General features: G+C 54.5%; 1 protein-coding gene and 2 long non-coding RNA genes across 4 annotated transcripts; 2 read left to right on the top strand and 1 right to left on the bottom strand.

Annotated features, from left to right (window-relative positions):
* The first annotated feature begins 67,248 nt into the window (after positions 1-67,248).
* Positions 67,249-277,832, top strand: COL5A1 (collagen type V alpha 1 chain). 2 transcript variants are annotated; one of them, XM_028834624.2, is made up of 66 exons: positions 67,249-67,741; positions 117,213-117,380; positions 126,366-126,579; positions 127,909-128,071; positions 153,425-153,556; positions 154,823-154,960; positions 156,373-156,612; positions 157,780-157,947; positions 158,354-158,410; positions 164,939-164,980; positions 165,213-165,275; positions 176,503-176,577; positions 176,751-176,843; positions 178,964-179,020; positions 180,229-180,282; positions 180,650-180,703; positions 183,096-183,149; positions 184,570-184,623; positions 187,162-187,215; positions 189,434-189,478; positions 191,654-191,707; positions 192,428-192,472; positions 192,975-193,028; positions 193,285-193,329; positions 194,384-194,437; positions 199,080-199,124; positions 201,549-201,602; positions 206,700-206,744; positions 209,184-209,237; positions 211,484-211,591; positions 212,494-212,547; positions 216,047-216,100; positions 223,034-223,078; positions 223,214-223,267; positions 224,317-224,361; positions 224,791-224,844; positions 226,296-226,349; positions 230,142-230,195; positions 231,071-231,178; positions 232,818-232,907; positions 233,005-233,058; positions 233,961-234,068; positions 236,978-237,085; positions 238,051-238,104; positions 239,096-239,149; positions 239,247-239,354; positions 240,201-240,254; positions 240,356-240,463; positions 242,085-242,138; positions 242,921-243,028; positions 243,700-243,753; positions 244,056-244,109; positions 245,128-245,181; positions 245,820-245,873; positions 246,696-246,803; positions 246,889-246,942; positions 247,041-247,094; positions 248,182-248,289; positions 250,179-250,232; positions 251,034-251,069; positions 251,458-251,511; positions 253,085-253,340; positions 254,279-254,391; positions 263,470-263,538; positions 268,322-268,555; positions 275,446-277,832. In XM_028834624.2, the coding sequence occupies exons 1-66, from the start codon at positions 67,627-67,629 to the stop codon at positions 275,590-275,592; spliced, it is 5,523 nt and encodes a 1,840-aa protein (XP_028690457.2). In that variant the 5' UTR covers positions 67,249-67,626; the 3' UTR covers positions 275,593-277,832. The 2 variants fall into 2 exon arrangements, with proteins under 2 accessions (XP_028690457.2, XP_014971888.3); XM_015116402.3 differs by lacking the exon at positions 263,470-263,538 and adding an exon at positions 263,338-263,406.
* Positions 212,575-213,556, top strand: LOC144334968 (uncharacterized). Its single transcript, XR_013405311.1, has 3 exons — positions 212,575-212,737; positions 212,791-212,896; positions 212,950-213,556. It is a non-coding gene; the product is annotated as an uncharacterized LOC144334968 (long non-coding RNA).
* On the bottom strand, positions 276,518-280,743 carry LOC144334967 (uncharacterized). The gene is made up of 2 exons (XR_013405310.1): positions 280,447-280,743; positions 276,518-279,935 (listed from the first exon to the last, which is right to left on the bottom strand). It is a non-coding gene; the product is annotated as an uncharacterized LOC144334967 (long non-coding RNA).
* Between the last annotated feature and the right edge of the window lie 4,581 nt (positions 280,744-285,324).

The raw sequence follows: 285,324 nt of genomic DNA, 5'->3' as shown, positions 1-285,324 counted from the left end.
ACTGTGACTGCCCCGGGCCCACCTAGTTGAACTGGGTTAATCTGCCATCTCAAAATCCTTCATCACAGCTGTGAGGTCCCCTGTGTCCTATCAGGTCACATCCTCAGTTTCAGAAATTAGGACATGGGTATGTTTGGGGACCCAACAGTCCCGCCGCCGGCCCTGTGCCTGATAACGGGGAGCAGCAGAGCCCAGTGGTCCCACCGGCCTGCTACTGAGTGGGACCAGGACACTTCCTGTCTCCTGTACCGAGGGCCTTCCCCAGTGATGCTTTCTGTTCATTCAGGGGTGTGTGTTGAGCACCTACTGCGTGCAGGTCCTGGGCTAGATGTCAGAGGGTCGCCTGTGAGTACCTACTATGTTCTTACCTATGAGTCCTTACCTGGGTGTCGAGGGGCGCCTGTGAGTACCTACTATGTGTGAGTCCTTGCCTGGGTGTCAGAGGGGTGCCCGTGAGCTCCTACTATGTGTGAGTCCTTGCCTGGGTGTCAGAGGGGTGCCTGTGAGTACCTACTCTGTGTGAGTCCCTGCCTGGGTGTCAGAGGGGTACCTGTGAGTACCTACTATGTGTGAGTCCTTGCCTGGGTGTCAGAGGGGTGCCTGTGAGTACCTACTATGTGTGAGTCCTTGCCTGGGTGTCAGAGGGGTGCCCGTGAGCTCCTACTATGTGTGAGTCCTTGCCTGGGTGTCAGAGGGGTACCTGTGAGTACCTACTATGTGTGAGTCCCTGCCTGGGTGTCAGAGGGGTGCCCGTGAGTACCTACTGTGTGTGAGTCCCTGCCTGGGTGTCAGAGGGGTGCCCGTGAGCTCCTACTGTGTGTGAGTCCCTGCCTGGGTGTCAGAGGGGTGCCCGTGAGTACCTACTGTGTGTGAGTCCCTGCCTGGGTGTCAGAGGGGTGCCCGTGAGTACCTACTGTGTGTGAGTCCCTGCCTGGGTGTCAGAGGGGCGCCCGTGAGTACCTACTGTGTGTGAGTCCCTGCCTGGGTGTCAGAGGGGTGCCCGTGAGCTCCTACTGTGTGTGAGTCCCTGCCTGGGTGTCAGAGGGGTGCCCGTGAGTACCTACTGTGTGTGAGTCCCTGCCTGGCTGTCAGAGGGGGGCCCGTGAGTACCTACTGTGTGTGAGTCCCTGCCTGGGTGTCAGAGGGGCGCCTGTGAGTACCTACTGTGTGTGAGTCCCTGCCTGGGTGTCAGAGGGGTGCCTGTGAGTACCTACTGTGTGTGAGTCCCTGCCTGGGTGTCAGAGGGGTGCCCGTGAGCTCCTACTGTGTGTGAGTCCTTGCCTGGGTGTCAGAGGGGCGCCTGTGAGTACCTACTATGTGAAGATCCCAGGCCAAGTGTCAAAGGGCACTTGTGAGCTCATACTGTGTGTAAGTCCCTGCCTGGGTGTCAGAGAGGCGCCTGTGAGTACCTACTGTGTGTGAGTCCCTGCCTGGGTGTCAGAGGGGTGCCTGTGAGTACCTACTGTGTGTGAGTCCTTGCCTGGGTGTCAGAAGGGGCGCTGTGAGTACCTACTATGTGAAGATCCCAGGCCAAGTGTCAAAGGGCGCCTGTGAGCTCCTACTGTGTGTGAGTCCCTGCCTGGGTGTCAGAGGGGTACCTGTGAGTACCTACTGTGTGTGAGTCCCTGCCTGGGTGTCAGAGGGGTGCCTGTGAGTACCTACTATGTGAAGATCCCAGGCCAAGTGTCAAAGGGCGCCTGTGAGCTCCTACTGTGTGTAAGTCCCTGCCTGGGTGTCAGAGGGGCGCCTGTGAGTACCTACTGTGTGTGAGTCCCTGCCTGGGTGTCAGAGGGGTGCCTGTGAGTACCTACTGTGTGTGAGTCCTTGCCTGGGTGTCAGAAGGGGCGCTGTGAGTACCTACTATGTGAAGATCCCAGGCCAAGTGTCAAAGGGTGCCTGTGAGCTCCTACTGTGTGTGAGTCCCTGCCTGGGTGTCAGAGGGGTGCCTGTGAGTACCTACTGTGTGTGAGTCCTGTGCTGGATGTTCCAGGGCACTGCTGAGTGATAAGGCACATGGGCAGAGAGACAGACATCCACCTCCAGCACCACGTAGACAACCCCATGTGTGGTGCTCCCAGGGGCCCACGGGAACATGGAATGGGAGAAGGTTCAGCCCAGAAAGGCAATTGGCCAGGGGAACCATGGAGGTGCTGGAGGAAAAGGCTCAGGTGCTTTGGGCAGATCCAGCTCTTCCCCCTCGTTACGGACTTTCCCGTGTGCCCTTCTGTTGGGGCTGGAGTCACTAGGTTTGAGGGCTGTGGCAAGCCCCAGACCTCTCTGCACCTCAGTTTCCTCCCCGATCAATAGGCACAGTGCACCTGTCCTGCTTTTTCATGAGACGATAGTGACGCTGGGGCCTTGGCATTGTGAGTTGTCTCAACTCCCAGGGAACATACCTGGCCCTCTCTGTCTCCTGTCTGTTCTGTGGTGGTTCCCTGTGTGCCAGGCCTTCCTTGGTATCTAACCCACTGAAGGCAGGACATGTGAGGGTGTGGGTGTCCCTGATGGCTCCCACTTGGGCTGGGGCTACCCTCAACCTCTACTCGTCAGTCATCGGAATCCTTTCTGCTGTTTGCCTTGGCCTGGGCACCTCCCTGCAGCCTCAGTGCCCCAGTGGCCAATGTAAACCTGCCCTACCTCAGGAATTCCAGACACAGCCTGCCCCGAGGGGCCCCAAGGGGAGGGGAGGGATGGCTGCATTCTTGGTAATGCCAAGGAACTAAGAACCAGATTTTCCCCCTTAGCATCCCACAGCCCTGGATTCAGGTCCCCTGGGAGCACCCAGTGGGGTGCCCAGCACGAGGCCCACAGTAGAGCCTGTTCACAAATTTAACCCAGCTGATCAGAGTCTGTCCGGGTGCTGGGAGATGGAGGGAATGAGGCTGGCATAGGCCTTTGTCTCTTGGGAGATTCCAGTTCGGGAAGAGAGATTCCGAAACAAGGATTAAGTCATATGACAGCTATGGGTGAGGGAACTGGGGCTCTGTGGCAGGTCTGGATCTGGAGGGATAAGAGGGGGTGCAGGGCGGCCACAGTTGGGGGAGGCCCAGGCAGGAAGGGGGCTGGGCCATCCAAGGAATGCTGAGACGTGGGCTGATGACAGTGTGAGAGTTGCTGGAGAAGACAAGAGGAAGAGTTCCTAGTTCCCGTCTCCAAGACCCTCCTTTGGCCACCAACTCACATACTGCACTCCACCCTGCACCCATGGTGAAGTCTAGCTCTCTCTGGCCTGACCCGGCATCTCTGAAGAACGTGACTGCCTGCTTCTATCTTGGCCACCAGAAGGTGCACCCGTGGATTCTTAGTTTCTCTAGTGGCCGTGTTTTGCAGAGAATGGCACTGCTATGGATTTAGAGCTGACTGTATATCATACAGAAAGGTACATGCAATTTGAGGAGAACCCCAAGCCTTTTTTCCTCTCACCTGCCATAATAGCGGAAGTCTCATCTTTAGTGCTACCCACTTTGTCTCTCAGGTCATGACCTTGATGCTCCTGAAAAGGAAGGGTTCTGAAAAGCCCCTGCAACCCTGCCTGGCTCCCTGCCTGGCAGATGCCTGATGTCTGCTTCATCCCTGAGGAACAGGATTGCAGCTCCTGGGATGGACGAGCATTCCTGTGCCTTCTGGGCTTATGTCTCGAACATCATTCTCTTCCAGACTCAGGATTTCCCTGCATTTTGAGGACCCCATACCTTTGCCACCAATGCCTCCATTGTTTTCAGGGTGAGCCCAACCTCAGTATTTCATCGGTCCCATTAAAATTGTCACTCCCTGATGGATGATGGGCTCTCCCTGAGAGCGGAGACCATGTCCTTCTCGTGTTTGTCCTGCCTGGCCCCAGCCCTGCTAGGTGCAGAGCAAGAGCTAACCATGTGTGTGTTATACGAGGAGATGATGAGGTCATAGACACTCTGAAGGGTGCTAGCTTACAGGCTGGCTTTGCTCCTGGAGGCTTAGAGACTGGCTCTGTTGATCCAAAGATATGACTACTGACTCCTGCTCCCTAGAAGCCGGTAGAATCCCTTCCCACAGACATATCAGCAAAGACAGACTCCTCCATGGGATACACACAATGGTGTCATCAGATATGGGATTTAAAAAAAACTATGATATATATAAGAAATTAAAATTTAAGATGGATAATTTTAGCAAAAGTCCAGAAACTATTTAAAAAATAGAAAATTTGGAAATGAAAAAAATAGGACTATACCTTTATGGATGCATTTAGCAGTAGACAGCAGACTGGAGAATTAATTAATTGGAAGATAGGTCTAAAAAATGTTCAGTTTCCATGGATAGGCAAAAGGATGGAAAATGTAGAAAAGAACATAAGAGTTATACAGGCTATGGTGATATAGATTAATACATGAAATTGGAGTCCCGGAATATGAGAAGACGCAGAATAAGACAGAAGCAGTATTTGAAAAGAAATTTCCCAAGTTGAAGAAAGACAAGGAGCCACAGATCCAAGAAGTGATATCCCAAAGTAGAATAAATACAAAGGAAACTACATGTTGTAAAATTGTCATAAGTATACTGAAAACCAAAAACAGAATTTATTATCAACCAAAGAAAAAGACATATCATTTTTTTAAAAAATGTTAACATTAGATGGATTGCTAATTTAGCCACAGAAATGATGGAAACCAGACATGATGGAATGAAAACTTCAAAGGACTGAAAGAAAAAGCGGCCCGTCTATAATTCTATACCCAGTGAAAATATCCTTTAATAACTAGGAGGAAACAAGGACATTTCCAGACCATCAAAACCTGATAGAACCAGCTGATTGATGCTAAAAGAAATACTAAAGAGAGCTCTTCAGACAGAGGAAAATTAACCCAGATGGCAGAACAGAAATGCAAGAAGGAATGAAGAACAGTGAAAAAGGTGAATATGTGGTTAGAACTCAATGGATAAAACAATACTAATATCTTGCGATACTTAAAACATATGGTGAATAAACTATGTCCATGAAAGCACGTAAGTTGAGAGGAAATGGTAAACGAAGCCTTGTAAGGTCCTTTCCTTGTCCAAGAAGTGATAAAAGTGTGAATATAGACCAGACTTCAAAATGTCAAGAATGCATGCTACCATCTCTAGGGTAACCACTAAAAGAGTAGAAAATAACGTCTAATTAATTTGATTAGGTAGAGCAAAAATGAAACAATAAAAATCAAAGAAGGCAAGAAAGAAAACAAAAAGAAAAACAGGGCAGATGAAGCATATGGAAAGAGTAACATGATTGATTTAAAGCTCGATATAGAATAATTACAGAGGCCGGGCACGGTGGCTCACGCCTGTGATCCCAGCACTTTGGGAGGCTGAGGAGGGCAGATCATGAGGTCAGGAATTCCAGACCAGCCTGCCCAACATGGTGAAACCCTGTCTCTACTAAAAATACAAAAAATTAGCCAGGCATGGTGGCAGGTGCCTGTAATCCCAGCTACTCGGGAAGCTGAGGCAGGGGAATCTCTTGAACCCAGGAGGCGGAGCTTGCAGTGAGCTGAGATCACACCATTGCACTCCAGCCTGCATGAGAAGAGTGAAATTCCATCTCAATAACAATAATAATAACAGAATGTTAGTTGAGGTCTGGTCAGGGAAACAGAAACCACGAGAGTTATTTCAAACAAGGGGAATTTATTAGAGGGAATTGATCACACAGTTGTTGAAGAACAAAAAAGAAGCAATGAGATAACACAAAGATGGTAACTGCAGAAAGATTTTACTGTTCCTAGGTCTGGAGGAACCAAAGGGAAGAGATGGGAAGGGTGCTGTGGCCTGGCTACTGCCGATACTTCCAAGGGCATGGGATGGGGTGCAAGAAGATATCCACAGCAAGAACCAACTGTTGCTGCCACAGGAGTAATGCTGAAAGGGACAGGAGAAAACAGAAAGTCCCCTCACCCCAAGTCCTGTGTCTCTCTCTAGGCTATTCTGTGAATGAATCCCAACAAAAGACCAGCTAGTAAGGAAGAATGAGAACTGTAATCTGCAGAGTCCTAGTCTTAGCATTACTGAAAAAAGTGTAAAATAATGGATTAGAATCAGAAAGAATGGATGAATATTAGCTATATAGAATAAATGTATATGGAAAAATACTCCAAATATAAGCCAAAATTTCTCTCATGCATAATCTATTCTATATTACTAAAAATATTTATATGTAAATATAAGGGTTTAGAAAGGTTGAAAGCAAAGGCTTAGCAAACATACACCAGACAAATAATAACTATAAGAAAGCTACTATAGTTTTGGTGATATCAAAGTAAAGAAATATTGCTAGCCGGGCATCGTGGCTCACATCTATAATCCCAGCACTTTGGGAGGCTGAGGTAGAAGGAGGATTGCTTGAGACCGAGAGTTCAAGACTACCCTGGGCAACATAGTGAGATCTTGTCTCTCCAAAAAAGAAAAAAAACACAAAAAGTTAACTAGCTGTGGTGGTGTGTGACTGTAGTTCCAGTTACTCAGGAGGCTGAGTGAGGAGGATGTCTTGAACCCATGAGCTATGATCATCCCACTGCACTCTAACCTGGGTGACAGAGAAAAAACCCTATCTGATGAAGGAGGAGGAGGAGGAGGAGGAGGAGGAGGAGGAGGAGGAGGAGAAGAAGAAGAAGAAGAAGAAGAAGAAGAAGAAGAAGAAGAAGAAGAAGAAGAAGAAGAAGGAGAAGGAGAAGGAGAAGGAGAAGGAGAAGGAGAAGGAGAAGGAGAAGGAGAAGGAGAAGGAGAAGGAGAAGGAGAAGAGGAAGAAGAAGAAGAAGAAGGAGGAGGAGGAGGAGGAGGAAGGAAGAAGGAAGAAGGAGGAGGAGGAGGAGAGGGGAAGGGGGAAGGGGAGGAGGAGGGGAGAAGGAGGGGGAGGGGAAGGGAGAAGAGAAGAAGGAAAGAAGGAAGATGGAAGGAGAAGAAGGAGGATGAGGAAGATTGCCAGAGATTAAGAGGAGTTGTAATGATAAAAGGATCAAGTCCTACTAGGAAGATATAATTCTAAACTTGCATGTACCTATTATTGAGAGGTTTGAATACATCTTATCAGTAATTGGATTGTTCTAATCAAACAAAAATTCAGTAAGAAAATAAATGCTTTGAAAAATGCTGTTAATAAATATGACTTTCTTGACATATAGAGAACTACATCCAACAACTGCAAAATACACATCCTTTTTCAGGTGTACTAGACCACTTTCCAAAAGTGATACTAAGCCAGTCCATAAGTCATCTTTCAACAGAGTTCTGATAGTTGAAATAATACAGAATATCTTCCCTTAACCGCAGTGGAATTAAGCTAGAAATCAGTAATAAAAATATAACTAGAGAATCTCTAAGTATTTGGAAATTCACCAAAATGCTTTCAGAAGTGGGCAAAAGGATAAATAGAAATGGAGATTTAAAAATATTTTGAATGGAAGACAAATGGTAATATGACATATTTACAATTTTGGATACAGCTGAAGCTATACCTAGAGGAAAGTTTATAGTCAAACAAAAGTACCTTTTGGAAAAGAAGAAAACTTGAAAGTAATGATTAGTGATTTGTGTATCTATCTCAAGAATCTAGAATAGTATCTTCAATCAAATTGCAAAAATGAAGGAAGAAAAAAAAGACAATCGCAGAAATCAATGACATAAAAAAACGAATATGTTATAGCATGGATCAACAAAGTTAAATGTTGATTCTTTGAAAAGACTATTAAAATTGATAAACCTCCAATGAGAGAGAGAAGCACAAATACCCAATATCAGGAAGAAAAAATGGGACATCACTACAGATCCTACAGATATTAGAGGGTAATAAAGGAATATTTTGAACAATTTTATGCCAATACATTTAAAAACTTAGATGAATGGAAAAATTCTGAAAAACAATACAACTTACCAAAAGAGATATAAGAAATGAAGTAAAATTTAATTTAACTAGTAAAGAAATTGAATCATTAATTTAACATGTTCCTACAAAAGATCTTCAGGCCTGATGGCTTGACTAGTCAATCCTTCCAAATATTCATGGAAGACTACTGCTTGTCCTTCATGCATTCTTTCAGAGAATAGGAAAAGATGGAATGTTCTCAACTCCATTTGTGAAGACAACATATCCTTGACATCAAATCTGATAAGGATGTTACACAAAAGAAAAAGTATAAACCAGTCTGTCTCGTGAACATACGTGTGAAAATTCTAATCAAATTTTAACAAATTTAATCTGGTGAAATAATAAAAGGCTAATACATCATAACCAAGAAAAGTATTGCACAAGGATATTTTAGCATTCAATAAATCAAGCAGTGTAATTCACTACAGTAACAGTATAAAGGAGAAAAACAAGTTATTATCTATGGGTAACCCAGAAATACAGGAAACTTCCTTAATCTGAAAAGAGAATTTTCAAATCGACCAACCAACAAAATGAAAAATATCTGTAGCAAATATTTTACTCAATAGTGAAATATTGAAATTTTCCTCTGAGACTGGGGCTGGAACCAAGCCGTCTGTTACCACCATGTCTTTCCAAACTGTACTGGAGATATCAGAGGAAATCAAATGGAAGGTGTGAAGATGAGGAAGGAAGGAATAAAAGTATTATTCACAAACTGTATGATTATTTGCATAGAAAATGCAAAAGAATATATAAACTATTGGAATTAACAAGTGAATTCAGCAAAGTCACTGAATATAATGTAAAGACAAAAAAGAAATTGTGTTTCTCTACATCCTTAACTGACATTTAATAAAATTTTAAGATGTCATTTATAATGGTATTAAAATACATACAGTTTTCCAAAAAATAAAGGCATTAAAATATATGGAAGACACCTTCATAGTAAACTACAAAGCCTTGTTTGGAAAAATGAAAGAAGATGCAAACAAATGGAAAGATGTTTCATATTCGTGAATGGAAGACTCACTTACGTAAAGATGTTCATTCATCGCCCAATATATCTACTTTCAATGGAATTGAAATCCAACCCCCACATACATTTTGTGGAGATTTCTATGCTGATTCTAAAATTTACATGGAAATGTGAAGGGCCAAGAGTAGTAGCCTGGACAATCTCAAAGAGGAAACAAAATATTAAGAGTTCCTTTACTATGTACTAAAATGTGTTGTAGAATTACGGTAAGATAGTGTGATATTTCCTCAAGAATAGACACATGGACCAATGGAACAGGGTTCGGTACAGAAACAGACCCATCTATATGATCCCTTGATTTATGATCAGCTGGTTCTGAGGAGCAATGGAAAAAAGACTTTTGTTTTTAAAAAAGTATGGTGTTCACTCATTTAGGCCACATGGGGAGAAAAAGATAAAAAGAAAAGAAACTTACAGTTCTAGGTGGTTTGTAGAGCTGAGTGTAAAACATAAAACAATATGCCTTCTAGAAGATAACATAACCACTTTCCTGACTGTAGGGATAGGTCAGTGTTCTTTATTTTTATAAATACATAACTATATTTATTGTGAATATTAAATAGTTTTTAAATTACAAGCAGTTTACTGAATCACACTATGCATCAATATACAGTAAAAATCTTACAATTTAAAAATGTACACAATTTAAACTGAAAGTTCATTGACTGTTATATTGCCGTGAACCTCTTTTGCCTGTGTGAAAGGACAGCAGGGAGGCCTGGTGGTTGGGACGGCCCCCTGTGTCCTCCTCTGCAGACAGAATCTGATGGTGCATCCACACACCAGTCCCATGATCAAGATCCCACCAGGCCCACGTAGGTCTGAGCTCTTAACCAGCACGTGTCCACGCCGGTCGAACTGATCTTCACAGGCTGTTGGTAATTCAATACTGTCAACGCATCTTTAAGAATTTCTTGGCTGGGCTCTGTGGCTTACGCCCGTAATCCCAGCACTTTGGAAGGCCAAGGTGGGTGGATCAAGAGGTCAGGAGATTGAGACCATCCTGGCTGACATGGTGAAACCCCGTTTCCACTAAAAATACTGAAGGATTAGCCAGGCGTGGTGGTGGGTACCTGTATGCTAGGGAGGCTGAGGCAGGAGAATCGCTTGAACCCGAGGCAGAGCTTGCAGTGAGCTGAGATCGTGCCACTGCACTCCAGCCTGTGCAACAGAGCAAGACTCTGTCTCAAAAAAAAAAAAAAAAAAAAAAAAAAGAATTTATTTATAGACAAAAGAGAATGTTTTTTGTTAACAAAGACTTGAGCGAACCCCATTGCTACTTAGGAATATTGGTTTGGAGATTTCCATCGGAAGTCGCTGCATACACCCATTCCTTTTTTAAGGCTACTTCTCATAAGGCTCATGTTTTGAAACCCCTGTTAACAGAAGCCGAACCTTTGGTGTCTAACCCTTGGTTCACTTCCAAAATTTCAGATGATGGGCTGAGTTGAGGAAGAGCAGGTGCTGCCTTCCTTCCCCCAGGGCCCTGGAGACAGACATGCAGTAGGTCCTCAACTCTACACACACCCTACAGGGAACAAGAATAAAAGGAGGGGTTCGGAAAGGCCTTTTACAGCAGCAAGACATACCAAGACTTTTCTTAGATAAACCCATTTCTATAGAAACGATTGGACCTGTACATTTAAAAATAGAGTGAATGCTGTTTGCAATTCAGCTTGGTCAAGTTTTCTCCACCCTTATGATGAATGGCTTCTCGTCCAGACACACGGGCCGAGTCTCAGAAGCGTTTGGGTTATTGACAGGATCATTTGAAAAGGCAAATTAGCATCTGGCTAGGAAGGAAATGAAAGCTAGATTATTTTTGTTACAGGATTTAAAATGTACAAACTCCACCAAAATAGGACTAATTCAAATTGATTCTGGGTTGCTACTCACAGGAGGCCAGAAAATATTCTAACCTTCCCCCACATTATCTAGAGAATATCACTGATTTATTTCATTGTACAACTTATTAGAATATGTACATTTTGAAAACCCACCACTGATAACCAACTTATTAGCTAAAAAATAACAAAACAAACAACAAAAACCTGAACTGAACACAGCACATGCTGACGTTTCAAAAATGGGCTGCAATTTTTATTCTACTTAAATTTCCTGTGTATTGCTTGGATTTCAAAAAAACATGTTAACCCACAGGTTGATTATAAATATGAAATCTCCCCGCTCCAGGCAACACCACACTAAGATCCACTATCCCCCAACTCAATGTAAACAATGCTTTTTGGGCAACGAATTATGAGTGACTCAAAATAAATAAAAATGGGAATTACATTGTTAAAAATCTTTTTTTTTTTTTTTTTTGAGACAGGGTCTGATCCTGTTACCTAGGCTAGAGTACAGTGGCATGGTCTCAGCTCATTGCAACGTCCGTCTCCTGGGCTCAAGCCATCCTCCCATCTCAGCCTCCCAAGTAGCTCGGACTACGTGTGCACGCCACTATGTACCCAGCTAGTTTTTTTTTTTTTTTTGTATTTGTAGTAGAGACCCTGTAGTCATCCATGGGTTTGGGGTGGTGTGGACGAGGGGGTGGCGAAGGTGAGAAAGATCCGGGCTCTGGCTTGGGCGTGGTGAGAACAGAGGGTCTGCCCACAGAGAGAGTCCCTGGGAGGATCCACACACAGATATGGTGCTCAGGAGGGGGTGAGATGGAGGCAGGGACAAAGCCCTCAGCCTATGCATGCCACCCAGAGACCACTCAACACATGTCCGTGATAGGAGAGGACCACCGCAGACCGGGCCCTGAGGAGAGGCAGCGACAAACCATCCAGAGAAGAAGGCTTTGCAGGGAGACTAGGACTCCACAGAGAGGGAAGGGGCTCTCCGAGATGGGGGTGGCAGTTCCCAGGAGCAGGGAGTGGCCGCCTGCTCCCCAGGGCACCAGAAGCGTGGGCCCGGCAAGCGCCCATCTGCCTGTGTTAATCTCGTTTCTTATCTTCTGTATTTTATGATGCTTTTGCTAATCCTGGAGAGACTGCTCCTCCCATGGCTGGCTAATTCCTAGAGCCAGCAGGCAACGTGACTACAAACACGCCTTTCATGTACATCCCAACCATTCCGGAGCCTGTGTCCCTAACTGTCTCCTTCATCTGACTCTCACACCCCAAACCAATATTTTCACTGCCCTAAATCACCCCAGGGCCAGGTGCCAGGCAACTAGAGACCATCCCTATAGACCAGAGCCTGCCAAAATTATTCAGACTGCCCAGTCCTGCGCTCACTGTGACTTGTCTGCGTTCTGGGGCACACTCTCCCCTCACTCCTGCTGCCTCCTGACCGACCGTGGTGCCTCCCCACGTGGCCCTGCACGGTGTGGCGTGCCCCTCTTTTCTTGGGAGCTGTGAGTAATAAACTCTTCTTTCAATGACATTGGCCTTTCTGTATCATCACCTGGTTAGTTCCATAAATTAAACCCCAGGTACCATCATGAAATAGTGCCCATTGCACTCCCTCCTGGGGGTTTAAGCATCTGCCTCTTCCCGATGTGGTTCTCACGGAAGCACAGCCCAGAACCCTCCAGCCGGGCGAGCACGTTAATAAACACAGCCACACAGATGACATCCCTCAGAGAACACGCCGCTGGCCCCAGTCTCCCCTGTGCCTGTCCTCCCACACCCTGCTGGGGACTTGCTGGGAGCCCAGACACTTACTGACTCTTTCCTGGGTTTTTTTTTTTTTTCCTTAGTCTTTTGGCCCCAGGATAATGAAGAAATCTATTTACAGTAGCAATATTCAGTCTGGTGCCTTCTGGAACAAATTAGCCACAGGAGAATATCTGAGTGGTTTTTTCTGTTCGGAAAACAGCACCGCCGATGTGGAAGCGAGTCCTTGGAGGGGCATTTCTGATGTTCGGGGCCCCGGATCCACCACACGAGGCCCTCCCTAGCAGAGCCCAGTCCCTGCACCCAGAAGCGGTGGCAGCCTTGGCTTAACAAGCCCCGTGCTGTAGTTGGCCACAGAGCCGGTGGTGACCCTGAGGTCGCGGCTGCCCAAACTGAGAGAGCCGGCTTTCGGGTCCCTTTAATTGTGTCCCTTCGAACACTCCAGTTCTGAAAGGAAGTTATTTATATCTGCTCCTCGAGGCGGGCCTAGCAAGAGGCTGAGCTGGCGGCCAGCCTCGGCTTCTCTCTGCGGCTGGCGGTTCGAGCAGAGTTGGGTTCTGAGAACAAAACAAAAGTTTCTTCATTTCAGATGTTCACTAATTCAAACTGGCCTTGGGCCCATGGGCAGTGCGTTTCTGAGGACTTTGTCCGCGGCGGGGCTCCCTGCTCCCCTCCCAGGGCCTCCCCTTTCGTGGGGTGTGGGGTTTGGGGAGCAGCGGCCTTCTCCTGCCTCCGTGGACAAGCGTGTAATGACAGAGCCACATCTGCGCTGACTCACTGTGCAAACATCCTCCACTGGCCTCACTGCCCCTCCCGGCCCGGCCTCCAGGCCCCCCTGGGGTTCCTAGACTCAGACCACGCTTGTGCATCACCAGGCCCAGGACTCAGGGTTCTGAGATGGGGGTCCCAGGGCGCCCCACGTAGACAGCGCCGTGGCCAGCGAACAGGGCAGGCGCTGAGCCAGCTGGCCGCACGGAAGCGTCCCGGATGATCTGAGGTCCACCCCGGGCCGGCCCTGCAGCCTGCTGGAGCCAGGGTTCTCCTGAAAGCGAAGGGTCACCTTGTGTCTGTGCTCAGACCTGGGAGAGGCTGGGCTGGGTGGATGCCACGTTCAAGTGAAGTCATACCCCATCCTTCTCCTCTGTTGTTCTCCCGGGTGCCCCTGGAACTTTGGACCACCCGGAGGGAGGAATAGGGACCACCGCATGAAAGCGCTGAAGGGCGAGGTGGGCGGGTGGGGGACTCAGCACTGGGAGGGAGGTGCTGCAGGGGACTGGGGTCCCACTGCTCTCACCCCTGCAGCCCCATGGACCCCTCATCCATCCCCTCTTCTCCACCCCACGGATGTCCCTGGTCAGAAGGCCCCACCCCCACTCTCTCATTCCATTCTTTACCCTGCAGCCAGCAGAGATTACAAGACTGGGCTATACCTGGACCCACCTTCGACCCCTCACTGGCCATGATGAGCCCCACACCCCTGCCCCAGCCACACTGATCTCCTCATGGGCTCTCCCTCCACCTGGAGAAGCCTCTTCTGACAGTCCTCCACCCCCATCTAGGCTGTTGTGCCCTTCCCAACTGAACTGAACTCAGCTGGGTTCTGCCAGCGCAGCCCTTGGGGCCTCATGACACAGCTCACCCCTCCCTGCATCACCTGGCCGCCCCTTCTCGCCATGCACCGCCCTTTGGGGACCTCGTCATTTACTCCCTGCAAGCCCGTGTTTCCCTGTGCTGACCTCGGGACCCGTTGTCCTCGCTTGCTGCCTGCGGTCCCTGCTGAGCTGAGGCTTCACCCTCCCCACCCGTGCCTGGAGCGCCTGGGCACAGCCAGGTGACGGCATGGCCAGACATCATTACAATCACCTGCCCTCCTTCTCTCTTCCAGCCCTTCTTCCCTCTCTTCTCTTTTTCTTTGTCTCTTTCTTTCTCTTTTTTGGCTGGTTTCCCTGATGTTTAGCATGGAGTGTAACATAAAACGTGTTCCATTCATATTTGTTGAGTGACGGAATCAATACGGGGGCCTCGAGCACTTTTGAGGACTCAGCCTTGCATGTAGGAAGCATCTCTGAAGGGTCAGGTGCACCCTATGCCCTGGGCCATGCCCGCTCTGCCTCTCTAAGGTCTCCTGAGGTGGTCCCGGGTCTGTGTGGGAAGCGCTGGCCAGGGCAGGGTCTGCGCTGCATCTTGCCTTCTGAGGTCACCCCAAGGCCAAATGCTGGCTTTAGGGTGATGTCCTGTGGGGTGCTGGGGTTAGGCATCAGTCGGGAACCTTCTCTCTGTCTTCCGGGGCTGGTGGCTGACTTGATGTCCCCTGCCACACCTCTGTCGGGGCTGCCAGGCAGTGAGGCTGTGTTCCCAGGGCAGCCCAGTGCAGGGCTGGCCATAGAGCCACTACTTCGTCTTCCACAGGGACCGAGAAAGGCCTCCCCTGTCCTGGTAAGTGGTGGCTGCAGCACCTCATCTGCTGGACCTTCGAGGGTCCCATGAGGGGATGGGAAGAAGGCTGGGGCTTGGAGGAAGCCAGAGAAGTGCCTTCCCTGGTCTGAATCCTTCAACAGCCCAGAGACTCCACCCCAGGGAGTCCCAAGGAGCACTCGTGCTACACTTAGGGAGGAGCAATGGTTGGCCCGGCTTAGGGGGTGCTCCTTGCAGGAGTCCAGGGCCCCACTCTGCCCCCCAGCAGCACCTGCCCCAGAATGGCCATCCCAGTGGAGCAGTCCTCAGGTGCCTGCCCCTCCCCATCCAACACTGCACAGGCAGACTGGTGCAGTCTGAACCTCTTACCAGCTGGCCCTCTGTGGCTTCCTGTCCTGTCCTCTTCCAGCCAATTCACCCTCTGGGGGCTGCATGCCGGGTCCTGGAACCCTCCAGGTGCCCTGCCAAGGGACCGGCCTGCACTGCTCCCCTCCCAAGCACCAGCCCCCACACACCTCCCACTCACCCGAGGCCCCACTCTACTCAGCCCATGGACTGAGTGTCCCTCCCCATGCCAAAGCCTCATCCCCTGTGTGATGGTGTTTGCAGGAGAGGCCTCAGGGAAATAACTAGGGCAGATGAGGACACAAGGGTGGGGTGCTTGCAACAGGATCGATGCCCTGGGAAGAAGACACTAGGGTGCCTGCTGCTCCCTCTGGCCCAGAGAGGACACAGCGGCAGTGAGATCCTGCCAATGGGAAGCAGACTCACGGGCGCTGGCTCAACCAACCCCCAAGCTGCTAGCCCCTGAGCTCCCAGAACAGTGAGAAATCCACATCTGTGGCTCGGGCCACCCACTTTGTGGAAATTGGCTATTGCAGCCCGTGCTGACTGGGCCCTCATCACCCTAAGCCTGGATGAAATGCCCTCTGTCTGAAGCCTCCACTTGCCCCAGCTGTTGGGTCCCCTTGTCCTGCACCTGGGGTCACCACCCACCTGTGAATGGATGACTTGTCTCAAGTCCACCTAGCACCTTGGTGTGGAGGCCCCCAGGAGAGGTGGGGTCTGTTCCACCCACTGCTGCACTGCATCCTCGGTGTCGGGCTCTGGCCTGCTGTTGGTCTCCTGGGGGGCAGACCGTGTGGGGACTTCTAGGGGTGGACTTCAGTGAAAGCACTTGAGTTGCCCCTGGCACCAAGGACAAGATCAAGCCAAGGAAACGCCCACCTGGGGCTGACCTGAGTTCACATCCCGGCATGGCTGGGCACCAGCCACTAGACCTCAGCCATGTTGTTTATTCTCTCCGGGGCTCTGTTCCATCATCCATAAACCTCAGGCCACACCAGGACCTACCTGACCGGGGGCTTGCTCCTGGAGCCAGGGCTTGCATCTTCTCTCGGCCTTCACCTTGGTGCTCCTGGTTCTTCAGCCTTCAGGTTTGTACTGAATTGAACACCAGGGGCTCTCCAGGTTCTGCAGCTTGTAGATCGCAGACTGTGAGACTTCTTGGTCTCCATCGTAAATCTCCTCATATATATGTCTATGTATGTAGATATACACACATATACTCATATATACACACATATATACTCATATACACACACATACTCATATATACACACACATATGTACTCATATATACACACATACTCATATACACACATATATACTCAGAGATAAACACATATATACTCATATACACATATATGCACTCATATACACACATATACTCATTATACACACATATATGCACACATGTATGTATTCATACACATATACTCATTTATACTTGCACATATATACTCATATACACATGCACATGTATATATACTCATATATATAACCACACACATATATTCACATATACACACATATACACTCATATATACATGCACATATATACTTGTATATACATGCACACATATATACTCATATATGAACACACATTTATATACTCACATATGCACACATATATACTCATATGTATACACATATACTCACATATACATGCATACCCATATACACTCATGTACAATACACATATATTCATATATACACATCCACACATATACAATTATATGTACACATGCACATATATACTCACATATACATGTGCACATATATACACTCACATATAGGCACACATATATGCTCATATATACACACATATATTCATATATACACACACATATACTCATATACATATACACTAATGTATATACACATATACTCATGTATATGGACACATACACTCATATATACACACATATATACAAGAACACATATATACTAACATATACACAAGTATATATACTCATATACACATCCACATGTATATATACTTATATCTACATACATATACTTACATATACACATACGCTCATATATACACACATATATACTCATATATACACAGACTCATACACACACACATACTCATATACACATGCACATATACTCATATATACATGCACACATATATGCATGTACACATCTATACTCATATATACATGCACACACATACTGATATATACACACACTCATATACATGCACACATATATACTCATATATACATGCACACATATATATTCATACACACACATTATACTCATATATACACACATATATACACATGTACTCATATATACATGCACATATATGTATACTCATATCTATACACATGTATGTTTATTCATATACACATACTCATATACACACATATATACTTATGTATACATGCACACACGTATATACATGCACACATATATATTCATACACACACATTATACTGATATATACACACACATATATACTCATAGATACATGCACACATATATACTTATATATACACATACATATATACACGTACTCATATATACATGCACATATATGTATACTCATATCTATACACATGTTTATTCATATACACATTATGCTCATATATACACACATATATACTCATTTACACATATATACTCATATACACACACATATACTAATATATGTAAACACATGTAGTCATATATATACACACATACACACATATATATACACTCATATACATATATATGAGAAGAACCTATTGGAGATATGTATGCACATCTGGCTAATACACCGCCAATTCTGTAAGCTAATTGCTTGTGAAGTCTTTGTAACTGCCGCTGGTGGCTTCTCTGTGGAATCCTGACCCATACAGGACTTCATGAGGAGATGGGATGAATCGCCAAGCTCACACTCCATCCAGCAAGTGCTGCTGAGCCAGCCCCTGTACTCGTCATACGTGGCAGGTGGCATGAGGCTCGAGGTGGCCCCGCTGAGTGACATCAGATGTGCACAGTTACCACTTACCCGCTGCGTGCTTATGAAGCACTGTGCGGTTTCAGCACCCCGACCCCAGCTCTCAGCAGACACAGGCCAGGGGCCCAGGGCCCAGTGCGCCTGGTGTTTGAGTGCTTTCACTGTGGACTCGCCTCAGAGCCTCGGTTTTGTCCACCTGTAAACTGAGGACAGCACGGTCTACCTGATGGGCCAGCAGAGAGGGTAAAATCTGAACCTAGGAGGCACCAGACACCCCATGGGTGGGCAAGTCTCTTCTTTCTCCAGGGCTCCGGGTGCTATGCCTGGGGCCGCAGTGTCTGTCTTCACCAGTTTAGGATTCTAACGCTTCACCTGTATGTTAACGGAGGCCCTGCAAGCAGGGTGAAAACCCCAAATGCAGGGCCGCAAAGTGACCAGGATATGTTAGACTCAGGGTCACTGTGGACGGCTGTGCAGGTTGTGTACTGCACAACTTTAGGGATCTGTCCATACCATGTGACTTGTGTCCTCTAGAGTCATGCAGTGACAGCTTGCTCCTCTTAAGCAGTGCTCGGCCGAGTCTTCCTACCCTGTCCATCCAGGAGCACGGGGGAGCCAAGGATGGACCCCACTGCGCTTCCCACTCATGGACGCATTGCCTCAGCCTCAGTGGCTGCAAGAGCGCCGCACTCTTATTCCACAACCCTTCGTCCTCTCCCTAGTCAGCTTTCTCCCCAGATGGCCAAGATTTAAAGAGAAAAAATCTAAACTAAGAATCAGGAAACTGGATAAAACCAGAGCCTCATGGAAGTCATTCCTTGCGTGTGCCTCAGTTTCCCCATCTGTAGAACAAGGGGCAGACTGGACTCTTATCTGTGGTCTCTCCTGCTAAAGCTCCCTGTTCCGTAATCTTCGGGGTGTCCAGGGTGTGCCGTCCCCCGTCTTTCAGGCAGGTCCTGGCCCCTCAGCCTACCGGAAACCCACACGCTTGGTTTATCTCTGGGAGCAGATTCTGCACGTGGCTCTACCTGCCTTTGGGTAAGGGAAACTTGGCCCTTTTCTCTGTTCCTCACCGTGCAAGGGAGAACCTGCAATGTATGAATTTGTGCTTTTCCCTCTTTTTCCTTCCGTTGTCAAACTTTACTGCCTTGAAAATCTGTTCAGTAAAACTGAGAGCAAGAGGCACGTCTGTTTCTCTAGTCTCTAATCTCCTTGGTTCCAGCCTCCTCCAGGCCTGCCCCCGGGACCCGCGCACATCCCTAGGCCTCCAGTCCGCGTCTGACTCTGACAAATGACCGGTCAGGAAAAGCCGTGTTCGGCGGCGGAAGCTGTCACCAGGCTCGGCCCTAAGCTGCAGAGGGACACACGCACTTTTTGTGTATCTGGTGCCAAAGACAGTTCCCACCGAACAGGAAGGCCTTGTGCTGTGGGATCCGGGGCAGGGACCCTCGGTGGATCGCAGCCCATTGAGGGGAGCCAGCGACCCACCGCGTGTGCCCACCGGGCAGGTGCTTGAGGCCAGTGCAGAAAACATGAGACCCTGGAAGGGGAAGCTGAGGCTGCTTCATCTGCTGGCGTCCCAGCCGTTCCAGCAGGCCTGTGATTGTCATCAGCCCACTGGGCTCCACTGACTCCGCCAGCTTGTTTACCGGCCTCCTGGACAGGGGGAGACCTTGGCAGCCTCTGTGAGGCTCATTTTCCATGAGCAGGGAAGTCTCTGGATTCCAAGGGGTTTAGAGCTCTGAGCGGCACCCAGCGTGCGGTCCCCGGGGTCTGAGGAATCTATTCCAGGGCCAGGGTTTGCTCTGCCCTGTCCCCGTGAGAGGAAGCGGGTTCTTCTTTGCTAAAACACCAAAAACATGTGGGTTCTTCAGGCATCGCACACGCGGCTGCTGGGCTCCAAGTAACATTGTGTGGTGTTGTCTGGACAGGAAGACGGAGGGAGAGAGAAGAAAGACACATAGAGACACACACGGAGACAGAGAGAAGAAAGAGACACAGAGGGAGACACGCACAGAGACAGAGAGACACAGAGACAGAGACACACAGAGACACACAGAGACACACAGAGACAGAGAGAAGAGACACAGAGATACATAGAAACAGAGAGAAGAGACACAGACACAGACAGAGACACACACAGAGACAGAGAGACACACAGAGACAGAGAGACACACAGAGACAGAGAGACATACAGAGACAGAGACACGTACAGAGACAGAGAGACATACAGAGACAGAGACACGTACAGAGACAGAGACACGTACAGAGACAGAGAGACATACAGAGACAGAGACACGTACAGAGACAGAGAGACGTACAGAGACAGAGACACACAGAGACACACAGAGACACACAGAGACAGAGAGACACAGAGACACACAGAGACAGAGAGAAGAGACACAGACACAGAGACACACACAGAGACAGAGAGACACACAGAGACAGAGAGACACACAGAGACAGAGAGACATACAGAGACAGAGACACGTACAGAGACAGAGAGACATACAGAGACAGAGACACGTACAGAGACAGAGAGACGTACAGAGACAGAGAGACGTACAGAGACAGAGAGACATACAGAGACAGAGACACGTACAGAGACAGAGAGACGTACAGAGACAGAGACACGTACAGAGACAGAGAGACGTACAGAGACAGAGAGACGTACAGAGACAGAGAGACGTACAGAGACAGAGACACGTACAGAGACAGAGACACACAGAGACACACAGAGACAGAGAGACACAGAGACACACAGAGACAGAGAGAAGAGACACAGACACAGAGACACACAGAGACACACAGAGACAGAGAGAAGAGACACAGAGATACATAGAAACAGAGAGAAGAGACACAGACACAGACAGAGACACACACAGAGACAGAGAGACACACAGAGACAGAGAGACACACAGAGACAGAGAGACATACAGAGACAGAGACACGTACAGAGACAGAGAGACGTACAGAGACAGAGACACGTACAGAGACAGAGACACGTACAGAGACAGAGAGACGTACAGAGACAGAGAGACGTACAGAGACAGAGACACACAGAGACACACAGAGACACAGAGAGACAGAGAGACACAGAGACACACAGAGACAGAGAGAAGAGACACAGACACAGAGACACACACAGAGACAGAGAGACACACAGAGACAGAGAGACATACAGAGACAGAGAGACGTACAGAGACAGAGACACGTACAGAGACAGAGAGACGTACAGAGACAGAGACACGTACAGAGACAGAGACACGTACAGAGACAGAGACACGTACAGAGACAGAGAGACGTACAGAGACAGAGACACACAGAGACAGAGACACGTACAGAGACAGAGACACGTACAGAGACAGAGACACGTACAGAGACAGAGAGAAGAAAGAGACACAGAGGGAGACACACACAGAGACAGAGAGACACAGAGACAGAGAGACACAGAGACAGAGAGACACAGAGACAGAGAGACATACAGAGACAGAGAGACATACAGAGACAGAGAGAAGAGACACAGAGACCCAGAGATACATAGAAACAGAGAGAAAAGAGAGACACACAGAGACAGAGACACACACACAGGGACAGAGAGAAGAGACACATAGAGACACACACGGAGACTGAAAGAAGAAAGAGACACAGAGACAGAGAGACAGAGACACACACAGAGACAGAGACCGAGAGAGACACAGACACAGAGAGAAGAGAGACACACACAGAGAGACAGAGGCAGAGAGACACACAGAAACAGAGAGAAGAGAGAAACACGAAGAGAAGAGAGAGAAACACAGAGAGACCCAGAGACGGAGAGAAGAGAGAGACATATGGAGAGAGACAGAGACACACACAGAGACAGAGAGACATACAGAGACAGAGAGACATACAGAGACAGAGAGACATACAGAGACAGAGAGACAGACAGAAAAAGAAAGACAGAGACAGAAAAGAGAGACATATAGAGAGACACGCAGAGACAGAGAGACACGCAGAGACAGAGAGACACGCAGAGACAGAGAGACACGCAGAGACAGAGACACGCAGAGACAGAGACACGCAGAGACAGAGAGACACACAGAGACAGAGAGACACGCAGAGACAGAGACACACACAGAGACAGAGACACACAGAGACAGAGAGACACACAGAGACAGAGAGAAGGGAGAGACACCCACTGAGACAGAAAGACATACAGAGACAGACAGAAGTGAGAGAAACAGAGAGACACAAAGATGGACACACAGAGACAGATACAGAGACAGACACAGAGAGACAGAGACACAGAGACAGACATAGAGAGACAGAGACACAGAGGGAGAGACAGAGAGAAAAGAGAAAGAGGAGAGAAACAGAGGGAATGAGAGAAGAAAGAGAGGGTGAAAGGGGGTGAGGCAGGAAGGAAGAGAGAGGGAGAGAGAAAGAGGAGAGAGGGAGAGAGGGAAAGAGAAGAGAAGGAGAGGGAAGAAAAGAGAGAGAACGTAAAGATAAAATCCCAGCTGCCCTGGACGGGGTGGTCTGGGGATTCCACGCCCCATTCCATGGGGCTTTGCGCTTGAAACCAGGGCCTCTCACCTGAGTTCTGTTCCATCTGGAGCTTCAGATAAAGCAAGATCGCTTCTTAAGGATCCCAAGGACTTGGAGATTTAGAAAACTGGATGATCCCATTTTTGCCAGGTTGCAACATTCTTCCTTTTCAAAGGAGTGTCCATGAGTGATCTCCAGAGTAAGGTCCCCAACCTACATCAAATGAAGAGAGATGAGAAGAAAAAATTCACTCGGGCCGGGCATGGTGGTGCCTGTCTGCGGTCCCAGCTGCTGGGGAGGCCAAGGAGGATCGCTTGAGCCCAGGAGTTCAAGACCAGCCTGGACAACGTAGCAAGACCCAGTCTATAAAAAAAGAAAAAAGAAAAGAAAGAAAAAGAAAAAAAAACAAAACTACACAGGCATTGGAGAAGTAAACAGGATCACGGTCCCTGTTTCACTGGCCAGGCCAGGCCATATTCTCAGCTGTCCCTCCCTGAACCTCTTCCTTTGGGTGCACATGCTGCACCCTGGCCACCTTCAGGGAGCATCACTTCCTACTCTAACTGGTGGCCTGGAGCAGAAAGAGTCCCATCACCCGCCCTCATGCTTTTCCAGCTTCCCATATTTAATCTTCAGCAATCATGGAGCTCCCAGGGCAGGGTCCCCGGGCCCTGCATTCACTGCTGTTTGCCTGCACCAGGGTGTGCTGCTGGCTGTGGGGTCAGGGTCTCCTTGCCCCTCATGTGGACCCTGGGAGGGAACGTGCTGTCATTCCTACTTCTCACCAGTGCCCACCTCCTTCAGCTTCTGGGCAGGGGGGCAGCACCTCCTCCCTCCTTGAAGTGGAGCATGGTCATTTGACTCCTGCAAATGAAGCCATCATTTTACTTCTGAGCAGAAGCACTGAGAGAAGGAGCGCTTGTTTCCTCTGTTCCCACGGCCATGGACGATATTCCCAGGGGGTGGAGGCTCCAGCAGCCAGGACCACAGAATGAAGGTGTCCAGAGGTACAGGACAGCCCCCTGACCCTCAAGGTACAAGGAGCGAGAAATACTTCCTTGTTGTTTTAAACCATGGAGATGCTAGGGGATGCTTGTTTCCCAGCATAACCATGCCTGAGCTAGCAGATACAGGAAGGAACTATGATCTCCCTAAAGAAATGAGTGAAGTGACAACTGAAGGCCACACACCCACTTCATGACAGGACAAAGTCAGAGTCCAGGTTTTCAGGCCCAGGCAAGGACCCTGGATCCTACGGAGAAACTTGGCTGAGCTGCATTCATTTCTTATGGGAAACATGAAAACCTTGTTCTTAGGGTTCCTGTCGTCCTGAGAAGGAGAGAAAGTTCATTTACAAAGGAGCAGAATCAGTTTGGTCCCAAGGTCTCTCTGCGGCACGAAATGAAATGCCACTGGAGCAACTCTCCAGCAAACACTGAAGGATAGAGACTGTGACTCTAAAGTCCATGCCCGGCGAGCTGCCAGCAGTGCGTGATGGCTGCAGAAAAATATCCCTGAGGGGTGCACTCCAGCTGTGCCAGAGAGCAAGATGTAAAGACTTGCAAAAGGAGGCCAGGGGTTGAGAGGTGGCGGTGATGAATGAGTTCCATGTGAAGTCTTGCAAATTTGCTTATAAAGTGGAAAAATGCATATATGTCCTCAGCAGGTCACGTGGGAGGAGACCCTAATGGTGGAAATTTCTAGAGTAGATGCAAGTCCTGTGGTGTATGCTGCTTAATGCTCTGAGACCTGGGGTGGAGGGGACTCCTTTGCTCTGTTGGGCCTCAATTTCTCTATTTATAAAAGAAAAAAACAAGGCCTTTGGTCTCTTGAAGCTGTCTGTCGTCGGATGACTGGGGTGTCCTTCCACTATTTGTTAATAAGAACCCCTACCCCCAACTCCCTGCTCCTAGTGTCTCACCAACATTCTGAATGCTTGGGGTGATGGTAAAAGGGTTTGTATGCCTGCTGACCAACAGTTTTATTCTGGGGATTTGGGGACACTCGTAGAAATTGTTTGAGGCCCCTTAGAGAATTGTAGAACCAGGAGGCAGAGGCTGTGTTTGTGGTTTGAGCTGGTCAACTGGAGGAATCCATGTTTCTGGGAACATTGACCAGTGACTAAGTCCCATCCTTACTTGACGGCCCCCACCCCCCGCTCCGTCCCCAGATAGTGCCTATGGGGAAGCCTCGGGAAGGAACACTGCCCTTCCCCCAGCCCCGACGCCACATCTGGGATGAGCCCCAAACCTCAGTTGGCTTTGATGCTGCAATTTTTTCCAAACCCTGAGCATGATTCACGGCCCAGACCAGCAGTGGAATTTCTGCAAACAGAGCCGGGGGCTCCGTCTGCACTCTTAAGAAGTCCGCAGCTCCCACCTTCGGAATGGCCCAAGAAGAGACTGGGAACGCGTGGGCCACATTCTTCCTGGATGAAACACTGGCCTTATCAGGAGGAAGTCATGACAAATGGCCTGAGCAGCTCCCAGCCAGGGGCCTGGCTCTTCTTAAATTTGCTTAGATGGATTTTCTTTGATGAGCCCAGCAATTATGGGAACCCGCAGGCCTGCTCGAGGCCCGCACCATTGCCATTTCCTGACAAAGACTGGATCATCCGTCCTTCCCATCGCCGCCCCTTTCTTCTCAGAGGAAAAGCCTGCTGGTGCGGTGCGTGGATGGCGGGTGTTTCACCCTGCCCTGGGCCACCAGCACCATGGCCAGGGCGGCCCCCTGCAAGCACCAGGGGGTCAGCTCCGTGTTCTGGCAGAGCCAGGAGAGGAACGAGGAACTTTTGTCTGGTTAATTGCCGTGTGAGTTCTCCATGACAATAAAGACATGTCATGTTCTCCGGTGCCTTTTACCTGGCAGGCAGGACGTCGTGGGCGAGCACAAGGGCACCACGCTCTGGCCCAGAGCACAGCGATGACAGATAAAGGCCATGGAGAAGCACTGGCCTCCTCAGGCCTCCAGCACCCAGGGAACAAGGCCACCATTGTGAAGGGCACAGAGGGCCAGCTTTCCACATCTAAGCACAGAGGGCCACAGGGAGAGAGACCCAGAAGGGATGAGATGGGGGGAACGTCCTCGTGGGGATGTGAGCGTGACTGGGATTCTGCTGAGTGCACGAAGGCAGACACAACACAGCGGACATGAACGGGCATCCCCCGGTGATAAAAGCTGTTATCCCCCAAGTGATGTTCCTTGAGGTTAGACTGAGCCAGCTTCATGTTATAGGCCTGGTATAGACCTGGGGCACAGTGGACACTGGATGAGTGAATGCATGAAGAAAAAAAAAGAAGAAAGAGGAAGGAAAGAGAAAAAAAAGAAAGAATGAAAGAAAGAAAAGAAGGAAGGAAGGAGAGAGAAGAAAGAAAGAAAGAGAGAAAGAAAGAAAGAGAAAGAAAGAAAGAAAGAAAAAGAAAGAAGGAAGGAAGGAAGGGAAAGAAAGAAAGAAAGAAGAAGGAAGGAAGGAAGGGGGGGGAGAAGGGAAAAGGGAGGGAGAAAAAGAAGGGAATGCGAAGGGAAGAAAAGAAGGCAGGGGAGAATTTTCACTGGCAATGTGGTTCCCTCTGTTTCCTTTTCCATAGCTCCCTCCCATCATGGCCTCCATTCTGAGTTTTCCCAAGCTCCACTCTGGGTCCCGGAGCCTTAGAAGGTTTGTGTGATGCTGATACCAATTCTGGATAGACACTGAGTGGAAGTGATTCTCACTGGAAATTAGGAGGAACAATTGCCCAGCACCTCACAGCTTGCAAAGCCTCTTCCACTATCAGTATTTTATGAGGGCGCCCCTCAAGCAGCCCTCTGAGGGAGGCTTTTCCCTACCTTCATTCCACCAAAGACTCCGCATTGTAGAAACAGGTTAGATGAACTGTGCAGGGCTGAGCTATCTCGAGGAGCGAGAATTTAGAATGGGTTTGTCTTGGAATTCAAATTCCATTCATGCACACTCAATTTCAATTCCATTCTCAAATCCAATCTTTCTCTCTCTCTCTCTCTCCACCACCCCCCCCACATAAACTACACTAGGGTCCTCTGAGCGTGGCCCGTGGTGTGATACACCACGAATGCTGCTCCAGCATGCCAATCATTGCCAGTCGTCAATCGGCTGCAGTTAGGAACGTGCTTTGTCACTTCACGTTACATTGTGAACATTTTCCCTGCAGCTAAATAGTTCTCAAAGTCTGTTTATTTATTTTTTTTCCTTTATTAGATCAGATGTGAGTGAGCCTGAAGGTACGATTCATCTTGAGGCAAATTTTTCTCCAGCTAGGAGCCTGTGAAATCAAGCACGTTATGCTTCCAAAATTAAATGGTGGGACAAGTGTAGCACAGACACTCGCATTCCAAAAGAGACAACCAACTAAGAAGTCAGGAGTAACAGGCCCCAAGCACGGCCGAAATCCAGTGAGGCAGACCAATCTTAGACTCAAGAAGAATCATTCTGGCCATGCGCGGTGGCTCACACCTGTAATCCCAGCACTTTGGGAGGCCGAGGTGGGCAGATCATGAGGTCAGGAGATTGAGACCATCCTGGCTAACACAGTGAAACACTGTCTCTACTAAAAATACAAAAAAGTAGCCGGGCATGGTAGCCGGCGCCTGTAGTCCCAGCTACTTGGGAGACTAAGGCAGGAGAATGGCGTGAACCCGGGAGGCAGAGCTTGCAGTGAGCAGAGATCACACCACTGCACTCCAGCCAGGGCAACAGAGTGAGACTCTGTCTCAAAAAATAATAATAATCGTTCCACCTTCCGCACACACCGGGGCAGTGACTGGGCTGCAAGGAACCTGTGGCACTGCCCCTGAGACATTGCTGGGCGGTGTCTGTAACTCTCCTGGACTGAAATCACAAGCCGGTGGTTCTACTGGTCTAGGATGGAGAGGGAGCCCTGCCCCTGTGGCTCCAGCAGGCATTACCTCTGTGGGCCTCTCTGTGGGACCCAGCCCTTGAAGTCATGCCCTGCCTCTGTTGTGGGTTGTGAACCTGTGTCTCCAGCTGGCTCCATCTTTAGAAATCTAGGTAGAGGCAGCCGCAGCTCCATAGCTCATGCACTGTGCAAACTGGCAAATATAGCACTGTGCAGACACAGCAAAAGTTCATCCCTAGGTCCAGAGAGCAGGGCCAGTGTGGCCTGTGCCAGGTCTGGGCCCAGTGGATTCTAAGCTAGAGTGGCCCCTTTTGAATCGTCTTGTCCCCCCAGGCCCTCGCACTCTGGGCCTGTGATGGGAGGGGCAGCTCCCATCTGAAAGTCTGAAACCTCTGAAGGTCTTCGGGTCGGCTCTTCCATTGTCTTAGACGACAGCTCCTGGCTTCCATGTAGATGGTGGAACTATCTTCTTCTCAATTGCGAATGCAGCCGCGCCCTGAGTGTTTTCTCCCGAAGACACTTTCTCATTCTTTTCAATGAGGATAGGCTAAGAATTTTCCAAAGTTAAAGTTTTGCTTCCTTTATGATTACAGATTCCACTTTAAAGGAGTCCTGTCTAAAGTATTCCTCTCTTCTGGCATTTTACTCCAAGCCTTAAGAGAAGCCAAGCTTCATTCTCTACACTGCTTAGCAATTTCTTCTACCAAATACCCTGTTTCATTGCATACAAATTCCACCTTCCAGAGAACACCCAGACACGACACAATTCAGCCAAATTCTTTGCCACTCGGTAACAAGGATGGCCTTTCCTCCAGTTTCCAATAAGTACTCCTTATTTCCATCTGAGACCTCACAGTCATGGCCTCTCCCATCGTGTCCCTACCAACCTTCTATTCACAGCCACTTCCGTCATCTCCAAGAAGACTGAGGCTTTCTCTGTAGCTCTCCTGCTCTCCTCCCAAGCCCTCACCAGAATCATTCCCGACAGTCAGTTCACAGTGATGTGGGTTTTTCCTAGCACACACCTGAAAACTCTTCCAGCCTGTTCCTGTTACCCGGTTCTGAAGTTGGGTCCACATGTCCAGGGGTTTGTTGTACCAGGAGCCTGCTTCTCGGTACCAATTTTCCATCATAGTCTGCTGGGTCTACTATAACAAAACACCTTAAGTCAGATCACTAAAAAAAAAACAGGGACCGGGCACAGTGGCTCATGCCTGTAATCCCAGTACTTTGGGAGGCTGAGGCAGGTGGATCACTTGAGGTCCAGAGTTTGAGACCAGCCTGGCCAACATGGTGAGACCCCATCTCTACTACAAATACAAAAAGTAGCCAGGTGTTGTGGCACGCGCCTGTAATCCCAGCTACTTGGGGGGCTGAGGCAGGAGAATCACTCGAACCTGGAAGTCAGAGGCTGCCACTGCACTCCAGCCTGGGTGACAGAGCAAGACTCCATCTCAAAAAAAAAAAAAAAAAAAAAACACCAAACCAAACCAAAACAAAATCAGGAATTCATTTCTCACAGTTCTGGAGGCAACAGATTTGGTGTTGGGTGAGGACCTGTCTCCTGGTTTATAGAAGGTGCTGAAGCAAGGTAGGTGAGCCCCAAATTGGAGCTTAACCCACAAGGGTTCTTGGCTTTGCCCAGGAAAGAATTCAAGGGTGAGCGGGTGGTGTTTGAACAGCAACTTGTATTGAAGCAGCCATGCACAGCAGCAGCTGAGGTCCTGCTCCTTGCAGAGCAGGGCTATCCCATATGCAGTGAGCCCAGAGTAGCAGCTCAGAGGCAGGGCTGCAGGCATATTTATACTCATTTTAATTATATGCAAATCAAGGAGTCGATTATGCAGAAATTTTTAGGAAAAGAGTGGTAACTTTCAAGTGGTCAGATTGTTGCCATGGCCATGGTAAACTGACAATGGGGCACTGGTGGGTGTGTCTTATGGAAAGCTCCCTCCTCTCCATTCCTGTTTTATTTAGCTTGTCCTCAATTTTCTCTCGTGTCTGAGCCCCGCCTCCTGAATCAAGCCCCACCTCCTGAATCGAACCCCGCCTCCTGAATTGAGCCCCGCCTCCTGAATCAAGCTCCGCCTCCTGTCTCAGCACCTTCCTACTGAGTCCTCACATTGTGAAAAAGGACACCAGCAGCTGCCGGGCGCGGTGGCTCACGCCTGTAATCCCAGCACTTTGGGAGGCCGAGGCTGGTGGATCACTAGGTCAGGAGATCGAGACCATCCTGGCTAATATGGTGAAACTCCATCTCTACTAAAAATACAAAAAATTAGCCGGGTGTGGCAGTGAGCGCCTGTGGTCCCAGCTACTCGGGAGGCTGAGGCAGAAGAATGGTGTGAACCTGGGAGGCGGAGCTTGCAGTGAGCGGAGATCATGCCATTGCACTCCAGCCTGGGTGACAGAGCGAGACTCTGTCTCAAGAAAAAAAAGAAGAAAAAGAAAAAGGACGCAACAGCTCTGCAGGCCTGTTTTGCATCAATTTTGTTCGTGTCGCCTTTATTTTGTTTTAAATTAATACTCTATGTTTTAGAGCAGTTTTGGGTTCACAGCAAAATTCAGAGGAAAGGACAGATTTCCCTTGGCACCCTGCCCTCAAACAGGAATGGAGAGGAGGGAGCTTTCCGTAAGACACACCCACCAATGTGCCATTGTCAGTTTACCACGGCCATGGCAACAATCTGACCACTTGAAAGTTACCACTCTTTTCCCAGAAATGTCTGCATAATCGGCTCCTTGATTTGCATGTGATTAACATGGGTATAAATATGCCTGCAGCCCTGCCTCTGAGCTGCTACTCTGGGATCACTGCGTGTGGAGTAGCCCTGCCCTGCAAGGAGCAGGACCTCGGCTGCTGCACGGACTCCCCAGCAAAGAATATCTTTCCTGCAGTTGAGGACCCTCCCTTGACATGTCATCATCTCCCAGAGTCCAGAGTTTACGTTACGGCTCACTTTTGGTTTTTGCATTCTGTGGGTTTTGACAAATGTCTAATGACCTGGATTCAACAGTACCACATCATGCAGAATAGTTTCAATGCCCTAAAAATCCTCTGTGCTCCACCTATTCATCTCCCCTCCTCTACCCCTTTCCTTGTAACCACTGAGCCTTTTACTGTCTCCGTAATTTTGTCTTTCCTGAATGTCATAGAGTTGGAATCACACAGCAAGTAGTGTTTTCAGGTTGGCTTCTTTCTCTTAGTAACATGCACTTAAGATTCCTCCACGTCTTTTCGTGGCTTGGTAGCTCATTTCTTTTTAGCTCTGAGTAATATCTCGTTATTTGGATGTTCCACCGTTTATGTATCCATTTACCTCCTGAAGGACGTCGTGATCGCTTTCAAATTTTGACAATTTCAAACAAAGCTTCTATAAACATTTGTATGCATATTTTTTGTGGATGTAAGTTCCCAGTTCCTTTGCATAACTACCGACAAATGTGATTGTTCCATTGTATGATAGGAGTATGGTTAGTTTTGCGAGAAACTGCCAAACTGTCATAGGATTTTGCATTCCTGCCAGCGACAATCCTGTTGCTCCACATCCTCACCAGCGTCTGGTGCTGTCAATATTGTGGATTTGGGGTGTTTTAGGTGTGCAGTGGTGCCTCCTTGTTGTTTTAGTTTGCAATTCCCTAATGACTTGTGATGTTGAACATCTGTACCTTTTTTTTTTTTTTTGAGATGGAGTCTTGCTCTTTTCGCCCAGGCTGAAGTGCAGTGCTGCAATCTCGGCTCACTGCAACCTCCGCCTTCAAGATTTAAGCAATTCTCCTGCCTCAGCCTCCTGAGTAGCTGGGATTACAGGTGTGCACCACCATGCCCGGTGAATTTTTGTATTCTTAGTGGAGACAAGGTTTCACCATGTTGACCAGGAAGGTCTCGAACTCCTGACCTCAGGTGATCTGCCTGCCTCGCCCTCCCAAAGTGCTGGGATTATAGGTGTGAGTCACCACACCTGGCCTGTTCATCTTTTTTGATGAGGTCCCTGTTCAGATCTTCTGCCCATTTAAAAATTGGATTGTTAGTTTTCTTGTTGTTAAGTTTTAGGAGTTATTTGTATATTTTGGATAGCAGTTCTTTATCCGATATCTATTTTGCAACTATTTCCTCATAGTCTGTGGCTTGTCTTCTCATTCTCCTGACATTGTGTTTTGCAAAGTGTTGCATTGCCTCGAGCAAGAGTTTTCCATTTGAAATAACCTCCAGCTTATCAGTTATTTCTTTCAGAGATTGTGCCTTTGATATTCTATCTAAAGAGTCACTGCTATACCCCGGGGCATCTAGGTTTTCTCTTATGTGATCTTCTAGGAGTTGTTTTTTTTTTTTTTTTTTTTTTTTGAGACGGAGTCTCGCTCTGTCGCCCAGGCTGGAGTGCAGTGGCCGGATCTCAGCTCATTGCAAGCTCCGCCTCCTGGGTTTACGCCATTCTCCTGCCTCAGCCTCCCGAGTAGCTGGGACTACAGGCGCCCACCACCTCGCCCGGCTAGTTTTTTGTATTTTTTTAGTAGAGACGGGGTTTCACCGTGTTAGCCAGGATGTTCTCGATCTCCTGGCCTCGTGATCCGCCCGTCTCGGCCTCCCAAAGTGCTGGGATTACAGGCTTGAGCCACCGCACCCGGCCAATCTTCTAGGAGTTGTATAGTTTTGTGTTTGGTCTCCTCAGGTGGAAGCTTTGTAAACCGCCTTAAATAAATTAGCCGATCCCCAAAGCCACTTTACCAGGTAGATTTCATTATTAACCCTTTTAAATGTAGGACTATGATCCTTTTTTTTTTTTTTTTTTTTTTAACAGAGTCTCGCTCTGTCACCCAGCCTGGAGTGCAATGGCGCAGTCTTGGCTCATTGCAACCTCCACCTCCCAAGTTCAAGCGATTCTCCTCCCTCAGCCTCCCGACTAGCTGGGATTACAGATATGCACCACCATGCCTGACTAATTTTTGTATTTTTGTATTTTTTTTTTTAGTAGAGATGGAGTTTCACCATGTTGGCCAGGCTGGTCTCAAACTCCTGACCTCAGATGATCCACCCACCTCGGCCTCCCAAAGTGCTGGGATTGCAGGCGTGAACCACTGTGCCCGGCTCTACGATCCTTTTTGAGTTAATTTTTGTGAAGGATGTGAGGGCTGTGGTTAGAGTCAGTTTTTTACATAGGATGTGTGGTTTTTTTCGGCACCATTTGTCTTCTTGCCTATCTTAGCCCCATGGTATTGCTTCTGCTCCTTTGTCTAAAGCCTGATTTTTAAAAATATTTGTTTCATCATGTGTCAACTCTTTGGATTTACCTTACTGTATTTAGTCAGTTTTTGTTTCATCATGTGTCAACTCTTTGGATTTACCTTACTGTATTTAGTCAGTTTTTGTTTCATCATGTGTCAACTCTTTGGATTTACCTTACTGTATTTCGTCAGTTTTTATTATTAGATATTGATTTTGTTGTTGTTACTGTTTTGCTAATGACAATCATATGTATCTGGATCTCATTTATCCTTAGAAAAGAAGTATACAAGGGGAATTGCTACATCAAAGTGTTGGAATAGTTTTATAGCTCTTGATACAGAATGCCAAATTGTCCTTCAGAAATTACAATTTAGTTTACCATCAGGAGAGGAAACATCCATTTACCCAAACTTTGCTAACAGAGTGTTATCATTGAAAAAAATTTGGTGAGTCTGGAAGCTATATTTCTTCTAATATACATTTCTTTGATTACTAGTGAATGTGAGAATTTTTGGTATAGTTTTCTTTTTATACCACATTCTAGCCTTCGCTTTGTTAAGTTGCAATATTTCGTTAAAGGCAAACAATATAAATCTTGACCTCTGTCGTGATTCCCATCTCCTTCCGTAATTGGTCTTTGCCCATTAGTTTCAGTCACCACGTTCTCTCATGAATAGAAGTTTAAATATTTTAAATTTTATTTTATATTTTCTTCCTTTGCTTTTTATGCTTCCAAATGACTTTCCCACCTGGAGATTGCTTGAATATTATTTTTCTCTTTGAATATCCTTTTATGTTTTCACTTTTTACTGTTGACTCTTTAATACATCTGCACTGTGTTTTGATGGACAAGAAACCCTAACTGAACATTTTTCTAAACGGCTAACAGTTACCAACCATTGGTTATTTGTTGACAAACTCTTTCTACCTTCATTGATTTAAAATGCTACTTATAACAGAGTCAATTTCTAGACATTTTATTCATTTTTGCTGATCTCTAGTTGTAACATGAGCTAACGCCGTACATGTAAAATTATTAGGACTTCTTTCTCTCGTGCTTTAATGTGGGATGGTATATGCTATGACTCACTATTTTTTCCCAAAATGCCTTGGCTGCTATTCTCACCTGTTTATTCTTTGAGGTTCATTTTAAAACCGCTTTGTCAAAGCGCCCTCCTGGCAAGAAAGCAAGAATTCCCTGAGGCAAAATACCCCATGTATCAGAGCACGTCTTTGCCATGACAACCTTAGGTGAATGTCACCTTCTGTGTTTGTGGCTTTCCAGGGTGCAGGGAACAACAAAAGGCCAGCATTTGCCCAATGAGGGGACTCTGACAGGAGTCTGCTGTGGTTGGATGTTTGCTTCCTCCAGACTCATGTTGAAATCCAGTCCCCAAGGTGGCAGTATTAAGAGGTGGGTCCTTTGGCCGAGCGCTGTGGCTCAAGCCTGTAATCCCAGCACTTTGGGAGGCCGAGACGGGCGGATCACGGAGGTCAGGAGATCGAGAGCATCCTGGCTAACCCAGTGAAACCCCGTCTCTACTAAAAAAATACAAAAAACTAGCCGGGTGAGGTGGCAGGCGCCTGTAGTCCCAGCTACTCGGGAGGCTGAGGCAGGAGAATGTTGTGAACCTGGGAGGTGGAGCTTGCAGTGAGCTGAGATCTGGCCACTGCACTCCAGCCTGGGCGACAGAGCGAGACTCCGTCTCAAGAAAAAAAAAAAAAAAAAAGAGGTGGGTCCTTTAAGAAGTGAGTGCATCATGAGGGCTCTGTCCTCATGACTAGATTAATTCATTGTGGATTCTGGATTTGTGGGTGATCATGGGAGTGGGAATGGTGGCTTCATAAGCGGAAGAGAGACTTGAGCTAGCACACTTAGCCCCCTTGCCACATGATGCCCGGCTCTACCTTGGGACACTACAGATGGCCTCCCATTAGCAAGACGTTCTTCACCGAGTGTGGTCCCCTGACCTTGGACTTCTCCAACTCCATAACTGTAAGAAATAAATTCATTTTCTTTATAAATTACTCAGGTTCCAGTATTCTGCTGTAAGCAACAGAAAATGGACTAAGACGGAACCATCGCTGCAATGCCAAAGGATTCATATCAGTGTGAGGGTGAATTGAACATACTTCCCATATGCCTTGGGGCAGTCAAGAAAACCAGCTATAAACAACTTGGCACTGAATGGAGATAAAAGTTCTCCCTGAAATTCGTAACCTCAATCCAGCCCTTACATGGTTTGCAGCGTGAGTTCACACTACCTAGGTGGTCCAAAGAGCCTCAACTTGAAAATGCAGTTTAGAGTAGCCAGGGTCTGCAGCACCTTGAGGTACTTAAAAGAAGTAAGGATCACTTTGGGAGGCCGAGACGGGCGGATCACGAGGTCAGGAGATCGAGACCATCCTGGCTAACACGGTGAAACCCCGATTCTACTAAAAAATACAAAAAACTAGCCAGGCGAGGTGGCGGGCGTCTGTAGTCCCAGCTACTTGGGAGGCTGAGGCAGGAGAATGGCGTGAACCCGGGAGGCAGAGCTTGCAGTGAGCTGAGATCCGGCCACAGCACTCCAGCCTGGGCGACAGAGCGAGACTCCATCTCTAAAAAAAAGAAAAAAAGAAAAAAAGAAAAAAAAAAAAGAAGTAAGGATACATCCTTCTGGGAGAAACTCCCCTTCAAATCTGGCCTCAAAGTATTCCCCAAAATAAGCTCATTTCAAGTGGCTTGAGTTCAGTCATATTACACACAAGAAAACAGAGACCTATGAAGAAGGCTCAGATGAAACCCAAAACACAAAATGAAACAACTGGAAAAATAAGAAGCAGAAGACTTCACCTACTGGAATTATTAGGCAGGAATATAAGTATCCTTAATAGGTTTAAAAGAATAAAAGAAGAGATTGAAAATGTGAGTAGGAGTAAGAAAGTATAAGAACCAAACAGATTTGAAAAAGAGCCAAATATAATCACTGAAAGGGAAAACATTTTAACTGAATTTAAAAACTCAATGGATGGATTTAACCACAGATTAGATGCAACTAAAGAGAGAGTCAATGAACTGAGAGATAGAGTTGTAGAAAATATTCTAACCACAGCAGAGAAACAAATGATATAAAAGATCATTTTTATATCAACAAGCAACAAATTTTGTTATATATACCAAATGATATAAAAGCACAGATGATATAAAAGAGAGATAAATAATCATAGAAACAGAAAGAAAAGCTTTCACTTACATCTAGTTGAGGAATAAGCAATACTTGGTGAAGTAATGGCCAAGAATTCTGATGAGAAATGATAAAATAAAAACTCTGATCTTCATATTCATCAAGCCCATCAAATCCAAATTAGGAGGAATAAAAATCACACAATATCTAGAGACAAGAGTGAAAATGCAGAACACCCCCACAAGGAATAAGAGAATATCTTTAAAGTACCAGAGAGAAAAGACAAATTTCCCACAAAGAAATGGCAATGAGACTGACATCTGACTTTTCAATATTAACAAAGGAATGTAGAAGACAGTGAAATCATATGTTTCTATTTTCTTGGCAAAAAAAAAAAAAAAAAAAATTCTTCTTAGAACGTAATACCCAAAGTAAGTATCTTTCAAGAATAAAGGCAAAATACAAGTATTTTTAGATAAGCAAAACTGTCTCTACCTACATATCTTCCCTAAAGGAAATTCTGGAAGATGTATGTCAGGCAAAGTGAAAGTAATCTTAGGTGGGAGGTGAGATGCAAGAAGAAATGATAACTTGGCAGTTGCCTGTAATCCTAGCTACTCAAGAAGCTGAGGCAGGAGAATCACTTGAACCCGGGAGGCGGAGGTTGCAGTGAGCCAAGATCATGCCTTTACACTCCAGCCTGGGCAACAAGAGCGAAACTCCAAGAAACTGTTACTACATATGTAGGCCAATGTAACTAGTAATTGACAATGCAAAACAATGAAAATGACTTAGGGAGTTTTACAAATTACAATAATACAAAAGTCAGGAAGGAATGGTTTGAGTTGAAGTGTTTTATACCTTTGTTGCTTTGGAGCAGGGTAAATCTGTTGATTGACTTTGAAGTTTCATAAGTTCAATGTACATTTTAAAATATTAATGTTTAAGGTAGCCAATAAAATAGTGAAAATAGTGAGTATAACTATAAGGGGGAAAACTGAAATAAAAATATTGAATCAATCCCAAGGAAGTAGAAAAGAGAGGAAAAAGAAACAAAAGAGGCAAGATAAATAAAAAGTTCAAAATAAGTAATAGAAATAAACCCACATATTAGTGACTAAAATGAATTTAAATAAACCAAAAATTCTGTTAAAAGATAAAGATTGCCAAATCACATTTAAAAAGTTCAATTATAAGCTGTTTTAAAAAGATCTATCTAAAACATCAGGATACCTAGAAGTTAAAAGTAAAGGATGAAAGTTAATAGACCAAGTACATCAACAACAACAAAAAGACATAGCTAGATTAATATCAATGAATAGACTTTAAGAAAAAATCCTTACTAGAATAATTCCCCCCAAAATGCAAGAACTTTATATTAGTTTTACTCCATTCACACACACACCCCATGCCCTTTGTGCAATGGTCATACATTTTGTTGTTTCCTCCATATAATAAACACCAAAAAGACATTGTTGTTGATATTACCTTACATGATAACAGTTCATTGATATTTACCCACATGTTTACCTTTTGGGCCCTTTTCATTTATTTGTACAGTCCTATGATTCTATTTGGTATTATTTTTCTTCAGCTTAAAGACCTCCCTTCAGCATGTCTTGTACTTCAAGTATGGTGGTGGCATATTCTTTAAGCTTTGTTTTTACTGTATGAAAATATGTTTATTTCATCTAAATTTGTAAAGTGCATTTTCACTGGCTGTAGAATTCTGTGTTGACACCTTTCTTTTTTTTTTTTTTTTTGAGACGGAGTCTCGCTCTGTCGCCCAGGCTGGAGTGCAGTGGCCGGATCTCAGCTCACTGCAAGCTCCGCCTCCCGGGTTCCCGCCATTCTCCTGCCTCAGCCTCCTGAGTAGCTGGGACTACAGGCGCCCGTCACCACGCCCGGCTAGTTTTTTGTATTTTTTAGTAGAGACGGGGGACACCTTTCTTTAAGCACCCTAAAGATGTTGTTCAATTGTGCTTTGGTTTCCATCATTTCACTGAAAAGTCAGCCATCATGTTTACCGTTGTTCTTTTGAAGACAATATGCCCCCCACCCTCAGGCTGTTTTTAAGGTTTTATTTATGATTTTTAGCATTTTGAGTGATCTGCCTAAAAGACTTTAATAAATCAAGAATATACATTGTAATTTATAAGGGATCCATTTAACTAAAAAGTTGATACAGAAGAAAAATAGATCCACAGTATAATTTTTTATAGAAATTTATAAATTGAGTCTAAAATTTACATGAAAATGAAAAGAGCCCAGAAGTAAATGGGCAACATAAATTTGGAGAAGAAGAGAATGTTGGAGAATTTACACTACCCAATTCCACAGCTTCTTATAAAGGCACACTCCTTAGGTCAGCATGACTTTGGTGTGACAGCAGACATACAGATCAACAAGACAAAACAGTCTAGAAATAGGCTCATACAAAGGCATTGATTGTATTTAGCGGGGAAGATGAAAGTCTTTTCAATAAATGGTGTTGAAGAAGCTGGATATGATACAGGAAAAAACAAAACAGAAACTTGATCCTCTACTTCATCACATGAACACAAATTACTTTACTATGGATTATAAGCCTGATTGTGGAAACTAAAACTATACCTTCTCTAAAAGGTAATATCAGGGAATATCTTCATGGCCTTGAGCTAGGCAAAGATTGATTAAAGGCACCAAAGGCACTAATTGATATATTGAATTTAATAAACATTTAAAGTGTCAGCTATTCAATAAAATACTAAGAAAATGAAAGGTAATTGATAGATTAGGAGAAAAATAAAATATCTGCAATGTATATACCAGAAAAGAATTGGACTGGAATATATTCAAAAATGCCTACAACTAATTAATCAAAAGGTAAAAAGCTGAAGTTTTAAAATGCAATAAACTAATAAAATTTTGTTAGAAGAGATAATGAATAGGCAATAAGCACATGAAAACATGCTCAACATCATTAGTCATCAGAAAAAGGCAAGTGTAAACCATAAAGAGAGGTAAATACACACCCATCAGAACGGCTAAAACCTGAAAAAACCCAGCGGTAATTCCGGATAACTATCCAAGAAAAGTGAACATATAAAAACACACGTAGACACACATGGCCGGGTGCGGTGGCTCACTCCTGTAATCCCAGCACTTTCGGAGGCCGAGGCAGGCAGATCACGAGGTCAGAAGATCGAGACCATCCTGGCTAACACGGTGAAACCCTGTCTCTACTAAAAGAAAATACAAAAAACTAGCCAGGTGAGGTGGCGGGTGCCTGTAGTCCCAGGTACTCGGGAGGCTGAGGCAGGAGAATGGCGTGAACCTGGGAGGTGGAGCTTGCAGTGAGCCCAGATCACACCACTGCACTCCAGCCTGGGCAGCAGAGCGAGACTCTGTCAAACAAAAACAAAAACAAAAACAAAAACACACACACACACACACGCAATGTACAAAAACATTTATAGAAACTTGATTCACACAAGGCCCAAACTAGAAACAACCCAACTGATCACCAAGTAAGGAGGGCTCAGCAAACTGATAGATTTAGACTTGGAATGCTTTCCGGCAATAAAGAAAGAACAATCTGCTGATGTTCACAGCGACAGGAATGGATCTCAAATCACTATCTTGAGCAAAAGAGGTCAGACACAGAGGTGCACATGCTGTGTACTTTCATTTATTTAAAATTCAAGAATAAGCAAGACTGATGTGCAGGAATCTACAGATGGCAGTGCTGGCCTCTAAGGTGGGTTTCCACTGGAAAGGGCAGGACAGAGGGCAGGACAGTGGTGTTGGAAGTGTTACATATTTGATCTGGGAGGTGAACCTCGGCATGGAACTTAATGTTTTTGTGCCTCAGTTTCTCTTATGTAAACTGGATAACAATTGTATCCCTATCATGGAACAAATAAAATGCTTCAAACCGTGTTTTTGTTTTTATTTTTGTGTGTGTGTTTGTTTGTTTTTGTTTTTTTGAGATGGAGTCTTGTTCTGTCACCCAGGCTAGAGAGCAGTGGCGTGATCTCGGCTCACTGCAGCCTCCACCTCCAGGTTCAAGCAATTTTCCTGCCTCAGCCTCCCAAGTAGCTGGGACTAAAGGCATGTACTACCACACCTGCCTAGTTTTTGTATCTTCAGTAGAGACAGGGTTTCACCATGTTGGCCAGGCTGGTCTCAAACTCCTAACCTCAAGTGATCTGCCTGTCTCTGCCTCTGAAAGTGCTGGGATTACAGGCGTGAGCCACCGCGCCCGGTCATGTGTGTCTATGTGTGTTTTTATATGTTCACTTTTCTTGGATAGTTATCCGGAATTACCGCTGGGTTTTTTCAGGTTTTAGCCATTCTGATGGGTGTGTATTTACCTCTCTTTATGGTTTACACTTGCCTTTTTCTGATGACTAATGATGTTGAGCATATTTTCATGTTCTTATTGCCTATTCATTATCTCTTCTAACAAAATTTTATTAGTTTATTTCATTTCAAAACTTCAGCTTTTTACCTTTTGATTAATTAGTTGTAGGCATTTTTGAATATATTCCGGTTCAATTGTTTTCTGGTGTATAGACGTGAGCCACTGCACCTGGCCTCAAACAGTGTTTGATCCAAGGAAGCACTCATACATTCGCTTTTACTTTCTATGTGTTTGATTTTGACATAAAAATGATGCAGTGCCATGAAATGAGTTGAACAATTTTTGCTTCTTCTGTGTCCTGGAACCACTTACGCAGCCTGGGAATACATACTTCTACCACGATCGAATTCTAATCATAATTCTAGAACATTTGAAAGAGCGTTTTCATAAAACTGTCTTGGCCCAGACCTTTTTTCTCTGAAGGTATTACTCAGAACAAGTTTTTTCTCTCACATCTTTTCCCCATTACTTGGATTTCAAATTTATTAAAATACACTGTTTTTTTTTTTTTGTTTTGTTTTTTAGATGGAGTCTCGCTCTGTCCCCCAGGCTGGAGTGCAGTGGCGCCATTTTGGCTCACTACAAGCTCTGCCTTCCGGGTTCAAGCTGTTCTCCTGCCTCAGCCTCCCAAGTAGCTGGGACTACAGGCACCTGCACTAATTTTTTGTATTTTTAGTAGAGACGGGTTTTCACTGTGTTAGCCAGGATGGTCTCGATCTCCTGACCTCGTGATCCGCCTGCCTCGGCCTCCCAAAGTGCTGGGATTACAGGCGTGAGCCACCACACCTGGCCCTAAAATACACTGTTTTAGCAGTACTGTTAGTTCCCTACCCAAATTTCTCTTTCTTGTTGGCTGATTGGCTTCAGAGCTTACCCTTTTCCGTGTTACCCACGTGCTCAGAGAATACGCCTGTCTTAGCCTTCGGCGAAGGACTGCATGCTACAGATTTATTTGGGGATATGGCCTCCTGGAGCAGACACGGGATGGGGGGTGGGGTAAGTCTCCCATGAGACAGGTTCTGGGAAGCGTTACATCTGGTCTTGGGTCCATCACTCCAGGGGGAGAACGTGGGAAAAATTCATCCACCGGCTTGTGCTCCTGTTGGTCCAGGTGTCCCCTGTGGGGTAGGAAGTTCCCCTTCCTTTCGGGTGGCTCATGCCTGGGCACTGAGTGGTGTCTGGTATTATTCCCAGGCCCTCCCTGGACAGAGACATCTGAGTGGGGAGGCAGGAAGCTGTGCAGGGTCAGGCTGGCCTGGTGAAGGGTCTGCAGACAGTTGAGCCCTTTGGGGCCACTGGATCAGCAACGGGGGGAGGGTGCCTGGGTGTCACCCCACACAGCGACCCTATCCCCCACCCCAGAAACAGGATCATCCCTGCTTTAAGCCAATCACCATGCCTCTGTTCTTCTCTCTGACTGGTAGGGGAAGGGCCACGAGGGAGATGCTGCTGGGGTGAGCATGGAGGAGGTTTTCTGGGAAAGGAAAGGCCCTCAGCTCTTGAAACATCCATAAAAGCTCAGAAGGACCCAGTGCTCTTCCGTCCCAGGTTACAGGTGTGTAGGATGTGATGCCCACGGCTGCCGTTGCACCCAGGCCAGCAGCACAGGTGAACCAGAGGAACCAAGGCCTTAGAGGCGCGGGTGAGCTGCTGGCCCAATCCACCCCGCAGCCGCAGGACCTGAGCCCTCCTGAAACCTAGGCTCCTCGCAGTACTGGCCCTTAGTTAGCACTCTGTTACCTGTAGACAGAGCCTCCCGGTTGTCAAGCATAGGGCTCCCTCTCATGCAAACCCCTGGCCGAATCGCTAGCCCCTGTCTACTGAGTGTGACATCCCAGCCCCCTTCCTCCAACTACTCCGCCGCCTTCGGAATTCCAGGCCCTGTCCGTGGCCTGCTTGTTCAGCCTCCTTTCCCCCAGGGAGCTCATCTCCAGCTCCTGGCTGTTGGCTCTCGGGAGCCCAGACAGACAGGGCACCCTGGTTCGAGAAGGGGGGCTGCGGGGCTGCCTGCGAACCTCTCTCCCCGCCTGCTCACTCAGGCCATTTCCTGCTCCACGTTCCAGCTCCAGACCCGGCCGCCTTTATGAGCTTCGTGCAGCCTGCACATGTCGGTATCCACGCATACAGGTGCCAAGGCTGGCTTCTCTGCCTGATGCTTGGACCATCTGCACTGGAGCCCACAGGCCGGGCCGGAACCTCCTTGGCTTCCTCCAGCTCCTCTCTTGGTTCTCTTGCCAGAGAAAGGATTTGATGTTTTCCATTTCCTAAGACCCATCAGCATGTGTTTGTCTAAGGCTCGTTCACTTCCCTCCTGCAGGGCTCTGGGACGTGTCTTGCCTGCTGGTTCCCTCTCTGGTGACCAGGGTGGACATGAGGCCGCAGGAGGTCCATGGAGGGACCATGCCCATTGCTACCTTGTTCAGAGTGACAGCGTGGGGCAGTCTTGCAGAGGGGAGGGCCCTGGCTGCTTTGCTGAGGGAGGTAGGAGGGGTCAGATGGGACTTGAGGGGTGGGTTCTCATTCCTGGAAAGGTAGCCCAGCTTCCTAGAGAAGGGTGTGGGGAAGAAAAAGTATGCAAAAAGCTGGCCGTGAGGAGGCAGCGATCCTGAGGCAGCGAGGCCGGGTGAGAAGCTGGCCCCGTGCACTGGCTTCTACGCCTGCTCCTCTGTGTGGACGTTTACCCCAGGGGAATGGTGGGCTGTGCTCTCCAGAGATGCTGTGTCTTGTGCCTCTATCCCTCCAGGGAGGCTGCTGCACTCCAGGCACATGGCGGTGGGACTGCACCAGCCCTCCAGGCTGCCTCAGGGGTGGATCCAGACCCAGCCCCTGTTCCCACGGTGCCCTTCTCCATCCCGGTAGGCTCTAATGATCCATTCCCATGTCTGTCTCCTCGACCAGACTTGGGGCTTCTCGCAGGTGGAGGCTACATGGTGCCATCTTGGAATCCCCAGGGTGCGTGGTCAGCCCAGTAAACTGCAGGAGTGGCCTGTGGAGACTGGCAGGGGCTCTATGACAGGCTACACCAGGGTCAGAGAGGACAAGGACGTGAGTTCCAGGCAGAGGCTCGAGGGCTTGGTGCTGAGAGGATGGGGTCCCAGAGGCCGTGCAGGGACGTGGGAGTGACAGCTCACACCTTGCCCCCACACCCATGTGTGGCGACCACGTCTATCCATCACAGAAGCAGTCTGCTTGGATGGGACAGGCCCACATCCTGAGTCTCCCAGCTGGTGGGGGGGGGTCCCGGGGTAATCTCCCTTCATATTGTTCAGCTGAGGGTCCCCTGCCTGTGAACAGCGGCTTCCTGCCTAAACCCTAGGTGTGTGGGGGGTGGAGGGAACTTGTCATCTGCAGAGAGAGACAGTCACATCAGGCTTTCTGCCTCTGACCTCACCAGGATTAGAAAAAGTGTTGCTTCATGAAGACCAGACCCGGCTCTAATCCTTCCCAGGGGAGAAGAGAGGAGGCCAAGAGGAGGCAGAGCCGGGAGAAGTGGCTGTGCCACTCAGCAGTCGGGTGCCTGCCCATGGGGCCCTCAGTGCGTGGCCCAGCAGGAGTCTAGATTGCTTCTGCCGAGGTCTGGGGCCACCTGAATTTGCAGTCTCCGGAAGTACATGTGGATGATCAGATGGGAGCCAGGGCTTGAGCCTGGAGTTATCTGAGCCTAAGCCCCACCCCTGCCCCCTGTGCTGTCAACTTCCTGAGGATAATATCCTCTCCAGCACTGTGGGCCGATGGGAGAAGGACCCGGCGCAGGGTTGGCTGGCGATACTGCGTTTGAGACCCAGGCCCATCTAGTCCAATGTACCCTTTATGGTTGGGGGAACTGGGGCCCAAAGGAGCTGATGGACGCTCCCAGGGTCTCCCAGCCAGCTGGCCACTGGGAGGTACCTGGCCAGGCCTCCGGTCCAGGCTGCACTGACACCTGGCACCTGGCCTGGGTTCCCATTGTCCCCAGGCCCCTCTGGGATGACCCACGTTGGGGATACTGGCTGCATCTTCATGGCACGTCCAGCTTTTAGTCTGACAGGGGATCCTGGGTGAGAGGCCCCATGCCTCTGTATGGCCACAGTGCTGGGAGGATGTGGAACAGGCTGCTGTGTGTACCTCGGGGTGGGTGTGTGACTGCGGAACTGTGGCACATCAGGGGGCAGCACCTGGTCCTTGCCCAGAGAGAAACACACACAATGGTGCTGGGCCAGGACATCTGGCCTTCACTCAAGTGCCTGCGACTGGCCTGGCTCGACCAGCTGAGCTCGCAGAGGCTGCCCTCATGTCCTCCCTGAGACTGGCGGTGCCCTGCTCACCCACCTGACCGCCAGGCCTCACCCTTGCCCACAGTTGACGTGTCCTGCCTCTGACAAAGCCCAGGCCGCTGCCTTGCTGGGATCCTAATTGTGTCTCTGCCTCAGCAACCCGAGAGGGAGTCCAGCAATTTTGGTTCTTGGCTTCATCTCCACTGACCTACAAGTACCCGTTTGGAAGGAGAGATTTATGGGTGGGCATGAAATTGCCATCTTGAGAAGGTTTGGGCAGAGCTATAAATAGGGCAGCCTGGACCCTGGGGGTAGACTTCTTTCGGGGAGAAGGTGTCCCAGGCCAGCTGTGTGTGTTGGGGCCGACCACACGGCTGCTGAGACAGGCCCTGGAGGACCTCCGTGCCCCTGACAATGGAGTTATCTTTCCTCCTGCCAGATACGTGGAGTGGCCAGGTTCTGATAAGCCACCTGCCCTGGGCTTTTCCTGCCCCTGCTGTCACATTCTGATGGCTTTCCCCCAGAGTGGGATTAACTCGGGGCAGTAATTAATCCCGCTCTTTCCTGCTAATGTCGATCTCTTTCCCCTCCTCACCAGACACTCCCCACCCTGACCAGGAAGAGATCCGGAGCTTCAAGTGTGCCTCAGATCAGAGGCCGACCGGGCTGGCCCCTTCCAGGGTCCGGGTGTGTGATCCAAGGTGGGAGGGGGCAGCAGGGCACAGGCGTACGGTCGGGGCGGCTGGATGCCCGTCAAGGATACCACTTATGGCTCATGCCTCTGGACGATCCCACTGACGCGTGGGCAGAAGGAGAGGCCCACAGGGGGCCACCAGCCAAATTCGCCCCAATGCTTGTGCCTGTGTGGCCAAAGTATGTGCTGGCTAACCCTTTACAGAGAGAGTTTCTGCTGTTTCCAGATCAAGGATCTGAACCTTTAAGGGTGTGTGCCCTATGAGTATCTGCTGATTGGGGCCTCCCTCCCTCAGGAAGGGGCTGGTGCAGGGCATCTGCCCTGTGGCTGCCGGAAGGTCCAGTCCAGGACCCCCCAGATCCATGCATATTCGTGGTTCTCAATCAAGGGCAATTCTGTCCCCCAGGGGACATGTGGCCACGTCTGGGGATGCTTTTGTATGGCACATGGCGGAGGGATGCTACCCACGTCTAATGGGCAGAGGTTGGAGGTGCTGTTCCACATCCTGCAATGCACAGGGCAGCTCCCACGACAAAAAGCGACTCGGCTCCAGATGTCAGTAGTGCTGAAGTTAAACTGCCCCGCTCTAAATTGACACAATTCTCGCCTGTGTGTGAGTCCTCGGGGCAGACCTGCTGCAGAGATGGGGGATGCAGCTGGACCTGGCGAGATTGAGTGTGTGGTAAGGAGGAGAGCTGTCCCCGGGCAGGCCGGCTGCACAGGGGCACTGGGGTCGCTGTATATTCAGCTGGATTCACAGATAGTTCTGCATCGGTCTGAGAGCCCTGAGTCTTTTGGGGTCCCCCTCAGGGCACCCATGTGCCAGGCTCCACACCCCACATTGAGGAGCAGGGGCTACACAGAAAAAACTGGCTTGAGCTTTTAATTCATTTTAATGACAATTCTGGACAAAAATCACACCAGTGACAGCAGACAAGGCCCTTGGTGATTAGCAGCCCGGCTGCCCACCATTGCCTTCCATGCCTCTCCATCCTCCGATGACCCACACACAACCTCCTGGGAGGTGCAACTCCCTGGAAGGGGCAATTCCCCGGAGGGGGCAACTCCCTGGAAGGGGCTCCTGTGCTTTGTTCAAAGTTTGCGCTTCCATGTATCCTTTAATCCTCCCATCTCATTCAGCACAGGTACTTCTTCCTCGAAAAGCCCTCTTTCTCCCCTCCCTCCTTTCCTGCCCTCCATCCTTCTCTCCCTCCTTTCCATCATTCCTTCCTCCTCTCCATCCTCCTCTTTCTCCTTCTCCCATTCCCTTCCTCCTTCCTTTTTTGACCCTTCCCCCTTCCTTCCTTCCTTCCTTCATCCCTCTCTCTTTCCTTCCCCCTCCTTTTTCTCTTCTCTTTCCCTCCTCTCTCTACTCCTCTCTCCCTGCCTTCATTCCTGTCTCCTTCCTTCCCCCTCCTCCCTCCTTTCTCTTTTTTCCCTCCTCTCTCTGCTCCTCTCTCCCTGCTTTCCTCCCTGCCTCCATCCCTGTCTCCTTCCTACCCCCTCCTCTCTTCTTTCCCTCCTCTCTGCCCCTCTCTCCCTGCCTTCCTCCGTGTCTCCATCCCTGTCTCCTTCTTCCCCCCTCCTCTTTCTCTTCTTTCCCTCTTCTCTGCCCCTCTCTCCCTGCCTTCCTCCCTGGCTCCATGCCTGTCTCCTTCCTCCCCTCTCTTCTTTCTCTTCTTTCCCTCCTCTCTCTGCCCCTCTCTCCCTGCCTTCCTCTTTCTCCCACAGTATTCATCACAGCTTCTCCAGCACGCACACCACTTTGTATGGGACGTCTCCAGTGGGCTGTAGCCAAATGCTGACAAGGGTGTCAACTGCCACCAAACTGGAGCTCTGCAAAGGCAGGGGCTGTGCATTGTCCCCCTTTGTCACTGCAGTGCTAGTGGCCAAGCTGGCTAGAGCTGGTGCACTTCGGAGATCTGGTGACTGAATGGGGACACGGAACTATCCGGTATGGCGTGGTATCTGCTTACAGTCGTGTGAAGGACTGACTTGGGACTGCAGACTGCCTTGGGCCCGAGTTAACTGGAAAAGATCTTTGGCAATGGTGGCCTGGGAGGATGCGCAGGGCCTCAGGAAGAGGCTCTGCAGGTTGCAGAACGGCCGTGGCGGCTGCACAGTCCAACAGACGCGCATTCAGAGCCCTCCTCTGGGCCACGCTGATGAATTTTCCAGAACTCGAGTGAATCCAGAACTGACTGTGGCTCTAAATGAACAGAAACAAGCATCAGTCCTGTACAAACCCAGGGCCTGGCTGGAGCCAGCCCTACATGATTCATTTGCAAGAAACGGGCTCTTGGCTCCCTTGCCAGTTCCCTCCATTTGGAAGTCATTTCCATTCAGATGTTCTGGAGGGTCAGGGACGGTTTTTGGTGGACTGGCCTAGCACACTGGGTCTGTGACAGGTCCTGTGTTCCAGCGTCACTGGGCTTCACACTGAAAAGCCTGGCCCTACCATGCTGTGTGTCCAGAATGCAGCACACGGTAATCTGGGGAGACCAAGGAGTCAAGGGTGCCAGTCCCTGTCCCCCAGCAGGCATGGGGGCTGAGGCTACTCATAAGAGGAGCAGGCCGGGCGCGGTGGCTCACGCCTGTCATCCCAGCACTTTGGGAGGCTGAGGCGGGCGGATCATGAGGTCAGGAGTTCGAGACCATCCTGGCTAACATAGTGAAACCCCGTCTCTACTAAAAGTACAAAAAATTAGCCCAGCGTGGTGGCTGGCGCCTGTAGTCCCAGCTACTTGGGAGGCTGAGGCAGGAGAATGGCGTGAACCCGGGATGCGGAGCTGGCAGTGAGCCAAGATCGCGTCACTGCACTCCAGCCTGGGTGACAGAGCGAGACTCCATCTCAAAAAAAAAAGAAGAAGAAAAAAGAAAAGAGGAGCAAACGCCCTCCGTCTCCACCCCTGCCTAATGGGCAGCTCCTTCCCTGGCTGTGGGGTCTCAGCAGGTTTCTGGGCCTCAGTTGTTTCATCCATCAATGTGCCTCTTGGTTCCGTGTGTCACTCAGCGGAAGCAGCTGTCAGCCTGGCGAGCGTGGCTCTGCGTCTGGTCCTGGCACTCTGGGGACCATCACCGGGACTCCACTGAGTAGAATCTGTAGAGGGCAGTACAGGGGTCTGCAGTTTTGGCCAGTGTCCCAGCTGACTGTGGGTCCCCCAAGATTCCAGACCGATGCCATCCGAAGTCCAACAGAACTCTGCACCAGTGGAAACATCCTACATGTGGGCCGGGCGATTGGTAACCACTATGTACATGTGGCCATTGACACTTGAAATGTGGCTCTTGCGACGGAGAAACTGAATTTAAATGTTGTTTAATTTTAATGACTTTTAAATGAATATTTAAGTAACCACGTCTGGCCAGCGGTTACCACATTGCACAGTGCAGTTGCAGAACAGCCGAGCTGGCAACGCCCCTGGCCTCAGGCAGCACTGAACAAGGGTCAGGTCTACATTTGACAGCTGAGATTCGCAGAGCTGCTCCATGCCCGGCACGGGAGACACTCACAGCGTGACTTGCTCCCCTTCATCCTCACCGGAGCCCAGGGAGGAGGAGCTGAAATTCAGAGGGGATATAAATTACCCAAGGTCACGTGACTGGCCAGGACTGACGTGCAAGGGTTTGTTCATTGGTCTCTCTGGCTGTTTGCTGACCCCCACTGCAATGTAGGAAGAATATAGTCAGCTTCAGCTCCATTTTATGTGGCATTCAAATTCTCCGAGATTCTTTCTTCAGAACAACAACAACAAAAAATTCAGCTTTTGTAAGAAGAAATGGGAAAATCCACCAGCCATCTGGTCTGCCTCTTGCAGCATCTATGTGCAAGGGGACTGGTAGATGTTCCAGAAGTCACCAGGACATACCGGAAGCCCACAGCAGCCACCACGTTGCCTCAGAAAGGCCAACACCATCCCAGCTTACCTTCTGGCACTCTGCTCAAACACTGCCCGACGGGGTGCCTCTTCCTGGGTCCCGCACTCGCTTGCCCCAGCCTCTGCAGCTCAGGGCCCACCGCCTACCTGAAGTTCTGCACGCCTGCATGCCCCTGAGTCACCAGCTGGCCCTGCCTGTGGGGCTGGGGTGTGAGGCATGTCTGTTGACCTCCCCACACTCTGGTCATTGAAAACAGTCTCTCTGCAGAGGAGGGGAGCCGTCTCAGTCCCTCCAGACACCCACCCGCCAGCACCATTGCTCATCACTGGGAGGGACTGAGTTTCCTGCGATTGAGTCATGCAGCCTGGAGGGTACAGTGGACGGGGCACAGCCTTTCTGGAGAGTAAGTCTCATTCCAAAGAGAAGGAGGGAAAGTAGGTCAGTCATTTGGATTCGGCAATAAATGGACCCCCAGGCCCTCCTGACTCTGCAGCAAATGCTTCTTCACACAGGCCCAGCAGCCTCTCAAATCCACACCTACTTGTATGTGTGAACAGAAGCCTACAGGTTCCTTCTCAATGAGAAGCCCGATTTTCTCTGACCCCAAATCAAGCCAATAAGAGGTCTAGGCTCAGGGGAGAGCTGGTTAGTTCCCTAACCACTGAAGGTGTTAGGGCTCAAAGACAGAGATGGAACGTGGCCGTGGAGCTGGGAAGGCGTGGTCCAAACTTCGGCCTGGAGATTTCCTCCCGCAAGCTTCCAGCCTCACAGCATTCGCGTTCCCAGGACCGCGGCAATTACAGACCGCAATTTGAGTCTCGAGTAACCATGAGCGCCCGGCAGATGTGACACTCCCACTTGCAGAATTAACTGAACTACGCTATCATTTTTGAAAGGGAAAAGTCGCCATTCCACGTGGGAGCGAAGACGGAGGCAGTGGCCAGGAGCCGTGAGCTCTCCTCTCAGCTTCGCCCCACACAGCGCTGCGCTGGGCCCACCTGTGGCTTCCCTGTGCTGCACTTACTTTCCTCGTGAGCCTGTCTGAAAGCACTGCATAAACCGAAAGAACACGGAAGCGAAATACTTACGTGCCCCAGATTAGACCCAACCTTTTCCTGTGACATTAACTCACGATTCATCTTCAGGCTCATGTGGTCCCTGACCCCACCCCCAAAAGACTGTCAGTAAACCCAGTTTTAAATCTAGTCTTAATTGTTTTAATTTGTTTCAAAGGTAAACAAAACAAACAAAACAGCATGTTTTGTGTCCAGGCTGTGCAGTTGCTGGTCTCAACACAGACAGACAGTTTGGTCATTTACCAAAGTAGCTCCAGACCCCATGCAGGCAGGGACGGCGTCCCCACTCAGCAAGCCTCAGCTGGGGGCTTTGATGAAGAAACTGGCTTCCTTTCGGCGGGCGGGGGGAGTTGCTGAAAGTTAACTCGACACCTCTGAGAGTCTTCCCAGTAGTTCTATGATTCGATGCGAACGTGGGCCTGGGACGTACTGATGGCCAGACATTGAATTCTCACCAGGCCTGTGTCAAGAGCTGGGCATGTATTCTCCTTTCTCAGGGGGAGGGCCGCTGGGTGACAGAAGCAGGGATGGGGATAGGCACCCTTCGTAAATGGACACAGCAGGGGCTCTGCAGCGGCAGTATCTCCGTACTCTTTAAGTGAGCGGAGTTTTGAGAGGTCTTCAGAAAAGAGAAACGGGCCTGGGAAGGGCCTTTGTGACCCCAAGACACATGCAGAGTGAAAGCAAAACTGCTTCCCCGAACATCCACGTGGCGATGTTCCCTCTCTCCTCCTGGCCCATATGGAATAATCCTGCTCCCCGTGACGGCCGTGCAAATATCTGCAGGCAGCTGTTTAGGAAAGACAGCTTCTTAAGAAGGCAGATGGCCATCCCACAGGAAATCCGGGCTTTTAAAATGGATAACGGGATGATTGAACTTCCCATCCTCCCCCGAGGGCCTGCCACATCACCGGGAGGGTGCAGGGAAGGAACCCCGGGCCCGCACGAGGGCAGGCCAACGTCAGCAGGAGCCCACTGGGGTGGAACCAGTGGGTGCTGCCGGGTGCTTAATGACTGACTCACTCTTCAGGGGAAAGGCCTTAATTTGCTGCATCTGCCCATTTCTGTGGTGTAAGCTCTCTGGCCAAGGCAGATTTTAACACAGACTTTGGAAGCACTGTTGGCTGCAGCAAGCCGGAACACCTGGACCTTTCCTAAGGCCAGGAAGGTGGACCAACCTCAGGTGAAGCAGTGGATCAGGGTCAAGGTGAGGGCTGCCAGGGCCTCAAGGTCTACAGAGTAAAGGAGAGGGGCAGCCCGGGCAGCCTGGTCTAGCTGTGGAACTATTAACAGCCTCCAGGCCTGTAAGTGTCTGAGGTTTGCACCCTGGCTGGGTCAGAAACACACATGCAACCAAGAGCCTCTCTGATCAGTTCTCCCCGTGCAGGCTGAAGCCTGATTGATATTAGCACGTGTAAATCCAGCTGCTTCTGCAGGCCAGGTGATAAGGCACTAATTATCTCACGAAATCCTCATGACAATGCTTTGAGGTTCCCCAGTTTACAGACGAGGAAAACGGGGCACAGAGAGGCTAAGTACTTTGGCTAAGATATGTGATCATCTTGCAGAAAGCATTTCTGTTCCTTAACCCTCCTCCTTACAAGGGAGGGAAAGGAGTCAGCGTCCCGCCCTGAGGTTGGTTCACAAAGAGGAGACTGCAATTGGGGACAGTGGCATCAGATGCCCGAAGCGGAGGTCCAGCGAGCTGAAGGGTGACGTGCAGGATGGGGCAGAAGGCCAGGAGAGAGACGGGAGCGGCCCTGCAGCTGCTGAGGCCCCTTCTCCCTAGGACACACTCCCTCTTTCCCCATCCTTCCCTCCATCCCCACCGTCCCCAGATTCGCAGCTGTCCCACCTGGGGTGGAAGACAGGCTGCTGCTGTTGAGACCTGCAGGAGTGGAAAATCTGCTGGTTCCCATTAAAACAAAGCTCCTTGTTGACAAAAATAAAGAGAACCGAATCTCTGCCAGCATTTACTGTCTGCAAGTTGCTTTTATTCTCCCGCAAGGAGCTGGATCCCCGTGTTCCAAACTGGCACAGGCCCACCAGCTTCAAAGCGGGGAAAATTCCTCATCGGGCAGGGGCTTTGGCGGGGCGCCCTGGTGAATGGAAGTGCCTCCCCAGGGGGCAGCAGCCGGGAGATGCCCAGGCCCACAGTCTCATTAACGCTGCACAACATTCTGCTTCATGTTCCTTGGCGCGAGGCATGGGTTTTCCTAAGCTGAGAGGTGAGACGTGAACGCAGAGTGGAAGCCCATGGCACACTCGGGCTGCACAGACGGCACTTTCTGAGCTCAGGCAGGTGGGTGGGCACGTCTGAGACGCTGAGGATGGGTGGTCCACTCACAGCGCAGGTACCTCAGACAGCTGCACCCTGGAGCAGAAAGACTGTGGCAGCTACTGTGCAGAGGAGAGTGGGGTGTTGACAGGCGGGTGGACGCCACGTCACCATCTCACCCCTGGTGGGAACCCCGCCCGGCTCTTACAGCATTGAGCTTTGGGTCTGTAGATGGCGAAGTGGGAAAACCTACATTAAACAGCATGTTAGTGTCCTGCACAATATGCCACAAACGAGGGGACTTCAAACAACACAGATGTACTCTCCCATAGTTCCAGAGGCCCGAGGTATGAAATCCAGACGTCAGCAAGGCTGCTGCCCTCCAGGGGCCCCCCGGGGAGGCCTGCCTGCCTCATCCAACTCCCAGTGGCCCCAGGTTTTCCTTGGCTTGTGGCCTCGTTGCTCCAGCCTCTGCCTCCGTCTTCACACCAGCCTTCCTCTTCTCCCAGTGTCTCCGCTACGTGTCTCCTATGAGGACACTTGTCATTGGATTTAAGGCCCATCTGGATAACCCAGAATGATCTCATCTCAAGACCCTTAACTTATCTCCATCTGCAAAGACTCATTTTTCCAGTAAGGCCCCAGCCACAGTTTCCAGTTAGATGTGGACCTGTTGTTTTGGGGACCACCCTTCAACCCACTCCACACGGTATTCAGTAGGATATGTCGGGGACACGGTATTCAGTTGGCTATGTCAGGGACATGGTATTCAGTAGGATATGTCGGGGACACGGTATTCAGTCGGCTATGTCAGGGACATGGTATTCAGTAGGATATGTCAGGGACACCGTATTCAGTAGGATATGTCGGGGACAGTATTCAGTAGGCTATGTCAGCGACACGGTATTCAGTAGGATATGTCGGGGACATGGTATTCAGTAGGATATGTCAGGGACACGGTATTCAGTAGGGTGTGTCAGGGACACGGTATTCAGTAGGATGTGTCAGGGACACGGTATTCAGTAGGATATGTCAGGGACATAGAAGGCAGAGACACATAAGAAATTTATCTTCCTAGGAATTTGCACAAGACTTGGAGCAAATAGTTCTCCCTCAAGTTTATTTAAGCAGAATGGATGCGAACAGCAACACGATTCTAATCAGCTATTGCTGTGCCCTCCGTTTGAACATCTATGGGACACACTGACCCTCTCCACACATTGTACTCAGAGACAAACACATGCACCACACTCATGTCAGTGGCCTCTGATTGGCTCTCAACCTCTGTCCATTCAGCACAACCCCATGTGGACACGTGTGGCTGGAGGAGGGCACACAGCTGAGTGACCGTCTCCACTGAAGCTCACGGTCACTCAAGTGAAGTAAGCACGGCCCCCCTTCCCTGGTTGTTCCCTGGAGGACCATGCCCTGCCTTTCCTTCCCTTCCTGTCCACCCCCACCCCCAGCCAAATAGAAGCAATCAGAAGAGAACGTCCATTCGCCCTCACCAGAAATTCACGCCTCATAGCTGCCTTGGCTGATGCTGATGTGGGTGAGCCGCCCCTGTGCCCCTCGGATGGGAGCTGCACAGGCTCCTGCCGCTCACCCTGTACATCACCCCCAGGCCCATTCCCCTGCAGCTCCTCTGCGGACCCCTGCCCAGCTCACACTTCTGGCTGCAGAAGCCCCCGGGCCCCTGTGGCATGGTGGGATTGATCCTGCAGCTCAGCTGGGGCACTTCGGTCTGGGAGTCGCTGCCCCAGTGTTTGAATGGCATCCCGGACAGGGCCTACCCTGCATCCATGAGAATTCCCAGCCCTGCGCCTGGCAGGAAAATGGCTCATGGGTGTGACCCGCTCCCTGTCTGGACTGGGTGGGCAGCCTGCCTGCTCCTGCCTCTGAACCCATCCTCTTCTTCCAGGAGTCCAGCCCGGAGTGGCCGCAGCAGACATGTCGGCCTCCCTGGCTGGCCGTCTGTCTCCAGCCTGTCTGGGGCTGGCCCAGGCCTGGTGCCTTCTCCTTGGTCAGCCTCACTGGCCAGGCATGGGAGAGATGCCGAGGGCCAAGTCCCTGGCCCAGTCGCACAGGGGTCTTGGCACAGGTTGCCCAACCTGCCGCCTGGCACTTCCCGCCCCCAGCCCCTCCCCTGCTGGCGCTGTCCCAGCCCTTCCAGGTGCCCCACGCTGTGGGCCTACCCACTCAGCCCTGAGCTCAGAAGGCTGTGTGGGTGAGTCCTGTAGCCACCACAGGAAGGAAGGAGCACAACCTTGAAGGCTGGAGACGGATCTCTTCCCTCAGCACCGGAGTCCAGAGTCTACAGCCAGGGCGTTGGCAGGGCTGCACTCCCAGAGGCTCCAGGGGAGCACCCTCCTGCCTTCTCCAGCTCTGGGGGCTCCAGGTGCTTCTTGGCTTGTGGCCGCCATGCTGCAGCCTCCGCCTCTGTCTTCACACAGCTCTTCTCCTGTTTGGTGTTTAATCTTCTCTGCCTTTCTCTTATAAGGACACTGGGGGTGGTGATTAGGGACCACGCGGCAAACGCAGGAGGATAGCCTCATCCTACAGTCCTTAACCTAATCACAACTGCACAGACGCTTTTCTCAAATAAGATCACATCCCGGGGTTCGGGGCGTGGGTGTGGGCTTCTCTTCAGGAGCCTTGTTGGCCTGCCACGGCCGAGCTTCCCTGCCCACACTCCTGTCCTGTGCCCCTGCCAGGCCCTGGGCATCTGATCAGCCCTGTTTTTGCTGGAAGGTGGAAGTGAAAGAGCCAGCACCCGGGAGGAATGGGCTGGGAGGGGGTCCTGGCTCCTTCACCTGGGCACTGTGGCCTTCAGCCTGCTTCCAGGGCTCTAAGCCTGAGTGCTCACCTCCTATGTGGCTCCTTCTCCTGGGCGCTGTGGCCCTCAGTCTGCTTCTAGGGTTCCGAGCCTGAGTGTTCGCCTCCTGTGTGGACTCTTCCTCTGTCTCCTCTTCCTACTTCTCTGCGGCCCGAGAACCCTCCGGAGGCTCAGCTTGTGGACCAGGCTCAAAGATTTTGAGGGCGGAATACATATGGTTTCTGGGTTCGATTCCAGTTTGAGAGTCGTTTTAAATTCTATATCCCTTTTCACTTCCTCTTGTGGAAGAAAATCTAATCTGGGAGATATTTCCATTAAAAACATTGGTTTAATGCTAAAAATCAAAACAAATAAAACTAGAGCCTGCTGGAAAAAATAACAGCCCCAGACGGCGTGTGTCTCGAATAAGCACTGCGCCACTGCACGCAGCCTCTGACCGAGCTCCCCGTGTGTCCTTGCCAGCTTTAACCCTCCTGTTGGGGACAGGTTTCTGCCCCCGACACCCAGCTGCACAGCAGGCACCATTTACCCCCCGTTGCTCCAAACCATGGCTGTCTCCACCCTGCTGTCTTCTCAGCCTCCAAAGCTGGAGAGCACAGGAGGACAAGGGGTACACAGGCCTATTGTATTGTGTCCCGGAATGTAGTGGGTTGTGATGGTTAATACTGGGTGTCAACTGGATGGGACTGAAGGATGCAAAGTACTGTTCCTGGATGTGTCTGTGAGGGTGCTGCCAAAGGAGATTCACATTTGAGTCGGTGGACAGGGAGAGGCCGACCCACCCTCAACCCAGGTAGGCAGCATCTCAGCTGCCAGCGTGACCAGAATAAAGCTGGGAGAAGAACGCGGAAGGACTAGACTGGCTGAGTCTTCCGGCCTCCATCTATCCCCTGTGCTGGATGCTTCCCACCCTTGAATATTAGACTCCAGGTTCTTCAGCTTTTGGACTCTCAGACTCACACCAGTGGTTTGCCAGGGGCTCTTGAGCCTTCGGCCACAGACTGAAGGCTGCACTGTCGGCTTCCCTACTTTTGAGGTTTTGGGACTCATGCTGGCTTCTGGGCTCCTCAGCTTGCAGATGGCCTATGGCGGGACTTCACCTTGCGATCGCGTGAGTCAATTCTCCTTAATAAAATCCCCTTCATAGGTACAGTTACCCTATTAGTGCTGTCCCTCTAGAGAACTCTGACTAATACAGGGTTGAAAGGTGGCTCCCAAAATACACTCCCATGTCCTAGCCCCCAAACCCGTGAAGATGGCCTTATTTGGAAAAGGGTCCGTGTGGATGCAATCAGCTTAAGAACCTGAGATGAGGACATCCTCCTGGATTAGCCAGGCTGGCCTGGCCCTAAATACCATCCCCGGTGTCCTTGTAAGATGGAGGCAGAGGAGGTCAAAACAACAGCATGCCCTGAAGACAGGTGCTGCGAAATGAAGGCAGAGATTGGAGCCACGCTGAGGAAGGCCTGGAGCCTCCAGGACCAGAGCAGGCAGGAGGAGCCTCTGAGGCATGTGGCCCTGCAACATCTTGGTCTCCAGCCTCTGGCCTCCAGAACCGGGAGAGAAACATTTCTGCTGTTTTAAGCCTCCCTGTTTGTGGTATTTTCTTATGGCAGCTTCAGGACTCGGATGCAAGGACCATAATGCAGATGGCGTGGCTAAAGGACTAGAATGTTTAACAAGTAAAGCTTGGCTGTTTCAGTCCACAATCAGGGCATCCTTTTCCCACCTGAACACTGCCCTGAGAGGTGGAGGGTGTGCCTGCATGACATCAAATAGCCCCAGGCCTTGCCTGAGATGAGCAGCTGTGTATTCTCAGGGTCTGCCTGGGGGCCAGGGTGCATGTAAATGTGCATCCCACAGTGAAGCCCAAAAGTCAAGGCAAGCTCCGTGCACTTGGGGGACCCGGTTCAAACTGCAGAATGACTTCCCCAAAGCCACCTAATGCCCGAGGTCTTCGGTGTCTGTCGGCTCCCACTATGTGGCCATGGTGAGGGGATGGATGAGACAGTGAATCCATGGAATCTCTTAGCACCCTGCTCAGGAAGGGGGTCCCCAGGGCCCCAAGGGTGGGGATTTTTGATGAGGCTTGATGTAAGTGGGCCAGGAAGTATGGTTAAGGTGTGTGTAACCAGCAGGCAGCCCTGCTTCTCCGAGGGAAGAACACGCCATCTGAATCTTATAGGTCACTCACGGGGGCTCTTGCCAGACCTGGGCAGATGCGCTGGTTTCCTACCTGAGACAAATCAGTCCCATCTCAACGCCTCAGTTTCTTTATCTCTGAAACGGGAAGTGTGGCCTTTGCCTCCCTCACAGGGGAGTTAGTGCCAAGGGCCAGGAGAATGGGGGGCGGGTGGTTGCCATGCGTGAGACCATGAGAAGGAGGTGATGGTATGGAAAACAATATCTGAGACAGGTTCCTGGATAGACTCTATCTTCTGCTCCCTGTGAGAGGCCCTACACAGGCTCCTGAGTGATGGGAGCCATGGTTCCCATGTGATATGGTTGGGCTCTGTGTCCCCACCCAAATCTCACCTTGAATTGTAATAATCCCCACACGTCAAGGGCGGGACCAGGTGGAGGTCATTGAACCATGCTGTCGTTTGGATAATGAGTGAGTTCTCACGAAATCTGACGGTTTTGTAAAGGGCTTCCCTGCTTTTCCCGGGCCACATTCTCTCTCCTGCCGCTTTGTGAAGTGGTACCTTCCGCCATGCTTGTAAGTTTCCTGAGGCCTCCCCAGGCGTGCGGAACTGTGAGCCGATCAAACCTCTTTTCTTTATAAATTACCCTGTCTCGGGTATGTCTTCATAGCAGTGTGGGAACGGACTAATACACTACGTCTGGGAACAGGCAGGGCCGCAGTGCCTGCCTCGCGGGGGAGCTGGAGGGGCTGCGTGGTGCCTGGCCGGAGGTGCATTCTTCAGTTGACGGTGTCCAAGGCAAAGACCTTCAAATGATGAGAGGCACAGCCTGGGCGGGGTCCTGGGCACCACTGCCCTTGCTGCCGGCGAGTCCTAGCTGACTCCTCCTCTACTGTGTCCTGGAAGGCACCCCACCCATCTCCCCTCTCACTGGAAACCATAGCTGCCTCTGACTCGGGCCCCACCTATTGTGCCTCTAAGCGATTCTCAACACTGAAGTAAGAGAGCTTTCCAGGATGCAAGTGTGATATAGCCTTCTCCTCTTAAAACGCTCTAAGCATCCCCATTCTCCTTGGGAAGGATCCAAACTCCCTGTCTAGACTGGCTTGTCCTGTGCCAGCCGCCCTGCCCTCCTGCCTCCAGCCCCTCAGCCCCCAGGCTGCTTCCTCCCTCTTCCATCACAGCCCCCTTGGGGTGACCCTCTGTGGCTTCCTCTGGGCCTGGGCATGTGCATTCCCTCTGCAGGAGGGGGAAGAGTCCAGGATGGCATCAGTGAGGGGTGGCACCTCGCCCCAAGATGCCCCTCCTCCTCTTGTGTCCTTTTGGGACATGCTCCCACAAGCGCCCCTACTTCCTGAATCCCTGGGCCCCGAGCCTGGGCCCTGCTGACCCCTGTCTGCAGGGAGAAGTGTCTAGGAGTACAGTGTTTATGTCAGGGTCCCTGGGAGCTGACTCTGAGGTTCCAGGTTTTCTGCCAACAAGGCCTGTGAGGGGCGAGGGCAGCGGGTGGGGGCAGCGGGCGGGGGCACAGGTGCATGCAGTTTCTGCAGAGGCCTCACGGAGCCCCCCGACCGCAGGACTCGGAAGCAGGGACCACCTTTCTGAGTTGTCCCACTTCAGGAAAAGGGACAGGACCTTCTTTCTGACCCGTCCTTGGGTGTGGGCTGCCCTTGAGCAGGGAATGGGCCTAACCTCCAGTAAAAGGCAGTTTAGGCAAGGAACTCAGCTGTGGGCTGTCGGCAATCCATACTCTTGACAGAGGCCAGGGGAGTCAGGCCCCTGAGGGGGTCTGGGCCAATCCCCCTCCACAGTGTGGAGCACTGGCTCCTGACTTCCTGAGAAAGCCTTCAGCTAACAGGCATTTCTGCTGGTCCCACTGCCTTACGCTTGTGGCGTCTTGGAGCGTCGCTGGGGCGGTTGGTCATGGAAAGAGCTCTGTGCTCAGATGGGGTGGGGCTCTCTCCACTCCTACACCTCCGAGTTAAGTGGTTTCACCCTCTGAGGCTCAGTTTCCGCAGTCGATCATGAAGCTGCTGGAAGCAGGACGAATGGAGCCTTTTCAGAGCCTCTGCTCTGTGCCCGGCACAGTCTGTGTATCATCTCGGATAACCTTCACAGTGTCCTGTGCAGGGGTGCACTGCTGTCCCCTTTCCAGAGGAGAACCTGAGCCAGCGTCCGGAGGCTGCAGCCTAGGGCCCCTTGCTGAGGCAGACTCATATCCAGGACGCCGCTTGCTCCCAGCTCCGTGGTCCTGCCTGCCCTCACCTTCGTTGGATGGTGAGAAAGCTTGCATGAGATTCCTATGTGAGGAATTGTCACAGACACCCTCCAATGCTGTTTCACCTGAGTGATCTTGTTGACTCCTGGGGAACAGCCCATTGACTGGGAAGCATCTCTTTCCATCTACGCAGATGTTTCTTTAAAAGATTTAATAGCGGGGATCTTTCCAACTGATGTTTCTCTTGGGCTGCAAACTCAACCTTTATCTCTAACATATTCTCTTGGAGGATGACATGCCAAGCCAGGCCCAGTTTGGAAACGTGCATTGGCACACTGTGGCCTGAATTAATTGCAAACTCACTCTATATATCTAAAGTTAGTTTGGTGTTCGTCATGGGCTCTCTGGCCTGGAAATTCCATTATTTTGCAGGGTTTACTTGGCACCTGATGGGATATCCAGGTCCAGTAAAACCAGGCCTTCGTGGACATGACATGGAAACAGTGCTGTGCTGCACAGCGGAGCGGGGCCAGTGAGATGGGAGGGCCAGGCGCAGGCAAGGGACAGTCAGGCTGTTTCAGCCATCGGTGTCACGGCTCCATCCCTTGGTGATTTATGCTGCTCTGTCCCTGGGCTTGAAGGAAGGGGAAGCCCCTCAGCTGTTGAGAGCCCTGCTTCCTGGCCCTCCATCAGACCATGATAAAGAACAGGAGCCGCCATGCTTGAGAAGCCGCCGTGATGAAAAGCGCCTCCAACCTCCAGTTGCATGTTTGATGTTTGATCAGACGCCAGGGCCAGCTGTGTCTGGTCCTGCTTGTGCAGCTTGATAAACTGGACTGTGGGTCCTGGCACCGTGGTGTCCCGGGATGGGAGCTCTGGGAAGAGAGCAGCTCCTTTGCTGGACTCTGGGTTGCTCCAATACACACCTACCCCTGTGCACCACTGCTCCAATACACACCTACCCTGTGCACCGCTGCTCCAATACACACCTACCCTGTGCACCGCTGCTCCAATACACACCTACCCCTGTGCACCGCTGCTCCAATACACACCTACCCTGTGCACCGCTGCTCCAATACACACCTACCCTGTGCACCGCTGCTCCAATACACACCTACCCTGTGCACCGCTGCTCCAATACACACCTACCCTGTGCACCGCTGCTCCAATACACACCTACCCTGTGCACCGCTGCTCCAATACACACCTACCCTGTGCACCGCTGCTCCAATACACACCTACCCCTGTGCACCGCTGCTCCAATACACACCTACCCTGTGCACCGCTGCTCCAATACACACCTACCCTGTGCACCGCTGCTCCCATGCACACCTACCCCTGTGCACCGCTGCTCCAATACACACCTACCCCTGTGCACCGCTGCTCCCATGCACACCTACCCCTGTGCACCGCTGCTCCAATACACACCTACCCCTGTGCACCGCTGCTCCAATACACACCTACCCCTGTGCACCACTGCTCCAATACACACCTACCCCCGTGCACCGCTGCTCCTATGCAGAACTACCCCTGTGCACCACTGCTCCAATACACACCTACCCCTGTGCACCGCTGCTCCAATACACACCTACCCCCGTGCACCGCTGCTCCAGTACACACCTACCCCCGTGCACCGCTGCTCCAATACACACCTACCCCCGTGCACCGCTGCTCCCATGCACACCTACCCTGTGCACCGCTGCTCCAATACACACCTACCCTGTGCACCGCTGCTCCAATACACACCTACCCTGTGCACCGCTGCTCCAATACACACCTACCCTGTGCACCGCTGCTCCAATGCACACCTACCCCTGTGCACCGCTGCTCCCATGCACACCTACCCTGTGCACCGCTGCTCCAATACACACCTACCCCCGTGCACCGCTGCTCCAATACACACCTACCCTGTGCACCGCTGCTCCAATGCACACCTACCCCTGTGCACCGCTGCTCCAATACACACCTACCCTGTGCACCGCTGCTCCAATACACACCTACCCCCGTGCACCGCTGCTCCAATACACACCTACCCTGTGCACCGCTGCTCCAATGCACACCTACCCCTGTGCACCGCTGCTCCCATGCACACCTGCTCCCAGACACATCTGTCCCAAAGACTGACTTATTCACCAACACTCCTTCATATCCAGAACAGAATGTGCTCCTGACAGGTGGTGTGGGTGGCGGCACCTCACTCACAGAAAGGGGAGGGCAATTTGCTGTGGGGAAGGAAGCAAAGAGAGGAGACTCTGGAGTGGGCTTGGAACCTTTTGGAGGAGATGCTGACTCTGCACTGTGTTCTGGGCCTTTCTGCTGGCCCCACTCTCACACCCACGGTGGACAGTGCCACCGAGGAGAGGTTCAGCCTACGTGCTAGACAGACAAGGAGACAGGGTGGTACACATTCATCAGAAGCCAGAGTCCCCTCCCACTGCCCAGAGTCCCCTCCCACTGGCCAGAGTCCGCACCCCTCACCCCCGCCCCCTCCTTGGGGTGTCAGAATCCACAACAGGAGAGCACCTGGCTGGGTAAAAGTCTCTACTGTGCCAGAAAACAGAGCCCCTCAATCCTCAGGTTTCTGCTAAAGGCCCATGGACTGGAACTGTTCTGCAGGAATCCAGTTTTAGGGGGATGAATTGTGTCCCCCTAAAATTCGTACATGGAAGCTCTGCACCTCAGAATGTGGCTGTGATTGGAGATGGGCCTTTAACAAGATAATTATGTTAAAGTGGGATCATTAGGGTGGGCCCGCATCCAACCGACTGGGTTCCCAAAAGAAGAGGAGATGAGGACACAGACACACACAGAGAAATGACTGTGAGGGCACGGGGAGATGATGCCGTCTGCAGGCCGAGGAGGGAGGCCTCGGGTGAAACCAGCCCTGCCGTCACCTCGACCTTGGACTTCCAGCGTCCAGGACTGTGAGGGAATGAATCCCTGCTGTCTAAGCTGCCCCATCTGTGGCACTCTGCTGTGGCGGCCGAGCTGACTCACACACCTGGGAAGCCTGGTGACCTGGGGCATGGACCCAGCCCCTCTTTCACCCTCTTCTCCACTCTCCACTTGGCAGACACAGGCTGAAGAAAGCTGCAAAAACAAGGCAATGAAGAATGCGCTTTGTCCAAGGTCTTTAAAGTGGTGACCTTCCCCAAGTAATTTTTCAAAGAGAGGGCTGGCTTGAAAGGGGCTCCCTCCCATCTGCCCCACCCCAGTACATAGGGAGAGTCCTGCTGGTTCTGTGGGCACAGAGGTGGCCCCTGGTCTGCTGAGGAGCCACAGCTCACATGGAACAGTGGTCAAGGCCAATGGGTCAGAAGGTAAACCAGGGCCAGTGGGGGTCTGGGGCCCTGGAACCAGCAGGACACGTGGTCAGCCACGGGCCGGCCCTCGGATCCGGTGGCTCCTTGGTTTGCTCTGCTGCTGGTGTGCAGGATGCACAGTGGTTAAGGGCTGGGTTTGGGGCTACTGGGTTCAACCACACCCTTGCTGTTCAACCTCCAGTGAATAGTTCCACCTCTCTGAGCCTCAGTTTCCTCCTACCTCAAAGGGTTGTTGCTCCATTGAATGAGATGACGCAGGTAAGCGGGTGAAGCCCTGGAGGGCAGCAGGGGGCTTGGAGGAGGCAGAGGAGGATGACTGCCCAGCGGCAGGGAGCAGGGAGGGAGGGGACTGTGGCCAGGCCTCCCTCACCTACCTTCTCATCTGAGCTTCACAGGGAACCCCCAGAGGTCAGTTTCTTCACCTCGCATTCACATATAACAAACTGAGGCTCAGAGACAGAATCCACTTGCCCGAGGTCATGTGGCTAGTGACTGGTGCTGCCGGGATTCTCACGGAAGTCTGTGTGACTCTGGAGTTGGCCTGGCCCCAGGACATCAGCCGAAGGACACAGCTGCAGCCCCAGGTGCCGGATGCAGGTTCAGAACATTCTCCTTGGGCAGCTAGAGGGAACTCCTCCCCTGCATGGGACAGAGTGGGGCAGCTCCAGCCACTCTGCCAGGCCATGGCTCACCCAGGCCCTCCTGGACCTGCTTCAGCACTCTCTGGACTATAAATACTTGGAAGGCAAGCAGACATCTGCCTCCAGGCACTCCATGAAAACCTGTGTTCTTCCACCTCCTCCATGGGTCTAGGAGAAGGAGAAGAAGGGACAATCTGGCTGCCCCTCGAGGCCTTTGTCTTGGGAAGCAGCCGGCCATTTTCCAGCCAGACATGACTCTGGGAGGCTGATGTGACCCTCAGGGCTGGTGATGAACCATCAGGTCCACGTGAGGACATCACCTGATGCTTGCCACGGCTGCTGTCTCCAGACCACAGCTCTGCCGCTCGAAAAATAAATGAGAAGAAACACAGACTCGGAAGGAGAAGCTGGGCCACTGGACTCTAGATGTAAGATGCAGGGCATCTGGCCTGCTCCATTCTCTGCTAGGCACCGTGGGAGGCATGCAGTGATGGGTGGTGGCACTCCCGGTGGGCCAGGAGTACACAGGATACAGGACCTGGTTAGCCTTCTGGTGAGTGCTGTGAGCAGGAGCAGGCAGCCAGGGAGGGCTAGATGGGAAACGATGGATAGCAGAAGACAAGGAAGACACACATGCAAAAAGAAAAAAAAAAGGGGGGGCCACCTCTGCATGGGTGTGGGAGTCACTGCTGCATTGCAGGTCAGTGTGGAAGGGACCCAGGCACCTTGCTCACCACATACTCCCTAAAGCCTAGAGCAGTGTTGGCAAGGAGTACGCGTGCAATAAAGTTTTCCAAGGACTCTCGTTTTGCTCAGTTGTGGGGGGGCATGGAAGATGGTGAGTTTGGGACAATCTGCACCACTTGCTGGTGTCTGAATCTGCGCAGGGGTGGTCCTGGTGGCAGTCGTGTGGTCTGGATGCTATGGGGAGGCAGGCAGCGCACACTGGGCTCCAAGCACGGAGACCTGGGTCCAAATCTGGACTCTATCACGAATGGACTGGATAAGTCCCCTGCCCTTTCTGGCCCCTGATTTCCTCATCTGTGGACGGGAGAGATGCCAGTATTCCTTACCAGTGCATGAGAACTGATGCACATGTGGGTGAAGAGTGTGAGGCAAAAGCCTTAAGATGTGTGATATTGTTAGTTTGGCAACAGAGTTCAAATCCTGATCTTCTGGGTGGAGACTAAACTTCCCATCCAGCCAGATCAGGGCGCCCAAGACTGTGGCCTACGTGTCAACCCGGACTGAGTACTGCCAGGCCATTCTCCTATAGTCCCTGGCTGACACATCAGGTTGCCAAGTCTGCGAACTTCTCTTTGAGTTTCCTGGTGGGATAGAAACTCGTCTCTCCACCCAACTCAATGCTCAGATGAGGGTGGAAACTCACATTTGACAGCTTTCCAAGCCACTGCACCACTTGCTCTTCAAGAGAGGATAAAGTGGATCTGTTATGGCTGCTTGAGCTGCAAGCCTGAGCCATCTTATCACTGCTGAGAAGTCAACTTTTGGGGGACCTTGGGGTGGTCACTGGAGTATCAGCTCTTAGGGCACCGGTTGTGTTAATTCAGGCCAAAGTTTAGATGCTGGCTCTGAGTTACAGGAGGGCTTGCTGACAGGCACGGATGTGCACATGGGACTGTCAGAAAGGAGCCCCACTTGCACTTGGGGAAAAAGATAATATCCCAGCTGGAAGTTGGAACCAGAAAGCTTGCACTCTCTTCTGATAACCAGGCCATGCCCTGTGTCAGCACCCCTTCTTCAGGGGGAAGCTGGACCTCTTGCTGGTGGGGGTGAGGGCACTCCAAGGACCAAGCACAGCGGGGGCTGGTGCGGAGGCGGGGGTTTGATGGAGTATCTCATTCACTGAAGCTCACAGGCAAAGTAAACGGCCAGTGGCTGCAGGTTAACCAACGTACAGACACGCACACAGGCACACACACACACACGTACACAACTCACACACACTTTTCCCTGATCACATATACTTTATACAAGTTGTAAAAAAAAAAAAAAAACACCAAAAAACAAAAAAACAATCAAATAACAAGGAACATTTGCTTTTCTGAATGTATCTCAAGCACCTCCCCACGTCTGTGTGAAGAGCTTCTCATTCTTTTCCTGTGAAATATTTGATACCTATGCAAGTGCATGTGTTAGATATGGAGACTAAAAGCCTCATCACCAAGTTAGCAACAGCGACCTATCACCCAGCTCCGGAGCTTGCCATGGCTATCCCAGCGAACCTAACCTCGGATGCCTCCCTCACCTCCTGTTTCCAGAATGGTGGGAATTAAACGGCATTTGGGGAATTTCACACCCAGTCTGGAGATGTAACTGGAGAGGGGAGTCCCAGCCGTGTCTGGCATCCCTGGCTAAATTGTTTGTTCAAAGGGAATGGGGATGGCCCAGGGTTTGCAAAGCCTTCTTAATTCATTTCGATTCCCTCTTTTTAAAAACCTAGCCCTGCAGCCCTTGGGGAAGGGGCGTGGGTCAGGATTCAGGAGGCTGTGCAGGGAGGCCAGGCCTGGGGAAGCTGGAGGGAGAGACGCCCACCTACCACACAGGGACTGGTGGGCCTCCTGCTGGAGGAGACCCTGAGGGGCTTAAAGAAGCCAGGCGGGAGTATCAGGGCCCCAGCTCTTCCCTGAGAGCAGTCGTTCAGGAATGCCTTCTCCCTGCGCCAGCTGTCACTCCCAAGGGGGTGCCTTCTTTGGTTTCCTTTTTATTGGAGAGGGGCCACCAGGGAGTGGGTAGGCGTGAGGGGTGGGGGCCTGGGGACTGCAGAACCAAACTTCGCCTAATTAATAACCCAGATGTTCCCGTCCAAGCACATGGAGGTCTCGTGAGCTCTTGGGAAGTCAGACCCCAGCTCGGTCCCGTGCCAGTCTGCAGTTAGGCGGCAGGTCCTCGGTCCGGGTTGACACGTAGGCCACAGTCTTGGGCGCCCTGATCTGGCTGGATGGGAAGTTTAGTCTCCACCCAGAAGAGGAGCTCTGAACTCCTCCACGTTAAAGAAAAAGTTAGGCGGGGTAAGCTGCAACTTTCTTTTTAACCCGAAGTGAGCAAACCTCGGGGCCCCTCTGCACTGGTTCTTGGAGCTCCGCCAGGTGCGGGCACCTGGGGTGGGAAGAGTAGGGGGGACCACGGTGGGCCCCTGGGCTCCGAGGCCGCCACAGGCCCGCCCGCCTACCGGCTCTCAGAGAAAGAACAGGGGGCCGCGCCCGCCCCACGTCCGCTCCGCCCCGGGCCAGCCCCTTCCTCGCAGCGACTCGCCCGCTGTCTCCACCCCCTCGCCCGCGGCGCCCAGTGGGAGGCGGGGGCTGGCCTCGCCAAGCCCGGCGCCGGGCTCTGATTTGCTGCGGGCGTTGGGGATCGACAGCCTCAGCGGCTGCCTTCCAAGAGAGAGGGAGGGAGGAAAAGGGGGAAAAAAGTGCTCGGCGCCGAAGGCGAGGTCCGCACTCTCCGTCCCCGCGGCTGGCGCAGGACCTCACTCGAGCGGAGCGCCTACGGGGAGCGGGTCGCGGGGCGGCGGCGGCGAGGAGGAGGCGAGAAGGAGTTGGAGGAGGAGGAGGAGGCGAGGGCGAGCGAGCCGAGCGGGGTCCCGGCCGCCCCGCGGGCCAAAGTCGAGCCCTCCCGCCCGTGGGCGAGCGCGCCAGCCGCCCCTTCCAGAACAGCCGCCGCCACAAAGAAGAACGGGGGGTGCCGAGGTCCCCATGACCTCCTAAAGTGGTGCGGTCCCCGCTGAGAGCGCTGCCCGGGCCGTGACCCGCGCCCCTGTGCGTGCCCGCGCGCCTCCGAGCGCCCCTGTGCGCCCCGGCCCGCGCCCCGCCGGCATGGACGTCCATACCCGCTGGAAAGCGCGCAGCCCGCTCCGCCCCGGCGCCCCGCTGCTGCCCCCGCCGCTGCTGCTGCTGCTGCTGCTGTGGGCGCCGCCTCCGAGCCGCGCAGGTAAGGGCGCCTGGGGCGCGGGGATGCGGGATGGGGCGCGCGCGGCCCGGACGCCGCTGTCATCCCCGGGCGCCTTCGCCCGCAGAACTTTTCTTCCTTGGCCTGTGGAGTGCACGGGCCAAGACCACGAATGCCATTTGCTGCCCGCCCCCCCCCCCCCCGAGATGACGACACGCAGACACAATGCCCGCGGGCGCGCCGCCGCCCCCTCCCCAAACTGGCGGGTCGGGTGGGGCTGTCGCGCGAGCCGAGGATGGACCGAGGGCTGGATTAGCAGGAGGGGTTGTCCACGAGGCGGGCAAACTTTTGTCCCGAAACCTTCCTTCTCTGTCCCACATCACAGGCGCCCAGCTTGGGCCGACACAACCCTACAGCAGAACTTCCTCGCTCAAAACCGGGCAGGGCCGCCCCCTAGAGTCACAGCCCTTCAAATCCCGGGACTCCTGGGGTGGGGGGAATCCCAGAAACCTGGACCCCCAGCACTGAACTTCCCCCAGGCACTCTTGCTCTAGGCTGAGCTGGCGCCCTGCTTTCCCCAGGGACAGCGTTTCCTGCAGTCTTGGTCACCTAAGTGTTCGGGGGCACTGGGGACCCCTGCAGGGTGGTAGACAGCCCTGCTCCTAATCCCACCCCCAAACTTCTTGATCCCTGGAAGGCAGCGTTTCCTGGGTTCGCTGCTGAGAGATGGGATGCGTGGAGCAAAGCCAGAGATGGGTTTGCAGGCGGGGCTGTGAGTGGTTGGGATGATATGCAGATGTGGGATTCCTTCTGCCAAGGGTCAGCCCTTAGAAGGAGCCCTGCTTCCCGGGGAGGGCGCTGCAAGGCGAGGACTGTCTGCATCCCTGGCTGGGTTCTCGAGGATTCAGCTCTCCCTGGCGCAGCTTCCTGACAGGGGCATTTTTCTAGGCATCGCTCTTGGTAGTTAGTGGTGGGGTGGGTTTTCAACAGACTCTCTAACATCAGAACCCTCTGCTCTGGAAGGTCCCCTGAATCCTTATTGACAGGTGGGGAGATGGAGGCTCAGAGCTGTGTGCCGCCAGGTCAGAAGTGGCGGGCAGAGCGATGGGACCGTGGGCTCAGCGAACGGCTGGACCAGCCCGCCGCCTGCCAGCAAGAATGCTTCTCTCTGCTTCACGATTGGAAGACAAGTGGGAAAAATCATTGTCCGTGTTCTGCTTGTCAATTAAAATACTCTTTTCCTTTTTTCCTGGCATGATCAGTGCTTGTTGGGCTAACTGGATGAACTGCAGTCTGGGTGTGGGGGCTGCCCTGGTGCTCTGGGGGAGGAGCCAGGAGCCTGGCCTGACTCCCAGGACCTGGGATCTCATCCCTGGGCCGCCACCAACTCTCTCCTGACCCTGGGGTAACTGGGCTTGTGTTTCTCCAGGGGTCAGCTGAAGGTGGGGGACAATAGAGGTCCCCAGAAAAGTGGAGAGGAGAAGGAAGGTGTGGTCAGGGACCATGCCATTGCCGGAGAACTGGGCCCTGTCTCAGCGCCTCTGGGGACTTTCGACAGAAACTCAAGAGGGAGTCCTTCAGGGGAATCGTCACCCTAGACAGCTGGGGCAGGGCACTGGCTGGGGACCGTGCATCGGCCCGGGCGTGGGGTTCCATTTCCCTCCCTGCCCATCTCCCCGCCTCCACACTGTCTTTTTCCCTCTCTGATTGCCCTGGCTAATCGAAGTGTGGCTCGTTGGAAGTGGGAGTGAGGACGGCCCAGAGCGGCGGGCTTTGGAGTTGGACATTTTGCTTTTGACAAAACAGACTTTTAGAAGCATGCGAAGAGACCGCTTTACTTCGTGGGTTTCGCCAATGTCTCTCCACCTCCCAGGGTGGGACCTATTTGGAAGTCATCCTCCGAGCATGGCCAGAGGGGGCGGCTGTCCACTGGAGATGCAGGCGCGGCGGGGAGCCACCAGCAAGTGGCCGCTGTCTTCTGCGTCTTGGGATCTGCCAGATGTTTTCCGAGGGTTTTCTGAACACATTTCTTCTGCCTGCCTCCTTTTGGCCAAGTGTGTGAGGGAATGAAAAGTAGGATTGCATTTGGGGCTGCGGAACAGTGTAACGGGGAAGGAGAGTATGGGAAGTGAAACATGACCCCAATATTTGGAAATTGAGGTCATCTCCTCTACACGCCATTGGTTGACTCCAGTCACGTGATTGTTTTTTGCAATAATTTGTGGGGAGCGTCGGCCAAGTTTTGTGAGACTTGACAGATATCAAATGGTTAAATTTCCTCTGACTCAATCGAGTTGGCTGAAAAGATATCCTTTTCCATCCTCAGCCCCCTCCCTCCCTCTCCCCATAAAAGAGCAGCGAGTGGGAGGAGCTCAGAAGCCCCAAGAATTCCCCAAGCCCTCTCCCTGCTCTGCTCCAGATTTGCCGGAGGGGTTGGAGTTTTGGTCGCCACCCAGGGCTGTGCCCACCCAGCAGTGCCACAGCCCCAGGCAGGGGCATGTTCCCAGTGCCAGGCTCGCAGCGGCTTCTCCAGTGAGGTTACCCCTGGGCTGCTCCTGCGGGGCTGGCCAGAGCCTGCTCTTCACCCCGCCCTGCAGATATTTCTGGACTCCCCACCGCCACGCCTTAGCCGAACACAGCTGGTACTGCCCGTCCCGCCCTACCTTCTCGCTGCCTGGCCTGTCTGCCTGCCCCTGCCTCCTCCCTGGACCGCCCCATCCCACTTCCCGGGAGACAGACCTTGATGGGTGGAGCAGGGGCTGCGCAGAGCAGTGAGCTGCCCCGCTGGAGGCCCAGGATGAGGCCCGGACACTTCTCGAAGGCACCCACTTGGGAGCCTGAGCGAAGCTGCATCTGGAACAGTGCAGGACCTGTCCCTGCTTCGTCATGTGAAGTGGCTCTGGGAACGGCCTTGGGAGACAGTCACACACGGGAATGCAGGGGCTGGCACTTGCCTGGCCTGTGGTGAGCATCAGCTGCACCATCTCACTGCATCCTCACCCTGTTCTGAGAAGGGACAGAGCCTAGGAGTCAGGGGGCAGGGATGCCAGGCCCTGTCTTCCATTCCTGCTCTGGGGCCCTAAGCCAGCGTCCACTCGCCGCCTGGCATGGTCACTCTTTGACTTATCAGAGTTCCCTCTTCTCACTTCCCATCGGTTTATCAGCTCTCCCCAGGGAGACGGCCAGGGCCCTGAGCTGTAGTCCCGGCCTGGGGGCCCAGTCCATACAGGGTCCTGGGAGCAGAGCCATTCCATTTGGCCAAGACAGCGTTTAAGTTACTTTCTTCCTCTTTCCCCCTCTATCCTTTCTTCTCTCCTTCCTTCCTCCCTTTCTTCCTCCCTCCCTCCCTCCCATCCCCTTCCTTCCTTGCCTTCATCCCTCTATCCCTTCTCTTTTTGCTCCAATGCCTTCAAGAGGAATGCAGTAGCCACAGTCTCCACCACTCGCCTCTGGCCACCCAGGCCTCTCCACACATCAGTATAACCTGCCTGGCCCCTGAAGGCTTTTGCCTTTTCACACGAACTGGGCCTGTCTTGGGGAGACAGAGGCAAATGGGATGGGACCCCTCATTTCCCTCCGGGAGCTCACGGTCTCACATGCAGACTGTTGTGAATTTTACTCAGGGGCCTACGTGGGATGTGCTGGGTCTTGTGTCCGACAATCTGGGAGGGTTCATTGCACTGAGGAGAGCCGGGGAGCTTCCTGGAGGAGGCGATGTGAAACTGACCTTCCCTCCTCCTCTTCTCCTTCCTTTTACTGTAGAAACGAACCTCCTTCGTGGGGCTCTCCTCTGCCTCTGGCTTTAATCTCGCTCACCCTCTTCCCTCCTTCCTGACAGGACATTCCACACCATGTCCCAGAGCTCTCCTGGGCGGCTGCCTTGGCTGGAAAGCCCCTCATTCGTGGGTTTGGCAGGTGCCCCCAGCATCTGTTTGCCAGGGGACTGCAAGTGCCCCGAAGCGAAGTGGCAGATCCCGGCAGCTTCCTTAACCCTTTCTCTGCCCCCGTTCCTCCTGTTTCCCTTCAGTGGGCCCTGCTGGCCTGGCACAGCGAATTCAGTGTGCACAGCTCTGCAGACAGCTCCACGGCTGTGGCCTAGGATGTGGGGGCCTCTGGGGGCGATTTTGGGTACCTGTGCTGGGTGGCAGGTGGTCCGATGTGGGAGGTGACTTTCCTTGGCAATCAGATTACTGAACCCCAGGCCAGCAAGGTTGGTGTGAGGCCGGAGCTGAATTTCTGTGCCTCTGAGGGGCCGTCGGGTGGGCTGGGTGAGGACAAGTCACTGCGCCTCAGCTTCCCCTCCTGAACATGGGGAGAACTGCATTTCTTGCTTTGAGGCATGGTTGTGAAGACTGATTGAGGCCACAACTGTAAGAAGCTTTGCAAGCTGCCTGACCTGTACTTGGCACTGGCTGTGTGGGGGCGTTATCACCCCCATCTTCAGTGGCGGTTTTTGCAGGAGGAAAGAGCAGTGTTCCCACAGCCCTCTTTAGATGCAGGTATCCCAGAGGCACAGGTGAGGGAGGTGTGCCTATGTGGGGTCTGGCCCTGCTGAGACCCCCGGGGCTCTGCTGTCATCCGCTTAGCCGGTCTCTGCTGCCCCCTTGCCTTCCTTGGCCTCGGTTCTCTGCTTTCCCACGGAACCTCATGGGGTCATCATCCAGGCCGTGGGGTGTGATGCACGTGAAAGGTTTTAGAAGCCAATTCCAGGGTTTGCACTTATGTGTGCGTTTGTGTGTATGTGTATCAGGCCACGTACATGTGTGTATAATGTGTATGTCTCCCCGCGATCTGCCTGCGCACGTGTGTTTGTGGGTGTACATGTGTGTTTGAGTGTGCATGCATGCGCATCCTTGCACATGTACATGCGTTCACGTGGGTGTCCCGGGCTGACTCCACGTGCAGGACCTGGTGTGTTTCAGGAGCTCGTGGCAGGGCGACGTTTCTCTCCTTACCATGACCTGGCCCCAGCTGGATGGGAGAGGAGGAGATGGCTGGACGGGAGAGGAGGTGGAGCCTGCCGGTTGAGCAGGAGGCTGTGGGTTCGCTGCAGGGCAAGCTGGGTCTGGCTGGATCCGACAATTTCATGTCTTTTTAAGCTCCCAGGAGGGCGATGTTGCATGATGGCTCCCGCTTCTCCTCTATTTACATTCTCCCATACAATCGACTAGTCTGCTGTCAGTGCTTTGCCAAGTGTCAGTTTTGATGTTTCTGGCCTGGCTGGTGGATGTGCCGAGATCCTGCAGGCAGAGCCTACAGCGGCCCTTGTGGTGGTTACTACTGAGTGTCAGTTTGATTGGATTGAAGGATACAAAGTATTAATCCTGGGTGTGTCTGTGAGAGCGTTGCCAAAGGAGATTAACACTTGAATCAGTGGGCTGGGAGACCCACCTCTGATCGGGTGGGCACCATCTAATCAGCCGCCAGCAAATACCAGGCAGAAAAACATGAAGAGATGAGACTGGCCTAGCCTCCCAGCCTATGTCTTTCTCCTGTGCTGGACGCTTCCTGCCCTCGAACATCAGACTCCAAGTTCTTCAGGTTTGGGACCGGCTCTCCTTGTTCCTCAGCTTGCAGACAGCCTATTGTGGTAGGACCTTGTGATCATGTACGTTAATACTTAATAAACTCCCATATATATAGATTTCTATTCCTGTTAGTTCTGTCCCTCTAAGGGAACCCTGACTAATACATCCCTGCTCATAGGCAGGACTGCAGCCACCAGGACATGGCGTGGGGACCAGGGTGGCATGCTGGTGAAGGACAGGCAACCAGCAAGATGCCTGGATTCCTACCCTGGTTCCAGTGTCTACCAGCAGTGCATTTTAACCACCTCGTGCCTCAGTTTCCCCATCTGTAAGAAGGGGGTGATGACTGTAACTACAGCAGGGTTTTAGTGATGTCTAATGCATTACTCACATAAAGTACAGAGTAAGACCCTGTTACTGCCCTTGCCACCGGGGACCCCAGTGCAGCAGGAGGCTGTGAGGCGGTTCGGGGCCCTCTACTCGCTGGTCTGTGCGTGCTCCCTTGCCATCCTGTGTGGGGTCACACTGCTGCTTCCCTCACTGGGTAAGCAAGAGAAAAGGTAAGGCAGTAAGCACCAGTGGTCAGTTCAGCAGATCGCTCACTGCTTGCTGCCTCTGAGGCTCTGAGCCTGAGCCAGGAAGATGCATCCTTGGGCAGTCGCAGGCCGGGCCAAGTTCAGCATGCAGCGTGGCCCTCCCCTGCCTCCTCCAGCCACTTGCTCTTGACAAGGAACTGAGGTCCAGGAGGTAGATGAACCTGGACACCTCCCAGCTGCAGGCCTCTGTTCTCTCTCTGTCACGTGATGGCGTCGAGTGGTGGCTGATCACTGAAAGGAGGTGTTTCGGGGTGGGTGAAGTTGGCGGGGGCGGTGGGGGGGGGGGGCTTTGCCATCTCAGATGTTGTTTTTGTGCCAGCCCAGCCTCAGGCCACTGGAGAGAAGACCGTAGAACGAGTGAATTGGTGGCTGGATGCTCAGTGGAGGGGCGCGGGTCACTTTGAGTTGTCCGTGTCAGATAGTCCGAGCCGTCACACCCTCGGCTTCCTATTAGCAGAGGAGTTTTTCTGGAAGAATCTCAAACTAGGTGATAACCCCATATTAGCAGTAAATGTCACCATCCTTTGGTGACTCAGACCTGAGAAATGGAACCACAGCATGACCCACTTTTCTCAAAATTTAATTATGCAGAGCTCCGGGGACACGGGCTCAGCCTATTTGCTGAGATATCTCTGCCCATGAAATGGAAGCTTCCTTTATTTTCTGTTTCCTAGACCTGTGTTCTTATAGGGAAATTTGTTCTTCTGTCCTTTTCTTCCTTGCCAGGACCTTGGCAATAGGGTTTCTGGTGGGCTTTTTTTTTTTTTTTTAAATAAATGCCACAAAGTGACATAAAAACAGTGTGGCGATTCCTCAGGGATCTAGAACCAGAAATACCATTTGACCTGGTGATCCCATTACTGGGTATATGCCCAAAGGATTATAAATCATCCTACTATAAAGACAAATGCCCATGTGTGTTTATTGTGGCGCTGTTCACAATAGCAAAGACTTGGAACCAACCCAAATGCCATCAGTGATAGACTGGATAAAGACAATGGTGCATACACACCTTGGAATACTATGCAGCCATGAAAAAGGATGAGTTCATGTCCTTTGCAGGGACATGGATGAAGCTGGAAACCATCATTCTCAGCAAGTAACACAGAAACAGAAAACCAAACACCACATGTTCTCACTTATAAGTGGGAGTTGAACAATGAGAACACATGGACACAGGGAGGGGAACATCATACACTGGGGCAGGTCAGGGGCTGGGGGGCTGGGGGAGGGTTAGCATTAGGAGAAATACCTAATGTAGATGACGGACTGATGGGTGCAGCAAACCACCATGGCACGTGTATACCTATGTAACAAACCTGTACATTCTACACATGTATCCCAGAACTTAAAGTATAATAAAATTTTTTTTTTTTAAAAGTGTGTGTATGTAGCAGGAGTGATTTAAGTTGAAAAACTCTGACCCTTGCACTGGGAAACAGTGATTTTCCAATGAGAACACGTGAGTGTTGTAACCTAGTGAAGCGACCGTCTTCCATTCTTCTGGTGGGTGGCCTGGGGGATCAGCACTCTTTCCCATGTGTGGGTACAGAGGGAACAGGTGAGGTCCGTATGTGAAGACATTGGGTGTGTCAGCAGGTTTGTTTGGCAGCATTTATGGACCCCCAACATGAGTCGGACCTATGTGGGGGGCACAGGTGAGCGATAGGTGAGCCGTCTGTGCCCTACTGGGTCTTCCGCTGTGGTGGGGGAGTCAGCCATATGAACAGGTGGTTTTACCGAGTGAGGTGCAGTAGAAGTGGGAGTAGCATGTGGCCACAGCCAGTCTAGGGAGGCACCTGCCAGCCCCATGGGGCGGTGGCCAATCAGAGACCAGCCTGCTTCTCCAGGGCCAGCCCTTTGGGGTGCACGCATCTGAAGGCAGGCTCCCATTGGTGGATGCAGAGGGCATGTTCCCATGCATGTTCTTCCTCTGGCTCCTGTTCATATTTTCATATTCACACTGGACCCTGCTCTGAGGGTGGTCCCATCAGCACCTGTGATCCTCAGACCAGCCCTTTGTGCCAGGTGGGACGGCCCATTCTGTAGATGTGCCAGTCTAGCTCTTCAAGTCCAGCTGGCACAAGGGGATGACGGCCTCCCTCCACGTCCCAGTGGTCTCATGGCCTGCATTTTGGTTCAGGTCCGTACAGTCATATGCATGGATGCAAGCAGCCACTGTCCATCCTCAAGGCCAGGTGAGGGCAGCATGGCTCCGCTCCCTCCGGCTTGTTTCCTGGGGCCGACCTGGCCTCCGTGGCAGCTGGGCCCTGGTGCTTCAGAAGGGGAGCCATGGCCCCAGACAACAGTGCTTACATGGAGCCTCTGCCTTGGTTTCTCCTTCTTCCTTTCAGATGTATAAAAATGCACATCAAGCCTGGGCACCATCTGGTGGCCTCTTTATTTTTTTAATAAATGCCACAAAATGACATAAAAACAGTGTGGCGGTTCGTCAGGGATCTAGAACCAGAAATACCATTTGACCCAGTAATCCCATTACTGGGCACCACCTCTACAAAAATTTCAAAAACAATTAGCTGGGTGTAGGGGTGTGCGCTCGCGGTCCCAGCTGCTTGAGAGGCTGAGGTGGGAGGATCACTTGAGCCAGGGAGGCTGAGGCTGCAGTGAGCTGTGTTTGTGCCACTGCACTGTAGCCTGGGTGACAGAGTGAGACCCTGTCTCAAAAAAATAAAAATTAAAAATAAAAATGTACACCAGAGAGCACAGTAGTCTCAGCTTTTCCAACTGTGGTTTCTTCTTTCTTCTGGAGGACAGAGGCCCAGCGTCTGCATCCTCGGCACACACTTAGGTCAATCACTGGGGCCTGTTGTGGGGGTGACAGGCAAGCCTGGGTGTGGGGAGAGCCGGCCTGATGCCTGTGGGTTCTGCACAGGTGGGATGGCAGGTGCAGGACAGAGGGGCCCCTGGGGGAACTTTTCTCAGGTCCTCTGCCTTCCCAGCACTGTGTCCATCAGGGAGGTTCCCAGGATCTGTCTTTGCTGCTGATTTTCTTCCCTCAATTTTTTGTTTTGTTTTCTTTCTTTGGGGATGATCTGAAATCCTCTTCCCGTGCTATTTCTCTGCTCTTCCCCTGGGGAAAGGAGAGTGGGGAGAAAGTGTCCCGTGTCCATGTTCCTGTGGACGTTTCCCTTCCTTCTTCCTAAGGAGGGGTGGTGACTCCCAGAGGCTCTAAGGAAAGAAGGAGAAAGTGACACTGCCTCTTCTCAGACCCTTTGGCTGCAGAGTGTTCACATGGTCGGGGCGGGGTGAAGGGTGTTCTTGAGGGAAGAGGAGGGAACTAGATTTCTGACTGCAATTGTAATAGCTTTGTAAGTAATTATTATTCATGTTATTTAGGGTGATGATCTCGAATGGTTGTCTAGGTCAAAAAGTACTGCTTGAGCAGTGGAGATATCTCATCTGAAGGTTGAGAATACACAGAGCGTCCTTGGGCCGGTGTGGCGGTGACAGTGAGCTGGTGACAACAGGCAGAGCCAGGGTAACACGGCTCTGCCGGGTGGGGCAAGGAGATGCCCCAGGTGGAGCCATCAGGAGAGGGAGAGGGGATGGGAGGGAAGGTGAGCGACTGTCCTGCCAGGGATGCCAGTGTCATCCTCCTGCCAGTGTCATCCTCCTGGCCCTGAAACAGGTGGATATCATGGCTTCTCAGACCAGGCCATTTAGGGACATGTGGCAATGTCTGGAGATGTTTTCGGATTGTCGAATCTGGGGTGGGGGCAGGGCTATTGGCCTGTAGTTGGGGGAGTCCGAGGATGCTGCTCTGCACCCCACAGTGCACGGGACAGCCCCCACCAAAAAGACTGACCCAGTCTGGAGGCTGCAGGAATCCGTGGGATAGAGGAAGCAAAGGTGAGATTCCACGGCCCTGCCCCGTGGCCTTCTCATGGCTCATTGTCAGACAGCAGGGAGGGCCTCTTCTTAGGCCGGGTCCGGGGTTTCTCCTCATGGTGTAGACCAGCGGTTCCCACACTTCACCAGGCCCTGGCATCCCCCCGAGGCCTCTCTTAAGGCACAGATTTTTTCTGACTCAGGAGGCCCGGGGTGGGTCCAGGAAACTGCATTTCTAGCGAGGTAAGTTCCCAGACCACGCTGATGCCAGGGCGTCCGGGGTGCCACACTTTGCAAACCATGGGTCGTTCTGCATCCTCCAGCCCAGGGTCTTGGATTTCAGCATTAATGGTGGTCGTGGGGTGGGGAGGGCACCTGCCAGGGGAGAAGCGTTGGAGAGAAGAGAGGAGGGTGTAGCTGTTCCTCCACGCCGCTCAGGAACCTCCCACTTTCTTTCTTTTTTTTTTTTTTTTGAGACGGAGTCTCGCTCTGTCGCCCAGGCTGGAGTGCAGTGGTGCGATCTCGGCTCACTGCAGGCTCCGCCTCCCGGGTTCACGCCATTCTCCTGCCTCAGCCTCCCGAGTAGCTGGGACTACAGGCGCCCGCCACTGTGCCTGGCAAATGTTTTGTATTTTGTAGTAGAGACGGGGTTTCACTGTGTTAGCCAGGATGGTCTCGATCTCCTGACCTCGTGATCCACCCGCCTCGGCCTCCCAAAGTGCTGGGATTACAGGCGTGAGTCACTGCGCCCGGCCCCTCCCACTTTCTTTTTGGTGGTCCCCGCTTCACCAAGGACCCATGGTGCTCTTCCCCTGCGCACCTGGCGGGGGCACTCACTCATCTCCAAAGCGAAGATGCCGCTATCCTGCAGGTCTTAGGGAGCAGGGAGACCCTGGGGCTGGGGGTGAACTTCTAGGGAGGGGGTTTCCCGTGGATTTGGCCTTGAGATTCTGCTGTTGTTGATGTTCCTATTATGGGAAGGTTCAGACACAGCACAGCAAAGGTCATGTTCTGCCTGGGGCCACAAGGACCAGCCCATAGCCAGCCCCGTTCCAGCCGGAGGCCGGCCCACGCCCCCGCACCCGATGATTTGAAGCCAGTCCCTGACGTCAGCTCCGTTCTTTGGTAACCATTTCAGTCTGCGAAAGAGGAGGACCCCACTCCATGCTCACCTCAGCTTGCTGGCCGTGTGCTGTCTGTGCTTCTCCCAGGGGCTCCCCCCACACCCAGACCTCCCCTCCATCAGTACTGTGCTGGGTCCACAGGGCCGGGCTCTGCAGAGCCAGGAGTCTATAGGACTGCAGGTTTATAGGGCTGGGGATCTGGAGGCCCGGGGTTCTACAGGGATGATGGTCTGCAGGGCTGGGGGTCTTTCAGGCAGGGGGCTATAGGGCTGGAGACTCTGCAGGGCTGGAGGGTCTGCAGGCTCAGGGGTCTCTCAGGCCAGGGATCTGTAGGGCTGGGGTTCTGTAGGGCTGGGGGTGTGTAGGGCTGGGTGTGTGTAGGGTGGTGTGTGTAGGGCTGGCGGTGTGTAGGGCTGGGGGTGTGTAGGGCTGGGGGTGTGTAGGGCTGGGGGTGTGTAGGGCTGGGGGTGTGTAGGGCTGGGGTGTGTAGAGCTGGAGGTGTGTAGAGCTGGGGTGTGTAGGGCTGGTGTGTGTAGGACTGGAGGTGTGTAGGGCTGGGGGTGTGTAGGGCTAGGGGTGTGTAGGGCTGGGAGTGTGTAGGGCTGGGGTGTATAGGGCTGGTGTGTGTAGAGCTGGGGGTGTGTAGGGCTGGGGTGTGTAGGGCTGGTGTGTGTAGAGCTGGGGGTGTGTAGGGCTGGGGTGTGTAGGGCTGGTGTGTGTAGGACTGGAGGTGTGTAGAGCTGGGGGTGTGTAGGGCTGGGGTGTGTAGGGCTGGAGGTGTGTAGAGCTGGGGGTGTGTAGGGCTGGGGGGTGTAGGGTGGTGTGTTTAGGACTGGAGGTGTGTAGGGCTGGGGGTGTGTAGGGCTGGGGGTGTGTAGGGCTGGGGGGGTGTAGGGCTGGGGGGTGTAGGGTGGTGTGTGTAGGACTGGAGGTGTGTAGGGCTGGGGGTGTGTAGGGCTGGGGGTGTGTAGTGCTGGGGGTGTGTAAGGCTGGTGTGTGTAGAGCTGGAGGTGTGTAGAGCTGGGGGTGTGTAGGGCTGGGGGGTGTAGGGTGGTGTGTGTAGAGCTGGAGGTGTTAGGGCTGGGGGTGTGTAGGGCTGGGGTGTGTAGGGCTGGGGTGTGTAGGGCTGGAGGTGTGTAGGGCTGGGGGTGTGTAGGGCTGGAGGTGTGTAGGGCTGGAGGTGTGTAGGGCTGGGGGTGTGTAGGGCTGGAGGTGTGTAGGGCTGGGGGTGTGTAGGGCTGGGGGTGTGTAGGACTGGGGGTGTGTAGGGCTAGGGGTGTGTAGGGCTGGAGGTGTGTAGGGCTGGAGGTGTGTAGGGCTGGGGGTGTGTAGGGCTGGAGGTGTGTAGGGCTGGGGGTGTGTAGGGCTGGAGGTGTGTTGGGCTGGGGGTGTGTAGGGCTGGGGGTGTGTAGGGCTGGGGGTGTGTAGGGCTGGTGTGTGTAGGACTGGGGTGTTTTAGGGCTGGGGTGTGTAGGGCTGGAGGTGTGTAGGGCTGTTGTGTGTAGGTCTGGGGGTGTGTAGGGCTGGGGTGTGTAGGGCTGGTGTGTGTAGAGCTGGAGGTGTGTAGGGCTGTTATGTGTAGGTCTGGGGGTGTGTAGGGCTGGGGTTGTATAGGGCGGTGTGTGTAGGGCTGTGGGTGTGTTTGGCTGGGGGTGTGTAGGGCAGTGTGTGTAGGGCTGTGGGTGTGTTTGGCTGGGGGTGTGTAGGGCAGTGTTTGTAGGGTTGGGGGTGTGTAGGGCTGCGGGTGTGTAGGGCTGGGGGTGTGCAGGGTTGGTGTGTGTAGGGCTAGGGTTCTGTAGGGCTGGGGGTGTGTAGGACTGGGGGTGTGTAGGGCTGGGGATGTGTAGGACTGGGGCTGTGTAGGGCAGTGTGTGTAGGGCTGGGGGTGTGTTGGGCTGGGGGTGTGTAGGGCTGGTGTGTGTAGGGCTGGGGGTGTGTAAGGCTGGAGGTGTGTAGGGCTGGGGGTGTGTAGGGCTGGGAGTGTGTACGGCTGGGCTGTGTAGGGCTGGTGTGTGTAGGGCTGGGAGTGTGTAGGGCTGGGGTGTGTAGGGCTGGTGTGTGTAGGACTGGAGGTGTTTAGAGCTGGGGGTGTGTAAGGCTGGGGGGTGTAGGGCTGGTTTGTGTAGGGCTGGGGTGTGTAGGGCTGGTGTGTGTAGGACTGGAGGTGTTTAGAGCTGGGGGTGTGTAGGGCTGGGGGGTGTAGGGCTGGTGTGTGTAGAGCTGGGGGTGTGTATGGCTGGGGTGTGTTGGGCTGGGGGTGTGTAGGGCTGGTGTGTGTAGGGCTGGGGGTGTGTAAGGCTGGAGGTGTGTAGGGCTGGGGTGTGTAGGGCCGGGCGTCTGTAGTGCTGGTTTAGTTGAAGGCTGTGGGTGAGGACCCAGAGGGTGCCATGGGTGCTGTGCCCACCAGGCTGTGCTATGACACCTGCAGCAGGGCTCCCCTGCCTTGCCCTCCTTGAATGCCCTGGTACGGGGGTTGGTACCAAGACAGCAGCTGCACTGCCATTTTGCCAAAGATTTGAGTTCTCTGGGTAACCCTGGCCTGGAGTTGCTGGGTGTTTTCTGGGATTGACTGGAAACAAAGGAGGGTGGGCTGGTCCACCTTCCTGCAGGGTAGGACTCTGGGGGGCTCATCACCGGATGCCAGAGGATGCCGTTGTGTGGAGCCTGGGACCCCCACAGTGGACAGGTGCAGGAGCCCTGGGGTCCCACCTTGCAGATTCAGATTTTTGAGGGTCTGTAGTGGAGCCTGGGGCCTGCGGCTCCTTGTCCTGCCCCCCAAATGCAGTGGCAGTGACCAGTCGAGGGCACTTTGGGAAACTCTGAGCAGGGGAGGGTGGAGGCCTGTGCCTCCCTCCAGCCCTCTGTCCTTCTACAGGGCCTGCCCCTATCACCAGCTCACAGTCACCTCTTGGACTTTTGCAAAGAGTGCTCAGGGGATGAGGAGGAGAGCAGTGATTCTCAGGGACACTGGGAGCTTTGGAGGCTGGGAGAGCAGGTTTGAACTCCTGGCTGTGGGACCTCCAACATGTTACTTAACTTCTCTGATCCCGAGGCAGCTTGTCTGCATATCAGAGGTGATAGCACCACCTACCTGGACCGGCTGCTGTGAGGATCTAAGGAAGGGATATTGGTGTGGATGCAAAGACCTAGGTGTGCCCAGTGTGCAGGACATTGCTCCGTGCAGTGCAAACAGCAGGTGCAATCGTGGTATTGATAACAATGCTTGCTGCCTTTATTGGGATGGTCGCAGATGGTATCATATAATTCTTATTAGAGATGGCTGTTACTGTACGTGGCTGTTAATATGGAGGTTGGGAGGCAGTAATTGTAGCTTTTATAAAGTGTGAAAGAAGGACTAAAGCTGCTGTTCGCAGGTTCAGGCCCAGCCAGGGACCTCAGAGGATGCTAAATGGTGGGCACAAAGGGGCCAGAGGGTCCAGTCTGCAGGGCAGGGGATGTGCTTTACAGATAATATGGGGGGGGGTGAAGCAGGGGGTGCAATTTAGAGAAAATATGGGGGGCGGGGTGGGGGTGCAGTTTATAGATAATATGGGGGGGCAGGGTGGGGGTGCAGTTTATAGATAATATGGGGGACAGGGGGTACAGTTTAGAGAAAATATGGGGGGCAGGGGGTACAGTTTATAGATAATATGGGGGCAGGGTGGGGACGTAATTTATAGCCAATATGGGGGCGGGGTGGGGGTGTACTTTATAGATAATATGGGGTGGGACAGGGGGTGCAGTTTATAGATAATATGGGGGGCAGAGGTACAGTTTATAGATAATATGGGGGGCAGGGGGTACAGTTTGTAGATAATATGGGGGCAGGGCGGGGTTGCAGTTTATAGATAATATGGGGCTGAGGCGGGGGTGCAGTTTATAGATAATATGGGGCTGAGGCGGGGGTGCAGTTTATAGATAATATGGGGCTGAGGCGGGGGTGCAGTTTATAGATAATATGGGGCTGAGGCGGGGGTGCAGTTTATAGATAATATGGGGGATGGGGTGGGGGTCTAGTTTATAGATAATATGGGAGGCAGGGGGTACAGTTTATAGATAATATGGGGACGGGGTGGGGGTGTAGTTTATAGATAATATGGGGCTGAGGCGGGGGTGCAGTTTATAGATAATATGGGGCTGAGGCAGGGGTGCAGTTTATAGATAATATGGGGACGGGGTGGGGGTGTAGTTTATAGATAATATGGGGAGGCAGGGGGTACAGTTTATAGATAATATGGGGACGGGGTGGGGGTGTAGTTTATAGATAATATGGGGCTGAGGCGGGGGTGCAGTTTATAGATAATATGGGGCTGAGGCGGGGGTGCAGTTTATAGATAATATGGGGACGGGGTGGGGGTGTAGTTTATAGATAATATGGGGAGGCAGGGGGTACAGTTTATAGATAATACGGGGACGGGGTGGGGGTGTAGTTTATAGATAATATGGGGGGGCAGGGGGTACAGTTTGTAGATAATATGGGGGACGGGGTGGGGGTGTAGTTTATAGATAATATGGGGGGGCAGGGGGTACAGTTTGTAGATAATATGGGGGACGGGGTGGGGGTGTAGTTTATAGATAATATGGGGGGGCAGGGGGTACAGTTTGTAGATAATATGGGGGCAGGGCGGGGTTGCAGTTTATAGATAATATGGGGCTGGGGTGGGGGTGCAGTTTATAGATAATATGGGGGGTGAGGAGGGGGTACAGTTTATAGATAATATGTGGGGCGGGGCAGAGGGGTACAGCTTATAGATAATATGGGGGACGGGGTGGGGGTGTAGTTTATAGATAATATGGGGGGAGAGGAGGGGGTACAGTTTATAGATAATATGTGGGGCGGGGCAGAGGGGTGCAGCTTATAGATAATATGGGGATGGGGTGGGGGTGTAGTTTATAGATAGTATGGGGGGTGAGGAGGGGGTACAGTTTATAGATAATATGGGGGGTGAGGGCTGTGGAACCTCCCTCTGTATTCAGTTCCTAGGAGCTTCTCCAGATGAGTTTCCTTTGCCCAGGGGTGCCAGGCCTGACGGGGAAGGGCAGGGGGATGGGACAGGACATGCCTGGACTCCTAGAGAGGACTCTGATGTCTTCTGGGGAGGGTACACAGAGTCAGTGGCCTGGCTTATGGCCCTGGAGCCGTTTTGCAGATGAATAAGCTCAGACTTAGAGGGTATGGGTTTCTGGTGTCACAGGCTGGTGAGAAGTGGGGAGACCAGGCCTGGGAGTCCTGGCCTGTTGGGTGGGCTTCACTGGGGAGGGATGGGCCGGGCATGGAGGTGCTGCCTGCTGTGGTGGACTGCATCCGGAGTCCTGTTGCTGAGGAAAGCAACCCTGCCCATCTCTTGCCACCGTCAGGGGATGGTGTTCAAAACTGGGTCTTCTCTCAGCCTTGGTGGGCTGGAGTGGGTCCCAGGCTTTCTAATGCAGGGGCTTTCTGCCCAGGGCAGGCTCTGAGGACCAATGTTCACCCTACACCCATGGTGGTGGGCAGCTCACCCTCTGCGGGCAGGCGGCACCCACACTGGGAGGTTCTGGACCCCGGCCTCCGCAGCCCATAGGTTTCATCATGACCCTGAAAATCTGCTTGCTCACCAGTGATAAAGGAAAGCAGCTCCGAAGTGCAGACACCCGCTTCCTCTTTCTTTCCTGTTCTGGCTGCCCGGGTCTCCAGTTCTGCTGGGACAGCCCTGGGAGGGACGGCCCAAGCCGGGCCTGTATGTTCCCCTGCCCCTGCACATCCCCCCGCCCCTGCTGAGCCTGTCCTTGCACGCTCTGGGCCCCTCCGTGTGCACACGCTCCTGCCTCCCCTTCCTGCAGCCAGGGCCTGGCCGATTACACACAGCTGCCTGGCCCTCGAGCAGGATTTGCAGGCTCTGGGGAGGGGCTATAGTCCGAGGGCAGTGTGGGCCTAAAGGCATGTCGGGGGTCTTAATGGAAACCGATGCCCCTCTTGTACCCTGCCTGGCTTCTGTCCCCTGGAGGGTGGGGGTGCAGGCACCCTGTGGTTGTGTGGAGAGCAGCTGGGAGGGTCAGTCTCCAGGCCTGGAGGGGAGGGGCTGCTGGGCTCCAGGTGGGTCCTGGCCCTCTTGAAGGTCTCTCCGGAACCTGGTAACTGAAATGTCAGTGAAGGTAGAAATTCACATGAGACATACGAGGAGGGAGGGGTTTGCTTGAGACTTTTTTCTGCAGGTGAAGAATAGGACTCTTTGGGACTTTTCTTCTTCTGACCTGACCCTAAGTGCCTTTACACCGTGTTTTATCCCGATGACCTCTGTCTGAGGCAGGAGATACCATCCCATTTTACAGGTGAGAAGCAGGCTCAGAGGCCCTGCAGCTAGGAAGTGGCAGAGTTAGGCCTTTAAAATAACCTTTGAGGCTGGGCGCAGTGGCTCAGGCCTGTAATCCCAGCACTTTGGAAGGCTGAGACGGGTGGATCACAAGGTCAGGAATTTGAGACTGGCCAATATGGTGAAACCCCGTCTCTACTAAAAATACAAAAAAAATTAGTCAGTCGTAATGGTGCATGCCTGTAATCCCAGCTATTTGGGAGACTGAGGCAAGAGAATTGCTTGAACCTGGGAGGCAGAGGTTGCAGTGAGCCGAGATGGTGCCATTGCACTCCAGCCTGGGCGACAGAGACTCCATCTCAAAAAAATAAAAAAATAAAAAAATGCCTTTGAACTGTGGACATTTGATTCTGTCCAGCTGCTTGGGAACTTGCCTGATATGAGTCCAGGCCTTCTGAGAGTGCCGAGTGCCGAGTAGCCAAGTAAGGTGGGATTTTTGGCCCCATCCGAGGGATGGTTGCAGTTTTTTTCTTTGGGGACTTCATCCCTGCAGTAGGCACTGAGAGACAGGAGCAGGAGGAGCCTGAAGCCCGGTGATGCCCGTGAACAACCCTCTGTCCTCCCTGCCCTCCTGCATCACCATGGCCCGGGTGGTGGGTCTCAGGAGGGAGCAGGGCCGTTTGGATCCTATCACTCAGCAGCCTCTTCCAAAGCCCACTCAGCCATGGGCTCCACAGGCACCCCGAGTACCGTCCTAGATGGGATCTGCAGCTTAGATCTGGAGCCTGTGCCCAGCTGTGCGTGCACTGTTTGCTTAAGGGGGTGAGCTGCTGTGGTCTGAGTCATTTTTTCCATTTTAGCGGAAAGGAAGGAGTGATAGGGGAGGATTATTGCCAGGTAGGTGCTGCCTGTTTAGTATCAGCGGACACATGGCCAAGGAGAAGTGGGGCCCAGCAAGCCAGATGCTATAGCAGATAAGGTGCAGGCGGGCCAGGGACAGAAATGCACCAGATGTTTCAGGAGCTGAGCTGGGATAGCATCACAGAACCCCTCCTGGGTCAGGGACCTGGGCCACGATCCACATCTTTAAACCATCAGCATTTCAGAAAAGAAAAATGCAAACTCTGAGAGAAACAGTGCCCCAGGCCTGATTTCCAAGTCTACCCTTTATCCTATTAGCAGAACGATGTGTTCTATGTGCCATAAGAGTCCTCAGGTTTGCCAAGGACCAGGCTTGAAAGAGTTTTACTCTTGGTTTTCCCTTAAAATGAACCATGAGTCCTAAAGAATTGTCAAAGCCCTCTGAAGATTTGCTACCTGAGTAACCCACCTACCCCCTACTGTATGCCCCAGACCGATTCTATTAGGAAAAGTTAGGAAGTTTCAATTTATTAGAAACCAGTGGAATAGTGATGATGCTGCATATGTGGTCTTAGGCATTTCTAGTTTCTGGTCACCTCAATAGCCAGAATTCACTGTAAACAGTGGTAACCCAAAGCCCTAGTTCATGTTCATGACATCAAAGCCTCAAACTTCAGTGTCTAGCTAGAGACCAGGAGTGGTGCCCCTGGAGGCCAAGGAGGGTATTGCATCCCAGCTCTACTAGACATTGTGAAAACCTAGGCTTGGCCTGGGTTGTGCTAGAGTATTCATGGTGTGACCTCAAAACCATTACCTTTCTTCTGTGCCTCAGTTTCTTCATGTGTAAAATGGAGCTGATGATGTCTCTCTACCTCATAGGTTTGTGGTGAGCATCTAAGGAGGCACAGTTGAGATCTGCATAGAAACAGGCACGGTCTGTGTGAGTTCCTCCTGCATCTCACAGTGCCTACCACTGTGAGGTGCTCAGTGAATGGTTATTGGGTTGAATTGTAAGTGCTTTGTAAACTCAGAGGGTGCTGACTGGCCCAGGGAATTGCTCTGTTTTGAACTAGCTCTCTGAAGTGGGGTGGAGAGCAGATATTAGAAGCTGTGAACCATGCGCCTGGGCTCTTTTAGGGGAGGATGGAAGGTACCGGAAGAGTAATCTCAGCTTACCACACCCACCACTGGCTGGCAGAGGTGGGGTATGCTGGGCTTGCTGACCCCAAAGAGGCTGGGTGGGAGAGGAAACTGAGAGTTGCCTAGGGTGGTCTGGGGAGTTTGGTTGGGGAAGTGTCGGGGACACTTTTCCCAGTGCTCCGTCTGGGGAAGCTGCCTATCAGTTTTGCTTGGATTGGGATCTTTGGGATCAGGGATTCACTAATTATCCCACATCTGACATTAATCTGGGCTCAGCCATGTGTCGCTGAGCTTCACACAGCTGTTTGCACCACCCTGGATCTTTCAAGGGGTTCCCAAGCAGATGACCAGTTTGCAGCAGGGTGTGTGCGTGATGTGCAGGAGCCTCCAGTCCTGTGGGCAGATGGTGACAGATGGGCTGATGGCTCCCAGCACCGACTGCTTTCTGTCGGTGACTTTCACTCCACCCAACAGTCCTGCAAGGTCAGTACGGTTCTCCTGACTCCGTGAGGAAGTGTCCAGGTGACTTGGCCAACAGGGAGCAGAGCTGAGACTTAGTGGCTCTCTTAGACACCAGTGTCCCCTTCGCACCACACCCATACCCCCCTTCCCATGCAACCCTGCCCAGCCTACCACATCTTCCTGACAGTTTTCCCAGATGTCACCCAGCACCTTCTTAGCTGTAATCTCCCCAGGCCCTTTCAACCTAAATGTGTTTAATTCTGGGATCAATCATCTCACCCTATAAATAACTCCCAGGAGCTCTTCCAGCTGTGCTCTGGAATTCCTTAAGCAGTGCCAACCTCGCTGTTCCTCAGACCGCTTCTTCCCTTTCCAGCCCTTCCCTCCAGCGGCTTCTGTTCTCTAGGATGCTAAGGCTGGTCCCAGGATGGCATTCACCTGGACACAGACACCAGTGTTGCAAGTGCTTCAGGGTGAAAGCCGCCTTCCCTGGGGCAGTTACTCATGCAGAGGCGGGAACCTGACTCTGTGCCTATCTGTTGGCTTCCGTAATCCAGCCCTCCCTGTGCTGAGTTTAAGCCCAAATGAAATCACTGGGCTCCAAGTATGTGCCTTTCTCCATAAAATGTGATGCCTGGTCAATATCTTGGCCAAAAAAAAAAAAAAAAAAAAAAAAAATTCCTCTGAAGGGGGGTAGTCTGGTCTCTTTCTAGTCACTTGTGAAAATATTTCCTGATCTGATCTCTGCAGTCGTGTATGCGGCCAGCACATAACTGCCCCCAGGCAGGGCCCTGACTTCCAGGCCACTCGGGGCAGCTGCCCTCCCTGGGATATGTCAAACTGAGGGCTTCGCACATTCTTCTCTGACAACTCAGCTGGTTTCCAGCCCAGTCCGGCTGCCTCCTTCTTTTCCACTTCGACTTTCCTAACAGTCTGGGAAGCTCTGAAGCCCGTGATTTCAGGCCTGCCGGTGCCAGTGGAGCTGACCTAGGCCTCCTCAGCACCATTCCTGACCCCTGCGTAGATGCCCAGTGCTGCCTGCCAAGGACTTTGAACCTCTCCAGTGGGGATATTCTGTGCTCCTTGGGTGATGGGAGGCGGAGGGTAGAAGTGAGGGTTGATTCAAGAGAGCTGTCCAGATGGAAGGGCCTCTGGGGTTGTTCTCCACCCTCATGCTCTGCAGCCCGTATCTCTCCTCTGATCTCTCTCCCGGCCTCAGCTTTTACAGCTCTAGAGTGAGGTGGGGACGTGGACAGCTGCCAGCTTGGATGGGGACGGGCTAACTCGCATGAAACCCTCCGGGCTGCAAAGCAATGCTCTGAATCTGTTGTTAATTACATCTTCCTCGGGCCACAAGTTCTGCACCAGAGTCGGTCACTCTAAACCCGGGGCTGTTAACCATAGAAGAACCTCATCTGCCTTGTTAGCGGAGAATGATGAGTGTTCGCTGCACAGCTACTGCCTGCACTGTGAGCCTCCGTGTTTGGAAATTTACTAAACATACTGCCTCCGCATTCAACCCGCCACACACTTTTGTGGGTATGCACAATGTCAGAGGCCCTGTGCGTGGCTTTGCTGAGGGGGTGGTTGAAGAGACCACGTTCCCAAAATGAAATTCGATGTTTCCTGAACTGCCGTCTGCATGTTGCTGTGCTGGGTGCATCCATCGGATGCAGCCCCTGTCTGGAACGAGGGCTATGTGGGCCAAGAAAGAAGAGAGGATGCCTGGCCTGACCTGGGCTGGCCCTGAGGCTTTGAACACCTGGGCTCCTCATCCTGGAGTCGGTGTGTGGTGGCCGGGGGCCTTTCCCAGAACGTAGCACACGTCTCCTCTCTGCTGTCCCCACACTGTCCTGTTAGCCTAAGAGGGTGAAGGGCTGGGGCTGGGGGAGGGAGCGTGGCCCAGGTGCTCAGAGGCCTCGGGAGTCTGCTGAAGAGGTGCAAGGAGGCTGCCCTGGCCAGCCTGGCAGGGCCGGGAGGCCATGGCTGCCCGAGGGGGGCGGATAAATGTCACTTGAGCATTTTCCTCCTCCTCCGCTTCCTTCTTTAATATCTATTTTTAATGAAAATAGTACATTTCATTATAGTCATTTTAGAAAACACCAAAAAGTGTAAAGAAGAAAATAAAAATGACTGTGAACCCAGATTCTGCCAAGCCCAGATTATGAATGCAGGGAAGAAAGTGCGGAGGGAAACACGTGGTGGTGGCGGATGGGGAACACTGGACTGTCCCCAGGCGTCTGCCCCGAGGGCCCCTCCCTGAAGGGGAAGACCTTGGAGTCTGAAGCCAGCGGACTTGGACTTTCTCATGTCACTTTATAGTGCAGGCGTTCTCTTTCATTTATGACCGCTGCCAAGAGTCTACTATAAAGTGTCTCCTATTGGATATTGGGGTGGCTCCCCCGTTTTGGATAGTGCAAAGGCAGGGGTGTTGAGGAAGCTTGCTGTGGTGGATCACCAGAGCTGCCACCTCCGGAGGGTGCTAGAAGCCTTCTTGGGCACTCCAGGGAGAAAGGAATATCTTGGGGGTGCTGGACAAGCAACAGACCCCCTGCCCATCCTCAGGAATCAGTCACCTGGTAGGAAGGCAGAGCTTTTGCCCTATAAAGCCAGGGCACTGGCAGAAATGTCGGGTTTGGTAAAGAGAGCCTGTCACGTTGGCTGGGAAAGACAGGATTATTCATCACTGAACTGGGCCGGAGTGTTGCAGAAGCCGTCTGGGAAAAAAAGACTGGATCCTGCCCTACTCTTCTACCCAAATGCATTCCAGATGGATCTGAGATGCAAACTTTAAAAACGAAACCATAAAACTACTAGAAGAAAACATGCGAGGCCAGGTTTTACAGTCTCGGGATGGGAAGCCTTTCCGAGTGTGACGTAAACCCCGGCAGTTATAAAAGAGAACAGTTTGACCCCATAAAAGTCAAGATTTTTCCTGTCTGGCCAAAAGAAAAGCAAAAAAACCCAACTGGTCACGGTGAGAAGAGAATCTGCACATATCTAACAGAAAGGGGGTCGACCTGCAAGGAACTCCCGCGGATCAGTCAGAAAAGTCCAGCAAGCAAACACCAAGATGGCCGAAACACACGGCAAGTTCTCAGGAAGGAAAATACAGGTGACTTTTAAAATGTGAGACGATGTGAGACCTTACTCACAAGGAGAGAATGGAGGTGAATCCATAGGGAGAGGCACTGCTCCCCCGGCCAGATGGACAGAGAACAGAAGCTGAGAGTCTGTGGCACTGGCTTCTGTGAGGGGCAGTGGGTGTTCCCGTGGTGCATTCTCTGAAAGGCATTTGGCAATATTTATCCAAGCATTAAAACACACATACTCGGCCGGGCGTGGTGGCTCATGCCTATAATTCTAGCACTTTGGGAGGCCAAAGAGGGTGGATCAACTGAGCCCAGGAGTTTGAGACCAGCCTGGCCAACATGGTGAAACCCCATCTCTACTAAAAATACAAAAACTAGAGCTGGGCATAGTGGCTCACGCCTGTAATTCCAGCACTTTGGGAGGCTGAGGCAGACAGATCACTGAAGTCAGGAGTTCGAGACCAGCCTGGCCAACATGGTGAAACCCCATCTCTACTAAAAATACAAAAACTAGAGCTGGGCGTGGTGGCTCATGCCTGTAATTCCAGCACTTTGGGAGGCTGAGGCAGACAGATCACCTGAAGTCAGGAGTTCAAGACCAGCCTGGCCAGCATGGTGAAACCCCATCTCTGCTAAAAATACAAAAATTGGCCAGGCGTGGTGGCGGGCGTCTGTCATCCCAGCTGCTCAAGAGGCTGAGGCAGGAGAATTGCGTGAACCCTGGAGACAGAGGTTGCAGTGAGCCAAGATCACGCCACTGCACTCCAGCCTGGGTGACAGAGAGAGACTCTGTGTCAAAACACACACACACACACACACACACACACACACACACACACATACACACTCTTTGACCAGCATCTCCGGTTCTCAGAATGTTTCCTGCAGATACATGTGTGTGTGGAGAACCGTTGTGTACCACAGTCTGGAAGGGCGAAGGGGCCAAATACCCAAACGCCCGTCAAGGAGAACCATTTAGGTGGGTTACCATGCATCTGCAGAACAAAACAAGAGCAGCAGCTAAGAGGATGAAGTTTTCGCTTGCTGAGATACACCAGTCTCCAAGATATGTTAACCAAGGCAAAGCAGAATGAAGAATGCTCGTCGTAATGGATCCATCTCTACTCGAAGAAAAGACACACAAATCTAGGCTTGTCTGTAATTATTGAAAGGGGATGCATACAAATTGGGACTCGTGTGTAGTTTCTGTAGAGTGGACAGGTGGATGCACAGGGTGCAGGTCTCTCCTGAATCTTTTGAAAGGGGTTGAATGCGTTGTTGTTCAGCAGGTGGGTCTTTGGAAGGTGGACTGGTGTGTGTGCACAACACAGAGCAGGGACAGGGAAGTGGGGCTGGTGGTTCTGGGAGTTGCGAACCTTTCCAGCTGGCAAGCGGCTGGCGTTTAGCTGAAATGATTTAGTCAATTAAAACAAGTTGTGATCTTAAAAAATAAAAAGGCCAGGCGTGGTGGTTCACGCCCGTAATCGCAGCACTTTGGGAGGCCAAGGTAGGTGGATCACCTGAGGTCAGGAGTTCGAGAGCAGCCTGACCAATATGGTGAAACCCCATCTCTACTAAAAATACAAAAACTAGCTGGCTTGGTGGCACATGCTTGTACTCCCAGCTACTCGGGAGGCTGAGACAGGAGAATCGCTTGAACCCGGGAGGCAGAGGATGCAGTGAGTTGAGATCGCACCACCGCAATCCAGCCTGAGTGATAGAGTGAGACTCCATCTCAAAATAAAATAAAATTAAATTAAAAAAGGACGAAGACAGGAAACAAGATCAACCCAGGCAGAAGCTGGATTGACTGTATATGATCACTCAGTAGTGCTTTGAAAATAGTAGTGTGCTCCTGTAGATGCTCAGAACTGAAACTGTCTTTGGCAACCTTCATCCACTCATTTTACAGGTGGGGAAACTGAGGATGGTACCTACCTCTCCTGGTGTCACTTAGTAAACTGGGGGCAGAGAAACTGCAACTGGGTCCCTGGGCTCAGCATAGGCTCCTGGGGTCATTCTGCTCAGGACAATGGCCCTCTTCTCTGGAGAGTGGCTTTTGGCCTCAGGCGAGTCTGTCCAGGAAGGAGAATTCTCTTCTTGGGGAGGCTCTGGGCCTTGAGTGTCACTGGGCATGAGCAGGCTTCAGGGGACTTGTTCTTAAAGGCACACAGGTTGGACTGGCCAGGGACAGTCCCAGCCTGGCATGCTCCTTCCTCTCCTCTCTCCAGGATGACTGAGAGCTCGTGAAGGTCAAGGCCTTTGCCTCTCTTATTTGGCCTCAGGGTGGGGTGAGCTGTTTGTCCTCTCTCTACAAGGGGGCTCCCTCACTGGGGACGCCTGGAGGATGGAGTGTGGCCAGCCCATCATGACGCTTTTCTTCTGCCAGCGGGTGTGGGGACACAAACCTGGGCTGGCCTTGATTCAGCACTGACCCTGTGAGATTTGGGGGAGTCGACTCTTTGGGACTCAGTTTCATCATCTGTGCAATGGGGTAAAACATTTTGGTCCCTCATTAAATTCACTATTTTCTCCTTTCATGGTATACCTGTTGAGTTACCTTTGCAAAATAACTCACATCTCCTCGAGGGTGGGGACGACGTGACCCCAATGCTGATGACAGGGTGATGACACATAACCCTTTTTTGAGGACTTCCTGTGGGCCTGGCACTGATTCTCTAGATATTATGTTTCAGTCGTCAGGCATAATGATGAGCTCTTTTTAGAAAAGAGGAACATGAAGGAAATTGCCAGGAACCACACCACTGAGAGCTGGGACCTTGGATCTAGCCGCTTATGGTGACTTCCCCAGCACAGAACTTCTATGGGCTCAGTGCCTGTCCTGTTATTTGACGCTCACCCGTGGAATGGACGCACACATATTGTACCTTATACACCACTGGCAGCATCGTGGCCATGCATGGCACCTGTCCCCAGCCTATCTGGTGGGCACTGGAGGTTTGGAAATGCCTCCAGGCCCTCTCAGGATCAGTGGCTGTGGAATTCTGACCACCGGGGCCTTCCTCGGTGAGTCAGTGGGACAGAGGATGTGATGGCGTGTGCAGTGGAAAGGGCTCTGTGTGGTCACTGCACTGGTGTTCAGCAGTTGATGGCGTAGAGGTGGTATGGCTGGTGACCTCCAACCCTGCCAGCACTACCCCCCACTCCCTGGCTTACTTCTCACTCATAACTGCACCATCTCTATGCACTGCCCCACTAGGGCCTCACCTTGATGTCCAGCAGCAGGGCCACCTGCTGTCACTAGGCTTGTCTCTTTCCACATCACAGGCATCCTTGCAGTCTTCCTCTCTGGCTGATTCTCTGCTCAGAGGTGCCCCACCTCCCAGGAAACCGGCCCAGACACAAGATTTGAAGGTCCTTCACCTGGAAGTCCTCAGGCACAGACATTCATGGGAGGGGGTTACCAGTGCCTGACTCCAGGACAGGGGGCTCTGTGGAGCAACAGGGATCCGTTCATCCTAGAAAAGGAGCTAAAATCCCTCACTTCCTAGGGCCCTTTGTGTCTTGTTTCTATGCAGTCCTTGCTGGAACATGACATTTCCCCCAAACTTGAGCAACTGTTGTTCCTACCAGGAAAGCCTGAGCTGGTCTGTTCTGTTGGAGCACAGAGCTGTGGGGGTGCGAAGGAGTTGAGACCTGCTCATCCACCTTTTCAGCTGACAGTGTTGTGGATGTACCAGTCATAGCACCAAATGTCAGAAGCAAAAGGGTGGGGTGTCGTCCCTGCCCTCGAGTCCTGTGTCCTTCCGGGATTGGACAATCAGAGGATCTTGTGATCCATGTGAAATTGCCATCCTGTAGGCCAAACTGATCAAACATAGGCCATTTCACATGGTTCAATCTAATGCTATAAGAATAAACACATAGGATGGCCACTGATCCAGCATGAGGCCTAAGGAGCCCTTCCAGAGGTAGTAATGTGTCAGCTGAGGTCTATGAGATGAAGAGGAATTCACCAGGAGTGGGAGTTGGGGGAATAGGAGGATTCCAGGTCTGAGGAACAGAATGTGCAAACGCCTTGGCAATGTGTGATCTTGGTCTTTGTGTGAGGCGTTTAGCTTGGCTATCACTCACCATGAGATAGGGTAGCAGGAGAGAGAGAACAGCAAGAAATTGGGTGCCTTAAATTTAGTTTAAATTAGCAAAGACGTATTGGTGTCTTTACCCACCCATTCATCCATCCATGCATCCACCCACCCATCTGTGTACTTGTCCATCCATACCATTAATCTACCCACACATCCATTTATATACCAACCCATCCATCTAAACTATAAATCTATCCAATCAGACACCCACTCACCCATCCATCCAACTGTTCTTCCATCTGTTCACCTGTCCATCCATACCATTAATCTACCCATCCATCTGTCCACCCATTTGTCCATACTCCGTGTGTCCACACACTCATGTACCCATTCACTGTTCATCCACCTGTCTACCCACCTATTCATTCAACCAACCATACAACTGTCCATCCATCTATGTACCCATTCATCCATCCATCAACCCACTCATCCATCAATCCATCCATCCATCCTTCCGCCCATCCAATCATCCATCCATCCATCCATCCATCCATCCATCCATCCATCCATCCACTCACCCACTCACCCAACCATCCATCCCATTTATCCATTTATCCACCTATCCATTCATCTACTCATCCATCCATCCATCCATCCACCCACCCATCCTTTTACCCATTGATCCAGACCATATATATCTATTCAATCACCCACCCATCCACCCTCCCTTCTAACTACTCTTCCTCCCTTCCCTTCCCTTCCTTTCCCTTTCCTTTCCCCTTCCCCCTCCTTCCTTCCTTCCTTCCTTCCTTCCTTCCTTCCTTCCTTCCTTCCTTTCTTCCTTCCTTCCTTCCTTTCTTCCTTCCTTCCTTCCTTCACTTCTCCTTCATTCATTCACCTACCCATCCATTCATCCATCTATCCACTTATCCACCCATCCATTCATCTGTCCATGATTTTGTCATGGCTTCTATAATCCAGCCCTCCCTGTACTGAGTTTAAGCCCAAACGAAAACTAAATCCCTGGGCTCCAAGTATGTGTGGCTGCCTCCTCTACCATAGCGATTGGCATTTTTGTGTTCGAGTGGTTTATGACCGTCTCAGACTTCCACTCTCTACACTAGGGGGCCAGGAGTGGCTAACCTACCAGTTTCTGCAGTGCTTTGAATGGTACCAGATTCAACTAGATTCTCAAGCTGTTTTGTTGGCTTGAACTGAGAGACAAGAGAAATCCAGTTGCAGCAGCAGCTGACGGTATAGTCAAAATCATGAGGTGCTGAGATCTTTTTAAGAGTTATGAGAGGAGGCAGCCCACCGTGCCGGAGGAGGTGGGGATGTGGAAGTAACCCTGGTTCTCGGCAGAGGTGGGGTGTGGACGGGAGGGGAGAAGTGAGGAGAGCATTCCTGTCAACAGTAAGACATAACACAACTCCATGGTGGGAACTGAGAACTGGGAGGTGAAAAGTACACATGTTCCTGGATCTTTGCTTATAGATTCAGAGACCCAACTCATTCTCCAAATAACTTTGTTAACTTTTCTTGACTCTGAAAGGAATGCATACTCATTATAGTACATTTGGGAAATATCAAAATGACTTTTTATTTTCCTTTCCTCACATGTTTTTTTACATGATTGAACTCATGGGCAGAAACGGTGTTGTGCCCTGCGCTTAGACACAGAGATTTTCTGATGTCATTATCAGCTCTTTGTAAATAACTCAAGAGCTGCTGAGCACTCCACCGCATGCTTGTATCATAGTTTTCTTAACTGTTGCTTGCATGTTGGGTTTGGGTTGTTTCCAATTATTTGCTGTTATAAATGACACTTGGATGAACATCTTTCTGATAAATCCTTTCTGCCTCTCTGATTATTTCCTTAGGGCGGATTCTTAGACATTGACTCACTGCATCCACACATAGAGACATTTTAAAACCTTTTTATTGCAGAATTACATTCCAACCAACAGGCAATTGTCACCTGAGCAACCATGCCCTGGGTAGCGTTATCCTCAGGTGTTAAACCCAGGTGGACCCCATGTCCGAGGACTGAGGCTGCTCACCCATGCTAAGCCAGTTACTTCCCCCTCTCTGCTCCTAGAGAGGCAGTGGGGAGCTGTGATTTAACGCTTGGGTCCTGGTGTGGTTGTTTCCTGGGCCTGTGGCACGTCTTGGGGACCCCTTTAGGCGAGCCCGCGGGTCCTTGTCTGGAGGATGGAGCAGCACTTCCTGCTCCACAGGCTGTCCCGAGAAGCTGCATGATTCTTAAGAGTGGAAACTCACATGCATGCAGAGCTTTAGACCTCTGCTCCCATTGAGTCAGAAAAATGTAAGGGAATCTTCTAGAACCCAGCAGACCTTCACTAGATGCTCATTACTTTCCCCTCCTTCCCTCCCTTTCTCTGGCCGTCAGTGTGCTGAGTCCCCGCCGTGGCGATGGAGTGGACGGCACTGTCCATGTGAGGGTTCTGCTGATTCGCAGGTCTTCTCCCCACCCGATGTCCTGCACTGAATGTGTGTGCCTGGGCCTGCCTTCCACACTGGAGCACCACGAGGCCGGGGTGGGGCTGATGTCTGGAGGTGGCTGGTAGAGGGACGGAGTTGGGCTGCTGTGGGGAGATGTGAAGGCGAGACCTGCTGCAGCTTTGGGGTCGCAGCCTGACTCAGTCGTCTGGGGCAGCAGGTTGGACTCTTGCAGATGGATTTTTCAATGTGAAAATGAGCTCCATGTGGCCCCACACACTGGTGCTTCACCCACTTCTGGGAGGGCCGACGGGGCTGTCTGAGCCTGTGCATGAGATACCTGGAGAGCCCCCAGCTGCCCACCCCAGAGGGGACCTTGAAACTTGGCTCCGTTAACCCACTGGGTGTGCAGACTCACGAGGGGACGTCGGCTCCGAGTCCTGCCCCCAGTGCACCAATGTGTGGTGTGTCCTTGGTTGCGTCTCTGGGATCTCGCGCAGTACAGTTATGTGTTCATTCAGGACCCACGTAGCTGGTTTTGAGTCCATTCCTAGTGTTTCGAAAACTTGCATGGCTCTCGTAATTGAAAAATGCCTCTGGCCGTGGGGGAAGTCATGTAAAAGATTCCTCTCAGAGGTCAGAGTGACCCACCGCAATGTTCCTTTACTTGCATCAAAGAATTGAATACAATAATTTCAGAGCCGAGTCAACAGAGCCAGAGGAAGCCCATTGGGCTCACCCGCAGCTCTAAAGCTGCTCCCCTGGGGTGGCTGTGAGGAGCCGCACATCTGGACGAGCGTGTGAAGGGTTGAGTGGACAGACAGCAGCTTTCCTTTGTAACTAGAAGTGTATTCTTTTTAGCTTCCTCTCTCACGTTGTCTGTTTTGCAGCATTTAATAGGTGCTAAACCATCTCCCGGGGCCAATTTCCTTGTATTTCTAAATGTGCCCGTTATAATGAAAACGTAAAGGCAAGTGCCGTCCGATGCCAGGGCTGGGGAAGAACAATGAGCCGACAGGCACATTCGTCTTTTGTCCACATTCCACATTTTTGTCTGAAAGGGCAAGTGCATGCTGCACTCGGGCCTGACCAAGGGCCCTGTGAGGACACGTGGTGTGGGGGCACCCACTTCAAATGTCACACTCCTGGAAAGTGGAGACCTTCCTGAGAAGTGCAAATGCAGTTTTGTTTTATAAAGGCCAGTTAAAAATTGCCTATTATCAAGGCAACCGCCAAGGATCCGTGACTATCTTGCAGCTTCAGTTAGATATGGAGAGACGCTGTTAAATATCTATGTATTTAATTATGTAACGCAATTTCCTGCTAGATGCCAGTTGGCATTTATTCTTCCATTCATTTGTTATAAAAGCAATATGTGTCCATGATAGAAGTGTTCAGAGCTACAAACAAAAAGTCTAAAGAAGAAGATGAAAATGAGTCATAATGCCTTATTTGTTGAAACCATTATGATGGTGACGGTGATGATTATGATGATGATAATGATGTTGGTTTCTATTAAGTACAACCAAACACATTACTAAAGGAACATTTTGATGTATTTATTTTCTACTATTTGTTCTGTGCCTGTATTTACAAAATTGGGATTACATACTACTTTGTAGTAGTTTTAAACTTAAAACATGATGAGCAAATCTCAATAAATTAGGAATAAAAGAGAATTCCCTCAATTTGATAAAGGACATTCATGTAAAATCTACATACTAAATGCTTTCACCCTAAGATCAGGAGCAAGGCAGGGACGTCTGCTCTTATCACACCTATTAACACTGTATAGAGATCCTAGCTGGTGAAATAAGGTAAGAAAATAAAATAAAAGGCATGTTGATTGGAAAGGATGAAGTAAAACTGTCTTTATTTGTAGAGCACATTCGTGACTATATAAAAAAATTCTAAGGAATCTACAAAATAACTTCTAGAACTAAAAAGTTTAGCATGGCAACAGAATACAAAGTCAATATGCAAAAATTCATTGTGTTTCTAGATACTAGCAATGAACTGTTAGAAATGGGAATTTTAAAAGCTGTCACAATAGCATGAAAAAATGAAATACTTAGAGATATATCTAATGAAAATATACATGACCTATTTGCTGATGATTACAAAATATTGCTCGGAGAAAACAATGAAGATCTTAGGATTTAAATACAGAGATATACCATTCTCATGGACCAGAAACCTCAATATTGTTAAGATATTATTCCACCTCAAGTTGATCTACAGATTCAATGCAATGCCAATTAAAATCCCAGCAAGCTTTTTTAAAATAGAGATTGATGATTGATTCTGAAATTTATATGGGAATGCAAAGGACCTAATATAACCAAAACATTTTGAGAAAGAAGAACATCGGAGGGCTTATGCTTTGTGATTTTGAGACTTACTCTAAAGTTATAGTGATGAAGGCAGTGTAGTGTTGACAGAAAGACATATAGACCAATGGAATAGAATCAAGTCCAGAAGTAGACTCACACGTAAATAATCATTTGGTTTTCCATAAAAATGCTAAGATGCTGCAGTGAGCCGAGATTACGCCACTGCACTCTAGCCTGGCCAACAGAGTGAGGCTCCATCTCAAAAAAAAAAAAAAAAAAAAGGGCTAGGATGCAATGGTGCTGAAACAACTGGATATCTATTTGCGATAGAAAAAGCCCTGACCAACCAAACACCTCATGTTCTCACTCATAGGTGGGAACTGAACAATGAGATCACTTAGACTCGGGAAGGGGAACATCACACACCGGGGCCTATCACGGGGAGGGGGGAGCGGGGAGGGATTGCATTGGGAGTTATACCTGATGTAAATGACGAGTTGATGGGTGCTGACGAGTTGATGGGTGCAGCACACCAACGTGGCACAAGTATACATATGTAACAAACCTGCACGTTATGCACATGTACCCTAGAACTTAAAGTATAATAATAATAATAAATAAATTAAAAAAAAAAAAGAAAAAGCCCTGACCCTTACCTCAAATAATATGCAAAAATTAAGATGGGTCATAGATTTAAATGTAAGATTTAAAACTTTTATAAAGCATAAGACAAAAAAGAAAATCTTGAGCTTTTTGACCTTGAGTTAGGCAAAGATTTCTTAGAAGGAAACAAAATTATGAGCCATTAAAAGATTCAAAAGCTGACAAATCAGACTTTGTTAAAACAGCACCTTTTACTTTTCAAAAGACACTATTGGAAATGGAAAGGTAGTAAGATTGGAATAAAATGTTTGTAAAACACATATCTGATAAAGAACTTACGTCTAAAATGCATAAAACATGGTCACAACTCCACAGCATGGAGGCAAATGACCCCACTTAAAACTGGGCAGAAGATTCAGACACATGTTCCACAAAAGAAGACAGAGGCATGCCAACATGCATCTGAAAAGATGTTTGTCAGGGTTAGTCGTTAGAGAAATATAAATGAAAACCATAAGGAGATACTGCAAAAGTGTGAGTGAAGATGTGGAAAAACTGTCACCCATTCTTGGGGGAGATGCAAAGGGGTGCAACCACTTTGGAAAACAGTTTGGCTGTGTTTTATAAGATTAGCCCTTCCTTTACCACAGGACAGAGCAATTCCGTATATAGGTATTCATCCAAGAGAAATGAAACATGCGTCCATACAGAGACATGTATGTGAGCACTCATGTGCTGTGTTATTGCAATAGCCTTAAGCAGGGAGCAGTCCAAGTGCCCAACTGCTATGGGGACAGACAAGTGAGAATACTGCTCGGCACCAGAAGGCATGGGCACCTGAATAGGGTGGCACGAAAGTACTGTGCTAAGCGAGAGAAGCAGACACGAAAGACGCAGGGGACACGGTTTCACTTATATGACATTTGAGAAAAGGCAGAACTGCAGGGACAGGAAAAGATGAGTGAGGAGAGAAACATGAGGGAACTCCTGGGGGTGATGGACATGATGTGTATCTTGATTGTGTGTGTGTGTGTGTGTGTGTGTGTGTGTGTGTTGGATGGGGGTGTGGAGGGAACAGGACTATCCATTTGTCCAAACTCATTCAACTGCACGCTTAAAAATAATGAATTTGGCCGGGTATGGTGACTCACACCTGTAATCCCAGCACTTTGAGAGGCCAAGATGGGTGGATCACCTGAGGTCAGGAGTTTGAGACCAGCCTGGCCAACATGGCAAAACCCTGTCTCTACTAAAAATACAAAAGTTAGCTGGGTGTAGTGGCATGCACCTGTAATTCCAGCTACTTGGGAAGCTGAGGCAGGAGAATTGCTTGAACCCGGGAGGTGGAGGTTGCAATGAGCCGAGCTGGCACCACTGCTTTTCCAGCCTGAGTAACAGAGTGAGACTCCATCTCAAAAAAAAAAAAAAGAAAAAGAATGAATTTTATTGCATATAAATTACACCTCCATGAACCTCACTTAAACCACAAATGCCATGAGCATTTCCTCACATGTTTAAATATTCCCTTATTAATACTAATAATTATTAATAAATGAAATAAATGATAATATTAATGTAACATTAAGACACGAATAAATGGCTATGGTATTCTGTTGGTTGTACAGAGTGTACCGTGATATGTTCAATCCTCTCCAGTTGGGACATTTGCTTTCTTTCAATGTTTTTTCTGTATTGCATGTAATTGTTGGGTGAGCGTCTTTGATTAAGCATTTGTATTTATCTAGAATTCAGTGTTAAACTCCCATAGGAACATGAAGAGAATGAATGTCCCTAAGACTTCCAGTACTAAGTGTCAAACTATTTCCTGAGAGGTGTCAATGTAGACTCCTGTGGGTACTCAATGAGAATTTGCATCCTTGCCAAAAATTGGTCCCTTAAAAAATTTTTTTTGCCAGTTTGATGGGAGACAAAGGCCTCTTGATTTAATTTGTATTTAGCTACTAGTAACATTGAACGCTATTTATTTGTTCCCCCCTACACCCGCTTTTTCTAGTTGTGTATTTCTGTTATACGCATCTTGTTGTTTATTGCCTGTTTTTGTTGTTGTTGTGGTTCTCTATTGCTACAAAACGATCACCCCAAAACCTGGTGTCTTAATAGCATGCTCTTATTTTGTGTATGAATCTGTGTTTTGAGCACGGTTTGTTGAGGACCCTTTGTGTGCTCCACATGACTTCAGGTTGAGTGGCTTGTCCGAGGCTGGGGGCATCCATTTCTAGATGGCTTTTCCACACGTGTGGTATTGATCCTGGCTGTTGGCTGAAGGCCTGGGGTTATCTTCCCATGGGCCCTCCAAGCGGCTGCTTGGGCTTCCCCACAGCATGGTGTCTTGGTCCTAAGAAGGAGCATTCTGAGGGACATGGGAGTAGAGTCTCCCAGTTTCTTAAAGCCTAGACCTGCGAGCCAGCAGTGTTGCTTCCATCACGTTCTATCAGTCAGGTTGCCACAAAGCCCACCTTGATTAAAGGGAAGGGGACATAGACACCACCCCTTGATGGGCTGTTACATTAGATAATTTGTGGCCATTTTGAAACTTCCACACTTTAAACTTTCGTTTTAGCATTTTGTTGTTGTTGTTGTTGTTAACAAAATTATGCCAGTTTTATGTGGCTAAGTATTTACACAATTTTTATGAAGTAGAGGGATACAGAGAATGATAAGCAGACCTCCTTCCCTGCTCCACCAAACCTCACCGCCTTCCCAGAAGTAACCCCTCAACTCTTTGATTGGTATCATTCTGGACTTATTGGTGTGTGCATTTGCATGATGTGTTATCAGATGACATCACCGTGTTTTACTTATTTTAACATAAAAGAGATCGTGCTTTATAAGGATTTCCATGGCTTAAGGACATGTCGGGCCATCTCTCCTTCTCAGGCTGTCTGCGTGAACCCCTTCCTGTCTGGCCTCTGCAGCATATTTGGTGGATGCAGCTTTGTTGATTTAACCAGCTCCCGATTGATGGGCGTGTGCCTTGTTTTCAGTTCTTTGCTGCTGTGAGCAAGCCTTGGATGTCCTGGCACAGAGCAAGCCTTTCTGTAGGACTCAGCCCTAAAGGAGGATATGCCAGGTCAATGCACGTGCACACCCACATTGAGATCCTGCAAAATTGCTGCTCCCGAAAGCTTTCTTCCACTGGCATTCGCCATGGAGCCACGAATGCACAGTTCCTTTGTTTGTTCATCGGTTGATTTGTTCATTTAGTCCCTCTTTTATTTGCTGGTGGGGGTGGTGCTTCACTGTTCACTTACTGGTTTGTTCACTTGTCCCTTAGTTGGTTTGTTGGTTTGTTCTTTGCTTGGGTCATTGCTGCATTTGTTCATTGGTTGGTTTGACCATCTGTTGATTGGTTCCTTTGGTTACTTGTTCCTTTGCTTGCTCATTGGCTGGCTTCCTCCTTCCTTCTTCCTTCCTTGGATCATGGTACCAAGCATCTGCTCTGAGCTCAGCTCTCTTCTCCACTGTGGATTGAGGGCAAGACTTGTCCCTTCCCTAAAGGAGCTCATGGTCTAGGAAATAGCAAGTCCCTTGGAGCACCTGCTGCCAGTCCTGGGCTGGGGGAGGTCATGGGGTATTCTGTGTTGTGGTTCGCTGGTGAGACACAGAAGAGGCAGGGAAACCAGGAAGCGGTGGTCCATCCCATCGTGATTGGTGGCGGGGCCTCTCACCTTCCTTGAGCTTCATGAAGGAACAGTGTCTCGCTGGATGCCGCCTTGAATATTCAGAATAACTCTTGAGGGTGGGAAGCCTGAAAGTCCAGCCTTAATATCGCTCCAGATCTCAGCTGCCAGTCATGGCTTCTCGGGGAAGGCAGGCCCTGGTATTACACCTCCTTTCCTGCAGGGAAAAAGGCTCAGAGCGGTGGAGCTGCCCTTGGTTCTCAGGTCCTTCCTTGTGCTGGGTTCCATTGAGCATTACAGGACAGCAGGAGAGGTTTCTCACTGCCTTCTAAGTCCTGAATCTGCCCACACAGGCAGGAATCCAGTGCACCTGGTGGAGAGAGGCCATGTGCAAATGCTCAGGTTCGTGCAGCCAGGCCCTTGCCTCTGACTCTGAAATGATAGGAGGGTGAGGTTTATCAACGGGATCTCCAGGATGATGACATTCATTCCCCCGTCACTCCCTGGTGCTGCCACCCTTCATCCAGCCATCCCTGGGGCCATTCTTCAAGCGCCCCTTTCCATCCTGTCGTGAGCCGTCTGTCTGCATCCATCCTTCCATCCTTTCTCAGTCTGGCCATCTCACTCCCTGTGCCTCCTTCATCTCTCCACGTGCCTGTGTGTCCGTCCTTGAGTGAGTGCCCGGCTGAGGTGCGTGGTTGATTCAGTGGATGTGGGAGGACCGTGAGGAGCCTGCTTTCTCCACCGCTGCCTGGAACGCCCCATGGCATGGTTCCGCGGGAGGGACGTCTTCTGCCCGGCCCTTGTTCCGCCGCTGGGGGTCTCAAGATTCTCTGTTGCCCCATAGCTTGGATATGGAGGGTCTCCTCTCCATGCAAGGCCTCCCACGGTCCTGAGCATCCTGTGAAGAACAATTCCGCTCTTCCCCAGAGTGAGCCTCGCTCTGCCCTCATCACGGCCCCAGAGTTCTCCCCAGGGTCACTGCCTCTGCAGCAGGGTGTCTGCGGGGGTCTTGGAGGCATTCTCCCAGCTTGCAGCCCCATGGTGCAGAGGAAAGAAGGTTTTGGACCCAAATGGATGCTTTCTGAAACTCAGGTGGACTGTGTCTCTGGGGTCAGTGGCTCTGAGACTGCGGGCAGCTTACCCCACCTCTCTCAGGCTGTTTCCTCATGTGCCAGTGAAGGGGTCGACGCTGTGGGCCGAGCTGATGATAAGGGAAGTGTGGCAGCTGGGCGCAGAGCGCATAATGGGTGCACGGTCCTCAGCCGCCCCTCCCCCAGGGTGTTCGGGTGCATGGAGGGCGCCCAGGGTCCAGTCCCCCAACGACAGGCTCATTGCAGTGGCCTGCCGCCCCGGCGTGCATCCCTGACTCAGGGGTCCCATCGGCAGGTGTGTTGGCTGGTGCCAGCCCCGGGAAGCTATCTGCACCCCTGCAGGGCAGACACCTGCTTCTCACCACCTGCTGCTCCCCTGTGGTCTCTTCAGAGCCTGTTTTCATCCTGGCTGCTGTCATCCCTGAACTGATGTGCACTCTTGCGGTGAGTGACAGAGACCCCCATTTCCTGCCCTGTGGCTGGGCAGCTGGACCACCCAGGATGACAGCCCAAGCGATCCGCCAACACTCTCGCCCGCCAGGGCAAAGAGAAGCGCAGTGCGGACAAAATGAAACTGGCCCTTGCTGGAGGAACTGGTGGGCCGGGCCCTGGGTGAAGGGGCTGGAGCTAAATGCCGTTGGAACTGGATGGCCCCTGAAGTGTCTGCTTTTTGCCAAGGCAGAGCCTGGGAAGAGGGAGCAGGGATCAGGCTGGTTGGTGTTACCCCCCGCTGGGGGGCAGGCATTAGATCTGTGCAGGGCGAGGCTCCAGGGCTTGCTGGGTCAGTCCCATTCAGTGGCTCTGTGTTGGGGTCACGTGGTCTCTGCCCTCTGTTATCCGAGATGCCTTTCAGGCCTTCAGTTCTCATCAATTCTCAGTTCATTTGGAGCCTCCTCTTCACTACTCGACACCCTTAAAACGATACCCTGCCATTGACGCTGGGAGCCTGACCATCCTTTTCTTCCTTTTGCTCCCTGAGCCTCCTAGTCTTGTGTCTTGTGTGGAAAGAACAGTCTCCGAGGCCCTAACCCACCACCCCACAGTCCTTCCCCTCTCTGTCCCCTGCACTGTGAGGCTGGTTAGGGGGCACTGCAGAGGTGCCCTGGTGCTCTCCAGTGGTCAGATCTCAAGCTCCTGCCAGCCACTCCCCTTGCGAGGCCCCACTGTGTCCCTCTTACAGATAATGACAGGCAGCCTCCGGGATGGACCTACTTTGCCCAGGACCATGGGGCTTGTACATGGGCGATTTGGGATCCACCCCAGGAGTGGGGTGGTGCCGGGTCAGGCAGGCCTGTGCCTGTGGGGAGGGGGGTCTAGTGTTGGACCCAGATGAGCCACAGATCCTGTGCACTCATAGTAACTACTGCAGTGAGAGCAGTGACACTGTCTCCTTCAGGAAGAACTCCGCCAGAGGCCCTTTGGACGGGCCCTTCATTCTTCAGCAAGGAATGATGAGCTGGGAGTCATGAACAAGCGCAGTGCCTCTGGGCACCTCAGAGCCCACTCAGGGCAGCCATCCAGGCGAAGGTTAACATAGAGCCTCCAGGCCTGGCTACAGGCCATTTGCTCACCCTGTGAAACACTGCGGGTCGGTGCACAGGTGTCTGGATGCGGGTCGGGGCACAGGTGTCTGGAGGTGGCCTTAGCTTGGCCCTGAAGGCTCTGGTGACAGACAAGCTGGGCAGGTGGTCAGAGTCATTTTTGCAAAGGCTGGTGGCGTGGAGGGGTGGGGACAGCAGGCCCCTTCCAGGTGCGAACTCCCTGCCTAGCACACCCCTACCTGTTCCTCCGTGACCCGTGGCCGAGGACACCAACCACGGTCCCCGCTGTGGAGGGCGGAGCTGGCGTCCTGACTAGCCCTTGTCGGTTCCAAATTGCTGCTCTCTGCTGTGCCATGCCCAGTGAGGTCCTGAGGTGCAGAAGGTCTTGAGGTGGGGCCCCAGGGGCTTGGGGAGGGTGGCCATGCTGTGCACTGCACAATCCCAAGGGGGCGCTGTTCTAATGCACCATGATGGGGTCCTGCAGGGCTATGACACTGGTGAGGAGATGGACCCATGAGATCCAGGGTCTCCCGGGAAAATCCCACAGGGGCAGAGGGATGGGTGAGGACCGGGACTTTGACATCAGGCAGAGGAGTTGGATGTTGATGGGAGCTTTTAGGTGGGTGCATGGAGCCTGCTTTCGTGATGTGGCAGTGAGCACAGGGACAGGCTGGCAGTTTGGGCTCAGGTCTCCAGGTCTCCGCCCGGCACTGCAGCCCTGGGGGGCAGCGGGAGAGGCCGGGCCATCTGCCATCCTCCCAGGGTGGTGTCCTCGGCCTGCCCTGCAGCCCCCAGGCCTCTGTGCATTTTCCACCCCTGCCCCTTCGCTTTGCTGCCTGGTTTAGTCATTGAGGAAGAATTTCAGTCGGAGCCTCCAGAGCGCCTCTGTTTGTTTTTCAACCTGCTGGGTTGACCTCACTGATGAGGCCGCCTGCCTTGCAGGGAGGGCTGGGGTGGGGGGTGCCTCAGCCCTGGGCCAGACCCTCCCTTGTGGCTCGATGGCTCAGCCCTCAGCTTGGCCCTTCAAGAGCTGTTGCTCTCTGGCTTCCAGGAAATACAGGAAGGGAACTAGGAGGGACAGCTGCCCTTCCCCGGCTCCGCAGGGCCCTTTACAAACAGAGCAAATTGACGGCTTCGCGAGCAATTTCTGTGAGCATCCGCGGGTGCTGGGCTGTGCGGGGCCCCTGCCCTCCTGCGGTTCACAGCCCGTGGAGGAGGCACACGCTGCCCGGGGAATGCACGTAGCAGTGATATGGTTCCAGTGATGGGGCCACAGGCGGGACTGGAATGGAGGCTGCCAGCTGTGTCCGGAGAGGCCAGCGTGTGCCTGTGGTTTCGGGAGCCTGTCGCTGGCTCCAGAGTGGAACAGCGCTTGGGACTGGGATGGACTGGGCGCTGAGGGTAGCTCGCTTGCGGCCCCAGTGCGGCACCAGCCTGCGAGTGACCATGCTCGCCTGCTCTGCACCTCGATTCCTCTTTCCCAACGAAGACTCTTAGCCCAGGTGCTATTTATGACTCTTGGCTCTAAAATTAGAGTTCTAGCCCGAGAACTGTGAAGACCTCAAGCTTGGGGTTATTTGGAGACTCTCAAGTTTTCTCTTGAAGATAAGGATATTGACTTTGGGACCCGCAGGAACCTCCCCTCTCTCCCTCGCTCTTCCTCTTTCTCTCTCTGTCTCTCCCTCTGTCTCTGTCTCTGTGTCTCTATCTCTGTCTCTCTGTCTCTCTCTCCCACTCCCTCTCTCTCTCTCTCTCTCGCTCTCTGTCTGTCCCCACAGCTGCCTCCCCCGAACCCCTGATCCCCAGCTCATTCTATCAAGTCCATCCACCCTGGTCCCTTGGCTGTGCAGGCCACAGACATTTGGCAGGACGCGACCTGGGCTCAGTATCTGGGACTGGGGTGCTGAGTGTTTGACGGCGACCTCTGGAAGACAGGCTGGGGAGCTTTAAGGACCAGGCAGAAATGCTGCTCTGTTTGGGCTGGGGGCCGGACTGGGTGTCCACAGAGCCGACAGCACCATTCTGCTGGGTGCTGGGGACCCAGCTGAGTGCCTTGCCTTCCCCCAGCCGTGCTGCCTGGAGCCCGGGTCCTGAGCAGAGCACTCTGTACCTGTGTCACTCAAGAGCGGCGGCTTCCTTTAGCCAACACAACGGGCATGTGGAGGGCACTGTATGGGTAAACATGGGGCCGAGAGACTGGGCTGGGCCGGCACACTTCCCCAGAGACCCCCGACCCCAGGACCAATGGAGCCAGCCCAGTGCCGGGGTCAGAGTTGGAAATAACCCTCTAATGAGATAAGGAGATAAAGATAATACTAGAATCCTACCACATCACCTGGTGGGATTGGGGGAAAGCCTGGTGCCCCAGGAAGGGTGCAGGAATCCCGGAGGTCAGGCAGGTGGGCGAATCAGCACTGAGGGGCACTCCTTGACTGGAAAGTAGCAGTGGGCACTGCTCCAGCTCAGGGGGTCACTGGGATGGGGGACCTGAGGAAAAGTCATCCCCTGAGTGACCCGAGTGACCAGGTGGAATCCGCTGGTGTGTTGTGATTCTGGGGCTGCGGGAGCACCCCTGTGCATTTGCTGGCAAAAAGGAGCAGGCTCTGATGGATCACAAATGCCCAGCCTTTGGGAGGCGGGACCGTGGCCAGCACATCATCTGGTGGGGACAGACAGCCTGGGCTTCAAAGGCAGCCCAAACATAGCCAGTGCTTAAAGATACTGAACTTGTTTAGGGGGAAAAAAAAAGGAATTAGAGAAAAAGATCCAATGCAGGCCCCAGCAGCCCTCGTAGGAGCGTGCCATCCCACGGCCTCAGACCCAGCCTCCTTCCTGGGCAGGGCAGGCACCCTCCCCTCTGTTCCTGCTCTGTGAGGGCCACCGTGAGACGGTGACAGCAGAGTGGCACACCAGGCCGAAGCAGGCGTTTATTTAGAAAAGTAGAACGGCTGTAAGGTGGTCAGGGGATGACCTCTTCCCACGGCAGTGCTGAGGCTCCAGGTGCCCCTGGCTGCAGGAGTCCTTGAAAACAGGCAGAGAGGAAACCTGGGTTGTCCATCCCGTCTCACCTCCAAACCCTCCACCCTTGTGAAAAAAGTGGGACTTTACCCTTGAGCCCGTCCCAGGCTTGTCATCGTTACTCCCTGGGGAGGAGGGCCAGGGAGGGGAGAACTGACAGCTAAGGAGGCCCTGGAGATGGGCACTGTTTAGTAGCGGATGTTGGGATCTAACTCCAGTTGGCATTAGCATAAAGATGGATACACCGGTTTCTGTAGATGATTCTTGTTCAGGCGCAGCTTGCTCCAGCTACCCAAACAGTGTGTCCAGAGTCTGTCTCTCTCTGTCCTCTTACACCCTCTCCCAGGCTGTTGTGTGTAGAAGCTGTGGGTCCGCTCACTCAGTCATTCAGCAGACACGACTGAGTGCCCAGTGTGTGGGGGCTCCTGTGCAGACCCTGGCCCTACCCTGCACGCGAGGGCTCTGTTCCTGCCGCCCTGTGGTGCTCCCTGTCCATCACACCAGGGCTCTGTTCCTGCCGCCCTGTGAGATGGGGCACTGAGGTCAGCACTTGACAGGGCACCCCCTGAGTGTCTCCCTTCCCCGAGGCTGGCGGGATGGTGGTGCCATGGAGCGTCCAGCCTCGGGTTCCGGATTCCATTCTGACACATCTGTGTCATTCAAGAGGGTGGCCCCAGACCTCTGCTCTCCTTCCCGAAAGCGGCTGACTTCCACAGCGTTTCTGTTGTTGGTGGAGAAGCATTCTTTCGTGAGGGGCTCCACTTCCAAGGGGAGAGGCTGCTGAGCCTGAGAGACAGCAGGGCAGGCTGTGACCGGGCCGAAGTTGCCCCTTTCTTGCTTCTGAGCACTCGGAGGAGTGCCTGGGCACCAGTGGATGTCCAGGAACTGATTTAAGTTCCCGCTAAAGCCATCTCATTCCATCAGCTGCTGTAGGTGCTAGAGCCCTGTGCAGATATCCAGCAACCCCCCAGGTCCCAGGGGGAAGCAGAGCATTGCTGGGCTGGGCACTGTGATGCTGCCCCACTGTGTCTTGGGTCACCTGGCTGCCGGCATTCATCCTTCTCAGCAGGTCTGTGAGTCCCAGGCCTTAAGGGGAGCCCAGGGCTCCATCCTCATGCCTCACCAGCTCGGTTTCAGTCCCCCATCTCTGGTTCTTTGTGCTGGGCCACATTAGTCCACTGCTGGTCCAGGCCAGGAGCACCTGCGTGCACTGAGCACTGTGGTCCTTGGATGATGTTTCAGCATCTCATGTCCTGCAACTGTGTGATGAGAGGGTGGCAGGCCCTAGAGTGACATGGAATGCGGTTACTCTGGGTTAGCTCTGGAGGAGCAGAGAAGCTGACCTCCATGGGTGATCATGGAAATGCCTGTTGGGGACAGAGAAAGTTATCCTAGCATGGTTAGTGGAGACATTGTTATTGGCTGGTGGAAAGACTGACAACTTAGTGTGGCAATTGTAAAATTGCCCTGTACCTCCTGATTTTCACCATTCACGTGCTCATTTGTTCACTGATTGATTGATCCATCCACTCCTCTATTCATCCACCATCTATCCATTCACCCATCCATCCATCCGTCCATCCACCATCCGTCCATTCATCCATCGATCCATCCATCATCTATCCATTCATCCATCCATCATCCATCCATCCATCATCCATCCATTCACCCATCCATCCATTGTGCATCCATTCATCCATCCATTCATCCATCATCCATCCATTCATCCATCCATCATCCTTCCATTCATCCATCCATCCATGCATCATTCCACCCATCCATCCATCCATCCATCCATTCATCATTCCATTCATCCATCCATCATCCATCCATCCATCATCCATCCATCCATCATCCATCCATTCATACATCCATCATCCATCCATCTACCATCCATGCATTCATCCATCCATCCATTCATACATCCATCATCCATCCATCTACCATCCATGCATTCATCCATCCATCCACCATCCATCCATCCATCATCCATCCATCCACCCATCCACCCACCATCCTCCATCCATCCATCCACCATCCATCCATCCACCATCCATCTTCCCATTCATCTATCCATCCTCCATCCATCCATCCATTCATCTATCCATTCATCCATCCTCCATCCATCCATCCATCCTCTATCCATCCATTCATCCATCCATCTGTCCATCCATCATCCATCCATTCATCATCTGTCCATCCATCATACATCCATTCATCCATCATCCATCCATCTACCATCCATGCATTTATCCATCCATCCACCATTCATCCATCCATCATCCATCATCCTTCCATCCACCCATCCACCCACCCATCCATCCACCATCCATCCATTCATCCACCATCCATCCATCCATCATCTATCCATCCACCCATCCACCCACCCATCCATCCACCCTCCATCCATTCATCCATCCATTCATCCATCTATCCATCCATTCATCATCCATCCATCATCTGTCCATCCATCATACATCCATTCATCCATCCATCCATCATACATCCATTCATCCATCCATCCATCCTTTCATCCATCCATCATCCATCCACCATGCATCCATTCATCCATCCTTCCATCCACCATCCATCCACCATCATCCATCCATCATCCATCATCCATCCATCCATCCACCCACCATCCATCCATTCATCCATCCTCCATCCATCCATTCATCCATCCATCCATCCATCCATCCATTCATCATCCATCCATTCATCCATCCATCATCTGTCCATCCATCACACATCCATTCATCCATCCATCCATTCATCCATCCATCATCTGTCCATCCATCATACATCCATTCATCCATCCATCTATTCATCCATCCATCATCCATCCATGTACCATCCATCCATTCATCCATCTATCTATCCACCATCCATCCACCATCATCCATCCATCATCCATCATCCATCCATCCATCCATCCATCCACCATCCATCCATTCATCCATTCATCCATCCATCCATTAGCCATCCATCCATCCACCCACCCATCCATCCATTCATCCATCCATCCATTGATCCATCCATCCATCCACCATTCATTCATCTACCATCCATCCATTCATCCATCCATCCTACATGTCTATGTTGAGCTCCTCCTATGTGCCAGTGCTGCAGTCTTGCTTGTATTTCTTATCAGAGTCTTTGTGCTGCCTTTCGTGGTGCATGGCACCCACATAGAACTCAAACACTCATTTCCAAATTATTCTCCTTCTTCCTTCCTCCTTCTCCTTCTCCTTCTTTTTCTTCTTCTTCCTCTTCCTTTTTTTCGAGACTAGATTATGCTCTGTCACCCAACCTGGAGTGCAGTGATGCGATCTTGGCTTACTGCAGCCTCCACCACCCAGGGTCAAATGAGTCTCACACCTCAGCCCCTCAAGTAGCTAGGACCACAGGTGCATGCCACCAAGTCCAGCTAATTTTTGTATTTATGTAGAGATGGGGTTTTACAATGTTGCCCAGGTTGGTCTCCAACTCCTGAGCTCAAGCCATGTGTCTCCCTCGGCCTCCCAAAGTGCTGGGATTCCAGTCCTGAGCCACTGCGCCTGGCCATCCAATTCTTTTCAGTCACCTCCCTTCTTCCTTAAAACTGACCTTGCTGGTGTCCATTCCTTTATACATCTGGGGACATGATACCTGGTTACATCCTTATGAAAATGGGCCTCTGGGATGCCAATGACAAATACGTCTACTTGTAAGAGTACAGGGGATGCAGAGGCCTACTTCTCTAACTCTGGTCAACTCAGGGAAGGGCAAGAGGTATTCCTTGGTTGAGCGAGGCTGTGCAGGAAGCCTGACCCCTAGGTGCTGGGGGTAAATGCCTGTGATTTAAAGACTCTGATGCCAGTGGCCTTGTGCTGGGCCCATGTCCCATAGGTGGCTCCAGGGAGGCTCCTGGTGTCAGTGCACACAGCTGATGGGAGCAAGCCACTTTGGGGAAAGGATTGAATGCAGGGAGTCAGGTGGATACAGTCTTCGGGAGACTGGTGTGTTGGGGTCAGGAGGCCCCACCCCACTATCCCATTTGGGGTTGCACCACCATAGCGAGGCTGCCACTCAGCCTGCAGGAAGTTGCTGCTGCCAGTGCCGCCCGGTGCCCTGAAGCTGGTCCCAGGCTGTGGCGTGCATGGGGGTCTGGACACCAGGACCACCTCCATATGCTGTGTCTGGTGATATGACCCTGCTGGCTGTGCCAGGGCTGGGGAGGCTGCTACCTCCCTCTCACTGTCTAACTCTATGAGTCTCTCTGATTGGTAGACTCTAATTTGCACCCTGCATCCTTATGCAAAGGCACCTGGGAAATGTAGTTTTTAGCTCCCCAGACTGCAGAGCAGGATGGTGCCCAGAGGAGGTGGGGGTGGACCTTGGGTGGCCAAGGCACAGCAGGATGCCTGCTCTTCTCTGGGACTCCATCCCTCCATCCATCCATCCATCCATCCATCCATCCATCCACCATGTGATGGACTGACCGCATAGGTGATCCGGTCATGGTGAGGGTTCCATGGAAGCAACAAAGTTTTTGTTTCATGAAGCTTTGGGAGCTGGCCTTTTGTGCATCAAATGGTCGGTCTCAGGAACCTCTGGGCACATCCACATGGCCCCTCATTAAGGAGTGGGCACCAGGCTGGGTGTGGAGACCACACGGGTGATGCCATCTCCGTGTTCACTGAGCACCTGGGCTGCTCGGTGGGTCCTATGGGAACTGCTGGTGATGGGCCCCTGCCTGGCCGTCTAGGAGAAAAGGGTAAAGGAGAGGGGTTCTTGTTTGCTGAGCTGGGCAGCGCACGGACCAGTGTGTGGTGGCCACCATTGATTCTGCAGCTTCTCTCACTGGCCTTGACTCACTGGGATCCACCCTCTGGTGGGGGGTGACACTGGCTTCAAACCCACATCCCCCTGTCCCCAAAGCTTGTGCTGTGTCCAACTGGAGTTTTCATCCTGATGGAGACTGGAAGAAAAGCTCCTGAAAGGCTGTGTTGCCAGGCTCTTCCCAGGCTCTCCCCAGCCTTTTCTTTTTAAAAAAATACTGAATGTTTTCCTCTGCTCTGGCAAAGGAGGCCCCTGGCCGGCAGGAGGGGTGGCACTGGGCCTGGGAAAGGTCTGGTGGCCTCTTAAACTTGTTGCAGCAGAGATCTGTGAACATGTCCACCGAGCCTGCTGGGAAACAACTCTCGCCTTCAGCAATGGAGAAAACAGGCTTGCGAGCCTGAGCCTGGGAAGAGCATCACGGGCTTATTACGGTGTGAGTCCAGGAAGCCCCGGCTGGGATCCTTGCTCCCCTGCCCTGGCTGTTGCCAATGCTGGAACTGAGTCTTAGGGATGACCCAGGGCTCGGCGCTGTGTCATCCTCAGCAGGTGGGCCAGCAGCTGGCGCGTCCTCTCTTCCCACGGGCTGCATCCAGGCCGAGGGCTGTGCGGTGCAGCCTCACCAGGCACCTGCACTCAGCGTTGCTTCTCAAGTCAAAGGCAAAAGCCCGCCAAAGCCTTCTTTGCGGGGACCAGGTGGGAGGTGCCATACATGCCTGAGGGAGTGACAGAGCTGGGTGGACTGTGCCCTGCTTGGCAGCCGAAAGCCACTCAGGAAATCAGAGAGGCCATGAGAGGCCAGCCTGGACGTAGGGTGTTCTGGGTCCCTGGGCCGCCCCTCCCCTTTGTAACTGTTCCCACACTGCGGTGGGAAATCCTCAGTTTCCCCATGTTTCTGGCTTCTTGATTTGATTGGCAGAGGACTGCAGCGAAGCCAGGCTGTAGAAATGACACTGTCGGAGGCAGGGACTTCAAAACCCTAGGACCTGGGGTACTGTGGAACCTTGCAGAGAACTGTGGATGAGGAGGTGCTTCATGATTGAGAAGTGCAGCTTCCATATCCCTCCACCCTGGTCTCCTTCAGAGCCCCACCCCCAGGCTGCTGTCTTCCCTGCACCGTCAGCTGGTCATGGCGGGGGTAGGGGCGGCACAGGGCCCTGTCTGTACCTCCTTGTGGCCTGTGCACCAAGCACAGTGCCCACACTGAGTCCCCTGGAGGGACAGGGAGTGCTGGGGAGACAGATCCTCCGTCTGGGTGCCCCTCTTGCTGAGGGCCTGCTGGGACAAGCACTGATGCTGCACTGTCGTCTCTGGTGGCCACCTCCTACCATGGCAGTACTGAGGCTCCAGGTGCCCCTGGCTGCAGGAGTCCTCGAAAACCAGCAGAGAGGAAACCTATGTTGGCCATCCTGTCTCACCTCCAAACCCTCCACCCTTGTGAAAAAAGTGGGACTTTCCTCTTGAGCCCGTCCCCGGCTTGTCATCATTCTTCCCTGGGGAGGAGGGCCAGGGAGCAGGGAACTGATAACTAAGGAGGCCCACACCGCTGCACCCGGAGATGGGCACTGTTTAGTAGCAGATGTTGGGATCTAACTCTAGTTGGCATTAGCATAAAGATGGATACACCGGTTTCTGTAGATGATTCTTGTTCAGGCACAGCTTGCTCCAGCTACCCAAACAGTGTGGCCAGAGTCTGTCTCTGCGTCCTCAGGCAGGCATTCTCTGCCCGCTCAGAAGACAGTTGCCAGCAGTTCCAGGTTCCTGTTCTGTGTTTGGAGCCGGCAGAGCGGGAGGATTCCTTGTTCCCAAAGGAAAAAAGCCCTAGGACGGAGCTTCCTTATCCTGGCTGGTCTCATGTCCATCCCTGAGCTGAGCTTCTGGGACAGGGCGGTGTCATGCTCTGATTGGCCAGCAGAGGGGGCCCGGCCCAACCCCATTCACACCTACTGGGCAGGCGGTTGGTGGCTGCTGGGTTCCTCCAACCCCCAGGCCGCCCCAGCACACACAGTTCTGTCGCTGCAACGCCAACTTTGAGTTTATTTTCTCTGCCCAGACTCCCAAGGAGCCTCTTGTTTGTAGGTACAGGAGCGGTGCTTTCCCCCATGAAGCTGACCTTGTTCAGGGCGGGTACCTGGATTCGTGCCATGCGGTGGATGCAGGTCTGGGGTCCTCGTGGTGTGGGGGACGGAGGCTCTGGCAGATGGGGCCGTCTTCTGTGTTGGAGGGTGACCATTGAGCTCCCTGGTAACGATCATGGCTTCAGCTGGCCAGAGGTCAGCTTATCCCCTGCCCTTCCCTGAGAGCCCCCGGATTGAGGGTCAGGAACCTTCTGGAAGGGATGCGGGGGCTGCCCCTCCCTTGTTCTTGGCTCTGCATGGTCTGGTGATGTGGGCAGGGGTCTTCCGGGGCAATGGAAACTGCACACCCGCTGTAAATGGTCATGGGAAGGCGACAGACAGTCTATGTGGATAACGAGGGGGGATAAACTAGGCCGGTGACATCCCCATGCCCTCCGGAGGAGTCTCAGGCAGGATGAAGGTTCTCAGGGCTGCAGGGCATACGTTGTGACCCTTCAGTGCTTCTGTGTCATTGCACAGCACCCCATCAGGCGGCTAGCTCCGCAGTGGGCCTTCTGCGGCCTTCCAGCATCGGCCCGGGCTGCTGTCCTTACGTGGCCAATGAGAAGAAGTGTCTCGGAGGCTGGGTGTATGGCCCCTGCCAGCCTCAGGGGCCATGAGAGCACAATGAGGAAAGCGGGCGTCATCAGAGCTGGGCAAGCCTGGGTCTGCCACTGGTGTGTGACTGCTGGTGGGGACCGGGATGGGACCCTCCTCCACAGCGTGGCGCCCTGCCTCTCCCAGCACGCTGCTCTGAGCCAGTCCTGGGGCTCTTCCGAGTGCCTGGGATTCACAGTGGTGGGGGGTGGGGGTGCTTCCCGTCATCCCAGCCTCCGGGTGCTCCCAGGCGCTCCTTTCCTCTCCGAGGCTAACCCCGGTCCTCCTCTGTCATTTCAGCTCAGCCAGCAGATCTCCTGAAGGTTCTAGATTTTCACAACTTGCCCGATGGAATAACAAAGACAACAGGCTTTTGCGCCACGCGGCGATCTTCCAAAGGCCCGGATGTCGCTTACAGAGTCACCAAAGACGCGCAGCTCAGCGCACCCACCAAGCAGTTGTACCCTGGTAAGTGCCGTACCCTTCTGTTTGGGGTGGCGGGTCCCGTTGGCCCTCTGGCCTCCAGCCGGGAGCAGCGCTCAAGCCTGTGTGGTGGCAGACACAGGCTCAGTTGTCCAGGAAGCCCCTTTCACGAGCCCGGTTTCGTTTCACTGTCGTGAAAACGTGGTTGCAACGGTGGGACTTTGTCCTTCTGGACTGAACTGGGCTTTGTCCCTGTCCTTCTCTGCTGGATGTGGGTGGGTGGGTGTGGCCCAGTGCCCTTGACCTTCTATCAGCTGTGTCTCCGGTGGTAGCTGGGCCGCCAGGACTCCAAGCGCAGAAGCAGTTGGGTGGGTCCTGAGGGATGAGTCGAGAGAAACCTCGGGGTCGTGGGAAAGGAAGCACTTCCAGACAAAGCTTAACTGGGGCAGTGACATTAAGAGACGATGAATCAAACGTCGTGACTCTTAGCAAGAGCACGCGAGGCTTTTAATGAGAATCAACTGCCAAACGCTGGGTCTCTGCTTTTAATTACATACCCGGAGCGAGAAGCAGCATCAGCTCTAAGCAGCATTAGCTCCAAGATGCAGCATTCAAGTTGTCCCTGTCACCCAGTCGTGGGGTGGCACCTGTCACAGTTAATTAAACCCTCTGGGTTTATCTGGACGTGATTAATGAGCTGTTGACGGAGAACCTCATCGCCTTGCCCGAGCTGGGTGCTCATGGCCTGGACTAAAATGAGCTCCTCTTTCTGATTCAGATAAGACAGGGACGGGGCATGTAGGGTAGGTGAATTCACTCTATGAGAAGCTCTGTAATTATTAGAAGACAGCGCAGCGTCTTTTTGGTGGACCTGGAGGTGAGTCCGGCATTGAACCCACCATCAGGGCGATCTGTGAACGCGCCATGGGGTTTCTGATGATCCTGTCTCTGCGGGGCCCCTGAAGGACACCCTCTTTTGAGGGGCCGTTTCTGCTTCCACAGACTTACTCTCTGTGCGCTCATCCCCAGCCCTTGCCCAGCCCTCCTTTACATCCATGTGACTTTGAAGAGCTTGTCTCTGAGAGAAGCTGGGCGGTTCTTTTCAAGAATGTCTTTGAGAACAAGTTATTTCAAGAAATACCTCCGAGGCACCGAGTCCCTGCCTTGCAGCTCGGTGGAGGTGAGGTGAGGTGGCCTGGGACCCCTGGCAGCCCACATTCTCTTAAAAAACCCACCTTTGGGTGCCCAAGTGGCCCTGGGTTGTGGATCCCCAGCCTTAAGCGTGTGGAACTCATTGGCCCGGACAGCCTGTCCTCACGAAGGACCACAGCGGTTTCGTTTCTCCTGGCCGCTGGAGGAGCGTTCCTAAGCTTTTGGGAGAACATCTCTTTTGGAATTAGTCACGGAATGCTCACCTGCATCTTGGCCCAGAATTTGCACCCTTTTCTGCCCCATGACCCCAGGTTTAGAATTCGTGACCTAGAGAACCTGGGAGGGCTGGTCCAGGGAAGGGCTTAGGGAGCTGATTGCCAAGGACCCCGTGGACTCTGGGTGTGTGATAGGCTGAGGGGCACACTGGGGAAGTAAGCGCTCCTGCTTTCCAAGGATCTTCAGCCAGTGTTTTTTTTTTTTTTTTTTTTGAGAGGGAGTCTCGCTGTGTCGCCCAGGCTGGAGTGTAGCAGCGTGATCTCGGCTCACTGCAACCTCTGCCTCCTAGGTTCAAGCCATTCTCCTGCCTCAGCCTCACAAGTAGCTGGGATTACAGGCGCCCGCCACCATGCCCGGCTAATTTTTGTATTTTAATAGAGGCGGGGTTTCACTATGTAGGTCAATCTGGTCTCGAACTCCTGACCTCAAATGATCCACCTGCCTCAGCCTCCCAAAGTGGTGGGATTACAGGGTGAGCCACCATGCCTGGCTCAGCCACTGTGTTTAATCTTATCTGTGTCACCCAATTCTGGGACACTGGCACCACACACTCACTGGACTTCGTCCTTCTCTGCTGGATTATCCTGTGGCCAGAAATATTATAGTATCTCAGGAATACAGGCTAATTATTGGATAAATAATCTACAATCAGCCGGGCGTGGTGGCTCACCCTGTAATCCCAGCACTTTGGGAGGCTGAGGCAGGTGGATCACTTAAGGTCAGGAGTTTGAGAACAGCCTGGCCAACATAGCAAAACCCCATCTCTACTAAAAATACAAAAATTAGCCAGGCGTGGTGGCACGTGCCTGTAATCCCAGCTACTCGGGAGGCTGAGGCAGAAGAATCGCTTGAACCTAGGAGGTGGAGCTTGCAGTGAGCCGAGATGGCTCCAATGCACTCCAGCCCGAGTGAGAGTGAGACTATGTCCAAAAAAAAAAAAAAAAAAAAAGAGAAAAGAGAGAAATGGCTTGGCCTTCCAGCAGTTTCTGCATAGCAGGCTCTCTGTGCTTCCCTCTCAGCAGGGACCCCTGTCCCTGAGCAGGGCTCTTATCTACAGATCTATTGGTTTCCATGTCTGTTTCGGGCTTTTTACCAGATGCTAGGTGAGTGAAGTTATCGTGACACAGTGAAGCAGTGGACCGAGATCGCGCCATTGCACTCCAGCCTGGGCAACGGAGTGAGTGAGACTGTCTCAAACAAAACAAACAAAACAAACAACACATAATCTAGGGTAAATTTCTGAGTAGTATGTGGGATGTCTTTTTAAGTCCATGTTTTTTCCAAGTTTTCCAGAGTGCTGCCCTTCCTCTTCCAGGGCCTTCTGTGAATTAGCTTAGAGAGTAGAGTGGGTCCATATAAGCCAGTTGCCCCATTCCTGGCAGATGAAGCTGGAGGTTGCTTGGGAAGTATTTAAGCAGGGATGTCTATGGAGTCCCTTCTGCAGGTCCCCAAGTGTTGGGTTGGGAAAGCCATTCAAGGGACACTGTTGGAGACCAGTGTCATAGGATGGCATTTCCTTTGATCTGACGCTGTAGCCCACCTCCCCCTTCCGCCCGGCTCTCAGAGCAAACTCGATACCTGTCCTCTGTTGCTCTGACTCCCTCCACCCCCGTTGGCCTGTGGGCCCCTCAGTGGAGGGACTCAGAAGCTCACTTCAGGTTTCCTGTTTGAGAAGTGCTCACTCAGCGTGTAGGGGTCACACATAGGAAAGGGCTGTTTGCTTGGGACCGACATGGCCTCACGTCAGCCACTCGTGTGGGTCAGCCTAAGTGCTAGGGGAGCCGGAGCTGCACCGTGCCCTGTTTCAGGGAGCAGCAGCATCTGCGGGATTCTAGAGACCTGACCTGCCTGGCAGCTGCAGACGAAGAAGAGATGGTGCAGCCCAGGTGGCCACGGCAAGGCTTGGGCTGTGGGGAACTGAGTGGAGCAAAAACAGTATCTGCAAGTATCTCTTGGCGAGAGGGGGAGCCCACATCCAGGCAGCTGTTTCCCTGGCATCCAATCCCCTGACAAAATCCCTGAGCTGGCTCCCCACATTCCCTGAAGAGCCCACACACCTCTCAGCAACCCAGCAGCCAAGTGGCCCCTGGATCACGGGGGTGGGGGTTTGGAGGCTGAGATGAGCAGGTGACTGGGAGCCTCCACCTGGGTACAGTGCCGCTCCCCACCCAGGCTGCACAGGCGTCGACCTCTGCCCTCCACCCACTTTGGCACCAGCTGGTCCTGTATCCCACACTGGGCACGAACTGGCAGAGTGATCTGGGTGCCAGGGAGACATAGCCATGAACAGAACAGACGGAGCCCGGCCTCCTCTGGCCTGGGAGAGCGAGGTTCCCTAGGCCGCCCTCCTCAGGGGCACCGCTCTCCCTTCTGTGCAGGCAAAGAAGCCTGTTAGCATTTTCTGCACTTGGGGGCAGGACAGAGGCTAGAATTCCCCCCTTATTCGAAGAGGGTTTTCTAGTCTTGCTCAGACCCAGCAGTCTGGGTTCTGGGATCTGTCAGACCAGGGAGCTCCACCCCGAGCCACAGTTTCTGACTGATCGTGGGTGCTGGGGTATCCTGGCACCAGGGAGATGAGGCTGCAGGGACTGAAGCCCAGGACTGTGGCGCGGGGGCTGCCAGCGAAGCGGGGAGGGTTGGGACTTCCTTCCTTCCCTGTGGGGTCCCAGGCCTCGGCCCCCCATGTCTGCAGTGCAGACGTTGCCTCACGGTAAGGTGGCCTGAGACCCTGAAGGCAGCGGGCCTGGCTTCCTTACTGGGTGGCCTGAGCTCTGGGATCCACATCCCCACTGGGAGCCCGGGATTGGGCGCTCCCTGCCTTGTTGACCCAGCACTACTTGTTTGTAATGATCCAGATCTGAGCTGTCCCCTCTGAGGATGACCAGGCGAGGCAGTGTCCCCCATGGTCACCTGACTCAGGGACCAGCCCCACCTGAGCCCACTTCCCGGATCAGCACGCAGCTTCCTCCTCGGCTCTGGTGCTGTGGGTGGGGTCCTCTCCATTCTGTCCTTTGTAGGTGCCTTTTCCTCCATACCCCTCCTCTGCCCAGGCCTCTGAGACTTGCCTCCTACTCAGGGCCCCAGGCAGGGTTGGGTGGAGGCCATGGCTCTGTCCACACTCCCCTGCCCCTTGGCTGACACCCTGTCCTCACCTGTGGCTCTCCTGCACCCCAGGGCCTGGGCTCCAGAATCAGCCTCCCTCGGGCAGAATGTCCTGCTGCTCCTCGCTGCCCCCGCCAGTACCCTCCTGCCAGAAAGCGAGGGAGCAGCCAGTCGCGCCGGGCCCCAGGACCCTCCGTAGGACTGTGCTGAGTGCTGGATGAGGGTCACAGGGATGGCTGAGGACAGGGTGCCGGCTGCAGGGGCAGGCTGATGTGAGGGGAAGATGGAGGCAGCAGTAGGAGGGTACTGTCCTCAGCCTGGGGGCTTTGCAGACCCTCTACTCACTGAGCAGACGCTCCCCACTCCCCTGTACCCCCGTAGGGCAGGATGGAGGGTCCCTCATGGCTGAGACGAGAGGCTCCCATGAAGTAAGATGTGGGGTTCCCACCTGGGTACGTGCACAGGCCTCCCCTTGAGACTGCAGACTGTCTTACTCCATCTTCGACCCCATGGGTTGGTCCAGCCCAGGGAATATGAACCTCACTTCTGGCCATGACAAATGTAGTAAGTTTGGGTCCAGGCCGGCAGGTTCCAGAACGAAGTTCTCCCTGTAGGGGCTGCCAGATGACAGCTTCCTCTCTAGGGCCCCTCACCTGTCCCACCCCAGTCTGGGACTGAGAGCCCTTCTGGTCAGGACCGAGGATGGCTTGGGAAGTTCCTTCTGCAGGGCTGCCTTGGTACCCCTGGATCCTGGGCCTCTACCCTGGGCCTGCCATGCTCCCCTCAGCCCGGCCCCTCCTGGGCTGCCAGGGTCCAGCTGAAACCTCACCCGCCCCCCAGGTTCCTAGCCCCATTTCCAAAGTTAGCCACACCCCACATTCATTTCCTATCCTCCGGCCTCTTTCTGCCCCCCTGCCCCACTGCCTCCTGCATTATTTGCAATTATTATTGAGACAAAGTCTCACTCTGTCACCCAGGCTGGAGTGCAGTGGTGTGATCTTGGCTCACTGCAACCTCTGCCTCCCAGTAGTTGGGATTACAGGTGCATGCCACCACACCTGGCTAATGTTTTTATATTTTTGGCAGAGACGGGGATTCACCATGTTGGCCAGGCTGGTGTGGAACTCCTGACCTCAAGTGATCCTCCGGCCTCGGCCTCCCAAAGTGCAGGGATTACAGGTGTGAGCCACCTCACCCAGCCTGCAATTATTTAACTAACTGGTTTGATGATTTCTGTTTGTATCATGGGAGTATCACTTTCTGAGGTCAGGGGCCATATATGTCCATTGACTGTGTCACCCCAGAGCCTGGCACCAATCACTGTTTATTAGGGGACAGGTCACCGTTTATTGATCACATGATCCACTGTAGTGAGCAGTCAGTGTGCTTAGTAATTGTCGGCTCAGTGTGACGCCGTTTCAACACAAATGCATTTATTGTACTCCTACTGCATACCAAAAATGCTCTAGTGCCTTTGGACTTCAGCAAAAGTAAAAATGAAAAGCTCTGGCTGGGCACAGTGGCTCACACCTGTAATCCCAGCACTTTGGGAGGCCGAGGCAGGCGGATCACGAGGTCAGGAGATAGAGACCATCCTAACTAACATGGTGAAACTCCGTCTCTACTAAAAAATACACAAATAATTAGCCCGGCGTGGTGGTGGGCACCTGTAGTCCCAGCTACTCGGGAGGCTGAGGCAGAAGAATTGCTTGGACCCAGGAGGTGGAGCTTGCAGTGAGCTGAGATTGCGCCACTGCACTCCAGCCTGGGCGACAGAACGAGACGGAAGTCCGGAGCCCACGCCCCTCAACTGTGACTTTTCTGGGAGAAATGAAACATGAAGTGTTCAACAGCTGACTCCCTCCTCCCAGAGTGCCCGGACAGCGTAGATTATAAAGTATCAGCATCCCAGCTCATGTCATGACTCGAATGGGCCATCTCGCAGTGACAATGAATCCATTGTTATTTTGCCAGGAGAGAGATTAATGTTCAACATAATTTATCCTTTCGGGTTTTATCTGAGCTGAGAAAATTTGTTACCATAGAGATTTCAAAACTTGAGAAACGGCATTTTAATGAGCTGCAGGAGATGGGGGTTCATGGGCCTTGCGGTGCCTCGTGCCGGAGAGATGAGCGTGCTCAACTCATTCTTTGATCTTTTAAGACGGAAGAATGACTCTGGCACACAAGGTGGCGATGGGGTAGGGATGTGACCCTTTGTCATGAGAGTGAGGGAGTGGACTCAGATGGTGATTGTGCCATCTGCCCTGGGTGCTTCAGGTGAGATCCCACCTGGCCCTCAGTGCCCCATGCCACTGTGGTCCTGCTGGCAGCCTTGCCATCTGGGGCCCCCATTGTGGGTGGGCATGGCAGGTCCCACTCCCTCGACATAGGTGGAACCAGCTAAGGCCACCATCTCCAGGGTCCCGTGCCCACATGCCCACATGTGGAGGGATGATGCAAAGCCATAATCCCAGCGATTTGGGAGGCCGAGGTGGGCGGATCACCTGAGGTCAGGAGTTCGATACCAGCCTGACCAACATGGTGAAACCTCATCTTTACAAAAAATACAAAAATTAACCAGGTGTGGTGGCATGGACCTATAGTCCCAGCTACTTGGGAGGCTGAGGCAGGAGAACTGCCTGAACCTCGGAGGTGGACGTTGCAGCGAGCTAAGATCTCACCACTGCACTCCAACCTGGGCAACAGAATGAGACTCTATTTCAAAAAACCCCCATAAAAAACAAAAAACAAAGCTGATGGCTTGTGTCTAGACGTGGGAGTCCTAAGCCAGTTCTTCCGTGAAACCTGCCTTTCCCAGATGACCACACTGACTGTCATCACCCCCACCTGGGGCTGTCCCCAGCTTTGGGGGCAGGGGCCTTCGCCAGGCCCACCCGGGGCCCAGTCTCCTGTGGGAACAGCTGAGTCATGACTTGGAGCTGGCCAACACAGGGTGCCTGGCCACAGCTGTTCCCTGCCGTCCCCTGTCAGCGCCTTAGTGAGAGATTCGTGACCTGCAGGATGAGCCTGCTGCTGTGGCAACTTCCAGCGCTTACACAGGCTCTGGGTTGGCCTGTGGGGGCTTTGGAGGGTCTCCTTGGACCCTCGGGAGATCTCCCTGCAGCACCTTACAGAGGATGCAGAGGCTGCGACTGGCGGTGCATTCTCCTCCCGCTGGGAAGCCTCAGGATGCTGTGGGACGAGGGGGCCTTCAGCATCCCCTTCCCCACAGTGTGGCCCCTGCAGCTGTGCTGGAGTGGCCAGGGGCAGAGGCGGTGAGGCTGCTGCCTGCCTTGCCATGATTTCGCCAGCAGAGGGTGCTCACGGATAGCCGCCGTGCAGGCGCCGCTGCCGCAGATCCAGACTCTGCCACCCCATGGGGTCAGGGGCCTCTGGGCCACCTGGTTAACCTTTGTCCGCACTTCTAAAGAAGGAGTGGGTCTGATAATGGATTCCCGATGGCTCAAGTCCCCTCACCAGATCCCAGCCCTCCGTAGCAGTGCTGCTTGTGGGGCCGTTCCAGCAGGAGGTCATGGGTCCCTTCCTTGGCACGTCCCTGTGACACCCTGCTGGGATGATCCTTCTGGCTGGTTCTGAGGAGCCCACAGCCTTAGGCCCAGCACTTTTGGCTGGCCCAGCGGCATCAATTAGCCACAGGCCCTCCCTCATCCCCAGGCTTTTGGCAGAACTGCAGGTGGTCCAGGGTGAGCATCGCCACCTTCGCCACCAGGATCGATGGACAGGAGGGGCCAGGGCTTCCGGTCATGCCCACGGATGAGGGGCAGACATGTGGGGTGGGCTTAGGTGCTCGTGGCCGGGCCAGCCTGGGTCTGCCTTTTAATGACCTCAGATTGCTTCTGGCGGGTGTTGTAAGACGTAATTTCTCCTGTTAATATACTAAGGATTTTTTTTTTCTAATTTTAAATTTGGATTCAGTTCTTTTGATTAATTTCCACGTTTTCTCTGTTTTGCATATCAACCAGGAAAGGTCACAAAGTACAATTCTAGTGGCAGTCTGAGGCTGGTGCTTCCCTTCTCCCTTCCTCTCTCTGCTTCCTCCCTCCATCTCCCTCCCTCCCTTCCTTGCATGCTGAGTGGTGAGACCCCATGGAGTGTACAAAGATGCCTGAGAAGCAGCCTCCGCCCAGAGGCAGCTCACAGCCCAAGAGGTTCTCCTGAGGGTCGACACACAGATGGGTTGAGGCGTAGGAGCTGAGGACAGGGTGTTGAGGGCTCCCAGCTGGAAGGACTGGCCATGTTTCATGGAGGAGTTTGCATTTGCACTGAGTCTTGAAGGGGGCAGGCTTGGCCAAGTGGGAGCAGGGAAGGGCTGCAGGAACAGTTTGATCAAGGGGCAGATGTGCATCAGATGACAGTGCCCTACCATGGGCAGCACAGCTTCCCAGGGCCCCGGGCTGGCTTGTTTGCAGAGAGCCATGGCTGGGCGTGGTTGGGGGGGCTCCCCGACTGCCTTCTCATCTCTGTGCTCTGTTCCAGCGTCTGCATTTCCCGAGGACTTCTCCATCCTAACAACTGTGAAAGCCAAGAAAGGCAGCCAGGCCTTCCTGGTCTCCATCTACAACGAGCAGGGTATCCAGCAGATTGGGCTGGAGCTGGGCCGCTCTCCCGTCTTCCTCTACGAGGACCACACGGGGAAGCCTGGCCCGGAAGACTACCCCCTCTTCCGGGGCATCAACCTGTCAGATGGCAAGTAAGTGGGCACTTCTGGGCAACTGTTCTCCTGCCGGAGTGGGAATCAGGCCAGCTCATACCGCTGACCAGATGTAGGGCACACTAGGGGACGTGCAGCAGCCGGTACCGAGACTCCCACAGACGCCACAGCAGAGGAGAAGGCGCTGGGCTTGGAGTCCTAAAACCTGGGTTATGGTCTTGATTCATCGTCTGTGGCTTTGTGGAGTCGCTTCTCCTTCCTGGCCCTCCATTGCCCCTTTGTAAAGTGCACTAAAGCACGTGAAATTCCAGCCTGTTTGTGTCAGAAGGGACACAGGAAATTGTGAGGTTATACCCAACCTTTTCCAGAAAGGATTTAAGGTATCCTTCAAGGACACAGATGTGTTAGGAGTGGGAGTGAGCATGAGGAAAGGCGGGTCGTGCCAGGGCGCTCTGTTGGGTGCGGACCTCAGCACCAGGGGTTGTCAGTCGCCTCTTTCGTGGTCAGCACGTGTGAGGTCATGCCTCGGAAGGCCTTCAGTACATGATATCTGAATTCTTCGCTAAGACTTTCAGACAGATCCACTCATTCCACCATTTCCCTTTTTTTTTTTTTTTTTTTTGAGATGGAGTCTCACTGTGTCGCCCAGGCTGAGGTGCAGTGGCCGGATCTCAGCTCACTGCAAGCTCCGCCTCGCCTCAGCCTCAGCCTCCCGAGTAGCTGGGACTACAGGCGCCCACCACCTCGCCCGGCTAGTTTTTTGTATTTTTTAGTAGAGACGGGGTTTCACCGTGTTAGCCAGGATGGTCTCAATCTCCTGACCTCGTGATTTGCCCGTCTCGGCCTCCCAAAGTGCTGGGATTACAAGCTTGAGCCACCGCGCCTGGCCCTCATTCCACCATTTCGCGTTCACACCCAGTCTTCTCTGGCTGCCTGCGGTTTGCCATTGGGGTTCAGAGGGCACATGACGAGTGCTCTCATGCACACAGCAAAATGCAACGGCCGCCGTCCTGCCCTTCTCCCGACGGCTGTGACCGTGCCGCAGGGACCCCGCTCCCCGCTCCCGAGCCCGTGCCGAGTGCTGCACGCTCCCCCTTTCCCCTTTCACTTGGGCTCCTGGATGGGCTTCCAGGGTTCAGACAGCTGTCTTTGTCTGAGGGACGAGGATTCTGGGGAATGAGTAGATCTCATGGCACGTGGGGTTGCCCTAACTTGTCCGATTCCAGAGGCCGGGCCTTGATCCGCTCCACCCCACCACGTTCGTGCAGGAAGTGGGCCTTCTCCCTGTGTCTCAAGGAATTTGCCGCAAAATCGCTTGAGCTGGCGTCTGTGATCCAAGCCCTGTCCTCACCGTCTGTTTCTCTGCAGGTGGCACAGAATTGCTCTCAGCGTCCACAAGAAAAATGTCACCTTGGTCCTCGACTGTAAAAAGAAGACCACCAAATTCCTCGACCGCAGTGACCACCCCATGATAGACGTCAACGGCATCATTGTGTTTGGCACCCGGATCCTGGATGAGGAGGTGTTTGAGGTGAGCAGGAGGGCAGACCACCGCCCGTGCCCACCCAGGGCACTCCTCGTATGGAGCCACTGTGACTGCTGCTGGAGAGGGCTCCTCGGGCAGGGACTAGCCGGTGGTCCACTGTGGTCACTGTCTCTGTTGGTGAGGAGCCTCTGCTGCTGTCCTAAGGGATGTCTGTAGCTTTCGGAAATGGAGGGGCCAGAGCTGCTGTCGCCTGTAGGCTGTGTGGGGATGACAGTGGCCGCCCTTGTCCCAAGGGCCCAGTATGTGTGTCCTGAGTGCTGGCTTGGAAAGGACAGGGGCTTTGTCCAGTCTCGTGCTGAGGCTCCTGGAAACATGGAGACTCCTGCCCTCTGTATCCGGGGCCATCCTGGGACAGGGGGAGCCGTCCTCTGGGTGAGCTTGGAGGGCAGAGCTGGGCCACTGTGTGGATGCACCAGTAAGACCTGTGCCGACCCAACTCAGGCTGGCCTCACTCCAGAGTCTAGCTGTGTCCAGCCAGGGACCTTGCTTTCCTGGGGAATGCCTCAGAGGCTTGGGAGTGGGGGCCTGAGCTGGGTGGGCTCTGGGACCCTCACTTCAGCCCATGGAGCCCTTCATAGTTTGGGGTTCTGCATGAGAATGCTCTGTTCCACTGCCAAGAAACAGGTTGAGAGCCCCTGCAAGTGACCAGTGATCCCCAGCTGCCCCGGGTGGGGGCCTTGGAGTCACCGGGAGCCTGGGCCCTGCCTCCTGAGGTGCTGGGGCGACAGCCTGCACAGGGTCCTGGACTCCACACTTCCCAAGGGCACTGCAGTGACCGTTGTCCCTGCAGCTTGGGTTAGGCAGCAGCCAGGACTCCTTCACTGGGCTTCTTTTTTGGTTTATGTAAGTTGGGTTTTGCAGAAGATTTAGTTTGCACTCAGGGCTCTGTGGCTAAAACCTGTTTGAAAGCCACTGGCTTAAATGGTCTCCAAGGGCCATCCCGGCTCTGGGATTTCCTCCTCCAGGGCTGCAGAGATGGGACACCAAAGGGCAGTGTCTCCTCCTTAAATCCCCAAGCGCTGCCGTGAGCTCCTGGCTGTGTCTACACATCGGTTCTGCATCCAGCTGCCCCTGTTTCATGGCTGAGGTGGGGTCCCCAGGCCCATGTTTCTTCTCGGTGACTCAGAGTCACCAAAGCAGACACCGTGTTGAATCAATCTTGGTGCTCTGTCAAGGGCACGTGAAGGAGACATCACACGTACTGAGTTCATTTCTGTGTTAAAGGTGGTGATGTCTGCTCGTGGGGATGGGCACAGTTGAACTGGCCCTGGGGCTTTGAGCGTGTGAGAAGAGGGCAATTCTGAAAGTCTCACCTTTCTAGAAAATCATACTGGGGACTGCATAGTATCACGGTGAGCTGGACATTCCGCAGAGTGCTGGCCTCGGGGCAAGCCCACCTGGGCTGGACTCCCAGCTCTGTCGAGTGTTGGGTTTGGGCCTCGGGCACGCTGCTCTGCTATTTCTCTGTCTTAGCGTTTCCATCTGTAAAACGGGATCGCAGATGTGGCTGCTTCACGAGCTGTGGCAAAGGTTCCATGAGGTCGAATGCAGTGACACACCAGCACACTGCCTCTGTTACAGGAAGCCCTGGCTTAACGTCAAATGCAGTTGTTCTGGATATTAATCCAGTGTCAAGGCAAGCAGAAAGGCAGGACAGAGCCCCACGACCCAGTGCAGACAGCAGAGGAATGATCAGAGCAGCCACCTTCTGCGGAACGAGATGGGCCTGTTAGAAGAACCCAGGAGTAGGTGTGAAGGTGGTGAAGATTCTGCTGAACCTGCAGTTGGCTCTGCGTCAGTTTCCAGGAAGCTGTAGCCTGAGGCTTCGGTAGAGTAGGGCGGGTGCTTGGGTCCTGCTGGCACAGCCAGATTTTGCAAGTTATTGAGACACACCCTCCGGGCACGCTTCTGACCAGACCTGCCTAGATGCCTGGAAGGAACTGCGGGCGCAGGAGCCATCCTCAGCCAGGCAGGAGGCAGCTTCTGGGCTATTCTGGGGAGCTGGGGTTAAAAGCTGCCTTGGGGTCACACAGGCTGGGATCGAGTGCTGGTTTTGCCTTTTGCTGGTGGGAGGATCTAGGCAAAGCAGGTGACATTGATGAGCTTTAAGACTCGTTTGTCAAACATGGGTCACAGTAAGGCTACCTGCAGAGCCGCAGGGGAGGTTCTGGGCTTGGCCTGGGCACCTGCCAGACCCGCCCCCACCGCTGCCTGTTGTTCTGTGGGTCGAGGCCCTGCCTCGGGTTTTTTTTTTTTTTTTTTTTTTTTTTTAAGACAGAGTCTCATTCTGTCACCCAGGCTGGAATGCAGTGGCGTGATCTTGGCTCACTTTAAGCTCTGCCTCCCGGGTTCACGCCATTCTCCTGCCTCAGACTCCCAAGTAGCTGGGACTACAGGTGCCCACCACCATGCCTGGCTAATTGTTTAGTTTTTCAGTAGAGACGGGTTTCATCGTGTTAGCCAGGATGGTCTCGATCTCCTTGTGATCCGCCCGCCTCAGCCTCCCAAAGTGCTGGGATTGCAGGTGTGAGCCACCGTGCCCGGCCCCCATAGTGCTGGGATTGCAGGCGTGAGCCACCGCACCTGGCCCCCAAAGTACTGGGATTACAGGCCTGAGCCACCACGCTCGGCCCCTAAAGTGCTGGGATTGCAGGCGTGAGCCACCACGCCTGGCCCCTCAAGTGCTGGGATTATAGGCCTGAGCCACCGCGCTCAGCCCCCATAGTGCTGGGATTGCAGGCGTGAGCCACCGTGCCCAGCCTCCCAAAGTGCTGGGATTACAGGCCTGAGCCACCGCGCCGGGCCCCGGGGTTTTAATGTTTGTCATGCAGTCGCTTTTTTGTGCTGTGTCAAATCTTTGTAATTTCTAGTGTGTTCTGCTGTAAAGATTCAGGAAAGAGCTTTATTTTATCTTTAAAAAATTAGGATCCTAAAACAAGTAGTGCTTCGTTGATATTCTAACTGAGCAGGAAAAGCTGTTTTCCCAAAAGCAGACGTATGTGAAGAGTCCCTTACCACAGGAAAGCACTAGAAATCCGTGTTCAGGACTGGGTTTGCATCCTGGCTCTACTGTTTCCCAGTGGTGAGATCTCGGGTGAGTTGTCTAACCGCTCTGAGACTCAGTTTCCCCATCTGTAAAATGACAATAATAGTACCCACCGCATTTGTGTGTGTGTGTGTGTGTGTGTGTGTGTGTGACACCGTGAGAATTAATCCAAGAAAAATGCCTATGAGTGGCCGACAGCAAACATGCCATAGTTTACCTACTTTATTACCAAAGAATGAAAGTAACGTGCAGTTTTCAAAAGGAAATGCCTCTTGAATGTAGGAGGCTGTTTTCCTACCCCGACTTGTTCTTCCCGGGAACGGTACAGGTCTCACACTGCAGCTGGTGCCTGGCAGGCTTCTGGGCGAAACAGTAGGTCACAGATAGGTTCCGAATCCTGTGTTTTGGGTGAGCCATTTTTTCCTGTCGTGGAATTCGATTGGAGCCAGAGTGGCTGCCAGGAACGAGAGGTTTTTATTGACCACAAGTTTTTAATGGTCTGGAGGAGGTGTTTTCCTAGCCCCAGAGTTTCCTGGCTGTTAGCTGTGCTCACGTTGGAAAATTGGACCTGTCTCTCTTAATGAAGTCCAGCAGGATCAGCGATGCCTTCAACTGCCCCAAGCATCTTTTTCTTTTTCTTTTTCTTTAACAGCGTGAGGAGGAAGTTCGGTGAGTTGGCCTCAGAGTCCCAGCCACCTTTTGTCTCATTGCACATGGAAGAGAATTTCTGTTTCTTTTGAAGTAAAAGTGATTTATCTCTGCTTTCCAGCAGGCTCCACGTAACACCACCTCCCATCTCAGCCACTTGGCTGCTCTAGAAGGCTCTAAAAACGAGGGGCTGGCACTGTTGAGACATATTCCTCCAGCAGCCCCAATCTTCCCCTGGAAGGACGACTTTCGCTCATTCAAAGCCAGTCTGTTCTGTGCTTAGATTGGTACCAAACAGGGATTTACTAACTCTCTAAGAGAGTTCATTTAAACAGGGACTGGGGTTTTTCCTGGGGTGTGTGTGGCTCCACAGAGGCCCCCTTTGTCCAAAGTGATGCACCCTTGAGGGACACGGGGAGAGAGAGACCCTCAGGGCCAAGACACATGTGTCTCCCGCAGTGCAAGGCCAGTGCTAACGGCTGGTGCTGTGCCCGCCGCCTCCCTGGGTATAGACGCGGGGCCTTAGTGTGTGGCCTTGGCCATGTCAGCAGACCCCTACGCCTGTAGACCAGCCCCTCACTGCCTCCCAGTCCCTGAGTCTGGTTCTAGCGGGTCAGCCTTGCCGTGCAGGGCAAGTGGGACACTGCCGTCCCTCACAGAACCACACATGAAGGAAGTGATGGGCATGGAGGGCGTGCTGCTGGCAGGTTCCCCCAGCCTTGGACTTCCTTCCCTGCTGGTGACTTGGAGCCCCGTGTCCTCATCTGTAAAATGGGGCAATAGGGCCAACGCTGTTGGATTTCGGGTTGGTGAGATCAAATCTGTGTTAGATGCGAGTGCCTCCAAGGGCCACGGGGAACCACCCTGTCCTGGGTCTTTGGCAGTGAGAGCTGCTCTCTGGTCCACTGTCAGTGGTCATCTGCCCGTGACAATGGGCCAGAGGTGGCCCGCCGTCCACAGTGGCACTGTCCTGAGCTGTCCCTTTTCTCAGCTTTTCTGGACTCCCCTTATGAATTAGGTGCTGTGAGTCCTGCCGTAAAGATGAGGCCCCTGAGCCCTCAGGAGGATGGAGCCACTGAGAAGCCCGGGGGGAAAGAAGTGGCTTAGGGTCCCGCCAGCCCCAGCTAGGGCGAGTGCTCCAGGGCGCCTCCTGCTGGTGCCTGCACCTGCCATCACAGCAGACCCTCAGCAAGGTGTGGGTTCGCAGGCCCCTGTCCTCCTCCCCCAGCAGCGTCCCCCTGTGGAGCTGGCAGGAGACCCCCCGGCATGGGCTCTGTCTCCTAGGATGGGGTGGGATGGCCAAACTCCTCTCATGCTGCCTGTTCCCAGGGCAAGTACGCGGGAGCTGCCTGGGACATCGTCCTGCAAAGTTCTCATCCCAAGTCTTGTCCCTTCTGGATGTGCCAGTGCCCTGGGGCCAGCACTGGTGTGGGAGGAGGACTCAGGGCATTGCTGCCCAACCCCATCCTTGGCCATCCCACCCCATCCTAGGAGACAGAGCCCATGCCAGGGGGGTCTCCTGCCAGCTCCACAGGGGGACGCTGCTGGGGGAGGAGGACAGGGGCCTGCGAACCCACACCTTGCTGAGGGTCTGCTGTGATGGCAGGTGCAGGCACCAGCAGGAGGCGCCCTGGAACGCTCGCCCTAGCAGGAGACTGGACTCAGGCTGGCCTGACAGCACCGTGGGCCCCTGCCTGGCATTCTGTTCTCATAGCCCTCCCTGCACCGGCCCTGAGGACCCTGGAGTCCCCTGGCCTATGGGGTCTGTGAAACTCTGGAACCTTCCAGGAAGAGCCAGCGTAAGCTGTTAGCAAGGGCAGAGGGCCCAAGAGTGTCCCTCCTGTGTGTGACAGGTGACCTGGACCTGCCAAGCCCCTGTCCCAGCACCTTCCCCAGCCTGGGATGGGCAGCATGAGGCTGCCTGGCTGCTGATCTGGAGGGCTCCATGCTCCCCTCTAGAGTCTCACCTCATCTGTGGGACCTGAGACGGCCAAGTGATCCATGTCGGGGAGGCTGGGAGGCGGGACTGAGAGGGGGCCTGGGGTGCCTCTGCCTTGAGGCCTGCCATGAAAGGCCCCTCCCCCGGTGAGCTATGACCAGGAGCGGGCGGTGGAGGGGATGAGAACTGCCCTGGGGGACGGCCGGCCAGCGAGTTCTGGGCCAGGAGCCAAATGTGCTTTTCAGCTGTTGAAGGTTTCAAGGGGCAACAAGGCCAAACAGACTATAAACTCCAGCTCTCCCTGCAAAACCCCTGGGTGCTGGCGGGAAAGTGATGGCGTCGGCTCCAAGCTCGAACGGTTCCTCCGTCTGTCTGCCTTCATTTCAGCCTTTGAAAAACACCAAGCGGTTTACCTAATCCCTGATTCCCTTTTTCCAGGGGCCTGGCTTTTCCACAGACATGTTCTTTCTGGAATTTTGCTCTCCCGGGGACAGGAGTGGGGCCTGTGCTGAGGGGGCCTTTCTCAGCCATCCACGGAGGTACCCTGGGATTGCTGTGAGCGGGAACGTCCCCCAGGGCGTCAGGCCCTTCAGTGTCAGGGCCTCGAAGGGGAGAGCAAGGGCTTTGTTAGAGGCCCAGGTCCACGTTTGCTGTAACTTCCCAGACCGGGGCCCTTGGAGCCCCTGGACCTTTCCAGAACTACCTTGCTGCTCGCGGGCTCCCTGGGCTGCCTGTGGGATGCAGCAGGTAGGACTCAGGCTAGGGTCTAGGGCGGCTCCAGAGCCCGCAGCCCGTCACTGGGCAGCCGGGGAAGCCCCCGGGGAGGAAAGCGCAGCCCTGAAGGGGAGCCGACTTCCAGGCGCTGAGCTGTGTGCGGCTGGCGGCTCCCGGGACACGAGGGGACTCTGCTGAGGACCTTTCCTCCTGGTGGGGGAAGGGCTGTGGGGCTGGGAAAGCCCACCTCGCCGGAACTTTCCTGGGCCCTGCTGCTCAGCCTCCACTTGATGAGCCGTGTTCCCCTGTGAGAGGAGTGGGGAGATGTCCGGGAAGAGAGGGCTTTCCCCGCCTTGGAAGCCGCCCGGAGGGGCGTGTTTGCGGGGCTGGCTGGGCCAACTCTGACTTGGGACATGAGATGGATGTGATGTGTGCACCTGGGTAGGGCAGGGCACTCGACCACCTCGGGCAGCCCCAGGCACCCTGCTGTGTCGTCTCTGCGCCTCCATCCTCACTGGCCAGGCAGCGTAGATGGGCCAGGTGTCCCTCTGCCAGGGCTTCCCCGGGGGCAGTGTGTGCCTGTCCCTCCCGAGTCCTGGCCCAAGCCCCTGCTGCTGCCTGCCCAGTGCGCCTGCCATTGCGGCTCACTGCAACTCCCTGGGGGGCTCTGGTGCACCTGCACTGACACAGGGCACTGTCACCCGTCTAGGTCCTCGGTCCAAGACCTGCATCTACCCAGCCCTGCTGTCTCCTTAGCATCCACTGGTACTTTCTGTAGGAGCCACTTCCACTGTCTCAGGCCACCTGTGTGGCAGCCCAGACCCCACCCTGGCAGTGATGAGGCAGCCCCTGGCAGTGGAACACCAGAGGGTGAAGGGCAGAGGCCGCTTGTCATGTCTTCAGCTCTGCCCACTTTGCGGAGACCTCCTCTTGCTCCTGGAAAGGACAGGGACATTGCACTCTGCATGATCTCCTGGGACCGCTGCAAGCAATTGTCACAGCCTGGTGGCAAAACAGCAGAGATTTATGCTCTCCCAGCTCTGAGGCCAGAATTCCAAGATCGAGGTGTGGACGGGGCCATGCTCCCTCTGAAGGCTCTAGCGGGGGGCCCTGCCCGCCACTTCCAGCCCCAGGTGGCTCCAGGCACTCCTTGGCTTGTGGCCGTGTTGCCGCAGCCTCTGCCTCCATCTTCACACGGCCTCTCTCTTCCCCCTGTGTCTCTCCTCTACGTGGCCCACAAGGATACTTGTTGGATTTAGGGCCCGCCCTAATCTAGGATATTCTCATTTCCAGATCCTTCCTTCCATCTGCAGTGATCTTATTTCTGGACAAGGTCACCTGTGGATCTAGATTCAGGGAGTTCCGACCTGGACGCGTCCCTCGGGGTTACGAAAAGGGGTTTTTCTCTCTTAAATTCCCACAGAGCACGTGTGCTTAAAAGTGAGCCTCTGGGCATGCATATGAGCTTCTCGCAGAGGCTTCGGGGTGGGCTGCTGAGCTGTGCCTGACTGAGGGGGGGCAGGTGGGCCACTTGGCAGTTGGCCAAGCCCTGCAGGCATCTCCCTGGTGCAGTAGGCAGCTGCCTGGCTGACTGGAACCAGTGTGTAGTTTGGTATTGGGGTGCAGTTTGGTATTGGGGTACATTTTCATTTGCAGTTCTGGTCTAGGGAGGCCTGAGCAGTAAGTGAGTGAGGCCTGGACTCCTCCCTGCTGCAGGTGGCTGGTGACCCGCCTGGCAGGTGCCAGTGACCCTGCTGGTGATCTGTGTGGCACCCAACAGGGAGGGCTCCAGAGACCCCACAGAGTTGGGCAGGGCCTGCCTCTTCCCATGTGCTGTGGGGTCTGGCCCCTCCTGCTGCCTGGCCCGAGATTTGGGCTTCAGGTTTGTTCCATGGAAAATGTGAGCCACAGACCCATCTCCCAGCCCAGACGGGAATGATGTCATCCCGGGAGCCGGCCTTATCCAAGGCTATCTTGCTGGGCCGATGGTGGATGTTCTGATCCACAGTTCCCAGAAGACGGCACCGAGGGGCTCTGGGAAGGGACGCATGATGCTGGAGGGTCTCTGGAGGGGGGTGCCCAGGGCGCGCAGGGCCGCGGTGGAGGGGAAGCAAAGGGGCAGGGCGTCCCCTGTGGGAGGGCCCAGTGGCTGGGGGAGCCGCCCACCTGAGCGGAGGAGCTGGCATCAAGCGGCCGAAGGGCGAGGGGGCCCACGAATGTGATGTCCTTCTTCAGCACCGTGGCCAAGGGGCATCTGAGGGAGCCACAGTCAAGCCCCAGCCCTCCACCCATCCTTCCCACGGTTTTGAGCCAGCCTGAACCTCAGTTTCCTCAGCTGGAAAGTGGGGATGTCAGGCTTGTGGTGCGGATGAAAGGAGGCAAAGCCGGTGCGGCCAGCCCTGTGGTCACTCAGCGAGGTGGCAGGTGCGCCACTGTGTGCTGGCAGGCTCTCCTGCCGGCGCCTGGGACGGTGGCTGTTATGATGATGAGGATTGTGGTTATGGCGATTGTGCGGTATTTTCATAGCATCGCCGTCAGCGCCATTAACCCTATCTCACTGAAAGGGGTGTGAAGCTCAGCGGGCAGGTGGGGGAGCCAGGACCCAAGCCTGCTCCCCATCAAGGCGCCCTGTTTGTTGGGTGCAGTGGTGAGGTAGGGGCCCCGTTTTTTGGATGCAGTGGTGGGGGAGGGGCCCCATTTGTTGGCTGCAGTGGTGGGAGAGGGGCCCCATTTGTTGGGTGCAGTGGTGAGGGGGGCCTCATTTGTTGGGGGGCAGTGGTGAGGGGGGCCTCGTTTGTTGGGGGGCATTGGTGAGGGGGGCCTTGTTTGTTGGGTGCAGTGGTGGGGGGCCCATTTGTTGGGTGCAGTGGTTGGGGAGAGGGGCCCTGTTAGTTGGGTGCGGTGGTGAGGGAGGGGCCCTGTTTGTTGGGTACAGTGGTAGGGAAGAGGGGCCCTGTTAGTTGGGTGCGGTGGTGAGGGAGGGGCCCCGTTTGTTGGCTGCAGTGGTGGGGGAGAGGGGCCCTGTTAGTTGGGTGCAGTGGTGAGGGTTGGGCCCCGTTTTTTGGGTGTAGTGGTGGGGGAGGGGCCCTGTTTGTTGGGTGCAGTGGTGGGGGAGGGGACCACTTGGTGGGGCAGCCACACGGGAGGCCGGGAAGGGAGCTCCCATAGCTGGCCTCCGCCTTCCACGGCCGTGTGCCTCTGGGCATGAATTGCTCGGTCGGCCCTTTGGTGCCTCGAAGAAGCCCCTGTGGGCCTGTGGAGTCAGCTTGGAGGCCGGGTTGGCTCCATTTCCTGTCTAGGGGAGGCCGCCTGGCTCTTCCTCAGACCCGAGCAGACGGTCCCTGTGGCCAGGCCGGTGACACCCCACTTGCAGAGCCTGGGTGCTGTCCTGTAGACCGTGTGGCTGGGGTGTGGGGCTGTGTCAGGCCCTGGACTCCTGGGCCTGTCTGTGAGTGCCCAAGAGAACGTGAACCCCCTTTACCCTGGCCCCCTTCCTGTCCCCCTCCTGTCTGTTCCCGCTCCTTCCCCCTCTTTCCTGTCCCCCTCCTTCCTTCCCCCTCCTTTCTGTCCCCGCTCCTTCCCCCTCTTTCCTGTCTCCCTCCTTCCTTCCCCCTCCTTTCTGCCCTCCTTCCTGCCCCCCTCCTTCCTGTCCCCTTCCTTCCTGCCCCCTTCCTCCTATTCCCCTTCTTCCTTCCTCCCTCTTTCCTGTCCCCCCTCCTTCCTCCCTCCCTTCTTCCTATCTCCCTTCCTTTCTTCTCTCTCCTTCCTGTCCCTCCTCTTTCCTGTCCCCCTCCTTCCTGCCCCTCTTCTTCCTGTCCCCCCTTCCTGCCCCCTTCTTCCTGTCCGCCTTCTTCCTTCCTCCCTCTTTCCTGCCCCCCTTCCTTCCTGCCTCCCTTCTTCCTGTCACCCCTCCTTTCTGTCCCCCCTTCTTCCTTCCTCCCCCCTCCTTCCTGACTCTCTTCTTCCTGTTCCCCTCGTTCCTTCCCCTTCTTCCTGTCCCCCCTCCTTCCTGTCCCCTTCCTTCTTGCCCCTTCTTCCTGTCCCCCCTCCTTCCTTCTTCCTTCCTTCCTGTCTCTATTTATTCCTGTCCCTGTTCCTTCCTTCCCTCCTCCTTCCTGTCCCCCCTCCTTCCTCCCTCCCTTCTTCCTATCTCCCTTCCTTTCTTCTCTCTCCTTCCTGTCCCTCCTCCTTCCTGTCCCCCTCCTTCGTAACACCCCTTCCTGTCCCCCCTTCTTTCTGCCTCACTTCTTCCTGTTTCCCCTCCTCCCCTCCCCCTTCCTTCCTGTTCCCCCTCATTCCTTCCCTCTTCCTTCTGCCCTCCTCCATCCTGCCCCGCTCTTTTCTGCTTCCCTTTCTTCTTGCCCTCATCTTTCCTGCCCCTCTCTAGCCCCAGACCCTGGTTCTTCTCATGTTCAGCCCTGAGTTGCTGCTTTTTGTTCACATGGCCCCATCCTGTCCTCTGCTGGGGTTTCCTTGACCGTGGGGACCAGGTCTCCCCTGGACACCTTTGTCCAGGTGCTCCCAGCCCACACCCATCCTGGCTGTGCCTGCAAGCCCGTCCTCCAGAAGGGCCTGTGGGTGACCAGGCTGCAGCCGGGGACTCCCAGCGCTTTTAGAGCTCTGGACTCTCCAGACAAGGCATGATTCCCGCTGCGCCCCGCGGCCTCTCTCCAGAGCCCTGACTGCCTGCCGTCCATGCCTGTGGGAGGCTGTGTGTTTGGAAATATTTTTTGGAGCTGAGAAGTGCAGGTTTTCCTGCGAGCTAGCCACGTGGCCTCACCCTGCCTCTCTCATGTCCGATAGTGAGTTTTGCCCTAGAGGCAGTCTGAGCCATGCCTTGGGATGTCTGAGCGGGATGTCTGAGCCCCACCCCACTGGCTTCATGCTGTCAGGGAGCCTGGGTCACAGGCCCATTTACTCACCGCAGGGTGGGATGGCGGGGAGAGTGTGGAGCAGCCTGGCTCCTAACATAACCCCAGAGCACTCCTCCCTCCCGGCCTGCAGCCACAGCAGGGCTGTGTGTGCTCCACAGGGATGTGCGGGTGCTCCTGATGGTGGGTGATTTGCAGAGACACGCGGGAGTCGCATCTGTCACTGTCCCCATCACAGGCGAAGCCATCTTACTCTATTGGTTGACAGAATGAAGACTCAGAAGATCTTTCAAGCTGGGACTATGCTCTGGAACTGAGGAAATGAAATTTGATCAGGATAAACATGAGCTTCTGCACTTGGTTTCAAAACAATCAATTGTACAAGCACAGGGCCAGGAGAAGTGGCAGTGTTTTATATGAAAGTGTTTTATATGAAAAAGACTTAGGGGTTTGTGGGTGTCAACCCCATTAATGAACATCAGTGTGGTGTGGCGGCCACAGGAATGCACGGTCACAGGTGGTGTTAGGGACGGAAGGCAGAGTGATCTCAGGTCTGGAAACTGTGCTGAATGGAAGCTGAATAGAAAGAACTGGGGTCTGAACCAGGGACAGAGAAGGTTGGTGGAGTGGAGAGTGGGTCGGTGGCCCGAGTGTGGGGTCTTGTCCAGAGGAGAGGGGATGAGACCATAACAGACTGAGGCCAGTGAAAGGATGTGAACCTTTGTAACAGCCACCTTCTCCTCCAGGCCCAGCTCTGAACAACCTCATTCATGACCCTCTCCTTGACCTTCCAGGCAAAGTCTGTTGCTCCTGTGCTGCCTCCCAAGGCTTCTCCCTTGAGACTTAGAGTCAGAGACACAGATTTATTCATCTTTATGTCCCTAAGACTTACCAGAGAGATGCCAAAAATACTGATTGAATGAAGAAAAGGATGAACAATCAGAGCTGGCTGCCTTTCTGCAGGCCTTCATGCTGCAGAGGAGTATTCGGGAAGGGCTGGTGTGCCTTTCTCAGGGATCAGGACTGTTGATGGTGGTGGTGGTGGTGACAGAGGAGGTGGTGGTAGTGATGACGGCAATAATGATGCTGATGGTGGTGATATTAATGGTGAGTATGATGATGATGATAACAGTGCTGTGGTGGTAATGGTCATGATGATGGTAGTGATGATGATGGTGAAGTTGATGGTGGTGGTGAAGGTGATGGTGAAGTTGATGGTGGTGAATTTGCTGATGATGGTGATGGTGGTTGTGGAGAGGTGGTGATGATGGTGGTGAATTTTGATGGTGATGATGAGGGTGTTGGTGGTGATGATAATGGTAGTGGTGGTGGGGATGCTGCTGATGGTGATGCTGGTGATGGTGGTGATGGAGGTAGTGGTGGTTGTGATGATCTGGTAGTGTGATGGTTCTATGGTTTTGGTGGTGGTGGTGGTGGAGGTGATGCTGGTGGTGGTGATAGTGAAGGGGATGGTTGTAGTGATGACGGTGATGGTGGTGGTAGAGGTGATGGTGATGTTGGTGATCCTGGTGGAGGTGGTGATACTGGTGGTGGTGATAGTGAAGGGGATGGTTGTAGTGATGATGGTGATGGTGGTGGTGGTGATGGCGATGTTGGTGATCCTGGTAGAGGTGGTGATGCTGGTGGTGATACTGGTGATGGAGGTGATGGTCGTGGTGGTGGTGATGCTGGTAGTGTGGTGGTTCTATGGTTTGGTGGTGGTGGTGATGCTGGTGAAGGTGGTGGTGGAAGTGATGGTGGTGGTGGTGGTGGTGATGTTGGTGAAGGTGGTGGTGGAGGTGATGGTGGTGGTGGTGATGCTTGTGGAGGTGGTGGTGAAGGTGGTGGTGGTGATGGTGGTGGTGGAAGTGATGCTGGTGATGGTCGTGGAGGAGGTAATGGTGGTGATGGTGGTGATGCTGGTGATGTGATGCTGGTGAAGGTGGTGATGGAGGTGATAGTGGTGATGAAGGTGATTGTGGTGGTGTGATGCTGGTGGTGGTGGAGGTGATGGTGGTGAAGGTGATGATGCTGGTGAAGGTAGTGGTGGAGGTGATGGTGGTGGTGATAGTGATTCTGGTGAAGGTGGTGGTGGAGGTGATGGTAGTGGTGGTGGTGATGCTGGTGGAGGTGGTGGTGGAGGTGATGCTGGTGGTGTCATGGTGATGGTGGTGATGCTGGTGAAGGTGGTGGTGGAGGTGATGGTGGTTATGCTGGTGACGGTGGTGGAGGTGATGGTGGTAGTGGTGGTGATGCTGGTGGAGGTGGTGATGGAGGTGATTGTGATGGTGTGATGATGGTGAAGGTGGTGGAGGTGATGATGGTGGTGGTGATGGTGATGATGGTAAAGATGGTAGTGGAGGTGAAGGTGGTAGTGGAGGTGGTGGTGGTGGTGGTGATGCTGGTGGAGGTGGTGATGGAGGTGATTGTGATGGTGTGATGGTGGTGTGATGATGGTGAAGGTGGTGGAGGTGATGGTGGCGGTGATGGTGATGATGATGGAAGTGGTGGTGGAGGTGATGGTGGTGGTGATGGTGATGATGATGGAAGTGGTGGTGGAGGTGATGGTGGTGGTGGTGGTGGTGGTGATGGTGATGGTAGTGGTGAAGGTGATGGTGATGCTGGTGGTGGTGATGGTGGTGGTAATGATGTTAGTAGTGTGTTGGTTCTATGGTTTTGGTGCTGGTAGCGCTGCTGGTGGTGGTCGTGATGCTAGTAGTGTGCTGGTTCTGTGGTTTTGGTGCTGGTGGTGGCCGTGGAGGCTGTGCTGGTGGATGCTGATTGCTCTGGACAGTGTTCTGGTGCAATCCCGTTTAGTCCTCTGCTTCGTGAGGTAGATCTTATTATCCTGTTTTATCAACAAATGGAGACCTGGAGTAATTAGTCATATGCTGACATCCTCACAGATGACAAGGGAGGGATCCAGTGCCCCGGCCTCCTGTGGTCAATGCCTTCCCTGTGCCATTCTTCTCTGGGCAGTCCTGCCAAGGGTCAGGTGGCTTCCTTCTGGGGAGCCTGGACCGAGTGAATGTCCCCTGTGCCCAGCGATGCCCCGTGTGCCATAAAACAGTGTCTGCAGGCCCACTGCTCCAAAAGTCCGGATGTGGAGAAGGAAGGAGCTGCTTAAGTATGCACTGCCCAAGCCACAAGTGCAGGCCTTTGTGAGGTTGCCACCCTTTGGATGGCGAGTCTTTGAGGAGGTGGACCTGCCCCCCAGCCCCTGCCACTGGTGCTACTGTTTTATCCCTTGGTCTTGAGGCCCCCCTTTCCCAGTTTGCTGAGCTGACCCTTTAGTCCCTGTGGGTGTGCATGAGGCTGTGACCTGATCATGCCCCTTCTCTGCACACATGTGTCCTGCCCCCATGATGGAGACACAGATATGTCATTTTGCAGCCTCGCACCCAGAGCTGTTGTGAGTAGACTTGACCCTATGCGTCTTGGGCGGGTGGCTGCAGGTGAGAATTGGACTGGGACAGGAGGCGGCGAGCGAGGACATGGTGGGGACAGCAGAAAGTAATTTCCGACGACATGAAAATATTTCTCTAACACTCTCGTTAATAGTGTGAAACTCGTTCTCACAGGTGCTGTGAAAACCATGGAAAAAATTATTTAGACCTCACTGGCTTGGGGGCATTTTGTTTTTCCATTTTGTATGACTCACGCATGAAAAATATCAAAGCGAGATTGTAAATGTGACTGGTTGGGGCCCAGGGCAGCTGGAATGGGGGAATCTGGTGGTCTCCTACGTGTGCAGTGCTATGGACATCAAGGAAGTGGCTCGTGGAGAAGGGGCACCGGTGGCGTCCGGCCAGGCTGCTCTGGCTGTGTCTGTCAGAATCTGCCAGGCCCAGCGGGAGGGAAGCCTTGTGCATGAGACTGCTAATGACGGTACCATACTTGCAGGGAATGCAGTCATGTTCTTAGCTCCTGTTTCAGAGCCCAGGGCCAGACTCCACCCTCCCAGGAGCCTCTGGGGCCAGCGTTGTTCCATCCCCAGCTTCAGAAGGGGAAAGCGTGGTTTAACGTGGTTTGTGAACACGCCTGAGATCACTCAGCCAGTAAGGGGCAAGGTTCAGTTGTGGGCCCAGGTGAACCCAGCTCCAGGCCCTGGCACCGCCTGTGGCTCTCCCTGCCTCTGTCCCTTCCAGTCGGCGTGTTAACTCAGCTGGGCTGCATTTTGTATGGCAGGTTGGACAATGTGCCCGCCTGCCAGGACAGGGGAGGTGTGTGGCAGGGCCTGGCAGTGGCACAGCAGTCTCTCCTGGACAACATGCTTGCCGCCCGCTTCTCCCACAGCCTCGAATGAGAAGGGTTTGTCTTAAATAATTTGTGTCTCTGTTTACCAGCACGAAGCGCTCTGGCTAAAATCAGGTGATAAAATCTGCAGGACAAGCAGAGTGCTCAGCTGGGATTCCTATGGAACCTGTTTCGGTTGGATGAGGAGGGGGTCTGGGTGCCAGGCAGTGGCGGGGGGCTGGCTCACCCCAGGGATGGGGGATTGGGTTGAAAGGAGTTGAAAGGAGGACTGCACGATTAAATGGCAGAGGAGGCACTGAGCATGCGATTAGAGGGAACAGCATCATGAGAAAGCAGGCCGGGCTGGGGGCCCCGGCCATGGGAGCCTATAATTTGGTGAGCCCCGTGTTTCCCATCTCCATGGCCCCAGGCTTATGAGGCTCTCCAATGAAAACTTTGCAATTTCCTCAACTCACAGCAGAAACGCAGCCTGGATACAGTCTCATTAGTAGAAAAGGCAGAATTGATTCTCTCAGCAAAATGCTCCCGTCTCTGCCAGAGCCAAGGACAACACGCTCCCGCCGCGGCCGCCGACCCGTCTTCCGTCGAACGCGGCCGCCAGTTGTGCCGTGGGCAGAGGCTCCACAGCGGAGCGGAATGGCCGTAATGACCCTGGCCTGGTGGCGGAAACTTCCAGGGCACTTTAGTGACCCGGCAGGGGGCAGAAACCAGGAATGTAAAGGGAGACACAGTGGTCAGTTATCAGAGCGAGGGATGGCGTGAAAACGGCTGCCACCTGCTTCTTTGGGCAGCCACAGGGCCAGCTGTGTGGGGCAGCTGGTGCTGGGTCCTGGCTTTGAAAGTTAAATGGAGTGGTTCAGGGGCTCAGCCCGGGAAGCCAAGACATGGAACAGGAGAAGCCTGAATCCACCAGGTGAATTGGCCAGGTGCCTGCCCCTGCTCCTAGGGCTGTGTGGGTGACGGGACAAGGTTGTGGGAACTGGGAGCCTATGGCCGTTCCGTGTGTAGGATGTGTGATTTGGCACGATGGCCTTGACTCCAAGGTGGGCAGCTCTGGGGTGGGGACTATGGGGGCTGAAGGCGGAGACTCAGGAGCCCCAGTCAGCCCTCTTCCCATGTGCCCTGCGAGAGTGGCACTGCCTCTCAGACCCTCCATTGCTGCATCTGTGAAATGGGGATGAGAGAGTGGAAAGGAGGCCTTGCCTTCCTCCTGGAGTGGCTGAAAGAATGGGAGTAGGGCCAGACCTGTAGGAAAAGTCCCTTTTGCTGAGGCGTGAGGTAGGGCTGGGAATTGGGTCAGTGTGAAACACTAGGGTCTTTCCCAACGCAGGCCGGGTACAGGCGGTGCATGCTGAGGATATCCGACATGTCAACACCGCCTGTCATGTTGGAGCGGGGAAGTGGGGTGGCTTAGGACAAGCAGCCTCAAGGACCTGTGGGCTGTTGTTAAGGGAGAGGACTGAGTCCCAGGCACCTCGGGGCCATCGCCAGTGCTGTGCCAGGACCCATGTGTGTCACACACACGCATGCCTGTTCACATACGTGCACAAGGCATGCCATACCATATACATATGCATAAAAGTGCGTGCATGTACCCATGTCACACTTGCACACGTATGTATACTGTGCACAAGACATACGCATGTATGTCATGCACACACACAACACACACATGAATGCAAAACACGTGTGCACAGTACACATATGGCCTCATGTGTGCAAGTGCACACCTGCACCCACACGGTACCGGATGCATGCACACACACACGTGTGCACACAGTCACACAACACACCAAGCAACCCCAGGTCCTGGTGCTTGGCCTGCAAGCCGGCCATGGGCCTACAAGTATGGGGTTGCTGGATGGGCTTCCCTGCGTCTGGTGGGTGTTTGGCCCTGCAGGAGGGCTGGAAAACAGCATGAAGAGGACAGTAGCAAGTGAGACACAGCACCTCACATGCTCATCTCATGGCCTGGGCAGGACAGGGGCAAGGCAGTGTATCATGCTCCATATCCCAGGTGGCGATCGGCCTCTGCCTTTCCAGGGCAAGGGGGCGGCTCAGGAAGGAGGCAGCTGCCATCATTGGTAGGAGGATGGAGGATGGAGGATGGGGAGAAAGGAGCAATGAAGGGTGGAGAAGGGGCGTGTCTGAGGAAGGTCGGGAGTGACATCTACTGCCCTGCTCAGGGATGGGGCGTGTGCCATGACACCCGGCAGTTGGATGTGACATCAGAGGAGAGCCATGGGCCACTGCTGGGCAGGGCATCAGGTTGGCTCCGGGTGCTTGTGTGCCAGAGGCTCTGATGGCACCTGGGAGGGGGACTGTGGGGACCATGGGCCTTTCTGAGGTCGTGGTCAAGCTGCTTGCAGGTTCTTGGGGTCATAGCCCACCTGTCTGAGAGGGCAGCTGCAGCTAAGAAATCCCTGGGGTGCCTCAGTGCCTCAGGAAGGGTCAGGGCATGACCCACGGGACAATTCTGACCCAGCGTCTTAGAGGCCCAGGGTTGGGTCCTGGAAGGCTACAGGCTGAGGTCTCTCTGGGATTTCTTTGGCTGCGCATGTGCATTGTGACCCAGTCCCAAGCTCCAGTTTCCTGTCCCTGTCCCCTGAAAAACCATGAGCACACCCAAGCCCAAGCAGGGGCTGCCCACCAGCCCCGGGCCCTTTTTCCAGGTCGCCAGCACCTCCCACTAGCCAGTGCCGGGCAAGGCTTCGCCAGGAGAGGTAGCTTCGTTGTCCGATTTTCCTGGTCTGTAGTTGGGAGCTTGGTTTCGCATCACAGGAGGCATTGTGAAAGTGCTCTCAGCATGCAACATGAAGTTACGATCCTAGTTTTGTATTTGAAAGACGGTGTGTGCCAGATTCTAGCGGCCAGGGTGGCGTGCCCTCTCCAGCACAGTGGGCAGTGGCTGCCGGAAGCCCTGGGTTGAGAAGGATTCTGAGGGCACTGGGGCAGATCTCTGCCTAGGGCTTTCTTGAGCTGCAGGCAGAGCTGTGTGTCTGGTCCACACAGCCTAGAGGGGGTCAGGGGAGGCTGGGATTTCCTGCGATGAAATGGGGAGACGGTGGCTTCCAGGGGCTGGTTGCCTGGCTGGTAGGTGGCTGGGCTGGACGTCTCCACATGCCAGTCTGGCTTCCAGAGAGGAGCTGACTCTGAGTGAACGTTCCAGAAGGAGGAGCGCAGGCTCAGGAACTGCCCGGGTACCACTGACAGAAGGAGGGGCGTTCCCGCATCCACGGCTGCCTTTGAGGTCTGTGAGGGGCGGCTCCAGTCCTGGCTGCATCTTAGAATCTCATGAGCATTTATGGCTCCTGAATCCCAGGACTCCCCAGACACACTCCATGGAGTCTCTGGGGGTCCCAGGGTTCCGCGGGTGTCACCTGCTGGGTAGGACACAGTGTGTGGCTGCGTGTGAGTGTCAGGGAAGAAGCTTCTCTCCACCCTGGACCCATCACATCTTTCACCAGGACAGTGATGGACACGGGTCTCAGGGATGCAGGAGGACTTCAGTGTGGCCCCCACGGTCCCCATCCAGGGCCCCCCATGGTACCCCTCAAGGGTCCCCTCAACTATCCCCATCCAGAGCTGTCAGGTGTCCCCCCCCATGGCACCCCTATCCAGGGCTGCCCAGGCTCCCCCATAGTACCCCATCTGGGACCACCCTGTAACCTCCCCATAGTACCCATACAGGGTTGCCCAGGACCCCCCATGACCCCATTAGGGCTGTTCAGTGCCTCTCGTCACCCCATGGCACCCGATGACTGTGTTTGGATCCCATCACTATCTCATCTCTGCTCTGAGCAGTGGACTAGCCACCAACCCACAGCCCCGAGGGCAGAGCTGGAAGTCCCATGCACCGGGGCCTCTGGACTTGCAAGAATCAGGTGGCCCCAGGGGCAGCCCAGGGCAGAGGCAGGTATCTCACCGGAGTCCTGCAGAGTGGGTTACAGCCTTTGCGTCAGCTTCAGCTCCTCCTCCTCCCAGTCCTTGTGGGGGTCTGCTGGGGGGCAGATGTTGGGGTGCAGACATCACGGAGCCCTTTTCTCAGCCCTGCCTGGGAGGTGGCACAGAAGCAGTGAAAGCTCGTGCAGCCGTGGGGCTGGCCTGTGGGAGTCTGCTGGGCTTCAGGGCAGGCATGTGCTCCGTGTTGGAGCCTGGAGCAGATCCTTCACCACGGCCCCATCTGCCTGGGGACCTGCAGAGAAGCTCCTGCTCGTCGACAGCCTTGCTGGGCACCCAGGTGTTCAGGGCCCTCTCCCTCACCTGCATGTGTAGGGAAGAAGCAGTGGGTGGGCTGGAAAGAGCCCTGGGCCGGGACCCAGATCTAGAGCGACCCTGCTTCTGCAGCACTCTGAGCCCAAGCCTTAGCACCTGCGCCTCGGTTTCTCCTTCTCCACGGGGGTGGTGTGGGCTGGGCAGACCTTTGCCCTTTGGCAGTGGTGCCCACAGAACACACCGGCTCTTACTAGTGTGAAAACCCACCTGAGGATTTGGTGGGCGATGATTCGAACGAAGCAGGTGCATTTGCAGAGAGGAGGGGGCACTGAAGTGAAGAGGCCTCACGCCTGGTCCTACTTATTGCCTATTCATGGCTGCAATCTGGGGGCGTGGCGGGCAGGCCACAACGTAGGGCTGGCTGAGGGCCAGGTCAGCCTGGGATCAGAGCGCAGGGCACCTGGGGACACCTCAGGCTTTGTCTCCCTTTGTGGGTGTTCATTACCTAGCCTTGGGCCCTGATGGCCGTGCTGGTGTGCCTGGGTGCTGTGTGCCCACATGCACTGAGACCAGCACCAGCACCTTATGCAGGATCTGTAAGGTATGGCCGCCATGCTGGACACCCTGGGGTATGGGGGTGTGCCGGACACACCCATGATCCGAGGAGCTTGGGGCTTCCGGGGAAGCAGAGCTGGATCCAGGGGTGCACCAGGGCCCAGGACCACAGCTGCCCCTGAAGGCCCCCGAGGCTTCTCTTCCTTCTTTGAAGTGCCTTTGGAGAGCGTATATTCAGATGTCAAATTGCCAGTTGAAAGGAGAACATATTTTATTTGAATTGGATGAAATTTGATCCAGAAGTCATGTTGCTTAATAAAAATGTGTGGTTTTGATTCACTGTTCCTCCTTGTCTTCTGGAGAATTTGAAACATGGGCCAGGATCCTCTGATGCGGGAGAAAGAGAAGGAGAAAGAGGGAGGGAGAGGGAGAGGGAGGTGGGGCAGGTGGGCAGCTGTGCTGGCCTCAAGGGGTGGAGAGTAGGGCATCCCGTTTGAGGGTTGGCGTCGGGGAGGGAAGGTGTGAAATGCTGAGGGCTGTGCTCATCGGGGCCCCACTCTTGCTTCCTCCTCAGAATGCCCCCAGTTTACTGTGATGAGGTCTCAGGGGCAGGAGGGAACAGCAGGTAGCTGTCTTCGGTCACTTCCCGTCCCCGTGCTCTGTCCCTGTGTGGGCCACAGCCCCTGAGGTGAAGTCTGGAAGGAAAGGAACCTGTCACCCAGTGCCCTCCTCAGCCCGGCAGATGCCCCAGCCCAGGGAACAGGTGCAAGCTCAGCTCCCGACAACCGCCAACCCTCAGCGGCTTCCTGCACCACTGTCCTGAGGCATCCTGCGGAGAGGAAGGACCTGGGTTGGAGGGGGCTCGGCAGTGCTGTCCATGATGTGGGGTGATGCTGGGGGTTACAGTCCCTGAAACTTCAGGTGAGGCGGTAGGTACGTGGCGGCCAAGGATGCTCCATGCTCTGGGGCTGAGGCCTGCAGGAAGAGCACCCGTCTCTGTCTGTGCTGCTCCATCTGTTCTGAGATGTGGGGACAGGGGAGACAGGGCTGGGTCAGCTAGTGTCGGGGGCCCCGCTGCACGCCTAGGTTCCAGGTCCTGGCCACTGCTTCTGTGGTTCTGCAGTTGGGGCCAGTGATGTCTCCTGTCGTAGCCCCTTCTTTCTATCTGTTAAATGGAGGTGACCGAAATTTCCCTTGTGAGTCCTGAGTCCTGCAAGGGAACGGGTGCTGGCGGGCACCCAGGCACTGGGCGGACCTCAGAACCCTGGCTGCACCCTTCTGGATGGGGCGAGGCAGGGGCAGGTGGGCAGAAGGGCTGTAGGGCTGGGCTGTGGCACAGTGGTGCTGAGAAAGGTGGGTCCGTCTGCCTGTGACCCAGAGGCAGGTGTGGATGTGGATGTGTGGCTGAAGCCAGGAGCAGAAACTTGACACCTGGCAGAGCTGCCTGGAGAGTCGGGTGGGCTTGGGGAGGGTTCTGAGCTCCTCGCTCATCGTTTGAGGTTTTTAAACATAGGTTGGGGTCACCCACCGTAACCACAGACACATACCCCACTTCCTTCCCCTTTTTGGTGCTGAGATCCATTTCCTGTTGAGCCCCGAGGTCCTCCACTCGGATCCTGCCTCGTACCGCTCCCTCCCCTCTCAGGAGCACTGTCCTGGCTGCTGTGGCCTCTTCCCTGCCACCCTCTCACACCTGCTGTTGGGCCCCACCCTGCATCCTGCGTCAGCCCCGTGCTGACGCCCAGTTCCTCCAAACCTGCTGCCCACTCAGGGCTTTTCCTGAGCACACGCCTTCCCCCATTGACCTCAAAATCTTTTGCATTACTTATTGAGTGCCTTCTGTATACACAAGGAGTTTTGCCTGGAGGACTCCACAGCTCTGTGAGGTGAATGCCGCTATTTTATGCTAATTTTTTCAGAGAGAAAGCAGGGAGCTGAGAGGCGTGTGTGAGCAGGCTTATCCCAGGCCACACAGCCCGGCAGCGGCGCAGCTGGTGTGCGGGCAGGGCCTGTCTGGCAACACAGAGCTTGCTGCTTTTCCGAGCGTGCCTGCGGGCTGGGGTTCCCTCCGCCCCACCCGTGTGTGCAGTGCTTGTGGTCCTCCCACCCGCTCCATCCAAGTCTCAGTGCCTGTCTTGCTGTGGCCAGACCCTCACACCAAGGGTCTTCGTGGAAGAGAGCAGCCCTCGGAACAATGGCGGGTGTGCGCTGAGAGGTCACAGCTGTGAATGTCCCCCAGCCCTTTCCAGAACACTGGCACCCTGGGGCTGAGGGTGACTCACCAGGGTCAGAAGTACACAGCACAAAGCCACGTCACAGCCACCGCGGCTGCAGGCCAGCGTCTTCATGGCAGAGACAAAGCTGTCACTAGACTCCTCCTGGCCCAGAGAGGGTCCTCGGCCGGGGGAGGTGGTGCCTCTGCCTGGATGGAGTGAAGGCTCGGACGAACCAGGCTCGGATGAACCGTGGAGAACGTGCCATCCTCCAGATGGGGTTGGGCACCCTGACCCTGCAGCCCGCTGGGTATTGTGGCTCTGGAAAAGTGTGCAGATGTGATGCAGGGTGGCAAGATGGGCTCCAGACCCAGAGCACTCAGCACCTGGCCCTGCCTCAATTCCCCTTGCCTGCAGCGCTGTCTCCAGTGACAGGATTCCAGCACCCAGACATGGTCCTCCCTGTTCTTTCCCTCCCTTGAGTGCGGTGGGGTGTGTAGTGGTTGGAACCTTGCAGGCTGCCTTGGGCTGATCCTGCCCCACCCGCTGGGGGACCCTGGACAGGTGACCTCACAGGGCCTCAGTTTCCTCTGCTGTAGAGTGGGGATTAGGGGACACAATTCATAGGGTTCTTGAGGGCACAGAAAGACCATGTGTAGGCTGTTTGCCTAGTACTTGATCTGTGGTCAACATGATCTAAATCGTCATCACTCATTGTTGTAATCATTACTATATTGGTCGGCTTCTATGCGTCTGATTATGGTCAAAAGATCCTCTGCTTTGAAACACCCAGGGTGACACCTAGCATGCCTGTCATCTTCATATCTGCAGATAGCGTTTATGAGACCTGCGTTTCTTATTCCTAGTAGCAGCCCTTTTGTTTTTCCTGTGCGCACATCGTGGTCAGAGAATAATGAAATAAATTGTCTACACATTGTGGTTAGAGGAAGAAGGAATACGTGCTTGCATGCTTTTCCTGGCTGACACAGTCAGACTGTAGGCTGCTCACAATGAACCCAAGAGTTTAGTTATTAGCAGCGTGGATTCATCCGCCTTGTAGTGTGGGTCAGTACTTCTGTCTGTTTTATGGTTGAATAATGTTCCGCTCTATGCGCATACCACACTCTTTTTATCCATTTATCGGTCGGTAGGCATGTGGGTTGCATTTATCTCTTGGCCATTGTGACTAATGCTACTATGAACACTTGTATACATTTATTTGTTTGAGTACCTGCTTTGTTTGGAGGGTGAACTGATTTGGGTGAATTGTTTATGCATCTGTTTCAGTTCCTGAGATTGGAATTACTGGGTCATATGGTAATTCTAGTTTTAACTTTTTGAGAAACCAGACATCACCTCTTTAAAAATACTCTCTCCCCCAGTGGTTGAGGGGTAATGGCAAAGGAGGCAGGGTACCTCCAAGCCCTTGGGGTCTAGGGTGGGTGAGAGTGCAGGCTGTTTCTCACAAGAGGCAAAAGCTGCCAGCATTGCACTGGCATCTGGCAGGTGTTTAACAGGTGTCTGATAAATGGATGAGTGAATGGGTGGTGGATTGATGGGTGGGTGGGTAGATGGGTGGATAGACAGATGAATGGATGGGTGGATGGGTGGAAGGATGGGTAGAGGGATGGACAAAAGGATGGAAGGATGGATGTACCTAGATGAATAGATAGATAGATGAATTAATGAGTGGATAGATGGCTGGGTGGATGGATGTACAGGTGGATAGGTAGATGGATGAATGGATGAGTGGATGGATGGGTGAATGGGTGGAAGGATGAGTGGATGGATGGATAGATGAATGGAAGGATGTATATATGCAGATGGATGGATGCATGGATGGATAAGTGAATGAGTGGACAGATGGATGGAGGAGTGGATTGATAGAGGGGGTTTAATGGATGGATGGATAGACAGATGAATGGGTGAATGGATGGATACATGGATGGATGGGTGGATGAGTGATGGATGGATGGGTGAATGCATGGAAGGATTGGTAGATGTAGATGGAAAGGTGGATAGATGGGTGAGTGGATGAATGAGTGGATGGATGGATGGGTAGATGGATGAGTGAATGGATGGATGGATGGATAGATGGATGGAAGGATGTATATATGCAGATGGATGGATGCATGGATGGATGGATGAGTGAATGAGTGGACAGATGGGTGGATGGATAGAGGGTTTATGGATGGATAGACGGGTGAATGGGTGAATGGATGGATAGATGGATGGATGGGTGGATGGATGAATAGATGGGTGGGTGAATGGATGGAAGAATTGGTAGATGTAGATGGATAGGTAGATAGATGGGTGAGTGGATGAATGAATGAGTGGATGGATGGATGGGTAGATGGATGAGTGAATGGATGGATGGTTGGATGGATGGATGGATGGATGGATGGAAGGATGTATATATGCAGATGGATGGATGCATGGATGGATGGATGAGTGAATGAGTGGACAGACGGGTGGATGGATAGAGGGTTTATGGATGGATAGATAGACGGGTGAATGGGTGAATGGATGGATAGATGGATGGATGGGTGGATGGGTGGATGGATGGAAGGTAGATGCAGATGGATAGGTGGATAGATGGGTGAATGGATGAATGAATGAGTGGGTGGATGGATGGATGGATGGGTGGATGGATGGGTAGATGGACGAGTAAATGGATGGATGGGTGGTTGGATGGGCCAGCCTAGCTTGAGTGTCTTTTGTGAGTGGCAGCTTCTAGGGCGAATGTTTGGCTCTGAGGACAAGCTCATCTTGTGGCTTGGTCTGGACTTTGCCCTGCTTCAAGACATGGGGCTGTGTCTCCCAGGTCCCCATGCGAGTGCTCTGTGAGCTGCTTTTTCATGCGCATCTGTTCTTTTCCAGGGTGACATCCAGCAGCTGCTCTTTGTCTCGGACCACCGCGCAGCTTATGATTACTGCGAGCACTATAGCCCTGACTGTGACACTGCAGTACCTGACACCCCACAGTCACAGGACCCCAATCCAGATGAATATGTGAGTTAACTCTGGCTGGGATCTTGGGGGGCGAGAGCAGACTATTTGGGATGGTTGGTGAAGGGACACATAAGCCATGGGACCCTTATTTTAAATAAATCCATTGGGTGAGAATTCAGAGGGACTCAGGAAGTAAACATTGGGATATCTGACTCACTTTACTAAATAGCACTGCCCAGAATGATAGGGTCACAGCGTTTGTCATCAATAACCCTCTCCTTTAACCTTTTGAACAAGCTCCTTGATGATGAACGCCCAGTGCTCTCTCACCCTTGGGCTTGACCTTGATGGGGTATTTGTGAGCACGGATGCCACAGGTGTCCCCGGAGGGGCCATGTGCAGCTCGCCAAAGAGGACGGAGCCTGAGCTTGTCTACTGTAGAATGGCCAGCCCTCGGATCCTTTGAGTGTAGAGTGTGCTGTAGAGTGGCAGCCACGTGCCTGACACCTTTGTCCCCTCTTCCTGGGACCCGCCATGTCCATGGGTCAGCTTTCCTCCCCCTCCCGCCCCCCACCCTCGTGGCACTGCAGTTTATCTTATTTGCAGTTCTTTCTATCACCTCTGCATGAAAATGCTCGCCCATGCCCTGGGCTCATTGCCTCTCATTTCTCATCCGTAATATTAAATCTTGTTTATTTCTCCTTGGGTCTTCCTTCTTTCACCACCAGTCAGGAGAGAAGGAAGGGTAGCTTTCAGGAAGCTGTGGAACCCCGTGGCCCAGGCCACATCTTACGAACCCCAGGAGGGGCTGGACAGAGCTCCCAGCTGAGTCCCTGCTGCCCCGGCCTCCTGCCAGTCACCTCCCAGCTCCTGGTATGGGAATGGGCTCAGGACGAGGCCTGCTCTGTCCCAGTGAAGCCCCTCCCATGGGGTCCCTGGGCTTTGAGGCTTGGGGCTGAAGGCCCGGGAGCCTGCTGGTGACGTGGTGACGGCTGCACAGCCTGCCATTCTGTTAGTTGTTCTGGCCTGGGTTCCAAAGGGCCAGAGGCCTTCACCTTTGAGGGCCCATCTTTCTCTGACTGCTCAAGGGGACCTGGTGTCCCCCCCGCTTTCTCCCTTGTGCTTCTGATGAGGCTGCGTCAGCTTTCCAAGGAGCTGGAGAGGGAGGAACCCCAGCTGGGGACCCACAGGGAGGTTCACGCCTGGGGCTGGACGGGGCGTCGTGGCGTGCAATCTTCCCAGCCAAATCTGGAGGTTGCAGAAGGACAGCAGGCTGGTCGCCCTGTGGGCTCGCTGCTTCCTCACGGGGCCGCAATTCGCTTTCAGTACACGGAAGGAGACGGCGAGGGTGAGACGTATTACTATGAATACCCCTACTATGAAGACCCCGAAGACCTGGGGAAGGAGCCCACCCCCAGCAAGAAGCCCGTGGAAGCTGCCAAAGAAACCACAGCAGTCCCCGAGGTCTGTGCTGAGCGGGGGACTGGGTTGGGCTGGGTCTCTCAAGGCTGTGGTGCAGAGGAGGGCGAGGCTGAGGAGGTCGTGTCAGGGTGGAGGGTTGGGGGCTGTCTGCTGAAGGTTGCGGGGGCAGCTCAGTGAGGGAGCCGGCTGTTGCGGGCTGTGTAAGCTTTGCCGTCACAGGGAGCATTGGGCTTTCCGCCGTGAGGAGGATGTTGGGAGATGCAAGGTATACAGGGGAGTATCCACCAGCATCTCTGGGCCCTGGCCCCGGTCCCCACTCTGTACCAGGCACAGGGCTCGAGCAGGCCCAGGATGAGTTTGGTTCTTGGGTTCCTCAAGTGTAGGTGTAGCTGTGGTGGGAGAGGAGAGAGGAGAGCTCAGGGGCTCCCCGGGCGGGGGGTGATGCAGTCTGAGGTCAGCCTTGGGTCCTCCCCTCTCTGGGCTGTCACCCCCTCACCTCTGAAATTGGGGACCGTTGTGAGGGTGTGTGAGCAGCCATGAGAGCTGGAGGGCCACGCCTAGCAGGGCTCGGGCCCCATGCAGGAGTGGGGATGGGTGGGTACTCTGCTGGGGAGGGAGGCTGTCCAGCCTCAGAGCCATTGTCAGCGGTAAAGAGGGTGGGGCGTGAGCATGGGCGGTGTGTGTGTGTGCATGAAGGAGTGTGTGTGAGCATGTGGCACGCAGGCATGTGTGTGCATGAGCCTGCATGTGTGTGAGCGTGTGTGTGTGAGCGTGTGTGTGTGTGTGTGCGCATCCAGGCACGGGTGTGCATGAAACTGCATGTGTGTGTGTGAGCGTGTGTGTGAGTGTGTGTGAGCGTGTGTGCGTGCGGGCACGGGTGTGCATGAGCCTGCATGTGTGTGAGTGTGTGTGTGTGAGCATGTGTGCGTGCAGGCACGGGTGTGCATGAGCCTGTGTGTGAGCGTGTGTGTGTGTGTGTGTGTGTGAGCATGTGTGTGAGTGTGTGTGAGCGTGTGTGCGCGCAGGCACGGGTGTGCATGAACCTGTGTATGTGAGCGTGTCTGTATCCTTCTAGGGAAAGGTGATCTAGTCATCTCACATCGCTCTGAGAGCCTAGAATGTTTGGCTACTTTTGTTTTTTTAAATATTGATATATGATTCGCCCTTTTCTGGTGTGTAACTGGGTGGGTTTGAGTCCATTCCGAGCATGCTTGGTGACTGGGGGCTCGCAGCTGGGCCGCCTTCTTCCCACTTGCTCTGCCCTCAACCCCCGTGGATGGGGGCAGCCCCTGCACCGAGCCTCTGGGCCTCTTGACAGCCCAGGGCTCCGGGCGTTGCCACTGAGATGCCACTGAGATGCATGTCCGTTGCACCCGGACATGCGGCAAGTCCCAGGCCTGGCTCCACTGCCAGCTTCCTCCCTGACTCCCGCTGTCTCTGCCCTTGGCTGCCAGGAGCTGACCCCGACCCCCACGGAAGCAGCTCCCACGCCTGAAACCAGTGAAGCAGCTGGGAAGGAAGAGGACCCCGGCATCGGGGACTATGACTACCTGCCCATCGAGGACTACTACACTCCCTCGCCTTACGAGGACCTCACCTATGGCGAGGGGGAGGAGAACCCCGACCAGCCCACAGATCCAGGCGCCGGGGCCGAGATTCCCACCAGCACCGCCGGCACCTCTAACTCCTCCTACGTAATTTCTTTCCTTCCCATTGGTTTGGTCTGGGGCAGCAGGCCAAGGGCCAGGGCTGGGGCCACAGTGCTGAGCTCCCTTCTTACTCCAGTTGTCACCTTGGTGTCCTCGGGTGGCCCCTGTGTTCCCGCCACACCCTGGCCCTGGGCCCTTTGCAGCTGGGCGGTATAATGCACCCCAGGGGAGGCCATTGCTGAATGAGTTTGGAATCCCTGGCTTGCTGAGTTGATCTCAGTGTGGTCAATTTTTCGCCTGGAAAATGGGTAGAATGACCTGAGCCCTTCCGGTCTTGGAGGGTTCAAGTGGAAATTGGATGAGGACGGGGATGGCTTGTGGACAGAGTCCCTGCCTGTGGCCTGGGTGTGGCCAGGCAGGACGGGCCTGGGAGCCAGGATCCAGATAAATACAGCGTAGCAGGAGCTAGGGCCGCCCTGGCTGGGACGGGGGCTGACTGTCAGCAGACAGGCCTGAAAGCTCTGCCTGAGACCTTGGAAAGTGAGCCCGTGTCTCTGGACCTCAGGCATCTCTGGACCTCGGGCGTCTCCAGACCTCGGGCGTCTCCGGACCTCGGGGTTCTCATTTCCATCATGGCACTGACACAGCCTGTCTCTGGGGGCTGTGAAGTTTTCAGATTCGTGGGGAGTCTTGCATAGTACGTAGCACATGGCCGATGCTTAACGCAGCCGCTGTGTGATGCAGAATCTTCATTGCCAGAGAGGAGCCCCCGTTCCAGCAGGTCCAGACCCTGCGTCTGCAGCACCGCACTCGGAGTGCATTATTGCAAGACCCTGGGGCTGTGGGGTGGAGCCCCTGCCTGAGCAGGTCCCCGGGTGCATGGGTGTGCCAGCTCCATGGTGTGCCCTCGTGCCAGGGCAATCTGGGCTGATGATTTTTTGTTGGAGGGAGAAGATGCATAAAGAGGCTGCCAGGGGACACAGGACCTCTCCTTGTGGGTTGGACTCCAGACTCCAGGCATTGTGTAGCTTAGGAGGCCGCTGGTCTTGAAGTCCTGGATTTGTCAGACCTGGAGCCCTCAGAGGAGGTCTCTCCCAGAGGGGGGTCTCTGCCCGGTTGACTGGGTAGCCATGGTGCCCGCCCAGGGTCTGATGGAGAGGCAGTGCCTGGTGCATTTGTGAGGTGACCCTGCGCCTTCCTCTCCCTCTGCAGCCAGCTCCGCCTCCAGGGGAAGGTGCGGATGACTTGGAGGGGGAGTTCACTGAGGAAACCATCAGGAACCTTGACGAGAACTACTACGACCCCTACTATGACCCCACCAACTCCCCGTCGGAGATTGGGCCAGGAATGCCGGCGAACCAGGATACCATCTATGAAGGGGTGAGAGGGTGCAGGCCCCCATTCCAGGTGGGGCTGGGGAGCTGGCGGGGCATCATGGGGGCTCCTGCCCAGGAGCCTCCTCAGGGGTGGGGCTCTACGGGCAGCTCAAGTGTTGCATGCTGTTCCCAAAACTTTATTTTTAAAGAGACCTCAGTGCCTCGAATTTGCTCTGAATAACGTGTGCATCACGGCATGCTCTCCTCCGGGCCTGTTTCTTCATTAGTAGTCTCATGGGCTTCCATGGGCCTGGCCTCTGTCACGCTCCTGCCATCCTCCTGGGCCTGGGGAGACGCCTGACTGCGATAGTGCCCTCGCCTTGTGAAATCGGGCAGATTTTGTGTAATCTGGACTTTCTTTTTCACTTTTCTCTCCGATTCTCTCTCCATCTGCCTTTTATCACCCCCAGATTGGAGGACCTCGGGGCGAGAAAGGCCAAAAGGGAGAACCAGCAATCATCGAGCCGGTGAGGACATTTTCTCATTCTCTCCCTGAAGCCGTGGTGTCTGCTGCTTGGGAGCACAGTGGGGTGTGTAGGGCGTGACCAGGTCCGTGGGCCCCTGGACCTGCGCGGACTGGGTCACTTCGAGGAATCACCTGGTCTCGTGGAGTCCACGCACCACTCGTCACCAGGACTTGGGAAGAATCCCCTCAGGTCGGGGATGTTCTGGACCATGATGGAGGGGGCGGGATAGGTGCTGATCCCAGCCCGTCCTGCACCTGAGCTCTGAGCATCTCAGTGCTTGTCAGTTTCACCCGGGATGAAAAGCAGCTCAGCGCTTTCGAGGCAGAGGTGGAGTCCCCTTTGAGGGGTGGAGGAGAGAATGTAAATGGGCCATTCCTTGTAAAAGATGCGCGCGGCAGTGGTAGGGAATAGTTAACACATGGCTGTACTTTCCGCGTCTGTTATGCAACCGTTTGGAGTAAGTTTACTGAAGCCGTTGAAACATGGAATACTGTTTATGAAACTTTGTCAAGGGAATGAAATAAAACAGCACTGTGCTGAAATAATGAAATAAAACAGCACTGTGCCGAAATTCCAGCTGAGTAAAACCCAACTATGTTAGGTAATCAGATCATGGGTGAGTTTAAAAAGTTACTGTTGATAATGCCCTCAAGTGTGGGACTGTAGCGGAGGACGTTCTAGATGCCCCTCCTGGGTTGGCGTGTTTGGTGGGGGCCCTGCCCCACACTGGGGTGTCCTTGTCCCTCAGGGGGTCATGGCCTGGCTGGGAGGCCTGCATTTCTCCCTGGGGTCTCAGAGGCGCTAAGGTCAAGGTCTTGACATCCCGCCCACCCTGCCGGCGGGCAAGATGCCCCGTGAACAGCTGGGCAGGGAGTCTGGCAGCTGCATGTGGTAGGCACGACCTGAGAGCAGGGAGGAGCCAGCACCAAGGCCCACCCTGCCATGTTGTCCAAGTGCCCACAGGAGGATGTGCGCGTCCTGCATCACGGCCAGTCGCGAGGCTGGGGGCGGCTGTTTGTTCTGCTGCCAGGGCTCCGTTCCTGAGGGCTGAGCTCAGGATACACCTTGGGGCTCCCAGAAGCCCCGTGACCTTGCGGTTCCCGGAATGTGGAGTCATGGTGACCCACCACCCTCCTGTAGAGCTGGGGACATTCTGTTGGAACCTTGACAGATGGCACTTAGCAGGCATTTATCCCCTTGGAATCTGTTTGAAGCCCGTGGCCAGGGCAGACGGGATGTGTCCCATCTCTGGGGTGGAATTCCCAGGGTCCAGGGCTTCACCCCTTCCTGGCCTATGGAAGCGTCTGGATGGCTCTGGTGGGGCTCCATGCCCCTGCTGCAGGCCCAGCCCGGGGGTAGGACCTGCCAGTGCCCACAGACACATCCTTTTCTCAGACCGGAGCCCCTTTCCAGTGCTCTCTGGGGGTCCAGGAAAGACAGAGCTTGTCTGAGGCAGAAGGGTCATTGGGTGCAGGGCAAGGGGGTGCAGAGGTGTGAAGGGAAACTCTGAGGCCAGGGTCCCCCTGCTCAGCAATGTGGACAACCTCAGAGCCAGGCCTCAGCTCAGGGAGCAGAGTGGCTACGGGGGAGAGTGACAGCCGTCCACCTGGGCGGACTCACCCAGAAGCGGGGCTGCAGGCCTGTTCTGCTCTGCCCAAGGGTGTTGGCCAGAAAGTGAACAACAGCAGAGGCTGCGTCCAAGGTCCCAGCCCCGAGCCACCCTTGTTACTGGGAGGTGGGACATCCTGCCGCATTTCCCCAGACGGTCTTGGCCCGCAGGTGGACTTGAGGTTGGCCTTGGGCTTCTTTTGTGCTGTCCCCATTGCTTCAGTGAAAGGCGGTCCTTGCTCGGGGAGGAAGATGGGAGGAAGATGGGAGCTCAGGAGTGGGCAGGTGCGGCTGGCTCTGCGAGATCCCGGTTTCCCCTCCCCGCTCTGGGAGAGCCGGACTGAAACCTTTGAGCGAGCTTTGCGTTGGCTCACATTTCCGAGTAAGCTGGTTCTGTGAGTGTAGACGTGGTGTCGGGGCTCCTGAAAGCGGGTGGGCGTGTGGGGTGGGCACAGGTGTTCCACTGCCAGGCCCCTGGGAAGCCAGCAGTGGGCAAGGGTGGGTCAAGGAGAGGGCGGAGAGTCGAGGTGGCCCCACAGGAACCTCACGGCTCCGGAAAGTCCAGTTCACCTTTGTTGGGAAAAGCAGCAGCCGTCTGGATCACTTAAAAAGGATTCCCTGCCCCGGGCCCCAGCCTGCTCCCAGTGTCCCGGGGCCTTTGGCCAGGCCCCCTGCAGAGATCACATAAACAGTTGGAATTTCTCAACCTGGAGCATCGCCAGATGTCCTTGGGTCCAAGCTGCACATAAACAGATTGCCAGGTCCTGGGGCCCTGCAGGCGTCCCGGCCTGTGGAAGGGGGTGTCTGTTGTCTCCCATTCCCGCAACCTGCCCCACCTGACTTCTCTCTTGGGAGATGCATCTGTTCCTGGTCTTTCCCACTCAGTCCCGCTCCCTCTCATTGTCAGCCAAACCGGAGGTTCCCTAAAAAGGACAGGAATCCACAGAACGGAGAAGTTCATCTTTATCCCTGGGCTTCCAACCGGGAGGCCCCCAGGGGCTGATTTTACCTGGGCCACGTCGGTTAGGGGCATCCAAATCACCATCTCCACTTGACGCTGTTTTTTGTTTTTTAAAAAGTGCTGTTTAACAGATGGGTGGACCTCCTTTGAGATTGTCTTGAGTTCTGCCAGGTCTGAGGTCTTTTATTTCTTTTGTTAAAATTGTATGCATTCAGCCAGGTGCGGTGGCTCACACCTGTAATCCCAGCACTTTGGGAGGCCGAGGTGGGTGGATCACCTGAGGTCAGGAGTTCGAGACCAGCCTGACCAACATGACAAAACCCCGTCTCTACTAAAACTGCAAAAAAAATTAACCAGGCGTGGTGGTGGACACCTGTAATCCCAGCTACTCTGGAGGCTGAGGCAGGAGAATCAGTTGAACCCGGGAGGTGGAGGTCGCAATGAGCCAAGATCGTGCCACTGCACTCCTGCCTGAGTGACAAAGTGAGATTCCATCTCAAAAAAAAAAAAAAATTGTGTGCATTGAAGGTGCGCAGCATGTTTGATAGACTTACGCAGGCACAGACAGACACAGTGACGTGATCCTGCACCCACCACTGCCACCCTGTAGCTGCCTCTTTTTCTTCTTTAGGGTAAGAGTGCCTAAAGTCTACTCTCTCGGCAAATGACATCTACAATGCACTATCATTAATGATATCGAGACGTTTTCCTCTCGTTCCTCTTTTGCCGGGTGAATTTTGAGAGTGGCATCTGTGGTTGGGTGGGCAGGGGCCAGAGCGGAGCCACAACTTGCCAGGGAAGGTTCAGGCATTCCCTCCCCGAGGCACTTTGTTCCAGCTGTTCCCAGCTTCCTTCAGACGCTGACCTGGGATGATCTGGGGTTGCCTCCCCTGTGTGGTCCCCGCCCGCATTGCCCCAGTTCCCTGAGAAAAGCAATTTGTGTGTCTGGGAAGGCAGCTGCTGTCCCTGGCGCCTTGATGGCCAGTGGTTTCTCCCTTAATCCCAGCTCAGCCCTGGGCTTCCTCAGCTGCCTTTGTCAGAGAAGGAAATTGGAAAGCTGGGCTCTTGGAGGCTGCTTGGATGAGCTCTGTGTGTACAGCACACACACGAGTGTCTCTCTGAGCGTGCATCTGTGTAAACACAGTGCAAGGCTCCCCAGCTGGGGCAGGATGGGAGGGGTGGGGAGATCTGCGACCCCCCCGATTGGGGTCCCCTCACCAGCCTGGTACCCAGCACCTCTGGCGACAACCTCCAATGGCCTGTGGCCTGGCTGGATATCTTCAGCCCCCCAGCCGGGAGTCCCCTCCCCAGCCTGGTACCCAGCACCTCTGGCAGCAGCCTCCAGTGGCCTGTGGCCTGGCTGGACACACCCTTTGACTTATCAGAAGTGAGCTGTCTTAGTCCATTTTGAGCTGCGGTAATAGCATACCACAGACAGGGTGATTTAGAATGAAGAGGACTTCATTGGTCCACAGTTCTGGAGGTCCGGAAGTCACATATAGAAGGACCACATCTGGCGAGGGCCTTTTTGCTGTGTCCTCACATGGCGTAAGGCATTGCGTGGTGAGAAGGAGCGGGAGAGAAGGTGACTGCTGTCATCCTGTCATCAAGAGCCCGCTCCCATCATAGCTGCATTCACCCTCCAGGAGGGCAGAGCTTGGTGACCTAATCTCCTCCTGAAGATCCAACCTCTTTTTTTTTTTTTTTTTTTTTTTTGAGACAGAGTCTCGCTCTGTGACCCAGGCTGGAGTGCAGTGGCCGGAACTCAGCTCACTGCAAGCTCCGCCTCCCAGGTTTACGCCATTCTCCTGCCTCAGCCTCCCGAGTAGCTGGGACCACAGGCGCCTGCCACCTCGCCCGGCTAGTTTTTTTTTTTTGTATTTTTTAGTAGAGACAGGGTTTCACTGTGTTAGCCAGGATGGTCTCGATCTCCTGACCTCGTGATCCGCCCGTCTCAGCCTCTCAAAGTGCTGGGATTACAGGCTTGAGCCACCGCGCCCGGCCGAAGATCCTACCTCTTAACACAGTCGCATTGAGCATTCAGTTTCCAACACATGACTTTTGGGGAGACACATTCAAACCCTAGCATTCTGCCCCAGCCCCCAAATTCCTGTCCTTCTCACATAGTTTACATTGACCCCATCCAGTACCCACATCAACTCAAAAGTCCGAAGTCCAGAGTCTCACCCGAATCAGAGTCAGGCTTAAATGATCTATCTTGAAGCAAATCCCTGTCCAGCTGTGAGGCTGGGGAATGAAACAAGCTTCATGCTTCCAAACTACGTGGCGGGGGGCAGGGGGGACAGATTCCCATTCCAAAAGGGAGGCATGAAGAAAGGGGCAGCAGCCCCAAGGAAGTTCAAAACCTAACAGGACGAACCACCTTCTATCCGACAACTCTAGAATAATCTTTCACTTGGTGTGCCAAGTGAGTGCTCCTGGATACGCTGGGTGGAGGCGGCCACGGGGCCTCAGGCAGCACTGCTCATACAGCTTTGCACAGCAGGTCTCAGGAGCTGGAGCCTTGTCCTTGCTGCCCTCCCAGGCTGGCGCTGTACTCTGGTGATGCTACAGTCCTGGGGTCTCAACGGTGGCTCCACTTCCATAGCTCCACCAGGCATCATCCTAGGGAACTCTCTGCAGAGCCTCCGCCCCTGTGGCTGGCTTCTGCGTGGGACCCCAGGCTGTCCGTGCCACCCTTTGACCTCTAGGTGGAGGGCGCCATGGCTGCCATTCCTGCCTGCCTTCCCTGCAGCTGCAGGATCATCAGTACCCGTGGGTACCGCCAAGGCCACACCCACACCCTCTAGAGCTGAGCCAGAGCCGCGCCTAGGCCTGCTGGAGCCATGCCTGGGCGGCTGAGGGTTGCTGTGTTGCAATGTGGGGAGCAGACACTTGAAGGGGTGCAGGGCAGGGAGTGCTGAGTTCCTGGGCACCTCTTTTGAAACATGGCCCCCCGGGTCCTAGCTTGCCTCAAAGATCTCTGGCTGCCTCGGGGTCATTTTCCGTTGTCTTGTTGAATGGCACCTGGCTCCCATCTGTCAGAGCAAGTCCCTTGAGGAATAGTCACCCTGAAGTCGGCATGGAACACAGAGGACACTTGGGGCATTGGGGGCGCCTGACCCTGGCATTGCCAGGTTAGAAGTGGAGAGGAATCCTGCCCTAGGGAAATGAGGGTCTCAGGGCAGGGAGCCCCGTCCTGCAGGGAGCCACTCCCACTGCTGCCTTCACAGCCATTCACGTTGCTTTTCCCGGGGCTCAGGCTGACCCAGGGGCCAGGAGGCCCTGTCACCATTGGGGTTAGAGTGAGGCCTGGGGGTGGTTGAGGCAGCCGGGCCGTGTGGTGAGGTGAGGGCCGGGGGAGGAGGGCCGAGTGGGCAGGTGGACTTGACAGGGTTTCCTGTGGGTTCTGGGCTGCTGTGTGCATGGGAGGACGCACCTCCTACCCGGAGGGAGGCAGGGTCTGGAGGCTGCAGCCCCAGGGCCTGACGGTGGTCCTGGCTGGGGGCAGAAGTTCAGCCTGGGGCTGGGACACCTATTTTTCCCTCATCCTTCCTAAATCCACCCTAGTCCCCTTGTCCTGACATCCACCTCCTCCCTCGAGTGGCTGTGGCCTGGCTGGCACTCCCCTTTGGGGCAATGCGGGGAGCCTGGTGGTCTCGGCTCCTTTTCTTCACCTCGGTGTCTTCAGGTGCTTCTCGTAGCATTGGTCTGGAGGGAGCTGGTGTCTGTCGCTGGCCGCTGACCCAGGTTGCTCTTCTGCCTGGCAGTGCTAGGAGGACAGCCACTGAGGCCCTGCCACAGGCCCCCTTTGCAGTCTGTGATCATGACTCCCCAGGACAGCAGGAGCTGAGCCAGGGCCCCTTGTGCACGCAGCTGAAGGCCGTCCACACCACTGGGGTCTGGGGTGTTGGGAGGGACGGGCCGCGGTCTCAGACGCCCTCTCTCTGTCTCCCCAGGGCATGCTCATCGAGGGCCCGCCCGGCCCAGAAGGCCCCGCGGTGAGTATCCGGCTTTATCCTGTGACTTGCAGAAGGTGCTGTTGGTGGGGTGGGGTTGGTGACACCCCTTACGTCTCCTGGATGGAAAAGAGGGGGGCTCTTCACTTTTGCAGATACCCTGGGAGCCAGCACTCTCCCACCCCCACCTCTGCCTTGGTTGGCCAGGTGGAAGTCGGACCTTGTCCTGCGGCCCCATCTTTTAACTCTGCCCTAACTTTATTTTAAATTCTAGGGTCTTCCCGGACCTCCAGGAACCATGGGTCCTACTGGCCAAGTCGGGGACCCTGGAGAAAGGGTAAGAGGTGGACTGTGTTTCCTGAGATCACATGAACTGTGAGGCTGCCCATGCCTCCCCTCCACACTGTGACCCGAGCTGTCCCTGCCCGTGGAGGTGACACAGAGACTTGTGTCTTCAAATCCCCTCCTCACCCAGGCACTTCTCACACCAGCCCTGTTCAGATGTTTCTGGGGCTGGCTGTGGCTATGGGGAGAGTGGGGTCCCTCAGGGCCCAGGGAGCCTGCCAGTGCTCAGCCCAGACGGTGGCCCCGGGAGCTGCAGTTGTCCAGCAAATGGCAGCAGCCGCAGTAAACACAGTGGATGGCTCCGGGGCCTTTCCCACTCCTGGCCGCCGGGCAGCCATACTATGCGGAAACGGCCGCCCTCCTTGCTGGGTTTGGGAACTTACTTGGTGTGGGTTGCACCTGGCTCGCAGGCTCAGAGGTGTCCTCAGTATCCCTGGCCGCCGGAGGAGATGGAGGGACAGCCGCCCCCCAGACGCCGCGATTTCCTTCTGACACCTGGTGGGCGCTCCGCATACTGCGGCCTCCTGGTGTCCGGTGGGGACGAGAGTTCTCTCTTCTTCCTGCTGTTGAAATGAATGTGGATTTGAGTGCAGAAGGACTAAGAACTGATTCCTGAATGGCTGGGTTGTGGGTGGGAGAAACAAGGGCTGCGTGTGGGTGTTCACAGTTGTTCATGTCAGGAACCCGCCTGCTGTCTGGGGCAGAGTGAGGACCTTGTGGGTGTTACTGCGGGTGGATGCAGGGCAGGGTCTGGTCCTGTGGGAAGGTGGTTTGTAATGTCAGAGCGCGGTGGCTAGGGATGCTTCCCAGGCTACTCCACAGGGAGGCGTTTGGGGATGTCTTGTGCAGTGCCTGGTGGTTTTGCAGCAGTGCTCAGGAAAGGCGGGAAAGAGCCCAGGACAGTAAGTCCTGGCCTTGGACCTGGAGGTTCTTATGGGCGCTCAGTACCCCTGGGAAGCTGGGAAGGTGCAGGATAGGTGAGGTCAGGCAGCAGGATGCAGGGGCAGACGGCGGCAGCCTTTGTGGGGGCCAGAGCCAAGCCGGTGGGGATGCTTGCCTGGGGAGGAGATGGGAGCACTGAGGCCAGCCTTTGGAGGAGAAGGGTTCAGGTCAGCTATGTGGGAGGAGGTTGTTATTGTTCTGTGTGGCCGGGTGACCTCTGAGGGCAGTACGCATCAGACTGGGCCACACGGTAAGAGTCTCTGCCACGTTGCTTTTCACGGTCAGGGATTTGGGCGCCCAGAAGAGGCGGGTCTTGTTCCATGGCAAGGGCCGTGGCAGGAAGCGGGGTGGGGTGGGGGCTTGGCTGGCCCCTGGAGCACGAAGCTTTCATAGCATCCCCGGCTTGGCAGCCACATCTCCAAAACTCCAGACAGGCAACAGCCAGCAGCCACTGCTCTTGCTCAGCCAGGACCGGCATGATTGGAGCTCTGCGGTGGGGGCTGCAGCCACCCCAGCTCACTCTGGAACCCCCTCCCTGCAGATTCATGTGAGATGGGGTGATGGCCAAGCTCCCCCTCCACAGAGCCGCCTGCGGATGGGCCCACAGATGTGGCTGGTTTCCTGTGCAAAGGAAAGTGTATTGCATGGCGCTGGGGGCTGGTTTCTTTCCCAGATGTAGGACAGGGTAGTATCCACAGGGCACCCAGATGCTGGCCGACACACAGGGCACCCAGATGCCAACTGACGCTACCTCAGTGGTGTTCCAAGGCTCCGTCCTCCTTGTATCCATCCAGCATACAGATTTGTACTGAGTGCTGGGCACGGGTCTAGCCTGGGGATCTCAATGGTGTGAACCAGAGGGGTGCTGGTTCACACCTCACCACGCGGTCCCTGCCTATGGGCTGATCCCGGCTTGGGGTCACTGGTGGGTCGCCCTGCCACTGCCTTGTGACACCGTGACCAGCCCAGCTGCTGCAGAGGAGCCAAGGGCCCTGACTGGAGAATATCGTTGGTTTAGGAGCTGGTCCTCCTCCAACTCACTCAGGGTCCAGGAGCATGAGGACTGAGGTTGGGGTTGGCAGAGGAACCAACTCCTCCAGGGTGTGCATCCGTGGAGTTGGAGGAGAGACCTGGAGCCCACCGGCCTCCCCAGGGCCCTTCCAGTAGGGAGGGGTGCTGGTTCCAGGAGCTGAGAGCTGCCCACCCCTCTGGGTCCAGTTCCGGCCAGCCTTGTTCAGGAGAACATCCCTGCTCCCAGCTCAGCGTCCTCTTGATGCCCAGATCTTGCTCGATGGCCACTAATCAGCTGTGCAAGATCACTGGCTGTGGGGTGGATCCATGCAGCGCTGCCTGCAGTGGACCGGGCTCAGGTTCCTGTGCAGTGGAGAAACAATGCTCTACCCTCAGGGGGTTGAGCATCTGGGGCCTCCAAAGTGAACTGACAAAAAACAGATTCACAAGAGAAGAGGCATATGATTTTAACACTTTTAATCTTCTATGCACGGGGGCTTCACAGCCAAGAAGTAAAAACCAAAAGAAGTGCTTAGGCTCGGGAGCATATATACCATTTTAACAAGCAATAGGATGTGGAGAAGTGGCTAGACCAAGGAAAAGAGGGTTTGGGCTTCGAGGGGTGACAGATGGTAGGCAAGTGACTCCACGGGGGAACAAATGGAAGATTAAGGTTATCTTGGCAAAGTCTGTTGATGCAGATTCTTCGGGCTGGCCTCCCTCTCAGGTGATAAGGGGCACTCCCCAAATTCTGATAGAGAAGCAGAGGCGGGAGGGTGGGGTGGGAGGAGGGGGTAATGCCCTGCTTTTAGGCAGAAAGCGGGAGGTAAGAGAACTCTTCTTGCATCCATCGATTCTTATTTGGCTTCAGCACAAAATAGTCCTGCAGAGGAGTGGCATGCTCTGTCCCCTCTGTCTGCGTGGCCTCCTGTGCCTCTGTCTAGGATGGCCTTTTCCCCATGGTCTGGAAGAACCCTCTTCTCCCTGATAGCCCAGACCTCCCGCCTTGGGATTCCCCAGCCCCCCCTCCCTTCCTCAAGGGCCGTCTAGCCGTGACCGGTTTGTGCCTTTTCTTCCTCACCAGATGGTGAGTTCCTCAAGACAGGCCTCACTTCTGTGCCCTTCCTCACACCCTGCTCCCTGTGGGCAGCCGTGACAACTGGCCGGGAACCGTCTGTGCACCTGTGGCATGGCATCCCACTGGGCATCATGCAGCCCTGACCAGCCGCTGAAGCCTGCACCCTGTGCCTCCACTGACTAGCCCTGCACGTCGCTTCCTTCACACTGTCTGGTGGGCCCTGCACACTCTCCCGCTGCTCCCCTTGGACGACCCTCCATGCTACGTCTGCATTCTAGCACCTCAAATCCTTTCTTGCTCTTATGCCCATGGCTGCCTGCAGGGACCAGGGTGCAAGGAGAGGCACAGAAGTGGGGCCTGCCTTGAGAAACTCACCATCCAGTGAGGAAGAAAAGGCACAAACCAGATGTGGTTAGACAGCAAGAATTAATTAGTAAAGGCATTGGAGGAAGAACTGGGAATCTCGAGATGGGAGGTCTGGAGTGGCTGTGTCCGGGTGGAGAAGGGGCTCGAGCCATCATCCCATCCAGTTTCCCCCAGAGGACTGGTGAGCAGGTGCACAGCTGGGGCCATGTGCAAAAGCCCGCAGGGAGATAGAGGTAGAACTGGGGTTGAACGCAGATCTCCTGTGCAGAAGGAAGGTGGCCACTCTTACTTTGAAGTTCAGAAGAAACCCGAGAGAGCTGGGAGTTCCCCAAGGGAGCTGCGAGTCAGGTGGCCGTTACCCAGCCCCTCTCTGGCCTGGGTTTCTTGTGGGTCTGGCTTCTGTGCCACCTGCCAGTGCATTTCTGTAGGGGCTGACTCTTTTGGGCATCTGGGAATATAGTCAGACGTCAGTGGGTCTGAAAGCATGAGGTTATGCATTTGTGAAGGTTCCCTGTGATCCCATCGTGGCAGTGCCGTGCCCCTGTGGGTCGCTGAGCAGGTGGGGGAAGGAGAGGGCTGGGGGCCATCAGTAAAGATTCAGGCCCCAGTGAGTCCCGCCTTCCGTGGACTTCCAGGGCCCACACCTGCTAGCCTCGATAGAAGCACTCAGAAGGCAGGCGCCACCTCGGTGCTGCTTGTGAGCGCCCCCTACATCCATTCGCGTGTGTGCCCCAGAGCTGGTGCCCACGGATGTTTGTGCCTAAGAAATGTTCTGTGTGATCAGAGCGTCTTTGAGGCCAGTCCCTTCCTTTCGCTTCCCTGTGTGCGCCTCTCCGAAAGCCTTGCACCCCAGGCACTGCTGTGTTTTAAGGCAGCTCCTGAATATCATCCAGTGTTACTGTGGATTTGATTGCATTTTTCAGGACGCTGTGGCCACACTCCTCCTGAATCTCCGCGGTCCACTGGAGAGTTTAATGTTTTCATCTAGAAATACGCTTGCTTGCCGGCTAATTGACTCCCGGGAGCTCCAGCTGGTGTTGACCAGCCGCTGATCTATTGCCCTTAAGATAGACTTCACACAGATCTTTCCATCTGCAGCATGTTTATTATTTTTGGGTAAAGTAACGATCTGCTTTCTGAGTCTGTGGGCAGGTCCCACCCTCCGCGAGGCCTGGATCCTCCTCTGGGAAGCCCCAGGGATTCAGTATGCAGGTTTCTCTCCCAGCCGCCCCAGGCTCAGAGTGGAGGCAGTTTCCCAAGCTTTCTCCAGATTACCACACAGGGGCACCTCGCTGCCTGCATAATCGGATGCATTTGATGCCTTGGGAGGAGCCCCCCCACCTTTCAATGACCCCATTAGGTTCAGAAGCAGCCTGGCAATAATGATGCTCCCCAGCACTGTCACTCAGCAGGGGCTCAAACTCTCTCCCCCTCTTTTTTATGTGTCCAGGATTAGCCTTTCTCATGGGATTTTGCGTGAGTGCATTTTTCTGTGCCTTGAAAAGGTTTGTATGTAAGCCGTGCCCTGAAAAACAGCAGTCACTCCCTCCCAGCCAGAATGCGTGGCTCATCTCTCCATAACAGGTTCTGGTGTGGTCTCCCCAGGACCAGCCTTGGGGTGATGCCCTGCTGTGCCATCCCCTCCCCATGGCCTGCTGGAGTTACACCCAGGGTGGGATAGGACACAGGCTAGATCACTGGCAACATGACAAAGAGAGCAAGTTCACTCATGAGCACGCGGCTGCTGTCCAACTCAGAAGGAATTAGCTTTGTTTTCCTGGCTCCCAGGCTCCCGTGGACGGGACATGCCAATCCAGTCTCTCCTTGTGCTTGGAAGTGTTCAGGACATCTTGGCAGAGCTGCTCAGAGAGGTTCACACACACACTTAAGTACACATGCTTGCACACTCACCCACACATGCACTCACATTCACATGCACTCATGCGCACACACACTCATGCGTACATGCACACACCCATACATGCACACACGTACATACCCACACACTCATGCGTACATGCACACACCCATACATGCACACACGTACATACCCACACACTCATGCGTACATGCACACACCCATACATGCACACACGTACACACCCACACATGCACTCATGCATATATGCACATACCCATACATACACTTATGCATGCACACTCACCCACACCTGCACACACTCATGCACACACTCACCCATATTTGCACACGTACACTCACATACACATGCACACACACATGCATGAATGCACACACCCATGCATGTGCGCACACACATTTACACATGCAATCACATGCTTGCACACATGCACACACCCATACACGTGCACACACACACGTACACACATTCACACACTCATGCATGAATGCACACACCCATGCATGTGTGCACACACATTTACACACACGCACTCACATGCTTGCACACTCATGCACACACCCATACACACACGTACACACATTTGCACACTCATGCATGTATGCACACACTCATCCATACACACACATGCACTCACACACCTGCACACACACTCATGCACATGCTCACCCATACATGCACACACCCCCACACATGTACACACACATTCACACACTTATGCATGTATGCACACACTCGTCCATACATGTGCACACACATTTACTCACACATGCACTCACACACCTGCACACACACTCATGCACACGTGCACACCCAGATGCACGCACACACACACACCCCTACACACGCACACATGCGCTGTCTGGGTTCACCTCCACATGGCGGCCGTTCCACGGAGGCTGGTTTGCAGGCTTGTGTGCCTGCATCCCCAGCAGCCTGGTCGTGAATGACTTGTGGCCATTTCGAGTCTCATTTATCTTCAAAACTTTGTCCCCCAAGGCTACTGGTAGGAACCTGTCCAAGCCTCAGGTGCCCTACCAGGAGATCTGTGGGAACTGTGGGTTTCCCTGCTGTAGCCCTGGAAGCAGTGTGTGTCTCCCAAAGCAAGCTCGGTGTCGAAAGGAAGATTCATTGGAGGGCGTACGTTCTCGTATGGAAAAGAAAATCAAGTACAGTTTGTGGAGAGAGAGGTGAAGGGAGCAAAGGCCTTGGGACATTTCTAGAGTGAAGGGACAGCTGGCAGAAGCTGCAGGTCTGGCCCCAAGCGCACTGTGCTCTCGGACCCGATGCGGGGCCTGCCAGGGTGTTCATCAGGGTTGGTTAGTGGCAGTGGCCGGGTGCATCCAGGAGTCTTGTCTCGGGTGGGCCCCTCGAGGCCGCAGGTCTTACCCAGAGCCCTGGTTATTGGTGGCCTGTGGATAAAGAGCCCCTCCTGTGGGTTTGCTGGCTGTTAGTTCTGGTCGAGGGGTGTGGTCTGAGGCATCAGGCCTCTTGACAGGGCCCCCCACCTCCAGTCTTTTAGATGGGCCCTAAGCCTCCTGGAAGGGTATCTAGCTCTTGGAAGGGGCTCAGTAGGTACCTGTCAGTGAATGAATGAAACGTGGGTTCATTTCTTTGGGATCCTCAGACAATTGATGACCAACTTGGGGTTTAAAGCAATAGAAGTGTCTTCTTAGTTCTGGAGGCCAGAAATCTGAAATCAAGGTGTGGGCCGGGCTGCGCCCCCTCTGGAGGCTCCAGGGGAGGATCTTCCTCACCTTTTCCGGCTCCTGGCGGCCACTGGCCGTCCTCTGTCCCCATAGCTTGCTGGTGCATCTCTGCAGTTTCTGCCTCTGTCTTCACGCGACCCTCCCCTGTGTCTCTGTCACTGCCTCCCCTCCTCTTCCCTTCCAAGGACTCGCCATTGGATTTAGGGCCCAAGATCTCATCTCAAGATCCTCAGTCCCATCCTCAAAGACCCCAAGTAAGGGCACAGTCACGTGTTTCAGGAGCTGCACGTACCTTCGATGAGGCATCCTTCAGGCCACCGCACGTGGTCACGCACGGATTCCGCACAGCCAGCAGACGTCCAGAAGGAAGTGACCACTGAGAGCTTCTCTGGGCCACTCCCGAGCTGTGCCTGCGCAGGGTCGGGCCTGGACCACCACACACACACAAAGGCTCTGGAGGGGTACCTGCTTGCTGTTCTCCTGCTCCAGGTCTTTCTGAGAGCGGAAGGGAGCTTTTCAACACCAAGCCTCCTGCGGGCCTACAGCTCCTCCCAAACCTGCCACCACCATGAAGAGAAAAGGCTCGGGGTTCTCTGCTCACCGCTTTGACCCAAATCGCAGCCTGGAGGGAGGCCTTGTGCCTGTCCCCTGAGGCTGGGCCAGGGGCTCGTGGGGACAGTTTCACGAGCTGAATCTGCAGTGGCAGAGGAAGCCGCTTTGTGGGGCATCTGGTCATCCGGCCCCGTCGTCTCTGTGCAAAAGATGCCTGGACGTCCTCAGGAAAGAAAACGTGTTAGATACCAGTGGTGCCTTCATTTGGAAGTTGGTGCCTGATTTCTTTTCCTGCTGTAGGTATGACACTGAGAGCCCTTCTGTGCCAGGGCCTTCAGAACATTGCTGTTTGACCACGTTAGGGCACGGATTGGGGGGCCAGCTAATAGAGTAGCAGGAAAATACACACTAGCAAATAGCAAAGGCAAGGCGGGATTTCTTATTTTGCCGTATTTTGCCAGTGGCTGGAGCCGAGCAGCATCCCCATGACCTGTGTGTCGCCTGCTGGAGCGCTCCCGTGGTATCTGGCACCCGCCTTGTCGCAGACAACAGCCACATCACTGGCCCGTGCTTTGTGTTGTGAAACTGGAAGTGCGACTTCGAGGGGTAGCCGTGTCTTTCAGCCCAGGGGTCCAAGTCTTTCTGTTGGAGACCACGGGGCTTGGCAAAAGGCTTGCTGACAATGTTTCTAAGTGATGGCAAATGCAGGTTCATGTTGGTGGCCATGAGGACTTGTGTCAAATTTGAACACTTCGGAAGGGTTCGTGGAGGTGGCGACATTCTTTCCTTTCTTCTCCACACTGTCTCCTTCTTCTAGGACTTCATGTTATCCTTGTTCATCTACGTTCCGATTCTCTGGACTTGTTCCGGTTGTCGGTGAGAGGCAGCATCAGAGGGAAGCTGCTTTCACAGCCCGGAGGCTGGATTTTTACCACTGTGGCTTAGAACAGGCAGGGAGGATGCCGAAACGTGGGTCTTTGGAAATGAACAGCAGTGGACAAGGAGTGGCCTTGAGACTTCCTAGCTTCCTACAGCAACACCATGTGAGCAGGTGCATGCATGCACAGACACACATGCACACATATGCACACACACACATGCATTCCCACATACAAATGTGCACACATTCACACACAACATGCATTCACACACATGCACAAACATGCATGCACACACATGCGTTCATACATACAAATACATGCACATGTGCATTCACACACATTCCACACACACATACATTCACGTACAATGCATTTACACACATGTACACACATGCACACAATGCATTTACATATGCATGCACATGCGCACACATCCATTTACACATGCATGCACATGCGCACACACACATTGATATAGTCACATATGTGCACACATGTATTCACACATATTCGTACATGCATACACAGTCACACACACGCACACACATTGATACATTCACACACGTACACACATACACTTACACACATCCACACACACACCCACACACACATGCACACACACTTACACACATGCACTGCCCAGACAGCAGTTCATCCTTAGGAGACACTGACCCTAAATTTTAAATGCAAGGTTTGGTTTGGAATTGATTCTGACACAGGAATCTCAGCTGTAAGTGGCTGTCAGGATTGGAGGTCAATGACAAAACCTGGGTGGCAAACATGTTCTGGATCTTTCTTTTTTAAACGGGATTTTTGTCTTCTGAGAGTGTTTTCCAAAATGGCAGTTGGGGGCAATTTGGCAGTATCCATTAGCAATGAAGAAATATACACATATAGACATTCTTTGACCCAGCAGCACTGCTTTGAGGGACTTACCTAGCGGAATATGTTAGCACGTCTATTGGGCACTGTTTGTCATAATGCAAACTGGAACCAATCCAACGTGCATCAGTGGAAGACGGCTTCAATAAACGATGAGTCCATTGTGCCTGGGAGATGCAACAGATGTTGCCAAGGAGATCTACAGGGATAGGTCATGATTTTCAAGAGCAAATTGCAGAATATTTAGGGACAGTACCATTAAAAAGAAGGAGGCAGGGCGCAGTGGCTCACGCCTGTAATCCCAACACTTTGGGAGTCCAAGGCGGGTGGATCACGAGGTCAGGAGTTCAAGACCAGCCTGGCCAAGATGGTGAAATCCCATCTCTACTAAAAATACAAGAATTAGCCACGCCTGGTGGTAGACACCTGTAATCCCAGCTACTTGGGAGGCTGAGGCAGAGAACTGCTTGAACCTGGGAGGCAGAGGTTGCAGTGAGCTGAGATTGTGCCACTGCACTCCAGTCTGGGCAACAGAGTGAGACTCCATCTCAAAAAAAAAAAAAAAAAAAAAAAAGAAAGAAAGAAAAGAAAGGAAGGAAGAAAACTCCGAAGCCACACAGCCTCACAGTGATGAATGTGTTAGTGTGTCCAGCGTGTGCGTCTCCATCTTTGCCTTTGCACTTACAGAACTTGAGCACTGGTTACATCCGGAGATGAAAAGGAATCTTTCTCTTTCACTCTATAAATCTGTACCATAAGACATTTCACAAGAATTGGAGTTACTTCTGCAATAAAAAAACAACCAGTAAAGAAAAGGCAGGCAAGTTTAGGTTCAGGCCCAGATGGCTCCGCAGCCTCCTGGACAGTTCCAGAAGAACCACTCAGGTTCTTGGTCTTCCTGGCTGGGAATTGGGAATCCATCGTGGGTTTCCTGGCCGGGAGTGTCTTGCTCGGGTGGTGTGAACACACACGCTCAGTGTAGCTGTTCCTGATTTGGAAGACTGGAGCCAACACCCAGCCACTGTGCTGCAGTGTAGTTGGTCGAGGCTCTTCTCAGTGGGGAGAGGGAGTTAAACTCCTATCTCTGTGCAAAACAAGCCTCATCTACTTTAGACTGGCTGGGAATCTGCTTGCTTTTGTGAAATAGCTTTGCGATCAAATGTTATTTTGAAAATAAATCATCTTACTTGTTTTACATGCATATAGTGGTCTGAAGCTGGCTGGAATTAGTCTAGAGAACCCAGTCCTAGGATGTGGGTCCTGTGTGAGAGGCCAGGTTGGCCGGGCGTGTGGAGGGCACTGTGCTCTTTGCGTATAAATGGGTTCTTGAATTTGCTCTGGCTGAGTGTGTGTTCTGCCGTGTTGCGTGTCTGTCCATGTAAGTGACTGCTCCGTCCCAACTTCCATCCGAGCAGGCACACGCGGGTTGCTTGGAGGCCGTTAAGGACGAGCGCCCACTAGGTGCAGGAGGCACTGGGCCTTGAGGCTGGAGTCCTTGTTTCCTGTTGGCTGCGGAGACCTGGAAGGGGCATTCCTGGAGCGACAGGAGCCTGACACTGCCTTCTCACCTCCAGGCTCCTTGCCTCTGCCTTGAGGCCCCAGCGGATGCCTGCTGGGTCTCTGGATTCCTCTAGATCCAGCTCAGACCTCCCTCCCTTCTTATCCGCAGCCTCTGAAGGCTTTCTGATCCTCTGAAAGCCCACTCCCTTCTTATCCGTGGCCTCTGAAGCCCATGGCCGTGCCCCTCCCTTCTCCCGGCTGGGGTTTCTGAAACATTCCTGCCATGGGATCTCGCAGCTTCTGTGCATGTCCAGTGTGTTTCCTGGGTGGGCCGCTTCTCTGATGCCCTCATTCTCACTGCAGCCCAGCCCCAGCCTGGTTGCACTCTGACTCATCTCTCTTGGCCCCTTGTCTGCAGGGCCCCCCTGGACGCCCAGGCCTTCCTGGAGCCGATGGCCTGCCCGGTCCTCCAGGAACCATGCTCATGCTGCCCGTAAGTACCCTCATCGGTCGGAGGTGGGGAGGCAGCTGGGGCAGGTGGGCTCCAAACCAGACCCTCCGAGGCTGCGCCGTCGCCGGAGAGGCCTGTGGGCCCCGTCTCAGCCTGCGGTCTGGCCTGGGCGCCACGTCACTGCTCCCAGAGTGACCCTTGTCTTGCACCTGCAGTTCCGGTTTGGAGGTGGTGGCGATGCGGGCTCCAAAGGCCCCATGGTCTCAGCCCAGGAGTCCCAGGCGCAAGCTATTCTCCAGCAGGCCAGGGTGAGTAGTGCTGGGTTCCCAGGGGCCTGAAGGGGACAGAGCCCAGCCTCAGGGGCCAACAGGAGTGAGTGAGTCAGGCTCAGAGCCCAACTTGGAGGGAAGCAGCTGTCCTGACCCCAGGGTACCTGCTTGCTGGGGTCAGGAGCTGTGGGAGCGTGCAGTCCTCAGTGTCCAGTAGGGACCCCGAGAGCAAGTCAGTGTCCAGTAGGGACCCCGAGAGCAAGTCAGTGTCCAGTAGGGACCCCGAGAGCATGTCAGTGTCCAGTAGGGACCCCGAGAGCAAGTCAGTGTCCAGTAGGGACCCCGAGAGCAAGTCAGTGTCCAGTAGGGACCCCGAGAGCATGTCAGTGTCCAGTAGGGACCCCGAGAGCAAGTCAGTGTCCAGTAGGGACCCCGAGAGCAAGTCAGTGTCCAGTAGGGACCCCGAGAGCAAGTCAGTGTCCAGTAGGGACCCCGAGAGCATGTCAGTGTCCAGCAGGGACCCCGAGAGCAAGTCAGTGTCCAGTAGGGACCCCGAGAGCAAGTCAGTGTCCAGTAGGGAACCCGAGAGCAAGTCAGTGTCCAGTAGGGACCCCGAGAGCAAGTCAGTGTCCAGTAGGGACCCCGAGAGCATGTCAGTGTCCAGTAGGGACCCCGAGAGCAAGTCAGTGTCCAGTAGGGACCCCGAGAGCAAGTCAGTGTCCAGTAGGGACCCTGAGAGCATGTCAGTGTCCAGTAGGGACCCCGAGAGCAAGTCAGTGTCCAGTAGGGAACCCGAGAACATGTCAGTGTCCAGTAGGGACCCCGAGAGCTTGGGGACTGTTTGGGGAGTTTTTCAGGGTTCTTGGTCCATGCTGAGGGTCTGGGTTCTAACTTTACAAGGGGCTTCTGGGCCTCTCCACCTCTGACCCAGCGGGCCCACCTTCCACCGTTTGTGACCTCTGCCTCTGTGCTAGGCCCTCTGCTGGGATCCAGAAGTGAAGCTGGAAACCCACGTGGCTCCTGGAAGGGGCTGCCTGGGCTGGAGCTGGGCTGAGCTAGGCTCCTCTGGGAGAGAGCCCTTGGGCCCCAGAGCCCCTCGCTCTCAGCCTGAGGAGGTCCTAAGGAGCAGGGTCCTCAGAGGAGCACTTGGTTTCCTATCGTGAAGCAGCTCATCAGTGGCCTGTGTTTTCTGCAGACATGGCTCCGGACTGCCGATTGCCCACAATGGGTGTAAACACTGCCCCGTGGGGCGGGTGAGTGGGTGGGTAATCCTCCAGCAGAGCACAAGAAAGCTGCTCAGTAATCCCTTGTTTGAGAAATATTTATGCAGCTCCCACAGCAGCCAGAGCAGATGTTAATGATCAGAGTGCTTAGGTAATTACAGGACAGTGTAAGCACGGAGTCGTCACCATGGAGCAAATTGCCCGAATGATGGAAGGCGGTGTGCGGCGAACGCCGCTACCTGCCACGGGGTTTATGGGCCTGGGCCTGCCTGGCTGGCCTTTTATCTTGTGTATTTTAATTGAAACCAAATGGGCGATAGGCTATAAGAAGATTTTATAATGCTAAACAATCTCCTAAAATTCAGATGGCATCTGCCAGGGAAACAGAGTCACTTAGCAACAGCAGAAGCGGCTCTGTGGGAAAGTGGTGGGTCCTGCACTGGGGCAGGTAGGGGCCACATTCAGATGGGGCAGGTGGGTTCCTACCCTCCCAAAATACTTTCCTGGTGGCTGGGAGTGCTTGAAGCACCTCCCATATGAAATAAAATATGTCATGACTCAGCCTGAGCTCAGGTGTAAAATGTACTCCTCACACCCAGCCCAGAGTAAGAGGCTTATTTCAGACTTAGCCAAGGGTGATGGGCTGGGAGCAGGCCCTCTGTGTGGGCTGGAGAGACAGGAAGGAGGGATGGGGCCCATCCCCCAAGGGAGGCAATGGGGGCCCACTGGCTTCCACCTCTACATGTCCCACGACACTCCCATGGATGCTGAGAGCCCCGCAGAAGTGGGGGGGCTGTTGAGGAGTCATCAGACCTCCTCTTCCAGAGTCTCCTGTCACATCTGTGTCCACTCTGCCACATCTCACAGCTCAAGTGCCAGCAAACCGGGGCACCGCTGCTGGGGCCCTGTCTCAGCGTGTCTCACTTTCCTTTGCAGTTGGCACTGAGGGGACCAGCTGGCCCAATGGGTCTCACAGGGAGACCCGGCCCTGTGGTAAGTCATTGGCAAATCTGAGAGCCGGGTGTGGTGTGGGGATTGGCCCACTGGCTGTGTCCTTGGCGGACAGTGGCAGGTGGCCTTGGAGTCCTGTGGACACAGGGCAGCCCTCAGTCCAGTGTCTGTTCCCAGGAGGGTGGCCAGGGAGACCAGGGGCCTCTCTTGGTGCTGCTCCAGCCCCCTCGTTGGTGGGGGGTGGGGATGGGTGACTGTGCCTCGAAGTCACTTCAGGGAGTTTAGCGGGGTAGAGCTGACATCAGCGATCCCTGGGAAACAGCCCCCAACTCCATCTTGAATGGAAGGAGCTGGCAGGAATCAGAGCAGGAGGCCCCTCCTCACCCCTGCATTGGAGCTCCAGGCTCTCCCTGCAGAGAACATACTATGAGCTGTCACCAGAGGAGTGGCTCCTTGGAGGGATGGAGTCCTGCTGCAGCCAGGGGCCTGGGGAAGTCCCTCGCACAGGCTGTGGCTTTGCCTTGTGGACCAGGGGCCTCCATTGATCTTCATAGCTCTGTTCCAGAGTCGAAGATAGCTTAGTGTGGGGCAGAGTGCAGGATTTCCAGCCTCACCCGCCCCCACCCTGTGGCCTCAACTTAGCTCCCATCTGGGGTGCTCGATTCATTAAAAAACATACAGCGTGTGCCCAGGGGCACTCAGGGGCTGGCAGTGTCAGGCACAGGGGCTGGGTTCCGGGGCCTCCAGGGAGGAGTGTGGGTTTACAGGGACACAGAGGAGTTCAACACCGCAGGGGCCCTCCTGGCTTTGCCGCCTGCTGCTGGGTCTAGGCTCGGTCCCCTCCACACAGGGCCTGACTCAGGGCTAGCCTCCCATGTCTGGGGGATCTGGCCTTGAGGGGCTCGTAGCAGGTGCACATGCTGCTGGAAGCTTTGGGCTGTAACGGACCATGGTCAGGTTCACCCTGGAGAGAGAAATGTCTCCAGGAGCTCTGTGGTGTTTGCTGGCCCCAGTGTCTAGAATTTTATTCCCGATTAGGAAGAGATCCAAACAACTGCTTTTCCCCGCTCCTGGAAAGTCATTGTTCATTCCCCGGTTCTGTTCGAGGCAGGCAGGTCGCGCTTTGTGTGCTGAGCACCGTGGCCGAAGCCCTGTCCCCTCCCCCACCTCCTCCCCTGCCACCCCCAGTCCTTCCTGTGTTCCCGAGTCCCCACCTTGAGCAGACGTTAACCCACACCGTGTCTCCCTAGGGTCCCCCTGGGAGCGGAGGTTTGAAGGGCGAGCCGGGAGACGTGGGGCCTCAGGTACGTGGGATCCTGGCCTTTGCTATCTGGTGGGTGCCTCCCGTTTTCCGGGGGCAGCGAGGGCGAGTGTGGAGGGCCCCCAGCTGCTGCATGTTTCCAAGGAAATTTGGGAATTGTCATTGCTTTATGCAGTGAGGGTGGAGCACCATGAACTCTGATGCCTGCAGCAGAAATGAGCCGGCTCTCTTCTGTCCCTGGCCTTCACTCTGGGCAGCAGATCCGTGCCCCGTGCCCGAAGTGCCCACATGTTAGTGGCTTGGACAGCCAGGCATTACTGGCGGGGTTGATGAGCAGGGGGACAAGGCTTTGCTCTTTCTCCTGAGAAAGGTGAACTCACCACTGACCCTTTGTCTCTTACTCCTGGAAGGGTCCTCGAGGTGTGCAAGGCCCGCCTGGTCCGGCCGGGAAGCCCGGAAGACGGGTAAGTGGTGCGAGTGTGCGTGGCTCAGTGACAGCGGTGTGGGCGCTGGAGGAGCCCAAATCTGGGGTGCGGGTGCCCCCGACAGCCAGGCTGGGCTGCATGAAGCCAGGTGGCTCCCCTTCTTGTGATGGGTGTGTCCGTCCCCAAGGCCACCTCTGAGCCAGCTGCCTAGGAGGAGCGCTCTGTGTCCTGGACGCAGACACAGCGGACCAAGGCCTCTGTCCTGGGCACATTCATTTAGTTTAATAAACATTTCTAATTCAAGAAACTTCCCAGGCCCTTTGGGAGCAAATGTTAAGAAGACAAAACTATCAGCGGGCCTTATATATTTTGGGCAGCGTTGGGACTCCAGAAATGGCCCGACTCAGGGGCATGGGCGGGCCTTCCTACACCTCACTTCCTGCATCTCACTTCCTGCATCTCACCTGCTGTCTTGGCGTCTGGAATTTTCTCTCTGGTGTGTGGTTCTCTTGGATGGAACTAGTTTGTTTGCACATGACCCTGGCTCCTAAAGGAGGATACACGTTTCCAGAGTGCTGACCACCACCCGGACAGGCTGGGACAGGCCCTGGGAGCCCAGATTGTGTTCTCGAAGGTGGACCTTTTCCACCAGCGGACATTTCTGGTGAACAAGAGAAATATTCGGTGCAGGGTTGGATTTGTTTCGGTGTGGACCTCTTCCCAGCATGTTGTCTACCTAAGCCACCCTTGACTGCTTTAGTCTGAGTCAATAAGGCAAAAATGGGCCCTTCCCTGGTGGTTCTGGATGCTCCTGACTCGGGGAGCAAGCTGTGATTGGTGGGTAGAAATGACCCGAGAAGCTGCAGTTTGGCAGGTCCGAGGGTCTATGCAGGGATCCGGGCATGAGACAGACCCCTGGGCTGGATAATTCCAGGAGGATTAGCAGCTCTGGAATTGACTCTTAGTAGACAATTGGGCCATTTATTTGGATCTGATGCTGAAAAATGTGTTAGTTCCCTAAGTTGTTTTTGCGTGTCTCCGTAAATACTTACCACCCAGTTTCACTAGAGCTCGTTTCCTAGTCAGGGTGAAGTTAAAAACTGGAAAGAGAGGAGACGTGGGAAATGCTGTCTGACATGGCCACCTGCAGAGTGACGTGGCGTCGGGGCCATGCATATGCGTGTGTTTTAAGGCATTAAGTCTGCCCAGAAGATCCACTGCAGAAGAAAAGATGGTGGCGAGAGAGGGGCTTGGAGCTGAGGGGTCGACTCCAAAGCGGTCTGAGCAGCCTCTTCCGTTCTTTGCTAGCATATCCTGCAAGGAACACTGGCTGGTGGATTGTAGAAGCATCTGGGTGCTTTGCAGGGCTGGGTCATGCTGTGAAATCCCGTGAAGTTTTCTGACAAATTTCCCTTGGTTTCCAAAAGTGTTTGGAAATTTAGAAGTGGGCCCCTCCATTTGCCGCTCAGGGAGATGCCTTTTTGGGGAGCACGGAAGCACAGACTCTCTCCTTGGGGTCTGTTTGGATTTCTCTCTTCTTGCTTCTCTGCTGTTCTCTGGTGCCGCCTCGTCTGTCTCCGGTGCTTTGAGACCCAAAGCTGCCGCCCTCCAGATCTTCTCTCTGCTTGGTGGTGGGTTGGGGGCGAGGGCCTCATATGAGGAGGAGCCCATGGAAAATGGAAGCGCAGGGTGGCGGCCCTCTGTACTCGCTGGCTGGGGGGCCTCGTTGGCGTGGAGGTTTGGCTGAGTTTCATAGAGACCTTGTTCCCCTGGAGGGCTCTCCCTGTGGTGAAGGTGGGGCTTGCACCGTGGGCCCCGGAAGGTCTAGGTCCCCTCTTCAGCCCCATGGCCAGTCAGGTGGGCACCGTGTCCTTGGCTGTGTCCATGGCTGGCCGTCAGGAACGGGGCATCTGCTGTGTGGTCTGAGTGAGACCGGGCCTCGCTTTGGGCCTGGGCCTCTTCCTTAGTCGAGTGGACAAACCAGATGCATCCTCTCTGTCCTTCCTCTCACCTGCACGTGGTGGAAAGGAGCTGTGCTGTCTGTGATGTCAGCGGCCTGCACTCGCCTGAGTCCTAAATTCATGGTCCCCCAGACTGACGCAGCTCCCCCAGCCTGGTCTCCTCTGCCACATCATGGCGTCTTCTTAAAGCCCAGGGGCGTGGCATGATCCCCCTTTGGCGATCTGGGATGACGTGGGCCAGAAAGACCAGCCCCGTGTGTTCTATCTGTTGGTGTGTGGGGCGCAGAACAGCCCCCGCCTGGGCTCCCGGATCTGGGTCCTCTCAGCAGCCTGGCCACTCGGGCTGTGACCTTGGGGGTGGGCGTGGCTTCGGTGGACCGCTCAACTTTGTTTACTGGAAAACCATGGCTTGGGGGTCTCCGTGAACCAGGGGCTCTTTTGCATTGACAGTTTTGCCTCCTCTGTTCCAGGGTCGGGCTGGGAGTGACGGAGCCAGAGGAATGCCTGGACAAACTGGCCCCAAGGTAGGCCACCCAGCACCCTCCTGGTGCCCCGGCGTCACCGTCATCCCTGGGGTCATGTTGATGATGAGACCACAATGCTGGTTATGTGATGACTGTGATTATGAGGACAGGTGGCTCCGTCACTGGCATTTGACGTGAAGATAGGGTTGGTGGGTGAATTTCACCAGCGAGTGTGACAGCTGCAGTTCATTTCCATAAGGGAGACATTTGCTCCCTTCCAGCAGTGGCGAGCAGGGATGGGGGTGGGATCCCAACTGTGAAAACCATCCGTGGCTGTGCAGGTGATGAGGCTACATGTGGGGCACAGGCGGGGCCTATGGCAAGTCCAGGGGCCAGAAGGTCTTATGCAGTTGGGCTCCTGGGTGTTGTGGAGGTGAATAGATGTTGCCCGTGGCTAAAGGCAGGCCTGTGTGTGTGGCATGAACGAACCTGCACCAGGCATGCGCCAGCTGTTGCTGTCGCCACCCGTGCCCGCCCACTGCTGTGCTCAGTGTATCCACCCCTGTGCCCCAGCATTGCTGTGAGCATTGCCCCGGTCTTGGCTCACCCCTCCTCCTCACCTCCTGGAAGCATTTGTCCCAGGCGATGGGGGACAGGGGAGATACTGACCTTCTATGAAGCGTGCACCTTGGGACGGCAGCTGTGATTTGGAGATCGGAGACCGGGTCACCAAAAAAGTGCCAGGGCTCAACTACACCTGTTCCCTCTTCACGGGCGTGAATGAACGCTGAAGTGCATCGCGTCAGTCCCGAGCTAGTGAGGTGGCCTGGGGTGACAGGAGGAGACGCGGTCTTGTTGACTGTGTCTCAAAAGACCATAGTCTTCTTTCAACAACATGACCGAAAGCCTAAAATGTCCCATCGTTGACATCACCCCACATTGGTGTGCACACCCATGAGACAGGGCGCTGTTCCCGGGCTCCAGGGCATGCAGAGGAGGGGTCGGCCAGAGAGCCAAGATACCTGAGAGTAGCCAGTGCTGGCCCGTCCACCAATGGGCACGCGTGCCTCCTGCGCGTGGGCAGCCCTTTGGCACTGTGGATGCAGCCACGAGCGGACGCACACGGGGACCCTCTCCTGGGGCCTCCCTGGGGTGGGGGAGATCAGCGGCAGACACTCACACACACAGGACACTGCGGCGGTCGCCAAAATACCGCGTGACTAAGGATCCATCGGGTCCTGCGGCATGGGACTTGGGGACGAAAGCCATCTCTCCCTTTGCAGCCCATGTTGGTGTTTGCAGGGGAAGAGGCTGGGATTGTAGATGCAAAGCGGGGGCCTATGGGGAGAGGGCTGGCCAGTGGCATTCAGGATGCATAGATGCTGCGTGAAACATGGTCCAAGGCGGGGCGGCCATCACATCACGGGCTGTCTACGTGTGCAGGGTGGCCTCTGAGGCAGCCTTTCTGTCCTTTTGGCAGGGTGACCGGGGTTTCGACGGCCTGGCTGGGTTGCCGGGCGAGAAGGGCCACAGGGTGAGTATCTCCTCTGCGAGAGACGGGCATGACGATGGGCAGCAGAAGTGTCTCTTGGGGGGTCCTTCTCCTTCCAGGCAGCCTCAGATTTCCTATGGCGTCAGGTCTCCGCCATTCCAACAGTCACTATACAAACCTCACGGGAGTCAGCAAATGGCAGAGAGCCCCCAAATGATGTCTTTGTTGATGGGTGACCAGCCCAAAGGAACTGGAGCTCTTATCTATCTGCAGCTTGTGACAAGTGAGCCAGACGGGCCGACCCACCTGAGGGGCGTGAAGGGGGCAGGGAAGGAGCCCTTCCTTTTAGAGATCTGTTTCATGGAGTCCTTGAACATTTCACGGAATCCAAGCAGCTGCCATTTCAGGGGCGGCCAAGGACACTTTGCAATATTAAAGTGGTGGTCCCAGGGGGTCGGGGACAATCTCAAGTGGCCATGAGGAGACCAGGTCACCAAAACCTGCCAGGTGTCTACCTGTTCCCTGTTAACGGGCATGGATGAACTTGAAAGTGTGTCCCGTGAGTCCCGAGCTAGTGCAGGGAACTGGGGGTCTTCCTGGCTGTGCCGTTTCCTTGTGGTTGTTGGAGAACATAGATGTGGTAGCTTTGGATAAACAGCAACAGCCAAGCCCCTTGAATCTTCTTGCATCTGTCTCAATAGACTGTGGTCTTCTTTCAACAACAACGTGACGGAAAGCCTGCAATCTCACGCCCTATTGAGGAGGTGTGGTGGGGAAGGCCCGTCCTGGCCACCCGCCCTGCTTTCTCAGGCCATTTGGGGGCCTGACACGAGGGCTTTTCACAGCTTGTCAGATGTTCCTTCTCTGACCTGCTTTCTTTGAAGTAGATTTCTTTGATGGCTCCTTTATATTTTAGCACATCGAGGACATACAGGCACGTATGTGCGTGCACACCCTCACACACGCACACACACGCATACCCATCCACATGCCCCACACGCATACACACATGCACACACATGCATACACAGCCCCCCACGCACACACACACCCACACACCCACACGCACACACATAAACACCCACACCCCTGACATGCATACACACATGCACACCACCCACATGCATACACACCCACACACCCCACACATACATGCACACACACACATGCATACACACATGCACACCACCCCCATACACACATACACATATGCACACACATGCATACAGAGGTGCACAGGCTCCACACATACCCACACTGACACACACATGCACACATACATGCACATGTGCACACACCCCACACATGCACACATGCACACTCATACCCCACACCCACACATGCACACATGCTGCATACATGTGTACACATCCACACACATTGTACATGCACACACACGTACACACATGCACACCTATACACACATATGCACCCCCACCCCCCACATGCACACAGGCATACACGTGCACACCCCCCACATACCCCCACACACTCCACTCACACACGTGCACTCACATACACACATGCACGCACACCCACACACGCACTCATGCACACAAGCATACATACCCACACCCCTCCGCATGCATACACATATGCATACCACCCCCACACACATACACATGTGCACACCACCCACACACATGCATACACGTGCACAGGTGCTACATATACCCACACTCACACCCACATGCACACATACATGCCCATGTGCACACACCCCACACATGCACATACCCCCACACATGCACACTCATACCCCCACATCCCCACATGCACACACGCATGCTGCACACACATACATACCCACACACTGACATGCACACACACATGCACACCTACACACACATATGTCCCCCATGCCCCCACATGCACACATGCATATGCAAACACCCCACATACCCCTGCACACTCCACCCACACACGTGCACTCACATACACACATGCCCGCACACACACATGCGTGCACCCACACGTCCACCCTCACCCCACCGCTCTGTCGATTGTGCCCGTAAGCACGGCCTGCTGCCCTCCATGATGCCTTGAGAAGGGGCTTGGCTGTTGCCGTTTATCCAAAGCTGCTGCATCTGTGTTCTCCAACAACCACATGGAAAGAGCACGGCCACGAAGGCCGTCCGTGACTCAGCTCCAGCCCTTTTGCATGACTGATGAGCACATATTGAGCACCCACTGCATGCGCGCTCTGAGGCTGCAGGCAGGCGGCGCTCCCCGAGGGTGAGGCTGCTTCACCTCGAGGACTTGGGCCGAGGATAGCTCAGACCTTGGCTTAGTGTCCTGAGGCTGCCCACGTGGGTGGCCCTGCCTGGCCCCGCAGGGTGCTCAGTCCAGCACCCTCCTATCTTCAGGCCATCATGGCGAGACTCAGGTGAGAGTCTGCAGCCTACATTAGCCCAGCCGAGGCACACGTGATCTCCTAAGGAACCTTCCCTCATTTTGGAAGGGCCTTTCGAGAGCTTGGGAATCTTACTGTCAGAATTAGAGAAAAACAGAGTGTGGACCTTGGACAAGCCCTGCATGACCTGCTCAGGAGAGGCTGACATTGACCCTTTCACTTCCTAGGGTGACCCTGGTCCTTCCGGCCCGCCAGGACCTCCAGGAGACGACGGAGAGAGGGTAGGTATTCTGCCGTCCCTCTGACTGCTCCTGCCTGCCCTGCTCCTCAGTGATTTGGGCAGGAAGACCGCAGAAGAGAGGCCTATGGTGTGGGATCTGCCTGCTGCATGTGGAGGGCCAGCTGGGAGAGGGCAGAGGGGGATTCCCAGTGGGCAAAGCAATTGATCAGATGCCAAGAGGCTGCGGGGCATGGGAGAGACCCTGACTGCAATGTTTAGTTACTCTATTGGTTCTGCCGGTGGACGTTTAGTTACTCTATTGGTTCTGCCGGTGGACGTTTAGTTACTCTATTGGTTCTGCCGGTGGACGTTTAGTTACTCTATTGGTTCTGCCGGTGGACGTTTAGTTACTCTATTGGTTCTGCCGGTGGACGTTTAGTTACTCTATTGGTTCTGCCGGTGGACGTTTAGTTACTCTATTGGTTCTGCCGGTGGACGTTTAGTTACTCTATTGGCCCTGCCGGTGGACGTTTAGTTACTCTATTGGCCCTGCCAGTGGACGTTTAGTGACTCTATTGGTTCTGCCGGTGGACGGAGCCCAGGGCCACCTGTCAGCTCCCACCTGCAGGAGACAGGTGCCCTGAACCCCACCGGGAGGAAAGGTGGCCAGAGAGTTTACTGAGCTCGGCATCTCTGCTTATCTCGTCCAGATGAGGAGTTAGCTGGAGGCATGCAGGTGGCAGAAAGCTGGGATTTGGGGAGCAGAGGAGGGCAGGGGGATTGGAATAACCCTCTGTGGGCCTGGAGGTAGGGAAGCGAGTGGCTGCGGCCGGAGTGGGGCCGGAGCGCGGGAGGGAGCTGTTCCCCAGCATGGGCGCACAGGCTGGGGTCTGGTATCTGCCATGCCGTCTGTGTGTGTGGAGGCGAAGTGTGATCTCTAGGCCACAGCGCAGTGGGACTGGGGCATGGGACGTATGAGGCTGTGAGTTTCTAAGCTCCTCCCGGCAGGCACCACAGTCACTCAGACACCTTTGTGTGTAAGGGGTGTTTAGGGGAAAAGCTTTAAGGAACCCTGGAGGGTGAGAAAGAGGAGCGGCTCCAGGGGCATTTCTGTCTCACCAGCTTTCAGGCTGACGTGGTCGGGGCACCTGCTCCTGTCTGGGCCTCAGCACAGTCTGCTGTAAGATAAGGAAGGAGAGAGGGACCCTTCTAGATGTCAGTGCTGCTTGATTGAGAGGACGTGTGTGTGTGTGTGCATGTGTGGCTGTGTGCACGTGTATGTGCAGGGAGTGTGCATGTACCTGTGTGCATGCATGCAGACGTGGCTGTATGTGTGTGGACAAGCATGTGTGCATGGCTGCATACGCACGTGCATGCACAGGGTGTGTGTGTGTTTACAAGTGTGCATATGGCTGTGTATGTGTGTGCATGCATATAGTGTGTGTGTGTGCATAAGCATGTGTGTATGGCTGTGTATGCACGTGCATGCACAGGGTGTGTGGTGTGTGTATGGACAAGTGTGTGTGTATACACGTGCATGCACAGGGTCTATGTGTGTGTTGACAAGCGTGTGTGTATGGCTGTGTATGCATGTGCATGCGTGGGGGTATGTGCACAAGCGTGTGAGCACAGCTGTGTATGCACGTGCACACATAGGGTCTGTGTGTGCATGTATGTGTAGGCATGTGCAGGCAGGCTGCGTGTGAGCATGCGTGCTTGCATACGTGAGGCAGGTGGGAAGGGGCACTGGTGCTTTGGTGAGGGGCAGCGTTTGCAGGCAGCCCGTGGGTGTGAAGCGGTGGAGCCAGGGAGGCGCCCCCTTCTGCAGCCAGGAGGAAGCCTCTTCTTGCTTTACTTTCCCAGCTGTTTAGGACCCCAGGGGGGACACCTGGTTCCCCAGAGGGCGGCCCAGGGGATCTTGTGACTCTCCCCTGATGCTCTGCCCCAGAGTCTGTCATTTATGAAGGTCACCAAATCCTTTCAATTATATGATCTTTCTGCCCAGTCTTTCCCTCTGGAGAGCTGTGGTATGTGAGCTCCTGAGCCGGCATCTCAGAGCCTTCAGGCCTCACCTGCAGGCCTCACCTGCAGTGTCTGCACACCTAGCAGCTTGCTGGGAGCGAGGACATTCCAGGCCTTCCCAGCTGGTACCAGGGCTGGTAAACCTGGCATATGTGAAGCAGCCCCAAGCCAGAGAACCCTTGTGCCCCACTGAGGGGAAACTGGTGTCCAGGCTAACAGCTCGTTCCTCTAACCTTGCCTTTTTTTCTCCTCTGCAGGGTGACGACGGAGAAGTCGGGCCCAGGGGGCTGCCTGGGGAGCCCGTAAGTCTGTGGGCTGAGTGGGACGGTGGGGGCTCAGTGTGGAGAAAGGCTTTGTCCAAGGCTCCTGCTGGAGCAGGATCTGGGATCAGCCAGGAGCTTAGATGAGAGAGGGCTCGACCTGAGAACAGACGGACCTGGCCATTTCCCAGGGAAACCAAAGAGAGGAGGCACAGGCGAGGCTGGCTGGCAACCCCAGGAGGAAGTCTGAGCCGCCTACAGGAGCAAGCACGGCCCTCAAGGGTTGTTGTGGGGGTCCAGGGGCAGTGTGGTGGGGTCTAGGGGCATCGTGGGGAGTCAGGGGGCAATATGTGGGGTCCATGGGCATTGTGGAGGGTCTGAGGGTATCATGGTGGGGTCTGGGGTCAGTGTGGGGTGTCTGAGGGCATTGGGGATTCCAGGGACAACATGGTGGGGTCCCGGGGCATCATTGGGAGGGTCTGGGGTCAGCATGGGTGGGAACAAGAGCACTGTGGGGGGTCTGAGAGCATTGTGGGGTTCTGAGAGCATTGTGGGGGGTCTGAGAGTGTTGTGGGGGGTCTAGGGGCAACATGGTGGGGTTCAGTGGCATTATGGGGCATCCGAGGGCATTGTGGGGGGTCTGAGAGCATTGTCAGGGGGGCTGAGAGCATGGTGGGGGGGCTGAGAGCATGTGGGGGTGTCTAGGGGCAATATAGTGGGGTTCAGTGGCATCGTGGGGGGCCCAAGGGCATTGTGAGGGGTCTGAGAGCATTGTGGGGGGTCTGAGAGCATTGTGGGGGGTCTAGGGTCAACATGGTGGGGTTCAGTGGCATTATGGGGGGCCTGAGGGCATTGTGGGGGTCAGGGGGCAGCATGGGGGGTTCAAGGGCATTGTAGGGGATCTGAGTGCATTGTCAGGGGTCCCGGGGCAGCACAGTGGCATCAGGGGCATCGTGGCAGGGGCGGGGTTCACACACCTGAGTCAGCCCGAGCTTGGGCCTGTTTCAGTGGCCGCCCTTCCAGAGGCAGATCCCTCCAGCAGACTGCCCCAGCCCCGGGCATGGGAAAGCTCTTCCCTAAGCGGACATATATTTAGGCCCAGAGCAAATGTCCTGACTGAGAGGACATTCATTACTATTCATTTGCCGTTGCTTTAAAGCATCTCTTTTCTCGTAGCCACGTCAGCCCGGCTGCGTGCATCGGGTGGTGCTAATTGATGAGAAATATCGCAGGCACTGCGTAGAGGAGGCAGGGGTCGGCGCCTGCAGACTCATTTGGGACTAAATTATACCCCAGATGTCTGATTAGCCTCTAAGGAGAATTCATCAACTCCACTCTCTCCTTAACACACGTCCAAGCAATACCTTCTGGGCTGTTAGCTTCCAAGAAACGTTGCTATAACTAGGTATTAAAATAACGAAGGAAACATTTAAGAGGCAATGAGCGGGGGAAGGATCTCCCTTCTACAGAATCTGAAAAGGTTCTGTCAAAATTAAGAGCACTTGAAGTCCAGGTACCTGGGGTGAAGGCTCCGTAATTCCCCGCGGGTGGCAGGCAGTGCTCCCGGAATCTCACTCCACCTGCCGTAAGCGGGGACTGTTCTGCAGGAGCCCTGGCTCACCGGGGAGGGCGTGCCAACTCCTGACCAGAGTAGCGTCCCGGAAAAGATCTGTACCCCGTGCCTCCTTCCGCACGTTCAGTCGTGGGGTTCCCACCAGGGACTAGTTTCGCCTGACGCCTTCCTGCCCGCACCCTCGGACCCTGTGATATCATAAAAACAGTTGTATGTTGCTGCTGCGGAGGGGAATTCCAGAGCGAGCTGATAATGAGGACGGGGCGCAAGGGCTCCGCGCGGTGGAATGTAATTGCGTGGTGATTCTTGGGGGGAGCGTCTGTGCCCCAGCAAGTGTCAGAGGAGCCGGTCAGCTTGAAAACCCTCTTTTCCCTGAGGGTGCCCCATAGTGTTCTCTCTGAGTTCCCACCAATTCCAGACACCTGCCCCTGGTTCCCAGCACCAGGGTGGGGTGGAGGGAGGCAGCACAGCAGGCTGGGAGGGAGTCTGGACCTCGCTGCTGGGAGGCCGGGAGGCCTGAGTCACCAACTGGGGTTCTGGGTGGAGTCAGGGCCAAGCGGGCATAGGGGACAGAGAGAGGAGGGCTGGGGTTTCTGCCCGAGTTTAAAACCTGTCTTCCCTTTATTTTCCCTTTCCTCTTACAGGGGCCACGTGGTCTGCTTGGGCCGAAGGGGCCTCCAGGTCCTCCCGGACCTCCTGTAAGTCCTGTCGCCACTCTTCTTGTCTGCCCCCATCTTGACTTTTGAGACCCCACCTCCCAGCCGGTGGCCACTTGGGCACAGAGGCAGGAAGTCTGCACTGGCCCCTGTGACGCCTGCCTGCTGCCAGTGTGAGGCGTGAGTGGGACACTGACGTTCAGACGCTGTAGACACGGCCCCAGCAGGTGTGGCCTCGCAGGTGGAGGCCTGAGGCTGCCGGCCTCACACGTCCGCTTCACCTTGGCTGCACTTACTCCCGGCAGACAGCACGTGCTATTTCAGTTCTAAGCCGAAACCCAGGATGTCACGTTTCTTCCCCGCTAGAAAGAACTTCCAGCAGCTTCTGTGAACATTCTGGAAGGAGGCGGAAGCCCTTGATTCCAGTGGGGCCGTGTCTTGGTGGGCAGCTTCCCCAGGGCCAGGCCTGCCCGCTTCAGCCTTCCCAGCCCCGTGTGACCTGGTTTTCTAGAACCTGAGGCCTGCCCCGTGGAATGCAGGGGCCTGGCAGCTCAGTTAACCTTTAGCCGAGGGTTATCGGGGCTGACCCGTGGACCTCTGGGACGGGATTCGGAGTCAGGTCTTTCCCTTCCCCAGACAGCATCCGTCCTCTGATTCTTTGTAGGACGGGCATCTGAGCTGGGTTGAGTGGGATTTTCCTTTTGAGTACTGTGAGTTATTTCGCATTCAGTTACATATTTTTCTTCTTAAAATCGCACACAGGGTGTAACGGGCATGGACGGCCAGCCGGGGCCGAAAGGAAATGTGGTAAGTCCCTGGCGTCCCGTGGCCCGGCTTCAGGGGCATTTTCCCTGGGCACACTCCTCGCCCCGCTAGGGAGGTCCATCGCCGTCCGCCTCAGCTGGGAACGTGAAGGGCAGGTTGCAGACCCTCTTCCGTGGCACCCACCCTCCAGTGGCGAGTGGCACCCGGAGACTTTAGCATGATGGGGCGACTTGGGAGTTTTCTACCCGATATATCATTTCTGGTCGGTTCCTCTCATGTGTTCCTTCCTGGACGGATGTCTAGGTGTATTTGCATAAACGAGTTAGTGCTCACTCCATCAGAGTCAACCTCCACAGCCTCAGAGGCGCCTGGTCCTGGTGCTGCTCTCTGTGGTGGAACCTGGCCGCCTTTCCCTTCCCCCTGGCATCACGCAGTGGGGAGCAGTTTGAAAGGATGGGAGGCCAGTGAGGGGGCACACGACACCCAGGGGAGGGGGTCCAGTTCCCAGAGCCCCCTTCAGTGCCTTTGCTTTTGTCTCCTGTAGGGTCCCCAGGGAGAGCCTGGCCCCCCGGGACAGCAGGGTAATCCAGGTGCTCAGGTAAGTGAGCCCGGGAGAGGCAGCTCACGGGGATCCGGCTGTGGGAGGCACGTGTCTTCAGCCCTGAGCCCTGGGAGGGAGCGGCCAGCTCTGTCCCCTCCAAGTTGCAGCCCCTCCTCTTATCTGGAGGGAGACTAGGACCTGGGTTGGTGCCCGGATGAGGGAGACATCAATGAGAAGATGGGCGGATGGCAGGGCAGGGTTCTGAGTCAATCAGCGCCCTCACCTTCCCTTTCTGGCTCTTTCTCCCTCCTAGGGTCTTCCAGGCCCCCAGGGTGCAATTGGTCCTCCAGGAGAAAAGGTAGGTGGGCCTGGGCTGTGTTGCGGGCCACTGCCCACCTGTAGTTGAATTCCCTGGCCTGCCCCAGGAGGACCCCTCATATCCACCAGCTCTCAATGTATATCTTGGTGCTCCCAAGAGATGCCAAAGCTCAGAGTGCCAAGAACTGGGCCAGAAGCATGAGAAGAATCTTGGATCCGTGTCTCACTGATTCATACATTTGTTCCCTCATTCATTCCCTAGTATGTACAGGGGTTGCTGGATTTAGCAAGGAACAAAAATACAGGCCGTGCAGTTAAATTTGAACCATTGTGTATCTGAAATTCAAATTTAACCGGGCATCTTGTTTTGTTGTTGTTTATTTTGGTTTAGTTTAGTTTCGCTAAATTTGGCAACCTGGCTGTGTCTCCAGAGCCTACCTTGTCCTGGGCCCTGCAACGAGAGCTAGAAGCACTTGCCCTTCTAGGGTTTGTCGCTTAACCAGGCACGAGGTAGTTCAGGTAGCTCGAAGCGCCTTGGTTGCCACCAGCAAAAACACCTCCAAGGGGGTGGTTCTGAGTGCATGATAATCCGCGGGGGGCCTGAGAAACACAGAGGGCCGGGCTGCTGCCGGGCCTGGGACCTTCCAGGAGCTGGTGTTTGTGGGATGCTGAGGCTGTGGGCCTTACACTGCGGGATGCCCTGCCCCGCCCTGGGGTGTTTGTGTGAACAGACCCGGGAGGACAGGGTGGTGGGAGCACTTGAAGAAGGCACGGCACCGTAAGAGCAGCGGAGGCCGGGTGATGCCCTCCTGGGCCCCAGCATGCAGCAGGTGGATGTGGAGAAGAATGGGGGCACTTGGTGGGCTGACTCTGTTCCTACAGCAAAACCTGAAGGTGATCAGAACGGTGGAGCTGCCCCCAGGGCGCTACTGTGGCTACATGCCTCACAGCCAGGGACCCAGTGCCTCTGACCACACTTCTCAGCAAACGCTGTGCGGGCAGAAATGTTGAAAAGTAACCTTGGGGGCATACAGAGAGGTCAGGTGAGCCTAGGGAGGCTCACGGAGCCTCACGGAGTCTCTGGTTTGTTCTAGGGTCCCTTGGGTAAACCAGGCCTTCCAGGAATGCCCGGTGCTGATGGACCCCCGGTGAGTAGCCCTGCCCCCCTCATCCCTGCATACTCTCCCCACCTCCTCCCTGCGGACAGGGGCTGTGGGCCCAGGCTCTTTGGGGCTGTTGGCCGGCACTGACTCATTCTGGCTCTGTTGATGAAGACCCGTTTGGTCTCCAGCTTGACTGCTGGGTCATTCTTGGGTTTTGGACACCCTTAGCATCATGTGTTTGAATCAACGAGTGGTGATTGCACGAGTAGGAATATTAGCTATTTATTAGGGTGTGCTGATTAATTACCGAAGTCAGGCCTGCATGCTGAGCCGTGAGGAGGGCTGGGCCGGGCTTCACGCCATCGCTTCCATCCCCGGGGTTGGAAGCGAAGAGGCAGGGTACGTGGTGTGTATTTTTAGTGTTCACGCACTGAGAAGGGAGGTGGTGAGCAAACGTGTTTGCAATGTGTGCGGGCACAGCTGTGGAGCCAAATTAGATTCTGCCTGGAAATAGCGAGTTGGTGACAAATCCAATCTGTGGCTAAGCTGTGTGGAGGGCGTAGGTGTGAGGAAGTAGAACACACTCAGAATGCGTACGTGCGTGCGTGCACACGTGCATGTACACGAGTGTGAGCTGATTTGCACCCACCACCCTCTGTAAGTGCCTGCTGCGGTTTTGGTTTTGATTATTCCGTTAATGCTGAGTCTATTTCACAAACGAGATTAGCAGAATTAATTATTGAAGACACCGTGTGCTTTATGGTTTTAATAACACTGTTGAAAACTAAACAAGGAAGTTAAATATGTTGACGATTATCGGAGACTGCTCACCACGCAGCATCCCTCAGGCTGAGTCAGTCGGCCCAGTGACTCCCACATCACAAACTACCCCTTCTTGATCAGAACAAGCAGAGTGGAGCCTTCTCATCCCCACGTGGGCAGCTGTGGGGCCCCGTGGTCACCTGGCCACATGGGAGTCTGTGCACTGAGTGGTTCATTGTCCAATGCGTTATTTGTGTCCTTTAATTGACATTTCATTGCCCTTTCTAATTATCAAAACAGCACATCTCGTTATAGAAAATTAGGAAAATAAATACAATTACAGTAAATTATAACCACCTTTGATCTCATCTCCTGATTTAGCCACTGACAGCAGGTGGACGTGTGTCCTTCCAGCCTTTTTTTCTGTTCCCGTGCTGCTGGCTGTGATGTCGATGGAGTATGGGCCGCAATCTGTGGGGAGGGTGGCTGGGCCCAGAGCGGGAGGAGGGGGCCTGGGTGTGAAGCAGGCCACACCCCACTTTCCTTCTGAGGAGAGGAGGGGGGCCTGGGTGTGAAGCAGGCCACACCCCACTTTCCTTCTGAGGAGAGGAGGGGGGCCTGGGTGTGAAGCAGGCCACACCCCACTTTCCTTCTGAGGAGAGGAGGGGGGCCTGGGTGTGAAGGGGGCCGCACCTCACCTTCCTGACAAGATCATTCTCTCGGCCCTCAGCTGACCTAACTTGTTCTCCCTGGAACTCCCCTCCCCATGTTGAAACCTCCAAAGAATTGGGGTCCCTGAAGAGCCTGCAGTTTCCTTTTATATTCTTTGGGGGAAGGAAGGGCCTTTAAGATGTCCCTTCCCCGGCCCGAATTTAAACCTTAAAATGTGAGCATAGGCGGACCCCATTCGCATGAAGGTACGTCGAACAAAAGGAAGCCATGGGTAGGCCCAAAGACAGCCCCAGCCGTCTCGCACCAATTTGGAGGAAAGAAAAGATTTTTAGAAATTCTCCTTTACAAGGCAGCACATTGAGGGTAAACGCTACAGAGTTTTCTTTTTTTCTTGCTTGGGTTTTGGTTTCAAAGAAAGGAAGATTGACTTAAAATCCATCAAGAAATAGGAGGTGCTTCGGAGCAGACTCGATACCTTGAAATATGTTGTTGAATAATTCCTGATAGCACACGCTGGGGAAATGGTTAAGTGAATTATGGCTCAGTGGAATATATTCCTGATACCATATGCTGGAGAAATGATTAAGTGAATTATGGCTCAGTGGAATATTACAGAGCCAGTAAGAATTGAATTTAGACAAATACTCTGTGACATGAGAAAATGCTCACAATGTAATATTAAATTAAAAATGATCTACCATGCCAGTGGCACATGCATATATGCAGAGACAATGGATGATCCTATCATACAATTAGCCACAGCCACTCCGTGCAGTGAAGTGATGAAGGATTTTAATTCCAGTTCCACTTGCCTAATTGTCTAAGATGAACATACATTACTTTTTAAATCAGAAAATATCAAATACAAATAATGTAAGCTTTATTATTTTCCCATTACAGAAGCAATGCTCATTATCGAATACTGGGAAACGCACACAAGGAGAAAGAAAGGGGAAAGTGATCCTGCCCGGCTTTGCAGGAAAATCAGTCATGGTTATCTTGTGACGTTTCCTTTCTGCCTTTTCCTGTTCAAACATTTTTAATAAGGGAGCTTTGTGCTTCCCCCCACTGCCTACTCCCATTCTCTATCTGTAACTGAAAATATACCTAAAGGAATTTGGCCTGGATGGGAATGGAGGCCGCCGTGATGCCGGCCGCTAACTCTGCGTGGCGCTCCCTGGGTGGGCGCGGTCCTGAGCACTTTGCAAACGCTCTGTGCGTCTCCGCAGCAGCGCTGTGTGCAGTTGTGCTGTTATCTCCAGCCTGGAACTGAGGAAATGACCATGGGGAGAGGCCTGGGGGCTTCCTCGAGCAGCCATGGCTGGGTCTGCCCAGTCCAGAGCCGGGCTCTTGGCCCCCCTGCAGATCCACCCGCCAGGTCCTTCACAGAACGGTGTCTGTGCTTGATAGAAACTGTAATAAAGGGCCACAAAGAACCTCTCCCAGCCACCCTGGACCAGGACACCCTCCCGTTAGCTTTGTCCAGGTCCAGCCCGGCCACCGTGAGGTGCTGGCGCGATCAGCCTTGTTTCTGGAAGGCGGCATGGTGGCCAAGCATGTCCCCTCCTGGCTGGAGCAGCAAGTGGGGTCCCACAGGTGCCTGGACTTCCTCAAAGCCTCCCTCAAGGGGAACTTTGCACCCTCCCACTCACTTGCTAGGATAGGCTGTCTGCAAAGGCATCAAATCCAACTGGACAGCTAATAAAAATTTGAAAGTCACACACAAACCATTTAATTCAGGCGACGGGACTTGGGTCTTCTGAATGCTACTGTGTCTAGAAAAAGTCTCAGATCATCGTTAGGCCACTCAAGGTAGAAGAGCATCTCGCCACCCTCTCGTGTTACACCTGAGAGAGGCAAGTGACCTGCCCAAGCTCACACAGCAGGTTGAGTGTATTCAGGAGTAGAACCAGACCCCGCCCTGCCAGCCTTCTCGCCACCCCGCCCGGCCTCTTTCCTTGAATCCTTGTTGGTGGAACTGCATTTCTGCACAGTGAACATTGATGATCTTTCTGTTTTTATCCTGGACATTTGGCTCACCGATCCTGAGCTCACAGGCATTAAACCGAGTGACCCGTTTGGGTTGGAAGGTCAGAGAAACCTGCATTCCTAGGAATGGAATTAGTACAGGTCCAGGCAGGCAGGAGACACAGGTCCTTCCTAGGGCCTTGGCTAGGCACCTGTCACGTGGGGCACAGGTCCTCACCTTGGCTCAGCTCCCCTCCATCCTGAGGCCAGGTGGAGACCCCAGGGTGTGGGTCTCAAATGAGGCACTGTTTGAAGACTTATGGATGTGCTGGGACCCCTCAGTCAAGTTAAACGCCTTACCCTCCACCGTGCGCGCCTTACCCTTCACCCCGCGCGCCTTACCCTCCACCCCGTGCGCCTTACCCTCTACCCTGTGCGCCTTAGCCTCCACCCTGCGCGCCTTACCCTCCACGCCCCGCGCGCCTTACCCTCCACGCCCCCCGCGACTTACCCTCTGCCCCGCGCGCCTTAGCTTCCACCCCGCGCACCTTAACCCTCCACGCCCCGTGCGCCTTACCCTCTACCCCGTGCGCCTTAGCCTCCACTCCGCATGCCTTAGCCCTCCATCCTGTGCGCCGTAGCCCTCTACCCCGCGCGCGCCTTAGCCCTCCACCCTACACGCCTTGTCCTCCACCCCGTGCGCCTTAACCCTCCACCCGGCGCCAACCTTGCTTTACTTTTGGTTCCCCAACAGTCAAGAGATTCCGAGGTTTGCAGACAGCTCAGCAGTTGCTAGTCCAGGAAGCAGGGATGCCAGGAACCTAGTCCCAGCTCGTTATCATGCAGATTCATCTTGTTAGGTGACCTGGGGAAGAGGCCCTTGTTGGCCCTGTCCCCACTCATGGGTCGCTGGTCTGTGGACCTGCACTGCAGGGCGGGGCTGGCTCTGGCCGGGTCAGGAGCCACCGTGCAGGTCACCTGTGCGCTTGGGGGTTGCTGCACACTCCCGAAGTTGCTCTGACTGTGGCCGGGGTCGGGCCAGGGTCAGGCTTATTGTTTCCATTTTGCATATGAAGCAGTCGAGGTTCAGGGCCTGGCGCAGGCCCAGGGAGGCCGGGCTGTGCTTGGCTGCCTGTCCGGCTGCTTCAACTTTTGGTGCTCTTAGTTTTCCTGGGGAGGGAGGGAAATGGGCTCCATGATCATGGATGCTAGGCAGGGAGGGGAAGTGAGGGAGGTTGCTTTCTGGAGTGGTGCTGACTAATCAAGGCTTCTTCTTTTGTGACAGGGACACCCTGGCAAAGAAGGCCCTCCAGGAGAGAAAGGAGGTCAGGTGGGTGCTCGCCGTGCCCTCCTACCCTTCAGCATTCAGGCGGGGCGGGTCCAGGTGCTCTGGGCTCAGCCTCTGCTCAGGGACGCCCAGCTTGGAAAGGAAGGAGCCGGGGACACTCAGACCTTCCTCAGGCGTCTCTGCCAAGGGACCCAGCCTAGGGGGAACACAGGCCTTTTCTCTGAGAAGCGGGGCATCCGTCTGGGTCACTGCCCCTCACCCCACCCTCCAGTTGCTGTCCATGACCAGATCGGGTGCCCATGACCAGATCAGGTGCCCATGACCAGATTGGGTGCCCATGACCAGATCGGGTGCCCATGACCAGATTGGGTGCCCATGACCAGATCGGGTGCCCATGACCAGATCAGGTGCCCATGACCAGATCGGATGCGGGCAGCAGGGCAGTGTCTCGGTGTTCAGCCCTGGCCTTGAATCTGCACAAGCTGGGTGGCCTTTGAGTTTTAGGGAGATGCTGCTATGAACAGGGACAGACTGCCAGGTCATGCCAGTGCCAGGGATGGGGTCTTTCTGCGGATGCCTGTGTCTGGCACTGTGAGCGGCTCATGGTTCCTCCTGTGGGGCCTGCTGGGCCTGTGAGGGTCCCATGCAGCACGTTCACCAGCGCCTTCTCTCCACTGTGATTCATGACAAAGCTGCCGGGCTGCAAGCGCCTCTGTGGGAAGAGCCTCCAGACAGGAGGAGTAGACAGCGGGGACTGCTGTTGCTGTCCTGGTGTGCCCCAACCTTTGTTCACCCCAAGACCACTTGTGTGTTGAAACCTCACACTGAGCCGGGCGCGGTGGCTCACGCCTGTAATCCCAGCACTTTGGGAGGCCGAGGCGGGCGGATCACAAGGTCAGGAGATCGAGACCACGGTGAAACCCCGTCTCTACTAAAAATACAAAAAATTAGCCGGGCGCGGTTGTGGGCGCCTGTAGTCCCAGCTACTCGGGAGGCTGAGGCAGGAGAATGGCGTGAACCCGGGAGGCGGAGCTTGCAGTGAGCCGAGATCGCGCCACTGCACTCCAGCCTGGGCGACAGAGCGAGACTCCGTCTCAAAAAAAAAAAAAAAAAGAAACCTCACACTGAGCTCATGGTCATTGGAAGCCCGGGGCTGAGGGCAGAGGCCCACCTGCACCAGGGTTCCAGAGGCCCCATTTGTCACAGGCTCTGGGATCGGGCCTGACTAACATTTATCTCTTGAAGCAGGGTCTGTACAGGCAAGATGGGGTCTGGGGCTTGGTCTTAGCGCCCCCTGCCAAGGGTGTAGTGGGCCAGGACTGACCTTCCAGGGCAGCAGAGCTAGCGCCAGTCCTCACAGGGGTTCCATTTCCAGTGCCAGGCCTGCTCGGCAGTGGCACTTCTCCAACATGCTGCCCCTGAGACCCAGTGGGGTCTGAGATTCGCCACTTCTGTCCTGCTTCCTCTCCTGAAAGTCACAGCAGCCACTGGGGTGAACGCTCCCCTCGGCCCTTGGCTTCTGTTCACCATGAGAGACCCTGTTCCTGCTGCCTCCAGTGGGTCATTTACCAACCATCCTCCCTGGGCACAGCCTCTTATCATCAGAGGTGGAGGCAGCACCTGGGGCCACCAGTGCTTGCACAGCACCTGGAACTGGTGCTGACCGGCGGTTGGCACGTAGAGCCCACAGCACAGGCCCGCTGTTCCAAGAGCTGGCTTTTCAGCTGGGATGAGAGGCATTCATTTACTCCCTGGGACTTCCTGAGTTACTCTCTGTGCCAGGCATCCTGTTAGCGATGGGATACAGCAGGGAGCAGGCACTCCGGGGCCAGGTCTCAGAACTGCATCCTTGCAGAGGAGACCACCAAGCCTATCCTGTCTGGGAACTCCAGCTGCTGCCGTGACACCATGTGGAAAGGGGGCTGGGAGGGAGGTGGTGGGAGCCGTTCGTCATGCCTGTGTCTTGGGCTGGGGCAGGCGGGGCTGGATGCCCACCCCCGTGAGCTCTAGATGAGCATCAGCGAGGCCCTTGGCTGCTGGCGGATGCCTCTTCCCTGTCTAGCAGCCTTGACCCTTCTCCCAGCCGGAGGCGCTCCTGATTTATTCCAAGGTCCTTAGTCTGGGGATGCATTTCTTTAGGGGCAATGCTCCTTGCAGAGCTCCAAAGCTGGTCTTCCACCATCTCACCGTTCCCCCAGCCTATCCCTTATTTCCCTGACTGCCGGGTGGGACCAGCGTTTGCTTCACCTCTGTGTCCTGCTATGAGACATGAGACACAGCCACACCTCCACCGTCAGTGCAGGCTGGGAACACCGGTGTGAGTCTCCCATGGCGGGGCCTCTCTGACCTGGGATGTTCGCCCTGCTCTCAGCAGGAGGGCTATGCCAGAACTCTGGGGTTTCCTGAAGTTCCCCAGGCACCTCCACACTGGCACGGGGCTAACGGTCTTTTTCTCTTTGGTTTTAGGGTCCACCTGGCCCCCAGGGTCCGATCGGCTACCCAGGTCCTCGAGGAGTCAAGGTGAGAGAGACTCACGCCGCTCCAGGTCATCCTGGAGGTCAGGGTTGGGGCTGCGGGCCTTGGCGTGGCTGGTTTGTGGGAATTCTCTGTGGTTTAATGTCCCTGCCCTTCAAACCGGAGTAGCCCAGTCCTCCCAGTCACTTATGTGGATGCTAGGTCTCAGGACAGCGGGCCTGAGCAGGCGAGGGTGTGACCAACCGGAGTCAGGAGGGCTGATATGGAGCGTGGGACAGTCTGCAGTCTGTGGTGATGAAGCCAGGGGTGCGCTGGCAGCCATCTTTCAGGACGGGACACGTCCTTTTGCTTCTTGCCTCTTTTATTGTTGCCATTTGTCAGGCTTCTGCCACTCTCCTCAGAGACAGCAGATCCTGGCTGAGGCCGAGAGCCTGGCCTCTTTCCTGGGGAAGCTCGGAAACGTTTCTTTCTAGCCATTTGCACATTCCGAATGAGAAAGAGAATCTGTCTCCGCTGATAGCATCTGGGCGGGCCAGCCCCGTCGCAAGGCGGAGCTCATGGGAGCTGTCCATTTATTCACAATCAATCGTGTTTCTGCCATGAAGGGCTCTGACAACCTCGTTACGTGGGACGCACGGCTCCAGAGCACTATCCCAGACACAGGTGCCCTCCGTCACAGCCCAGCTAACTGTGTTTGCTCTGAGCTGGGTAATGCAATCCCGAGTTGTGCAGCTCTCTGGACACGGCCCGTTCTGTGTAGACAGACATACGCCTAGGAGCATGCGGACCAGCTCTCTTCCTCCTCTGAGAATGGGGACTTGCGGCATCTTAAAGGCTCATGATGACTCTTTCCTTCAAGATGCTTTTAACTGGATGTGAAGGAATATGTGTGTATATATAGCAACTAGTCAAGCTTGAGGGATTTGTAGAAATGACTCATCAGCTCCGCTGCCCCTCACCTCCCTGGTCCAAAGGGCTTTATGCTTTTCAAACACTGTTGCACATCAGAAGTGTGTGGCCGCCCTGGGGCATGGAGGCCGACTGGAAACTGCCTCCTGCTCCGAATCAACCTCCTGACTCAGGCTGGTCACCCCCTCACCTGTTCTGAGAGCCCAAGACATCAGTGTTCAGTGACATGCCCCAAATTACACTAAAAGCGAGGCTGCTGTCAGAAATCAAACCAGATTCGAAATCGTGTGCCCCACCCTTGTCCCCGGGAGGCCCCGACTTCCATTTCCCAGGAATGAGGACGTTCCAAGTTCACGAGGTACTGAAGAGAGACCTTCCAACGGTTGGGAGCCTGAGGCGAGTCAGGTTTTTCCCTAAAGCCAGCTTCTAGCAGCAAAATGCCTAGCAAATTTTATAAGGGTGATAATTTAGCAGAAATGCTGATTATGTGAGTTCTATAGCATGTTTATTTTACAAATTCCTGTCGCATAGCAGGAGCCTCTGCCAACTCCCATACATGGCTAATTGCATAACGCTGCTCTGTGAGCTAAAAAGGTGTTTGCTTTAAAATGTTTATGGAGAATGCTCTTATCTTGTCTATCTGATTAAAATTCATTCATGACATGAGCAATCCAGTTAGACTTGGAAGCAGAGGGTGGAAGGAAAACTGAGGTTTAAAATAATTTTCGTCGGGGAAAAAGTTTCTCATGCTCCCGTGCATTTGGAAATGTGAGTGGTGTTGGCGCCTCACGAGCTTGGCCCGGGCGGCGGTGATGGCGGCAGGGCGTGGGATTGTGTGGGCCAAGCTGCCGCCGTTCGAGGTGAATAGTCCTCGGTGAGAGCGGGCCCGTTATTTTCCACCAAAGCCCTACTTTCTTCCCGGGAAAAGGTTCTTAGTCCATTGGAGCTGCTACAATAAAAAGACCCTAAAATGGGTGACTTGTAAACAACAGGAAATTATTTCTCACCGTCCTGGAGGCTGGGAAGTCCAAGATCACAGCAGCAGCAGATTCAGTGTCTGGGGAGGGCTGCCATCTGGTTCCCTGATGGTCCCCTCTCACTGTGTCCTTCACATAGCAGAAGAGGGGGGACAAGCACCCTGGGGCTTCTGGTGAGGGCACTAATCCTAATCACAGGGGCTCCGCCCTGTGACCCAGTCACCTCCCCACGGCCCCACCTCCTAGTTCCATTGCCTTGGGTGTTGGGGTTCACCATATGAGTTTTTGGTGGACACACGATGTTCAGGTCACAGCAGGCTCCCTTTGTGTTCCTCTGAGTTCACTGACCTTTGGCCCGCCCCCAGGCTTCCCTCTGCCTTGCACTTCTGAAGAGGCACCCGTTTCAACCTGACTGTCAACAGAGTCAAATCCACCCTTTGTTTAGCCCCCAGCTGCTAGGAGGTTGCCGGGCGGCCTAAAATATGAGTTCACATCCAGGCCTCGGGCAAAAGCCTGCCCCTCTCTGGGCTATGTGCACATCTAGCCCCAGCCATGCTGCAGCTCCTGAGTGCTCCTTGCTGGGGCGGCTGGCTGGCCGTCGTGTCACAGATGCTCCAGTCCAGCCCTTCCCAGCCAGGGCCACTTCCTGCATGACTGAGGAGTGCCCTCTAATGGGAGGTACCACACACCCCACCATGCACACAGGAGCCCCAATGTCAACAGCCCCGTGGCCGAGAAACTCTGGGAAGTGCTGGTTCTGTCTAGTTGGTCCCATTGCTCTGACGGGGATCCTAAAACGCTAGAACTGTAGGACCGGGAGAGGTCTCAGGGGGCTGTGGTCCTACCTGCCTGCTCTCAGCAGGGCGTGGGCAGGGTGGGAGCAGCAGCGTCGCCCAGCCTGCCCAGCGAGAGGGAGGAGAGCTGGTGCCAATGCCCCCCTGGATGCCGTACCAGGGAGTTTAGTGCTCCTGAAAAATAATGCCAGCCACACAAACCCCGTCCCCCAGGACTCACGGCAGGGAGGGGCAGCTGGACATCACCTTGCATTTAGGATCAGACACTGCTGAGCAGGCTCAACCCTGAGTGTATTCTCAACCACACCTGCGATTTCCCTGTGTGCTTCAGAGGAAATAAGCAGAATCTCAAGTTGCTATTCTATTTTGCAAGTATGCTGAGAACTCAAAATTGCTCTAAGAAAAGGAAGTAGCTCATCTCCAGAAAGCCCTTCTCTGTGGGGTTCTAGGGCTATTGTGTCTGAGGCGGTGCCTCACCGTGGTGAGACGGCAGGTGGTTTTCCAGGGTCCGCAGCTCTGTGTCAGCCCTCGTGGGCCTACCTGTTCTCTTTTCCTCTGGGGGCTTCCAGCCAGGATTGCTTCGGAAGAAGGCGTCTGTAGGAAAAAACCACCACCAAGTGCTTAGAAACCACTCGCCTCTCAGCAGTTGGCCCAGCTGAGTCACTTCTCACCTTCCTGGGCTGCCCGGGCCCACAGGTGCTGCCAAGTGCGCGCTGTGCTCAGCGGGGGCAGCGGCCTGCAGCAGGCTGTTCTGAGCGTCCTCGCGGCTTGGCTGGCCATTCCCACTCGGCCCTGGAATACGCATGCTGTGTTTGCCCGGTGCTTCCTCTCCATCGTGAGGTCCACGTCCCGTCTCAGGCTCGGGTAGAGATTAGCGTGGGAGAGGTTTGTTTGGAGTCGGCCTCCCTGCCTGGGCCAGTGCTGTTTCTGAGCTGTGCCCTGTCCCCCCAAGGCACTCCATACTGGTCCGCATTAGTGTGCCAAGTGCCGGGCCCGGTGAACCAGAGCTGCTTCGAGCCCACCTTGCCCTCCTGGCTGCCTCCACCCTGTGCTGGGTGTCCCAGGCCTCTCTGCTAGTGCTGGCGGCCAGGTGTGGAGCAGACGTGACTTCGGCAATGGTGCGTGCAGGCATAGTGGCAGAGCTCTTGCTTGTCCCCGTGCTCCAAATCCTCCAGTGATTATGGTTCAGGGCAACCACGCCGCTGCTCTGTCTGCGTGGCTGGAAGTGCCTTGCAGCTGGCACTGGAGTGGAAGGTGCTTCTGCAGTTACATCCGCAGCTCCTTGGGAGGGCCAGGGCACGCAGCCCAAGCCCAGCCACCTCTGCAGAAAAGAGCACCTCTGTGTCTCCATCCCTTCCCAGAGCCCCTCCCTCTCCAGGACCTGGGGAAAGGCCAGAACTGCCAAGTATGTGGGAAGTTCTGACCACCAGAGGGCAGCCGGCAGCCCCCGCGTCCTCCAGTGCTCTGTGGCCCTGGCTTCAGCCTCAGCCTGGAATCCCGGTGCGGGGGGCAGTGTGGCTTCTCTCTCTCTCACATCCCATGGGCAGGTGGCCTGAGGTAGCCCGAGGTAGTCTCTCTAGCTAAAAGTCACCCTGCTGGGAGGGCTGAAGTCAAAGACATTAACGGCAAGGGTGCGGCTGCATAATTCTACCCACAGATTTACCTCCACTGCCCCAGGCGCTTGGCACAGTGAGAGCGTCAGAGAAATAGTCCTGGCCCCCGTCCCAGAAAGTCCTGTTCAGCAAGGAGGTGGGATGGTGTGTCCTGAACTCACGACAGCTGCAATAAATGTTATCGTCATTACTTAGTAATATCACGGTATCATCTATTCATGATAGCACAGAATTGAAATACTCAGATGGCACTGGGCTTTTGCTTATTGAGACCTACTGTGTGCTGGGTGCTAGGTGCTGTCCTGAGGGCTTAGCAGGCATTTCCCTCCCAACAGTGGTAATGAGTTGAGGGTTGTCGTCCTCTCCACTTCCCAAATGAGGAAACTGAGTCTCGGGCATTGTCAGAGGCCGTGGAGGGGGAGCTGGGACCTAATCAAATCTACCTGACTCAGACTTAACTTCCTGCTTCCTCCCAAACCTCTGAAAGGTGGGAGTGTTTCTAGAAGATGATGCTGTAACGGGAAGCAGGAGGGGTGTGTGGGCTGTGGGGTGTGGGCCCTTGGAAGGGCAGACCCAGAGCTTGAGCTGGAAGGCCAGGGATGGGCTTGGGTCTTTGCATATATAGGAGTCAGTGGAGTCAGCCTAGTAATTGTGGACACGCTGGGCCTCCCGAGGCCACAGGGGGACACGTGGGAAGAAGTGTGTTGAGGGCAGGGCGCTGGCCTCATCTGTCTGCTTCGGAGAGCTCAGCCTGTCTTGACACTTGGGACTTGGACCTGCGCCTGCCACAGCTCTAGGGAGGCTGAGATTTGTAACCAGGCACTCCTTTTGCTTTTCCCACCCGCACAGGGGGCCGATGGCATCCGTGGTCTGAAGGGCACGAAGGGTGAGAAGGTAAGTCTGTCCTTGCAGCCGTGGAGCCCTCTGCTTAGTCCAGAGCCCAATTCCAGCTGGCGGGCCCCTCCCGCAATGCTTCTTCCATGAAACCAGCTGAGGTGGACGTCGCCTCTGAGTATTGAGGGGAATTGATGCCACTCTGTGGAAAGTGTCTGTTTGCAGATGGAAGAACAATGAGTTGAGGAGGATGGGCCTTCGGGTACCCTGGAGCACATCTCCTAGCAGAGCTGAGTGGGTCCAGGGTTTGTGTCTCTGCACAAGAAAGCCTTGGCCCCAGAGAAAACACACAGGCCCTCACGTGCCTGCGGGGGCCAGTGGACACCTGTCACCCTCCCCACCCCCAGCTGGGCCGCCCTGCATGGCCGCTGGCATGAGGGTCCATTTAGTTGTTAGACGTTCTTCCCTGGGCAGCCCAAGCAGCAGAAACTCACCATGCACCAGAGCCAGGCAGGGAGGGAGAGAGGCCACGCCATTGGCCATGGTCCGTGGGTGCAAGTCAGGCCTAGCGGATCACTGTGGTGAAAACAAAGCTAACGACACCTCCATGCATGCCTGCCAGAGTCAGAAGGTTGGTTACAGCCTGCAGCGGCGACAGCCTGAGCCACATGGAGCTGCGTGGCCGGCCACCTTTCTCTTCTCACTCTGGTGGAACGAAGCTCACAGCCAAATCCAAGGCCCAGTTATGACACAGATTTAGGCCTCAGGGCGGCCTCACCGTGCCACCCTCCCCACCGTGGCCTAACTGTGCGGGTTCACCCTGCTGTGCCGTGTAGCCACGCAGTACTTGCTTTCCATAAAGCACATTGGGCCCCTTCGCTGGGCAGACCCTGGCCTCTCCCCTGGCCACAGTGGCCTGTGGGGCTGGAGTGCGGGTGCTGGCGTCTGCTGCTGGGATGGTCCACGTGCCGAGACTCCTTATTTGCCACCTGTCAAAGATGTCGCTTGGATCCTTTCTTGTGAAATCTGCCAGCCTTAAAGCCATTCCCGAGGGGACACATCGAGTGGCCACAGCTGAATCAGAAACGACGCGGCAGCAGGAACGCCCTTGTTCCATGGCGTTTGCTGAGAGTGCTTGTCCCTGGTTTCTGTTCTTAGTGACTGCCCTTGTGGGAGGACCAGCCAAGAGGCCTGAGCCCGTGCCATCTCGGTTCCTTCCTGAGGGTACCCGCACAGCGGAACCCTAAGTCTGCATCCAAGAAAGCTGAGCCGTTTGGCCTCTCCAAGAGCACTGCTTTCTACACGGAGCCCGTCGGGGCTTCGGAACACGAGGCCCTGACGACACAGGGTCTCCATCCTGTTGGTCCCCAGGGAGGCTCCCTCACCTGAGGACCTTTCATCCTTTCCAAGGTGGCTTCAGAGAGTCCAGCTTTGCCACTTGATCTTGTCACATTTGTCCCTAGCCAGAGACAGGGCTACTTGAGATGATATTGATGAGGCTGTGCAGAGGACGCCTTCTTGCCAGGACAGCTACCGCACTGTTCCCGAGGGCCAGGCGGGCAGCCCGAGATGGTCTGGGGAAGGAGGGGAGCAGTGTCAAGGGGCCGTCTTTGTGGACTTCTGCATTATTTGGGGCCGCTGCTAAGCTTCCAGCACTGTGTGAACACTGCGAACAGGGGCCTTGAGGTCCTGGGGGCCCTGGGAGCTGGCGCTGGCTGGAGAGGGCTGGATTCTCACTGAACAGAAGGCTGCCTCCCTTGCGTGTGCTCCCAGCCAGGCCCTGAATGTTTACGACCTGGCTGAGTCCCCAGATCCTGTCCTTTCACTCTTTTTGGATCAAGATGTGGTCCCTGAATAATGAGAGGAAAAGCCCAGCCAAGGGCCTTCTCTAGGAGCCACCCGTCCCCTCTGTGGAAGGATCTGAGGGCTTTCGCCCTGTGGTTTCCTGGACGGGGAAAGTCTAGACCAGGGACTCGAACGGACAGCAGGGCAGCCTCATTTGTGTCCCAGATTCACCAGTAGCCCTGGGGTGTGTGGGCCGCCGACTTCCCCTGCCACCTTCAGGAACATCCGCCACCCTTCAAAAAGCACTGCCTCTTACTGCAGGCCTTAGGGATTCTTTGCGGGGGCATTTTCATCCAGCTCCCCGTCCTCAACTGTCACCCCCTTTACCCGTCGCTTCAGTGCTGATGGGATGCCACAAAGTGCACTGAGAAACGATGCCGGGAGCTCGGGGGCCTGGGCTTGCTGAGGCCTCACCATGCAGAACTTTCAGATTCAAACTGGGCCTGCCTGAGAAGCAGGGACGCAGCTCTCTCCAGCTTCAGAATGTTACAGCTGGAGGAACGGGCCCCAAGCCTACCCTCAAGTCCGGGGTGTGCGCTGCCCCTCAAGGGTGGGGGACCTGGTGCTGAGCGTGGTCGTTTGGAGCGGGGAAGGGACCGCCAGGGAGGCGGGTCCTCTTGCCTGGACTAAGGCACTCTCTTGTCCCGTATTCAGGGTGAAGACGGCTTTCCTGGGTTTAAAGGAGACATGGGCATCAAGGGTGATCGGGTGAGCATCCTGGGTTTGGGATCTGCGCTGGGGAAAGGCCAGGTGTGCTTGGCCATATGGGAGGGGGTGGGGATGTTCGCTGCCACAGGGCAGCGTCTCAGAAAGGAGGTAAATTCTCGGTAGAGACTCCTGGTGGGAAGGGGACAGTGGCCTGGAGCCCAGGGCCCGACTCTCTCCAGCTCCTCTTCACCTCGTCCTCCTCAGCTTGCCCCTTGGGGACTGGGAATAACCTGTGGTCGCCAGCTGCTCCGCCCAGTGTCCCACACAAGGGGTCAGTGGGGCTGGGTTCACTTCAGGCTGCTCCTGTGGATTGCAGAGTTATTAACCTGACTCGAGCGATAAGCCATGCCTGGGAAGAAGAAGGAGAGCAGCTCTGGAAATGACCCAGCTTACCCAAGCAGCACAGCTGCTCCCCAGGCCACAGGGCCGGCGCCCACAGGGCAGCACGCGACGTGGGTCTAGGATCCCTGTGAGCCCAGGGAGCATCCTGGTCCCCAAACAGTTCTTCAGGGGCCCTGGGACTCCCACACAGTCCTGTGGTCTGTGATATTGGCTCAGGAGAAGCCACAGCAACCTGGCTTGTTTTTAAATGAATGATTTAGCTCGGCTCCAGAGAAAGCCGGTGGGTGCTGGGAGGGACTGGGGCTTGCCGGCAACCACAGAAAGCCACAGGCTGCACATTCCTATAATTAAAGAGAAGGCGACACCAAGGGCATGAAGGAAGGGTAGGGAGCTCTTTGAGCAGCCAGGGCGGCCAAAAATCTCTTGGAGGTTTCCCCAGTAACCTCTCAGTAAGCAGGAGCCCGGCAGAAGGAGCCGAGATGCCTCGGCCTCCGGTGGGCACAGCCGTGGTGGCAGCTGTGCACGTACCGGGACGGACATCTGTCGGCGGTAGCATGGCTGTCACCCAGCTGCCGTAATCGTCCCCCTGCAGCGCCGGCTCGCAGGTGGTTTTCCAGAACAGGAAAGCCCCACACACTTGGCACTTCGTCCCAACCTGGCAGGCAAAAGGCAGAGGCAATCTGCACCTCTGTGGGAAGGAAGGGGGAGGGAGGAGGGGATCTGTTTCGCAATGCTGTCCCAGTTAAGTGGCTGCTAGAGGCGCCCATTCTAGAACTCCTTTCGTAGTGGAAGGCTCTTGAATCCCCACATCTCAGCGGCCTTTCAGTTTGATGGTCAAAGTCCTTTTCTTCTCCTTTCTGATGCCTCTGTTCACACATGTGGCGTCCACATGATGAGGCTGCAGCTTCAGAAGAGATGACACACATTCCTGTGCCAGGGCTCCGAGAGTGGAGCACTTGTTGCCATGGGACAAGGGTGGGATGCAGGGGTGGGACCTGTCCTGAGCCCAGGGAACAGGACCCCACACCCGGACCTCTTCAGAGAGCACAGCCTGGGGCTTTGCACCTTCTCGGTGCTCTGTAAATGTGTGCAGGATTATTTTGTTGAACGAGGGACAGAGAGGTCCTGACCCAATGACAGGTTAGAGCTTCAGAATGAGGAAGTTATTAATTTTTGTCTATCTGAGCAATACACATTTGTGTTGTGGACTTGAACCACTGCTTTACAGCTGCTCTTGGAGACAGATGATCAGAGGAGGATTTGTCCATTGCTGGACAAAGGGTGCCCGGAAGGGCATTTGGAGACTCTCCCGTGGCGCTACCATTGCCTGGGCAGGCTCCAGAGCCCTCTGCCCTTGTCTGAGCCCTGAGCTCCCAATCTGTAACTTGGGGAAGTTGGACGAGGTAGAATTTAAGCCCGTCTGTTGCTGGGACGCCTCCTGTGGCTCTCCCGTGTGCTGGTTATGCCCAGGTAACCGCTCGATCGGGTCTGGGGCCCACTTCCATACTTCCTGAGGCTTCAGCAGCAGCAGCAGCTCCCAGTCACTCTGCTCTATTTGGAGAAATAGCAATTCAGAGCTACTATTGTTAACCAAAGTTATTTTAGCCAAGAGGCACTCAATTTAGAGAAGGTAATTGGGAAGTAGGAGCAGGCAGCCTTGAGAAAATAAATAGCAGGCAACCTCAGTGCAGCTTCCACAGAGCCTGGAATTCGCGGCACAATGTGCTCGTTTGGTCAGTGGCTCCAGGAGCAGCTTGGCGGCCTGAGTGAGGCGGAGCTGAGCTGGTGGAGCAGCTCAGACCACAGGGTGCCTGTAACCCATCCCCTTGCTCTCACAACAGTGGTGGAGAAAAGTGTGTGTGTGTAGGGGGGGGTCCTCTTACCTCCTCTTTTCTGGCTTGCAGGGGGAGATCGGCCCGCCCGGTCCCAGGGGAGAAGATGGCCCTGAAGGCCCGAAGGGTCGCGGAGGTCCCAATGGTGATCCCGGTCCTCTGGGGCCCCCTGGGGAGAAGGTTTGTGATGTGGGACTTCCAGCCACTTTCTTGGGAGGGATCTGACAGGCCCTTCCCCATGGCCTCGGGCTCCTGTTGGCTGTGGCTGCCCTAGGCATGGGGTGGGGGTGATTCCTGAGCGGGCTCCTGTCTCCACCCTGGGCTCTTGTTGCTGCTCCTGTGAAGCTGTTTGTTGAATGACGACCCTTACCTTGTCCCGGGTTCAGCCCTTCCCAGCCCTCCACCATTGCCTTGGAGGGCTCCTTCCTCCCAGTGGCTACAAAGCCTGCGTTCTGAGCCCCAACATTCCAGGATCCCGTCCTTGTCACATTCCCGCCACCACACCTGGGTAATAACGGTGTCCCCACCATGGCCTGAAGGTGTGGCAGCCTGGCAGGAAGGAAGGCCGGAGTCCACGGAGCAGGCTCTGGGGCATGCAGCCATCCATAGGCCTGCAGTTTCCAGCTGCAAGAGGCTCCTGGGCCAGCCACACACCCTGCTCCACCCTGTTTCCACCCTGGGCTCCGGCAGGAATGGTGCATGCAGTGGCCCAGACTTGTCGTCCCATCCTGCCAGGTGGACCCATACAGAAGGGCTCAGAGGTGCCCCGAGATGAAGAACACTCTGAGCTGGGGCACTTGCCTCTAATTGCTTTGCTCCACAGTGGCACGACCTCTCCTCCAGGGGCCTTCGCTTCTCCCTCGTTGCAGGGACCATCGGGTACCCGCTGGACTTCATGGGTGCTGGCAGTCACTCCCCACCCAGGGCAGGCAGGGGTTCTGCATGACGACGTGTGCCCTGGCCTCTGGAAACCACACCCTCCTCCTCCAGGCCCCTGCCAGAACGCACGTCTCCATTCTGCTCCGAGGAAACGGATGGAGCAATACCGTGCTGGCCATTAATGCAACTCTTTCTTCCCCCAGGGAAAACTCGGAGTCCCAGGGTTACCAGGGTACCCAGGAAGACAAGGACCAAAGGTAACTTCCGGCCGTGTTAGGTGTCCCGGGACAGGTGGACGGATGTTCCGCCAGGTCTCCCCACCCTGCATCCGGCCACGTTAGGTGTCCTGGGACAGGCAGAGGGATATTCCGCCTGTAACTTCCGGCCGTCTTAGGTGCCCCAGCGCAGGCAGAGGGATGTTCCGCCGGTAACTTCCGGCCGTGTTAGGTGCCCCGGTGCAGGCAGAGGGATGTTCCGCCGGTAACTTCCGGCCGTGTTAGGTGCCCCGGCGCAGGCAGAGGGATGTTCCGACGGTAACTTCCGGCCGTGTTAGGTGCCCCGGCGCAGGCAGAGGGATGTTCCGACGGTAACTTCCGGCCGTGTTAGGTGCCCCGGCGCAGGCAGAGGGATGTTCCGACGGTAACTTCCGGCCGTGTTAGGTGCCCCGGTGCAGGCAGAGGGATGTTCCGACGGTAACTTCCGGCCACGTTAGGTGCCCCGGTGCAGGCAGAGGGATGTTCCGACGGTAACTTCCGACTGTGTTAGGTATCCCGGCGCAGGCGGAGGGTTGTACCGTCAGGCCTCCTCACCTCGCATCTGGCCGTGTTAGGTGTCCCGGGACAGGTGGAGGGAGGCTCCAGCGGTCCTCCTAACTCTGCACAGGTTCATCTGCTCCCCATCCTTGGGGGCGTGTGTGACACTGTGGCTCTCAACCTCCACCGTGTTCACTGCCTTCTGCATTAATTTGCTGAGTTGAAAGGAGGCTTTTGGGCGATGAGTCTTCTGTCCCAGGCGGCACAGGCACCTGGGGTCCTTCTAGGGTTCTCCTGGAGTGTCCTGCGATCTTCTGCACCTGTTGCTTGGCTGGTGGCCCTTGTCCCCCGGGTTGTCTATACGCAGAACCCGTGGGACGGTCGCCTCTCAACTCCACCACACTGGCGATTTGAAGGCTATTTGCTCCTAATGGAGTATAAAAGAAAAAGGAAACCTTTCTTATGTGAAATCGTGTTCAGGTTTAAATGAAACAGCTCCTTGAGGCTTTGGAAATCATTGAAAACGGTATTTTTTTTTCAAATCTCACATTTTATTATTCATGGTTCTTCCTTAAAGAATAACCAGCTGCCTGCACTGGAGACATAATTAACAGCCCAAGCTGGGTCGTCTTTCTCAGATCTGCCTCTGCCCGAGGCACCTCCTTTTAGCCTGGGTACCTTTTCGGTCTCACTGGAGCAGTCTTGTTAATAGGAGGATGGGCGTGGTGGCCTGGGGCTTTCCTCCAGGTTTTTCCATTCTCATTAAGGAAATGCTGCTATCCGTCCTTCCTGTGGAATGCGAAGCCCCCTGCCACGGGTGTGTAAAGGCACACCCCACATGTAGGAGAGCTTGCTGTGAAACAGGAATTTCATTTAGGATTTAACAGTGGCTCATTGAACGTGGGTGTGATGTAGCTGCTGACCGCAGCATCATCACCCGAATGTGGTCAAAGGGGCTGATGGGCACTTTCCTCTCTGTTAATACACATCCCTCTGGGGATGGAGAAAAGAGAAGTTTGGGAGAGATGGGTGGTCTAAATCAAGTTCAGGCAACTTTTTGGAAAGGAATGGCACGTGTTTCCTGGGCAGAGACTAGAAGTAGCCATCAGTACAGTGACCTGGTTTCTGAACTGAGCTCTGTGTCACCTGCACTGAAGTTTCCTGGGTCCCGCCTCCTGCCTGGATTGGCAGGTGGGTGTATGAGTGGGTTGGCTGAACTCAGTCCCCTGTGAGAAATACAAGGTTTGGACATGTGTGAGCTCTTCGTGGATACAAGTGTGCATTCAGGACAGGATTTTAAGCCAGACAAATAGAGACCTGCCAAAGACAGTGGCCAGCGCCAACCCTGCGGACAGCTGAGCGGCCTCACTGCGGTGATGCTTCTTGCGTGGGTGTTTGGATATTCACCAGGTCAGAGTCCCTAAATCCATCTCTGGTCTGTGTGCACCTTGCAGACTTCTAGAATTAAAGAGCTGGTAGGTGCTACAGTCAGTGCATAAATTTGCATTCATTCCCAACTCTGCAAGCTGCCGTGCTTTATTTAGAGGGATTGTGGGACGCCAACACAACATGCACGAGGCACAGAAAACACAATGTCACAGTGCGATGTTCATGTCTCACCTCAGTTCAGCTCAGCAGTATGTGTCCCTTTCTCCCAAACACCAGCCACCCTCCTATGGACACGGGTGTGTCGGGGATGGTGGTGGGGGAGGGAGCATGATGAAAACTCCATTTGGGTTTCTAGAGCTGAAGCCTGTGAAATGCTTAGGAAATATTTATTGAGTAGAGAGGATGGATAGAGGGGATAGGTGGGTGGGTGAGTGGAGGGGTGTGGATAGGTAGACAGGCAGATGGATGAATGGGTAGGTGGGTGGGTGTGTAGGTAGATGGATAGACAGATAGGTGGGTTGGTGGGAAGAGAGGTGGATGAAAGGATGGGTAGGCAGGTGGGTAGATACATAGATGGATGGGTGGGTGGGCAGGTAAGTAGACAGGTGGATGAATGGAGGGGTGGGTGTATAGGTAGACAGGCAAATGGATGAATGGGTAGGTGGGTAGGTAGACACATGGATATTCACATAGGTGGGCTGCTGGGCAGAGAGGTGGATGAATGGATGGTTGAGCAGGTAAGTAGACAGATGGATGAATGGAGGGGTAGGTGGATGGGTAGACAGGCAAATGGATGAATGGTTAGGTGGGTGGGTGAGTAGGTAGGCAGGTAGATGGATACATAGGTAGGCCAGTGGGTAGATAGGTGGATGAATGGATGGGTGGGCAGGTGGGTAGATAGTTGTGAATGGAGGGGCGGGTGGATAGGTAGGCAGATGAATGAATGGGTAGGTGGGTGGGTGGGTAGGTAGACAGGTAGATGGATAGACAGATAGATGGATAGACAGATGGGTGGGCCAGTGGGTAAACAGGTGGATGAATGGGTGGGTGGGCAGATGGGTAGACAGGTGGTTGGATGGGTGGGTGGGCAGATGGGTAGACAGGTGGATGGATGAGTGGGCAGATGAGTAGACAGGTAGAGATGGTGGATGGGTGGGTAGACAGATAGATGAATGGAGGCCTGGGTGGATAAGTAGACAGGCAGATGGATGAGTGGGTGGGTGAATAGACAGGCAGATAGATGAATGGGTGGGTGGGTGGGTGGGTGGGTAGACAGGTAGATGGATGAATGGGTGGGTGGGTAGACAGGTAGATGGATGAATGGGTAGGTGGGTAGACAAGCAGATGAGTGGGTGGGTGGGTAGACAGGTAGATGGATGAATGGGTAGGTGGGTAGACAGGCAGATGAGTGGGTGGGTGAGTAGACAAGTGGATGGACGAGTGGGTGGATAGGTGGGCAGGTAGGTAGACAGGTAGGTGGGTGGTTAGGTGGGTGGGCAGGTGGAGTCTGGGGCAGAGGCTGTGCACTGGCATGCAGGCGGTCCCCCAGGCTGCCCGTGCAGCGTGACTTATTCCTGGCCCAGCTCTTATGCCTCCTCCTTAAATTTTCTTTCAGGGCTCTATTGGATTCCCTGGATTTCCTGGCGCCAATGGAGAGAAGGGCGGCAGGGTAAGGACAGCCTGGCCCCTGGGCAGGCAGCTTGTTCGGCTGCCTGGGTGCATAGCGGGTTGGTTCTCCAGCTGATGGCCTGTTTATTTCTCACCCCTTTTGCTTCTGAAACTGCTCTCCTGAATGGCTGGCCTTAAGCTCTTGACCTTTAGCACCAAGCCCTGGTGACACTCTCCAGACATTGGGCTAGGCAGGTATGTGATAGGACGGGGCAGAGGCAGGAGGGAAGTATGTTGAGAAAATGGAGCTTTCCGATTAGCACCGCAATCCAGAAGGCTCTTTCAGGTCATTCTGAAAATCAGATTCCTCTCCTCTACCCAAGTGGACTTTTCCTCCAAGCTAATTTTAAAAGGAAGGGAAAAAGGAGATTGTTTTTTCCTTTTAAAAATGTCCTGCTACCTACCGTCGTCCAAATTTAAAGTCATTTAAATTAACATTAACTTGAACAGGGTTAGCAAGCTGCCATTGTCATAAACACCCACCAGGTTGCAGTGTGGTTCGAGTGTCTTTTGTTCTCACCCTCAACGAAGGAACCGAGAGCTGGGCAGAGGGAGCTGTGTTCTCCCCACACCTTCTGGAGCCCCCGCTGGCCCAGGCCTCCCTGAAGGAGCTGCCCTGGATGCTTGTTAGTGAAATCATAGTGCCTGAGCATTGCCACTTGGGAAAACAGGAGAGAGATGGTCCTCAGGCCTTGGACTCTGAGCTGGCCTTGTCCACGGGGCATATGGTGGGGACAGAGACCAGTCTGTGGTGTACATGCAGGACAGCGTCTGCAGAGCAGGCCCGGGGGACCCGCTCCCCAAAAGATGGCAGAGCTCACACCTGCCTCGTAGCCCCAGCCGCAATCCTGCGGCCCCGCCCAGCCCATCCTCGTATGCCCGATCCTGCTCTCCCAGGGCAGACAGAGCTACAGGGTTGCAGCTCCCTCTTGGGCCCATCCCTTCTGGCCAAAACCTTGTGAGCAAACAAATGTGTTCTGTCAGATTCACAAAATAGGAAAAGGAAGACTGTTCTGAGTGTAAGTTGACAGCACAGACCCGAGGAGACTATTATTTCCATCTCCACCCTTCTCTGTCTCTGTCCTTCTACCCGTCCATCCATCCACCCATCTCTCCATCCACCCCCCCACCCCCCCACCCATCCATCCACCCACCCACCCATCCATCCACCCACCCATCTATCCGTCCATCGATCTATGTGTCCATCCATCCATCATCCACCCACCCACCCATCCACCCATCCACCCACCCATCTATCTGTCCATCCATCCATCATCCACCCGTCCACCCACCGACCCACCCATCCACCGACCCACCCATCCACCCACCCATCTATCCATCCATCCATCCATCCATCATCCATCCACCACCCACCCATCTATCTGTCCATCCATCCATCTGTCCATCCATCCATCATCCACCCGTCCACCCACCCATCTATCCATCCATCCATCCATCCATCCATCCATCCATCCATCCATCATCCATCCACCACCCACCCATCTATCCATCCATCCATCCATCTGTCCAGCCATCATCCATCCACCCATCTACCCACCCACCCACGCATCCACCCACCCATCTATCCATCCATCGATCTATGTGTCCATCCATCCATCATCCACCCACCCACCCATCCACCCACCCATCTATCTGTCCATCCATCCATCATCCACCCGTCCACCCACCGACCCACCCATCCACCCACCCATCTATCCATCCATCCATCCATCATCCATCCACCACTCACCCATCTATCCGTCCATCCATCCATCTGTCCAGCATCATCCATCCACCCATCTACCCACCCACCCACGCATCCACCCACCCATCTATCCGTCCATCCATCTATCCATCCATCCATCCATCCATCCATCCATCCATCCATCCATCATCCATCCACCACTCACCCATCTATCCGTCCATCCATCCATCTGTCCAGCATCATCCATCCACCCATCTACCCACCCACCCACGCATCCACCCACCCATCTATCCGTCCATCCATCCACCATCCATCCACCCACCCACCCATCCAACCACCCATCCATCCGTCCATCCATCATCCATCCACCCATCCACCCTCCTGCCCACCCTCCCACCCACCCATCCACCCACCCATCTATCCGTCCATCTATCCATCCGTCCATCCATCCATCATCCATCATCCATCCACCCACCCACCCACCCACCTACCCACCCACCTATCCACCCACCCATCTATCCGTCCATCCATCCATCCGTCCATCCATCCATCCATCATCCATCCATCCATCCACCCACCCACCCACCCACCCACCCATCTGTCCGTCCATCCATCCATCTGTCCATCCATCCATCATCCATTCACCCACCCACCCACCCACCCATCTATCCGTCCGTCCATCCATCCATCCGTCCATCCATCCATCCATCATCCATCCATCCATCCATCCACCCACCCATCCATCCGTCTACCCACCCATTCATCCATCCATCCATCCATCTTCTATTATCTGTCTATCTCTGTCCGTATCTATCCAACCCATCCACCTCTCCATTTGTCACTATCTAGCTGTCATTCTTTCTCTGGAAGCCTGGCTAGTGCCTTTGGGGATACACTGTCTTCTGAAATACTCTTAGGTACCACTCTGAGAAGCATGGGGAATGTGGGGTACCCCGGTACACTGCTCCTGTGCTGGGGGGCCTTTCACCCTGCACTGTAGTGAGAGTGCCTGGGGGAAGAAATGACCTTCTGCAGCTGGTCATGGGATGTGACCGCAAGCCCTTTCCGTGGAGGACCATGTGGGACCAGGGACCTCTTGGAGCACCTGGAGCCCTTGCTCACTCCCATGCTTCTGATTGGGGCTCTGCCCCTCATGCGTCTCAGCCTCCCTATCCCCGAGCCAAGGAGCTGAGATGGGTGCTCCAGATGTCCTGGGCATCAGCACTGTGGGTCACCAGACATAACACAAACCTGACTCAAGCCCAGACCTGCCACATGCCCCAGTCACACATGGGAGCCACTCACAACCTTTCTGTAGCCTCTGGGTGTCTGGCCCTGCCCAGGGACATTTTGTTCACCACTGCATCTGGCTGGTGGCACAACCCACAACACAGACCTCAGGCCAAAAGGGCGAGGCTGTTTGCTTCACCTTGAGCCGTGGTGGTGGTGGTGGTTCATGCGTGTGAGTTGGAGCCCTGGCCTCCTTCATCTTTGCCATCACAGCTCTTCAGAGCCTCCCGTTCAGGACGCTGAGCATAGTCTTTACCCCCGTGAGCCTTCGGTGGCATAGTCACTGCAGAATGACACCGGCAGCACTGCCCGGCTTTCTGGGCAGGGTTGATGCTTTGTGTCAAGTTTGGGGAATGATGGAGAGCGTGGGTGCCCTCTGGTCTAGTAGGTTGGGCTTCCCAAACAGGAAAGCCCAACAGGAAGCTGGGGACTGGGCTGTCCTTGCAAAGGGACCCTTCCTCTTTTGTTGACTGCAGAAGCCTCACTCAGGTTACCCAGAAGCCTCTGGGCGCTGGCTTGTCTTCTGCGCCTTAGTGAACAGACGCTGCCTCCTGGGTTTCGCCCTTGGCCGCCCTTCTTTTGCCTTGGGCTTTGGACTTGGTAGTCTTCGGGGCAGTCCATTCACTTAAATGGCGCATGCATCGCACATGCATTCTACGTGCTGGGTGCTCTGCTAGGCTCTGAGGACTCTGGTGGTCAAACCAGACATTCCTCTGGCATCCAGAGAGGAACACCACCCAGTGAGCAGCACTCAGAAGTGGTGGCTGTGACGATGAAGGACAAGGGTGAGTCAGGGAAAGGTCATAGGCACCAGAGTCTGACCCAGAAGGTCCAGGGAGGCTTCCTGGAGCAGTGACATTTTTGCTGAGCCCTGCAGGAGGGACAGAAGTGGATAGGTGAGGTATGGAAAGCAGGCAGAGCTGTGGGGTCAAGAGGTGAGGAGGCAGGGGCTGGCACAGGGCCGAGCCCAGCAAGAGAGACGTGGGAGTGGGCTGTGGGCTGCAGAGCCTGCTGGGGCGGCCAGCTGCTTGCGGGGAAAACTCTTTATCCCAAGGCACTGGGACCTACTGAAGGTTGTAGCCACACAGAGAGAATGGCACCGAAGGTTGTAGCCAGGGGGATTGGCACGGAAGGTTGTAGCCAGGGGGAGTGGCACCAAAGGTTGTAGCCAGGGGGAGTGTCACTGAAAGTTGTAGCCGGGGGAGTGGCACTGAAGGCTGTTTGAAACAACTCTGGTCCCAGTGTGGGGCAGGAATGGGAAGGGGACCATTCCAAGGATGTGAAGGGAAAGCCAGTGGGATGTCTGTGCTCATCCAGAGAGATCTTTTGTTTATTTATTTTATTTTTTTGAGACGGAGTCTCGCTCTGTCACCCAGGCTAGAGTGCAATGGTGCGATCTCGGCTCACTGCAACCTCCACCTCCCAGGGTCAAGCGATTCTCCTGCCTCAGCCTCCTAAATAGCTGAGATTACAGGTGTGCACCACCATACCTGGCTAATTTTTATATTTTCAGTAGAGACAAGGTTTCGCCATGTTGACCGGGCCAGTTTCAAACTCCTGACCTCAAGTAATCCGCCTGCCTCAGCCTCCCGAAGTGCTGGGATTACAGGCGTGAGTCACCGTGCCTGGCCCAGAGAGGTCTTTTAAAAGATCTTGGATATTCTGGCCAGATGGATGCTTCTAGGTGCTAGGATGCCAGGCCTGAGTGTCTGCATGCGTGCATGCATGTGTGTGTATGTGCATATGTGTGCGCGCATGTGCCTGTGTGTGCGTGCATGTGTGTGCATGCGTGTGTGTTCATGCAAGTGTATGTGTGTGCGTGTGTGTGTATGTCTGCCTTCCACATGAGGGCTGCCTGCCCTCTGTCTGCCTGGTCCTACCTTCTGCAGAGCTAGTGTTGGTCTGTGGCCCTTGACACCTTGACTATGGGCCAGACATGGAAATGGCAGGAATATAAGCTGCTATGTCAAGCCAGCTGAAGCCAAAGGAAGAGGAGTGGGTGTGAGCAAAGTGCTGCTTTGCCCCTTCGTCCTCGGGCGAAGGAGTGATCCCAGGAGCCCCTTCCCGGGAAAGGGGAAGACCCACTCTTCAGATGCACCTGCCCGCCAGTGGAAGGCCTCTCCTAGCTGTGTTTGGCTTCTCCAGCGGAAGGTCCCCTCTCAAACTGTGCTTGGCTTCCCAGCACGGCCATTAGTGGGACTGTCCTCTCCTTCCTCAGGGCAAGAAGACAGGTGCCCACAAGCAATTTGCCAGGGAGAAGGAAAGTTAAAGGGACGAGGGGGGACATTCTGTTCCACAGCTCCAGTCACAGGGACTCAAAATTCTTTGGCTTGAATTAGTTTATAAAGAAAACAGATGAACAAGACGCCTGCAGGGAGCCCCAGATGGTGCTTTGGCCGAGCCGGTATTGTGCTCCCTGCCAGGGCCCTCGCGCCTGTGCCTTGGGTTGCAGTCATTTGTGTTGCAGGATGAAACCTGTGGTCCAGGTCATCGTGGGACTGTTTTAGGGTAGAGGGTTTTCATTCTGGGGGAGGATGGGAATGTGTAAACCTGGCAACCGGAGCTCATTCACACCTAAATGCCGGGAGTAACCAGGTTGGCTGTGGGCGTCCTTGCCTGTAGAATGCCTGTCACTGGAAGAGAGCAGATGTTTCGTTAATTTTCATATGCAAATATTTATTTGAAGCCAAAGGATATCACCATAGTAATTGAAGAACTGGAAAGGGAGCTCATTGTTAAAAAGCCACATGATTAACTCATCATCATAAATGGTTTTATTAAATGCATTTCAAAATGGGAGACTCTAGGAAGCAGTTTTGACTCTGGCAGCAAATGAATGAAAGATGATGAGAGGAAACTTCTCAGGTGGCCTCCAGCCATACAGAGCCACCTTGGGCGGAGCATCAGAAACCAGTCAAGATCAGCCGGGCACGGTGGCTCACACCTGTAATCCCAGCACTTTGGGAGGCTGAGGTGGGTGAATCACGAGGTGAAGAGATCGAGACCATCCTGGCCAACATGGTGAAACCCCGTCTCTACTAAAATTAGCCAGGCATGGTGGCGTGTGCCTGTAGTCCTGGCTACTCGGGAGGCTGAGGCAGGAGAAGCGCTTGAACCTGGGAGGCAGAGGTTGCAGTCAGCCAAGATGACGCCACTGCATTCATTCCAGCCTGGTGGCAGGGTGAGACTCTGTCTCCAAAAAAAAAAGAAACCAGTCAAGTTCAGGAAGCTGAACTGGGACCCGGTGGGGATGTAGGGGCCGGTGCGCGTTCAGCCCCTGGCTTCCGTTCACTGTAGATTATCTGCATCTTCCAGCTCTGATATCTTTGCACTACATTTGTTTTCTGTGGTTTGGAAAATGCAAAACAGCAACAGAAAAAAGAGTATAAATTCTATTAGAGAAAAAGCCGATGACTCTTGGATATATGATTTATATATTAAATTGCAAGTTTGCACGTCTGCAGAGCCTGTTGAAAATTTAATGGCTAATATTCTTAACTGTAGCAAAAGTAAATTATGTATGAAAGGGGTTGACTTTCTTCTCTTTTCTTGCAATAATGATTTCCCTCCCTGCTGAGGACAGAGAGAGAGAGAGAGATGAGGAGGAGGGGAAGGAGGGAGGAAGGAGGAGGAAGGATGTGGCGGTGCTCTGAGGAGAGAAACCAGATAATAGTATAAACATCCATCAGACTGCAGGAGGAAAATTGGATTTCAGCAGGACTTGTGCAGAAGAGCAAAGCTCTGTGTGTCGGGTGTGCGGTGAGCTTCTCGCCCTGATAAATCTCCTATTAAAACACGGAAAAGGTGGGTGGCAGGGAGGCCCGCGTTCCTCCTAGCCTGCTCTGAATTCAGAGTCTCTCAATAACCCGGGAGAGAGCTGCCACCTAAGCAGGGCCGGGCATTTAGAGAATGACTGACCAGCCCCTTCTCTGATTCTAGGGGACCCCTGGAAAGCCGGGACCGCGGGGGCAGCGAGGCCCAACGGTAACTGCCCTTTCAGCTTGTGGGCATGTCTGGGACACGGGAGTATGGTTTAGGGAGCACATGCTGGGGGCTGGGGGAAGGCGGTGTCTGTGAGTCGGGACTTGAGCTGACTTTCCTTCTCTACCATCTGTCCAGGGTCCAAGGGGTGAAAGAGGCCCCCGGGGCATCACTGGGAAACCTGGCCCCAAGGTACGTGTTTGGCCTCCTGGGTGGTGGGTGGCATGAACCCAAGTTGCAAAGCTACAGAGATACGGAGCATCTGAGGGTGTCTGTGACCATTTTTATTGAAAAAAAAAAAAAAAACAAACAGGACCTTTTCTTAGGTGTATTTAAGAAGCAGCTTGTCCCCTCCAGCAGCCTCTGGATGCCTTAGATGAGATTTAATTAAGTGATTGAGAACGATGGTCATGAGATGTGGCCCCAGCAGAGCAGGGGCAGGGCCTCGCCCCAACACCTGGGACCCGAGACAGCAGCAGGGGCCAGGTCCACCACAGACTCACCCGCCCTGGTCAGGAGGCCCTGTTTCCTCTCTTGAAAGGGGTTTGAGAGCTGCAGAGGCCTCTACCAGAACTTTCTGACAGGGGAAGGCCCAGGCCGGCCTCGTGCACATTCTTCCCACTGAGGGACGTTGAAGCCACTCCTTGGGTGGAGAATCTGGACACAGACCCAACAGGCGGGCTGCTCCTACCTGTCCAGGATGCCACTCCAGAGCGGGTTCCTGCTGGGATAAGTCTTCCAGTGGCTGAGGGGCCGACCTGGCCTGTCCCTCAGCTGACCGGAATGTACCCACAGGCTAACCTGAACTCCTCTGGGACAAGCTCTGGGGCACTTCTCATGCCCGGTGAGCTGACATGAGGCTCACGTAGGAGAACTCAGAGCAGCAGCTGTCATGTGGGGGTGGCCCTAGAACGGGTCCCTGCATTCTGCCTCTGCTTGACTTTTCGAGGCGCTCGAGGCTGGGCCACAACCTTTGTCCCACTCGGGAGAGTACTCTGGAAATGTCCAGCCCTGTAGACACTGGGCGGTCAGCTGCGTGCAGAGGCAGGGGACAGGCAGGCTTTAGTAGCCACAGATCAGTGCCAATGCCTTCTGCCCCTTATTGAGGGTCAGGGCCACCTTGAGGGGTGCACGCAGGTGCAATATTTGACTGAGACGTTTTGATGACATTATGGGCCAGAGTCTTTTTATCCAAATAATAACAATCATAAGCTTTTCCCCCTCTCTCCTTCCTTTTCAAGGGCAACTCTGGAGGTGACGGCCCAGCTGGCCCTCCTGGTGAACGGGTAAGCAGCTGGAGCCTTCGGGGGTGTCTCCGAGAGCACAGCCTGCCTCGAATGCCCCCTGCACTTTGTCCTGGGGTGGGCTGGGGCCAGGGAAGGACACCTCAGACCCTGCTGAAGGGTAGGGTTTTCCTAAGATACCAAGAATAGGTCACACCCAGGGAGTGAACTTTTCCATACGTCAGGGACCTGTACCCCAGCCCTGGTCTTGGGGTTTGGGAATGGCGGAGATGACAGGAAATGGGTCCCAGGCTCCATCCTGCCCCCAAGGGTGGGGCAGGGTGAGGGAGAGGCTGGAATAATGGAGGAAAGGTCATGGGGGTGGCAAGAAATGACACCTGCATTCCGAGAGCCACCGGCACAGACACGTCAGCCGCAGGAGCTGCTCTGAAGAGACCCCTTATCCTCAAACTGGCCTTTCTGTGTTCCCAGGGACCCAACGGACCCCAAGGACCCACGGGATTTCCTGGACCAAAGGGCCCCCCTGTAAGTAATGGCTTCCTTGCTGGGCCAGCACTGCCTGTCCCTTCCGACACCGCCTGCTTGTCTCCGAGGTCTGCTCGGAGCTCCTCACAGTGGCCGGTGGGTGGAGGGAGGCCCGAGGTGAAATTCTGGCTGCTCAGATGAGGGGGAGACCCCCGCCCAAGGCTACTGCAGGGCAGTCCGTGACTGTGTCCCATTGCCGGGCCACCGGCGCTGGAGAGAGCTGCGCACTGGGGTCCTCTCTCCTTTAGACTGAAGTGATTTTCTCACCCAATTCTGTGTTAGTGCCCTGGGGCTGCCATCACGAATGACCAGGAACCGGGTGTGGCTTAGAACTGGGTGTGGCTCTTCTCTCACAGCCCTGGAGGCCAGAAGTTAGCAAAGTGTGGTCAGTCAGAGCGGGCACCTTCTGGAAGCTTCTCCCGGGGCGCTTGTAGCTGCTGCCAGTCCTTGGCACCCAGTGGCCTGTGCACACTCACCCTGGCCGCTGCCTCCATCTTCACGTGGACTTCCTTCTGTGTCTTTCTGTCTTCTAATCTCTTTCTTTTTTTTTTTGTTTTTTGAGAGTCTCGCTCTGTCGCCCAGGCTGGAGTGCAGTGGCAGTGGCACGATCTCGGCTCACTGCAACCTCCGCCTCCTGGGATCAAGCCATTCTCCTGCCTCAGCCTCCAGAGTAGCTGGGATTACAGGTGTGCGCTGCCACACCCAGCTAATTTTTGTATTTTTAGTAGAGACGGGGTTTCACCGTGTTGGCCAGGATGGTCTCGAACTCCTGACCTCAGGTGATCCACCTGCCTCAGCCTCCCAGATTGCTGGGCTTACAGGCGTGAGCCACTGCACCTGGACATCTCTTTCGTTTTATAAAAACACCAGTCACTGGGCTGGGCCCACACCCATCTAGGTTGGCTTCATCCTAATTCAGTTACACTGGCAAAGACCCCATTTCCAAGTGAGGTCACAGGCACAGGTTCTGGGGGGGACATGCCCTTTTGGGGGACACACTTCGCCTTACGATGGGTGTGATGTATCTCCTCCAGTATCAACATCCATCTAGCAGTGGGATTATGGTCCAGCAGGCATTGCGGGGCTGGTGGGGAGGGGGTTGGACTTTGCAACCGACAGACTCAGGTCCTGGCGCCGCCTGTGCCACCTGCTGCCGGACCTCAGGATGCCGAGTGGCCTCTTCTGCCTCGGTTTCTCCCTTGGGAGATGAGGGCGACAACAGCACGTCCCTTGGGGCAGTTGTGAGGATTTTGTAGGATGACGGGCAGGCGCCAAGGGCAGCCTTACATTTGTTGTCACTGTCCCCCTGCCTGCCGGGTGATTGTCCTTCTCAGAGGATGTGCAGGGACAGGAGCCATGGAAATAACGGTCGCTCCACGTGGCATTAAATCTCAAAGGTGGGTGCTTCTCAGACACGAATGAACCTCGTTTCCTTTGGTTTTTTTCTTCAGGGCCCTCCAGGCAAGGATGGACTCCCGGGGCACCCTGGACAGAGAGGCGAGACTGTGAGTATCCTGGGTGCTGGGGGACGTGGCTGGCTGGCTCTCTGAACACCCTGCATGTGGGCACAGCCCTCGCTGCCCAGTGCCATCTAGGACCCTCCTGGCCTGGGAGAGACAGGTTGGCCTCAGAAAGGTTCCCAAGGGCTGGGCCGGCTTCCACTGACTCAGAGCCGGGCTATGAGGCAGGGCTGGGGCAGAGCAGTCCTGCTGGCTGGCAGCGCCTTGTGGCATCTGTGGGCGGAAGGCAGGTGCTGGCTGTGGGCTGGTTTTGGAAACTTTGGTAAGAGGCCACATTTAAAGATATACACAGATTATCCTGGGCAGACTGAAGCCTCGTGCATCCAGCCTTATTTTCCTTCTAGAATAATGCTGAGTGTCACCGAGCTTGAGGGATACGTCTTTTAATTGGGAAAGTGCTGGGAAAGGGTCTACATGTTACTCAGTGTCATTCAGTCATTCGATGCTGCAGCACTTCAAGAGGGCGGCTGTGGGCCACGTACCATCCCCACCCGCGTTTACCCAGGCCCTTTCAGCTCCAATCCAGGGGGTCTGGAGGATGCCTGCGATGTCCCCTTTACAGTAAAGAAGACACGTGCCAGGCAGGTTTAAGTGGCCTCTAACTGGTCATGCCTCAGGGCCCATGGTCTTTGCAGCCAAAGACTCCACGTTGACCTTGCCCTTCACTTTAGAAATGCATATCATGGGCCGGGCGCGGTGGCTCAAGCCTGTAATCCCAGCACTTTGGGAGGCCGAGATGGGCGGATCACGAGGTCAGGAGATAGAGACCATCCTGGCTAACACGGTGAAACCCTGTCTCTACTAAAAAAATACAAAAAACTAGCCGGGCGAGGTGGTGGGCACCTGTCGTCCCAGCTACTCGGGAGGCTGAGGCAGGAGAATGGTGTGAACCCGGGAGGCGGAGCTTGCAGTGAGCTGAGCTGAGATCCGGCCACTGCACTCCAGCCCGGGCGACAGAGGGAAACTCTGTCTTAAAAAAAAAAAAAAAGAAATACATATCACAGGCTACTTCATCTAGACCAGAAAGGACTCCAACATTTTCAGTTGGGAGAAAAAACCCTCATCAGAAACGGGATCATTTTCCTGGCCCCATCAGCCCTTTGGAATTTGACCCAGCTCCCTAAAGGTGTGTTTCAGGAAAGGGTGCAGGCACGCCGGTGACCTGGCCCACACCTGCAAGCTTGGGACTCCAGGCTTTGACTCTCTGGGGACGTGCAGCATCAGGCGACTTCCTCATCGCCACGCTGTGTTCCTTCTCTGAGTGCCCACCCGCTCTGTCCAGCTTAAAGGATGAATTACACAAATGCAGCATTTCCCACCAAGGAGACTGGGGGGCATGCCAGGGTCACTGCAAGGGTCTCTGCAGCCAGGTTTCTAGGGGTCTCTACAGGACCAGCAAAAGCAGGTCCCCTCGTGGAATGGGTCTGTGAGTGCCCTGTTGAATATATTCTCCGTGCCTGCTTTGACAAAATCCCCTTTGTCTGTCTTTGGTTCGTTGTGATGAAACCTCTTTTAATTATGCCTTCACTGCTGTTCTGCATGGCGCGTGCTGCCTGATAAATGGAGATTGCTTTGCTCTTTTGTTTATAGAGAAAAATTAAAACATTTCTTCTGAGCTTTGCATATTTTTCTCTAATGCCTTTTCAAGGAGACAAGATAGAAGGTTTTACCTATTATGTGCTTTTCTCCCTCTGACTTATACTGGACGGAGGCTGGTAAAAGAATTAAGCTGCTCGTCTCTGCTCAGAAAGTTGCACATGTACTTCCAGCTGCCTTCTGCCACCGCGGCCGCCTCCCTAGACACAGGGCGCTGGAGTGATGCCAGTGGGCGCTCCATGTCTCTGAGACCCACTTGGGGCACAGCATCTCCTCCATGGGCTAGTCCAGACAAGCCCACCAGAAAGAGCTTCTCTGGAGTGTTGATTTCCTTCTTTTTTTAAAAAAATGGAACAGAAATGGTCATTATTTCTCCTAAATGTGAGCCAGAAACTTATTTCTCAGCAAAGGGCTGAGCTCATATTCCGTCCTCAACAGCTAGGAGTGGCTGAGGGCCCCTGGGGGAGGCCTTTTTTTGTTTTGTGTTAACATTGACGTTAGCAAAACTTAACCAAGGCTCCTGTCTCCCCTTGGGCTCTTGGGCTCTTCTCCCCGGGTCCACTGAGCAGGGCATGCCCTTGACACCTGTCCACCACCCCTTCCTTCTGACCCCGTAAGTGTAACGTACGTTAGAAACGATCGTTCTAGCCAGCTGTATACAACTGAGCTGGGCTTAAAGGAGAGAGCCCTTCTAGAGTTTGCAACGAAACTGAATCTGGGCTGGCCACAGTGGCTCACTCCTATAATCCCAGCACTTTGGGAGGCCGAGGTGGGCCGATCACCTGAGGTCGGGAGTTTGAGACCAGCCTAGCCAACATGGTGAAACCCCGTCTCTACTAAAAATACAAAAATTAGCCAGGCCTGGTGGCAGGCACCTGTAATCCCAGCTACTCAGGAGGCTGAGGCAGGAGAATCGCTTGAACCTGGGAGGCAGAGGCTGCAGTGAGCCGAGATCGTGCTGTTGCACTCCAGCCTGGGCAACAAGAGTGAAACTCCGTCTCAAAAAAAAAAAAGGAAGCTGAATCTGCTGTGGGTTCTTATGGCCCGGTGGCTTGGTGCCACTGGCTGCTGGACAATGAGGCAGTGAGCCCAGGCCTGGGGCCGTTCACCCTCCAGCCCTAGCTTGGCCTCGGGGCCAGCCACCTTCTCCTCCAGAGTCTAGAGTTTGCCTCGAGGCCTCCGGGTGGAAGATGTGCATGTCTCCACCAGTGTCATGTGGCACCTGCAGGTGGCTTCTTGCTGGCACCTGTCGTGCTCTGCAGAGGTGCCCGGAAATGAAGCTTGTGTTGCCTTAAGGTCATCTTTCTCCTTTGAGGGAGAGTACAGAAAGCGTGGCGACACCCACAGCCAAGCCAGGATCGTTACCTACGCATGAGCATGCAGAGCGGGCGTGAGATATTCCCGCTGAATCAAGCTAAAAATAACGCATCCAAGCTGCCGCGTTATGAAAGCAGCTGGCTCTCGCTCTAGCCTGTTTTAAATACATGCTGAGGAGCACACGGGCAGAGTCACCTGTCGTGCATCAGAGGCGTTCATGCCAAAGCAGGGCAGTCGCCACAGAGCCACTGCTGAGAAACAGCCAGAGGTAGCCCCTGGTCCAGAAAGGGCACTGAGCCGACTCACAAAAGGAACACTTGGTGACATGATAAAGGTGAATTGCATCGGCCTAAAGATGCAGAGGCAGAAGAGCAGCCAGTGAGATGAGCTTGTGTGGCTTCGTTACCCTCGTGAAATTAGTGCAAATGCACAGTGGCTCACGCCTGTAATCCCAGCACTTTGGGAGGCTGAGGCAGGTGGATCATGAGGTTGGGAGTTCGAGGCCAGCCTGACCAACATGGTGAAACCCTGTCTGTAGTAAAAATACAAAAATTAGCCGGGTGTGGTCGTGCGTGCCTGTAATCCCAGCTACCCAGGAGGGTGAGGCAGGAGAATCACTTGAACCTGGGAGGCAGAGGTTGCAGTGAGCGGAGATCGAGCCACTGCACTCCAGCCGGGGTGACAGAGCGAGACTCTCCATCTGGGAAAAAAAAATGAAACAAAAGACATGGGCCTCTCACACAAAGTCTGGAGGGTCTACTATGGGGGAAGGGAGGTGGGGGCAAGCATCCTGCTGAGAACAGCGCAGGGCGGGGTGGCGCAGGCCACTGCAGCACCCTCAGTGCAGTGACTCTCTTTTGACAGGGTTTCCAAGGCAAGACTGGCCCTCCAGGCCCCCCAGGCGTGGTCGGCCCTCAGGTAAGCTCCAGCCTTCCCGAATTCCATGGGTCACCCGGGGTCACTTGCCCGCAGGGAAGAGGGTCCCAGCCCAGGCGTCTGCTCCCTCCACGATTCTGGAGGTGCAGGTGCTGCTGAGAGGTTGTCTTAGGTCCTGAATGCTAGTCAGTGTGAGGCTCGCCCCCACACACGAGCGAAGATGTGTTTGCCCTCGACGCGAACCCAGCACGCAGGCCAAGGAAGGCTGCCCGAGGCTCACAGCGTGGCTGGGGCCAGACCTGGGCCAGCTCAGGAACTGGGCTCATCGCTGCTGTGGGTGTCCAAGGCAGCTAACTCTTCCTGCCACTGGGCCCTGTGGGTGCCACGGGCCTGCCGTTCTAACCGCAGATCGGTGGCAGATCAGTGGCAGGAGCGGCTTAGAGCCAGGATGGATGGCTTAGAGCTGTGAAACGGGGAGGGGTCACCTTGTGTCCTAGAAAGCGCACACCTCATGTAGTGGTAAGATGTGGACCCGCTGCAGCCACAGAACTGAAGGGCATGTGGGCTCTGCCCCTGGTGTGGCTTTTCTCCCATCCTCAGCCTGTCCTGTGGCTGAATCACAGCCTCTCTCAGGGCATGTCCCAGGAAGGCAGGCTTGGCTGTGCCTCCTGAAGGCGCCAGGTTGGGGAAGAGGGCCACGCGGGGCGCAGCAGGGGCCAGGCAGTGAACAGCGCACCAGCACCCACCCTCTGGATTGTTGCCAGGAAGAGAAGGCTTGCAAAGGCACTTGGAGGTTTGGTGGGCCTGCAGCAGGCCTTTGCCTCCATGACCAGGGCTGTTCTTAGGTTTAGGAAGAAATGCTCGCTCCCTTGCAAGTCACTCGAAACATTTGTGGCTGACACTGATTTTCCCCACAGGGTCCCACGGGAGAAACGGGCCCAATGGGTGAGCGTGGCCACCCTGGGCCCCCTGGACCCCCCGGTGAACAGGGGCTTCCGGGCCTTGCTGGAAAAGAAGGGACGAAGGTGAGTTTCTGGAACCTTCTGTGTCAGCTCAGGCGTTTCCTAAGGAATCATTTTGGGACTTGGTGTTTTTCTTGCTCTTTTCTGATGAATGGGTAATTCCTCCTCATGCCAGTTCACTCCCCAGACCGCACGATTTACTCACTTTTGCTTGATTCACTCCAGGAGTCGTGCTGACCTGCTCAGGGACGGGCTTGAAGGGGGAGTGCAGGGGTCATCACCATCCTCCACCGTCTGCTCTCTCCCCAGCTGCCAGCCCTGCTCCCAGAAAAGGTTAAAAAGCTCTGGGACTTCGTGTGTCCATATCACATTTAGCAGAAAGTGGTCCTTTTAAAAACCCCTCACCCCAGCCAGGTGCGGTGGCTCACGCCTGTAATCCCAGCACTTTTGCAGGCTGAGGCAGGTGGATCACCTGAGGTCAGGAAGTTGAGACCAGCCTGGCCAGCATCTCTACTAAAAACACAGAAATTAGCTGGGTGTGGTGGCGTGCACCTGTAATCCCACCTACTTGGGAGGCTGAGGCAGGAGAATCACTTGAACCCGGGAAGCGGAGGTTGCAGTGAGCCGAGATCGTACCACTGCACTCCAGCCTGGTTAACACCAATGAAACTCTGGTTTTTTGTTTTTTCTTGTTTGTTTGTTTGTTTGTTTTTAAAAAACAGCCCTCACCCCAAGAGCCTGAGAAATTATAAAAGTGAAAAGCAAACGTGTTTTTGTCCCACCTCTTGGTGCCAGCTCCAACTACCCTCTTTTCATATCTCCTCCCCTGGGCGCCCCAGAGTGAGTGGCCATAACTTGCTGTGTTAGCACAAAAATAGCCCTTCCCTTTCAGCTCTTCAATAAGGGATGCTGCAAAGGCAAGCTCTCCAGCCCGTAGGACCACAGAAGAGTAAACCTGAAAAATAACAAAGTGAAGCAAATGAAGAAATACTGAAAAAAAAACCACACACCCGTGTGTGCATGTAGATATAGGAATCAAAACACATGTGTACACGCACACGTGTGTGTATTCTAGACACAAAGAGAGCTCTCCAGGCTTGGAAAGGCGGCCACGGGCATTTGACCTGCTCGTTTGAAAACCGCACTGTGCTCCACATTGGACCCCAGAGAATAGTTTGGAAGCTATCAAAGCTTTACTGTACCTCAGGGAGAGTCGAGGCTAAGTGGTGACTTTTTTTTCAGAAAATGTGGTTTCAGGCGTGAAGAAGTCCCTTAAGCGATAAATCCATTTAGGACAATGCTTTTAACGCTGTTTTGACCACGGATTTCTTTGAGCATGGTCTTACAAGGAGCCCCAAATCTATGGAAAAGGTGGATGTGCCCTCAGCTGCCACGGGGCCCATCGTAGCCCTTAAGGGCCTTGGGAGGAAGGACCCAGGAACCCCATGGAGCAGGGGCAGGGTCAGATTTGCACGCAGAGCCTGCCAGATGGGCATGGCTTCCAGGCAGAGGCTCAGGCTGTGCTCCCACGTGTGGACTGCTGAGTCCAGTCACGACTCTGGAAAGTGGCCAGGAGAAGCCCAATCCAACCCAAGTCCAGGGGTGTCTGATGAGAAGGCCCCAACGCTTGGCCTCGCTCTGGGGCGGCTGAGAGGTCTGCGTCGCTGGCTCCAAGAAAACTCATTTCTGACTCTGTTTTCAGGGTGACCCAGGCCCCGCAGGCCTCCCTGGGAAAGATGGCCCTCCAGGATTACGTGGTTTCCCTGGGGACCGAGGGCTTCCTGGTCCAGTGGTGAGTGAGAGGCCAGGCGGGGAATGAAATGGGACAGGATGCAGCCCTGGAGGCCTCTCCCCGCGTGCCCTTGACCAACCTTTTCATGGCTTTGCAGGGAGCTCTTGGACTGAAAGGCAATGAAGGACCCCCTGGCCCGCCAGGCCCTGCGGTGAGTCAAAGCCTTTGTCCCATCCTCTTTCTCGAATCCTACTCTCCAGGTCAGAAGGGGCAGTCCCTGAGAGCCCAGAGCATGCAGCTGCCCCAGACCCCTGAGGATCCTGGGGAGGACGTGGAGGGGGGAAGATGGCCTTTGGGGAGATGTGGACGGTGCATCCCAAGCCTGCAGCCAGGATGATGAAGGGTCCCGGGGCACACCGAGGAAAGGAGAGTGCTGGGCAGCCTGTAGGGCAGGAGGAGCAAGGAGAAAGCCTTTACATCTAGCGTGGGTCTGGGCTGGGCCAGCAGGGGAAGAAACAGATGCGGGTCTCCCAGGATTCTGAAGATGCACGCTAAAGCCAGGCTGCCCACGGCGGGGGCACACTGGGCAGGATAGCCCTCTCGATTAGGCCAGGTACCCACCCATCCATATGCCAGCCCCCAGGCAAGGCATTCCCTGGAAAATGCACACCATGAAGGAGCACAGCAGAGAGGGGCATGGGTGCCCAATGGGCATGTGGGCCCTGGAGGGGAGTGGGTGCCCCATGGGCATGGGGGCCCTGGAGGAGAGGGGGCACCCCGCAGGCATGTGGGCCCTGGAGGAGAGGGGGTACCCTGCGGGCCCTAGAGGGGAGGGAGTGCCAGGCTCCTAGAAGAGGGAGCCTGTTGAAGGCAAGCACACCACAGGGCACACTGTCAGACACCAAGGGGAGGAGCACCTGGGAGCTTGGAGTTACAGGAGGACGCAGAGCCCCGAAAGCTAGACCGGGTAATTTGTGCTTGCAAAGGGCCATAGGGAGCCACTGTGGGCTCTAGAGTGAGCAGGTAAGTGGAGGGATCAGCTGGTACTTTACAAAGTCACGTCCACGCAGTTTGAGAGCCTTTGAAACAGACTGTTTTCTTGCTCTACTTCAGGGATCTCCAGGGGAGAGAGGTCCAGCCGGAGCCGCTGGGCCCATTGGAATTCCAGGGAGACCTGGGCCCCAGGGACCCCCAGGGCCAGCAGGAGAGAAAGGGGCTCCTGTAAGTACTGCCTTGGATCGGGGGAGCCCTTCCCTCAGAGGTGCTGGGGTCGTTCCGTGTCCAGCCTTGTCCCTCCTCCTGTGATGACCCCAGGGGTATTTCCTTGGGATTGGGGATAGGGTGGGGTCTGTGGCCCTCTAGGCCAGAGGGAGTGTCCCACAGTGACCTGGTGAACTGCCCGAGGAGCACAGGAGTAGCCCCGGCGCCAACCACATTCTTCCTGCCATTAGCTGAGCCAAAGGGGCCCTGCGGGGATGATGCTGGGCAGGGCTCAGCCTGTCCACACCTGCGTGCTGGTGTTCCCCACCCGTGTGGACAGAGGAAGGGGCCGAAGACAGTCAGTGACCTGTGGACTTGGTCTCCGTCCACCCTCAGTGCCACCTGTGTGATCGGGCCACAGCTGCCCACTGTGTGAACTGCTCCCCGCTACTGGCCTAGACCCATGGCTGGGCTCTTCATGGGAAAGGATATTTGGAACTGGGGAGCCCCGTTTCTTGGTTGGGGGGCAGGTGGAGAGAGCAGATGTCCAGCAAAGAAGGGGCAGGGGATGGGTGGATAACGGGAAGACGAAGCACCATCCTCTGTGTCCAGGAAAAGTCCACCTACCGGTGAGCCCCAAATTTTGCAGGCTTTGTGGAGCCTCAGGAGTGGAGAGGAGCATGTCTTGAGGCCGCCCAGATCTTGGTCTCCATGAAGGAGATGAGTGAGCGCCCTCGCCTAGATGCCTCCTGCCAGCCTGCTTTCGTGAATAACCCACAAAATACCACTTACCATCCAGAAGTGGTCCACCCTGACCCGTGTTTGACTTCTGCCACACAATTTTGCAATGTCCCCTACCTCTGCATTCAATCAGCTATGGAGACCAATTTAATTAATCTCCGCTTTTCCTTCCCAGTACAGACGGTCAGAGTGAGCTTGAGTTCTCTGGGGCAATCAGCAGGTATCAGCGCATACCATCTCAAATTGAGTTAGGTCTGAGTGCTGATTGTTAGAAAGCTGTTTTCTTTCTCTTTTTTTTTTTGAGACGGAGTCTCGCTCTGTTGCCCAGGCTGGAGTGCAGTGGCGTGATCTTGGCTCGCTGCAACCTCTGCCCCCTGGGTTTAAGCGATTCTCCTGCCTCAGCCTCCCTAGTAGCTGGGATTACAGACGTGCGCTACCACACCCGGCTAATTTTTGTATTTTTAGTAGAGACGGGGTTTCGCCATATTGGCCAGGCGGGTCTCGAACTCCTGACCTGAGGTGATCTACCCACCTCAGCCTCCCAAGGTGCTGGGATGACAGGCGTGAGCCACTGCGCCCAGCCAGAAAGCTGTGATTTTCTTGTACGTTTCACTCTCAGTGGCTCATGGGTGGCAGGAATAGCCTACATTCCCTGGGCAGGAACTTCCCTGGAAACCACATTGGAAACATCTGGGCCATTGAGAATCTGTTTAATATGTTATTGGCAATTTTGGTGATTTCTAATCATTTCCAGTGAGGCACCCAGGACATGGATCCAGCTGGATTCTGTGCCAGAAAACTGAAGCCAACTGGGCAGTCAGTGCAGAGAGTGCACACAAAGTCAGTTGGAAATGGCTCGGTTCACGGTTTCAAGAGAGTAGATATTTAAGCAGAAACCTTATAAGAGTTGCTCTATCCAGGGAGAAGCTCGTTATCCTCCTAGAATAGCTCCAGAGGGAAGGAAAGGCCAAGCAAAGGTCGGACGTCTCCGAGAACTCCCAACCTGACCCGGAATGTAGGACAGGAAGCTCCCACAAAAGCCCCACACGTGGTCTTTGCATTCTCTGGCTTAAGTAGGGTAGAAATTTCTATGAATAGGAGCTAAGTTTGAGGAGCAGGATGTGCATTGTGGAGGGAGGAAATGGTAAGACGAAATAGTGATGGATGACTAAATCCCGGCTACATTTAGACCAGAACATTGCATGTACATTCTCTCTTCCATGTTTCCCTTCCCAACGTGCACACTCTCCTTCTGTGTATCTGTCGGAAGACAAGGATTCCTGTCTGGAGTGAGAAAATATAGGCTGCTCACCGAGTGATGTGATGGCTGGTAAAACTGAGCAAAGCAAGAACTTAAGAAGGATCATTTGAGATTACCAAGCAGGCAGTTAGGAGGAAAATGAAGTTACAAGGACAGGAAAAATAGGGTGTGCGTATGCATGCAAGCATGTCCTGTGTGTGTACGTGTGTGTGCATACTCATATATGCATGCACATACCTGTTGGTGTACTTGTTTGTGTGTACGTCCTTGTGTGTGCATGCATGTCCTTGTGTGTACGTCAGTGCATATTCATGTGTGTGCATGTGCATGTGAGTATGCTTGTTTTGTGCACACGTTTGTGTGTGCATACATGTATATATGTATATACACAGCCATATTTGTGTGTGTGCATGTATGTACATGTTGGTGTATGCTTATATGTCTTCATGTGTGTGCATGCATATCCTTTTGCGTGTGTGCAGGGAGAGTGCAGAGAGTATAAAGAATCAGAAGGTTGGTGAAGGCTGGAGCTCAGGCTATCCACATCACTGGGCTTGGCTCCCAGTCGCTAGCTTAGACGATCCACATACAGGCTCATTTTGTTTGAGCCTGAATTCAGGCTGGCTGGGTTTGGATCCTGTCTCTACTACTCACTCACTGTGCCTCAGTTTCCCCATCTGTAAAAGAGCAGCCTTTCATAGGATGAGTGTGGATTAATTGAAGTGATGCACCAGAAGTTCACGGTCCGGGGGCGGGCTCAGAGTCGGCCCTCAGTGGCCCTGGCTGAAATCCATTAGGACTGTGGGGACAGTCGACGCTCACCAACTCCCACTCCCTGCCGACGGGTCCCTCTCTTGGGTAATGAGCTGGTGAGGGGATGTTCCCAGGTTGGAACCACATTTGACCTGAGATCTTCTGTATTCTCTAGGGTGAGAAAGGCCCACAAGGCCCAGCTGGCCGAGACGGTCTCCAGGGTCCTGTGGGACTCCCGGGTCCAGCTGGCCCTGTGGGTCCCCCTGGAGAAGACGGAGATAAGGTAAGGCGAATCCAGAGTGACCCATGGCTGGGCCTGGCTGGGCAGGCGGGTGCGAGGGAGGGTGGCGAATTTAAAGGATAGGATGCCGGTGGGTAGAGCGGCTCAGCTGGTGGAGTGATACTGCACCCACCCCGCAGCCCTGGCGTTAGGGGATAATGTCCCAGCAGCCCACAGATAAACAGTAATACACGCAGTCCCCGGCATGCTTGAGGGACTTAGAAACCACCTCCTCCTGTGTCATTTTGAGGTTGCCCACGACATTTGCTGTGAGTAGCCAGAGCAGAGAAAAATGCTTCCCGGTCCCCCCCGAATCATTTCCAATTCTGAAGCTGCGGAGCCCGGTTTAATGAGGTTTTGCTTACTATCTATTTTTAAATGTCTCCACTTGAATGATCCAGGCTCCCGTTCATTAAGAATGTGCTTTATAATTCTCAAATGATGACTGCAGGAGCTTGTATTTTATCCTTCGTTTAATGCAGACAGTGAAATTTTGCTCTGCTGTAACTTTCTATTTATGACCCCTCTCTGGGGACATTTCCGACTTTGTCACCTCGGCATGGATGATGCCTTACATCTCCGGGCTGGAGACAGCCTTACCCCAACAGAAACAACAGAGAGGATTTTAGTAACTTCTTTGGCAACATAGTAATTGAGTTGTCTGTTATTACGTTGTCATGGCAGCAGCCCAATTTGAAAAACAGAGTAAATACTTTCAATATGACTTTTCCCACATTTTCAGGTCCACTAAAAGCCCGTCTAGCATCAGATCAAGACCTCATCCCTTTTAGCCCGTGTATTAAAAAGGAAATCAAGCTAATATATGGAAACATTTATGTGTAGGAAAGTTATAGGGCCACCTGGAGAGGACACTGTTCTTCATCGCCAAGAAAAATTCATTATGGGGAACAGAAAAGGTCCAAACGGTTGTCAAGCTGTCTAACAGAATCCCACACACCTTCCTCTAGGGAGAGATCGGGGAGCCAGGGCAGAAAGGAAGCAAAGGGGACAAAGGAGAGCAGGTAAGAGTTGGCGCGGGAGGCGCGGCAGCCCCCAGGTCCCCAGGGGCCTCGTCACAGGCTGTAGGCCGTGTGCCATGCACGTTCTCTTCCAACATTGCTGATGACTGGCAGGACATGCTGTGAAAATCTCCCGTGTGTGTGTGTGTGTTCCAACAGCATGTATGTGCACACGCATGCATATCTGGCAGTGAGTCTCTGTGTTAGAATGAACAGGATGCATCCTCCAGTTTTGTGAAATTAAACAAACCAAGCGTTTCTGTCCTTGAGGGTTTGGGTTCTGCAGACACACCCATTGCCCTCTGAGGTGAGGGGACCAGAATGCTGCGGCACAGGCAGCACCATTGACCAAGTGCCTGTTCATTTTTCCCCTTTTTGTTTTCTCATCTGTTCAGAAATCCTAGTGTGTTCTTACAAAAGCCCCATCGCTCTGCTACCAGCTCCCTCCCGACGGCTGAAACGTCTCCTCCCCTGTGCGGCCAGGCCTTTCCCCCAATATATTGATTCCTAGTCAAGCAGGATCCGCGCTCCCGGGAGGCCTGCCGCAGGGGCTGTGTCCTTCCAGCCGTGGGTGGGCTACCGGGGCCAAGGGCACGGTGCCCTCCTTGCTTGCCTCCTTCCCGTGGTCCCATGCCGGAGGTCTCTTGAGGATGGCACAGCAGGGGACATGGTGCTGGGACCCTCCCTGTTGAAGGGGGCCTCACGTGCCCGTGTTGTGGGTGCATGGTGGGAGTTGAGATGACACACGGTGCTCTCGAGAGACATTGGGGGCAGCTCTTTGCCATCCAGAAATGGGCTCGGGGTGGAACCAAGATCCTCATCTACCTCCCAGAGGCTGCAGCAGGCTTGCACCGTGGTGCAAGGAACGACACATGTGGAGACTGAACTGATGATGTTGATGCATCGGTCCCCGGGCTCAGGATGTGGTCCACCCCTCCCTCAGCCTTATCCACAATCCAGGAAGCCTCCCATATCTCTATCTTGTTCCCCACAGGGTCCTCCCGGGCCTACAGGTCCTCAAGGCCCCATCGGACAGCCGGGTCCCTCTGTGAGTATCCACGGTCAATGACCTTCGGAAAGCCCCATGCCCCCTGGAGCTGCTGGGGTGCCAGCATCCTCACCTGTGGCCGGTTGTTTCCCTGCAGGGAGCTGACGGCGAGCCAGGGCCTCGGGGCCAGCAGGGCCTTTTCGGGCAGAAAGGTGATGAAGGTCCCAGAGGCTTTCCTGGACCCCCTGGGCCAGTGGGGCTTCAGGTAACCGTGGCGTTCTCACCACGCCGGTCTCCGCTTCTGACGTCCCCTGTGTCTTCCCTGTGCTCTCCCCTCTTGTCTTTTTGAGAATGGAAAACTAAAGCCAGGCTGCAGGGGGCCTCCTGGGCCTCCTCGTTCCAACTGGAAGTGCTGCGGCTTCCCAGAATTCCAGGCGTGCCCGCATTTACCGCTCTTCAACAATCTCATTTATTTCTGTGCTCATTGTGGAAACTGACGATTCGTAAGAAACACAGCAAGAGTGACTTCTAAATGCACCCCCTAGAGATGACAGCAATAAACATTTGGGCACGTTTCATTGCCATGCCTTTTAAATGTGTGTATTCTCATACACAGAGGCACATATGTAATTGTATTTGGTTTTTGAAAAATGAATCATGTTGTAAGAGAGAAAGTTTGTACCCAGCTTTCCCCATTTTCCATCCTCCATTCCCATTTTATGTTATGAGCGTGTTGAATGCCATTACACATGACTTTCTATTTATTTGGAAAACATGATTTTTAGTCACTGCACAGTAAGTCAGCATCTGGTGGTGACATAATTTACCCAGGCGTCCCCTGCTGCTGGCTCCTTAGGCTTTATTGTTTTATGGGATCCTGCCACAATCACCTTTGTCGTAAATCTTTGCGATCTCCTCTGCTTGTTTCCTCGGGCTGATTCTGAGACTGGGAACCCCAGGACGTCCTCATGGGTAGCTATGCACAGAGAAGCACCTTCCCGGGGCTTCCGACGCTCAGCGGTGCTGTGTGGGTGGAGGTCATGAAAGTCGTGTGTGTGTCTGACATGCACATGACAGAACAGCGCTTAACTGGGAAGTTTTCTGTTCTCAGGGTTTGCCAGGACCTCCAGGTGAGAAGGGTGAGACAGGAGACGTGGGCCAGATGGTAAGTGTGCCTGAGACTCCAACGCCTTGCCATCCTAGCGGCTCAGTTTTGGGGAAACATTTGCGTTTCCTCTGGGCTCAGTGGTCTCTCCCCTTTCCTAGGGCCCCCCAGGTCCCCCTGGCCCCCGAGGACCCTCCGGAGCTCCAGGTGCTGATGGCCCACAGGGTCCCCCAGGTGGAATAGGAAACCCTGGTGCAGTGGGAGAGAAGGTGAGGCTTGTGCCTGCTCTGGTGGCAGATTTGTGGTTGTTTGAGGTGTGTGTGTGTGTGTATGTACGTGCGTGCTTGTGGGGGTACATGCATGTGTGTGAGATGAGATGTACTCATCTCTATGGGCATGGCTCGGTTATTCCTGTGAAAGGCATTTTGAAAGGTAGGCAAATACTTGTGAAATGGAGCTGAGAACTCTGACTGTCCATTCGTGACAGCCTTTTGCAGAATTTCCAGACAACGCCCCACCGGCAAAGCCCCTGCCTCCTTCTCCAAGGCTCAGCTCTGGTGGAGACTATATTCCTTAAAGAACTGGTGTTTCCAAGCTTGCAGCTTCCATTTCAGCCGAATTATTTTCTCAAATGGGTCCTCTCCATTTGATCTGATTGGTTTTGGAGCCCAGACTCCATGAGCGTGATGGACCCGTGTGTGTGTGCGTGCCTGTGTGTGTGAGCTCGTGTGTGCAGCGTGATGGACCCGTGTGTGTGTGCGTGCCTGTGTGTGTGAGCTCGTGTGTGCAGCGTGATGGACCCGTGTGTGTGTGCGTGCCTGTGTGTGTGAGCTCGTGTGTGCAGCGTGATGGACCCGTGTGTGTGTGCGTGCCTGTGTGTGTGAGCTCGTGTGTGCAGCGTGATGGACCCGTGTGTGTGTGCGTGCCTGTGTGTGTGAGCTCGTGTGTGCAGCGTGATGGACCCGTGTGTGTGTGCGTGCCTGTGTGTGTGAGCTCGTGTGTGCAGCGTGATGGACCCGTGTGTGTGTGCGTGCCTGTGTGTGTGTGCGTGCCTGTGTGTGTGAGCTCATGTGTGCAGCGTGATGGACCCGTGTGTGTGTGCGTGCCTGTGTGTGTGAGTTCGTGTGTGCACACAGGTGCATGTGTGTGTGCCTGCATGCTGGGCGGGATGGCGCTGGGCTGTGACTCCACATCCTTGTTCCTGCATTCGCCTGACTGCAAAAGCACCTCTCCCAGTTCCCTCGGACAAGCGGGAAGACACAGTGTGCATCCATGCACTCCAGCCTCCTGCGCACGGTTTCCAGAGCTTTCTTTCTGACATCAATCAGGCCATTAAATTGGAAGACGCCTTCCACCACTGCTCATTTTTTATGATATAGAAATTAAAGAGAAGTATACCCTGCCGAGACCACAGGGTGATGGTGTGCGGCTTCCACGCAGAGAGGTGGTGTTTGCCTTGGTGTCTCCGCCGTAGGGCATGTGTTTCCGTTCACCTGCTGCCACTGTGGGTGCCCCCTTCCCTGCGCCCCTGTGGCCTGTGTCCCTGAGGACGGCGTGCCTGTCCTGCCTTGGCCCTGGCCATCCCCCACCTGGAGTGCCGTCCTAGCCATTTACCAGCTTCTCATAGTTGCCCTCCACAACCCTTGGAGCAGTGCTCCGGGAAAGCCTTCACAGCCAGTGTTGCTTGCAACCTGGACACTCTGCCCTGTATCCATCACGTGTCTGCCATATTCCTCATGCACCTCCAATTCCGGAAGTGTCTGGGGACGGCAACCACTGCCCCAGGAGCCGCTGGGTCCTGGGTGCCCAGGGGCAGGCAGGCAGCAGGCAGGATGTGGCAAATGCTTGAAACCATAGCACTCACCGCTGCCATAACCACTATCTCCCTAGGGCGAGCCCGGCGAAGCAGGCGAGCCTGGCCTTCCAGGAGAAGGCGGCCCCCCGGTGAGTGAGCGGGCACTGTGGGAGGGTGAGATACGACCGAGCAGGTGTGTGGACGGGGTGCTGGGTCAGAGGCTCTGGCTCTGCCTTAGCTTTTCCATCCGTGAAATGGGAGTTGTAACCCCTCTTGTGCCCGTTTCATGGAATTACCGTGAACAAGGTGTGTGATGTGGGAATGAGCGTGCGCACGCAGACTTAGCAATAACTACCTGTGCCCCGTGGCCTGCAGGGACTCTGTCCTCTGTAGTGTTTGCTCCTGGCCCCTTCGTGGGCTGCCATAAGTGTGAGGGTGGCTGTTGTCACCTTGTTCCCCCGGACCATGAGGGACAGACTAGGAATATCCAGGCCTTCTCAGGCCGGATGAGTGTTCACTGTGAAGCCAGTCCAAAGGCGGCTTTCAGGCCCAGGACCAGCTGGGTGGACTCAGGTCTCCTGGTTCTAGCTGCTCCCTCCCCCTGAGATCCATGGAGTACGTGGACACCCCTTGTGGTCTTCACTGACTGACATCTGGTCCAGGAGTCAGTCCCTCCCACCTAGAGCTGAATCTCAGCCTTCGAGGGCTCCCAAAAAGTGGAGGTCCCCCTCAGGGTGCACACAGTAGCTGACTCTGCCCAGGGCTGGGGAGTGACCTGGCAGCCGGCCCCCTGCAGGGTTCAGCAGATACTTGGAAAGGCTGGTCTGAATGGGGTGAGAACCGGGGAGGCCCACCGTAAACCGGCACCTGCCTTGCTCTGGGCGGCGACGTGGTTGGCTCTGAGAACTTGACCCTGGTGTCTCTCCTCCAGGGACCCAAAGGAGAAAGGGGAGAGAAGGGCGAGTCGGGCCCTTCGGGTGCTGCTGGACCCCCTGGACCCAAAGGCCCTCCCGGAGACGATGGTCCTAAAGGCAGCCCTGTGAGTATGCCGGTCACGCCTCAGGGACCCTGCAGCAGGAGCGGGGCTCTGCACTGGGATCCTTCTGACTCATTGGCTGTGCACTCTGCTCCAAGAGCAGCTTCAAGACCGTTCCATGTCTTGGCTAATTTTTCTAGACACTAGAGGTTTTCATACCAGCTACTGAACCAAAATAGCAGAGATGAGACAGAGGGCGTGGACTGGAGGAGGAAGCCCTGAGTGGTTCTTCTCTGTGGACCAGGCAGCCAGCTGAGATGTACGAGTGACAGCTGGGCTTTGGGAAGATGCCCCTGCCCTTGGCCGGCCCTGATTTTGCATCAGAGGGGCTTTGGAGAGGCACATTCCGGAAGTCTGAAGGTCCAGGTTCTACTTGCAGCCTGGAGCTCCCAGGAATGGACCTGTGGGCGGAACGCCTGCCCCTTGCTTGGCTCTGGAAAGCAAGAGACAGCTGACCTGTGCCATGCCCACTGGCCGGGCTTGCTGGCTCTGGGGCATGCTGCACATGGGAGGGTTTCTGCGCCATAAAGTGCGCTGAGGTGTTGGAATTGCTGGAATGTCCTAGGAGCTGGACGGTAGCAGGTGGCCGTCTTGAGGCAGCAACATGATTGGCCACGTGTGGTCTCAGTCAGGTTGCTGACGGCCTTGGCTGCCTCTTTCTTTCTTCTTTTCAGGGCCCAGTGGGTTTTCCTGGAGATCCCGGTCCCCCTGGAGAGCCTGGCCCCGCGGTAGGTGCACAAGAGGGTAAAGCCACTGGATCCCCACAACGCTGGCCTGCCTCTGCCAGCCCCATGTCCCCTCTTTCCGGTTGTTCTTCGTGATGAACTCTCACTGGGGCAGGCAGTGTCCCAAAATGCACTCATGTTTGGTGATCAGAGCAAGAAGACGCCTTTGACCCCACTGAGCATGCTCTCTGCTGCACCAGGATGGATTTGGGTTTTGGGAAGGGACTGGAGATGCACTGGGAGCTGGTGCATGAACTCAGGGTGCCATTTGGGGGTCAGCAAGGAGCTCGTGTTTGTTCCCACAGGGTCAAGATGGTCCCCCTGGTGACAAAGGAGATGATGGTGAACCCGGGCAGACGGTGAGTCCACAATCTGCGCTGGCTTCCTGGTGGAGGTGTCAGTGTATTCTTGGGACTTGGCAACTTGCTTGGCTCATGTCTGGGAAAAACTCCAACCTAGTTGATATTGACTCCTTTACAATATTGATTCCCTTATGATATTGATTCCCTTACGATATTGATTCTGGACAGTGACGGGGCTCATGAACTCCCTCTGAGATGTATGTGCCATCTCAGCAGCAGGTTTGCAGGCAGCCCCAGGGCTTCCACGACCCGCCACGGGCTTGCACAGGAACGTCAGATCTTACCCACAGCTCTGCCTAGCAGGGCCAGTGCCTCTCCTCACCGGGCCCTTCCTGCCTTACTTTGACCGAGGTCACACTGGACATTGCATCTGATGCTTGGCGTTGCGTGTTTTAAACATTGCTTCAAGCCCAGATTGTCTCTCTGGGATGGATCGACCCCCACGGGCCCTGGGCAGGACTGGGCCTGGAGGTGGCCCCTGAGGCCTTGCAGGTGCCCTTGCGCCACCTCGCACCCAGCCTGGCCAAGCGCAGGGGACTGCGGACCTGAGGGCAAAGGCCCTGTCACCGAGTTGAGAGAAGTGTCCACTCAGAGAAGGCATTAGGGATCAAGCCCCGGGCTGGATTTCCCCAACAGATGCCCCCATTCCACCACGTCCCGGCCTGTGTCCTGGGACGATTCTTGTCCCCCCTTCTGTGAAAGTGGATGCCAGTGCCTTGTCCCTGCCCGGGTTGTGGCGAGGACTGAACCAGTCATTGTGTATTAAGAGTCAGGACCGTGAGTGGGAAAGTTCTCTTCCAAAATGCAGAAAACCCATGGGATGGGAGTCAGGGTTCCTTACGCTGTCACAGCCCGGGTGCCACGCTCTCTTAACAGCCTCTGCGGTCACCCCAAAAGAGGAGAGAGGCAGCTGCAGGACGGCCGAGGAGAGAGTAGACTGAAATCTCCGTGGGTTTTGCCTTAACTGAGTCTAACAGACCCCAGTTCCTGACACTGTTCTTTCTCCCAATACCAGGGATCCCCCGGCCCTACTGGCGAACCAGGTCCATCTGGGCCTCCAGGAAAAAGGGTAAATCATTCTGCAAGCACATCCTTGCCGTCAGCTCCCTGCGTGAAGCACCCCCGCCCCTTCCCGTCACATTTTGCTTGGGCCCTGGGTGCTCCGAGCCACACTGATGTGGAAGGGCTTGGGTGTGGCGTGTTCTCCACTCAGCCTCCACCATGTCACAAAATCACAGGCCTGCCCGGCGGATGCGGCTGCTCGTTTTAGGACAGGCCGGCTGCCGACACCGTCAGTGGTATTCATTGTGGGAGAAAGACACCTGCAAAGCCGCAGAAGTCCTTCTCCCCTAGCTCAGGTTTTACTGAAAAGCCAGAGGAAATGAGAAGGCATCCTTTGCAGATTGAATGGCCCGGCCGCTTGCTGGCGGTACAGTAAACAGCTGCCTGGTGCACCCAGGACGGAGGCCACACGGAACTCGAGGCGTGCACTGCGCCTCCCCATGTGGCCTGAGAGGCTTTTACCTGGGACTGGAGTCCGTAGGACTCATGCTGAGGACCCGTGTCCCTGCGGGTGGCCCGGAAGCAGCTTCCATGACCCTGCACCCCTGCCCTGCAGCCCGGCACACCCTGAGCGCCTGCACCCGAGCTCGTCCCCCCAGCACTGCAGGACACACTCACCACCTGTTGTTCTCTTACTTGTTTCAGGGTCCCCCGGGCCCCGCAGGCCCCGAAGGCAGACAGGGAGAGAAAGGGGCCAAGGTAATGTGTTTTGGGGCCAGGCCGTGACCGCATGGACCTCCCCCAAGGGAGCCCAGTGGGCGGGGAGTGAACAAACGTGTGGGCAGAGAAGGCCACAGAGGCCAAGAGTGGCTGCCCCAGGGGCACCTGGCTCATGGCCTACCTGGGGAGGAGACCTGGTTCTCTCTCAAGGAGGCAGCCAAGTGCTAGCCACGAGACTGGGGCCATCTGTCCTGCCCGCCTGAGGAAGGAGGCGGGTGGTGGGTGCGGGATTCAGGGAGCCCAGTGCTGAGTAGTTCTGTCCCGGGGAGCCCTGCGACCTCATGTTTGCTCTTTGAGTCGGCCACACTGCAGCTGCCTACCTCTAAAGTGGACCGTGTCCGATGGTGACCGTGTCTGCTTCGGGGCCTGTGGAGAAGATGGGATGCCGTCACCCATGCAGTTGGCTTGGGGCCTGGCCCAGAGCACACGGGAGGTTGTTCTGTCAGCAAGGTGTTGAGGGCCTGGCCTGGCGCTGTCTGCCTCCCTCCTGGAGGCGCCTGTTGTTAAGTGAGACGGGAGGTTGTGCGGTTCCATCCCTGCTCGGACAATGGTGCTGTGACCCCCGGGCTGTGGTCGGCACAGTCCGCGGAGACTGGGGATCCCTGCTGGCCGGGGAAATGTCGGGATGGAGACTTGGCCAGGGCAGCTTCCACAGAGAATGTGGAGAATTAGGGCAACCCTGGATATGGGGTCACTCTGGGGCTCTCCCAGAGGTGCCCAGGATTTCCAAGCAGTGGTCCTGGGCCAGGGTGCCTGGAGCCTCAAGTTCCGGACCTCATTCTGCCCTCCGCCGCCCTGCAGGGAGAAGCTGGCTTGGAAGGCCCTCCTGGGAAGACTGGCCCCATCGGTCCCCAGGGGGCCCCTGGGAAGCCCGGACCCGATGGCCTTCGAGGGATCCCTGGCCCTGTGGTGAGTAGGCTGTGAGGGGCGGAGGGGTTGCCAGGTGGAGGGACGGGCAACCCAGCAATTCATGCGGAGCGTCTCTGTGTTTCAGGGTGAACAAGGTCTCCCAGGATCCCCAGGCCCGGATGGTCCCCCCGGCCCTATGGTGAGTGACATTCCCCATGGTGAGGGTAGGGGGTGGGGTGAGTTTGCCGCCCGAAACCCCTGGGATGAGGACTCTGATCCCTCTGCCTCCTCCCTCAGGGTCCCCCAGGACTTCCCGGCCTCAAAGGAGATTCTGGTCCCAAAGGTGAAAAGGTAAGAGGGACCTCCCTGCCCTGGCAGTTGTGACTCGGGACCTTTAAATTTGTAACCCTGGGTCTCAAACTCAACAAGCTCTTGCTCCGTCGCCCGAATCTGTCAAGCACCTGTTGCAAGCTGGTGGTGGGGACCCTGAGAGGTGACAAAACAAAGGAAAATAGACACGCTGTGTTTGAGGCTTGGCCCCTGCCTTTGGAGGGTCCTGAGCAGTTCGGGAGATCCCGGAGGCCCCTGCGGTATTGATGGAAAACCTTCCGGCGAGGCGCAGAGGCCCCGGCTGATGGATGTGCGGGATCCCAGGTTGCTGCTCTCCCTGGGCTGGGCGGCCTCAGATCCTTCCCTCAGGAGGTGTGGGGATGGTTCTGCAGTGGGAGCAAAACCCTTTTATTTTTCCTAACTGCTGGGAGTTGTTTTCCACTTGCACTGATTTATTTACAAACATAAAAGGTACTCAGGAGGGAGATGGTTGTATATGAAGCAGAAGGCAATGAGGACCCTCTCATTTCCACTCCGACGTCCGCCACCACCGCCCCCAGCCCCAAGGCAGATGAGAGCTGGGGCTTCCTTGCGGGGCTTGCCATGGGGTCCTAGAAGACAGACGTAGACAGCGAATGTCATGGATTCTTCTTTTTTAAAAAACAACCCATGATTGTAGTATCTGTAATACTCTGCATCTTTCTTTCCGTGTCAGTCCACAAACTTTGTTTTAGTTCCGTATAGGAGCAGGCGTTTGGATTTGCCGTGAGGAAATTGGCGAGTGTATATGAAGAGAAAGACAGAGATAAACATGACCACTCAGGAAAACTCCTTTATCACTTTGGTCTGTCTCTGTATCTGTGGCTCCCTGTCTGTTTTTAGACATGACTCTGGCCCAGCGAAGGGCTGCCTCGGACCTGCCATTTCGTCACCTGGCTTCTTTGTTGAGCTTGTTCCCCTCTGTTGAGCTTGTTCCCCTTCCGGGGGAGGCTGACCATGACGTGAAGATTCCTGTGCCATGGCTGTGCTGCATGCTACCTGGCCCACCGTGACCGAGCATGAGGCATGGCTCCCTCAAATGCCCCTTCCCGTCTTCATTTTCCCACAGGGTCATCCAGGCCTGATCGGGCTCATCGGTCCTCCGGGTGAACAGGGTGAGAAGGGCGACCGCGGTCTCCCTGGCCCCCAGGGCTCCTCCGGTCCTAAGGGAGAACAGGTGCGTGAGATGGCACTTCTTGCATGTGGGCTGTGGAGAGGCATTTTGGATCCCTGCGGCAGGCACCCAGGGGACCCAGGGGCCCATCAGAGCCCGGAAGGACGTCCACACGTCCGTTGAGTCCGGTCATCCTGCTTGGCAGATGGGAACATTGAGGGGCTGGGCTCGCCCAGGTGCACAGGGAGCTGGCGGCAGAGCCGTCTCCCAGTCCCATGCCCTGACTGGCAGGCGGGGCTTCCTCCTCATGACCATGGTGGCCCCCAGAGCTGGAGGGACTCCGAAGTCAGGTCATTTTGCCTGGTTCCCAGCCCTGTGGGAGAGCCTGTCACCCACCGCTTGCCCAGGAGGTCACTGGTGACAACCAGCCGTGTTTGCCAGTGCTGCGGGCAGAGTGGCTGCTGTGGCTCTTGCTTCCACCCTGCCCCCAGCTGCCCCCAAACTTCCCTGGAAGCCACTGTAGCTCATTGGAGTTTGCAGCCTCTGCAAACCATATCCAAGGAAATCCCATGCAGGGAGCTTCACTCTGTCCTACACTCTGAGTGACTTGGAAGTGGCCTGGGGAGGGTGACATGTGCCATGGAGGCAGGAGAGGGGATGAGGTGACCTGCGGTGTCTCTGTCCTTCCCCCATGAGGGCCACGGGTCCTTATTCCCATGTGGGAATCTTTCCGTCCCGAGCAAGGCGTGACGGACACACACACGCACAATACACTGTGCCCACCCCATGCCTCATAGGATGCCGGGGACAGGGCAGGAGCAGGCAGAGCCCTTGCAGGCTGGGAGTAAGGTGGCATCCTCACCACAGGCTCCAGGAAGGTTGCAGGACATTGCTGAAGGGTGGAGCTCATTGCAAACCCTACATCGCTGGCCACTGTCCTTCATGCCATTGACCATTTTCCTCAGCCGGTGTCCCCAGGTCACAGCAGGGTCCTCAGAGGAGTGCCGCCCAGGGTGTGGTGGCGCAGTGACCGTGAAAATTAGAGAGGCATCCAGGGTCCCCACGGCCAACAGGAAAGCACCTCTGTGTCCACCGTTTGCTCCCCTGCCCTCACCCTGAACTGTGGTCTTGGCAGTGTTGCTGATGAAGGTGTCGGGTTGGTGTGCAGGCTTGGGGAGTTGTGGGGTTCTTACAATGAGCCACAGCCCAAGTCCCTGCAGGGACAAGGTGAAGGGAGGGAAGCACTCCCTCCCCAGTGAAATATGGCCATCAGCCCTCCGCTACCCTTGCCTCCAGCTTCCGCCCAGAGAGAGCTCTGAGTGGAATCCGGGGCTGTGGGGGGAGGGGCTGCAGTGGTTCCAGCTGCCCAGGTGTCTGTGGCAAAGCTAGCCGAAGTTGTTCTGTGCCAGCAGCTCAGCCCCCGAGGGAGCCAGTGGGGAGAAGGGGTCTGAGCGGAGGTTCCATGCTCCAAGGATGCAGAAAGCACATTTACAGGCTGGACAGGACAGTCAGCATGGATGGGACTCCCTGCCCAAGCCCTCTGGGCTTAGTTCTAGTGGGGAGACCAACACCATGAGCAGGAAACAGCAAGAGGGGCCCAAGCCGGGGCTGCCATGTCAGGGCAATGGTTTCCGTATTTCTGATTGAACGTGAAAAGAGGTGCTCAGCCCGAAGTCCTCGGTGGCCTGGGGGATGAGAGAGAGTTCCTGGCAGCCCAGCCGGGGGAGCAGTGCCGAGGGCTGACAGCCTTGGGGTGGATGCTCAGGTCGATGGCTCCCCTGACATGCACAGCCCGGGATCAGAGAGCAGCCACAGGAGGCTGCTGAGGGGCCGAAGGGGCACCGTGGGGAAGGGACAGGGGGAGCCGAGGGGTGTGGCTGGGTGACATGGTCACAGCTCCGTGGCTCCTCCTTGTCTGAAGGTGATAACCTGCATTTTCTGCTCCTTTTCAGGGTATCACTGGTCCTTCCGGCCCGATTGGGCCTCCTGGGCCCCCTGGTCTGCCGGTGTGTATCTGGGAGGGGTGTGGTCCTTCCTGGGAGGGCAGGGAGGGTGGGGGTAAGCCTTGGGGCCTCAGTGTGGGGCTGGAGAATCGTGGAAAAGTCACACGAGAAGCTAGAATTGGGGCCTCCAGGGTAGCTTTGCCCATTAACTCAACATTGGGGTCCCAGGAGACAGAAGAAAGGAAGTGGCATTGCCTGGCCCTGGCTTCGGGTGGGGAAGACGGGGACGGGAAACGGTGGCCGTTTCAGGGAACAAGGACACTTGTCTGTAGGCATCTGGCAGGAGCCCGGCCAGCCTGGCCCCGACAAGAGGAGTTAGCTCCCCTCCTCTGGCAGTGCCTCCTGGCTCTCACATTGCTGGGAGACTCTGCACTCCCAGGACATCCCCACAGCCACTGGGCCGCAGGTGCACACGGTCCCCGGGGCCCCCGCTGCGCTGAGGGCTGGCCCCTGCTGTGTGCTCTCAGAGAGGGCTGGCGGGTGCATTTCATCAGCCCCATCTGAGCCAGGACACGCTCTTTTCCGCTCCCCTCCCCCGGCTGTCTGAGCTGTGGTTTCCTAGCCAGGGTGGGTGGTAGGCTGGCCGGGGGCAGGTAGGACCACCTTGTGTCTCCACGAGGGGTGAGCACCAGCCAGGCCCCAACCCTCATCCCACTCTAGCCGGGCAAATACAGGCGTAGACTCCTGAGGGGGATACGGGAGGGAGAGGGGTGAGGGGTGAGACCAGGCTGGGCAGGACATGGAGCACGGTGGGGCTAGAGCTGAGACCCGGCTTGCTGACGCTCTGCCGTCCTCTCTCTGCAGGGTCCGCCTGGTCCAAAAGGTGCTAAGGGCTCCTCGGTAAGTGACACGCTGCCCCAGCCAGGCCACATGCCTGGAAGGTAGGGGAGGGTGGCGGGTCCCCTGGCACAGGAACAAACCACCCACACATCCATCCTAGCTCAGGCCCTGCTGCTCACCATCCTCCCGTCTTTCTACACTGATCCCAGCATGGCAGACTGAGGCATGTGAGCTGCTCGCGCCCTGCCCTAGGAAGGGCTCCATCCCACTCTGTCCTCATCTCAGGGATCCAGGAGGGTATGGGGGTCTCTGCCATTCTCTTCTCTCCTGTGGCTGTGAGGGCCACCTCCCCCACACAGGTCTCCAGGGACCGTTCTAGAGCTGAAGGTGGATTCAAAGTCCCCTCATGCCTCTGCGACCAAGGGTTGATTCTTTTCTTTCTCCTCAGGGTCCAACTGGCCCGAAGGGTGAGGCAGGCCACCCAGGCCCCCCAGGCCCCCCGGTAAGTAGCCCTCGAAGCCCAGGAAGCGGGGTAGGGGCTCTGGCTAGTTCCAAGGGAATCGAGAAAGCAACTGTGTGTGTGACTGCCCCCGGAGACTCATGAAGCCCGTGTGGCATGCCCGGGCCTTGTCCCTGGTGCACAGCAGGGGAAGCGAACCACACAGTCTGTCCACAGGAAGCTTACAGGCCAACCCTGGGAAGAACAGCTGGCCAGGAGAGAGAGGACACACGTGTGTGTGCTGTGTGTATGCATACATGTGTGAATGTGTGAACATGTATATGTGTGTATGTGACTGGGCACGTGTGTGTGCACGTCTGTATGTGTACCTGCATCCTGTATATGTGCCTGCGTGTGTAATGTGTGTGTACATGGTCTGTATGTGCTTGTGTGTACATGATGTGTGTATGGGTATGCATGTGTATATGTGTGGGACACATGTATGTGTGTGCATGTGTGCTTGTGTATTTATGTGTGTGTGCATGTGTAGTGTATGTGCATGTATATATGTGTAGTGTGTGTATATTGTGTATGTGCATGCATGGCTGTGTGTATGTGTGCGTGTGTGTGCGTATGTATACATGTGCATGCGTGTCTGGGATATATATGTGTATGTGTGTGTGTGTGTTTATAATATGTGTGTATGCATACATGTGTGTTGGGATAGGGGAGCACTAGACTCGTGTATGTGTGTATGTGTGTGTGTGTGTGTTTATAACGTGTGTGCATGCGTACATGTGTGTTGGGATGGGGAACACTAGACTTATGTGTGTGTGTGCGTGCGTGTGTGTGTTTATAATGTGTGTGTATGCATACGTGTGTGTTGGGATGGGGGAGCACTAGACTCGTGTGTGTGTGTGCGTGTGTTTATAATGTGTGTGTGCATGCGTACATGTGTGTTGGGATGGGGGAGCACTAGACTCGTGTGTGTGTGTGCGCGCGTGTGTATTTATAGTGTGTGTGTGTATGCATACGTGTGTGTTGGGATGGGGGAGCACTAAACGAGGCCCTAGAGGCGCAAGATGAAGCCAGTTTGAACCAGGGCATGGCGAGAGCACTATCGAACACCGCCTTTGGTTGTGTAGTCTCTCAACTCCCATCATCTTAGCTGGGGCTTCCTGGAACTGAACGGCTCCTTGCCTCAGGAGGCATTCATGTGGCCCCACTGTGTTCAGCCCCAGCTAGGGCTGCAGAGGCAAGAGCGGGGAGACCTGGTCCCTTTCCTCAAGGCTTGGCCTTTCATGTGGCTGAGGGCAGGATGGTAGATGCAAGCCCAAGGCTGCAAACTGTTACGTTTCAGCTCTAGAGAGAAAGGGAAGAGGAGTTAGGGATGTGGCTTAGAGAAGAGAAGTGCTCCGTGCTGGCAAGCATCTGGCAGTGGGGATGGGTGTGGAATGTTCCAGAGGCCAGAGGAAAGGAAGAAAACAGTTCTAAGGCGGACAGATGTCCATGTAGCCCAGGTTGCCAGGCCCCAGGAAATCCTTGCAGATGTGGCCCCAGCTGCCCCTGCTCTGCTCGTATCCTGGGACCCATCCCATCCTCCGTCACCCACCACTGCTCCTGTTCTGTCCCCCAGGGCCCCCCAGGAGAGGTCATCCAGCCCCTGCCGATCCAGGCGTCCAGGACGCGGCGGAACATCGACGCCAGCCAGCTGCTGGACGACGGGAATGGCGAGAACTACGTGGACTACGCGGATGGCATGGAAGAGATCTTCGGCTCTCTCAACTCCCTGAAGCTGGAGATTGAGCAGATGAAGCGGCCGCTGGGCACGCAGCAGAACCCCGCCCGCACCTGCAAGGACCTGCAGCTCTGTCACCCCGACTTTCCAGATGGTGAGGGCCCAGTGAGGGCAGGGCTGGCCCCCCAAAGTGTGGGCATGGACCTGCAGGACACACAGAGTGTGGCAAGGGCAGCTCAGCCAGGCACAGCGGAAGGGACAGGATGGGCAGCCACAGCCTCCCCATCTGTGGGGCAGGGGTGCACGGGAGCCTCCCCTCTTGAACTTTATGGAGGCATCTCAGGGTGAGGCTGGGTGCAGAGGCCAAGGCTTTTGAGGTCCGACCCTCCAGGTCCTCATCTGGTCTTAGCCCTTTTCTGGCGGGGTGACCTGCTTGAACCTCGTGTTCCTGACCTGTCAAGTGGGAATAAAAAGATCTCCCAGGAGGGGGTCAGAGTTGCATGAGGCAGTGCATGAGAGGCTGGCACAGTGCCGGCGGAAATAAGGGTCAGTGTTAGGACGGGCATCAGGCGGCACGCTCGGGCAGACGGCCTTCAAACTCCGCGATACCGTAAAAACACATCCTCCTTCTCACTGTCATTGCATCAGGCACCACCTGAAGGATAAAATCACATTAGCTTGTCTTCCCCCGGGAAGTTTGAATGTTCCCCTACAAGATTCAAGGGATGTTCAGAGTTCCAGTAGACTCTGATGCTACATGCATGAATTTCCAGAGTTCCTTCCAGAGCCCTCTCTGCATGTCTGTCCACCCAGAGAGGCGGCCGGACCTCAACCCTCCTGGCCCCCAGAACACGTACCCAGCTGCTTGATGCCCCAGCTGTGTTCTTGGCGAATGAGTTTCTCTACATCTTTTTATGGGCCCAGCAGGAAAAGCAAAATGCAATAAAGTAAATCCCAGAAAGGCCCGTGTTGGCGGCATTCCTGGGGCATGCATTTTAACTGCCAGACTGAAATGTCCTTGCGGCTTCCGGAACCATCCAGGGAGCAATCCTCCTGAATCTGGCTGCCTCCCTCCCCGTCTCTGAAATCCAGGTGAATACTGGGTCGATCCTAACCAAGGATGCTCCAGGGATTCCTTCAAGGTTTACTGCAACTTCACAGCCGGGGGGTCAACATGCGTCTTCCCTGACAAGAAGTCTGAAGGGGTGAGTAGCTGTGTCCCTTGATGGCCCCAGGAGGGACAGTCGTCGCAGACAGGGCCATGCTGAGGGCTTCAAGCATTTCTTGTGTATGCAGCTTTAAGACTGAAAGCCAGAAATGAATCCGTTTCGTAAGTGAAACTGTTCTTCCAGAAGTAGACCTTAAATCATTTTAAGAAATTGTTTAGCCATAAAATAGGTTTGTGCAGCTTGCGGTCAGGAAAGGTTGGGGGGTTTTCCACCTGCCATCCTGCCATCCCAGGGCTGGGACTCCACTCACTGGTTGATAAAAGCTTTTCTCCGGTGACTCCGTGGTCCCGCTGACCGGAGACCCCCATTAAAACCCTTTAAAGGAATTGGGAGCAGGTATAATAACGTGAGCCCGAGACATCTTCCAGAAGCTGCCCTTTGCTTCAATTCTTATTATCCAGCTTGTTTCTGTGGGTTGGCCCCAGTCCCTCCTGAGTGCTTTGTTTTGAAGTCTGTTTAGTCAAGAATTTGGGGTGGGGAGCTAGGCTCTGTGGAGATTTTGTGGCATGTCACTTAGATACCCACCCCCTTGGCCTTTCGGAGGCCTCGGCTCTGTAGCAGGAGTTTGCGTGCATGTGGATGGTGTGTGGGCGCACGTGGATGAGTGTGTGGATGGTATGTGGGTGCATGTAGATGGTGTAGCAGGAGTTTGCATGCATGTGGATGGTGTGTGGGCACGTGTGGATGAGTGTGTGGATGGTATGTGGGTGCATGTAGATGGTGTGTGGGTGTGTGTGGTTTGTGTGTGCCTGTGGATGGAATGTGGGTGCCTGTGGATGGGTGTGTGGATGGTGTGTGTGAGTGTAGATGCTGTGTGGATGGGGAGTATTGTAGATGGTGTGTAGGTGTGTGTGGTTTGTGGGTGCATGTGGATGGGTGTGTGAATGCTGTGTGTGTGTGTAGATGCTGTGTGGATGGTTTTGTAGTTGGGATGTGTGTGTGTGTGTGTGTGGTCTGTGGGTGCGTGTGGATCGGTGTGTGGACAGAATGTGGGTGCATGTAGATAGGTGTGTGGATGGTGTGTGTGTATGTAGTGGGGACGTGTGTGTGGATGGTCTGTAGGTGCGTGTGTGGATGGCATGTGGTTACATGTAGATGGTATGTTGGTGCATGTGGATGGTGTGTGTCCACGTGTGGGTGTGGGTGTGCTTTGTGGGTATGCGTGGACAAGCATGTGGATGGTACATGGGTGTGTGAATGGGTGTGGATGGCATGTGAGCGCATGTAAATGTGTATGTGTATGGTTTGTGGGTACGTGTGTATTAGCATGTGGATGCTGTATGGGAGTTTGTGGATGGTATGTGGGTGTATATCTGGGTGAGTGGATGGCATGTGGGTGCATATGGATGGTGTTTGGGTATATGTGGATGATGTGCGGGTACATGTAGATGGTGTGTGTGTGGATGGCGTGTGGATGGTGTGTGGGTGTGTGTGGCTGGTGTGGGTGTGTGGATGGTGTGTGGGTGTGTGTGAATGGTGTTTGGGTGTGTGTGTCTGGTGTGTGGGTGTGTGGCTGGTATGTGGGTGTGTGTGAATGGTGTGTGGCTGGTGTGGGTGTGTGGATGGTGTGTGGGTGTGTGGGGGGTGTGGGGGTGGTGTATGGGTGTGTGTAGGTGTGGGTACATGTGGCTGGTGTGTGGGTGTGTGGATGGTGTGTGGGGGTGTGTGTGGGTGGTGGGTGGGTGGCTGGTATGTGGGTGTATGAGGGTGATGGGTGGGTGTCTCTGGTATGTGTATGGTGTGTGTGGGTGTGTGTGTGGATGTGTGGATGGTGTGTGGATGGGTGGCTGGTATGTGGGTGTGTGTAGGTATCTCTGGTGTGTGTGTATGGCTTGTGTGTGGGATGTGTGTGGGTGGTGGGTGCACGTGGCTGGCATGCGGGTGTATGGTGTGTGGGTGCATGGGTGGTTGTGTGTGTGTGTGTGTGTGGTGTGTGGGTATGTACATGGTGTTCGGGTGCATGAGGCTGGTGTGTGGGTGTGTAGATGGTGTTTGGGTGCGTGTGGCTGATGTGGGTGCGTATATGGTATGTGGGTGTGTGTGGCTGGCGTGTGCATGTGTGTGGATGGTGTGTGGGTGCATGTGGCTGGCATGTGCATGCATGTGGACGGGCATGTGTTGCTATCCCTCAAGCATGCACCTGAAGCAGGTCCAGTGTTGGTCCAGGCCAGGTGAGGACTGGGTCTCCCTGTCGCTCCTGGAAGGTGACCAAGCCTGCAGCTCTCGTGCCCCTGCATCAGCTTGAACGGCCACTCCTCCGTGAGCTCGTGGTTGTCGCGTGGCCCCAGGCAAAGGCCACCTGTTTCTGGGGCCACAACGGTTTGCTGTGCAGGTCCAGACCTGTGTGCCCCTGCAGCCTCCGCTTCCTAACACCCTCAGCGCCCCAGAAGCAGTTTCCTGCCAGGGGAAGAGCAGCTGCATTCTCCCTGGGGACTGCCATCCCCTTACCCCTCAATCACGCCCTGACCGTGCTGAACTCAGCACCCGCTTTGGGTCAGGAGCCCACTGGCTACAGCGGAGGCTGCACATGGCTGGAGATCTGTGGGGCTCCGAGTGTAGGGATCCCCTCCCCCACCTGGAGTTTTAACTCCTTGAGAACCTGCCTTCCTAGTGACAAACCTGTTCAGAGGGAACCCAAACACGGGAACCTTCCGTCTCAGCTCTCCTTTCCCTCAGTCCAGCCAGAGAGGCCCTGCATGGAATTCCCTTAGAAAAGAGGTTTCTCGGCCCTCCTTCACGGCCTGCCTCTGCAAACGGGTGGCCGCTCCGCTGTGGAAATCACGGGACAGAGTCCTCCAGACTCAGAGGTTTCCTGGGAAGCCGTGGCGGGTGTTCACGGCACAGCTGTGTGGGGCCGCCGAGTGACCCCAGGCTCCCCAAGTGTTGACCAGCCAGGCGTCCATGGGCTGCAGCCTCGGGCTTGGGCTACAGCTGCTTGGCCAAGGGCAAGTGGAGACGCTCTCCTAGGTGGCCCCCTTGGACCTGGAGGAGGCTCACAGCAGAGGCTGGGGGAGCCGCACTCGCCCACATCCTGGGGCTCTTCCAGGAAGAAGCTGCCTTCACGCCGCCCGGGCTTGGCATCGACAGTGGCACATTTGGAAATGAGAGAGGGTGGGAGAGCTCTGAGTGGCGTGAGAGGCAGGTGGGACACCCCTTTCCTCCAGGGGATCCCCTTTTCTGGCCTTCTTGGCACGAGGCCAGCTCAAGAAGGCTGGGGGGTTCAGCCAAGAATCAGTCTTCTGTGTCCTCATGGCGCACGACGTGGGCCCCCGTCAGTCCAGGCTGGGGACAGGCCGGCCCTGGGGGCCCTTCCACTCCACACCTGCAGCAAGTGGACCCTCGGGCAGCCGGGGCTCCCCTTGTCCTGTTGCTGGGACCCAGCATGCAGGTCTCCTCTCAGAGGAATGGCCCGCTCACCCACCCATCCATCCGTGCCTTCCGCGGCGTCACTGAGGCCCGCCCTGCTGGGCCCAGCCTGTGTGTCTACAGCCTCGGCTTCTGAGGAAAGCAGGCCCTAAGTGGGCGCCCTCCCAGGAAGTGGGCACAAGTGGTGCCCTGTGGCAGAGTGAGCTGGCTGCATATGATCCAGGCAGGCAGCCAGTGAGCAGCCCCCACCTGCACACGTGTCAGTCTCCAAGAAGCCTCAGCCACACACACACGCAGGTGCACACCACACACAATACACACCACACATACCACACACAGTACACACCACACATACCACACACCACACACCACACATACCACACACCATACACACCACACACAATACACACCACACATACCACACACCACACACACACAGGATACCACACATACCACACACCACACACACAGATACATGATACCACACCACACACAATACACACCACACATACCACACACAATACACACCACACATACCACACACAGTACACACCACACACAATACACACCACACATACCACACACAATACACACCACACATACCACACACAGTACACACCACACACAATACACACCACACATACCACACACAGTACACACCACACATACACACCACACACACACACAGGATACCACACATACCACACACCACACACACAGATACATGATACCACACCACACACAATACACACCACACATACCACACACAATACACACCACACATACCACACACAGTACACACCACACATACCACACACCACACACACACAGGATACCACACATACCACACACCACACACACAGATACATGATACCACACTACACACAATACACACCACACATACCACACACAATACACACCACACATACCACACACCACACACAATACACACCACACATACCACACACAGTACACACCACACATACCACACACCACACACAATACACACCACACATACCACACACCACACACAATACACACCACACATACCACACACAGTACACACCACACATACCACACACAGTACACACCACACATACCACACACAATACACACCACACATACCACACACAGTACACACCACACATACCACATGGCATACACACACACAGGATACCACACATACCACACACCACACACACAGATACATGATACCACACTATACACAATACACACCACACATACCACACACAATACACACCACACATACCACACACCACACACACACAGGATACCACACATACCACACACAGTACACACCACACATACCACACACAATACACACCACACATACCACACACAGTACACACCACACATACCACACACCACACACACACAGGATACCACACATACCACACACCACACACACAGATACATGATACCACACTACACACAATACACACCACACATACCACACACAATACACACCACACATACCACACACCACACACACACAGGATACCACACATACCACACACAGTACACACCACACATACCACACACCACACACACACAGGATACCACACATACCACACACCACACACACAGATACATGATACCACACTACACACAATACACACCACACATACCACACACAATACACACCACACATACCACACACCACACACACACAGGATACCACACATACCACACACAGTACACACCACACATACCACACACAATACACACCACACATACCACACACAGTACACACCACACATACCACACACCACACACACACAGGATACAACACATACCACACACCACACACACAGATACATGATACCACACTACACACAATACACACCACACATACCACACACAATACACACCACACACCACACACACACAGGATACCACACATACCACACACAGTACACACCACACATACCACACACAATACACACCACACATACCACACACAGTACACACCACACATACCACACACCACACACACACAGGATACAACACATACCACACACCACACACACAGATACATGATACCACACTACACACAATACACACCACACATACCACACACAATACACACCACACATACCACACACCACACACACACAGGATACCACACATACCACACACAGTACACACCACACATACCACACACAATACACACCACACATACCACACACAGTACACACCACACATACCACACACAGTACACACCACACATACCACACACCACACACACACAGGATACCACACATACCACACACCACACACACAGATACATGATACCACACTACACACAATACACACCACACATACCACACACAGTACATACCACACACCACACACACACAGGATACCACACATACCACACACAATACACACCACACACACCACACACAGTACACACCACACATACCACACACCACACACACACAGGATACCACACATACCACACACCACACACACACATACCACACACCATACACACCACACACAATACACACCACACATACCACACACAGTACACACCACACATACCACACACCACACACACACAGGATACCACACATACCACACACCACACACACAGATACATGATACCACACTACACACAATACACACCACACATACCACACACAGTACACACCACACATACCACACACCACACACACAGGATACCACACATACCACACACCACACACACAGATACATGATACCACACTACACACAATACACACCACACATACCACACACAGTACACACCACACATACCACACACCACACACACAGATACATGATACCACACATACCACACACCATACACACCACACATACCACACCATACACACCACACATACCACACACAATACACACCACACATACCACATGCCATACACACCACACATACCACACACCATACACACCACACATACCACACACAATACACACCACACATACCACACGCCATACACACCACACATACCACACACCATACACACCACACATACCACACACAATAGACACCACACATACCACACGCCACACACACACACAATACCACACATACCACACACCATACACACCACACATACCACACCACACACCACACCACACATACCACACACCATACACACCACACATACCACACACCATACACACCACACATACCACACACAAAACACACCACACATACCACACGCCACACAGATACATGATACCACACATACCACACACCGTACACACCACACACAATACACACCACACATACCACACACCGCACACACACAGGATACCACACACACCACACACAATACACACCACACATACCACACAGCACATACACAGATACAGGATACCACACATACCACACACCGTACACACCACATATACCACACAAAATACACACCACACATACCACACAAAATACACACCACACATACCACACACAATACACACCACACATACCACACGCCACACACACAGATACACGATACCACACATACCACACACCATACACACCACACATACCACACACCATACACACCACACATACCACACACCACACACACAGATACACGATACCACACACAATACACACCACACATACCACACACAGAGATACATACCACACATGACACATACCACACACTACACAGATACACACCACACATCACACAGATACATGCCACACACAATACACACCACACACACAGATACACCATACCACACACCATACACACCACACATCACACACCCCACACATACCACACCACACACACCCCCCACACATACCATACACCACACACCACACAGATACACATCACACATCAAACACACAGATACATACCACACATACTACACCACATACCCCACCCACACATACCATACACCACACATCACACAGATACACACCATACATGAAACACACAGATACACACCACACACATGATACACACCACACATACCACATATCACACACACAACACACACAGATACATACCACACATACCACACACAGATACACACCATACATCACACACCACACACACAACACACATCACATATACAACACAGATACACACCACATACATACATGATAAACACCACATATACCACATAGATACGCACCATACACACACGACATACACCACACATACCACACAGATACACACCACACATGCAGATACCACACAGCACACACACAATACACACCACACACCACATCACACACCACTCATCGTACACACAGATACCACATACAGACATTACACACAAATACACACCACACATACTACACTCCACACATAGATACACACCACACAGATGGACCCATAACACACTACACACACCATACATACCACACACCACACACACAGATACACACCACACATCACATACACAGAGACCACACATTACACCACACACACCCCACATACACAGATACACATCACACACACACATATACATACCACGCACACAATCACACATCACACGCCACGCACACAGATACCACATGCTCAGATGCATACCACACATACCTCACATACACCATACACACAAGTACACACCACACATCACACATACAGATGCATACCACACACCACAACTTCCACACAGACACACCCCACATACCCACATGGCACACACCATGCACACACACACCACACACACACAGTCCGGTGCCGCAGCAGCCAGGCAAGGCTGTGAGGATGGGATGAGGGTGCCCCCACCCCTCGCCTGCAGTAAATGTTGGCTTTTATTACCATTCCCTTGGCCCATCATTCATTCTTCATTCATTCATTCTTCATTCATTCATTCTTCATTCATTCATTCATTCCCTCCCTCAGTGAGCGTTGCCAGCAGTGATTGAGCACCAGGCGCTGGCCTGGGGACTAACATGCAAAACAGGACAGGCAGAGCGCACCCTTCGTGGGCAGCAGCAGGGGCCAGAGGGCCCGGGCCAGCTCCTCACGCAGCCTCCAGTCTCCCTAAGGGCCGGGGCCAGGCTCCTCACGTGGCCTCCAGAGTCTCCCTGAGGGCCAGGGCCAGGCTCCTGACGTGGCCTCCTGTCTCCCTAAGGGCCGGGGCTGGGCTCCTCATGTGGCCTCCAGTCTCCTTGAGGACCCTGGCCAGGCTCCTCACGGCCTCCCCGAGGGCCCTGGCCAGGCTCATCCTCACACAGCCTGCAGTCTCCCCAAGGGCGGGGACCAGGCTCCTCACACAGCCTCCAGTCTCCCTGAGGGCCAGGGCCAGGCTCCTAATGTGGCCTCCAGTCTCCCCCAAGGCCCAGGCCAGGCTCATCCCCTGAGGGCCTGGGCCGGGCTCATTCTCACGTGACCGTCAGTCTCCCCAAGGGCCGGGGCCCTCAGGCTGCATCGGAGGTGCTCGGTGGGGCCTCCCCGCAGCCCCTCACCTGAGGACGCAGGTGCCAGGGGCCGGGAGAGTGTGGGGCATTGCTCTGGAGGCCGGAGAAGTAACCCACTTGTTCTGTTTCTCTCCCTCCCCACCTCCCCGCTGCACATTTAGGCCAGAATCACTTCTTGGCCCAAAGAAAACCCGGGCTCCTGGTTCAGTGAATTCAAGCGTGGGAAACTGGTAAGGTGGCCTCTGGCGTCTTTGCGGTTGTCACTTTAAACCCGCCCATCTCGTATCTTACAGAGTAAAATGGCCCGCTGGCCCAAAGAGCAGCCCTCCACCTGGTATAGTCAGTACAAGCGGGGGTCCCTGGTAAGTGGCCACCTCGGCCCGGCCACCTCGGCACTGCCTGCTTGCGGCACGGCTGGCTCGCGGCTCTGCATGGCACCCATCGCTGCCATGTGTGCCACACCGCTCTTGCCAAACTGCTCCACGTCACGTGACAGCAAGACTCAGCTAGGTGTGGAGTCCTCTCCCCAGCCCCCGTCACCCCGACAAGAGTGCGTTTCAGCCTGGAGTTGGCGGATGGTTTTCCGTTTCTGTGCAGGGCGCCCAGAGCTGGGTGTGGGCCCCAGCCTGAGCTGCACCTCTGCCCACAGACGGTGCAGCCCCAGGCAGCTGGGCACTGAGGTCAGACGCTCCAGAAGCTGCTTTCATTGCTTCTGATGGCAGAGCAGAGGATATGGATCCCAGACCACTTAAGCCATTCAGAACTCCTTCTAGAACCTGCACCACGGATCCCCTCTCCCCGGCTGCTCAGGGCTGAGGGGCCGTCTCTCTGCCCGCCGGGCTGCAGATTCCCAGTGACGCTGCACACCACTGTACGAATCTTGCTTTTGCTTTTGGGGATCGAGTCTTACGGAATCCATCCCTGAAAGCAAAAGACGTTGTCCTCCCAGGAAGGAACACATAGGAGGTTCTTCTGGCCGGTGTAGTGCCCAAGAGCCAGTTTGGACACATTGATGTGAGGACAGTGGCTGCTTCTGCCACGTGGAGTGTCCCCCTAGGAGCCCCACGGGAGCTGGATTTGGGCCCTTTCCTGGAATGCAGGGCAGAGTTCCGTCTCTTCTCCCAGCAAGTTAAAGGACCACGATTCCAGAACACTGATGGGTTCTGGGTGCCATTTATGGGCCCGATTCTCCTTCTTTCCTTCCCTTCTTGGGATCTGGTGACCCCACTCCCAAGTGGCCCTCAAAGGAGGGCCTTGCTCACTCAGAAGCTAGCCCGTGGGTTCTGCGGCTTCTGGCCTGACCACTTGCCATTGGTTGCTGCACCCTGGCACCAGCCCGAGCCTCCCTGGGTGGACACAGAGGCCATCCTTTCCCCAAGGACTCAGAGCACTGGCCCCGAGCCGCCTTTGCCCTGTCTGCACCCCTGAAACCTCTCGTCTCGTAACCTGAAGGCATTCACAGCTGATTATTAATCTCTCGTGCCCTCATTGTTACTGATTTCAAGTCAGATACCAGCTCCTTTGCAGACACTCCGAGGGTCTGTGCTCAATGTGGCCGTGTTTCTGGAGGCTTCCTGTTTTGTGGTTTGCCGTGGACTTGCAGTCCCCTTCTCCCTTCCTCCTCCTGCTTTTCCTCTTCGCCGCCGCCTCTGTGCTGTGTTCCAAAAAGAGCTGCTGGCATACAGAAGGACCTGAAACACCCGGGGACAGGGAGGGCCCGGGACCAAGGCTGCTTGGCCCGGAGGGACAGAGCGTAGGGGATGCTGGTGTGGGCTCAGGCAGGGAAGGGACCCTGGGGAGGCTGGGGGCCGAGGTGGCAGGGTGCATTCTGCAGTCTTGCGAGTGGCTACCAGCCTGTGCTCGGCACTGCCCTCTCCCCACAATGACAGCTCTCAGCCTCCAAAGAGAGCCTCTCACAGCACCTCCAACATGGGAAAAGTAGAAAGAGCCTGTTTCCCTCGCTTGGAGGAGATGGCTGTGAAACCTCATTCGCAACCTTCAGCCCGAGTAGCCCATTTCCACCTCTCATCCTGTCCCATAGACAGTGGATGAAGGGTGGGGTGAAGGGACGACCCAGGGAACACGTCAGCTTACTTCAGGATCTTTCCATGGCCTTATTTCTAGCTCTGTGAAGATCATACGTGGACAAGAGGTAGATGGAGGCCTCTCCTCAAAGATACTGGATTTTTCAGCTGGGTTCAGTGGCTCGTGCTTATAATCCCAGCACTTTGGGAGACTGAGGCGGGCAGATCGCTTGAGGCCAGGAGTTTGAGACCAGCCTGGGCAACACACCGAGACTCCATCTCTATTAAAAAAGAAAATGCAGAAATAGGCTGGGCATGGTGGCTCACGCCTGTAATCCCAGCACTTTGGGAGGCTGAGGCAGGTGGATCACCTGAGGTCAGGAGTTTAAGACCAGCCTGGCCAATGTGGCAAAACCCCATCTCTACTAAAAATACAAAAATTAGCTGGGCATGGTGGTGTGCACCTGTAATTCCAGCTACTCGGGAGGCTGAGGCAGGAGAATCTCTTGAACCCAGGAGACAGAGGTTGCAGTGAGCTGAGGTCGCACCACTGCACTCCAGCCTGGGGGACAGAGCTAGACTTCATCTCAAAAGGAAAACAAAAAAGAAAAAACCAGAAATGGGAATTGTATCTGGGCAGGGCTACCCACGATGCACCATATTGAGATAATACTGTAGAGACCCCTCCCACCAGGAGAGCAGGGCTTCACCATGGGACCCTGGAGTTTCGATGCAGGGCTGCGTGCCCCATGCCCCCGGGCCCCCCTGCCGCCCCATGGGCACTGGGGGCTTCAGGTCCTTCTGTGTCCGGTGCTGCCCACCGCCGCTCCCTGTGGTGCACACCCTTCCTCGAGTCAGTCACGTTCCCTCCCGGAAGGACGCCGGATGGCACAGCCTGGCGGTTGGTATTCACTTTTCCTCCTCAAGGTTTGCCTCTAAGGTTCTCGTGGCTGCGTCCGAGTGGAGTTCGCCGATAGCCCTGGGGCCGCAGTGTGTTCCCTCGCCCCTGGGAAGGCCCAGGCCCCGGGCCGGCTGCTCACCTTGGGCACATTCTAGTGACATCTGTTGAAAAAGTGGGTCCTGCAGTGTGTTCACCCTCCTCCCAGTCCTGGTGTCCAAACAGCCGTGGTAACACTGAAGTCAGTTCCCTTCCCGTGTTCACTGGGGCTCTTCCGGAGCAGACCAGAGGCAGGGTCCAAAACACACCACCACGAGGCAGCGGTTGCACAGGAGTGGGCAGAGCAGGTCTCAGGCCCTGGCTTTAGCCTGCTTCGTTCCCTGACGCTGCAAACAGGACAGGCTGCCCTGCCCAGCCAGGACTTCCCTGCAGAGAGGTCCTTCAAGGTCCTGCCTAGGCCGGGAGAGATGTGTGCTTCATTTCAGGGAGCTAAGATGCATCCATGTCCCCTGGCAGTGTCAGGCTTTTCAGAAACCTTGAGTTTGCAACAGATGCAAAAGTGAGATGCATCATCGCTCAGGATGCCCTGCACGGGCCTTGTGCCTGGTGGAGCTGAGCAGCCCAGTTCTGGATACCCAGCTGGTGATGCTGGAGAGGCCACCAAAGAAGCTGCATGTTGTCCTTCTCTGATGCCTTCTCTGGATTTGTGCAGAGACTGGGAGGGCTTTCAGGGAGGGTCAATGTCCCCAGAGTCCCCGGCTGACCTTTGGCACAGGCGAGGCAGGCAGATGGAGCCACTCTGGCCACAGGAAGCCTGCTCACTGCCCTGAGGGGACACTTCTGGGAAGAGGAGGAGTGGCCTTTCTTGAGTGGTCGTGCCAGACATCATCCAGGACCCCCGTGCCTCCAGGAGGGTCCCCGGTCACCCCAGCCATCTGCACAGCCCTGACCCTCAGGCTTGCCTCCCCCGAGCACCTCACTACAGCTGGCCCACTCACTCCCTGAGGCCTCGTGCCCCCTCTGGCTCCAGCTTCTCACAGTCTCCCTGGCCAGGGCCTTGTACATCCTGGGCACCCGGCAGATGGTCATTTGTTCACATAATCTTGTGAGCACCTTCCTTTGCCAGCGTTGGGGCAGGATGATAGGGGGCCAGGGCTGGAGTGGAGGGACATAGGGAGGGCTGGGATGCAGACCAGGGGCCCTAAGCCAGCCTTAAAGGCTGGAGGTGGGGAGGAGCCTTCCCTAGGGGCAGTGTGACCCAAAGGACAGCAGTGGGGGCACCTCCTACCGGGTGGGGAGTGTCCCAGGCAGAGGGAGGAGCCGGTCAGTGGCTCGGGGCAGAAGGAGGCCGCCTACTGTCCAGGGCGCAGGGAGAAGTGTGGTACAGCTGGGAGGGGGGCTCTAAGACCTCCTCCTCTCACCCCCAGGGAACCTAATGCCCCTCTCTGGCCCGGCACCCCCCGACTCAGGGGAAGCCAGGGCTCACCTGCTGCTCCAGGTGCCCCAACCTAGCAATCGGGTGCAGAGCTCTGTGATTTAGGGATGAGAGGCCAGTCTTCATGCAAGCCGTATTTTTGAGAATGGTTCTCTGTTCACTCAACACATACAAACCAGGCAGACCCAGATCACCATCTGGGATGGAGGCACCCAGGTGGCAGAAGGGGAGGAGGGCGTGGGTGGAGGTGCAAGGAGAGCAGCTGCAGCCGGGACTGCAGTGGGCGCTGGCCCAGGAGACACTGGCTGCCGTTCACCATGCAGCAAAGCTTTATCAAGTCCACACTGGGGCAGCCATGGAGTGGGTACCAGGGCCAGAAACGAGCAAGAAGGATGCCATCCTGCCCTCTGTGAACTTACAGTCTGTTAGGGAAGACACTGTGACAAACTGAGGTTGGGGAGGGCAGCCACAGAGCAAGTGCAAGAGCATCTATTCTGGGTGGGCTTCCTGGAGGAGGCAGCACAGGTGCCGAGCCTACACAGGCCAAGAGGAGTGGGTGGATTATTTAAGGCCCCGAAGGACATGAGGCACGGTTCCCTTTGTTCCTGGGAACGCCCAGGGGAGTCCATGTGCGCTGGCCTCGGGGGGGATCTGTGGGTGTAGTACGTTTCCAGGTAGTGCCCCCAAGAAGACCACAGTGTGGGTGAAGCCGAGGGCAGTGCGGATGTGGGGCTTTGTTGCTGTGTGTGTCCCTGCCCTGCTGAGCCCCAACCCCCCTGTCCCCCCAGCTCTCCTATGTGGACGCCGAGGGCAACCCGGTGGGCGTGGTACAGATGACCTTCCTGCGGCTGCTGAGTGCCTCAGCCCACCAGAACGTCACCTACCACTGCTACCAGTCAGTGGCCTGGCAGGACGCAGCCACGGGCAGCTACGACAAGGCCATCCGCTTCCTGGGCTCCAACGACGAGGAGATGTCCTATGATAACAACCCCTACATCCGCGCCCTGGTGGACGGCTGTGCAGTGAGTGTCCCGCGCCACCCCCAGCATCCCTGCTCACGCCTCACTCAGCACAGGTTGACCTGTCCCCAGGATGCCTGCTGGAGGGCAGTGAGGGCCTCGGACCAGGCTCTCGCCCCCAGGCAGCCCCACAGTTGCAGGGTAGACTGGGAATCCCAGGCCTGTGTAGCCAGAGCTCCGGGAATTTTGGAGAGTTCCGTGGGTTAGGACGGGACATCTGAGACCTCGCTGGAAAAGCCAGGGGCCTGGGTCCCGCGCCCCATCCAGGGCTATGGTGTGGAGTGAGGAATGGAGGACCCACTGTGGTTCCAGTTTGGAGCTGGGAGCCTCCCTCTCCTTGGACAGGGCTCTTCTGGGAGTGGCCAGAACTAAGCTGGGCCTGTTCCCGAGAGCACGGCCATGCTGGAAACACTGCAGACGGAGAGTTGCCAGCTCTCTGGACTGCCCGGCCCGTGGACCCTCTCCGTGCGGGGAGAGCTGTTCTGCTCCCAGACAAGGGAACGGAGGCCTGAGCTGCGGGAGGCTTGCTCACACCTCACGGGCAGTCAGGGCTGGTATTGGTGCTCATACCCCTGCCTTTCTGCCCCCCCGTGGGCCTTCCCACATGCACGCCTTTTCCTCCTCTCTACGTAGCGAGCGGGGCTCACCTCCGCTAAGGTTTCCTCGAGACTGCCCCTCCCAGGGCTGCCAGGGCCATCGCACAGGTCTGGGACGTGCCTGCGTGTCCCGGAGGTGTTTAGGGTGCAGCTGTGCCCCAAGATCCCAGGCCTGCGGGAGCCTCAGACATGTCCCCCTCGTGTGGCCTTTTAGAGGTTGGAGGTGGGAGTCGCTGAGAGGCCCAGTCTGTGGGTCTTCCTGTCACTGACACTGGAGCCCGTTCTCTCCACCGCTGATTCCTGAGAGACCCTGCAGAAAAAACACCGCTTAGCGTTTGGGTCCCTTCGTGTTGCTAGAAAGGAACGCCTGAGGCTGGGAGAATGGGAAGCGGTTTACCTGGCTCCCAGCTCCGCAGGCTGTGCAGGAAGGTGGTGTGGTGCCAGCATCTGCATCCAGTGATGGCCTCAGGCTGCATCCAGTCTCGGGAAGGTGAAGGGGCTGGGGTGTGGAAGGCACGGGAGAGAGGAAGCGAGGGGGTGCCAGGCCCTTTTTTCAGCTCTCATGGGAACTAGTAGAACGAGAACTCGCTCATTACCCCAAGGGCAGCACCAAGCCCCGTGACCCAGACGCCTCCCACCAGGCCCACCTCCAACACCGGGACCACATTTCAATGCGAGATTTGGAGGGGGCGAACGTCCAAGCCATGGCGCCGACCCAGGCCAGCTCCTGAGGGGAACGGGGCTGGCGTTAGGGCCAGCCCTGCAGGGTGCCCTCCTCTGAGCAGCACAGATGGGTCCTCAGAGTGAGGCCTGGGCAGGCAGGAAAGCCAGAGGGTGGCGCTGACTGAGACTGCCAGGACCGTCTGTAGCCCTGGGAGCAGAGTGGACCTGGGTTCCAATCCCGCCTCCCCCTGCCCAGCACCGCTGGGGAGCACCTGGCTCTCAGCCATAGGACGCTCAGCTCCTTTTCTCTGCTGCCCAAGGGCTACACTGAGGGTTAACGCTGTGTCTCCCAGGGCCATCCCGCGGCCACTGGGAGTACTTGTCGCCGCCACTGCCTTCTGCGATTGGTTGGGGTCAGTACTTCAGATCTGACTGTGGAATGTGCCGAACTCATCTCATCCCTGTGTAAGGCTGATGGATCTGTATCCCTGGAAAGAGGCATTAAAAAATGCCAGGGACCTTACCCGTCCTCCCCAAATGAGGATAACGTAGCACCTGCCTCACAGGGCTTTCTGGGGAGCACATCAAACCATGCCTTTAGAGCTCGGAATTGTGTCTGACTCACTACAAGCCCTGGATGAGCACCCGGTTCCTGTGACTATTTTTAGATACTATGGATCACAAGTGTCAGGCAGTAAGCATGGAGGTGAAGAGAAATCAGGAACCCTGTAAAGGAGAGGCAGGATCTGGAGTGACAGATCCCTGAGTTTGGCTTTGAGCTTCCTGGCTTCCATGGCAAAAAGGGAAACTAGTTGGCCCAGTGGGTATAGTCTGGTAAAGGGAAAGGAACAGCTTTCCAGAGAGGGGAAGGTTCCTGGAAGACAATGCTAGAGAGATGGATCCCACAGAGGACCTGTGGAGATTAAAGGGTGGGCCAGACCCCGGCTCCCTAATCTGGCTTAGACAGGCTCCTGCTGCCTTTAAGGCCTTCCTGGAAGATCCAACTTCTTTCATCCCAGTTCCTCTTGAAGCTCTTGCCCCTACTCATTCCATGACCTTCTGGGAGGTCTCAGAAGTCTTTAGTCTCAGAACCTGACTTCCTGGCTACACCTGCATCCCGGGATAGGGTCAAGCTGGGATCGCTTAAACTCCACAAGCAGAGAGGGCTGTCGCTCAGCCCAGTGTCTCCCGGTGATGAGGGTGTGCTGTTGGCATCTGGACATGTAACTTTGCCAGTCTTGGGTGCGCCAAACGCCACCAGAAACGCTCCCCACTTCCGAATGTGAACCTCCGATAGCAGCATTCCCTTCTTTCTACATACGCAAAACCTGAGGCCCAGAGAGTTACGGCGGCTCGCCCAAGGTCCCCAGGTGTGGCAGAGCTGAGGCTCCTAATTCCCACTGCAGCATTCTTCTCACCATAGCCCCTTCCTGGCGTAGCTGCAGCTTGAATACCTCGGTTGACAGTTACCTTACTACCTCCTGAGACAGCCCAGGCCATGGCTGCAGAGCCGCAGGACGAGGAAGCTCTTCTGAGAACGGGGCTTAGGTCTACTTGTCTGTAACATCCGCCCATTACCTCCTGGTTCTGGTCCCATCAGCCATGCGGAGGGAACCGGGTCCAAGAGCAGCTTCCCAGTAAGCCCCTCTGACATCAAGGCCCGACGGCTCTCTGATGGGGGCTGCAGGCTGTTTGACATTCTTGGCCTCCGCCCACTAGATGCCAGTAGGAGCCGCCCTACCGAGTGACGGCAACCCACAATGTCTCCAGACACATCTCCCAGGGCCAAAATCTCCCCCATGGAGAAGCACCGTTCTACACAGAGAACTAAGGTTTGAAGGGAGTACAGAGGGTTCACCTGCTGCAAGGGCATAGAGGACCTGTTCCTTCCTCTTCCCCATGGAACCCAAAGAAGCTGGCACTTCTGGGGCCGAGGATCAGGACCCTCGAAGCCGAGAACCAAGTGCAGCTGCCATCCAGACCGCGCCACATCCTCAGGCAGTCAGCAGCGTGGGTCCGGTTAGCCACCCAGTGCTACAAGTCAGGAGACACTGGCCCGCTCTCTCACCCCTTCCCCATGGCAGGCGTTCCTGAATTCCAGGACTGTCCTTAGAGTGTCTTTGCACACACAGACGGGATTGGAAACACGGGGCTACCCAGACTGCACTCTGGGCTGGGAGAGGAGAAGCAGCTCCAGGGCCGTTTTACTTCTGGAAAGCAAAGATTCTGACTTTGAAAAGATGGAGAGAGAATGGCTCAACACTGCATAACCCCAGAGGGCAGAGGCAGGCTGTGTGGCCAGGCTGGACGGGAGGTTTGGGTGGAACGGTGGGCAGTGGCAGCAGTGTGGAGCTGGGTGCAAGGCGGCCATGGGGGTGGCATGCAGGGACGCTGGCCTGGACTCGCAGGTGCCCTGCTGACCCTCGTCCCTGACAAGCCCAGCTGCAATTTGAAAAGTCACAACCCTCTCATTTAATTACGGGGGCTGCTGCAGGAGGCCCTGATGCCCCGAACTTGGGCCAGCGGCAAAAGCCCTGCCTCGGGCCCCAGAGGTCCGCGTGATTCATATTGTAATAACGGCCGAAGAAATTGGAATTCCAACGCGGCCGTCGTGTGGCTGGGACGCCTGATTGACGGGGCCGCTGAGTGGGCCCAGTGGAGAGGCACAAATCACCTGCAGGAGGGCCCAGGCAGCGCGCCCCATAAATCCTGGTGTTTGTGCAGCTTTCGGCGCCTCTGGGGGGCCGTTCCTAGCCTATAATGGTTATTTATGCCTCTGGAATAATGGGGTAACAGAGCAGCTTGCAGCGGCCTACTTTAAATACGCCCCTCTCTAAGCACTCTGATAATGGGAGCAGAGGGGTCCCATAAATCCCCTGAAATCACCAGACAGCTCAGCAAACGCCACCCGTCCCTCCGGGGAGAGACTGATGCCATCGCTGAGAAGGGCTGTGACCGATGCCACCGCTGAGAAGAACTGCTTTGCCCGGCCTCCCGGGTGGATGAGAAAGGCCGGGCACTGCCTGCTGGCTTGCTGACCTGTCGCCAAGCTCACATAGCTCCCCAGGACAGCGCCGCCTTGCAGTGGCCCGGCGAAGCCAGGCCCGAGCATCTCACTGGACTCCCTGAGTGGGACCGGGCGAGGGAGCAGAGGCCTGAGGAGATGGGCCTAGACAGGCAGGGGTGGTCTCTCGCTCCTCGCCAGTGGGAAGGGTGAGGAGGTCAGTACCCCGCAGGGCTTCACCCCTGGAGGGTATGGGTGGCCGCCTCTCATTGAATATCCTGTGTCCAGCCCTGCTGCCTACCCATCCTTCCCAGCCACCGCAGAGCTGCGACTGGCCCTGCCCTTCCTCTCCATGGGAGAGCTGTGGCCACCCCCAGGCGGGCTTGTGGGACAGCAGCATCCCAGCTGCGTTCTGCAGGGCTGAGCTGGCCACAGGGTGCTGTCTGCCCCACATTCGGCATTCCGTGGAACCGTGTGCTTTTGCTGTCGAGCCCCGGGGCGCCCTGTGGTGAGGTCCTTTAGGACAGCATTTCTCAAAGGCCAGTCATGAACATGCCTATCAGAATTGTCTGAGACACCCATTTTGTTAAAATGCAGATTCTGAGTCCCACCCCAGCCTGACGGAATCAGCCTCTCTGGGCGGGGGTCAGAGGTGCATGGGGTTAACAAGCTCCCCGAGAACTCTCGTTCGCTCTGAAGTTCCAATCCCAACTTGAAAATCATTCCAGGCCGAGCCAGCTGCAGTAAGGAGAAAGTTGTTCCTATCGAGGCAGGGTTGTGAGAAGGGCAGGGTCGTGGGGAGAAGTGGACATTAGGAGGTGAAGCTCGAGAGTCTCGTGGGTAATACCAGGAATGCATGCAGGGAAGGTGAGCTTCATTCATTCTCACAGTGCATCTATGACGTTGGCGTGCCCATTTTCCAGCTGAGGAAACTGAGTCACAGAAAGTGAATTGGTTATCCATTGCTAGTAACCAATGAGCCCCCCAAATTTAGCAGCTTAAAACCACAGATGTTTATCTCACTCCGTGTCCGAGCGTCAGAAGCCTGGGACAGGTGCGGCTGGCTGGCTCTAGCTCAGGGTCTCTTAGTCCACTCGCTGCCACGACAAATCTCACCAGCTGCGTGGCTCATAAGCACCAGAGATTTGTCACCCACAGTTCTGGAGGCTGGAAGTCTGTGACCAGGTTGCCAGCAAGGCGGGCTCTGGTGAGCTCCCCTCCGGGCTGCAGATAGCAGCTTCTCACTGCACCTTCACATGGCAGAGTCTCTTGGGTACCTCTTTTATAGGGGCACTAATACCACTCATGGGGCTCCACCCTCAGGACCTCCTCAGCTCCCATCCGACGGCCTCACCTCCTAACACCATCCTTGGGAACGGGAACGTTAAGATCATAGCCGGGGAGAATAAGGCCCTTCGTGGCCACGCCCTCCCCATAGGTCAGGGAGCAGAACACCGGGGGAGCTGGAGCTGCTGTCTGCTATCGAAATCTCTGGCCTGGGAGCCTGTGCTGGGCCCTCTGCAGGGCTGCGTCCTGGGGACACTGCCTCCCACCCCGGAGGGAACCCTGGCTGGCTCGACTTGCTTATCTGATCATTTCTTCTGGGGATGGGGCAGTGGAAGATCCTTCCCAGGTCCAGATCCCGCTGAGACCGTAAATCCGGTCTGGGTCTGAGGTGGCAAAAGCCATTGCCCAGCATGCGTTTGCAGGCTCCTGGTTTGCGGGAAAGATGCAACCTCCGAGGCCCCTGTCTTGGGGGAAGTTGACAGGACAGCAGGGCCAGCTCAGCCTCAGTTATAAATGCCCCGAACACCGCGAGTTACATTTGGGTGGCTTTGGGGAGGGACCAAAGAATCTCACACCTTCGCCGCCTGTGTTCTGGGAGGGAGGAGGCCTCTCCTAGGCTTCCATCCCCCACCCCAGCACCCAGGGTTGTGCTGGTTTGAGCAAGGGATGGGTGCCGACTCATCGTGCAGGCCAGGTTCATTGCGCTACCCCGGCCCTCTGTGCCTCAGTTTACCTACGACTCCTCTGGACCAGAGGGTGTAGAAGGTCCCCACACCTTCCCATACTTGTGAAGGTGAAGACCCAGCCCACCGAGTGCCTAAGGCGGTGTGAGGCAGGTGGTCGTGGGGGGTCTTACGTGGCTCAAGGCTCTGCCAGTGCCACCTTGGACTCTTTCCTTTGCTGATCCAGAGCCACCCTTTGATTTTCCCATGTGCCCTGCTTGTTCTGTAGCTGGCCCTGGGTCCTGGGGGGCTGCCTGGAAGCAAATACCTGGGGTATCACAAGGAGTCTGGACTGGGCACAGGGGGAATGGCTGATCAGCTCCGATCCTGTGTTAGCCTCAGCTGCACCTGAAGCCTTGGGAGGGTCCTGTCGCCTCACTGATGCCCACCCCACCCCCTTCCCACCTGTGCACGGGGGACTCTCGGGACATCCACAGGGGTTAAGTGCATGCTCTGATCAGCTGTATTTCCTCCAACACTCGCCCGGGGAAGCACAGCCATAGGTGGGAGACAGGACACCAGCCCGGGTTTCCGAGCCAGCCAGAGTATGGGAGGCGATTGGTAAACCCCAAGACCCCCTACTGTTCTTAACCACCGGCCACCTGTCTCCCTCTTCCCCAGACCAAGAAAGGCTACCAGAAGACGGTTCTGGAGATCGACACCCCCAAAGTGGAGCAGGTGCCCATCGTGGACATCATGTTCAATGACTTCGGTGAAGCGTCACAGAAATTTGGATTTGAAGTGGGGCCAGCTTGCTTCATGGGCTAGGAGCCGCCCAGCCCGGGCTCCCGAGAGCAACCTCGTGACCTCAGCATGCCGTTCGTTCGTGAGTGTCCCGTGCACGTCCTGATCCTGGACAGTGAAGGCTTCTCCCTCCCCTCCCGCCTGACTTCATCTGCGCCTCGGCACCGCGGGGCGTGGGACCCCAGCCCGGAGAGAACAGAGGGAAGGAGCCGCGCCCCCACCCGGAGCCGAATCACATGACCTAGCTGCACCACAGCGCCTGGGCCCGCCCCACGCTCTGTCCACACCCACGCGCCCCGGGAGCGGGGGCCAGGCCTCCGGCCCCCCAGCTCGCCTGACCAATCCTGTTCGTGAATAGCTCGCAGGGGTTGGGGGAGGGACTGCCAGATGTGGACGCTGTATTTTTTTTTCTAAATTCAACTTGAAGATGCGTATTTCCCCTGACCTTCAAAAAATGTTGCGAGGTAAGCCTTGTAAAGGTCATCCCACCGTCACCAAAGCCTCCGTTTTTAACAACCCCCAACACGATCCATTCAGAGGCCAAATGTCATTCTGCAGGTGCCTTCCCGATGGATTAAAGGTGCTTATGTTTTTGTGAGTTTTAAGTAAATATTTGTATTGTATTGTTATAAATGTTAAGTGTGCCTGGCTTTCAATCATGCACGGAAACCCAGTCTCAGTCCCGCGAACAGAATGGGCGAGGCATGGATTCTGGGTTGCAGGACAGTTCTGATTAGAAGTAGGAAATCTCCCCACCCCCGACCTGGCCAAGAACGTGCAATAAATTGGAGATTTACCCGGGGCAGCAAGAATTGATGCTGCCGTTGAAAAGCAGGTCCCAGTGCCCCTTTTCAGACAGTTTTTGATTCACTCTAGACCTTTTTTTAATAGGGAGGGAAAAAAAATTTTTGATATTTTACTTTTTTCTACATGCACTTAAACTAAAACACAGGTTTAGATTAATTTTATTTGCTTCCTTTTTTCCGCTTTTCTTCCCACAGAGCCTGATGGGAGAATGTCCAGGGCAGGGAAACCACATTTTTTGTAGGTGATAACTCAATGAAAATTGGTGCTTATTTTTTATACTTCTCTCTTGTGGTGCTATCTGTTTTAAGGTCTCCTCGAAGGCGCACCGGGGTACCTGGCCATGCCTCGTTCTCCCTGCTTTCTTTATCCTGTTATCGCCTCCACAGTCTGTTGCCAAGGACTTTAAGATCAATGCACGTCACTTTCCTTTCCACTGGGCAGGATAGCCAAGCACTCACCCTCCTGCGCTCTCCGGCGCCCTCCCGCCCCAGTGCGTCCACTCCCGAGGGCTGTTATGAGGACTGGGTTGTGCCTACTTGATTTGAAAACACACACAAGCAATAAAAAGCCTCTTCCTGCATTGTCTGTGGTGTGACCATAGCGGATTGTATTTGGTTCCTGAGTGTTTGTGGTGCTAATTTCTGTGTTTGTTCCAAGCCGTTCAGTCGTGCCACGCGCTGCCTCGGTAGATGGAATAATGTACAGTGAACTCCATGAGTCTCTCCAGGGCTGCCTGCAGCACTTCATTTCCAAGTAGCCGATTTGGATTCCCATCTCAAATGTCCTGGATGCGAGCGTCAGCAGCTCCAGAGCTCGGGGTGGGTCAGGTCCCCTTTGGGGGACCCTTTCCTGGCCGTCGAGGTCGGGGGGCTGCCGTCTGCGGGCAGGAGGACCCGAGGGGCAGTCAGGAAAGGCGATCTCTTCACTGTGAAAAGTTGCCCAGGTGCAGCGCCTTTTCCTTCCGCTGTGGGAAATGCAGGCTGGGCCCTCGGGGTGAGCCCGCAGGGCTCTGGTGCTGTCCCCCACCCCCACCAGAACGCAGTTCCAGCTTAGGAAGCCACAACCAAGTCACCCAGGAGGAACACAATACCGCCAATGCGGCTTTTCCAAATTTCCCTGGAAAATAAGTCTTGCTCTTGCCAAAGAAAAGTCTGGCTTGGAGAGTCTCTGGAGCCCAGGATGCCAGCATGTGCCAATGACTGTCACCTTCACCTCTTCAAAAGAAAAGCCTTAGCCGAGGACTGCCCCGCAACACCCCGTGGACTGCGTCTAGGTCATGTGATTCTGTTTTCATTTCTCATCCCATCCAATTTGTCCTTTTCTCCTGTCATTTGCTTCCTCTGTGGTCCCTTCAAAGTTGTTATAATTTGTACTGAACTTCAAAATATGTCCCGTTCTCCCCAGACCACTCTTGCCACAGTATATTGCAATAAAATTACTTCTTATATTTGCAGAAATTCTTTTGGTGTAATTTTATTTTTTCCTCCCAATATATATAATTGGACAAATGCTGGTGAAAAGAAAAAATGGTAAGCAAAAAAAAAAAAAAACCCAAGATAAAGATTCTAGGACATCAGGCCCTTTGAAATACAATGTCAAATGATGCATTGTACATTTTCAAAAAATCCGGTAGACATGTCGTAAGTTTTAACTGTAATGCCCAGGAAAGGATACCTTAAAATATTCTAAACCTGTGTAACAAAGGAATAATTGTAATAGATTTTCAATAAATCGAGTTGGCTGTTTCCACCCTAAACAGATGTGAGTGGCTGTCTTCTTAAGGGTGGCCAGGCCCCTCCCAGACAGGACTGCACACAGTCCCAGGACACTAGGGGCTCTGGAGATAACCACACTGGCCACCCGGAGAAAGGAAGGGATGACCTCGGCTGTCCTTAGGTGGAGCTTGTCCCTCAGGAGAGGCCAAGGCTGGCATGGACAGCTGTGTGCCCTTGGGAGGATGTTAGAACATGGCCGGGCACCAGCCCAAGATGTGAGTTTCAGCAACTGCTGGGCGTCCACACCACCAATGTACTGGCCTCACTCTTCACTCCGGGCAGTTAGCGCCCTGCAGGAATGTTCTGGAAGCTCTCCAGCACTGCCTTTCCAACTGTGTAGCAGAATTAGAGTCTCTGGCTCCTTGTGACTAGGGGTCGGGGAAGGTATGGGGTTCGTTCCAGCCAGTGACCTTGAGCCCACATGGCGTTCGCCACTTCCAGTCTGAAGGTGTGGTTCCCTCATGCATAGCACCTGCCACGTTTCATGGAGGGACTGCATCACCAGCAGGTTCCCTGAGTGAGCCCCCTGCCAGCTTGTGAGAACTGGTAGCAGGAGCAGGAGAAGCACATTTTTGCTTTGTTAAAGCCACTGATATCAGGGACTGTTTATTACTGCCGAAGAACCTAGGCCAGTGGGTCTCCCGCGGGGTCCACGGACCAGCAGCAATGGCACCACCTTGTTAGAAGTGCCAATTCCTGAGCCCCATCCCAGACCGGCTGGCCCAGATGCCCTGGGAGAGGGCTGAGTCATCTGAGAGCAGGCCTCTAAGCAACTCTGCTGCACGTTCAGTCGGAGAGCCGGTAACCTAGGTGATCCTGAATTGTGTAGGTGCCTAAGGATGGGGCGAATTTCACAACAGAAGGGTATGCTGCAGCATTGCCCCAGGAAGCTGGGGCTGTTGTGAGAGGATGGGAGGCTGTTGACCCATGCCATCCACAGGCAGAACATTGGGTACAATTGTTTGATCACTGTGATAGCTCAGAGGGAAATTACGAACTCATAGCCAGCAGCCCTTGGGGAGGAGGCTCCACATGAAATGATGATGGGCAGGCTGGATGCCTGGACTCTCTGTGGCAAGGTACCACGTGGCAGACCAGCTCTGGAAAGAGCCAGGAACGAACCGAAACGGTCCACGAATCAAGGATGTGCAGGGCTGGAAGAGGCAACCGTTTCCCGACATCAACTGTTTAAATGCCACATTGAGAGACGCCTTGAGGGACACACGCCAGTTAAAACTCAGTCATCATGAATTTGAGCAGCCCATCCCTTTCTTAAAATCCTGGAATAGATTAGGATGGCGCCTAATAAATGCACTTGAGTTGGGAAAGTGAAAAGTGACTCCGGCAATGGACGCTCGCAGTCGTCAAAGGGTGACGGGTCTGAAGGTCCCTGCCATTGCATCCAGAGCGGGAGAGAGAGCAAGGCAGGTGGGCGGACAGTCGGCGTGGTGCCTGCTGGTGGAGCGGCCAGAATCGCACAGGTGGGCAGCTGATCTGTCCTCCAGAGAGGCATCCTGCAGAGGGGCCCCAGCCTGGTCTGGAGGAGTCGGCGGCTCAGACTCACAATGACGCTTTGACCGTCCCAGGCAGCAGGAGGCTTGAGGTCTGCTCCACCTCCAGGGACTGCCCCCTCCTATGAAGTGCCCCGAGGGTGTGGGCAGGGAAGGCTGGCAAAGGAGGAGCCTCCCAGGAGCTGAGAGACTGGCAAACGCGCTGCTACGGCAGGAGCCCCTTCCTGGGTGCAGCCTCTGGAGATGCTCCCTTTGCAACTGGCTCCGGAGATGACTGGAAAGAGAGATTTCATTTAGATGCACCACCCAGGTAGAGGCCGGCAACCCGGAGGGCCCTCTCTTCCCCGGGTCAAGCTCCAGGACAAGCTAAGTGAGGCTGGCCCAGGGGAAAGCTGAGGTCCTGCTGGGGGTGCCCTGGAGACAGAGTGACTCTCATCCAGGGAGTTACAATGCGACTCCTCCCCGCTGCCTGCAGGCACAGAGCTCAGCTACCTGCCAGCTTCATCTGAGGCAAGCACTGTGAACTCAGCCTCCAAGTGAGGCGACCAAGGCCAAGGCTCCCAAGCGAGGCCCGCCCCTGGCTCCTCTGTGCACCTCGCCTCACCCCTAAGAGCCTGGCTGATGAAAGCACCTGCCTGCAAGCTTGGCTGGAGGTCCGGCACTGGGCCTGGTGCCCCATGAGTGTTCACAATGAGTGTCACCAGGAACGTGAGCAGAACAGCTGGGCTCAGCCCGCACACCTCTGCCTCCCACCGTCATGGCCCCGGCGATTCCTCAGCAAGCACCTGAGCATGTCCTGGCCTGGGCTGAGTCTCCTGAAGACAGGGTGCCGGTCCCCAATCTCAGCCTTGGAGATGAGATCCGCTCCCTGCCCACCGCATCCCTGTGAGAAAGACAGAGGCTGGGGCCGGGGCTGTGTCGCCATTCACTGCATCTCATGAGCCAGAGTGGGATTCGCGTGGAAAACCCCAGCAGGAGTGGGTGATCACTGTCCTTTCATTTTAAGCATTCCCAGCGGGCCAGGTTGATCCTTGTTGGATGAGGGAAAACGTCTATCCCCGCAAAGGAGAAAGCAGGTTGTCACTTGCCATCCGGAGCGGGAATTAATTCAAGCTTCCTGTATCGGAAGAGATGTCCCTGAGCCCCCTTTATCCTAGCACTAGTGCCCTGGGCCCTCAGGGTGTCCTCAGCATGACTGAGAGGAAGGAAGGCAGGAGGGGAAATGTGTGCACACCAGCCTGGCAAGCACAGAGGCTTTGCCAAAAGGCCTCGTCCCTGCAAAGCTGGGCCCCTGGGCTGCAGGTGTGGGGTGAGGGAACCTCCTTGCCTGCCAGGGCGCTTGGCCACCAAGATCCTAGCCCGCCTCGGGCAGTGGCCTCCATGTGGGCCACGGGTGGGCTTCCATGTGGATGTGCATAGAGACCCCTGGCTCTCAGCCAACCTGGCTGGCTGGGGCCCAGGAGGGCTGGGATCCAACTGATTTCTCAGTCACAGCGAGGCCGGCAGCTGAGCCATGGCACAGTTGTGACCCAGAGTTGTGGGACTCCCCTCGCACCCGTCATGCAAGGGGAGTCCCATGATTTCTCGAGGTTGTAGGTGGCAGCTCTGGGAAGTTTCCTGGGGAGAAGGAATCCTGGAGGGGGGGTGCATGCCCCTGGTCTGCCTTCCTTGCCTTCCTCCTCCCACTATTCACCATTTATCCATCCATCCATCCATCCATTCACACATTGATTCACCCTTTCATTCATCCATTCATCTATCCATCCATTCACCCATCTATTCACCATTTATCTGTCCATCCATCCATCCATCCATCCATCATCTATCCATCCATCCGTCTATTCATCATTTATCCATCCGTCCATCCATCCATCCATCCATTCACACATTCATTCACCCTTTCATTCATCCATTCATCTATCCATCCATTCACCCATCTATTCACCATTTATCTGTCCATCCATCCATCCATCCATTCATCTATTCATCATTTATCCATCCGTCCATCCATCCATCCATTCACACATTCATTCACCCTTTCATTCATCCATTCATCTATCCATCCATTCACCCATCTATTCACCATTTATCTGTCCATCCATCCATCCATTCATCTATCCATCCATCCATCTATTCATCATTTCATCCATCCATCCATCCATCCACTCTTTCATTCATCCATTCATGCCTCCATTTCTTCAGTGGCAGTTCATTGACCATCTGCTGTGTGCCAGGTGGGAGCAGCAAGGGAGAACCCACCCTCAAGGAGATGCCACTCCAGGGGACATGGGCTGACCAAGACCCACAAGGCAGGGGTGAGGTGTGCCCAGAGGAATGAGACCTGAGGGAATGTAAAGGGGAGGAGACAATGTACATGCGTGTGGTGTGTGTGTGTGGGTGATGTGCATGTGTGTATGGCACGTGTGTAAGGCACATGTGTGTGCATGTGCTATGTGGTGTGTGTATTTTGCATGTGCTATTTGTGTTTATGTGAAGCGTGTGTTGTGTGTGTACCTGTGTATGTGGTGTGTGTGCCTGTGTGTGTATGGTGTGTGTGTGGTGTATGCCTGTGTGTGGGGGTGGTGTCTGTGCGTGTGCCTGTGTGGTGTGTGTGCTGGTGTGTGTGTGCGTGCCTGTGGAGGGGTGTGCCTGTGTGTGTGTGTGGTGTGTGCGTTTCTGTGTGTACGGTGTGTGTGCCTGTGTGTGTGGTTTGTGCTGTGTCTATATAGTGTGTGTGTGGCTGTGGTGTGTGTGCCTGTGTGTATGGAGTGTGCCTGTGTGTGTGGTGTGTGTGTGTCTGTGTGTGGTGTGTGCCTTTGTGTGTGCTTGTGGGGAGTGTGCCTGTGTGTGTGGTTTGTGGTGTGTCTGTATAGTGTGTGTGTGGCTGTGGTGTGTGTGCGTGTGTGTGCATGGTGTGTGCCTGTGTATGTGGTGTGCATGCTTGTGTGCGCCTGTGTGTACGGGGTGTGCCTGTGTGTGTGGTGTGTGTGTTTCTGTGTGTGGTGTGTGCCTGTGTGTATGGTTTGTGCTGTGTCTGTAGTGTGTGTGGCTGTGGTGTGTGTACCTGTGTGTGCGCCTGTGGGGAGTGTGCCTGTGTGTGTGGTGTGTGTGTTTCTGTGTGTGTGGTGTGTGTACCTGTGTGTGCGCCTGTGGGGAGTGTGCCTGTGTGTGTGGTGTGTGTGTTTCTGTGTGTGTGGTGTGTGTGTGCCTGTGTGTGTGGTGTGTGTGTTTCTGTGTGTGTGGTGTGTGTACCTGTGTGTGCACCTGTGGGGAGTGTGCCTGTGTGTGTGGTGTGTGTGTTTCTGTGTGTGTGGTGTGTGTACCTGTGTGTGCGCCTGTGGGGAGTGTGCCTGTGTGTGTGGTGTGTGTGTTTGTGTGTGGTGTGTGTACCTGTGTGTGCACCTGTGGGGAGTGTGCCTGTGTGTGGTGTGTGCTGCATGTGTATAGTGTGTCTACCTGTGTGCATGGTGTGTGCCTGTGCATGTGGTGTGCGTGCTTGCGTGCGCCTGTGTGTATGGGGTGTGCAGTGTGTGGGGGGTGGGGATTGAAGTGCCCTCCCGGGTGACCAGGGCTGCTGGGAAGGTTCTCTCTGCCTGGAACCCAGTGGGCAGGAAGGACGTTGCAGGAGAGAGAACAGCAGGGCAGAGGCCAGAGGGAAGAGGGAGAGGGAGAGGAAGCGGGAGGGGCTGGTGTGGCCTGAGCAGAGATGGGGAGGGAAGCCGCATGGGGCAGTAACCCAGACGCAGGCTGGGGGCGGCGCAGACCCACGAGAGTGGGTCACGCTCCAGCTCCAGGTGTTTCAAAGGTGGGGTTGATGGGATTTGCTGAGAAGAGGAGGTCGGGAGGGAGAAGAGAGAATTCCAGAAGATGCTCGGCCACAGGCATGACCCCCACAGGAGCACACACGCGTGTACACACGCTTCCCCACTGACAGCTGTGGCCTGGTGAGAACGGGCTGAGGACAGCTGCCTCAGTGACCCAGGCTCAGACGCCACCAGTGCCCCATGTGGCCTCGTGGAATCTGCGGCTCAGAGCTCCTGTCTGCCCATTTGCACGTAGGACCCATGAATGGAGGAGCACTCTGGCCATGTGGCCCCGCTCCTGTCCTGCAGATGTCTTGGTGACGAAACCCCATCCATGCATGAGGAGGAAGGTAGGGGCGTCCCTGGAGCTGGCCTGTGCCAGGCCAAAGTGCTCCTTTGAGCTGCCCAGGGCTGTCCTAGTGAATGTCCCCGGACTCTGACAGCCCAGGAGGGCCAGGGGCGTCTGCATTCGGGAGTCAGTTGGAGAAGGGGAAGAGGGGAGAGCAGGAAGCTTTTGCAGCTGCTCCAGGGCCATCGGGAGGGCGCAATTGCCTGACCCCCGGAACTTCACTGATGCTTACCCCTCATGCCCACTGTGTGGGCCCAGCTCCCAGTGTGGACACCACCTCCTAGCTCTCACTGCCTCATGCAGGCCTCCAGGGCCTTCCCAAATCCATGCCTCCCAGGGCCGGGTCCTGGTTGTTCCCCACTGGGGAGCTGCACCTCTCCATCACCAACAGGCATGAGCTCACACCTCCCAGGGAGCACGGGGTCACACCCCCCAGGAAGCACGGGATCACACCCCCAGGGAGCATGGGGTCACACCCCCCAGGAAGCGTGGGGTCACACCCCCCAGGGAGCGTGGGGTCACACCCCCCCAGGGAGCATGGGATCGCACCCCCCAGGGAGCACGGCATCACACCCCCCAGGGAGCACGGGGTCACACCCCCCCAGGGAGCATGGGGTCACACCCCTCCAGGGGAGCCACAGGTTCTTGATGGGACAAGGCCTGCGCTCAGCAGAAATGCTCCTGGTGTTTCTTGGTGTCTGCCCATCAGTGGTCCCCAACCTGGCTGCCTGTCAGAGTCGCCCAGGGAGCCCCCTAAAAGTTCACATTCTAGGTCCACCTCTAGGCCTTCTAAGCCTAGAACGTAGAACCTGCGGTGCTTGAGGTCCCACACCCCACCCCATAGCGTTCTCTGCTCGGCTGCGCTTAGAACTCATTTCACTTCAGCTGCATGGAGACAGTAGCCCCACCTGTCCCCACACACCCGCACTTCTGCAGGAAGGGGTCTCCCGTCACAGCCCACAGCGGGCTGGGCCTGCAGCTGCATGAAGTCGAATACTAAAACCTCCTGAAGAGGGATCCAGGAAACCACACTGAATAAAGTTAGAGGTGCGCACATGCAACATTATGTATGCGTTAAAGTTACAGGTGTGCAGAAGTATCATTTCGTACGCTTTGAATGAAGTTAGAGGAGTGCACACAAAGCATTGTGTGTGCTTTAGATGGAGTTGGAGGCGTGCCCATGTAATAGTGGGTGCTTTAGATGCAGACATAAAACGTAAGCATATATTTTACGTACGTGTCATAGGAAACATACCACTGCGTGGAGATGTGGGAGTCAGATTTAAATATTTCTAATATAATGAAACCTACCTGAAGCATAAAAGGGAGCCATTCATTCCGATCCAACAGTCTCACAAATGAGACTTTGTCATGAGGACCATTTCAACAGAGGAGAGGAAACAGGCCAAGGATCCAACCGAAGCGAGGCAGGCCATCCAGGGAGGCGGTGTGGCCGTCTGAGGGTGTTGGATGTGCAACCGTAGCGCATGGGAAGAGCAGACCCCACGACA

The sequence above is a fragment of the Macaca mulatta genome, chromosome 15 (assembly GCF_049350105.2).
Source record: "Macaca mulatta isolate MMU2019108-1 chromosome 15, T2T-MMU8v2.0, whole genome shotgun sequence".
Lineage (NCBI taxonomy): Eukaryota > Metazoa > Chordata > Mammalia > Primates > Cercopithecidae > Macaca > Macaca mulatta.
This window is presented reverse-complemented; position numbering and strand designations above follow the sequence as displayed.

Excerpts from the sequence above, each read along its gene's own strand:
- COL5A1 (XM_028834624.2), top strand. The coding sequence starts at position 67,627 with ATGGACGTCCATACCCGCTGGAAAGCGCGCAGCCCGCTCCGCCCCGGC. Across the intron at positions 239,355-240,200 it reads CTGGGCCAGTGGGGCTTCAG|GGTTTGCCAGGACCTCCAGG; the intron begins GTAACCGTGGCG and ends TTCTGTTCTCAG. Across the intron at positions 250,233-251,033 it reads CTGGGCCCCCTGGTCTGCCG|GGTCCGCCTGGTCCAAAAGG; the intron begins GTGTGTATCTGG and ends CTCTCTCTGCAG.